The sequence below is a fragment of the Rhea pennata genome, chromosome Z (assembly GCF_028389875.1).
Source record: "Rhea pennata isolate bPtePen1 chromosome Z, bPtePen1.pri, whole genome shotgun sequence".
Classification (NCBI taxonomy): Eukaryota; Metazoa; Chordata; class Aves; order Rheiformes; family Rheidae; genus Rhea; species Rhea pennata.
The window spans coordinates 39,799,934-40,088,291 of record NC_084702.1 but is presented as its reverse complement, the minus strand read 5'-3'; positions in this window follow the sequence as shown (position 1 = coordinate 40,088,291).

The window sequence follows — 288,358 nt, the reverse complement described above, 5'->3', positions numbered from 1 at the left end:
ATTAATCTTTCAAGGACCTTTGGCAGGCCACACATCAGGTACCATCTAAAAACACAAAAACAGACTCAGCTAGTATAGCAGGCATATAGAGGCAGTGCGGGGTGTATCTGGCCTGCAGGCTGCCAGGAAAAGGTTTCATCAGTGTGCAGAAACCAACATTATCCCAGACCAGTTACTCAACCACTCAGATAACCCTAGCAAGCTCTCCTCTATGCTTCTCGTTGGACTCGGACATCTTCAGACGGCAGTGGAAGACCGCTCCTGCTTTTGCTAACTTCTCTCTGCAATTACCCACGCTCTGTTATCTCCAGGTGAGTTTGCTGACTTGGAACTACTCTAGAGCAAAACCAAATTCTCCTAAATAACACCTACGAATCCACTTGCTTAAAAAAGTAGGTTGAGCTGAAGAGGTAGCTTCATTTAGCTTCTGTCTGCATTTTTAAAGCACTAATTCTATATTAACCTATTTTTACACAACTTGGGAACTCCTTAGTTCATGCATCTTTTACAACATTCATGTATTTCTGTCCATGTAAGCAGACTTTGGGAAGCTCAAAGGATTGTGTCTTAGCAGAAGGCAGCAGTTGTATCTGGTGCAGATCCTTCTGGTTTCCATCTGTCCACCAGAGCCACAATTTACCGACCCCTGACACACAGTTTATAAGCTGGCTCAAGTTTGCTGCAAGGATGGTTAGACTGCGATAAATACAACAACGTTTTTATACAGTGGCTGTCTACTAATAAACTGGCATGTAAATAAACAAAAAAGCAGTGAGGATTTGGGAGAACATTTTTGTCTCCTAAGCGTCCCATAGTAAAGTACGTGGGAAGACTGTTGTAGCTCTGTTTGCTATTACCGGTGACAATGCAGAGCGTCAAGGTTTTAGCCTTCTCAGGCGCCCTGGACAAGCATGCGTGATAGCAACATCTGTAGCACACTGTATGAGCTCTGCCGTGAAAGCAGTAACAAACAGGCCACTTTGATATTTCTTCCCTGAAGTCTGCTAAAGGGGTTCTAAATTGATTTAAGAGTGATTTAGTTAAACCAGATTAAAGTCTACACACTGCTAAAATCTAATCAACTAGCATGCCTTCCAGGAGTTTTCCTTTATGAACAGGACTATGCTTTAGAGCCGACTTTTTCCAAAAGATTGATTTTGCTTCATTTTTTCCTCATCAGTTTCCTGCAACCTGGATTCAAATGAAGGCATGAGCAAACCGTTCAAACCTGTGGCTGTTTCACTGTTCTCCACAGATCAGGTATCTCTGTATCTTCTCTCTGTTCACTGCATGGATGTGTGAATATTCGTTACAGATTGACTGGCGCCATCCTAGGAAACTTTTATTTAGTTTGATTGGGTGAATAGAAAGGCAGTAAAGTTTGCTGACAACCCTGAGTTACCAGGGATAGTAATGACAAGGGCTACCCATCATTACTAGAAGAGCTTTATGAGACTTTGCACATTAAAACGGCAGATGAAATTTAATGAGATAAATGTAAACAGATGCACACAGGATCTTGCCTCTCTCCCCTTTTCCCCATGAGCTCATGTATAAAATCATGGTCTGGGAGCTCACTGTAATGAGTCAGGAATGAGATCCTGAGGTTATAAAAGACAGTTTCGTGACAATTGCAGCTTAGTGGTCAAAAGCCCACTGATGCTGGGAATTATCAGGAAAGGGGTAAGAGACAACACAGAGAGTAGGATTTTACCACTGTATAAATCCATGGTGAGTCCTACAGTCTTTCTATCACAAAAAGGTTGCAGTAGATTTAGAAAATGGCCAGAGAAGGGTAAAAGGATGATCAGAGGAGGTGGGTCTTACACACGTCACATGTAATTACTCAGTGGAAACTATACCATAGGATTCTGCGAAACCCAACATTTCTCACAGAGTCAGAGGGAAACTGAACCAGCTCACAAGAAGATAAATACCTGAAGCCTTCCAACTATGCAGAAATCACCTTTGACTCGGGAATCTCCTGCACTGCAAACTGTGGGAAGCTAGAGGGAATTTAGGGGAAATATAATTATGTCCTTGCTTCGCTCTTAAAATGTTTCCTGAGGAAATCACTTTTGACCATTCTCAGAAAAAAGATATTAGGCCAAAAGTTCCAAAATTCTTACAGTTTGTATGATATAAAATGTACTAATAACCCCAATAAAGCCCCTGTGAAGTCTTGTAAAATCAGTAGAAAGGCTTTGGCTCCTACATCCCGTGTTGTGACAAAATCCTGAGAATATACAAGAGCACAAATACAGACTGAAATTCAACTGGTCATAAGCACCACTAGTAACGTCTGAGGTTTTTAGGCAGAAATTTCTCTGAGTGTCAAAAGTTGTTTGAATATTGTAACTTTAGTTTGGAGCTGCAGATCTTCAGTGGAATCTAAATGTTTATCTTTGAAACTATTAAGTCATCCCATGAGATCTAGTTGACGTGAATTGGTAAAATGCTTGTTCTAAGTGGGAAAAGAAAGTGCAAACTGAAGAGAGAATAACCATGTCGAAAGGAATAGTTTCTCTTTTTTTCTTTTAACCAAGTAGCTTAAGTTAAAATTAACTTAAGGTTGTGTTAATGTCATTGTCTCATAGCTGCACTTGCAGGGAGCTTTGCTTTTTTGCCAATCTGTTGCCAAGTGATACTTGACGTATGCCTGGCCAGGAAGTATTAACAAATAAAGCTCCAGTGGTTGCCTGTCCCTTTTTTTCTTTTTTTTTTAACCATGTATTCATGGAAAGTTATTTTTAATCTACTGATAATTATTTATGTAGCTTCTATTTTACTCTGTATATAAGTTTAGTTCCAAGGCTGCAAAATTTATAATAGTGAGATCTTGAAAATAATAAACTGTTTGCAGAAAACCAAGGAGACAATTTCAATAATTCTCTGTTAGTGCTGAACACTTTTCTGCTCCATCCTGATTTTTTTTAAAAAGGCAAAGACTCTTTTCCTGTGTGTTTCCCCTCTGACATGTACCTTTTCCTCTTCCTTCTGTGAACAGCGGCCCACGGATAGCTCACCATTTTGAAAAAACAAGAGCTACAACATCACCAGGGCACTGAAGATTACTTTGTCCTAGTGTTCCCTGCAGGTTTGAGTATGCATATAAAATGAGAATATGATATGTTTATATTAGATTTACATTTTCTTACTTTTAAAAGATCAAACATCTGGAAACACATCAAACATTTGGAAAAATCAGTGATTCAGCCATAGTTCATTCCAATTTGCAGATCCAGTTATTTGTGTCAAGAGGAAACCACGAATTATACCTCGTAAATAGCTTTGAAATCGAAGCTCAAACTCAGGTGGAACTGTGGCATGCAAGTGTAAAGCTGAGATGCGAAAATGCCCTCTTTCAGTAGCTGCTTAGGCCTGGGGGCTTCCTGCTTTGCTCTCAGTGCCCCTAGTGTGTCCAGGACTCTGCTCTGGAGATCCCAGTGTGGCTCTTGGTGCAGCTCAGCTCCTAGGTTCTGCCTAACGTGATGCACAACTCAATGCAGTTGCCATCCTCCAAATAAACGTAAGTGCTTACAAGCAGGATCCAATACTCATCCAAACACTGCTGTGGTCAATTCTTTCCTATCAGGAGAAAACAGAGCAGCCACTGCCCATTAGATAACTACCTTGGGCCAAAGCAGAAAGCCACCTTGTGGGAAACTTTGGGTCAGTCCTCTTCTCAGCCTGTCAAAGTCTGCATGTCATTTCCCATTTTTTTGATCCAAAGCAAGTGGGAAAGATGCTGACCCTCCTCCAGCCTTTCATGTAATCCTACCAGCAACTTCAGAGGGCTGTGCCTGGGAAAAGCACGGCGTTCCTTTTTCTGCACAGCACCACATTTTCTCTCCGATCCCTGCAAATAGCTGCAGGAAGCAGCACTGGGAAGAAACTGTGGCACGGTGATGAGAAAGCCTCAGTATTATTATAAGAGGTAGAAGAGCCTTAGTATTATTTTAAAGGGTAGAAAACGAGGACTCACAGGGAGTGAGTCCTTTGAGTTCCTTTACCTTGCTTCTCAATAAAACAAAATTTTACTTTCATCCACTCACCGGAGATGGCCTATGAGCCAGGCAAGCAGAGGTGCCCGCTGGCAGCCCTGGGTCAGACACTTATGTCCAGGGTGGGGTGTAGTTTCAGCACATCTTGGCTTCCTAGTGGCTTCCTAAATTCATGAGGTGTTTCGATTGTCCTCCTGGGGTGACTCTGTCTCCCTAGGCTGTACATATGGCACCAAAGCACCTCATTCCAAAATCTGGATCCCGCTCTAGAGGGCCTGAAAGTTTCACACTTATGTCATTTAATAGATCTAGTTGTACACGGCCTATTTTGGCAGTGCAACGTTCTGCATAAATTCCTGCTTCCTGAAAACTCTCGAACAAAATGCAGTCATGCAGTAAAACTTTTGAAGGCTACAAGTTATTCGTATCTACGGAGTTGGCTCTCCTTATGCTACGAGGAACTGAGCTCAATCAGTATACATAGACGTAAAACCAGTAGAATTGGGAATAAAATAAGGTTAATACATACCTGTGCATACCTACAGATATATTAGGCCTAACACATCTCTAAAGACTCAGACACATGGCTGAGCTGCTGTGCCTACTCCACGCTGCTGACTTGAGATAGGTGATCAGATACGTTTTCATTTAAAAGGTGAGGTAAAATGCGTTCTTTCTACGGAAAGTTTAAGCTCTCTGCTGTTGCATTCTACTTCGTGTTTGAGACAAAGTATGAGTTTGTCTGTGGTTCGTTTTCCTAACACGAATTATACAGGGTGAGTCTGTAGGGTGCTGGGGCCTCACTCCCACTGGGTGCTGGGCTCACTTTGCTGAAACCTCAGGGGTCCCTTCTCTTCTGTAGTGCTTAGATAGTGCAAGAACAACGTCCAGTATAGCCATCACCTAAACTTCCTTCTCACCAACTCTTGTTACAGGGCAAGTATGGAGGAATATTCTAAGTGGGAAGAGGTAACTGGAAGGGATGCTAGAGAGTCATCATCACTTGCTGAGTACTTACAGCATGGGAGGATCCTAAGTATTTTTGACTTGAGGTAGGTGTCATGGCTATAGGCTGGAGCAAATGCCAGCCTACCTGTCTGGTGCTAGGCCGAGATTCAGAGGATAAATCCAGTTAATAAATGCATTGCCTTTGATACTCCCGAAGTAAGCTGAAATTAGAGAAGCCCCAAACTCTGCAGATATGCCACTGTAATTATTAGTTTATTCTCAATTGCAGAGATATGATGAGTATCACTGTAACAAGTAAAGCCCAGTAATTTATTGACACCCTTCGCAATATTTGTTACTTTTATTAAAAAAAGAGGCCTAAAGTGGGACTGCCTGCTCTATACTGGTGTAACAATGGACAGTCTACCTCTCTCCGGAAAATCTCCATGCAGTTAATGCAACCCATGGACCTTGCAGCTACAAGATCAGAATGAAGCACTTGTGCAGCCACTGCCTGAGAAGCAGTCTGCCATGGTGTGTTGTGACACCGCCATGGCTTACTTTAGCAGTTTCTTTCAAGTAATTTGTGTTTTTTCTGGGAATGCTCAATACATGGGATGGGTATGGGAGAATTAGGAGGCATTTTGTGATGATGAAATCTAATGACAAAACTAAACCAGCACTTAGGTTTTCACGAAAAATCAACACTAAAAGGTCAGCAAGTCTTTGGCAGAAGAGTGCTATTGCTTATTAAGCTAATTGCGTTGGGCCAGATTCTAACACTTCAGTTATGCTAAATGATACTTTACTGTATAAGATGGTTGATATAGTTGATTTTGACTACGTATAGAGAAGATACGATCAGGTGACAATCTGTCCTTTAATGCTTCTCAATAGTATGTATATACACAACAGAGGTTAAAGGTAACACACTATAAACCAATCCAGGCATTAACTAAGTCTGGTTTATCTGCAAAAAAAATGAATTGAATTTTTCTCTGCTAACGCCAGAAGGAGCAACCTGTGAGTCAACCCTGGGCCCAGAGTGGATGTTGCTTAATTCCATCCAGCTATGCACAAGCTGGAGCTCTGGTCTTTCTGGCCTATTTAGACACCCTGGGCAAAGGCTCTGCCAACCCCACGAGCCTTCGTATGAAACATGCTGGAGGCTGTCAGGGGTAACTATGTGTGTGTAGACTGAGCTTAACGGCCATTTGTCCTGTGAGGGTGGCTGTCATTCTGCACTCGGTACTGACAACCCAAGCTCTGCAGCAACCATGTCTGGACTGATGTTCAGATCTCACTTTTTCCTCAGAGGACGAAAAGAGGGTGCCTGACTCATTTCACCAGTTCATTTCACATAGCAGATGAGGTATGGCTACTGACAGTGCTTCTAAATAATGTAAAAAGAAATGGTCTGCAATCTATTACCCATTCCGAAAGCCATATTTTCCCTCCATCATAAAGAATTTCCTCACATTTTGGGCATATATGCAGCATATAATAGATATTTCATCTTAGAGTTTCATTTAGTCCATCAAATACATCTGCAAGTCTAGTGTTTTTGTTCCCCTGTAATACAGTGAATACATTACAGATGAATCCCAAGTTTCAAATCAAGCTCCTGCAAGGACTCCAGCAAAACTTGTTTGCTGACTATCATGTTACTGTCTTACTTTCCACCTTCCTAATGTCACCTAATTGTCATCAATTGCTAAATGAACGCATAATGTAGAAAGCTTAGCAATTCAACAAGACCCTTGGTGCAGATTCCTTTCTGCTCTTCAATTTCTGGTTTTTTATACATCATTCCTTGCTTGAACAGAAAGCTTTAATCTTTCTCATCCAAGGCTCTTGTGACACTTTATACTTTGCATGTTCCCCCCCCCCCCCCCCATTTTTCCTGTATGCAATTTGGGTGAAATACCTTTCTCACTGCTGAATGCCACACACTCGAGAACTGTGAGGAATTAAAATGTGTGTTCTGTCACAATTTTATTAACAATGAGAGTGCTGTATTATTTCAAGCCTGGCTTCCATGTAATATTTGCACTGACTTAATTGTATTTAGTGGTGATCTGCTTACATACTGCCTTACAGATAGCATTATAGCAATGTATAAAGGTACTTTATATTGGCATAACTTATTTCTAGTCTCTCACAAGACTAAGTTCCACGGTTTTACATGCTTTTCTATCAGTCTAACTGCATCTATCCTTGAGGGCAGTGTTGCACTTTAATGGTATGGTTAAACACTACAACTTTTGTGCGTTGTCAGACTCTCAGGGCTCAGACTGACGCTAAAGTTACTGCTGCTGAACAAGTTACTGCACATCAGCAGAGCCACAGCAACTGATCGTATATGGGCTCTCAGTCTGCCCCAAAGGGCAGGTAAAATGGAAATGCACACAACTGTCTTGCTGAGTCTATTTTCCTCTTGGTTAAGCTATGCTAAAACTATGCTTAACTTGCACACGAACAAGAAACTAATCAGCCAGACTGCATCTAAAGTACAAACCCAACCACTCTGAAAAAAGCTGAAGGGGTCGGAGGTTTCACGGGATGGAGCTACTCCATTAAAAAAGAGATACTAGAGGAAAAAGTTAAAGTAGAAGTTGTCTTGTTGTCAGAGTTAACTGACCTTTCTCTCCTGACTGTAACCAGCTTTATCTTCCAGGTCTGGGATACACCGCCGTTGCAGCACGAGGATGCTACAACTCTAACCTGCACCTCTGGCAAGGGCGCGGACCAGCTCGCGGGGATCTCGCGGAGCTTCGGCTCACACGGGTGGACAGCCACACGAGCCCCAAATGGCTGCCCAACTACGCAAGTCATCACGGCAATTTTAAAATCAATTCAACCGCCGACAAAGAGCCAAAGCCATTCCCTCGGGATTCGTGCGACACGCTCAGGCTGCTCACTCTGAGTTAAGACTCTGACAGCAGCACTCTGCACGCGTGAAGCATCCAGGCAGCAGCAGGCAATAAAGCGGAGCGGTACGACAGTCTACCTTGCGGATCACGGATACGTGCACACCATCAGTCTGCGATGACAGCTTTGGCCAAAGTCCGCCTGTGTTTTCACGGCGACACATCAGACAGGCAGGCTGAGGCTACAGCCCAGCCTGGCCCACTGACGGCATGGCACGAGGGACGACCAACTTGGATTCGATACGCTGCATCAAGGGCCCCTGTGCGGTGGCTCGATGCCACAGGCAGGAAAAGCAAGAAGGAAGTGAAGCGCTAGTTCTCTCTAAAACTTACGAGTGGTCCTAAAGGTCAGTGATTTGGAGAAGGAACACCCTGTGCTGGCAGCAGCCTGCCTTTAGAGGGGTATCAGTCCAGGTCTTCTGCCACAGAATCCAAATACCCCTTAAGCTGGCCCCAGCGCTATGTTAGCCTTTCTTAGACCGAACAAGAAATCCACAAAATTACTGCTTTCACCCCATCTCCCTCTGCTTCACATTTGACTTTCCGCTTAAAGCCTGCTCAAGCCCTTGCTGTTCAGCCCGTGATCAGCTTTAAGGAAATAGTGCAGATTCTTACTACCACTTGCAGTTTTCCAGAAGCCAAAACAGTAGGCTGCAGGGTTTTTTATCTACTCACCAGGCCTGTCCTACATATTCTAGGAGGATCTTTTAAATCAGGTGCTTTAAAAGCTGCTGACAGTCTCAAACTGATACGAAGTAAAAGGCAATGGCACATCTTTAACGTACTGTGCTCCCTGCTACTGTGTATTCTCAGCATTCAGAGCAGAAATTTCTAGCTCGATTTTTCAATCAGATGAGCCTATTCTAAAAGAGCTTTAATTTTTCTTCTGTGTTCTTTTTCATATTTATACATTCAGACATTCTCAGGTACTAAAGCTTTATAATACATATTCATATGACGACTCCAAACACTATGATGGCTTGTTTAGAATTTGAAAAAAGCAATTTTGAAACTGAATGATCGGTATTATTCAGAAAATGATTTGAAGATGCTATTTGAGGCTGGCGCAGCATAGCTGTTATCCTGGCAGAGAGCTAAGTCTGCTTAATAGCAACAGGTAGTACTTCTAAATTTTCTTAAGCACCAAGGAACAGTTTCTTGCAATGTAAGTGAGCTGGAGTAAAGGCAGTAGAGTAAGCACGGTAGGATTAAAAAGTGATAGAGGCATCTGTTGACTACGCGTACAGGTCTGCGAAGTTGGAATCAACCATCAGAAGCATTTCAGGACTATCAGGCCTGTATTCCGCGATGCAGAACAAAGTGCCGGATGAAGTTAGGCCCTTCTGCGAACCACGTGAAATATCTTGGCAATTAATTTGTGTCAGCATCAATGTGAAAGCTGAAACGCATCAGTACCAAACGAGTAGAAGACTCCATAGGTTGCATGAGATTAAAATCTGATCATTCGCCTGTGAGCCTCAAGGAGTTCAGGCAGGACTGTCACGGACGTGGGAATAGGAATGAATTAATATTCCAAATTACACAGGAGCATGTGGGGATTATTTTACAATAAAAATAATTTCAATCTATTAAAAAATTATAGGCATGAGAAACATTTCAGGCTAACGATGATCATTATTGGGAAAAAAAAGGTAGCTGTTGATTTAGAGTGAAATCATTTATGTACAGTGTATATTTACTCAGTCTTAATCAACACCACAGTAATCTAAATAGTGATTAAATATTACGGTGAAAGCTTAAGGTCACGCAAAGGCTCTGCTACAGTCTTCTTCAAGACCTCAGGGGACGCGCAGGGCGCGTGACGGCAGACGAGGTCTGGCGCCTCGCGTCGGCATTGCCCCCCGGGGGCTGCCGCCGCCGAGCGGCGCGGCAGGCGCCCGCGGCGTCGCTCCTCCGGCGGCGGCGCCCGCCGCAGCGCCGCGTGGCAGCGCCGCATTAAGGTGCTACCCCCCGCCCCGGGCCCAGCCCCGACGCCCCTCGCCTCCGGGGGCGCGCGAGGAGCTGGGGCTCCGCAGGAGGAGAGCCGGGCGCTGCCCGCAAAGGGCGAAGCCCGAATTTCCGCCACCCGAAAGGCAGGCGAAGCCTTCCCTGGCCACGCGGGTCTCTCGGCGGTAATAGAAAGCACAAGCCTGAGGGTGGGAGCAGGAGGAAAACATCCCCCTGTGGGATTACACAGGGTAAAAATAAGGGCTTGAATGTGAAACCAGGGCTCCTTTTGCCTCTAGCCCTACCTCCCACGGAGAAACGGGTAGAGCGCACTGAGCAGAGCGAGCGTATCAGCTATTGCCACCAGAGAGCTGCCAGATGTCTGCTCTGCAACGGGAAAACAAGGGAAAAAAAACAACCCGGCGACACGGGGGTGGTGGAATTTGATAGTTAGTATCAGAACCCAAGGAAAATTAGCTAATGTGTGTGTCGGAACAAGAAATCCTCCGTTCGCTGCAATTACTCAAAAGCTTGGCTTGCCATCGAGAACGCATTTTAGAGCCGGGCATAATTAAACGGGGAGCAGGAGCCAAAAGGGAAATTGCAAACCCCTGTAGAGGAGAGTTAAGAGACCAAAATCATCTCTCATTTACATATTTTGCCATCATTTCAGCAAGTTTAGCCAAATTACATCAGGCCAAATTGATGCTGATGTTAAACAGCAGTAACTCTACCGGCTCTAAAAGTTACTCCACAGTAGTGCTGTAAAACCGAGACCAGAACTTGGCCCGGTGTTTGCAAAGCGTGTTGGTCACGTGGGACGTTCCCGGGCATCACAGAACTGGCATTTGCTGAAAAGCTGGCGATGGAGCTACCTGCAGGGGAGCTCTCGCTGCCGAGAGAAACTCTTTGTGGAATAAGCAACGGTTTAACTTGACCCCTATTTCCCCCCCTGCCTGGTGGCCATCCTAGCAGCCCCGGGAGTAAAAAGCGACGATACTTCAGATCTGCGTTGTGCTGATGTTTAATTTGCTCTCAGCAGCCCTGAAGCTGGCACAGGTTGTGCCCAGAGAGGTTGTGGAGTCTCCTTCTCTGGAGATCTTCAAGGCCCGCCTGGATGCAGCCCTGTCTAACATGCTCTAGGTGACCCTGCTGAGCGGGGAGGTTGGACTAGATGATCTCCAGAGGTCCCTTCCAACCTGACTGATTCTGTGATTCTGTAATTGCAGGTTTCGAGGGACTCCGGCCCCGGCTGTGTTTTTATATTGATACCCTGCAAGGTTTGCAGTGTCATATAAATCTGATACTAAAGCTAGCTGGCAAGTCGTCACTTTACCAGCGCTTACCCCTGAGATTTGGAGATTTCTCTGAAACTCTCATAAATTGCCACAAACTCCTGCGAGCTGAAAGCCTTGCATTTCACATGGCTCTATTTAGAAGTCACACTAAAGGACCAATTGCAGTGTCGCTACAAAGAACAGTGGTCTTTATATTCTTGGGCTGAAAAGTTTAAGAGAAACAAAAAACTTAGCCAGGTTCTTCGCAATACAAAAGACTCGGCTTTCACCCACTGATAGTTATAGCAGCTGAGAGTTAAAAGCAGAGTTCACTACAGGCATATTTTCATTGCTGTTTTCAGTGGAAGGATTTGATTTCTTTCTGGCTTAGCAGCTTTTCATTTGTTTATAGAAGCAGGAAGGGAAGTAACTTTCTAAATATTATAAATGGTTAACTCATTGCACAATGTGTATTTTCCAGGCCCCCTGCCTGCTGCTGGATACTGCAGAGACATTAGAAATGACAGAGTTGTCTCTTCTTCCATAAACAAAGTGATTTAGTAAAAGTAAGTTAGAAAAGGCCCATTTTGTGAGAATCCTGGAAGAAGAGGGGAAGGGACTGACAAGTGCTCTCACCAAGGACTGAGCACAAGCAGAAAGAATAAGATGCATTTTATGTCACACAGTGGAAGCTCTCCAGTCCCACACAGTATTTATTGTTTGTGCTTCTATTGGTTAAATGGACTGCTAATTTTTCCTTCTTCTGGTCTCTATCTACTGGATTGTTATTTTTCTTCAGCTGCAGCTTCAGAGCATGTGGTGATTAAATATTCCCTAAGGATTTGTTTTTGCAAAGCCAGGCAGTCTGTGTAGTCTTTCTTTATAGATTCAACATATTTTGGCTATGGCTGGGCTAATGTGAGGTTTGCTTTCCTATTATTGTTATGTACATTAAAGAACATATATGTGATCTCTGGGCTGGGGAATTAATAGGTGAACTATTTCAGTGATGGTATTTTAATCAAATCTGTTGAGCCCCTGGGCTTAACTCTATAGCATTTAATCTGCAGTCGTGAGACCATCAGCTATATCAAAGGAGTTACAATAGGGGAAACCTGGGAAAAAAAGAGACTGGAATGTGGTCTGCATGTGGCACAACCAAGATCCACTTATGGAAAGCCTCCTTCCTGACACACAAACAGCATCAACAGGCCTTTACCAGTTCAGTCACAGGCAGAGGGGACAGGGACCATGCTAGGTACTTGGAAGGTCCCAAAATTATCCCTCCAGTGCATGCTGCTACAGCTAGTTACAAATAAATTTGGAGAGCAGGAGGGCAAAGGCAAAAAAGAGAAATACAAGTGAAGCCCCATCTGTGCTGTCATTCAGAAAAGTAATTTATAGGTGTGTAGTGTGCACAACTGCCTAGTATTTGCTGCGTACCAGGGGACCCATCTACTTGCTTTGTCTCGACGGGCTGCTGCCCAGCTGGGCAGCCGTCCTCCTTCCCTAATGTTTCTCTTTGTGCTCGATCACAAATTTCACCTGCCGCTGGTTAGGACAGGAAGCTCTGGGAAGCAGATCTCTGCATCCTTCTCCCTCATTAATACACCCACCTATTTAGAAGGCCAAAGGGCTCCAGCATCATTCAGATAATTACAAAAAGCTTCTCCAACATTCAGTTGTAATATGATGTGCAAACAATCATATGAAATGATACTATTTCATTTTAAAGTGTAAAACTTCTCATGTAATAACCTAGGATGAAACAGAATCAACTGTAGGTTAATAACCTAAATCTGCATTAACCACAGCATTTTTCATGCTTCCTTTGACCTATGCTTGTAATATGCAATGTTATTCAGGAAACATGTCTGAGTAGAGAATGAAATCCCCCTATAACTTTCTATATCATCCTTCCTTCTATACTGTCCCTCATTCCTTTTTCTATACCATCCCTCTGTCTCAGAAAGGTTGCGCACATCCACTTCTTACTAGCAGATTTTTCACAGAAGCTAGAACTGAGATCTATAACACCACTTTTTATTCAGAGTAAGTGGTAACAACATGACAAAGATGCATTGTGCAGGATCAGACCTTTATAGACGTCAACTGCTGTCTTTCGAAGGACCTGTTCCCAGCTCGATTTACAAAAGTTTAGGTAACTGAAAGAAACTAAACTCCTTGGCTTTGTTTTAAACTAATCGGTAGGTACTCCCTCATCTTCAAGCTTATTTATGTGTTGAGCTTGCTACAAGTCCCATCTAGGCTTCACGGCTGGGCTTCTTCCCTGCAGCAGCACAGGCAGAGGTTTCAGGGATGGGAACAACATGCACTAAGAGCTTGAACCTAGTAGATTTTAAGCACTACTAGAGCCCAGAAAAGCCGGTCTCCTTCGCCGGCTGAGTGCACAAAACGACGTGCTGCCTGGGCGTTTCTACCTGCTGGATTTCCACCCACGCAGAGCCGGCAACAAGCAGCGTTGACCACAGGCAAAGGGCGATGAGGCAGACACAAGCCCGAGGCGCAGAGCAGTGCAGGCAGGCGCCTTGGTGCTGCCCGAGGCCGGCGCGGCTGCCCAGGGGAGCGTGGCTGGGTAGGATGGGCTGGGACAGACACAGTGGCCTGGGTACAACGGTTTGGCAGTGAGGGACTGGGGCATACCTGCCTCGAGAGGAGATGTCCTCCCATCCTCACATCTTATAATCGCTGCCCCAGCACCGTGGGAGGAGGTGACGGACCTGATGCCGATGTTCTGGCATCTCAGCGCTATAGGCTTGGGGAGGGGGCATGGCCGGTGTTTGGCCAAGTTTGCGTGGAACGATGACCCCTCAGAGCTGGCACAATGGAGTCACTTTCAAATGTGATGTGAAACTGTGATCACATCATCTGTTTGTGGTAATTAAAAATCTCTTGACACTTTTATAAGATACTGATGGAATTGCTGTGAATTTTTTACTGAATCAGGCTCAGGGGCAACATTCAGCAGTCTGAGGAAGGTCTGATCTAAACCTTATTGACTCCAGTGGTTTCTGGATCAGGCTAAAAAAACTCTTCCAGCCTCTGCAAGCAAGAAGCGAAAAACCATATTGCATTAATTTTCCACAAACTGTTCAACATGGAATTGGTCTACAGTAGTAGGACAGAAGTTCTTCCTTCTATGGAGAAAGCTGCAAGACCACCAATGAGCTGGACCACCATCAAGAAACCCAGCGCAGCCATGTTGACCACAGTGCTGCCGCTGCCCTAGGCAAACAAGCACATCCATGTTTCCAGCCAGCCAACCTTCTCCCACAGACCTCTACACTGCGCTGGCGATTCTAAGAATCAGCATCTCACATCCACAGCTCCCATACGAGGAGGAAGAGTCACAGCTCAGTTTACATCTGTGAGTGACATCACTACAAATACCTCCAAACACTCCCAGGAGAGCAAAGAACAAACTAGAGATCAAGTATTTCTAACAGAAGAAAGCAACAAAAATGTTTGCTTTGCTATCTAAAAAGAAAACAACAAACCCCCACATCCTTTGCAATACTGAGTACAGCACAAAGAAATAACACCAAGAGGCTGAACAAACCTGATCTGCTTTGCTTTTCATCCTTAAAGCTCTAAAGCATCAGGGAGCAACTGCAAAGTTGTTGATAGGCTACGTTCCCAGTAATTTGCACAGGGTTGTGGAAGATGATTCAAGTTTTTACTGCACGAGGATCTGGTCTGTGAGCTGTTAATAGTACCAAGGTGGACCAGGCTCTGTCACTGTCATAAAAAGGCACAAGCCTGAAGATCCTGAAAATGAAGCCACCTATGATCCAAGGTCTCCGAGTGGAGGCTGCACGCAGCTGCAGTGGTGTGACTGGGATGCTGACTGGGTTCACTGGTCTTTAATTTGGTTGCGGAACTGGGATTCAAGCAGACATGAAAGGTCATGAGAAAAAAAAATACAATGAACAGCTGCCTGCATGTTTTATTAGTCTGGCTTCCTAAGGAAATAAGACTAGTGTAGCAGTACTGCTTGCACATTTGTTTTTCTGTCCTGCCCTCTAATAACTTTTGATACTGCTGGCTTATTTTAACTAAATTCAACTGAAAGGTACGAGGCTCAAATATATTGTGTTGCGACAGGTTTCCTGAAAATTGGCAGCTAGACAGGGAAGCGAGAGCTGAATTAGAAGACCCAACGAAGGGAAGGTTTCAGCACAAATTAAACAATTACCTGCTCTATGTTGCCTGCCAACTGGCCAGCTGACATGGCCAAGCAGCTTCAAGCCCATCAGGGAATGATGGATCAGGCGTCTTTTCCCTTGGTGTTAAAGGCAAATGAGAAAGGAAGTAAGAAGTAGGTGCACGGTGCCCAAGGGGAGGTGTGGAAGAAACAGAAAATATTATGGAGGGAACGAGGCAGGGGATATACGGAGGAGGAGGGTTGTGCTGGCTAACGGGGCTCCTGGATGCCATAGGGGGAGCTGAGGTTATGGGAGCGAGAGAAGGCCGTAGCGGAAGGACAAGGAGTTATTGCAGGACAGACAAGTACGAACACAGTCTGCCTGAAATCAGGCTTAATTACTGCTGCCGCTCATAGGATGGCTTGTGTACGCTAAGCTTGCCAGGAATACATGATTAGCCCAGGTTCGGAAGTGATGAGCACCCTTAGCTCCCATGGGTTTCAGCTGGAGTTGTGGGCGCTCAGCACCTCAAGCTCTCCGGGCCCATCTATATAATTTCAGTTAAACAGATTCACAGCAGCTATACCTGACTGCCCGCCAGCAAGAGAATTATTAGATCGTTACAATTTCTTATATCCATCAGAGTAAAAGCAGATCTGAAAAGGCTATTAATTTACATAGGCTAGTAGAAAAAGAAAAAGAAATATAGCACATAAGCTGTCGTCCTGATTATCAGAGGGCCACAGACCACGTCGCTCTGCTAGATACTCATTTTTACTTCCTTAATTGCTTTAAAAACATACATAGTTCAAATCAATTAAAAATAAACATATTGGTAAAATCAATAGTAACTCAGCCACAAGAAGATTTAGCAGCCATAACTGAGTTGAAAAGCATTACAGGATCATAAGGGCTGATTCACACCTAACTCAAGTTTTATGTTGGTGTAACTTAGTGACTGAAGCATAAACTAAAGCAATCAAAAGGTAAATAAAGCCAGCAGCATAAAAAAGCCTAGCAACAGACCTGCAGAACGGATTTCATCCTGCGTTATCGCCAAGGTCCATTATCCCTTAAGCTAGCTGATCAGGTCTTCACGTCAAGGCTTCCATATTTAATTATTTTGCAACTTCTCTTGGAGACATTCAATCCCATGACTAACTTTATAGTTCTGAAATGAAGACATCCTGAAGAGAAATCGCCCAGGGCTTGGAGATCCTTGTTAAAATTTTGCCATCAAATGAAGAGTGAACTTTTCCTGGGGTATTTCCCTCTCTCTAACAGAGTTTGTCTCCCTGTGGTCACAACGAAATGATACTTGCCAGAAAAGACTTAACCTAGGGGCTTTAAAAAAGCATGTATAGTGAGGTTCTTGCTAATGGAAAGGTCTGACTTTCACCAAATGTCACATGTGTTACCACCTACTTCACAGGTAAAGTACCTCTGTCTTGTTTAGATGATTTGCACTCAAACCTGCCTTTAGCTCACAGGTTGAATGCTGGGCAGTACAGTTTAGTAGATCTTAAGGAACACTATTTCAGTGTTTTCAGAAACTCCTGTTAGGGCTAGCTTTTTCAAAGGGCTTTCAGGGATGAAAAACTGAGTTAGGAACAGCTCTCTGCCCACCTCTTTCTCTAATTATTTTACTAGTCCCTGCAATTAAACAAGTGAAGAACATTTCTTCTGATTTACTCAGATTTAAATTGCAGGTGCAAGTTCCTCCCATCGTTGAATTTTGGAAACAAACTAGGGCCGAAATCAGATCTGCCCATCTTGCTCGATGCATTCATATTGCTCTCACATGCAAGAAGCCTCTGCCTTCAGAAATGTCACTGATTTGACAAGCTGTGCTGTCTGTTTTATGGTTGAGAGAAAGCATTTTTGCTTCCAGTGAGTAAGCTTCCCAGTGATACAGCTCAATACATAGGATTTGTAGCCAGCTAAGTGCGGAAATGCATGGGAGCTTTTGTCAAAATATTCAACACACATCACTGTTTTGAAGTTCCTCCTACTGAGAGTTGTTCCCAAGGCATGTATGCTACCAGATACCAAATACAGAACTGTAATTTACACTGAAGATGAGTCTGCAGGCAACATAAGCATGCACTATTTTGTCATCATTTCAGGCAGCTGAACTGAAATGCACTGCGCCATGTTTTTCATCAGAGTGCCAGTCTGAAAGCTTTTTACTATATAAACTTTAACGTACTCAAGCAACAGCAGTGATGCTAGATTCTTCTTTGCTGCTTCTCATGAGTCTTAAAGAGGTTGAGAAGATTAAGTGTCTGGGAATTTAGGAAGGGAAATAAATATTGATACACACATTTTACAGATGAGTAGATACTGAAAAATGGAAGGACTTTCCCAAGAGTGGTTGAGTGACAAATACAAGAAGAGAACCACTGACTCAGCCTACGCTCTTCCGTGAAGTACAGTGGTGTGCAGCCTCCACTAAAGAAAAGAGAAAGAAAAGGCCAAAAACATGCAGCTGACTAAAGCTGCATTAACATAATTTTCAGTCTGACTAATACCCTGGCAGAGCACCTTCCGACCTGCACCCCTATCAACTTGCCTGGTCCCTGAGGAGGACTGCTGTCTCCCTTGTCCAAGATGCCCACCATTTCATGGCAGGGACGCCCCACATCAACTCCGTAGTGCAGAGAAGTGATTGTAGGTACCCTGAAGCGCTGCTCTTCTCAGGCCTAGAAGTTAGAAGCTAGAGCCAGGATAAGAGCTAGAACTAAGATATCTGCGAGCATCTGCTTAATTATGAGCTTAGCGCTTCTGTGGGAAGACTGCCACGGAGATAGGCACGGAGCGACTTGCTGCGCTGCACACTGCCCACCAGCTGCAAGTGTGACCTGCAGCACACTCCTCTCAGCGCTTTGAGGAAGATGCAAATACAAGCTGACTTGGTCTGTGCAACTCTGAAAAGTGAATTGAAACATACGGGCCAGATTCTCAGCTGGCAACAGAGTTACTCTGATTTACACCAGCCAAAGAGTTGGTCCTGAAGGCATACACGTGTGCACACACAGACTCAGCATGCGAATGTGCACACACATATAACTACCAGAAAGTTTCTAATTGCATCTGTAATTCCAAATGACTAATTTTACACTCAGATGTGCAATTTGAAAATCTTGCTGTTGCTGGTTAGTTATCCAAGTCACCCACTCAGGGAAAAGCAACAATATCATGTAATTTATCTAACTAAATGACACATCTTGGTTTCTGAATATTTGCAGTGAACTATTGCTGAATGGGCTGCAGATTAAAAAATGATTCATGGAACAGATCAGCGAATATTTTTGCCTACTTTTGAGAACATAACTCTTTGTAGATAACACCTGAACAGAAAAGAAGCAATATTATTTGAATAACTTATACATTTGTAATTATTCATCCTTCTTCTACCGTATACACGCTTGTGGAAAATTTCAAAAGCCTCCTCTGTGACTTGTATTAAGGAATACATTTTCGAAATTATTTTAAGCTCCCTAAGAGTCTGCAGGTAAGGGGCCTCCTATTTTCAGAAACATCTAGACACCTACTTTCCACACAAGTTGGAGGCTTACGGGTGTTTGAAGATGCCACATGATTTTTATACGCCGTCTTTATGCCGAAGGGGTCAGGCAGTGAATAATTACTGCGGTGCTTGAGCTATCTTAGCTGCTCTCGCAGCCACTGTTAAGTAGTAGCAGATTGAGTTGGTTTAGGCTAGAAGGGAAGAGCTAGGAGCACACATGCAGGCAATTTATAACGCTGGTACGTCTTGACTTGTTTATTTAGAGTAACCTGTTTGGGTTTCTGAGCTCACGTTCTCCTTCTTACAACAACGACTTAGGCACCTCTGAAAACTTTACCTCATGGCCAGGATTTTCAAAGCAGCTTGACGTTCACAGATGTTTTTCTCATCATGTTAAATACTGAGCTCTTTTGAAAACGCGGCCACAGACATCACACAGAAGCAGTGTTAAACACTGAATGCTTTTGAAAAATTCAGCCTTCATTTAGATGTCTAGAATGAGAACTTTTCGGAAACTGCCGGCCTAACTGGAAAAGCTGAGGTCCTGCAAAGGTAATGCCACAATTCTCTGAAAATCTGCCTCCCTACCATTACGTAGCTTTGATATTACAGAGCGCGTTTCAAAATTAGGAGAGACATCACAATAATTGCGCTTCTGGTTAAGAAATAAGTAAGCGTTGCAGCGTCACGAGGTCACTCTGTTCAGGAGACGCTGACTGTACGTGCACGGCTGTGCCAGCCTACAGGCGATGGATGCTGGCCTCTCTGCTTTCTTATTTAGCTGTTTGCATTGCTGAACAGAGGAGCATCTTCTGCTTAATCTGAAGGCCTGTTGTTGTTGAGTTACTCCTAAATAGTTTTTACGTGGATCTCAGTAGGATGACTCACAGGGTAAGAAAGCTCCTCCCAGCTATAGCAGCAGAATACAGTGGAAGAAGCGTACCTAGGGGGATTACATGGCTAATTGTGGCTTGTATCAGATATAATACCACCTTCTGCAAAGTACAGATTGCATGGTATTTACATAGAATTAGACTAATCCCAAGCAAATTGACAATTACTTTCATAGGACTTGCAGATACGACAGCTCCCGCCTAATTAAAGAGTGGGGGCATCTGTGTACCGCACTATGCTGCTGTATCACATTTCCACTGAAGTTCAATGATACGCTGTTGGATTTGTTTTCCACTCAACTTTCTTTCCCTTTCTGAGCCTTTCGGGAAACCTTTACAGAACATTTTTACTATCAGTTGATTTCCAGCACATGGGGGGAGTGTAGAAGAAGGGCTCAGACGTGTGATGGGGGAGATTCCCATGCACATGCATACACTCCAACCTGACTGTCCAGCTAGTTCAAAACCAAGCAAAATATTTTTCTTAGAAATTCATCTCCTAGTTCTATGGTTGCAAATCCACATATGGCTCTTACTGTAAAAATGGAAACTCTGAAAACAGGCCTAGAAAGTAAAGAGAGGAAGAAAGACAGAAGGAAAGAAAGGTTGTATCTAAGTCAGGATTTAAACAGCTGATGGCTGCTAGGTGGACTCTAAGCAGTGGGTTGTTTTTTTTTTTAACCTCTCTGGACTCTTATTAGATGTTGAGTGTTTCAGACACCATAAAGTGAATGGTCAATAGATTTCTGCCTTGAAAAAGCGCAGCACAAAATATAGGGGAAAAAGTCTTTCTCCAAGGCACTAATGTTCTTAAACACAACATTTTCACCCCTCTCTGTGCCTCCCTGACTGAGAAAGCTGTGGCTGTGTGCTGCAGGCGGAGAGAGCGAATTTCCACCCCGTTCCCGGGGGCTCGCAGGAGGGCTTTGCCTCTGCCCGCAGCTTGCGCCGCGCCGCGGCGGGGCCTTCAGCCTCGACCAAGCGGGGCCGGCAGCAAGCGGCGCTGCTCGCGCTGCGGGAGTAGGTCTCGCTTGCCGAGAGGGCCGGCTCCGCCGGAGGCTGCCGAGGGACACGGCCGACTGCAGGGTCACTCGCTGAGCGGAGACACGCACGGCGCTCGCGCAATAAAATAAACAAGTGTCTATAAAACGTATTATCCGATACGGCGCCGTAAGCCAGAGCGTTGCGTACTCTGATTTGCTAGAGCATGCCGACGACTGAGGGTGCGTTACTTCATACCCACCTAAAGTTCGTGAGGTGCTGTACCGCAGCGCTACGTGAAGGAAACTGGGCAGGAAAAGGTATGTCCTAGGCTGGCTCGGTGTTCAAAAGCCTGTTGCTCGATTTCGGAACAACATCCCCATCCTTCCATGACCTTACATGCCTTGCAACATAATTCAGCAGTCTTCAATTATTTTATTTCTAACTGAAATAAATACAATTCATATTGATATACTATAAAACAAGAGATAGCCGGAACAACGCAGAATTGCTGAGCTTAAGAATAGCAGCTTGGGAACAATCAAACTGGCCCTCCCGCACAGAGCAGAATATGTGGCATTTGCTAGGGAACGTGTGATGCAAACCCCTGAAACCACTAGATGTCTTTCTAGTAAGTACCATGGGTTTTGATTCAACACAAAAATTAACAGAAAAAATTTTTACATTGTCATACATATGTCCTGCTAACATGATCCCCCAAATACTTCCAAAATCCAATACTACAGTTTCAGGATGAAATATTAAAGGGAGAGAGAAGTACAGAGATATATACATAGGAAACACTTCTTTCATCTAAGATCTGACCTTAGGCCTTTTTAAAATGCAAACATGTAAAGGGCATATTGTCTCACGTGTGCCTGCTGCGACTTCCAGTGAGACATATCATGGACCTCAAGCTATGTTAAAACTCCCCCGAACCCAAATAAGAGCAGTATTCCCAGCAAGCACCAGCTAAGTTGTACAGCACAGCTCCCTCTCGACAGCAGCTGTCTTTTTGGTAAGTGCTTGTGCAGAGGACAGCACGTAATCTCTGACTAGACCCTCAGGTTCAACAATTTGCCAAACAACATCAATAATAGTCATAAACGCTTTCCAAGCTAAAGGAGACGGAGAAGTGAAGGCTCTTTGGCTGCTGAAAACCAGTAGACCCGTTACAGTTTAATGAAGGGAGAGGTAATAAAAAATATGTTGTGAGAGCTGGAAGTGGACAGAAGGTTTTAAAAAGTGGGGTGGTTTTTTGTTTGTTTTTCTTTTCTCACAAAATGAGGAAGGGCTATTTTACATAGGATCTAAAATCAGCAAAGATACAGCAAAAAACATGGGTAAGTAAAAAACATGAGTGCCGGTTTGCTAGCTTGAAACCCTGCTAGCAGAGGCTCTGGTATCAGAGCTAGGGCAGAAGAAATAGGGGAAAAGAAAGCAAAAAGATTTTTAGTAGATAAGGTTTAATACTTAAGGTAAAATATTAAAATCTTAGTATCTTGCCTCAACTTCTAAGTCTGTGAAATGGAGATAATAAGACTTGCTCCTTCCTCACAGGCAGTACTTTTAAAGTGCTTTCAGGATGAAAAAGTGATGATATTATATAAGTGCTGAGGGTTATTATTATTAGAGTTTTATTAGGTATTATTACCTATTTTTTTAAAGCCAGTCTTTCCACGAGCTGTAGCTCTCACAAGCCTGAAATATCTACATTAATAAAGCAAACTTAATGGAATCAGCTTGAATGAACAGTAGTTAAAGATGCAAAATTCTACCTACATTAAAATCTTTTGTTCTAAAATTAAAACTCTCCTGCAAGCATAAAGTTTCAGACACATTTCTTATTGAAAGAGATGGTTGCAAATGCAAGTGCTCTTGTCTTCACACGCTGAAGTTTGTTTCTCACCCGAGCCATGGTGTAACTGAAACACTGCAGCTCACTGAAAGGAGTTATCCAACTGTACAGCTGTGGTGTGCAGAAGCTGCACCGAACGCCGAGAAGGTCGGCTTGTCATGTGCTGTCCCCATGGCCTGAATGTCATAACCACCACCTTTGGCACCTTCTTGACACCTGCACGTTTTTCATTCCTAAAACAGCTCTCATGCAAAATAACCTGACAAGGACCGCTGGAGCAAGCGGTATCAATAGCTCAGGTGGAAACACCATTTCCCCCTACTCCCCCTCTCCATCTCCCTAACTTTTGCCACTGTTTTTTTTATAATCCTATGACACCTTGCACAGAGATGTGAAACTGCTGTAAAAGCTCTCACGTTTGTGAATAAAACCTTACCAGATACAGTAATTAATTAGATGAGAAAAGCTGCAAAATTGTGTGCTTTTCTGGAGATCGGGCCTCATGGTTTTGTGTTGTTTTCTGTTTTTCTTCCATAGAAAAGGAAAGAAAAACAGGATTGCATTTAATTATCCTGTGATCCCAGGTGGCCTATACTCCTCCATGCCTGTTAGCCACTGAATGCTATCAGAGCTGCTTAGCTGAAAGCTGCCTTTTGCATCTTGATGGGCACTGCAAATCCTCCTGCAGAGTTGTCTTTCACGTCAAGACAATATCAAGCACGGTGAAACATCACCATATGTCCTTCCCTCCATGTCTCCCTTTGCTTTACAGCTTGTACTCCCTTACTCTGCCACACATGCAGTTTGCTTCCTTAGTGATCTGTGTGTGTGTGTGTGTGTGCAGGCGCACACGGGTGTGTGTTTGTGCTCCCAGCGTCATTTAGGGATGGGAAGCGGGGGAAGCATACTGCCTTCGTTCAAGATCCGCCTTTTTAGCTAAAAAGAGTAGCCACATCTGCCACTTTGTCCACAGAGTGCTTGCTGTAATTGCCAATTCCAGTTCTAATTTATTAATATTTAGATCCTTAGATAGAGAAATCCTGCTTTCAGAGTAGATCGCTATTTCTCACCTTTTTCCCTGCTGGTTAGCAAGTGTCAGAGACATCTTGTTTCTTGACAACAAGAATTATTATTGTGCTGCAGAGCCTAATTCCTTGGGGAGAGGAAGTTCCTAAAATCACTAAGGAAAAAGGTGAAGGGAAACAATCTTGGATCATTTTAGAATCCTATCCTTATTAAACTGATCTAATATTGGACCATGAAAATCCTCTACAAACTCTAATTTAGTGTTAGTTCTGGAATTACAAAGATTAGAAAGAGGAGAAAAAAAATCCCACTTGGGAGCTGTTCCTGCTTCTACTGGAATCACACTGAATTTTTCATTTCTGTCCATTTGATTGAAAATTTAAATCATCTTGCATTTCATGATATTGGTCGCCTCATAAGATACAGAATTTGACAGTTTATGGCCACAATCCATGCTGTCTTTAAAGGAAAGGTAGTAAAAATGAAATTAAGGCAAACAGATAACTGCCAAAATCCTATGATGGTGCATCTTGTAATTATCACATCTGCTGCAAAGCATCTGAAAAATGGCTTTGGAAGCCTGCCATGCTGCAAACAACTTACACAATGAAGGGGAGCAGGACAGTAAAGGACAATTGGTAATGAGATTTTTAAATGGGCATTTAACCTTGTAGCAGTAGCTCTTACCCATTCCATCTATTGTTGCGGTCCCTGTTAGATTTCTCTCTAAAAAATTATTCCCTCCTCGCTTCATGATGCCATCTGATGTCATGTTTAGGAAACGTGGCATGGTAACAAATTCATTAGTGACAAAGAGAACGGAGGAAGGGGGTGAAAACTAAAGAGGAAATTAATTCTTGAGGTTCCTGCCTTGGAAAAGCATCAACTATTATTGATGACAGGCTTTGTCTGGTCATTCATCTCATCTTTTTCCTAAGGGTTATAAACTCATCTGCAGGGTTTCTCAGCATTAGGCACTGACTGTGCCTCTGGGAACAACTATCTTTGTGTTTTTCCATGAAGTTTAGAGTCTGAGTTGCTGCTAGTAGGACTGTTTCATGAGTTAGGAACCTGCAAAACAATTTTATGCTGGAAAGCATACTAGAATCACTAGCTGGAAAGAGTTGGATGAGAACTTGAAGGAAATTTGTGATCTGAGCCCTTGATGCTCAGATTAATTATCTGTGGACAAGTGTGTACATTTGCACATAATTGCATGCTCAAAGTATCACTGCAAAGCATCTTTGTCCACAAATGACTCACCAGTTATTTGCCTCATGCTTACAAGTGTTTTCAAAGGAAAAAAATTGATAAGATACCAAAAATAATAATTAATTCCCGTCATGCCCCCCACAAAAAAAGATTTGTTTGCAGTAAATCCTTCTACAAAAGCAGCTTTATTTTGTCTAATTTCAGCACCTCCCTTCTGGCACCCTTACTGCATCAGGAAGTAAAGTGCTCCTTGTTTTTGAGGAAGAATAGAAAGATTAAGGACATGTAGGGGGCTGCTAGGGAAGGAAGTCAAAGAAAGCAGAAGCAGAAGCTCTATCAAAGCTCACTAGCAATATCCCCAACATCTCTCATTATGAAATCTTGTTTTCAGTCACTCCCATGCTCAGATATGTTGTACTCATTTTCAGTGGGCAGAGTTGAGAATATTCTTCTAATAACCCAGGAAAACTTGAAGCCTGATGGGATATAAGGCATTTTCCGAGGTAGAGGAGAAACCGACTGTGCTTTTTCCCTTTCCTGAGCCTAATGATAGGTTATGAAGCACCCTTTTCTTCTCTTTTACTGCCCATACTTTGAAGGAGAGGAGTTAACCTCACTGCTTCCCCAAAGCAAGAGCATCGGTATCATCACCCTCAGAAGATGCAGAGTCTGAGCACAGGAAGGCACAGCCTGGTAATATTGACTAAGGCACTTAAGCCCCACAAAGAAGTAGTACATATAATAACCTCCTATTACTAATTTCCCCACTCGTTATCCTTGAGACCTCCTTGCTCACGGGGCTGATTCTGCAGCTCTCTGGATTTGTCTTTGCAGATCCCATTCTGAGATGCCCACCTCTCTCTAGGTGTTAGTCAGGGGACCTAGCTATCTAGCCCAGTGTCTGGCACGCCAGACACAAAAAACTTTGAGGTCACAACAAAAAAAATTGATTCTGTTTAGATCTAGCTTGAAGTTTTGATGAGCATCTCAGAAAAGCCCACGACTCTGACCAGAGCACGGTTTTTGCATTGCAAGCATCTGATACGGCCTGGAACCAGATGCAGAATGGAGAGAGGAGAGTATGGGATAGCTGCTCATCAACTGAGTACTAACCTACTCATCAGTGAGATAGGAACCAAGTGGAAAAGCACTATGAGATCATGTAATTCACAAATTTATCATACTGACCACATGGGAGAGAGATGGACAGTCTTACTGCTCGTATTTCTGAAACTTTGAATTCTTGCCTTTCCAGAAATGAGTTCTGCCTTAATTTTGGTATGCTTTTGTATAAACAGAGGTTGTATAGATGTCCACCTCCTGCCTTGGAAATGTAATGGGAAAAAAAGTCGTATTCAGTGAAATAGAGAAGACTAAATCCCAGTGTACCATATGGGCTTGGTTTCTCCATGTGCTTCCCCATACCAGCCAGCCCCAAATTGTCACTGAAGGAACGGCTCCTACCGTTCCCTATGGACGAAGACTGCAGCTGTAACAGGTTTGTACAAACTCATGAAAACACGGGCTCTTTTCTTCAGAAACCTCTGTAAGGTCCTGTTATATTCCTGACCCAAATCTTTTAATAAACATTTATACTGTAAACTTCATCTAAGGCATCTGAAGCTATTACTATTTCATATGTTGCTTCAATAACCTGCAGTCAGTCTGTAGCAGATTTCTGGGAAGGAGATTTGGAAAACAACCTACTTCTGTGTTGCGTCGGTCTCTTTCTATTAATATCTTGGCCCATTTTGGCAGTATTTCTAAATACGAATAAAATATTAATCTGCAGATTAAATACTAAGACCTACTTTGGACTCCGCTGTGCTACAATACATCAGGGAGGTTGAAGAATTGCTTGGTATCTATACCATGTAATTTAGATCAGAATCTGTCCAGGTCTGATATTCTTCTATTGGAACTGAAGCTACTGTATTTTCTGTGACAGGATAACAATGATGTTCATGATAAGCTGTCATACACAATTTCTAAGACAGATTTTTGCAGCCTTTGCTCTTCTCCCAAATGAAATAAGAATAAAGATCAGACTGTGCTTCTCTTGCAAAGTAAGCATCTGAGGAGCGGATGCTGCTCAGCATGAACAACAGGATCAGAAGTCAGTCCAAAAACAAGGCTGAATAAAAGGGCCCAGGGACCTCCAGAGTCAAGGTTGCTACTTTTGTCTTGGCCGTCTTGCAGAGGTGCGGTGGAAGGACCTCTGTTCTTGCCCACGTTTTGTAACCATATGCTACACTACCAGGGCTGTGATGGTGCGAGTGCAGAAGAGCCATTGCTATGAATTAATTGGTCATGCACAGAACTAAAGTACAGAAAACAGAACTTTAGCAGTTTTCCTTCATTCAGTTACTAATTTAATTATAGGTAGAGCACAAATGTGACAATGTACGGAGCACATCTCAGTGCAAGAGGAAAAATAAGTGTACTATCAAATTTGCTGCACCTGTTAAGCTCTTGGGTCAAGGGCTGTCTTTATATTTCATACATACGCAGCATTTAGTACTAAAGAGCTTCAGTCACCGGCTGAGGCCTCCAGGCACAAGAGCAACACAGATAATGGTAACTGCTGAAGCAGTGTAAGAGTTAATTCCTAGCTCCAATTACTGGGGCCAAAGTTGCAAAGTAAAATCAGGAAGTTCCATAGCTTGTTGGTGCAGGGGGATTATTTTCTGCTGTAATTGTTGTGGTAATCTTTATTTTTCCTGCTCCTTCAGCTTTTTATGGGAAATCCTAAGAGCCAATTCTTTGAAGCTAGAGACTTGGCAGACAGACAGGAGAAAACGTTGCCCCATTCCCATCCAAGTGGTTTCTCAGGAAACAGCCATGGGAGTCCTTTGTGCTCAAGAAATGACTGAACCTACTACGTTAAATCAGAGAGTAAAAATCCTGCAATGAAACAAAGACGACTCTCTTGTCATTCGACTGCTGGAAACACTGAGCACCTGTGTGCTAATGGCCATGAATTTAGGCTGCTTGACTAAAGAGGAGAGGTGAAAACATGGCCAGCTCATTGGTGAGATACGAGAACCATCCTCCTGTCTACCCCTGTGTCAGGCAGATGCCTTTTCTGAATTCTGAGGGGAAGCCCTAGGAGATTTTGGGGAACTACTCGCTCTTCTCCTTTTTTCTGCCAGAGAGGTTTGCTGTAATCACACAGTGACATATAACTGCTCTGAGGAAAGCTGGCAATGGAACAGCACCGAAAATGTGCTTGAATTTATTTGCTGATAGGAGTGCTCAGGTTTCCAAAACTCAGTTCCTGCTCTAACATTAATTACTAAAGTGTTCCCTTTAATGGACCCAATAAATAATGCCACACAGATGAGAAGTAAAACTGATGCTTTGTTTGGGTTTCGAAAACAATCATCATCGTCACCATCATCACAAAAAACAGTCAAAAATAGTCAGGTGAACCAAAAAAAAAAAAAAAAAAAGAATCAAATGAAATAATAATAATAAAAAACTTCCTAAAACAAAGGAGCAAGAATGAAGCTGACAATTTTTGCAGAGCTAATTTTTACATTACAATCACCTGTTCACTACAGCTGGTCCCTCTTGCCTATCTAGAATGCAAACCACAGATGCAGGCACCTAAGTGCCTAAGTATTTTTGAAAATGGGATAATTTGCCATGCAAGTGTCAGTAAAAAAAATGGCACCTAGGATTGCCTCTGTGACCCAGCTGGGTACTTTGCAACCTGTCCTAGCTGTCCCCCGAGCAGTTTGGTTCCCCTAGTCCCTATCGTGCCCCTGCCATTCCCAGCAAAGCCTTCCTCCTGCCAACTGAGCTGTGCTGGGGATGGAGCTAGCAGCCAGAATTGTGGCTGTATTCACCTCATTTCCGATCCCTACCTAATTTCTTATGTCCTACTGCCTCAGTATTTCTGAAGTGCTACAGCGAGCCACCAGGAGCAGGAATGCTGAGTAAAGACAACTTACTCTGGGCTTATATCTCCAAACATGCGCTGGCCCTCTGTGTCCTGGCCTGTCCTGTACTGGTAGCCTCAGTGGCGGTGTCAATTCGGACCACTTTGTGATAACCAAGCATTGGCCATTTCATAACCTGGACAAAAATGAGTCTGCTGAGCTCCGTGCAATAGGCTAAGGACAAATGATGGCCTGTGCTCACTGCGCCTATGGGATGATCTCCCCTACTTCTGGACTTGATTAGCCTAACTATGCTCATGTTGTGTTCCCTAATTTGATCTAAACTTTATTAACAAGATAAAGATCGGATGCACTCCTCGGGAATTCGTGGGGGCAGGATGTCTTCAGGAACCCAGAGAAAGAACACAACAAAGGAAATTGTAACCCCCTGTCCATTTTTTCCGCCATAAAGCCATTGTATTTTAATGAATTGAAATTTTCAGAATAGCTGAATTACTTTCCTACCCAGGGGAAGGAAAGAAATCTAAACCTTATTGTCCAGCTAGCAGAGAGAGTTTTTGCTCGCATTTTTTCATTAAGTCAAATAAATGTGCATCTGTATGTGTATCTGTGTTTTCTGTGGACACTCGCACAATTTCACAATCCTATTCTAAAGGCATTCTAAGTCAGCATCCAAACTGAAACACTGCCCCAGCATTTGAACTTGTGGCCTCCTCCTAGGGGAAAACCTGGTGTTAAATATCCTTTCTCTGCCCTAAAAGAAGGTATGAGTCTTGCCAAGTGAAAAAACTGAATGACTGATCTCCAGTTCCTTAGACCTATCACCAAATCAAATCAATCACTTACAGATACACAAATATGCTTGTGAAATTGTACTCGCACAGTTTCAGAAGATTTTATATGCCATTAAGAGAATGCAGAAGTTTTATCTTAAAGAATAATTTGTGTATATTTATTGCAGCATCTGTCCAACTTTATATATAAAAAAAGGCCTTAAGGAAAAAAGCTGACATTTATTTGCAGACAGAAATACTGCCCATTATCCTGTAGCACATTTTCCTCATCTAAGACTAACCTTTTAGCATCAGTTACGGAAACCCTGATCATCACGGATATTTAAGGGATGACTTCTACTGAAATGCTGTTGGAGATCTGAGCTCAAGTTTATTTTTCTTTCACCTAGAAAAAAACGCATGTTGTCCACTGGCATGCCATTGCTTAAGTATTCATTATCAGTCTAAATCTTCCTTCTCAGAGCTTTTACTAAGTCCCTTTGGACATGTGACGGCTGAGCAGAGGAACCACTGGCCTACCTACAAAACCTTCTGCATTTTTAGCACCTGCCAATCTCAGCATAGAAGCAAAAGTCCCAAGCTGTTTTCTCACTCCCGTGGAGCGTCCTCCCAAAACAGACGTGAATTCATTTGGCTTGAGATCCTGAGAAGACTCGCCAAGCAGTCAATTTACGTAGCCAGCTCTGGCAGCCATTCACCATGACTGAAGTCACGCCACAGAGAGGGGGCACAAAACACGGGGAACACGGGAACGTGGTTTTGGGAATGAATACTCTGGAGAGTATCTGGAGATACCGAGAACAGAGAGCCCCCAAATTCGGGCTGCTCCGATTGCCGCACACCCTTCCTGCAGAAACAAGGCCTCCTTGCGAGGTCCTCAGGCACCCACCTAGGGAAGGGAGCCCCCAAGCGACTTTTCCCTTTGGGGATCTCCGATTTTTTCACACATTTGCGTCCCCGCAAACTCTGCCAGCTGCCTGGGGAGCTGAGTCATGCCGCCGAGGTCTCGTCACCCAGGCGCTGGCCCGCCGCGCTCCCCATCCGCCTCGGCCATGCTGGCGCCCAACACCTAGGGAGCGTGGTGGTGGCTGAGGTGGCCCTCATGGCCACCTGCGCGGCTCTTCACCGATCAGTGCAGTCAACCGAGGCAGCACAAACATCGTGACCAAACCTTATGCTTTCACTACTCAACACTGTGTCATGTAGCCCCAGAAAATGTAAATAAAAGGGAGAGAGTGTGAGAGAAAGGAAATAAATCATCCCATGTTATAATCCCTTCTATTTTAAGAAAAATAATGCCTTTCCCACTCCCTGCAATAGAATTGGTCTGGTCCAAATCTTTTTAAGAATCAGAATAAATTTGTTGTGATGAATTTCCTTCATCTCAGCAAAGCAGGGATATTTCCTTGCTCAGTTTTATTTATATAATGTCTTCTCTAAATTTATATCAAGAAATGCACTTCGCACATATGCCAGGCACCCAGACATGCATCAAGTTCTCACGCTTTTCAAGATACACATTTTGATATAAAAATTGATTACATAGTAGGATAAGGCTGCAATGTGAAATTACTTAAGCCTGCAGATCCCCATTTTGAGATCCATTCATTAAAAAAAAAAAAAAAAAAAAAAGACTTACTTCATACAATAACTCTTTTCCTGAAAAAGTCCCCCTAACAACGCCCCTTAGTGCAGGGTTGCTTTTTAGTGGTTGAATAGCTTCTTATTAAAGCAAAATATTCATTAATATAAGGCAGCAAACAACAGATTATCTGCAAGTACGAATACTCAAAAGGGGATGGGGGGAAAGGCTTGAAAAATGACCCAACTCCTTATCCGAGCCCGGTATGTGTGTGGTCTGTCTCTGCTCCCTTCTCCTCCTCCTGTTGGTAAGAGGCTCTGAGAACGCTTTTAGTGATAAACATCCGCATAAACCAGTGTGTCATCATCATGCATAGGCTCCAATTCCTCTCCCATATTGCTGCACTGTGTGCCCCGTATGGCAATTTCATTTTGTCATTCTGTACTGTATCTAATACATAATCCCTTTCTGTGGAAGCTTATCAGCCCGTGCAGGCTGATTCAAGAAGCCTTTTGGCAAGTTTTGGTCCTCTGCTAGCTCTGAGGATACAGCGACACTGCACAAAGCATTTTTCTGGATATTTTCTGACCAACCACAGCTAATTAACTACAAGCTTGGAAAGCATTAAAGTAATGAAATGGCTAATCGAGATGAAATTTCAGAAAAACTCTTGTTTGTAATAACCATCACTGCCACATTTCCAGCAATGATTTGTTCTGTGCTTGGTATTTTTGTATTTATTATTTCAATCGATTTCTATTTATTTTAGGATATCCTAAACAGAGGAGCTTTTTGCTTGGATTTTTTTTCACCAGCCACGTCCACTCCCAGCTATGTCCCCGGTTATACGTCAGAAGTCACCAGTGGACATTCCACAGGTAGTACGCTCAACTCACTCTCATGAAAGTGTAAACATCAGCTGCCTCGGTACATTAACTAAGCCGAGCACAAACTCCAAAGCCAAAAGCTTAGTTAACGAACGTCAGCTACATTCAATATATGCGAATATTGGAAAAGCACTTACACACATCACAGACTGTCAAAACAGTGGCACAACAACCCCTGGAATCCAGATACATAGTCCTTTTCATTAGCCAGAGCCCTGTTGCTAATAGGTACTATCCCCTCAATTTACACCTTCAGGAAAAGACTCCTTTCAAAGCATTAACCAGTGTCAAATGAATATCTTTTCCTTCTCGCTTTTTATGTAATTATCTCAGGCAGCGTTTTCTGCAGGCTTTCAGATTGCCAGGTCCAGCAGCGACGGGAGCTGGAAAGTCTTCACTTTTCTGACTTTGCTCTGATGCCTCCCTCTGCCAGCCTTTGAATAAAAGAAAACCTGGAAGGTGTCCTTACAGAGAATTGATCGACCAGAGCTATAGCCAGTGGCAGCAGGCGGACGGTGCTGGGGAGGATGGGGGGGACAGGGCCAGCACAATAAAAAGGCTGCAATAAAAAGTGAATAACGAGGAAACCCTTCGGAGCCTCATAGTATTTGGAGCAGAAAAGGTACGCGAAACACTCGACCGCATAGTGCCTGGAGAAAGAATAACCCCACCAGGGTCATCTACTGTGACCATTTAGTGTCTCTCCCAACTGAAAAACTGTGCTCTTTGTGAGAAAATATTAAAAAAGCAGTTGTGTTCCTGTAGAAGTTTACACGGTGGGTAAGCGGCTTGGAACCGTCCTCGTAAACACTTCTCTTCCTCTCACCTTCCTTTAGCTTTGACATACAAACAGGGTTTGCAATGGATTAGCAAACAGTGCATCTTGCTAGCATATCTCAGGGATGATAAATTAGACATTTAAGAGTTTACAGTTATCACTGAACAGGGAACTGATTTGTAAGACTGATTTGGGGGTTGTAGGTTTTTGTTCCATAAAAGAAGCTTGGTCCATGGGCTCAGTGTACAGCTGCCTCATGCTCTAGCAAACTAATGAATTTCCTGTTAAAACAAGACAAAATCTAATGAGGGAATTACCTATGCATTCAAAAAAGTCTATACCAGCTAATGGATTAATCACAGGCCTTGCACTTAGGAATTCCTCTGTTCTAAGCCTGCCACTGATTTCACAGACAATCCACAAAAGACCGTATTTTTTAAAAACAGAGGTTCACTGGTCTGCATATTTTCAAAACCAGCCTGTGCAGCTCTTGATTTGGGGAAACTAGATATACACTGAAGTTGATGATAATTATGGGTTCTCAACAGCTTTGATGATTAAGCTATTTGCTTATGTACCATAAATCTGATTACAGAAGTCTAAATATAGGCCTTCAGGTCCAGAAACTCTGGACTTAGTTTTCCTTTAAAGGGTCGTTTTGGAGGGGGGGGAGGAAAAAAAGGAAAACCAAAATGTAAAAGAAATAAGGAAGAAAATGAAAGATGAATTGGAAATAAACCTATCACTAACATCGCAAAGAATAATAGCTTTCCAGCAGGAAGTGGAATAAGAACCATAGATCACAGGTAAACACACCCTATACATGAGGATTCATCCGGTAATTATAATACATATAATTGAAAGAATCATAATGCCAACCCAGTTCTTAATTCCCCAGCACAGCAGGGCAGAGGCAGACACATGATGTCTTCTAGACATCTCCAAGTCCTGATCATGGCTCTGCATGTTTGCATGTGTAATTACTGAATTTGCATTCACATATTACCATTTACATATGTAATAACATGCAAATCCGTGGTTAATACCTGCAACCATGGTTCAGGGGGGTTCTTGATCGTGTAGTTCCTAGTGTGAAAATGTAATGGTGATAAATATACAGAGTTCAAATATTTGGGGAATTTTGGCCTTTGAAGTCTCTCTCTAAGCACAGTAAGGATAAAGTATGATTGCACAGGAGCTGAAGGGAATTGTGAACCCCCCACAGTAACCTCCATCAAATCAACGGGTTCATTTCAGAAACCATATTCACCTTAAGAGGGCATCTGGTACTGTTCTGTCCTACACTGTAAATGAATTACATAGAAGGTGTTGCAAAGACGTCCTGTTCCCTATAAGCGTGTTGTGACTGATGGTGATGTACCTTTCCATCTCTGTGATCTGCTGCATGGGAAACTGGGTGCCCACACTAAGCTCCTGTCTGCTCGCTTCTCATGGCTGCTCAGGTACCGAAGAACAAGGCTATCGCTCTTTTTAAATGCACTGGTGACAGCACCATGATCTTCGCCAATGTCCCTTCTTTTGATGAAGGCAATTTCTAACGTCTGCATGTGGCAGAGATGTGATGACAGTGCAGGCAGGGAGCGCTTGGTTCCCTGGCATTTTGCACTGTACAGGTTTGGAGGGCCACGTCCGAGCTGATGCTCAGTGCTGGTGCTGCACCAAGGGTGTCTGCAGCTTTCCTCTGCACACAGGATCATGTCTCTGCTGCCTAATGCACAGTACAGAATATAAACCCTCTCTATTTTATTCTCTCTCCCATACCACAATATGTGCTTAATACATTAAATAAGAACAAATACTCAGCCATCAGAAGAGTGCAGATAGTGCTACATGGGTTAGGACTGACAGATTAATGGTTTTACATGTCAGCGTAACTGCCTGACTAAATAATTCAATAGAAACTGATATATTTTTATCACTGAGTTTTCAAAGTTGATTTGTGGAGAGTTTCCTTAGTAAGTCCATAATCAGCTCCATCAAATTATTTCTTCTATGAGAATCTGAACTTTTTGACATGGGTGAAACTCACCTACTTCTCACTTTTTTGAGAAACCATATTGCTCTGGTGAGCTCCAAGAGATTAGCAAACTGGTCACCGAGCAAATGCCATGTAACCTCACGTGATGCCTACAGAAAATCAGAGTTGTAGTCCTCAACGAGCCCATATCCTATGACAAGTTTGCTCCTTTGGCCAGCTAGGTAGACGGGAGGTTTAAAAGAGACTATAAAATAATTAAAAAGGCAACAGTGGTTGTTAGGCAACTGCACTACAAAAGTGGTGGTAGATTAATGGTCCAAATTTTTCCAGGCTCTGTGGGAGCCAGTACACGCTACGTGCTCTCTCCTCTCTCCCTGTCGGACTGAGGTCAATATTGTCGCAGTGAGACACAAGCTGTGGGTGACTTGGGCAGAATCAACAGAAAAAGAATAATAGGGGTAAGTAACAATAAAACATCACTGTCAGTTAGCACAGTTTGCCTAGAAGCGTAGTGGAGTCAAGAGCGGACGCCTTAGCTCAGAAAGGAGCTCTGGAGTTGATGGAAATGGATGCTGTAGAAGAGTCTGTGTCACAGAAAGGCAATGCTGCAGGCGAGGTCAGACCAGGTAATCATTTTGTTTAAGTGCACCTTAGATTGGAGTGATCTCTCAATTTCAGCTGAATTTATTAGGGACATTTGAAATGAAACTGGAACTTACTTAAAGAGAAGTGAGACTAGTCCCCTTCTCAGTAGCACATGTGTTTCCCAGGGGAAAATCCCACATCCAGAAGTATGCTCTGCTATTCCCAAAATCTCTTTGCAAAAACATTCCTCTCCTCTTTGCTCCTAAAATATAACTGAGAAGGTGGAAATAGGCAGAAACAGCTGCAAGAGCCAGTCCCCTGAGCTAAAGATGCTAGGTAATACCTACCCTGCCCTCTTCCCTCTGTGTCCAACTTTGCTCTCGGGGTCCTGAGGATCAGCGCCAGTGTTTTCATTAGCAGGACACTGGTCCTTCTATCCTCTTCTCAGATTTACAAGCTGAAGCCATTACAGAGAAAGCGCGTGGATGCTGGCGTTTTTGGACTAACCCTGGCACATATTTTGCATAAAAACTGATTTGTATTTTGCTAATTAATTCATCAGTGGTAAATGTGCTTTAATGACAAATTTTTTTGGATGAGGTTCAGTGTCTCATTAGCCTTAATCATATTAACCTAATACAGTTATTTATATCAGGCAGAACAAAGTGCAACACTTCACCACAGGATGTTCTTCTTTAAAGAAGATACTAGTGTGGGAATAAAGAGAACCTGTATTACTTCTTGCTAGTTGAGCAGCACGAAATGATAATATCAGATTAAGGGGAAATCATCACCCCTGTTCCTTAGGGATTTCCATTAAAAAATTCAGCATGGCGGTGAAGTGGTTTCTCCTCACAATTTTTTTCAGTTAGATAACATGAACATTACATATTTATCTTAAAAATAAATTTGCACAAGTTTTTACACAAGGTTGAAGATACCAAGTAGAAAAAATATCTCATAATGTTTAGTTTGTTTGGGTTTGCATCAGGTGATTTCCCAGGTGGCTTAGTGATATTATGATTTTGCTTTCCCAGATACTGAAAGAAGCCTGGGGTGGGGATAAAAGGAATAAGAGGAAGCTCATTATAGATTAAAAGAAAAAAAAAAAAAAAAAAAAAAAAAAAAAAGCTGATGGGAGAGACACCCAAGAGTAAATCAGGCCAAAGATTAAGTTTAGTCAAGGACTGTCTCTCATTAGCAATGGATTCGTTGCCATCCTCTGGCTCAAGCATGTGACATGTATGCACAATCTGCAATTTGTTCAGAAGCCTTTCTCAAGAACGGTTTGTTCAGAAGTCAAACAAGGCCTACTTAATTGTGAAGTTTAACCTTAAATATCAAAGCTAGGGTACAATTAAGCACTTTAATTAGGACTGCTCTTTGGAAGTAAAAGAAAGCTTCAGATAGCCAAGCTTGCAGCAGTTCAGCACTGGCACAGTGTCCTAGGTGCAGTGCTGCTTGCCACCGAACCTCCTTTGCAAACCTTTCAATCTAGAAAATCCCAAAAGATCTGTAGCACAAGTGTCTTTCTGATGACCACCACAGCATCTCATTTTGTTGGATGCTGTGACTGCTGAACACTTAAACCAGCAAGTTCCCGTGTGGTTACTCCGCTCTCAAGGACACTTGCAGCTCCGCGGCTTGGCAAGCTCAAGTGTGAGCTGTCCTCCTGGCCTGTTTTCCTTTAGCAACTGCCATTACACCAAACCTCGAGTGTGTATATACATGTATGATTCACTGGTAACAAGAACAAAGCATTCATATTGGGAAATTCAGTTATAGACTCAAATCCATGTTTAATCTTCTAAATAAACACCTTACGCATGGCAAGAAAAATACAAATCAATAAGCTTAGCACTGCAGCCACCGTTATAATGCAATATATTGTAGCATGGGTGCCTGGCTTTAAACACTTGGGACAGGTCTTTTAAAACCAACAAGTCTTTAACTTGAATAAGAATTTGGCATTCACATTCTTCCTGTAGCTTTGAAAGCCGCATCACTGAGTTCATTAGCCCTGGCATAATAGTTATGAGACATTCAGGTATCCAGAAGATAGACACTATTTAAAAGTTCTGAAGTGCTAAAAATTAATTAATCAATCAGGAATAACACAGATGAACTGAAAATAACCTTCATGTGGTGCAGTCTTCCTGATTACTCTTTCTTCTTTTTTACACATGTATAATTTTTTCATTTTCCCAGCAGGAAAATAACATGTCTCTAAAGCAATCCACTCTCTCAACCAAAATTTATACTATTCTACCGAGGGTTTCAGAAGAATGAAAGAGACGATGAAAGAGACTGATTTTTCATATGGAATACTGAGGTTTGTAGTAGTTTGACTCTGCATTACAGAAAGTGTTTAATATAGTTTCGAATATGTTGCATGACATTTTATGAAAGTTTTCCCCATTAAAATTTCAGCAATGCCTAATGCTTCACTAGTCCCCTTTTTAATACGTTACTAGTGTTCTGAGTTTCATTTTAGCAGGTCAGGAGACAGAGGGGTAAGTAACAAGGTAGAACCGACACAAGCCTTCAGGCAAGATGATTAAAAAACAGAGCAAAATAATGGGCTGGTAAAACTGCATTCGACACTGACACAACAGGTCTGTTCTTCAACCCACCACAATTGTCAGAGGTCTAATTATCATCAGAGCCTCTGCTCTTTAGCTAGCTCCTGAAACAGATTTGCAGGGAGAATGTTTCTGAGTCTTGAATAAGAGAAGATTTTGAATAAGTTAGCTCATCACTGACTCCTAAAGTGATTTTCCACTCATCTTGTCCAGGGCTACACTCATTCTCATGATGAAATGTCATGGGAACAAAGTCACAGCCTACTGTGCTGGTTGCTAAACTAAAATGATGAGAGACAAATTAAGAAGGTAAGCTTGAGATTGCTGCCTCCTGCTGCTTTTTTTCTTGACCTCCATAGTCTCCCCTTGCTCCGAAAGGCATTGGCACTCTGGTCCTACTGCCCATATTCTGCAATGTTTTTCATGTTTGGAAAGCAAGGACCGAAGCTGGCGTGAAAGGGAGTGAACCTGACCGCCATTTGTTGGGAAGGAGCTGCCCACCCCCATGAACATGACGTTTGTATGGCCTAGGACTGCAGCTCGGTGCACTCAGCACTGGATGGGAGCCAATCAAATGCTCAGGGAATCAAGTGGATGGTGTCCGCAGAGCCACAGCTTGCCACCCCTTCCCCATCCCCATCCCGCAGGAACCCTTATGTATTCCCCCCACCGCTGCCCCCAGGGAGGCCTGGGGGATATGCTAGCTGCAGCACAGTCTCGGGCAGAGCACTACCTGCCACGGCTCTCTGCAGCGGGCGCCCAGCACGCCCCACGCTCGCGGGGACGGGCAGCCCTCTCCTCTGCGAGCGGAGGTACTCACTGTCTCAGGTAGCGCGCTGGGCTGATCGTCACTTTGCAGGGTAGCCGCCTTCAGCCAGTGACCTTTTACACTCGGCTCTTCGTTCTCCCGAGTGCAAGAATCGGGTGTCTTTCTTGTGTTTGTTGTGCAAGAATTTGAAGTGAAACAAATGTACTGTTGGCTTGCACTGAGACTTTTAGAAAAACAGCGGGAGGCTGAGACACAATGGGAAGCAGCAGCTAAACGGCTGCCTCCGGAGCCCGGCTCCTCTGCGACAGCAACAGAGCAATGGCTGCTCGAGCGCTCAAAAGGGAGAGCTAGTTAGAAGCAGATACAGATATTCCACAGAAAGGTCTCTACACAGTGCTAATGTTTATCTGACTAAAGTTTTTCCTCGCCTATTATTGTCGTTGCTCTTGGTCACAAGGCAAGGGAGACGCAGCTACTGCATTTCATGTTACAGAGTTTCTTGAAATTCTGGCTTGTGGGAGAGCACAGCGAGGAAGAAACACGGCTGTTCAGACACAGGCATTCAAGCATGATTTGCCTTTAAATCTTTTTTTCATGAAGCTTTCTGTGCCATGCCGTGTTATGAATGTGGTTTTCATCAGCAGACTGCTGGTAGAGGGCAATGTAATGAGACTCGACCCCGAAAGGGCGGCGGAGCTGATGCTGCCTGGTGAGTGCCAACCCACTTGGCGAGCTCCAGCACATCAAAGCTAAAAGACAGGCAGCAGTAACAAGCCCCACCAGGGATGACCTGAGCCTACTTCATGATATCCACCCTCTGAGCCTAGATTTTAGTGGACAGTTGTCAACTAGGTGATAACAACGTTTCTACAAAACCACCTGCTCTTCCTCTCCGCCACTGCTAAGCTGCACAGGTTGGTGCAAGAGATGGCTTTTATGCAGCCTCCCATGCACTGCTCCTCCAGATCAACTTTCACAAAATACTTTGTGATCCAGCCCTGCCTGGGTAGCCCTGAGCACCTCGGCCCAGCCAGGGCAGCAGGGACGTCCCCACACCAGCAGTGCCAGCTTTGAGCAGCCTAGGAGGACTAGGAGTCCTCAAAGTGGGCACTGTTGTCCACAGGTGGCTTTAATGAGCCTTTGGTGGTGACAGCAGTGCAAAGCAGCATTAGCCAAGCAGAGAATTTATCCATCCTTAGTGCTTTGGATTTAGTTTCTTTTTAATTTCGCAAACATCCCACTACTATGATTCTAATCTGCCCATTGCATCAGGACATCATCCCATCTTTCACAAATGCAGGAGGCCCAGGAGGGCTCTGCTAAGGAGCCCAGGGCCATTTCTCCCCTTTCACCCCACTCCTTTTAAGAGGAAAGCCAAACCCATGCCCCTCTCACCCAAGAAACCTCAGCAACTGAAAATCTTTAAAGACCACAGAGCAATTTCCCAGTATCCACTATATACAGAAACTGTGGTAGACAAAGCTCCATGGTTAAAATATCCAGACGGACTGTGAAGCAAGATCTCTATCGCTTCTGACAGAAGAAACCCGAAGACCTCCCGCTGGCTCGCTAGCAGAGGCGCTGGGTGCTGGGAGGCACCCTCGTGCAGAGCCTGTCCTCCTGCTACCTAGCTCCGACCTGCAACCTCTGTAAATCATTGCCACCGGTCTCACCGGGGCCAGGGGCTGAGCGAGATTCGCAACTCAATTAAACATTTATGTACATAATTAGACCATCCACAGCTATGTGAGGTAGGCTGAAAGTGTAATTAGAGATAGCTCTTCACACTTTAAGGCACCTTGAGGCGGGCTCCCAGCCTCGAGCCACCTGACGGTGCGTGTTCGCGGGGGCGAGCAGGTGGGACGGGCGAGGGCTGAAGCCCGTGTGAAGACAAGGCTCCGTGACAGCACGGCTCTTTCACCGGGGCGACCTCAGCTCAGGTCTCCTGACGCGTTTCACCAGCCCGGACGCTGCCTCCAAGCTACGCGGGAGAAGCAACGAGTCTTTCAGAGAGACCGTCCGCGCTAGGCCAGGTTCGGATCTTGGTCCTGCTGCCGTAAACCGAAGCAACTAACGCGCAGAACTACCCAGCTGCGGAGCCACGCGGCCGAGCACCGATTCTGGCTAAGACGCCGCAGTTCTCGGCGGCGTGGAGACGCCGCGGCGTGGGGACGCGCGGGGACCCTGCCGCCGCTGCCAGCAAAACCCTTTCTCTCCAGAGCCCGCTCCTTTGCCGACCTAATGGGCACATTCAGGCTGCATGATAAAGAGTGTTTTTCCATGGGAAAAGGGCATTCAGTTTGTGAACTTAGAGGGGATTGTTTGCTACATTTACTGTGGAGGTGAACAGTTCACTGGCGCTTTCATGCTCACCCAAATTCACCCACACGGTATTACACGGATTACTAACAGCGATTCTCATTTTTTTAATTCTGCATGCACAACCGGGGCGTTAGGCGTTCTGCTATAAATCCGGGACTGAGCGGAGAGGCGACATTTTTTAAATTCATGGTGGGAAAGGTCAGAAAAAGTGGAGCATTTTTCACAGACAGGATTCAAACCGACTGTAAAACAGAAAAGAAATAAAACCATTTCCTTTTTTTTTTTCTCCTCCTCCCCATCTCTCGGTGCTAAACCCAAGGAAATGCTGAGTCTTACTCATTTTTTTACGGCCTTGCGGTTCAAGAAACAGAACCCCATTCGACTCTCAAACACAGGGAAAAAAAATTCTAAACTCATCACTGTTCTTTCCCCTCGTTTTTTTGCGGCTTGGGTGCGCTGTCAGCTTTGTGCCCCTAATTTTCCGCACTTTATCATAGAAGATAAATGCCCAGATTTCTGCAGAAAGCAAACACGGCTTTCGGTCGCACCTGGGTAAAGCCAGTTGCAACTCCGGGGAGGTGAAGCGCGTGACTTGAGCTTTTCACTGCCGCCGCAAGCGGCACCGGGACGTGAGCCGGGCGGACCCACGCGATCGAGAGGCGATTTAACCAGGAGAGGCTTTGCCGCCCCCTTCGCTTCGCTTCCCTGCCCGCGCGCTCATGGGTGCGAAAGCCCCGACGGGAGGAGCGGGCACCGCGCGACGGCAGGCGAGGAGACCCTCCGCAGAGGCTCCTCCGGGCCGGGCCGCCGAATCTCTGTGTGTGGCACCTGTTAGTCACGCACCGCGGGGCCATCCATCATCCCTTGTAGCAGCGCCGCGTTTCCATAGCGCACCGCGGCGCAGGCAGGGCAGAAATTGCTCTCCAACTACGAGACGGTGAATGAGAAAGCCCCGTCCCTGCTTCTGCTGTCAGACCACCGTCCGGGATGCTGTACATCAGCTGCAGAGGGGGAAGGGGCCGTGCTCCACTTCCCCGGCAGCTGCCAAAGCTTAGGCCGCAACACAAGCTCGCAAGCATTTCTCTTTGCCTTACACCTTGTAAGAGCCAGGAAAAACACCATTTCGGAGCAGACGGACGTTTAAAGAGGAACGCGGAGACATCACCATGCGGCGCGAGGCGGGACTGTGGTCAAACGAAGGTGTCTATCCATTCTGCGAGCCGGCGACCCGATCGCAGAACGAATAGACGGTCGTTTCAGATGCCGAACTGCAGCAGCAAAACGGCTTTGCTAACACTGGGAGGGGCTGTTCCAGCATGCGGTACCGAAGCAAAAAGAGGATATCAAACACAAGGAAATAGATAACGGAAGAAACACACCCAGTTCCCTGTGGCTTGGAGAGCTTTTGCTTCACATCACAACAATCCTGAGGAAATTTGAGAGTGACACAGCATCTGGTTTTCTGAGGTCTTTCAGCTGGAGGAGGGAGTACAGAAAACTTCTAAGAGATCTCTACCATGCTCACCTACAGTGCCAACCTGAACAACCCCCAAATTTTGTCCTCTCCGCTGAACCAGCCCTTCTTTCTTCCACCTTACATCCAGCTTCACTGGCCTCTGCAGCTTACCCTGTCATGCTGTTTGAACACTTATACCTGATCTTAATGGATCATGGGTACAGCTTCTGGGATGAGGACAGACTCATCGTGCTGCAGTGTCACCTCCAAAATGGGACACCACTTAATATTTCCCCTTCATGACCTGGCAAAAAGCCAAAAAGCCAATGACTTCTTGCTCTGTTTCCTGTGGCTAGGTAGTCATGGTTTTAATGTTACTAGATACCTCGCTGAAATACACTGATTACTCTATTCAAAAATAAAGCCATCCTTTAGTAGCCACGCATTACTGCCAGGCATCTTCTGAGACTCATGAGAGAACTGCACTATAAAGTTAGGTGCTGATTTAAGACCTTCATATGGTTGCACATCCTGGAGAAAGAGAAAGAAGCACAATGGGGACCAGTGTCATTATTTCGAGGAGAAGGGTAATCAGTCCTACTGAAGAGTTCAAGATAAAGCCTCTGTACTTTGAGGCACTATCTTCTTGTTATCTGTTTTCCATTCATTCTCATGACATCTTTGTTAGGTAGCAGTGCATTGCTAATATGGGAAATAAAAAGAGACTTATCAGGGAAGTACTGTATTCCCATTTACCAATGTGAATAGAAGCACAGAGCAATTTATGAAGCTAAACAGTTATATACTCTTCTATGGTCTTTTCTTTTGACCTGAAACGATGGTCAGAAATCCTACAGGTCTGTGGCAGACATTATTGAGAAGGAATATCTAACTTCAAAGTGGTCTTTCTACTTCTAGCTCTTAGCTAGCACATATCACGTGAGCAAATGCAAACCCATTTGAAGGAGACCCTATTTGAAGCAGACTATATTTGTGTTACTGGGAAAGTTAACTGCAGTAAAATCCCTGATTTTCTAACAGATAGTCAAGTAAACAAAATGACTAAAAAGAAATGGCTTGCAGAAGTGATCTTGCTACTGCTAACTAGTAATTGCTAATTGAAGTGTAGCAGTTCTATTAATAGCACACATAACAAAGGATAGCAAAAAGTAATGAAATGCAAAAAGCTCTTACAGAAAAATTAAATGTTATGATCTTCTAAGCTATTTATTCTGTGACTGCTAAACAGTATGATGTCAAGCCTTCGAAGTATGAAAGGAAACGTGCAGCAGGAGCTAAAATGCTATAAATAGCCACTCCGTGTGATTCGGATAGGAACTATGAAGTTTTAACCAAAATCCTGAGAAAAGCTACTCAGATTTGCAATTATTTTTGCATGTTCAAAGCACTGCTAGGGGGCTTCAACTGTGCGATACCACAAAGGCAAGGAGCCACATGATGCAACTCACACAGTTTTCGACATGTTAATGTTTGTGTCTGCTCATTTTGTTTTTTCTTCTTTATCTTCTCTGAGACATATAAACAGGCTACACCTAGAGTGCATTATTAGAAGGCTTGTGTGTCTTTTTGATTTAGCTGGGGACTCTAGTGGCATGATGAAACCATACCAGCTTTGTTCTTGTGGCTTATATTGTCACTAATATCCCTTGATCAAAATCCAACCTTGTATTATCCTGTTGGGTATGGTTTATTTGAGGAAGCCAAGAACGAAATGACTGCATTTCCCTTCTTGTGAAGCCACTTGAACACTGTGGACTCAAAAGCCTGACTTATGCATTAAGGAGGAATGGCTGCTCTCACACATCGAGTTCTTGGTTTTTACTTTTATGCTGCATACAGACTTGGGGGTCAAGTTAGTGACCAAGACAATGAATTGGCTTAAATTATAGGAAAAATTTTTTATAAAATCAAAGTGAAAAAAATACTCGCAGAAGCTAAAAAGCTTTCAGCCTGCAACTTTTTCTCTCAGTAGAGCTTAGTATTATGATTAATGACACACTCATCCGTGTACTAGGCACTTTGCAGCACAATGAAGACACGCTCTTTCTCCCAAGGGACTGCAATCCAAAATCCACAAAATAGCAGTTAATGTGAGCGTAGGGAATCTCGCTGAGGGCAGAGGTCAAGCATTTAGGCTGAAGTTGCGGAATTGGGACCATTCTGAACCAGATTAGAGGCAACAGACGCTAAAACACAAGACCAAAAATCCCTTCCTCTTCCCCCATCTCCTCTATATATACAAAACATGAAAAAGCTAAGGGGCTGAGGAACATCAGTAAAAACAAAACTGAGATTACACGGTCACTAAAGAGAGGCTGGCATCACGGAGCAAAAATTAACGTTGGTAAAACGGCGCCTTTATAAGCATCATGGCAAACAAGCAGTGATTTGCATTTGAATGAGGAAAAAGTAACAGGGAGAGAATATCTAGTCAAATTGATAGGTAACATTTGTATATTTGTATTGAAGACCATTGTTAGAGTGCATGAATGAAGAATCACAACCCACTTACCAGGGTTTTTTTTTAAAGCAATTATCCTTTAAAATTGTCAAGACATTTAACAGGATATTCACACTAGGAAAACATTGGCCTAGTGAAAATGATCTGCATTTCCTATGTACGTGTTTACCAGGAGCACAAGGGACATCTTTTGCTTTATAGTGTCTTTCCAATAATGAAATTAATGCCTAATTGCATATGATTGATTTGATTCTCCCAGGTTACACAAGGCACTAAGGACAGGCATGGCAGGCTGATCTCTATCAGTCTCCTCTGTGACTCTGGAGTACTCCCATAATGATGCACGGACAGCCAGCTGTAGCTCAGTTACAGTTCAATTAGACGTCACCATTAATCTAAACTTGGAAAACAGGTTATCAGCTGTAGCAATTTTAAATGGAGAGATTTAATAAAATACTTTAATTATATTGTGTTCTGTTATATAAACTAATTAGGAAGCACACACAGATACACACACATAGACAGCATAGGAAATAAAAGAGAATCCACAGTACGTCATTCATGCGTATGAACATACTGGGTATCTGCCCTCCAGTTTAACAGTGTATTTCACTATTCTCAGTAAAAGTCACTTACTTTCCTTTCTTCTCGTGGCTCTCAAACCTGCTCTCTCTGTGACACGGGCAGTCCTATACTCCTTTTGCCTCAGCCACACTTGGTCGCCAATGCTATTTCTCAGGCCTGAGTGAAGCAACATGCTCGCACTCTTTGAGGCTACTGTGATTCTCACCCCGGAAAGAACAGAAATCTGGTACGATAGCATCACCTATACTTCTGACGAGATGTGCTCTCTTGGGAATGGGGGGGGTCTTCTCGCCTTTGCATTGCTCTGTGCAGTCCTAGTTTCCATTCACATCAGTCATCTAGAGCTCATTTCACTGGTGCTGCTGATGAGCAGAGACTGGAGAAAATGCTGTACCCCCCTGGGGTTTGACAGAGTTTACCTAAAAGGGCCAGGATCCAGTAGGGCACAAAGCATGGGAGGTGCAAATGTTGTTCAGCCATACTGGTACCTTACAGCTGAAAATAAATTGAAAAGTCCCTGTGTCAGGAGCTGATGTAACTAAGTATAGGATTAAGGAACTCACTGCATGCCTGCAGTGTGTGTGTGTACACACACATATATATGTAGATGTATATACACATCCTGCAGTGGTAATGTTACAAAATATTCTCAAAACAGTGAAAAAACATTTCAAGTCCCACACCCCATTACTGTCACCTCTGACACACATTTACTATTAAACTCAATAAAGAGGCGAGCGAGTGAATTTTCCTGCCCTATGTCATACAGCAGGTCATATTATGTGACCTAAAGGTTTCATTTGGTCTTAAAATCTATTAGTTGACCTAAATGGGATTAGGGTGATTTACATCATCTAAGGATCTGGCCCTCTGTCTTTGTTAGAGCTAAGTAAATAACTTGCCACAAGGTAATTTATTAATTTCATTTCCATCTTCCCCTCCCCTCACATTTGTGAAAGTTAAAAGGCAGCTTGCTACTTGTGGTGATTTATTCCTTACTCAAAGATGCTCGGTCTGTGAATAGCTCCGGGGCTGTCCTCGACACGCTGGCTGCCTGGTAAGCATTTGCCAGGCAGAACCAGACCTGAGCAGCCGGCCGTTTAAATCATGTGGCGAGCTGTAAGTTATAAGCCTTTGGCAGATGACACTTCATGCATGTTCAGCAGAGCTGGGTCATGGCCGGAGAGCCCGTTTTCGGAGGAGTTCCCTGTGCTGCACATGCCACAGCTGACGGCTGCAGCGCAAAGCAGCTGAATTTTCTGCACCCTTCTGGCTCTGGGAGCCACAGGGGCGGTGAGGACCAAGCTCCAGAACACAAGTGTCTCCAGCGCTCTCCTTGCTGGCCCCAGGGCACACAGAGCTCAAGTGGCCAAGGGGCAATGCCACAGCAGCTGGCAGGAGGCTGGAGCGTCCCAAAGCAGGAGGGGAGCATCCCCATGAAAATGGGGAGCCAGACATGGGGGTCTGGGAGGTGGCGAAGCGCTGCAATTGGAGACCATCCCATGCTGAGCAGGGGATTTTGGGCCAAGTTGAGATAAAGAGACGGAGCTGGAAGGAGGGAGAGAAACGATGGGGCTGAGCGAAAGGAGGGCAGAGCCGAGGAGCAGCTGGCCGGGAGCCGGGGACCTGGGAGGCAGACAGGCAGCGGCCTGGGGTGGGAGGCAGGCTCAAATTAATCTGTTCCTAAAGCAAGTGAGATTATATTAATGCAAACTTGTTACATTATATCAAAGAAAGAATGGGGTATGTGACGTTAAACAGACTTGGTACACAGCTTTAGGAAAGCTGATTTGCCCTTGTCCCTGATGCAGAACGAACAGAAACTAAAGAGAAAGCATGAACATGGGGGCAAAAGGGAGAAAATAGTTTGCTAGATTCGTACGCACTTTGCACAGCTGTGAATGACCGTGTGAAGCACATAACAGTGAGGAACTGACTCAGGAAGGCCACCAGATTAGAAAAACGTGCTATATCCCATCCAAATAAACTATGTCAATGTGTTTTTCCTCGCTAGTGTCAGTAAAAAAGGTGTTTGTTCTTAATCTATTTTCTGCCAGAGCCTTTTCTTCTTCTGGTTTCTTGCCTTGACTTCAGCTCGGCATTTGGATCCTGCCTGCTCTTTCAGCTGGGAGTCTGCAGAAACCTTGCTGAAAGAGGCTGGCTCGCTTCCTACGCGCTCGTGCACACACCCTTGGAGAGGGCCCCGCACACCCGCTCCGGAGCACAATACTCTTACGCACAGGATGCTCTGCGCCGCGAGGGCAGGTCACAGCCCTGCGCTTGGCACCGTCACCTTCAGGGGACGTTTAAGGAATAGGTTAGCTGCTATCGGTCAAAGTCAAGTATCCTGGAAAAGGAAACGATAGTCCTTAGTTCTGCATCAGGAAGGAATCTCCCATCCTGAGGAAGAAAGATTAGCTTAGCTGTGTGTGCAATTGCTCAGGAATAACTTCCCAAATTGCAGTGTATGAAAAGTTCCCAATTTAGTGCATTATGAGAGTAAGGGGATGGGCTGCATGCAGATTAAAGCTCACATTCATTATTGTTATTAGTAGTCTAATTTTAGAAAAAAAAGCTATTTTACATGAACCAGAAGTGTAGCAATGTTAAAATATATTAAGCAGAAATTTGAATAATAAAGGGCATATCTGCCTGCATCTCTTAGAAATAATAATACTCTGTAACGGCAATACGTGATTAAATTCTGTGTTGACAGAGCTGGCTACTGAGTATATTTTCTTAGTATCTTCATTGGACACACACATATACAGCGACAAACTCCATACACCTGACCATATTTCACAAGAAAATTTGATGATACTTTCATGCTCGCAGTAATGAGTGAGCCAAGTAGGTAAGAATCAGGAACCCAGCTACCGGGACTATGAGAAAACTTAACAAACTGGAAAATCTTGGGAAAACTGAGCTGGAAGTATTTTAAAAACAAGAAAGTAGAAGCAGTGGGTAATATGGAAGGAAGTTCAATGCATAAAGAAAGTCCTCCTCACCAAAAATAGGAATATTGCACAGTGAAGAAGGGCACAATAGTTCTTTGTACTTTACTCCAGAAATATATTGTGCCTTATCTTTGTAAAAACAATGATTCGGCTGTGCTTCGCCACTGCCAAATCTCTCTTCATTCAAAGATGATCATTTATCTAGGCTAACTAGAAATGAACTGACTTAAGAAAAACTAAAGGCATAAACCCTACCCCATGTACAACCAATGCAGCAGGACCTCCACTGACCAACGCTCCCTTCCCTTAAGGGCGGACCCTGTCGGGCGAGCGAGGAGGAGGAAGCAGTCATGCTTACGTGGGCAGCATCTGCAGGCAAAGGGCCAGGGGCATTTCCTTGTTAGTCCTTTTTTTTTTTTTCCCTCCCCTTTATTTTCCTTCTTTCTTAGGTCCCATTAAAGCAAGAAGCAACACAGATGGATTTACAGCCCTGCCTGCAGCGTGCGCTTTCTGAAGCACCAGCATCCTTATCTCAAGGGTAAGATTGGCAGCCTCTTGGCGTTACCCTTCAGGGGAACGGGCCCTGGCCACCGAAACCGCCTGCCTGGCAGCCTGCTCTGCTCCCGGTGTGATCCTCACACTGCAAAGGCTCAGCATAGCCTACCTTGGGTTTCAGTCCCTCGGCTGTAAAGCATGAGCAATAACCATAATGTGTGCTTCTTCCCACACTTTCCCTGCACTGCTTATTTAGGTAGTAATCTCTGCCAAGCAGGCTCTTGTACATATTTTTAGAAAACCCAGCACAAAGCCTGATCTTGGCCAAGGCTATCTTAACATAAACAAAAACATGAGATTTGTAAAGATGTTCCCTGAGGTCTATTCAGATAAACAGCACGAAAGCAACCCCCCAAAGGTATTCAAGGTCAGGAAAATTCTCTCTTTCTGCTGGATAAATGACCTCCTTGCAATATGAGTTCAAAATCTTTCATATAGTCTTTCTTTCATTATAGAAATTGTCTCTTCTTTCTGCCTAATTAGGGAATGTTAACTCAACCACTTTAAGATGGAAGGTATATACCTAATGCTTGTAACAGCGCCAATGGCTATTAGGGTTGGCTGATTAAAGAAGCCATAGTTCTCAATGATAAATGGCTTGAAGTCTGAGATAAGGCAAAGGCACTTCCAAAGAAATCTTTCATGTCATGGAAGGGGAAGCAAATTTGAGTGTAGACATTAAGGATTGTTATTGGATGCTCTTTATAACCAATGGTACAGGAAGTTCATTAGTTGTTTTTCATCTGCCCTCAGAAAGCTACATCGGCTGGATCTGATAAGAAATAGATGCATGGGGGTTTGGCTCAAAATATTAAAACAAAACAGAGAAAGGAAGTATAATTACTGCTGACGTCACGGTGTGCTACCTGCAATGACTGTGTGAACACGAGAAGAGAAACGAATGCAGCTGCCAAACACCGCACACATATTTCACGGAAAGCCATCGAAAATGTGCTTTTTGTTACATTACCTTTAGAAAGGTAATATATTTTGCAGGAAAAAAAAAAAACCAGAAATTGGATTTAAGCTAGCCTGTAATCTCAGAGAGAAAGAAGGGACATTATAAGGAGGCAACGATGATACCGCAAGTTATAAGAAAGAAAAAAAGCAGTTCCTACCACAAAAAGTAAAAATTCTGACTCTGTGCCAGACTGGATCAGAAATTCTTCAGAGCGATGGATGAGGAGGGGTAAAAAAAGCTTAGCGAGGAGACTATTTCTCCTTACAATTTCATGCATCAATCATTTTCTCAAAATAAACGGTAGGAAACAGAGTCTTTTCTGTGAATAACTACATAGGGAGTTAGCTTGATTCTCTTCTACCATGCACCATGCATTGTCATTTATACCTGCATAAAATGTGTCCAAGTCTGTGTATGATATAAAAAACGCAAAATCTCTGCTTATGTTAACAGAAGCATTTTGTACATGCTTTCAACAAATGTAAGGCAAGAGCTAATTAGCATCTTGCCAGGAAAACTTCACTTTCAGTAGCCAAACGTCACGCAAACATGCCTAATTTCACTGAAATGACAACTGCATTAATTTACACTGTGACCATCTCTGTAGCTAAAATCTTTTTGTTGTAAATGAAAACAGCTAAGCATGCAGTCTGCTACTGATACAGGCCTATCTATCTAAACTGGGCTGATGTTTACCGCAGTTTCTTCACATCCTCTCTAACCAATCGTCTTTTATCATCTTTGGTGTCGCTGAGGCTGGAGCTTAGCTGGCATTTTCATGGGGGGAGGGGGGGAGCTGTGAGCTGTGCACATCTGAAGCATCTCCTTCAAGTAGCTTATCGGACCTTGGGTCACAAGCCATGGTCAAGATGTTCACTGGTAAAAATGGGACATCTTCTGAAGACTTTCAGTCTTTTTTTCCCTGGGAGGTCGCCTAGAGAAATCCAGCTACAATGTGTCCTAAACAAATGAAAGCCAAGCCTTTTCTGCAAAATTCAACTGATTTGTGAATACGTCAGTGAATTTTTAATGTCATTAAAGATTTCAGATGAGAGAAGTCATTCAATAAATCAGGATAACAAAGTGATTCAAATGGGAACATTTTGGCTCAGAAATGTTTTTGCTTTTGATGAGATTAGAAGGCTTAAATTTTTGTCTTTCACTTTGCTATCGTATTTTATTCACCAAAAACAAAATGCATTCCGTTTGGATGATGTCTAAACTGTAATATTTAAAAACAGCACGACACTTCTCTGTCAGAACTCCTATAATAAAATATATTATCTGTCTCCTTCAGCAGCGCACAGAAGCCAGCATAAAGCCACTGCAAGAATTAATTTTCTAGGCTGGTTGGCATTTCTGAGCTGACTGCGTCTTTGAGAAAATGATCCCCTTCTCTAGCAGCCTAACACCCACCACCAGGTAGACCAGGCATGCTCCAGTAAGATATATTGCTCTGCCAATCCTACCCTTTCTGTGACAACTAGAAAAAAAACAAAGCAATAGCGAGCAGCCGAACATCATCAAACTCTACGAAAACTCATCTACACGTCTGTGGTTTGCTTCTGCTTCCACTGAGGGATGTTCTGCATGTTCAGCCTGGTACCATATGATTAGTGGTGGCCACGTGGTCTACCAGGTAGATCAAAATGTTCCCTTGAGCAGAGAGCATAAATAATAAAAACCCCTCTGTCCCGAGTTCTACTTAATCCTCAGGCAAGCCTTACATAGGACATAGGTGGCACGTGGACCTTGTGAGCAGCGACAGATCACGTATCTAAAGCAGCACGCAAAGGGCAAGAGCCTGCTGTGTCACAATCTCCATGGCTGCTTTTTTAGAGGTTGTTTTATACCCTGCCAGCCTCACCAAGGAAACCCAGCCGCTATCACCACGCTGCCTGCTTGCTTGCCGGGCACCCGCCAGCTCCCCAGTAGCAACTCTGAACCCCTCAGCTAATTTCTTTCAAGCTATCAAACGGGAATTTCAGACATACCAGTCACCACAAGTTTCGAGATGATCAGGGACTAGATTTTGTCAGCTTGTGCTAACTCGCTTGCTTGCTTCTCTCTCTGTCTCGCTCACTTTCTCGCACTTGCAATTAGTAAAACAGCCAGTCAACATGTTTAATAGGACAAGTCAGCAGACGCAGATACCTGTAAATTGAGTGTCAGCCTTCCTGTTGATTTGGTAAGCAAACAGGCAGGAGAATCCTAGCTGAGGGTGATGTGATTTAAATCAGGAAAGGTCACAGCAGGACCACTCAGCAGCAAAAAGCAGCAGTCCAGAAAGAACAAGCCAAGACTGAACGGGGAAATATCCTCATTAAACTACTGCATCTCCTACAGGAGTTGCCCGCACTGCAATATGTATTCAGACAACAGGTTGCTGTTATTGTGCAGGGATTTGGGGCACTCCTACAGACCTGCCTGAATAACAGCAGCGATCCGTGACAGCCGAGAGCCTTACGGCACCGGCCTCGGCATGGATCCTGCTTCCTGCCCCGAGCATGCCGGCATACCAGCTGCCCCCGGGGCCGTCTGGGGCAAGGACTGCCAGCACCGGGGTGCTGCCAGCCAGCATCCCCCCATGGGTAATAACAAGGGGGCAATAAGAAGCCGAGGATGAAAGACACAGCAACGGTGTCATCATCAGCAAATGGTTGAAGGGTACGGTAGCGACGATGCAGGTTTTGCTCTGCTTCTTAACAACGAAGAACAGTGGATTCCCCATCGTGCTTCAGTATGATTTTTCACTCCTCACAGTCCTTTGTCAGTAGATCCCTCCTTTTTTCCTATTTCCTCTGTCCTCAGCAAGGATTTGTTCTGATTTTTAGGGAAGAAGCAGGAAGGCTCTAGGCTGAGCCTCTTGCTGCTGCTTGGAGTTGACCACAGGGGTATCCTCTTCCTGCCCACAAATCGAACACCATCGACATAAAGCTCCAAAACAAAAGTAGAGCTATGCTAAGCTAAATGCAAAACGCAGAAAAAAATATCTACAATCAACCTGTATTTTTGTAACAAAGTTAACCAAACCTTTTCTTACCAGCCATATCAAAAAAGACACTGCATCTGGCTGTTTCAGCCAAATGTTCCTCGGAGCACCGAGAAACTCACATCGATGCCAAATACCGACCTTGTGTAAACCCTACAGTAGCAGACACATTGAGTAATTCTCCTTGTAGCTTAATTAAAAATGTTAAAAGTGTTTATACATATCGTGTACCCCCAAACACTAGAATTACTTCCTCTTTTCTTTTCTTCTACACATTTACCATGCTCTGTACCTCGGCATCTCAGTTCCTCGCAAATCTGAAGAGTTCTGTTACGCAGAATTTTTCAGCAGATAATGGTTTTGGTATTTCATTTCACTCATGACTGCACTGCAGGCACAAGCATATAGGACCTTACAACCCCCCCTCCACCCCCTTTTCCCTTGGAGGAGTTAAAGGTTGGCTCCTTGCACAAAAAGTGAGGGACTGCTTGCACCACACGCGCCGGCATCCCCTCCAGACACGTACTTCTTGTATTGCATGGGAACTCGATAAGGAGTAGGATGGACAGGCTACAACGAGACGAAGAAACCCAGCCCAGGAGAACAGGAAGGCTCCAGCCCGTTTCAGAGAGAGCTGGAAATTCTGCTTCTACGGTACTCAGTCGCTCTAAAAATATCCTCCCGCTCTCCGGCTGGCCCGCGGCAGTATGGCGAGGCTGCGGGACGCTCCCGCCGCCCAACCCGCCCCCTCCCCGGGGGCCAGAAGGGCAGAAGCGCAACGGAGAGCAGAGTCGCGCCGCCTGCCCGGCGCGGCCGGGTCGCGCGGCTCCTGCCCGGGCCGCCGGCACTGCGGTCGGAAAAGGCGCTGCGGGGAGGCGCGCGGCCGACGGAGCGGAGGCCCTCGGGCGCCTAGGAGCGGCGCCGCCGGCTCCCGAGTAAGAGGTGAGATTTAGGGCTGGTACCCAGGGGCGCTAGACGGAGGCAAATCCCTCCACTGCACAAGATGCTGCGTCACCTGCCGAACTACGGTAATCGGTTTCGGGTTTCCCACTGCTTTACTTCATTTCAGCGCTCTGCGCTAAGAACGCAGTATTACACGGCTTTTAGCAATCGGTTACGCGCACTGCTGCCAGCCCGCTGTCGCGCTGCGTCGTACCCCTCGGTTACAACGTGCACCCTGCCCAAGATGGATTTGCGATCCCGTTTCAGAGATTCACAGAGCGCTGATCGCGCTGCTGAATCCTGTCCTGCAAAAGTATGGAGGGCTTAAAACTGCCACTGCCAGCTCTTGCTTATGCTGCTAAAAATCTGTTTTACCCTGCATGACCAACCATTTAAAAAGGCATGGTCATTTCCGAGCCTCCGCGTAACTGTGCTTTACATACCACCAGTTTGAATATGTTTTGCTGGCAACAAAATGAGTTATGATTATTTATATGCCAACATCCATTTGTTTTCATTTAGAAATGAAAATTATTCAGCTAACCATTATTCAGATAACCAATAGTGAGAGCAAGGAAATTTCCACCCCAATAGTTAGTGTTTCTACCTGAGAAGAAGAAATACAAGCAATTTGGACAATGCATGATGTGTCCACTGAAGTAATGTCCCTGTTCCAGGCTTTCAATGAGGATTTGCAATTAAATAACTTCACAGGAAGGTATTAGAGGGAAAAAAAAAAAAAAAAAAAAAAAAAAAAAAAGAAAAAAGCTAATGCAGTGGCACATTCATTTACTTTGGAAATGCCCACAATAGTCACTCAGAAAATAATGGCTTCATCCTGGAAGGTACTGAGACCCCTGTTACTATGAGAAAAGGACCTGAAAAAGACCTTTCCAGACTGAAATAAGAGTCCTGTGGCTACCTAATGACTATCATTCCCCTCCCTTACCAAAGGCCAGGGTGGGCTGCTTGCCATCTCAGAAGCTGCCCACCCTGGCAGCTGCAGCTTGCTAAGCCTCCGAATCAGAACTGCCACACATTATTTAGGAAGGCAAAATTCATTTTTTTTTTAAATCTATTTATGCAGTTAAAACATTTGTTCCCTGAGTGTGTTCCAAAGGACAATTTACTTCTATGCAGACAGCTAGTACAGGCCTCACAGGCAATACTGAAGGGCATCATTTGAACTTAAATTGTGTCAGGAGATGGAATTTCATTCAATCTTGCTGTCTTCCTGAGCAAGGCTGCAGGGTTGATCATGGCCAGCCTTCTAATGTACCTATCTACAACCAACGAAAGCTACGAAAGACTATTATTTAGAAGAAGAAAAATATGACTCCATTTGCTTTCTGGAAATTTGGAATTTCTTGATCAGCATATCAATGAAAGAACCTGTTAGTCAAATACTTTTTAAAAATAAATTATTTTTGCAAGACTTTTCTTATTAAGGTAATAATTTCCTTAGAAAAATGCAAATAATAATAATAAAAAAATAAGTTCATTAAACATCTGAAAAATATGCATCTAAAATTACCTTCCTTCTAATTCTGTTTGCATATGTCATTAAGAACAGCAAAGGCCAGGTACCGACAGGCGACTCATCAGTAATGAAATATGATCAAAACCAAGATTTATTACAAATGTTGCAAAAACGTGAGGCAGTCATCTTTCGCATGTGCAAATTAAAGTCTGCCATTCTGTTCAGCTGACAGGATTGTACCACATAGCAGAAAGGCAGAGCGGCAGCACTCCGCACAGTACCTACCATTGCTCTTTCTTATCCTCATTATAACATGGCCTGAGGCCTGGAGCAAAACTTTTTTTTTGTTTGTTTGTTTTTTCTTTTTCCCCCAGACTGTAATGAGCTTGGTAGATTTGTACTGTAACAAAAGTGCTCAAAATTGATTTGCCTGCTACTGTTACAAAAGTTTCAGATCAAAGAATTCAGCATCCACCAAAATGGGGTTAAAATGTCTATTCAAAATGGGACTGGGTAAGAAATACAGCCCCCATCAGGCACATTGATCCCATCATGTTTTTTGTGGCTAACTGTAAATCATTCACAAACTACCAGATGGTGCTGGATGAATTTGAGAAGCATTATTTTGAGGAATATTCTGAGTTCTGATTGAATTTCAACCTCATTCCACAGTGTTTCTACATTGCTCCTTCTATCACAGTCATGGGCACCCTCCCATGCTAATTTGTAAAATGAATTTTACTGAATACCATCTAATCTTATTGCCATAGTTACAACTAAGAAATTGAAGATTGCTACACTGAGCTGAAAATAGCTGACTTGATTCAAGGAAGGGGGCTAATTCTTATGCAAATCTTTGTACTCAAATACAATCTCTTCTTCCAAGAACAATGAGAAGTTTGATCTCGGCAAGCAGGGCCTTCTACTGCCTTTTCATTCTAGCAACACTCTGCAAAAAAGGCTGAATGAAACGCAAAAAAATCATGGGAGAAGCGCAGCCCTGGAGTCTAATGTTCAGCATCCGTGTTAGTTTTTGATAGGGGAAAGGAGTTAAAGTAGCAGAAGTGCTCATCTTGTTAAGGCCCTCGGCTGTTATGCGCTGTGCTCCTGCTGCTGTGGGCCCAGCAAGCTTCCCCCTGCCCTGCCCCGCCGCCCTGAGCCTCTCCGCACAACCCTGCAAACCACCAGCAGCGGGGAGCTGGCTGGAACCAGGAACGCCAGCAATTCAGCTGCAGCTCATTTTTATACCACTGCTTGATGTTTATGGATTGCACAGGTTTTTATGTTATGGAAAGAGGATGCAGAAGTTGTATCGCATGTTACTCCAATGATTCCTGATTTGTGCAGTTGAAAATCCAAGAGAGATATGGCTAAAATGCCATGGGGCTCAATGGGGACTGCGTGTGGGGACTCTTGGCGCTGATCAGAGGGTACAGGAGGAAAAATCCTTTTCCTGCGCACAAGGGAGGTGTCCCTGGATGCCTGTGTGACAACACTGACGATCCTTTCCCTTCTCTATCTGAACACTGCGCAGTAGCTTACTGGGCAGAAGTATTTCCTGACCCCACTACAGACCTCTCCCCCAACTCTTGAAGATGTGGCCAATGTAGTCCTCCCCCTTCCCCATCTCTTATGCAAGTAAAAGCAAACATACGATGGGGGAGGAATAAATAATGAAAGGAAAACAGAGGAAAAGAGGGAGGAGAGCTTAACGGAAAGGAAGTTTCAGAAAGGAAAACAATATCTTAGAAAAGAGAGAGGAAGTAGAAGAACTAGTAAAGAGATTTTAAAGCAGGTATAAAAAAACAAATAACAAACAGTTGAGGGGATCCAGAGTTCTCAGGCAAAAAGGGAGAAAGCAAAAAAATAGAGTCAAAGTAAAAAAGCAGATGGAAGAAAGAAAATAGACTTAATATTGTCCCTACTGAGTTAGACTTTGAAATCTATTAGCATTTTCCTACATGAGATATTGTGCATATTTTCTAGCTGAAAGAAATCTCATTCTGTTAGATGGAATAATGTGAAATCTTAATAGAGTGTTACAAGAGTAATGCTTTAACAAATAACAAAGTCCTAATGTCACACTGCTTTACTAATGAAGAGGCAGGATAGGAGATTACAGGCTTGGTTCTGTAGACAAAGAGAGTTGAGGAATACAGACCTTCCTAGAGGGCATCACCTCACAAAACCAAGCCCCATGTGTTAAAATTACCTTGGTCTTCTGCAGTACTGGCTGCCCTTTCCACCCCCCTTTTATTCTATTCTTTCTATTTTTGGTGAGGCCACTACCATGGCCTCACCATGCCTCACAAATATAGCAGCTGAAAAAGAAGAAACATTTACGTTGTGACCGTGATGCCATCTGAAATAGCAGGGTCTGCACAGTTTAAATCTTAACTTAAATCAGATCTTTGAACATGAAAAGTCAAAACTGGAGCAGTTTTCCATGCAGAAAAGTCTGAGAAACCTCTTGCTACCATCTCCTGCAATGTGAACCATCAGACCACCTCCAGGCCTGAGACTACGAACAGTAACCGCGATTGCAAAGAAGCAACGTTTGGAGGTGGTTGCTCCACACACATTCCCAGTGCATAAGGACAGTCTATAACCAAATGTTGACCTCGTGAATCCAGATCTAAGTTAAGCCATTCCTATGAGGGTGATTTCAAGTACTTTTTGTTAGGAAGCTTTTGCTCACAGCAAGAATCATCAAAGCGTCACGAGCGAACAGGGAGAGCAAATCCCTCCTCAAGAACTTTTTTTGGAGCTTAAGCTGGTGTAACTCCTACTTCAGCTGCTTGCTAGCTGGCACTCTCCCAACCAGTGCGGGGACTACCTGCCCCTCGCCAGGGCAAGCCTTTCCCCAGGCACGCAGCTCAGCAGCACCTTGGGGCACCTTGTTCCTAGCTGGCCTCTCTCCTGCTCCCAAAGCAACGGGGAAAGAGGGAGAGAGGTGCAGGGCAGAGGTGCCCGCTCTGCAGAACCTCAGCGCCTCTCCCAGAGCTCTCCGCGATCCACGGTGACTTCCCGAGGCCGACGCCAGCTCCGGCTGCTCCCCTTTCGCTCAGCAGCCGCAAGACTTCGGCAAAAGGATGGATTTTACCCAGGGGACGGTAGCGGAGACCACTAAATAAAAAAAGATGCTGGAAAATTTGTGGCGTTTGATGTATGCGTTGGAAATTGACTCAGGCCACTTTAATTTAATGAGAAATTAGCTAAAAGCTCGAGTTCATGGATATTTACATTAACTGAAGCTAAACCAAACTATAACATCACAGTGAAAATATTTCTGGAGAAAGACATTAGCTGTACTTCTTTAGATGTTTTACCAACCAAAACAAAAGCTACAAAAACAATATTTTGACAGTTATCCTAAGATTTATCAAGTTATACAGACCAACTGACTAGCACAGTATAAATTGTAGAAAACTATAGCAGTCAGAAACAGAGAGAGAGAGGAAGTTTTGACAATGCTGGGGGTCTGCAGAGGCCACAGTTTAAGCCGTTTTGTAACCAGTTTTTAATAACATGCTATATTAATGGTTTCCATCACATTGTAAGTGTTCCAACTGGCATTAAAACATGTGCACTGGAGAAAGAGAGAAGAGGCACTCTATTCATATATAGGGCAGGATGTAAACATTTCTTCTAGTATTATATTCCGTATCATGCCGTTGAAATTAAGATCCTCCTCTCTCTGCTGTTCTTTGATGAAAAAAATAAAAAGCTGAGAAGAATCTCAATTTTAATAGATTTGTTCTCTAGATGTTGACTGCTTGTAATTTAAAGGCAGTATCTTGCAACTGCATCTTGTATTTTGGCAATATTTTAATCCTGTTAGTATCTACTCATTTGCTTAACCTCTTACAGCCATCAGCCTCTTATGGAAGTACTCACATACTTGAAAGACGAGCCTCAGGCTGTAGTTCTACTCATAAATAGAGTATTTATGGGGAAGCTGTCTCATTCAAGTGACTTGTTTACCAAGCTACCTGTGGGTAGACTGTCATTTGGAGATGACTTTTGCATTTGGTATTTCCTGAAAACATTGGGGCATTATTCTAAACCGGGTGGAGTCAAACAGTCTTATTGAAGTTCATCAGACTCCTAGCATCTTCAAGAGAGATAATATGGTTTTGATGTGTAGTCATCAGGTCTGAGAGTTGTTGTTTCCTGCATAGTACCGCCCAGGAAATGATGATGACCCCATCAGGAATTTAGAAACTAGATGGCTGGTTTCATAGCCAAGATGCCATGCTTGAAGCCATGGAGAAGCAACATCCCAGCTTAGGCTGGTAGGGCCTCTGGAAGTCAAGCCTGCTGCCCAAAGCATGGCCAGCGTCCTACTTACATTAGGCTGCTCAGGGCTTCAGCTGTTCCCATGAGATGTTTGGAAACTCCTGTTAATTGTAGGGTCTAGATATCCTAATAAAGACTTCACTCAAGTGTGTGTTTGACTGAAACTTCTTTTGAATGCTGTATTATAGAACTCAAGTCTTGTCTGCTTTATAATGTTCCCCCGGTTGCGTTCACTTAAAGGAAAATCTGGTTCAGTGACTTTTAGTCTTTGTGGCTTCCCATGTAAAACAGTTGAATATTTTTGATTAGGCAACATTTAATGCAAGTGGAAGCCCTTGGTAGCCTATAAGGAAGGGCTGATTTGCAGGCTTCTACGTATTTTCAATAGAGACACTCAAGACCCTTTGGAATTCTGCATGGATGTATTTCTGTGTAGCAATTTTAAGCTTGCTGACAATAAAAATGGTTAAACAGCACAGCGTGCAAAAAGTAAAAGGCAACATTCTGCATAAATGCAATTTTTATCAGTGAGTTTTACTGAGTTAGCTGAGATCAATTTGTGACATAAAGTGAACAAACTATTTCAGTAATACTATTTGTCCTCTGTCCAGTTTATGCTGAGATTTCATCTTTATTATTACTTGAGCTGAACGTGAATATGCATGTAAATGCATATGACCATGAGAAGAACCCTCAGGATGCTAATAATTCTGCCATGTCACAGAACTTTTTTTGTTTTCAGCAGAACTGGACAAGAAGTTCTGAATTCAGTTCAAGCAGCGGCTAATTTGCAGTGGTGCTACCTTGGCTGTTATGCTGGCAACAGAACTATCATTTTCTGGAAATAGATTTTGCATCCGGGCACTCTTACTCAGTTTGGGGAACCTGACATTCAGGTACTAACAATAGTGTTTTATTTTGCTTTTTATAAAATCTTCAAGTGTCAACTTGTTTTCAGCTAAAACATTGTCACGGGTTCTATGTATGTCAAAGATATTTTCTCTCACTTAACAAACCCAGGAGCTCCTTGGTGAAGGTTTCAATTTTGAAATTGCTATCTGTGTGTCTTCCTTGCAGTCCTAAATTGTGGTTATTAAATGAGGAGAAAATATCAGAGGTCAGCTGTTTGGCAAAGATGTGGTTAATTTTCAGGACGACATGCAGTCAAGGAAAAAAAGAGAGAACACTAATAAGAAATACAACAACAGACCAGCCCTCTGCCTCTAGAAACGTTCAGAAAAATGTAAGCAAAGGCTTTTGGGAGATGATAGGGGTCCATAAATACACAGTGCTGCTAGGGTTTCCCTAAAAAATGCAGGAGCTCCTACAGCAATACAGAAAAGCAGGAGAAACACAAGATTCAGCAGACCTTTTGTACAATTATGGGAGACCTCACTGAGGGACACTTGCTTCTACTTGGTAAATCTCTTTGGAGTAATCACAGACAGTCATAGGTCCACCAACTACATCCTGAAAACACTTCAGATGCTTTGAGAGGTTTTTGCAACCAATCCTTGCTTTCTCAAGATTTCTTTCACAGATTGTTTTTTTGAGGGAAAAAAAAAAAAAAAAAAAAAAAAGAAAAAGTGCTTCTAGCCTGAAAGAACTGCATGTGGAAGGTTCCTCTGTTTAATGACAAATCTTTTCAAGAAGGCAGAGCCAAGGGAAGCCTCAGACACAGAATTTTCTAAAGAAATACTCTAAATGGCTTTCAGCTGATTTTCATATTTTTGTTCATATTGCTATTTTGTTGTGCTGTCACAACTTGAACTGATATTTAATGCTGACTCCTTTAAAGGCGAACCAAATAGAACTTCCCCAGTATTTTTCTCTTATTGTGAGCGATATGCCTACATATCTATTTTAAAGATTCTGCTTCTATGTCTATTCAACAATCATTTCATTAAACCTGTTTGAGTATCTCCAAACAATAAATGCTAAAGAACCTTGAACAAGGTTGCTGCAGTTTGTGCGTACCATCAGTATGCACATTTGTTGACAAGTCATTGTTAATGTAAGCTTTGTCAAACACATTCTGCATCATCCATTATATTTGGGCCATGTCAAGTGCACCACAGAAGATACTAACAGTATAGCACTGTAAACAACATCACTAAGTGCTTTCAGGCCTCTGTGATACACTAATTAACAATTTTGCAAAAAGATGAACAGCTTTGTTGGGGACTAAACCAAATGCTTATTGATATCCAAGGAAAAATTGCTATTGACTAGACTTTTAATAAATGCTAATAGAAAGTGTTAAGTCTGTTGGAGCTTGCTTTGCTCTCCTTATATGACCAAAATGAGATTCTATTTGCCAGCAGTATAAATCTGGGCTTACGCGGAAAGCTAGGCACAGGCAGCCTGAGCACTGCTATGCTGCCACACGTTTAGGGACGTCAATAGATGAACGTAGTGCTGCCAGAAACATACATCTGCCCAAACTGAGAAAGCATGTAAAAATGAAGATACACCCACATCAGTGAAATGTTGATGAGCAGGAGTCAACCTGTGTTGAAATAGTGTTTCGCAGGGCAATGGCAAGTGTGACATATCTTTATGAAGCTGCTTATATTTTGCAATACCACATTCCTGCTCCACTGTTGTATTACCTAACTCCCTGTAAACATGTGTTTACTGCTGTCAGCCCACAGTGAAAGAGAAAGGTTGCCCAATGCACGCAACACTTTTTTATCCTATTAGTCCTGCCACAGAGCTGCACCCAGACCAAGGCAAATCAAAGACGCAGAGCCTGAGCGTTTGAAGGGCGCCTGGTGAACTTGGGCGAGAGCAGGTGCTGGTCACGGCGCCGTGGCAGACGCATCAGAAACCTTTTGTTTGTGCAATTAACTCAACGTCTCCCTGTAGCATGAAATACGGGCGGTTTTTCAGGATTTGCTACTGCTCTGCTTTGAAGAGAGGCTGAATTATTGCGGCTGCGGTCGCTCTCTTCAAAGCCACTACAGATTTTGAAAGGAAAATTATCTTTGTTCCTCGAGATTTTAGTCAATCTCTATTAGCAGAGATCAAGGGGCAGTTTATTCTGCAGAAGCCTAAAACCTTCCCTGGAGCATCTAATGCTGACCGCCACCGACAGGAGACGTAGTCTGTGTCGCATGGACTGCAGGGCTGATTCAATGGGATAAATTTTGTCCTCCTGTGTATTTGGGAAAATAGACCTATGGGGCAAAAGAAGATACTTTTATGTCTGCAAGGGAGCTAAATGAGTATTGCCAAGAAAAGGATTCTTGAAATATCCCTTTGCATTTTTAACAGGATTTGACTTGGCTGTATTTATCTTTTTGTGTATCTTAAGCACATACCAAAGAAAGGTCACGAAAAATCTAAGGTAAATGAGCTTTTTGTACACATTCACTGAAGAAAAAAAAAATCATCACCTTTGGCTGTTTGTGGATGAAAAATCTGATGCGGGGAGACCAGCCTCAGAGCTCCGGTTTCAAATGCTGAATTACAATGAAGTGCCTGAATTTTGACCTACAGGATAAATAAGAGCACTGCAATTTATTTGCGCCCAATTAAAATGGCTTGTGATCAGCAACACTTGTCATAAACAACAGCACTAAGTTCCTTCGATTCCTTGACTGTGTAGGCACTATTTAGTTAATCCTAACTCAGATATGCTGAAGTTAGATGCTGTGTTTTAATCTATGTGTACACTGGATATGGAGAATAAAAGCAGACTTTGTGTACAAGATTCTTAAATTAATTTCTAGGGAAGGAATAAAGAGGCAGAGAATGTGTTCAGTCAGGTAAATATTGAAATCATATAGATTTGCTGAGGCAATTAAACTGATAAATACTGCCATTTACTGACAGTAAAGACACCTTTTCAACAATTCTACTAGGTGTAGAAGAGCTTTTGGCTTGAAAACACACATTCCAGCTGGCTGTATTATTAAAGAAAGACTAAAGTCTGCGGTTTTCATATATGCATTCCTTGCACCAGAGAAAAGCAATGGTCTCAAGAGTGATCTGTTCCAGCAGTCTACTGGGAGTGATGTAGAAAGACAAGGCGCTAAACTCGGAGCTGCTGGACATGCAGAATGAATAGCCTTAGCCTGCTGGCGGCCGTACGCAGATTTTGAGCAATGTAAGAGCAAGTAATGCAGCTGGAGGACCGCACTGCTCACAAGCAATGAGGTCACTAACAGGCTGCGCTGTGCAGGAAGCCAAGTTCTCCTACAGAAGAAGCAGTGTTGTTACAATGACCAGCTGTTGTTTCCCTGATGACTCAATGCTAGGGCTAAAGAAATAAAAGAAGTTAGGTCCCACTGCTGTCGTGGCAGGTAGGTCACCCAAAGAAAAAAAAAAAAACCCAAACATTTTGCTAACAACCTAGGAAATACTTCTCTGATCAGTGCAGGTGCAAGCAGTCTACTGATGGGATCACCAAGAGGCTTCTGGAAAGAGTCTGAGGGACAGGATGAAAAAATACGTTTTTCTCTACTCCTATATAGTTTTGGGTTTTTATCATGTTAAGCTTCATATCAAGTGTTTTTCAGAAATCCTCTTCACTGATCCAGATGCTAGCAGGTATTTTATCCCTCTTAGACATTGCAACACCTTTGTAGGATAGAGAATGGGAAATCCACCCCTTGCCATTTCTCTAGCATGGGTATTTTGTTCTGTATTTCTTAATTCCTCTCTTTTTCACTGTGCTTTTTACAATACAGAATTCAGTGCTCCATGATGTAAAGAATGATTCCTTTGTCTTCCTCCCCCCCCCCTCTGTTTTGTTCTTGGGCAGAACAGCTCAAATGTGCTTTTATATTTTGGCGAGCTCATGGGTTTGACGCCTTAAATAAGGGGAAAAGAAGGAATGTGCTGATGAACTTGATTACACTGAAAAGCGGAGAGACAATTTAATTTAAAGGTTCCATCATTACAGATTCATTGGAAATACTGCTGATCATAATGAATTTGTTTAGTATTCATAGGGCGCTACATACATTTTCATAGATTATACTCTTGTGAGATACAGCCTCACTTAACCATTGGCTATTCCTAGTGAGCGAGTGAGAGTAAACAGTTTTATCAAATGGCAAACTCCATCTATTGCCAAATGTTCAGGGTGCAATTGCTATGCTTGGCTAGCCAGATATTTAGCTTCTCTCTGCTACAGAAGTGACTGACCTCCTGCATAAACATGTGTAATTAACATCAGGATTACAGCTAACCACGAGGCTTGTGCACGCCACTTCTATCCTTTTTCCCTCAGTTTTTTCCTCAGGCATTTCGGCCCCATTAAAAATTATGAGGTAACCTTGCACAAATACTAGAACTGCTGCTCAGAGGGTCTCTGTAAGGATCATTAAGATACACATTTACTAAGGTGCTGTCTCTCTTGTTTCTTCTCAATGGTACCAGAAATCTGAAGTACATTGCTGCCTGACTGCAAAAGACGCCTTGAAAAGGTTATGCACCAGTATCTTATAGAATGTCATCTTTGGGTAATTCTAACTCCTTCTGCTTTAGATCACCTGATTTTTCTGTTTTTTCCTTCAAAAGTATATGTTCACAGGTGGCACATATACTAAGATTTAGCAGTAGAAGCACATTCTTCTGGGAGTCAAATGTCACAGTATTTTTCTCCCTTGAAGTGTTTTTCCTTATCTAAAAGATGTAAGCTTCCACAAATTCTCCAAGACCATTCCAGTGAGAAATAGAGGTACAGAAGAAAACTAATAGCAGAGAATGAAGAGTGTAATCATAAATGGCCTGCTGCTTAGAGGCTAGTTTTCTCAGTCCTGAGTCTGAGGAATATTTACTCTTAAGAGCAACCCACTACTTCTTGCAGTATACTCCCATGTAAAAGCAGCAAAACTTGATATATAATTTCAAGACTTAATTCTCTAAGTGTTATCATTAAAACCAGTATTAAAAAAATTCCTTCCCCTGATGGGATTTAAGTCCTATTTTTGAACTACAATAGCAACAAAGCTGCATATCAAGAAAGTACCCATTTATATACACACTTAAAATACACAAAATATCTATGCTTTTCTATCCTCTGCATCTGAATACTGTGCAGAAGAGTTGAGAAAGCAAGAATTACTGCTAACTGTCCTAGTACTGCCAGCAACAATACTACTATACCAAAACGTAAGTCGAGATAAGAGCAGCTATCATTTTTTCAGCTCCAAGTAGTGGCACTGCCACAGCCAGCCTGCCCGAAACATTGCTGCAAAATATTGACAGGATAAATGGGTTCTGAATGAGTGAGGGGAGAAGACTTGGGCAGACGAAATCCATCTCATAGCAAAGGACTGTGAAAATTGCCCACTTGCCCAAAGCATCTCCAGTGGAGCTGTTGCAGTGACATGGGCTGTTAGGGTCACCGAAACCATGCTTTCCTATTGTATTGGGCCTATCCACACTGGCCTAATTTCTTTATGGCATACATAAATAAGAAAGCACGAGCACTCTTTCTGAGCTGTTCCTGCTACATTGCAAAGCATGGCATCTACCATGGGTTTGTTCTGGTTCCCAAGGTCTGCCTCTGAGTCTCTTCTCCCCTTTTCTACGTACCATTGCCCAGAGTACTATCATACACACCCAAAATTTTCCTTAAGCTTGCTCAGTCAAAAAATCAGCAAATGTGGATGACTTAGGACAGATGTTCTCCTAGAACAGCTGGAACAAAACTACATAGCAATAACAGCAACATATCACCCTTCCTTTCGTTTGCAGGGAATTACAGTTTGTTCCTCATTGGCCCTCACTTTGCAAAACGTGGACTGTTCAGCTCCTCAGGGGTTGCTGCTCTAGATGATCCTGCTGTGGAAGCCAAATACACCAGCTAAACACATGGGCATACCATGCAACGGTTGCTTGAGCTAAGTAGTCACCAGCCTCACTGAACTTCGTATCTAATCATGTCTAATCATGGTTATACCTGATCTAAGTTAAACCGGGAGCTTTATGAACAGTGTTAGGCAAGACCACACTTGAGGGACTATCTGGTACATTACTGGCAAGACAGCATGGCTGTGTTATTCAAAACAGCATTGCTGTGACCATCCACAGCACCTTCAATTTTTACCACATAGATTATGTTTAGTAAGTAAAATTTCTTTTATGACTAGGAAGAAAGATAACTGCATATCAACAGATAACATACTATTTAAAAGCCAGGCTTCACTCGCTGTTTTTGAATGTTAAGATTGCTCACGGCATTTTTTTTATTATTATAAGTTCTCCTTGAACCACTGGGTGACTTCAATTCTCTGTGCCACAAAACCAGCATCGAGAGACCGGACCAGATGAGGTTAGGTAACACAGATTCCCAGCCACACACGCCGAAGATGCACACACAAATGGGATGTGGCTAAAGGACAAGAGTCTGAAGCAGACTCGTGTGTGTGTCAACACACAGCTGGTCAAGAGCATAACTCCTTTTAGCTTCATGCAAAAACTGAGGAGAGTGAAATAGCACACATCCACACAGTAAAATAAAAACCTCTCCAGTGACACTAGTCTCGGAGGAAAAAATGTGTTGGTCTCACAGAACTCGCATAAACAAGAAGCCAGGATACACATGGATGGCAGAGCCTTTTCTATGCCCTAAGCAGTGTCTGAGATCCCAAGGATAATTCATATTCAGCTGTGAACTTTAACACCAAACTCTTAAATATTACTCTTTTGACGGTTCTGCACAGACCCATCACTCTCATAACCCAAAGTCATTTTATTAGTACCATCTTTCTGCATATATTTATGGATTAAATATTGAAGCACATAGATCATGTTCAGATCAGTTTTTCTGATGAAATGAAATAGTAGATTAACTTCAGTTTTTATTACATTTTGTTTATGTGTACAGTTAGGAAGTAAGGACTCAGCATTTACAGATCACTTTCAATTAACTTCTCTTCATAATTTTCTGTATAGTTCTTTTACTGAATAATACTTCTATTTCACAATGGCTGCAAGTAAAGTCAGTACAGCATAGCGCAAAAAAATGGCCCTACAGTACTGAAGCATTGTATGTACAACAGCTCTCTGCTGGAAGACTTTTCAAAGGAGTCAAACAATAAATACATTAGGACTTCAAAATGGGGCATCAGGGGCCAAACCTTGAACCCACTGAAATCAACAGCTGACATGCTGAATAGTGCTAGTATTTGGCCCATTAAACTATTCAAATATCTTTGGTTCAAGCAAAAGAACAGACTATTATTGCAAATCTAACCTTCATTAAATTTTCTGTGCACTTAGATCTTTATATGAATTGGGGAATAGGTTTTGTTTGAACTGAATAATACTTGTATTTGGTTTTTAGAATGATTTTTAATGTAGTATTCTCTCCAGATTTCTATTATACTCAAGGAACATAAGTGCAGCTAGTGAACTCCCATATACATAAACTCCCTTAGAGACCAGATAGCCAAGTGGATAACAGCACTGCTTCTTGCTTGAAAGGTTGCAGGTTCAACCTGACTCAGTTCTGTTTTAATTAAACTTTCTATTTGCTTCTGTACAAGCTAGTATATATAAATCTCAGCCATCATTAAAAAAAAAAGAAAAAAAGTCCATTTCTTTGTGCATAACATAGAACATAAAAAGATCAGGAACAATTAGCACAGACACATCTTTATCATAGTGCAAAACTACACCACCGTTTAACAAAAACTGGGCAACTGATTCCTAAAACATATATTCATTGGAAAAGAGGAGGATCATCACAGGCTTTGGCTTTCTATTTAAAGCATATATAGACCAGGCATGCTGAAAGCAGCCTGACGTGCAAAGAAACAGTGAATTCACATCTATTGGCAGAGCCCTGTGATATTAAAGATTTGAATTGCTGAAAGCATCCTCACCACTAGGCAATGCCATTGGCAGCTTCAAGTGCACGACATCTTTGAAAGTAGCTTCCAATGACTCGAGTTACAGGATTTTGGAAAAATGACTACATTTGGTCAGAGCTGGATACCTGAAGCCCTATACATCTTACTGTCCTCAGGAAAGAGCTAGGTCTGTGGTGGATGGTAGCAGCCAACAGCCCTATTTGGTCTCATGGTCAATTTGTTCCAGCATGGCAAGCGTTATCCATTAGGAAGAGACCTTTGGATGTACACAGCTTCTGTGCAGCATATCAAGAATACCTCAAATTCAGACTAACTTTTCGAGCAGTTTCCTTGCTCTTACCTGAAGGAATGGTATACAGGACAAAAAGTAGTGCAGCTTAACATATTTCCTATCTCTGTGCTATTTACGGAGTATGACTGGATGGGGAAGTGATTACTTGAGGAAGAAAACAAAAGCTATTGGCTTTCACAGATTCATTTCTATGGGGCAAGAGAATAGATTTAATTTTACAAAGAAAGCTATAGAGAAAGAAATTTCCTTGCAGAACAAAATGCTCTGTATCAACAAAGACCAGAAATTACAAGGCGCACACATTTCCTTACAGAGTATTCTTCAATGGACAGATGTTTTCTGCGGCCTGAGACGCATTCTCAGTGGAGAAAATAGCCTGTCAAAAATGATGAAGACGCAATGCATTTGCTACTGCACAGGAAAGTCATGTGTCTCTGCACAGGGCAGAGGTTATGCAAATGACTATTACCCACTTTGTTGAGAGAGTCAGAACTGATACAGCATATAATTAACCTAAGCTAATATTTAGCCATAATCTGCCTAGTATACCTACCACTTGCCTAATTAAAAGAAAACAATATGACTCAGAACTTATTACGTGCAAAAAAGATTTAAATGATCAATCAATTTTGTCATCTAACAAGCTCAATTTAAAAGGTGGCCAGTTAAATGGCAAAACTAAATATGCAAAGTTAAAAACAAGAAACTTAAGCCAAAGATTTATCTAAAGCCCATAGAACTCAACTGCTGGTTTATTTCCAACTTGTAGTAGAGCAGGGCTCAGCTTTCATGACCCATTCCCCATAATACTGAAGGGCAAAGCCATCTTGTTTGCTTTTAGTAGAATTTTACAGGACTCAAACATAATTAAACTGATACCTGTCAGTGTGTTGGATTATGATCACTTCTATTGCAAGCTATATGCTATGTGAGCCCATCTGGTTTTAAATTACCTGATCGCCTTTTAATATTTTTAAGTAGTGGTCTTTCAAAATACAACTGGTTTAAGATACAGTCACATCTTACAGTTTATATTTACCTTATCAGCTTAATATAATATCTTGTTTTAATGATGTATACATCTTACAGTTATGGGAAAGATTTTATTATATGCTTTGTGGCAGTTCCTCTTCCACGCATTGTAAAATCAGGTCCACTAGCTAAAATATTGTAACAGCTACATATTTTTGTCATACCTTACATGGGATTAGTCAAGTTCTTGTTTCTTTCTGTATTGCTACCCCAATGAAAATGTTCAGAGGGAAGCTTATATTTGTTTTTCTTGATTTTGCTGGCTAAGTCATTCATTAGGTTATGAGGCATTATACTAGTATGGAACAATCTGAACTCATCATTCGTAGTGCAGAGCCACATGCACTGAAATAGGTTGCAGCAAAGTATAACTACACATTGTGAAGATCTGTCCTCTATGTTTCACGGAGAGTTATAATCATTTAAATAAACTTCTATACCTATCCTAGTAATTCACTAATTTTAGAACAGCAGTTTTAAACTAGAATAGCCCAAGACCTCAGCTGCTTTGGAGAACTACTGCTGGCACCCCCAGACTGGCTGCGCCCCGGGCAGTGGCGAAGACAGGGGTCTTTCAAGGAGCAACAGCTCCTACCCCAGCTGCTGAATTCTGCACTGATTTGTTTCTGATATGGCCCTCTTCATGTATTGCCTTTCGAGAAGACCTTGATGCTGTTTCTCAATAGGACGTGGGGTACTCAACAATTTCCCAAGTCAGACCCTCAATTTCAAAACGTGCCTAACACATGTGTCGGTGCAACCCTCACTTGCTGAAAGAGATACCAGCCAGTCCTGCAGACACTTCAGAGTGGTCTATTTGTCCAGGCTTTAATGACAACAGTAAGCTCAAAGACTTCAGGTTAGGCTAAGTCATCGTACAAACCATGGGAATAAAATCTGCTCACACTGGCCCTTGCCCTTCAGAACAGTTTAGGTTTTAATGCTACAAAAAGCAAGGGACTTTGAAGGGACGATTTTTTTCCTTATGTGTGGGCTCCCACGTTAATCCGAAACATATGCAGTAGTATACTTGTAGTGGTTTTGGCTTCAGATCACTGGACCAAAAGCCAAGGATTTACTGTTTGTTTCTTTGTTTAAAAGAAAATCTCCTACAACCACAGATAGCCATGGTGGACAGTGAGTATGTGCGATGTGTGGGAGGATAGGAAGAATAAACAAGGCTGAAAGTTATCTGACAGGAAATATCAGCATTTACATTTACTTATTGACAGTTCTTATTGAAGCACCCAGCAAACCTAACTTTGAACACATTCATCTAAAATACCAGCTTCCAGATTAAGGCTCCCCTTCCCCTGAATGTTAAATAATATGCAGTTATTTATGAGGTGCTCACGTACGTGTGTTTAAGGAAACAACCCCAAGATTAAAAAGATGTGCCTGATGGTCAGGTCTGACACTCGACGCAGGTTACCCAGGACGCCCAACTCGTGAAACGCGTGCCGCCTGTGAGGCTGCGGTGGCTGCGGCCCGGCTGGGCGCAGGGAAGCCGGGCAGCACCCACAGCCCCGGCGACCCTGGTCCAGGGCCGTTTCTGTGGCACATCCTTTCGGAGACCTGGCAGGAGCTGGGCACTCACAGGGCCAGCTGGCGGGCAGACCTTGCTGGCGTGGTTTGGGTCCAGATGCATCTTTGGAGTTTAAGATGAAATTACCTCTTCTTTTGTGCTTCAAGACCAAACGTTTGCGAGTAGCAGGAAGCACTAAAGCAATTTCCACCTCCCTCAGAAATCTTTGCTCTCCTTTAACTTAATCAGCTATGGTGGCCGACACATTTTCACGTAAAATGGTCTGAAGTCACTTTGGAGAATATCCCTTCAGTCCCATAATGGATCTTGGGCTGGAAACAAGAAAGTTTCACAGTCAAGGAGAGTCGGCGCTCGGCTGCTTCCCCTGACTCAGACGCCAGTGCTCAGGAGACCAACGATGTGCCCTACGCGAGTGCGCTCCTGGATTATTGTGTTCATTTCCTGAATGGAAGGGAAATTTAAACCACATTCGGCTTACAAGCACAAAACTGCTGGTACATCTGGAAACACAAACGAAGACCGCCTCAAAGAGCTCCAAGAAAGTGCAAAGGAAATGAACTTTATCCTATGATGATCAGAAAGGATATCGCAGGACATACTGAAGAATTAATGAAACACACTTCAAGAACAAGGCTGCGTGACAGCAGGCTGGTTATAACCAGGTTTGCTCAGTAAAATATTAAAGGCCATTTCTCCTTACCCATCTATTTTGACTTACTGCAGAGCACTTTAGGAAGGGGAAGAGACTAATAGGTACTGAAGAGGCTGTGACTGCAGAGTTCAATAGAGGCTAATAGCACAAAAATACTGCAAAGAAAAATTGGTCAGAAAGTGTAAATCAAACAGGGTTGCACTGGGAACAGGCATTTCAGTAAAGCTGACGTGTTTCAAGTAGCATTTCATACATCAGCATTTGTTTCAGAGCTACAGCAGCTTTTAAAATATCAAAATGGCATATCGCACCATTTTATTTTTTACTTTGAAAGGGCTTTCAGTAATGTTAAAATATTACAAAATTTATTTTGAGAATTGGAATGAGACTGCTGGGTTTTAGCAGAACAGTTTTCCCTCCCTAAAGAACCTCAGGGACCATTGTTGAATGCTGGCTTTTTTCTTCTTGTTAAGAATTAAAAAAAAAAAAAAAAGAAAAGAAAAAAAACGCTAGGTGGAAACCCATTTTCTAACAAGCTCTTCTCATGTGATTTCTAAGCAATTAGCAATTAAATGCTGCCTTATTTTTACTGTGTCCAGACTGTGCCCTGCTACTCATCAACCACCTAGATAAACACAAGGCCCAGAGAAAATCCCCCGAGCAGCAGCAAGGCTCAGTCACGTTCCTCCGGGTCTTAGGCGACCTTGAAGCAAGGTTGAGTCATCAAAACACTCAACTAGCAGCGCTTGAACAGACGCCGAGGACTATGTGCCAGTCTCCGGCCGCCTTTGAGAAGGGACAGCTTCACGGCTGCTGGGAAGATGAAGGCAGGACCTGGCGTGGTCCTTCCCGGGGTTTGCCTGAGACGCCGTCGGTGATTACCAGCCCTGCCAGGAGGGGTGCGTGCTGCCTGCGAAGGCTGGACGCTAGAAAAATTAACATTGGGCTTGCCTGAATAACTTGTCACAAAGCTGTCGTTATTGTGAATATTAATTGTTTCTCCTTAGCCCCAAATTAGAACAATCAATACAGGAGGTCGAAACAGACTGATGATAAATCAAAGCCTTAAGCACTGTGAAATCTTCTGGAAACATACAATAGTTTTTTTAAAAAAAGTAATAAAAATCATACAGCACTGTACCTGTGGGTTTCGCTTTCATAGCTCAGTTACAAGAATATCTTTATGATAATCTTTGGAACACACACTGAGTTAAGCCTGGGAAAGATATGGGTGCCTACACACAGGATTATGATACACTTTTTTTTTTTTTTTTTTTTAAGTACTTTCTATGCAACTTTGTTGACAGATATATAGGTGGAAGAGTATTCAGTAGCATGAACTCAGTGTGATGGCATTGCTCACAAAAGGACACTGTGAAAGAGCTGTGAAAGCAATTCCAAATTACTTAATGCCATTATATGCCATCACACTTCAGTTATTTTGAATATAGTTTTTTAGTAAATATAGGAGATTTTAGTCCTTCTCTGGTAATTCAGCAGTAGGACAGAACTGCAGGAGAGAGGAAAAAAAGATAGTTCTAAAAATAATCTCAAATAAAAAAGCTACCAATAAGTGATATAGCTTAAAATCAACTATTTTATGCTTGACCTGATCTAGAAAGTAATCTTCCTAAACCTGGAGCCTCAGCTCCCCAATGGAATAATTAAATAGATGTTTCTAGCTAGAAAGTTTTACATTATATCACAACAGTTTAACATTTCGCTATGCCTAGGATCAATTCTGACTGTTCCTAATTTGGCTTGAAGGAGGAGGAAACTGTTCAGAGTTCCTTATTTTTTTATTTTTTTCAGCACAAGGAGAAGTGTTTGAAGCCACCCAGGAGGTGCAGCCTGTTAGGGGGAGTCTCACTATCAGCAGAAGGAGCAAGCGAGGAGGAAAACAGCGTGAAGGAGAGGGAGCTCCTCGGAGATTTGCCTTTTCCTTCTCCAACCCCCTCAGCGTTGCCAACACCAACTATAGGCTATTATTTCTCTCTTATTATTCCTCCTCCACTACTCCCACATTTGCCGTCCCCACAACTAGCCAGCACCTTGTACCCCAAGTGCTGCCCACAAGGACCATGCCTTGGCTGCCTTGCTAAGCGCCCACCAAGGGCCACCTTCCTGAGGCCACCACCTCAGGAAGGAGTCATTTGCTTTTAAGTGCAGCCTTCCACAAGCCACTTAGGAGCCCAATGGACAAACAGAGGCCCGGGTCCGGGACATACTTTTTAAGATCTTTGAGAAGCCTGTTGATAAGGGCTTTGAAAGAAATCTCACTGCAATCAATCAAACAGCCCCATTCCCTGTGTTCCCTGTATTTTGGGGTTGCATCCTTTGGAAGAAGCCTTTTTGCAGAGGCAGAAATGAGTATTGCTTATTTAATTATTTATTTATTTTTGAGGGGCAGTGGTGGGGAATGGAACACAAAACTTGCAACTTTAGAAGAATTATGGTAAAATGGCTTTGACTGACCTGGCTGTGAAAATACACAATAAAACCAGATGTAGCCCAAGCTGGCTTGTAATCAGCTTTGCTGACAGTAAGCATGATCTTCATTTGAAAAGGTACAAAAAGCCACAAACGGAGTCCCTAATCCTCAGCTGCATTGCAGCAGTTCCACACTGACAGATCAGCACGTGGGAACCACGCGTGCCCTCCTTGAGAACCCCATCTGCAAACTCAGGTCCTCTGGTGATGCTGGCCTGACGTAGCACCACATAGAATGGCTTTTCTCCACCTTCTGGGAAAGCTGTGGAAAAGCCAGCTCAGGATTACCCCGGGGCCTGCAGAGGCCTCTGGACACTGATGTGGAGAGAAGCAGCTGCGTACCTTCCCCACACTGCTCAGGATGTGATGCGACCAACGGACGGGGAGTGCAGGCTGGACCCAGCCCAGAATCAATTCCACCACGTAAATGATTTTTCTGTTCAGTACATGGCGTTTGCAATCATTCAGTGCTATCAAGTCAGCAGCGCAGGAATACAAACACCTGGCTGTGTCCCAGCAGTATGTGAGAGTTACCTCGGAAAACCCAGCAGTAATGAAAATATTCTGTATCTTCTGTGACCCAGCAAAGGGAGAACAGCCAGAGCAAGCACTCACTTCAGCCCCAGGTATCTACATGAGGTACCAGCTGAGTCAGGTTACCACGGACTTTCCTCACATCTTTAACAGCCTTAAGAACTGATTTCTTTCATGAAATCTTCCAGGAGCCGTATTATATGCTAGCTCCTGCTCTGCTACCTCCCTGCTTTTCCCTGAAAGGTCGTTCCTGTACGTTGTGAATTCAGTGGGTGACGCCATGCTGATTTGTGCACTGGCCGTAGCACTAAGTGCCCTGTCCTTAACAAACACTTTGGGACGCATCAGTAATGTGCCGTTTAGTAAGCTCAAGCTTCTGACACATTGTAAGTTTGGAGCTATATATCAGAGACCTCCAACAAATGGTACAGCAAAAGAAACAGTGCGGAAAAAGAAAGAAGAGTTTATAATGCCTGAAGGCTTTCACGAGTTTCATGCAATGCTTTTGTAAAAGTTTTTCACTCTAAGAAACAAACAGCAAGAAAACATGGCATCACGCATCTTCCATTAATCAATACACAGAGGCCATTATAAGAAAAAGCTGCACAAAAGGAGGGATATTTTCTAGAGTCATGCTAAGTCGCTGACAAAGCAGCTTGGGCTCTAAAGGCTGGATGGAGCTCGGTCTACGCAAACGTTCAAGGCAATGGGAACCCACTGGCATGTCCCAACACAGGACTGAGCCACGCGGCACAGTGTTAAACCGAGTACGAAGGTTTCGACAAAGACATCGCATCCTGGCTCCCTGCGGCAAACGTCACAGGATCTCCAGCGTCTGGAGACATTTGCCACCAGAGTTGCTAAAAGCTTCTGGTTAGTATTTTGCAATTAGTATTTGCAAGTTTTGAAATAGACTGCTCAGCAGAGCTGAAATTTATTAACTTTGAAAACTTAGCCATCTGGAGCATTAGAGGCTTAATTACAGCGAAAAGAGTCATGAATGAACAATGTGAAACAGTTTCTCTTTTCCATTGCAGGATTCAGATTATGTTTGAGCCTTGTTATTCCTTGATAAAAAAAAAAAAAAAAAAAAGAAAAAGAAATAGGCAAGCAGTCATGTTGCGCTATTCCTGCAGCTTTGTTTTTTTTTCTTTTCACAAAGTAAAAAACCAGAAAATCAAAATCTAAAACCTTCAAACCTTCCCCCCCAATAAAATCCTAACTAAGCAGAGAGAAAAGTTCAGTTTCTCTTTATAAAGCACTAAGTACAAAAAAGAATCATGACATATAGATGAGTTTGGAACAAAAATAGTCCAAGACAGATGTTTTGTTTCTCAGTTTGTTAATGCATTTAATGTCATTTTTCCCCATCGAGCTGTAAATTACTTGCCTTTTTGTGCTTTCACTCATTCTAACCATTTCTGATCCAAGGGCAAAACCCAACTTGAAACAATGTGGATCTGATGAGTTTACTCAGCTTGAAACAAGGGAGCCCTTGTCCCACGCGCTCTCGGCAGCTTAGAGCACAGCGCTCCATCCCTCCTTCGCCACGAGGCCTTCAGTCAACATTGCCCGAGCTTGTGACAACCGAACCAACAGTTCAGCCCGGGGCGCTCAAACACGCGGTCCGGGATAGAGGGTGCATTGAGGTGCGTGAACCCTGCCGCCCGCTGCAGTCGGCTCCTGCCGCGTGAAGGTACAAGGTAATTCTCTAAGCTGCTGCTCCAACCGAGCATTTTGCCCAGCTGCTCTGCTGCCGTTGGGCTAATGAAAGGGAAGTTCAAATGCTACTCAACCTAGCGTGAGCTTTGCTGTGTTTTTGAAAAGCCAGGATCGCTCGACATCTTCACAGATCTCTCCCTTCTCCTAAACACTAGCTAGGCATCACAGGGCAGATCTTGGGCCAGCAGCTCTTCCCTGTGCTTATTCATGCCAACAAGGCACCAATGCTGCCTAACAGGTCCGTCCTGACGAGATGGGCATGCTTGAAAGTCTCCTAACAGACCCAGAGGGAAGGGGTGGGGATGCTGTCACCAGCTTTTCTGCGGCATGGATGGTTTCTACCCGGTAGCGGAGAGGACTGTCAAAGGACAAGCCAGCTCTGCTACTGGGAAGGCCCCACCTGGAGGAAAGCTTCCACATAGGTTATCAGCAATATCATTTGGGTGGTTACCTTCAGAGAAACAATAGTTTTCAGAGTGCCAAAAGTGCAAGCTTCAGAGACCAGATGGTCTGCTAGTAAGCAGCATTACACAGGAAGAAAACAAAACAAAAAAAAAACAAAACAAAAAAAAAAAAAAAAAAAAAGAGAGAGAGAGAGAAAAGAAAAGAACCCCAACATTCTACAGATTTTAGCCACCAACAGGTTGACAAGAGTATGGGGAGAAAGCTGACTGCTCAGCATCTCAGGGGAAACTGAGGCAAGGGCAAAACCAATAGAAGACGTTTCAGTGCACACAGCTAATCAGAGAACCAAATTCCCTGCTGCTTCTGCTCAGACTTCAAGTGCCTGGTATCCTCTTAGGTAAATAAATTCCTTGGAGATCTCTGCTTCCTCCCTTCCCGGTAATAGGTTCTGACTGGTTTTGAAATCTGTATAATGTGACATGTATTATGTAGTACTCTTCAACAGCTCAACTTTAACATCACTCTAGTGGAGTGGTTGAAAATCACTGATTTTTGATAATAACAAAAAATAGTTCTGCTGTATTTGCACATGGCACAAACAGAGGAAAGGTATGTATTTTTCATATTGCAATCAGCCTAAATGTTCAGAAACAAACTGTGTGCTAACTGCTTTGGGTAGGTTAGTGCAAAATTTAATTTGCACTCACTCATCTGATTCAAGGGGAGTGCAAAATATACTTGTCACACCAATTTCACATTTTACAGTAATTCACTCAGCATGACTTCCTGGAGTTGAACCAAATGGCTGAGAACTGCTAGTATTCTGGACTCCTACCACAGCATACAGTAACAAAAAAACTCCCTGGAAACACAGGAAAGAAATAAAACAGAAAATAAACCCTACACTGAATAGAAGACAAAAGTTTCTTAACTCTTTGCTAGCCTTTCTCTAACAGAGCCCCAAAACAAAGCGAACCTGAGGGATGGCGAGTGTTATGGCAAAAACATCTGGCAGATAAAATACTTGAGCAACCAGATATCCTGCAATGATTTGATTTTTGTCATGGTTTGTCCTGGGCTGCTGTGAGAGATACAGAGTAAACTGTCTGACTGCGACACAAACCAGCTTCCCAAGCCCTTACTCCCTCTTTGGTCTGGTCTGGTCTGGTCTGTTCTTCCATTTGCTAAAGCTGCATTTGACTCTAATGACGTATCATTTTAATCAGTGTAAACGAGGCAACCAAAACCGCAAATTACTGCTTAGACACCTCTCACGCAGCAAAGCACACAGGCACATGCTAGTCTTTAAGCACGTGAATCATTCCAGTAAATGAGGCAATGCTGAAACTGACTGCTTAAAGTCAAGCTCATGCTTTTGTACCTAGATGGACCAAGATGCTACCTGTCTATTTGTCCTCTCTTGCTCTCTCTCACGTTAGGCTTCTACTTAAGCATGGGCACTTTTTGCACGTAGTGAAGCATGCAGCTTTGTGCCCCATGTTGCTGCATTGCAATAAGTGACAGCACCTTAGCTCTTCATTTTATGGAAGTAAGTTTCGGTCTTTTCATACGATATCATTAGATTCTGCAGGAGATGACAAAAGAAGGCAAAAAAAAAAATCCCTTTACAATGCTTGTGAGTCTTTCTCTGGCTTCTGAGGCTGGCAATCAACGGCTGCTATGCTTTTCTTCAACATGTGTCATTTTGCTGGACAGTGCCCAAGTGAGAGTGGAAATAGCAGTAACAGCAGTTGAGGTTTGTCTGCAATAGGATTACCAGATTTCCTATGACAGCTTTCGGAGACTGATTACTCTGTTGTGCTCCAGAGGAAGAGATCTGAGACCTGCTCAAGAGAGGGAGGTCTTCTTCAACAGGATCCTGAGATTTTTCTTGTGTTGCACAAGCTGCTGCCTTTGCGTTCCCACCTGCTCTGCCCTCATGTGCCTCCTTATCGTTATTCTGGCACAGACAAGCAAACTGCTTCATCTTCTGGATCGTCATGCCAAGTCACTCCACCCTCCCTCCCACCAGGCTGTGGCCACACACTTACAGTTTCCTGCTTGCAACAACTAGAAAATCATCTCCATTCTTTTTTTTTCTGCTTCCTATCTCCTTAGTTCATGAATTTCAGTGGAGTTTTCCACATGCGGAAATATCCTTTCCTTTTCTGTGGTTAAGAGCACACAGAGGAAGAGTACAACTGAGCAAAACTAACACGATATTAAAAAAAAAAAAAAAAAAGAAAGACAAGCCATGAAGATGCTTTGAGGAGAGAAAGAAAGCATAATACCCTTGAACCCCCTTCTACTCGCTCCCAACTCACGCCGACCGGGCGAGGGGCAGCACCCGCTGCGGCTACCCCCTTTTGCACGCGTGGCCGTCTGGGCCGGCAGGCAGCTGCCGCACACGGCAGCGTTTTTTCCCACCTTTCTCCCCAGACTAGCAGCCAGTATTAGGGTCACAATTCTTTATTTAGCTACCAAATGTACAAGTCCTGTTTCTTCAGAGGAAATGTACATACTCCCCTTCCCTGAACTTTTCCAAAGTCATTTGACCTCTTTGGGCTTATTTGGGGCCTTGCACCCTCCTTCCTGATTCAAAAATCACAGACCCTGCTATCTCAGTATCAGCAATGACGTTTTAGATATAAACATAATTTAACCCTTTGACATCTGGAAGAAAAAAGGTGCATGCAATATGCTAATGTGAAGAAAATGAGCGATGCGCAAGTCATGGAAATGAACTTGGACTCAACTAACACCTTTTCCAGGGTAAATTTATTTAATGGCCAACTTCATTTTGGCACTTTAAATCTAAAACTGAATGTTGGAAGGAGGAGGAGGTCACAGGCACTTTAATCTCCTAGCAACACCAATCAGTACAAAATAATGATACAAATTTTGATAAAGGAGAAGAGAAGAACTGAGCCCAGTATTGTATTTAGGTCTTTGGCTTGCTATTGCACATCCTCACTCCACTTATTGCAGCCATTTATTCAGATTTCTTTTTAAGTTACTACTGTTGCAAACAGTCTCTAGATGATTGCCTCAAGAGGTTAGTCAATTATTTATGATGGTGATGCAGAAAAGCAATACATTCTGGGAAAGACATACCATTAATTAATGTGTCTTCTTGCTTATCACTACCTTTTTCACATTTTAATCCCATTGTCAAGGATGTTCTAATTCATTAATAACTTGGGCAAGTGAGTTTTGCCACACTCCAAAACACAACACTTGTCTGGAATAGAAATAAAAATGACTTCAATGTTATCTCTGCTTGAGTAAGAAACCTCACTTTAATGTGATGGCACATACCTTTACAGTCTTTCTGCCATTTATTCGGGAGTTTATCTGGAAACACAGCAGTCAGCCAGACTTTATTAGTCGTTTTCTGCCATTGCATAGGCTGGTAAAACAAGTCTAGGATAAGTTTGCTGCCTCTCTGTTAACTTATTTTCTGCTGTAGAGAATTGCATTATTGATGTTGCTCCCTCTCCCTAAGTCACAAATCACTTATTTCATTCAGATCTGCAAACGGATTGCTCAGACTAATCAGTCCCAAACCACCAATTCAATCAGTGATGCTGGGATAAACTCACTGCCCTCGCATGCTGAGCCGAACAATTTGCCAGCTTGCATTTGATAGATAGTTCTTTAAAATGTTTATAAAGTTGAAAATGTAACATTTCCATTTCCTATTTTATTAACCAACACAGTATCAAATGATCCTTCCACCTCCTTAATTCGCTGAGTTCAGCGAGGGCACCCTAGGACAACACCTGGACTCAGATGGACAGTGTCTTCTTTATACTCAACCAATGCCAAACAGTAGCCTCAAGTCAAATAAAATAGTAGCCAAGACGTTATCATAAATAGGCACGGGATTTTTTTTTATTTTCTAGCATTTTCCTGAGCTTCTCCTTGTCCCTGAACACTAAAGTTGATCTAAATGGCTGCATCTGTGCTGCAGGGCAGGGCAGGGGCCCTACTCACATTCTCTGTGTCCCAACCATTGGCCATGGAGAAGGAGGGCTATGCTGCTCCCTCCCTTCCCGGGCAACTGCGTTTCCCCCCAAAAGGGGTTTCACCCAGCATGGAGCTAGGACAGCTTAATTCTGGTCAGACAGCATTCCTACAGCATTCGGAAGGGTTGGAAAAGGCGTCCTTTGAAGTCACGCACAATCACAGAGCTTCCATGCAAGCCTTTTGCAAAGGAACAGATTCCCTGTTCCTTTGGTTCTGATGAATATTTTGACCTCTAGGGCAGTAATCCAGAGGAAACTCGTAAAAGAAATTCTTGTCCATTTTCTCTCAACTATGTTTTCATCTTCTGTATGGAAATCAGTATTTCTAAAAGTAGGTTCCAAATAGATACAAACATTTTCATTACAGGCAAGACAACAAATCCATAATAAGCCTAATTTAAGTGACAGCAGGAGAGTGCCAATGAAAGAGCCCACGTCAAAAAACCATCCAGCACTAAATGAGAGGTGACGACTTTCATTAATGAACACCCTAAATTTATCCAGGAGATATTATTACAAGCTCTGAACTCTTTCACGAAGCACTCCTGATGTCTCAAGGCCTAGGCATAATATCTGATGACCACTGGCATACAAAGATGCAACAGTATTAATGATGCATTTAGGAGCAAGAATATTGCCAAGTCAATTTTAAGGCATTAATAGTAAACTGCACTGATTTTTATGTATTCATTAGGATCTACTATGTTAGAAATGTGTGAAAAGGCCATGACTCAGTCCAAGGAACCTTATCTAATTCTGTACATAATATAAAGGAAAAGGAACTAGAAGTATGAACAATACATGCTTTTATAAATGAAGAAACCCAATCTAGTTTTATGCATTTTCCAAATGGAGTAAATGAATTCATTTCCATTTGGGAACAATTGACTGCAAAACATTATTGAAAAAAATGCAGCTGGTTTTGACTTCTCTATGCAGCAAAAAGAACTTGAAACCATAAAACTTACTTTAAAATGTTTCAAAAATAGGCCAGACTGATTGAAATTCAATCCATGAAAGAATATTTCATCCATGTATTGAAACCCTGGGGTCTATTGTCTCCTCAGTGTATATTTGTGAAGCTCTAATCAGCATTAGTTGGACATAAATGATGAAACATATGTCCTCTCCTGCTTATGTCTTAATGACAATGAAACTTGCTAAAATGTACAGAGCTGAGTTGATTTCCAAGTCTGAGATCAGAGACGATTTTTTTCTCCTGGGTATATTGGCCAAGATCTGTTTTGTTTTATTTTTTCCATTTCTCTTAAGTATGTCAGATTGTCCCACACAATCAATTTCCCACATATAGAAGGCAATGTAGGCACTCTTGCACTTTACTCCTTCCTGTTCTTCTTCTTCTTTTTTTTTTTTTTTTTTTTTTTTAACCTCAAGTGAGAGTTGTAGGTGTGTTTCAAAGGGATAGTATTAAAGCACACCTTGAAAGGACAAGTCTGAGCCTCAGGAAAACATCAGTGGTTACAGCCCTTGAAATTCAGAAAGCTGAAATGCTTGTAGCATCATGACAGGATGGAGTAAACGGCAGTATTTTTAGCATGAACCTTGAAAAAAGAATCGCACTATCTCCTAAAACCACCTCTTTTCTTTCAGTGAAAAAAAACCCACCTCTCCTTTCCAGGGGAAAATGGTACATTAACATCTCCTTCTGCATGGGAATTATTGTAGTTTGGAATACGACAGGACAATCATCGGGGAGAACAGACAATGAAAAGCTAATGTGAACGCTCCTCTGGCAGATGATGACTGAGAAATTGTAGTTTAATATAAGTTTAGTAACGGCTCCCTGAGTACAAAACACAGCCTGCTCCTCCGCCCCATACCACTGCCATCTCCCAGTACCACGCTATTTGCACTACATATGAAGCACACCTGGCTCTTTTAGCATCATCAAATGTATTTTTGGAATATTTCACTTCTTTTTAACACTTCTATTTTATCACTTGTTCTGTCTAAAATTTGCAGCATGACGTTTATACTGGAGCTTTAATTAGCTCCATTTTATTTTTGGTACTTATTAAATTAATCCTTTTACTCATCACAGTACTATGGGGCTACTGTGGCTTCTCCCCAGCATGTGATAAAATATGCATCACTAGAGGATGTAAATTACATTTTCCACCTACCCTAACAAAATTGTGGCTTGACTTTTCCTGTTGTTGATGCTCAGAAAGGCAGCTCTATGGACCTCTGCCTCTGTCAGGAGTAAGGACTGCCTCAGCTTACTGCTGTTCAAAAGCTACTTGTTTCAAGTTACACGTAGACAGGCAATTTAAATGTGCTTCCATTTATAAACCATTACTGACAGCTAAGGATGAATCTTATAAGCAGGGAGGGCTATCTTTCTTCTTCTTTAGTCTTTGGACATAATCTTTTCCTTTTTTTTTTCCTTTCTTTTCTTTTTCCTCCTGATGAAACACAAAGTTGATCCCATCTGTCCCAAATATTGAGTATCTTGCAAGTTCACGGTCCATTTACAGTGGTCATATTTACACACATATTCTGTCTAGATACGTCCACCAAAAGACAAAGACAAATATTTGAAATTTCTCAGTGAGATCAGTATTTATGTACTGTTTTCCACTCACTGTTAAACATCAGGGCAGGCACCTTCCATGACAGCAGGCTTTGCAGTCCCACTTGGGAAAGCTCAGCTGTGATCTGGGCTTGGCCCCCGCTATCCTGGAGCTAGCAAGAAGCCAGAGCTTCCTGAGAGCTGAAGCAATACTTTCTTGCTGACTACAGTACGGTTTTAACAGGATAGAAGGACAACAGCTCTGCCTTTACACAGCCTTTGACAATACACTCCCGCATAGTCTTCCCCCTTGTAAGATCTTATCTTCTTCAGTTCACAGGCTGGACTGCGATCACTGAATTGGCAGTTAGTTTCTAATCGGGCTTTTTATTATGTGCTAGTCAATCCTTGTGCTCAGTGCAGAATCATTGTTTTCCTCATAGGTTTTTCTATAATTCTCCTTACTGCATTATCCAAGAGCTTTGTAAGCACTAACTGTATCCTTATAATCTCCATCAGATGGAGCGTTGTTATTTTTCTCATCTAACAGATAGAGGGAGATAGGTCATGGTGAAATCAAAGTGATCAGAAGGGTACATTAATTGTAGGTGTCCATTTTAAACGAGGGAGGAGCTGACTGTCTCAAAAGGATCAGCTTTGCTAGAGCATGTTACAAGGTACACAACACAAATCCCATTGATTTTCCTAGCAGCTGAGAGTGCTTTACATTTATTCGGCTGCTGGTGGCATAAATATCTGGCAGTACGGATCACCTCTACAGGGTCTCCCTTACTTGATTGCAGGTGGTTACTAGGACTTTTGTGGCAGACTTTCTCTAGCGAATCTGCCCAGGAGAAGGTGCCATTTCACGAATTTAGCCATTTCATGGGACATGTCGATTATCCAGTTCTTGCCCTCCCTTTATCCCTCCCCCTCACTGGAACAGCACGGCCACTAGAGGATAAATGAGGAGTCTGTCCCTGCTGACCATATTCCCTTAGAAAAGGTTAATGGAAATTTTGGTGTAGAAAGTCTATATTTGTAGAAAACATCTCTAATCTATAACCACAGAAATAAGCAAAAAGCAGCAGCAAAATTCAGCCATGCAAAGCTATTACTACTATTCAGTACTACAGGGATATATGTGAATAAAAAGGCACCCAATTCCAGAAAATTTTCTTGGATTTTCTTGTCTCCTATAAGGTAAATTCATTTAAGCCTCTATTTGAAATTTACTCCCTCTCCAATGTAACAGATATTCTTATATTGTCTCTATATAGACAACGGGTTCTTTATGCTAATACAGTCCTTGGTGGAGTGTCAAACTTGCATGAGGGGGAAAAAAACATTTAGATCCTTTTCTTAGTGCTTCCCATGTTGACACCCTACACAGTCAATTCACCGAGTCAACTGCTCAACAGCAAAATAAGCATCACATGCAGAAAATGTTATTAGCGCCTGCATTTGCTAAGTGGTGCTGTCTACCTTCTTTGCAATGAGACAGGAGTTATGTTTAAATTATCAAATACTCAAACGCTGTACTCAGAGCACAGGAAAAAAAAAAAAAAAAAAAAAAAAAAAAAAACACAAACTCCCCAAAGCACCCAAAAACCTGCATGGCGCCTCTACAATGCTGAGGTAGACATAAAAAAAACCAGTACTGACATCTTAAGGTTACACATTGGATTAACATTTGAATTTGCTTTTACCCATAGTGGTATTTGTTTTGTGGCTACTGCAATACATGAAATCATTGCAAGGCAGTCCCAAGAAGTTCTCACGATGAATTGCAAAAGATGAATGGAAAATCTGAGAAAGATAGACACTAAAACCTAACAACCAGCTCTCAGAAAGACAAAAATATTTGCATAGATTTGCGGCTCTAAAAAGAGTCTGAGGAACCTGAATTTGCATAATCTAAATGATGAGAAAAGTCAAGGAAACTAAAGAGTGTTTAGACATGTTGGTGCCAGAGCTCGCTCTTAACTTGCACAAATCACTCTGAGAAGAAATCCCATGTGCCCTAATCCTGGAGCCAGAAAAAGCACTAAGATAGATTTCCCAGCAGAAAGGGACAAAAGGCTGTAGTCTACTGGGAAACAAGCAACAACCACCAAAAGGACTTGGGAGGTCTGTGTAATAGTATCTACTAGAGTCACTGGACACTGACCCATATCATGGAATGGAAATACAAACTTTGGTAGCCCTGACCCTTATCACATGTTTAGGGATCAAGAGGCAAAGACCAGTCTCATACAGGCACTTCTCTCTTACCCTTTCTACAGCCGAAACGCCCAGGAGCTGCTGAATCCTCATGCTGGTCGCACAGCCGGGACAGAGAGATGGAGCTGCACCTCTGCCAGAAGCAGGAAGGCAGACAAGTACTGCGACCATGGCAGTGGCGGGCTTAGGCACCCGCACGCTCCGCCGGTGCCTCTCTGTCCATCGCCTGCTGCTGCATACTAAAAACCGACCTCCTGTTTCCCTGGTATCGCTCTGAAAATGATACCTCTAAGGAGGGAGGCTCTCTTGAAGCAGAAGTAGGAAATGTTTTATATCTTGTAGACATTTCCTCCCCATTACTTAATACTCTTTTTAATTTCAAGAGTTATGTAGATTGAAATAAGAAAGAAAGAAAGCACTTGGTAAAGACTATTGGAGGCTTAAATATCCAGAGTCCTGGGGCTTCTGGTCCTTTTCTGTTCCCTTTAAATAATTTAATACTTTTACAATTCGAATATATGAAAGCATATGTTCTTACAAGTCAGCTCTTTTGTGAAGCATATGAATGCCTATACCACCTTAAAAATAAACAGTTTGTGTTTTTCAAGGTCTACTCTGTGTTGAAACATATAAACAGACAGTATAATTCAGCAAACAACATGCTGAGTTTGCTTTTAAGATTTAGACCTTACCCAAGGAATGCTGATACTATCTTTAAAGAGAATCTGAATTTCTGTCACTGTTTCCTGCGTGGGGTCGTAGTCCATGATGTGAAGTATATATTGAGGCTCTTTGCCAATGCTAGCAAAGCCAATGGAAGGACTCTCTCCGAGTTCAGTCTGCTGAATCAGGGCCCTAATACAAGTCTGCTGCTCACCTGGAGATTTGCAGTTCTTGCATCACTTACTAAGCAATAAAATGAGAGGACTTCATGCTTGCAACAAATAATAAATAATAAGTAATAATAATACTGAACCTCCAAGTGATCTATGAAGAGAGCAATTTAGGGAGATGACAGCCCAGCAGCTACCTTTCTGAGGTCCATATCACCTCTCTTCCTGGAGCTTATTCCCACTCTTGCCTCCTGTGACCCATGTGCCCATTTTCATTACTCTCTGCAAAGCCTACATTTCCCCTTTAATGCTTTCTATTGCTGTGCTGTCTGAAAACTTGCTTATTCCCTGCTCAGCGATGAGATCCTGGAAGAAGCCAGAGAGAAGTCTCCACGCCCCGGGCATTCCCTCTCTGTTTTAATACACTCAAGGATTACACCTTACGTGAAAGTAGCAGGTCATAATCTATATTAATTGATGGCACTGTGTTTCCAAGGAAATGTCCTCACTGTGAGGAAAGAAATGAAAGGAACCCGTGTGGCAAACAGAAGCTGTTATCCCCTCTTCTGCAATTAAGCTTATCTGGATTATAGGATTTCTGTCCTGTACACGTGGGGAAAGCTTCCTTTAAAAGGTCTCGTATGGAAAAACCCTTTCCGATCAGGTAAAACTGGCTTATTGGAAAAATCTCTTTCCCACTGGTGAGAGTTTACCACAATACCAAAGCAATCTGTACCACGCACAGCAGGTTTGCAAGCTGGGAGATGCGCCTGTTGACGCATCTTTGCATCTTTGCCCAAAGGAACATTAAGAGCTGGTTGCTCTTCTAGAGAGAAGACAAGAGGTATTTCTTTGCAAGCAGAACCTACTGATTACCCAAAGTCAATCTGCAGTCTGTCATGGGAGTGAACTTTTTATTAATAATCTGTTGAAGGGCCTGATCAGTATAAAAATAATGGTTATACTTCACTGACAGCTTCACTTCTGCCGCAGAGGGGAACTATTAAAGCAGATTGAGAGTTTTATTAATTTTTTCAGCAGAAAATTAGTCTTTTTTTGAACACGTCTGGGCAGCGAATATTCAATACAAGTGCCAATTTCCAAAAATGTGCAAACAAGTACTTTTAAATCCAGTTTGTAATGAGGAAAAAGTAATTTATTACTTATTAATAAGATAAAGTTCTTATTATTAGTTTCTAAATCTGCCTTTCTCATGTAGGAAACTATATGATGATGGGGTATACCATGTCTCAAAAATAGTTTCCAACCCTCAATACTTCAAGAAAAAAAGATTAAAGAGACATCATCTTAAAAGGATAAAATGTTACAAGGTGATAGCACCCACTCGTTTTAAAGCACAGAGCAAAATCAGGCTGTAACTAAATTATTTTAATTTACGTTAAAGGCAGTGTGCCTTGTTTACCTTACGCTTCCAAAATCTATTAAGAGGCCTGTGTTTTATTAACACGCCATTTATTCTGTGCAAGCCAAGGCCACAGATACATACAATTTGTAGACATAATAAATAATTTGTACTTCTGTGGTACCTTCAAACAGAGCATTCCCGAGTCCTTTACAAGCAGCTCACACCTGTATTTCACAGCGCCGCTGGGCACAAGCACGTGTCCTCCTCTGACAGGTGGGGGAACAAAAGGAGTTGGACAAAACATGGGACCTTCTCCACCTGCGCCCTTCGTGTGGGCTCCCCGGGCAGCTACAGCCCCTGCCTAAGGCAGCCTCAGCCCTCGGGGTCCGCGGGAACACCAGGAACAGGGCGGCCTTCATGGACAACCCTGTCCGGGGCTTTAGTGCTCCGTTGAGCTCTCTTGACCAAGTGATAAACTCGAGACCCCTATTGGGTGTGGACCAACTGTACTGGTACATGCCCAGAACGCAGTGTTTATAGTGACCATTACTAAGTAATGAGATAAATGTTGTATTTAGCAAGTGTCACCAGGTGACTATAACGATGTGGCTCAATCAAGATACACAGCAGAAGCTAAAATTTTGGCTCTCAGTTCAAAGAATGTTGCAGAATAGCGCACGTGGTTCAGAGAGCAATCATATAAATTACATTAAAGTACATCTGAACACTAAGGAGCTTCAAATTTACTCTTAGGGGACAGAACCTTTGGAGAAATTATTTACTTTGCAAATACGGTTCATTTACAGTGTCAGACAAGGTGACTCTTTAGCACCATGGCAAACTCGCACTAGAAATTCCAGTGCAATCACAGCAGCTCATTAAACATGAAAAACAACCTTCGCGCACAGGCATGTTTTGGGGTTGCCAGCAGTAGCAAAAGAAACATTACAGCATCCGAGGGGCTCAGCGAGCAGCCCTGGGGTGCAGGGATGCAAAATGGCAAGGAGGGTCAGAGAGGGGCTCGAGAGCGGCTGCTGAGGAAAGTCCTGACGCTGGTAAAGACAGCGAGGCGCAGGCGATGGAAACGAGCCAGAGAGAACTACAGCCTGCCTTGAGAGAACGTGGTTTTGTTTTGCTGGCTTTATGGTGGCGTTGACTGCAGGGGAACTACTCCATGCTATTGATGCTTAGTTAAGAGAAGTGAAATATAATATCTACCCCACAGACCTTACAAAATCCATAAAGTAATATAGAATAAATTAAGGCCTCGGAGTGGCTTCATTTCACAGTACTTAAAGTCGATCTCTTCTCCGTTTCAGACATTTAAAAAGTAACGTTAAAGTCACATTAATGACAGAATGGCCTACCAGGAATAAGCTATGTCCTTCGCTATTAGTTTCAACAGAAATATTCCAATATTTCTAATATTCTAACATTTCTTATCTGCCCTTTTCCCAAAGATTCACTGGTCCTCTAGAGCAATCTTTTCCCCACAGGAACCAAAAATCAAATCAAAGCTTTAAGGAACACTGCCCAGAGTGCCACAATGAATTAGGACAGAACATCATTTTTCCCATAAATAGAAAAGTTGGATTCTTGCAGTAGTATATACAGGCTGCATCAGGAAGTTAATATTCAGAGCCTGTCTGAGCCTGCAAAACATGTCCATCCTCCTCCACAAAAATGTAACCTATTCTTGTCCACAAAGCAAAGATCCAGCCTACAGATTTCAAGAAGTAACTGAAAAAATTACTTGGTTAACTGCAAACGTAACCAGTTCCTGGCTAAGGAGCTCATGCGCATTCATTTGTACATAGATGTGTACAAGTCAATTATTGGCCTATTCCCCCACTCTCCACACAACTGTAAGAAAAATCCAACAAGAGAAATATAGCCTACCTTGCACTGGTTTGCATTTCCAAGGCCTATTTTGACTGGGCAGTCAGCCAGAACTAACTTCTCTTTCAAGAAAAGTGGAGATCCTCTCCCGTGCTTCCGGAACGCCATCAGGCAAAGGAAACCAGAGGGAATACTCTGCTGCCCGACTGTCCAAGCGCTCCAGAGAAAGTCTACCACCACTAAAGGATATCCATTATTATTCAGCCTTTGTGCTCTCTACAGAAAGTACCAGATAAGAACAATTTCCTGATAAACAAAGCGAAGTTATAGCTCAATATAATGACTGTTTACATCTGTAATTGTAGATGTTTACTTGCACAAGAGATTCCTGGTTAGTGGTTTTGTAACATGTTTCTAGTCATGCTACATCATACAACACCCCCCCTCCCCAATTCTTGGGAGCAGTATTTATGTCTGACTCTTTCATGTTGCTTCTAATTCTGCTTTTGAGTAGGATATTCAGATGTTGTAATTGTCTATACTCAATACATTGACCTCCATCTTTGGCACAGCCAAGAAAATCATTCTTGAAAAGTATGTTATTTAGCTGAGTATTTATTTAGCTGTATATTTACTTATCAGTTTCTAAACTTATTTCATAAGCTGAAAGGACTGGTTTTGATAAAAACACGTTGGATTTAGAAACAGGGGACCAGAAGCACCTCGTCTATTTTTTTAAAGCAGTAAAATGATGTCCTAGAAACCTTTGTCTGGTTTACCTTTCATACTGCTTCTTCTCCCACCGTTGCATTTTATTACTTAAAATTCCCTGTGCGTGTTAAACTTCTGATACCTTCTATAATAAACATGCTCAATATCTCTTTATCTTATGAGAGCAAACTTTCTTGTTTACCGAAAACAATAAAGAATCTATTAGAGTTCACCAGGCCACAAAATTTAAAAAACTTGAAAATGGTCATTGTGGAGTTTATGGTTAGCAAAGAAATACCGAGGAGAAAAGGATTAGGGTTTTTAAACAGTAAATCCCCAAAATAATTTCCTACTTTAAAGAGCTGCCTGGGATCTTTATTAGCAAGCAGTATTGTTCTATATAGTCAAATCTACTTAGCACAAGCGTTCTTACCCTCTTTGTATCCTCTGAACAACAAAAGAAATCAAGAGTTTTTTTTTTTTTTTTTTATCTTTAAGCAACCATATGGCAATGTTTGTAACGTGAAGCGTTCAAGCCGAGAAAGCGAGAGCGCGCAGCTTGGGAGGAAACACGGGACAGCTCAGAGAGCTGCTGCTTCTAGTGTGAGTGGGGATAACCCCGTACGCTCAGAGGTCGGCTCCATCGCGCTGAAGTAAACAGAAGTTGTATGTGAAGACCAAGGTGCCAGGATCCAGCCCGTACTCTTGATGCAAAAGTATTGTACACGCACACACACATTTTAAGAGGTTCTTTCCTGATGTTAATGGCAGATCCCACCAAATGCATTCCTGATGATGGTAACATTGGTATGCATGTGCTGTGTGCATGAACACTATCTAGCCAAAAAAACGTTGCAGTAAAATGATGAACGGATACGGTACGAACTTGCACAATTTCCTCGAGTAATCAGAGCGAGTATCTTTATATTCACAGGTGATGGTTCTGATTCTCAATTTGCTTCCCAGCCACCCAAGACATCCAGTGAAATGTGCTGAAAGACTCCGTATATTTTCTAATTAAAAACCCCATTAGATCATTACCATCTATTTTCATTAAAATTTGAAATTAATCTCGCAGCAAACTGCCTAGGGACACTGAGTGAGCCACTGGCTGCTCGCTTTTACCACTCAGCCAGCGTACTGCACGAGACGGAGTATTTCCGAGAACGAGCTCAGCGCTGGCCGTCTCCGCTGGCCTCGCGGGAGCTCGCAGAGCTGCTCCGGAGCCGCTCAGCACCTCGCAGGACGCTGCTGTGCAGCCTCAGCCGCGATCTGCATCTGCCTGCGTGCAACGACGTTGCCCGCTCTACTTCCCATCCAAAGCACGCAGTAACTTTGCGCCTGCGGAACGAATTTCCACCTGTAACTGCGAACGCGAGCACGCACTATGGCAGAACTTGGGTTTGGATTTAAACATGAACAAACGGCAGCTACGCCATGCCGCTGTCTCACGGCAGCGTTCACTTTGTGCTCACCTTTTCCATGCTGAAAAGCAAGAGGGACGAGAGGAACATGCAGTTTGTGCCCCAGCAGTTTCACAGAGTTACCCAAGCGCAGCATCAAATTAAAGCCCGGGGCTAGGAGTGCTGCGGAGCTACCTCCGGGACTTCGTAGGGATCCCCCTTTCGTTTAAACCAGCCCCCTCTCGCTGGCCTAGAGCGGAAAACAATTTCTGGCACTCGCAATAACATTTCTGAAGAGCCTGTTTCTGGGGTGGTATCAAATCTCCCCGATTTAAACGCCTCGAGAGCCGCACAGGCACGAGGCGGGGACACGGTGCGGACCTCGCCTCAGCTCTGCAGCGAGCTCACCGTTTCGGACACAGTCAGGTTTCGTGGTCACCTCCAGCCTTCACGGGCTACGACGCACACACTGATCGGGCCGCTACGTAGTCAAGATTTTAGAGAACAAAGTTAAAACCATTTGACGCGAGCGCTTGCGAAACGGTCCTGCCTGCTGCTTTGGGTCGACACGGGGAGTTTCGTCCCATAGAAATAGATTTCCCAGTCATGCATCGACTTTGTTAGAGTCTTAGGAGAAGGAAAAAAAAAAAAAAAGGAGAAGCAGAGGAGAAACATTTGCTAAAATATTTGGAGTACATCCCCCGATCAGATGGCAACAGCTGCTTGCAATCAAAATACATCTCTCTCTACTGGGTATTCACGTTGCAAATACATAAATGGATTCTGCTTATAAAAAAGGAGACAATTTCTTCTGAAAATAGTAGCCACAGAAAAACTGATCCCTTCGACTGTGCTATGAGTAACACAGGAATAGCCCCTGTTCCCATTTGTATCAGAAATGGTAGGTTTGCTTCTCCCAGGACCATGAAATCAGCACTGGTATTAGAGGGCCCACTTGAGGCTGAAGGCACAAAGAAGCTTTGTTCTTCCTCACTGGCTCCTGCATTTCCCAGCTCTCCTCCTGTTCCTTGGCAGAGGATACCCTGGGATTAACCATGGCACAGTCCATGTAACTCCCTTATCTGTGGCTGACAGTTAACACGTAAAAGCAAATGCTGCTGTTGCAAAAAATTCTCATCTTGGATAGGACTCAAAGGCTGTGGCTCTTTCTTGCTTTTCCCACATGCAACTCCAAGCTTGAAGAAATTATTCAACTTCCCCTCCAGCCACAAACGAAAAATGAAGGAATCACGTGTGGAAGGTACCATTTACATGTGGCTCCTGGGGAAATCACTTCCCTGTGCACATAAAGGCCAGGTGTTTAAAGGAGCACTTATTCGTATCACGCAGTCAGGGGAACTTTTAGGGTCAGCAAGTGAGCAACAAACGTATTATAAAGGCATCACAATCTCTGGGTTATAGCCAGCTTCATCACGATGAAAATCCTTCTCTGGCCAACTAAAGCATTGGAGATGAGTCCTAGAAAAAGGTCTATCACAGCAGCAGTCAACAGCAAGGCAAGAAAGAGGCAATAAATACAGATTAAAGAAGACACAGGCGCATGCATATTGTCTTCAAGAAGTGGAATCTGTTGTAGAAATGTTCATATAATTAACACAATCAAGCACAGAACTTGAGCTATTGTGGTGTTTGTAACATCGCAAAAATCTGTTCTACTTATAAATAGAATTATTATACTGTGTTTCTGTCTTACAAAGATATACCAACCATAAAAAAATTGGCACATTATGTAGGAACACTTCTGAGGCTGCTGCTAGAGAAAACCAGACTAACATATTTGCCAAGATGCATGAGAGAAAAGCAAATGAGCAAAGTGAAATGGCAAAATTTTATGTTTGCACAGAGTATGCATAAGTACCTGTGATCATTTGCTTAAATGCTGAAGAAAATCAGAATACCTTTAACAACTTGAGAAATGTCTTGAGTCAAATAAGCTCTTGGGGAAGAAAGGCTAATTTTCAAGTGTGTTTAACCTATTCATCAACATTAAGCCTCAAGAATGAGTGAACCCAACCAAGTAGAAAGGAAAAAGAAACACATATCATTGTTATTATTTCAATTTCCAGGTCCAAGGGAGAAATACAACATGTTACCTTTGATGTTTTGAAACTGAAAATTGCTACAGCCACACAGCATGTACTTTGCAGCTCCACCGCATCAATTCAAAATGGTCCAGGACAGCAGCTTTCTTGAACAAAGCCTAATGTTCATCCCACTTCAGTATTTTTACTTTTGCCTTTGCTGATAACTGGGGATAAACTAATATATGGCAAGGCATCAATCCTCTGTTTGCTGGTAGAGTGAGGATCCCCTTTTCTCTGCAATGAAACTCATTATTAGGCCTTGCACCTTATCCTGACACAGCACCCCAAAAGCCCATCCAGACTGGAGTTCCACTGGAGCTTCCAGTTGAGGAAAACTGAGCGCTATTAAATTACACTTACCACAGCACTGATCCAAAGAGTTCAGTATGCAATAGTAACTTGAATGAACTGGCCTAGAAGTTTTACATTTGCAAGAGGAGAACGTGAGCCTGCCATTCCTAGTTTTATGTGCCTTACTGTTTTCTGGACATTGCTCCAGGATTTCTAGACACCCAGCAATCCTTTTAGAAGTAAATAACAAAATATAACTTCTTTACCTTTTGAAAAGTGATGATGTGCATTTTACTGAAAAGAAACACAAAATTCCTACTGGTAAAAATTGCTACTTCCATCACAATCATACACCAAGGCTTCTCTAAAGACAAACAGCTACCAAACGTTAGATTAGGTAGATTAAGTCCACGTCGCATGTACATCAAAGAACTATCCAGCTAAACATACAGATATATTGCACATAGAAAAACCTTAGGATTCATCACTTTTTAAATTTCAGTTTCAGGAATATAGAACAAAGCACCAAGCCTATGCCTGGAAGATAGAAGTGTGTCCTATCAATCCTGCAGCAAAGATGGATTTACAATCTCCAGAGCAAATTACAATCCACTTTTCTTTTCAACAAGACAGATACTGATTAGAATTTGTGGCTTTAAGAAGGAAGTGAGTAAAAATAAGATAGAAAGCAGTGCCTCAGGGAAGAAGAAAGAGCCCAGGGAAGAGGAAAAGGAAAGGTCTGTTAAATGCAAACCTCTTGATAAGGTTTCTTTGTACTCTTGGGCTTCTTTCTCTACAAAGATAGCAAGCATCTTCTGGGAACTAGGACTACCTCTTTATTGGATGGATGGAGAATGCATGTAATAGGCAGGGCTGCAGTGCCCAATGAAGTACGAAGGTGCTGAAATGAAGAGGAAGAGCAGCTGTAATAATTGTTTTATTACCTAGCCTACTATCTACATCTTTTCAGAAGACTATCCAAATGAAAGTTTAGTCTAGAAAGACTAAGACAGTGTTCTTTTTAGTGTTAAATCAGGGCACACATTTCACCACCAATATAGCTGGTCTTTTAGGTCTCCCCAGAAGATAAGGCTTCCTATTTCCTCTCAAACAATCCTGCTGATGGATATTGTTTTAATACCCTTAATTTGGCAGGCGAGGACTAGTTTGTTGAGCTTGGAAGGCCTGATGACTTTTTTATGGTGGCTGTGACATCGCATTTGTTTGACTACTGCACTGAATATACAGTAAGAAAGATGCCAAAAGGCAGATTGACAAAAGAACTGACCTGAAAAGAAAAATCAAAAAGGGCTGTTTGTGTTGGTATTCTTTACTGATTGAGCAGTTTGAAGGACTCCATTACAACCACAGGTATGAAATGTGAAGGACTCTCTAAGAACCGCAGGCATGAAAGCTATCCAGCTTGTTACAAACATGCACAAAAGGTTTAAGGTATGCTGAGTGTCTCTGCTCCTCTCTACAAGGTCTTTAAAAAACTGTAGCTTGAAAAGCTTTTTTAATGCAGCTATTTATAAAGCATTTTCAGAGAATGTTTTTTAAACAAGTTGGTTCTCTGACAATATTTTATGCTTTTACAAGGTGAAATTCATACCTTCCTGGGCACTTTTTCAAGTTATTTAAATTTTCAGAGAACTTCTTTACTTCCTACTTCCTGTACTGCTGCAAGATAGAATTTGTGAGAATAACATGTACGTTGGGAAATATTTACAAAATTATGTAAAAAAGAGAATTTTTGGCCAGACAAATCAGTGAAAATCGAATCGGTAACATATGTCAGTTCACACACATAACCCTTTTTTGTTCTCAGTGGAGGATCTATCAATTTACTTCTCAAAGCAGTTTCATGCAAGTTTTCCCAATACTGTGTTTAAACTTCCAAACACACTCACTTGCACATTATTTCAGAACAGCAGTATTTTCTTCTCCAGTTTGATTTTGCTTTCACAGTAGCCTATTCCCCTTTCAAATTTAAATGCACTTTAGACACTCTGCATCTGAAAATTAAAATCTCATGGCCTTCAGTGGATCTCTGTCTCTCCTAAACACAAAGACCCAAAAGTTACTTCTCATAACAATTGCCTAAAAGCATTCACTGGCAAGGCAGCAGGTCCTAATAACAGATGTGGCAACAGCTGGAGAAATCTTTTTTCATATTTGAAATTGATGTTCAAGTCTATGTTCAGCCAAATTCATCTCAGGCATTGCAAACATGTAAATTCCCAGTGATGTCTTTGACTGTGCACTGAAGAAATATTTTTGTTTCTCTAATGGTCTTTGTTGGCTGTCAGTCTAGCACAAAACGCACAACCCTAAGAACTTAAAATGAAGGCAGTAGATTATTTACTCACTGTCTTTATTTAAGGGTCAGATCCTTGCAGTAAATTAGCTACCTGAGCTTTCCTCTAGTAGAAATGGAAATCTATGCCATTTCAACGGCTTTGTGTCATTCTCAGGAAGACGGAGAGCGCAGGAATGCGGACAGAGCTCTGAAGCTCCAAGTAGCTGCCCCAGCTGCTCACTGGGAGGCTGGGAACTAGACGATATCCCAGAACTTCTCTGAAACAACCTAGAGTTTTCTCAAGAATGAAACACCTCTAGGATCTGCAGCAGAGGGTGAGAGGTCCAGCAGCTGGACCTGAGGCAGTAGTAATTTTTTATTTCTCCTGTTTTTCCTCATTTGCTTCTTGCAAACCCACAGTGTCTAGCCTTTTAATGACAGCTCAAACGGACTAAAAATACTCAAAGAATCCTCACTTCAGACAGTAGAAAAACTTACATCTAGCTGGGATCTCCATTTCAGTTGATGTCATCCCAGTTCTTTCTTTCAGCTATGCTCTTAAAGTTTTGGTTACCTTTAGTGGGTGAAATTCAGCTTTCAGCTTCTTGCATATACTACCAATCAGCCTGAAGACTGCAAGGATCTACATGTTCTGAGTAGCACAAGGAGGGCAATGAAACAGGTTGCAGTACTGTGATATTCAGTGTCTAAAGCAGGGCACAGGCTGAAAATGAGAACCTCCTTTAGCCAGATAACTACAGAAAGCCAGAGTTTCTGGTAGCTCAAAGCTTAACCACAGCTTAGAGTCTATCTAGAAGCAATTCATACCATTTCCACCTGCCACTCTCCTTATTTTACCTGCCCTCCAGGGAATCAGGTACCTGGCATCAATTAGATGAGCCCATATTCTGAAAGGCTCTCCCAACAACTATTAAACACAAATGTGAGATTGCAGGTAGCAGCTGCAGATGTGCTGGCTGAGGATAACATGAGTTTAACTCTTTGTTCTCCATTTACCAAGCTGGACAAACCCACCCCTTTATGAGGTTAATGCAAGTATTAGACTTCACCCACATGTGCATACAATGTAAGTAAATGGGTGATTTGCTTCCTGATGTGTAACAAGACATTTTGCCCAGAAGTGTTGAGAGTGCTTCTTGCACTTTCTTTTATAACACGTTTTGACATCCAAGAGAGGAAAGAGACAGCAACAAGCCAAAGTTAAAGAATAGTCCTGCTTGAGTCAATGGGGATTCAAAGGCGGCAAGAATTTCTCTTTGTGCATACATGAGCTTAGAGTTGGGATGAGCCCATGCAGAATAATTAAGCGAAACTCACGACTTTCAAGATTAATCAGTTACTTTTGTTTTTTACTTGCTCCGAGTCTTGGAGCCATTTGGCACATACTAAAGCAGTGCGCAAGGTGACCCAGCATCTAGAGGACAGCTTTCCATTTTGCTTTTGAATATTTTTTGTATTTTCATAATGAATGTAAAGCAGATAAATTTTTGAGGTATTTACTTTTTGTTTCCCCCTCCTCTACTCCTCTCCCCCAAGGATGCTCAAGAATGATTCACCAGACTTTAAATAAGCCATCCAAACTTCAAGGAAACCTTAGGTTAGTTTCTAGGAAGCTTGCACTCATTTCTGTCCATGGTACGAATAGAGCTAAATAATTTTTACAACTTTGACTCCACACTGGGCACAACACAGACATTCAGGCTAATTTCTGGATAACTGGTTTGAACTTTTGTAAATGTTGGTCCTTCAACACTCTTATGAGGCATACAGAAATTCTTCTGGATTTTTACGTGACAAGTGAGGAAACAGGCATATGCATGCTCATTTACAGATCACAGGGAGATGTGAGGTCCCTGTCACAAAAACAAGAGCTCCAAGTTAAGTTTAACATTTTCACTATTTGATCACGCTTCATTTCTTTTAACCTCTTCTCTGAGATCAATTGTCTAAATCAAGCAAAGTTCACACAAGTGACTTCAGACACTTTATAAGATTTGTATTTCTGCAAACAAAGATTGCTTTCAGGAGTAAGAATGACCTCCTACATATCCCACTGTTCTCTCAAATATAATAGAAAGTGTCCTTTGATCAACTTGTACAGAACCTAAATTGGGAACCAAATGAAAAGGGCTAGTACAATAGGACTACTGGCACTAATGTATTTGAAAAGATAGATCATATAAGTAGACCGGGTTGTGAAAACTGTAAGACCCATTGTGTGACATGCTACAGTAGTGAATGGGCAGGAGTAGTCATCAGTACACTCGATGGGATGTTGCGCTGCTGAGATTCATTATCACATTTCCCAATAACCAGACTTCTTCATCAGGTTCATGTTTTCAACGCTACAAAGAAAAATTAGGGGCAAAATCTGTATCTTGGGAAGAGGAGGATAAAAACAAACAAACAAACAACCCCCCCCCCAACCCTACTAGCAGAAACACATAAGGTGTCATAGACAAAAGAGCTCAAGTGACCCTGCATGTGAAGTTCAATGGGAACTCCACTTAAACTCATTTCTTAGCTAGCAATAAGTACCTGCATTGAGTTCCTGAGTAATAAAACTGCAAAACAACTTACTACATTTCAGAAAAATACTTCAACAAGCAATAGGCTACATAAATTCTCCACGCAAAGCAATGCTAACTCTTTGTGGAGCTGTTACTATAATCATTTAAGATATATGAACTGCTATGAGCAAAAGTAAATCAAAGAATCACCAGACGTGCCTGTGCTATGATCCTAACCACTTATAGGCATGCTGCAGGCAAAACTCGTACACATGCAAGGCGCAAATATCCCGATTTTTGTCTCGCTACTGGGATTTTGCTGGCTTCTCCGGAGGTATTGCTAGCTGCAGGGAGAAAAAGCCCCCATCCTGGGTAGCCTGCTCGGCAAACACATGGAGACGCTCCAAGGAAAAAGGACGAGCCGCCGGCCGGTTAGCGTTGGCATCGCCTGACACGGAGGCTGCTCGGAAGCCAGCGTGAATTAGGAAAGCGTAACGGCCATCCTAATTCAGGACGTTAGCGATCGGCCTCGTTGGGCCCATCCAGCACGCACGATCGCCAGGAACAGCTTTTCTTCGGACGTGGCTCAGGATGCAGGAGGCGGAAGCTGCTATTTTGGTGACTTAGGGCTCCCTGGTGACCGCCCTGTACGCGGATAACGCTTCTCCTGGCCCGCTGTACTGCTTTGGGAGACAGGGCTATGCAAAGCATTGGCGGTTCAAACAAGAACCGAGACCAAACTGTTCTACCAAATTCTTTTTTGGAGGGGGCATAAATTCCTCTGGAAAGCCAATTCTCACTATTGATAACATTAAGGCAGAGATTCTCCAAAAAGATTGCGGAGCAGTGCTGTGCCCAGAACTTGCTGAGATCTAGGGGGTTACATTCTTCCAGCTCTTTCTCATTTTAATGAAATCCAGCAGTTTTTTAAAATAAGTATAAATAAAAAAAAGAAGTCATTTCTTTCTTAAAAACAGCTCTAAAAAATGTTTAGCTGTTTCCAAACAGAAGGTCTGGTCTATGTGGTCATGTGGGAGAGGAGAAGTATTGGCAAGACAATCTGCATTAAAAGATGCTCTATATTTTGAAAGAGTCTGAAAACTCCAGATATAAACACTACAGGACCGCATTTCATAAAACAGGATTGCTTTGAGAAGCAACAGCTATAAAGCCAGCCATGTGTTACAGGCTTTTTAACAACTCCTCATATTTAAGGTGGGCATAGGAACCTTTAAGGAATTTGAATGAAGAAGCACAAGCTGCAGGAGAAAAGTGCTTGAAAGAAACTGCATGAAGTCCACGTATACACAGCTAGAATACAGGTGTAGCCCCTCCCAGGTGCAGCTAATAAAGAAATGGTTTAATTTTACAAGTATTAAACCCCTTTATCTTGTCATCTAAAGCAAAGCAGTTGAAACAGTAGGTATACTATTATAGAATTTAAAGCATAATATATTTCTATAGCATGCACCACATATTAAAGGTTAATATTCCCTGGCACCAGCCCTCTGGTTGAGGTTCTCTCGACCTCCTCTGATCTCCAGAGCTGCTTCCTGACAATGTTTAAATCAGAGCCCATCCAGCTGCAGGACTGTAGACAGCTTGGGGATTCCACCTGGCAAAATAGGGGTAGGTGCTGAGCATCGTGGGGCTATCGAGGTGAAAAACCACCAGAGAGAGAAATGGAGGATGGGAGCAGGAGGAGGAGGGATGAACGGGGATAGACATGTGCAAAGGCAAGGAGCTGATGAAGCAATGAAACCGTCACCTTTTAAAAATAAAAGCAGCATGACTCAATCCTCTTGTTTGTTCACTGCTTTTATTTTTTTGCTACTGTTTTCCCTTGCTGTATGTTCACACACACATGTTTGCACAGAGTATTTAATTCCATTCATGCAGGTAAGCTGACTAGACTCCTCATGGTCTTTTCTGAAGCCCTCCTGAGCTCAGGGGTAGCACCTCCTCTCCACGTGACCAGCAGAAAGATCCATTCCTAGCAAAATACAATCACTTAATAATTTGATTATCTTCCTCTAAAACATTAAAGAAGTCCTAAGGAATGTGACCTTCACTCTAACACTGAAAAAAAGTTTCAACCAGAGACCTATCAAGATGAAAGCTATCATGTGGCACCGATCATCCTGCCTTGACCCACTCTCAGCTGACAGAGTTCGTTGATTCTTCCTTAGCTGTTAGCATCGCCACGGACCTGCCCTTGCTAAGCTGTCTGGGGCAAAATAACAGGCAGGAAGGAAGGAAAGGCCACTGCAGCCGTGCTGCCCTTCCACCGAGGCTGGGCTGGGACACCTTGCCCACGCTCTACCGGGCCCGCAGTCCCGGTGCTGCTGGGACTCCCGCGTTATTGCCATCAGCAAACATTGACGGGACACAGCGCTTCAACAAGGCTGCACAGGGATGGATACGAGGGAATGAGAAATCCCAACGTAAACTGAACCTGCCATTGGAAACTACCAGCTGCTCCCTGAACCTCTAAGGCTTCATTCCTGCCTCTAAGATAGAAGAGAAGCAACAAATTGATGATAACAGGAGTTAATGTGCAGGCCAAGTTACAGATATAGTTGCTTTGCATGTTGTTCGACATCTTTACTCTTTGCTATTTTTTTAATTACAGCCTTAATTACAGATGAACAGTATAAAGTGAAAATAAACTCACTTTTTTTTTTAACTTGTCTATTTACATACATTTACATTCCCAATAGTTATCAAGTGGCAGATGATAATTCTAATTACCCCTTCAATGTACCATGCTTGTCACATCATGGTTAATTTTTTGGATGATTCTGACCTTTTAATCAATGGATCAAGAAAATAAGATGATCCTGGGTACTTGTGCATCATCTCAGTAACTGCTATGAAGTAGTTTAGGTGATTGCAAGGGTAATTAGGAATACAGTGACAATAACTGCAGAACTTGTGAAAAAAAATTATAGGTCAGTACTGTTTGTGTCATGCCATTTCTGCAGTGATTAAAGAAATTACTGTTAATTACCAGGTTATTACCATACTTAACTCTGATAATTCTAGGCTATCCAAACAACACAGAAAAACACAAATCACATTATTTTGTTGCTCCAGCAAGGTGGCAGTACTGTTCCTGTATCGTTAGTTCTAGGAATGCTGTATTTTTGTTAATGAAGTGAATTTACTACCTTATAGCTTGTACACAGAGCTTAAATATTTACTTTGAGATATTAACCGTTCCCTTTCAGGATGATTTATGGGCATATGAATATTGTCTTTTGAAAACATTACTTCTAGTTGTGGCACAGTTACTCTTCTTCATCAACAATTGGCCAAAATGGGAGGTGGCGCAAGGCAGAAAGAAGCTTTAATAACTACAAAACCTTCCAGCTCAAAGACTCTAGGCAGAAAAATCTCATTTAGACTTCAGTTGAGAGGAAAACATAAAAACTGTGACTCTGGGGGAATACTGGGAAATAGACCAAATTTAATTCATTTTCATTATGACTAATTCAGAAAAACATCTCTCTTCTGGAAAGAATTTAAGCACGTGCCCTTTTGACTTCAATGGGAGTTGAGGGAGCCTTACAAGACTGAGCTCGCAAATTTGCATCTCCAGGGTGCACTTGAATATTTTGAATGTATATACATATATTTCTTCTCTAAAAAACCCTTGTAGAGATGGCTTTTAAAATCCTGATTTGAATCCAAAATCATAGTTGGATCCTTCTTTGTGTTTATGTATGTAATGGCTTCCCACTGGTTTTTGAACTACATTAGAAAAAAATTGCAAAAATAATTTCTTTTAAAAAAGAAATGTATTTCTTCTACGTAAAATCTATATGATGATTCTAAAACCTACGAAAATGAAACCATGCTTGCTGAATTCTACAGTTGTTATAGAATCATGGAACATTTCCCTGGAAAAATAACTGGTTTTATCCTGCCAAACGTCCGTGGAATTTTCCTAGAATAAATATGAACAAGATGTGACCCTCAGCATTTTTTTGTTAAAATCAGTAACAAATGCCCTTTGTGTTTCACAGTGCCATACCAGGCACTTCAGCAATTGTCTTCCACACTTTGTTACCTTTCCTAAATTCTGACTTGGGCACATGTTCTAACCAGCAGTTTTCCTTACTTTTGGTGGCTTTTATCACCAAAAGTTACTGAACATCTGACCTCCTTCTTCTCAGCTAAATATTCCTATTATTCCAGTCCAAATAATATAGCAGGAAGGATTTTAATCTGTGTTGTTCTCCTCCTGCTGCTCTTTCTGCATATACAAGCTGAACAATTGCTGAAAGCAAGGATAGCAAGGAGTAGACATGAGGTCACTGGAAGGAAATGTGGCTTTGCGGAGCTGAATGACACAAAATTCAGAGATGTATCTGACTTCCAGTCAGCCTGATGCACTCTGTTCTTCACCATATATATGCTATTATAATAATATGCCATTCCTCTTACGTATGTAAGAAACTGAGCCAGAAATATTTTTCACAGTGATTTATATGGGGAAAAAAAGACTGGCAAAATCAGAATCAGTCTGGATCCTACATCACATCTCTTGCAGTTCTCTCTTTTGGCCAGTTCAAGTCAAAGTTGTTTCTCCATTCACTGCAACTTGTGTCCTAATAGATCCAGCTGCCTCAGACGTCCAAAGCCCTACAATGTTCTTCAGAAAACTGTCAGTAGATTGTAAAGGAAGCAACAGCACTGAGATTATTTTTACAGGATATAATAAAAAGGAAAATAAAACTTAGAAGTTTGTGTAAAAATTAAGCTTCAAGTATTGAAAAAGCCCTCTTGCTTTCTCAGTAGTCCCTTTCTATTACTGCTGATCAAAATTTTGTTCTACAGGACAGTTTTCCACTACAAACCTCAAAGTGAGATAAAGCTGAATTATGAATTCCTTTTTTCCTATATTCTACCTTAAATCTATATTCATCCTCTCTTCTGCATTGCTGATGCCAGGAAGAGATGGCCAATGTGCCGATGCCATCATTAGAATCGTATGACCCTTTGACGGGTGCAATTCTGGTCCCTAAAACAAATTCAGCGCCTGAAGTTGCGATGCCACAGAAGAACTGAGTTCTCCCTCCCTCCCCATTTAGCATCATGAGCTATAAAGTTTGAAATTTTTCCTGCATTCCATATTAGAAAGTATTAAATAAAAAGCCAGATTTAGCGTTTGAAAAATATCATTAAAATGTATTAGCTTGCAAAACATTTAAAAAAATCTAGAAAAATAATTGATCCCTTAGAAATTATGTGTATGTGTGAGGGAATAGCAGAAAAAATAAAAGCTAGCTAACATGCAGTGGAAATTTATCCAGTCAAAAGTTTCATTTTTATGGACTAGATTTTTGTACTCTTCTTGCATTTTATCTGAGGACTGTATCAGAGATCTGAGTTATCTCCCCTGGGCAAAATCTTTCCTTTTCTAGTGCTTTTTAAATAGATGTTTAAAATTCTTTGTTATTGTTTGAAAAGAGTGATAGCTAACAAGCAGAGTGTCCTTGCTTATATTCCCCCTCTCAGTTAATACCACTGCACATTAACATACATTGCACTAAAACAAATGATTCTCACTTTTACCAGACACTTGCTGAAGAGGTGCTGGTGCATGTGCCAGAAAGCAATCAACTCATAATCAGGCTAAAAACACCCATAAAGAGCTTTGACATGCAGTATATGGAAAGCACCATAAAACTACCAGCCAGGATAATACACTTTCCAGTCAAATTCATAAATGAATAAATCAGTCCAATGCCCCTTAAACACACGACCTTACTGTCACTGCTGCTCCAGTGCGCCTAGCACGTATGCTGTAGTGCAAAGCTGTGACACCTCCACTTCGGGAACAGAATCATGAATTGACTTACACGAGTTGGAAGATTGTTTCTTCAAGTGTCAGTGCTCCAGTAAACTATGTAGTTACTATTTTTCCATCATTTAGGTGATAGTATAAATAAGCTGGCAGTTTAAATGAATGAAACCAGCATTTAGTTACAAGTTTAAGTTCCATTTTAGTTGGTTTTTAAAGATGGCACCTTTTGATTTATAGAAACTAATCCTAAAATCAAAGACACGAGCAAACTCATTGCAAAATTTCAAAAGGGCTGGAAGACATTTATAGCCTTCATCCAGAGAAGATTTACATATGTATTTGATTTTAGAGTCTCAGCGCAGTAATAGACTACTTGCACATGTAAACCTTGAGGATACTTTGTATAAACATTTCTAATTTAAATTTTAGTGTAGAATACCCACAGTGCTGTGGATAGACAGGGAAGCAGTATAATTAAGTACTATCAGGTTTATAGAAGGTTTTGGATAAAAGCCAGATTCTGTAAAGTCACCTACAAACACTCCTCATCTCCAGCGTGATCAGGAGTGAATGCTACCATTGATGGAAAAAATAGGACGTAGCCCCGTTTCTCTTGAACCCAGTGATCCCTGGGGGCCTGACCCCGGCAGCTTGTGCTAATTATTCTACTACTCACCTAACCAGCACAAGCCGTTCTATCCAAATTACTGAGCCGACTTGCACGAGGAAGAAAAGCCTAGCCCGTTTTTCCCTACGGCTCTATTGCCAAGTGACTGAAACTATTAAAAATATAAAATTTGAAAATCTGGTTAAGAAAACAAAATGGTTTTATATTTCCTTTCCTGGAAAGGTCTAGAAAAATAGAGCCAGTGTTTTATGATTCCATTATCTGGCTAACAGTCCATTTTATTGCCCAGCAAACGGCCAGAATTTACCTTTCCATACATCCGCAGGTTCTTTTTCACAACTTATGCCTGATTTATAATCATTCCCATGTGCTTCAATGAAATTAGATTATTTTTCTAGCTTTAATCAATTTTCAAAACTCTGCAGTCATGTATAAACAGTTCTGCACTTCCACGGGGTTTGGTTTTGTTTTGCTGGAGAAGGCAGAGTTGGAGATTAATAGCTGTCAATGAACGTGTATAATTACACCTCTCCTTCTCACTGAAATGGCTGCAGAGCTGGCATGGGATATTTTGAAAAGTGCACCTTTTGTTTAAATAGCAGAAGTTTATCTAGGCACAGGAGTCTGTGGGTTTTGCCAGAGGCAATGGGGCCGCTCCTGACGGGCATTGCTCATTCGGAACGGAACAAGCTTGGGGAACTATTTGCATGAGAAAGGCCTGCTCCTTACATGCGGAAGGGCTGTAGAAAGAAATCTGCATAGACTCAGCTCCTGACATGCCTCACATGTTGATTAAGGCTTTTCACAAGCAGAGAACTTGGTTGCAGCCTTCCACTAATACATGAGATGTAATTAGTTGCCCTGTAGTTCTAAAAGCAATGCACTGGGAGAAAAGAGAAGACGTTTACTTTGCTTTTAGCAGGATAAATGCATTAGGACTATGTAAAAAACAGTCCATGAACTCTAATTCTAATTAGAGAGAGAAGCCTCCAGGAAAGGGCCTGTACAAAGAAGGTGCACAACCATCACCTGGAGAGCCAGCGCCATGCCCGGAGCGGCCCCAGAGCGGCACAGCCTTGCCGCAGTCATGGTGTGCGAGTGGCAGACACTGAGCACTGGGTACACCAGTACAGCAGGACGCGTTGTCCTTTCACCGTGACCTGGCTAGAAGATGGTATGAGCAGTGTGAAGGGAAAGCAAGGTCTTCAGTGATCACGCTACCAGAGAATCAATGCTCGGGCCAGGAGAAGAGGCTCCTGCGAACGCCAGCGTAGGCAGGGTGGCCTAAGAGGCACGGGTGAAACTGGAGCAGGGCTGGCGGGAGGCGAACTGGAGCTAGCAGACAGCTGCCATTTCAACAGATGGTTTGACTCCGTCTGCCTGAATCACCTCCAATACAACTATGAAAAAGGACACTCTTGGCAGACTCCTGTAACTGAGACTGGTCCCTCAGGACTCCTCAGTCATGCCACAAGCCCTGCAGCAGTGCAGAAGGGGAGGCTGCAAAAGTGGTTGGTAGTCATCCTCGCTCACCTTCCCTCCTCCCAGGTGACAAGCTGTGCGTGGTGTGGGCAAAAGCTCCAGCCTGGTGCTACACCCTCCCGAGCAAGCACCCGGGAAAAAAAACACACACGTTGCAGTCTGGGGGAAAACGTTAAACAAATTTATCTTAAGGCTAGAAAATACAGCTGAACAGTTTCGTCGTATTGGTTCATCCTAATGAGAAATGGGAGCACTAAGTATTCAAGAATGTGCTTAGGGAATAGGAAACTGAATAATTAAAATTATATCCTAAAATTCTCCTGCCTGGAGAAGTCTGGTGAAAAGAGGGACTCTGACGTGCAAGCACTCTGCTACCACCAAGCCAGTGCCTTGGGCAGATGGGTCAGAGCAGCAGTATTTAAAGAGCCCATGCACAACTCACTAGTTCATATACAGCTAAGTCAGCTGTACGCACAGGTGTGTGGCAGCCTTTTCAATCAGAGTAATTTAAAACTGATGAAAACGCCAATCACAACACACTCTACACAGGCACATTGAAGTTTCAGTGGCTCATTACTCAATGACGTCAAAACTAGCATCTATTGGAACAATCATAGGCATTTCTTGTAAACAAAGGATAATTTCTGACCTTCCACCTAAAGCTGAGAACGACTCTGAACAACTGATTGGAAGCGTGACCTTTATCTACTGTACTTGCTATGAGCAGAAATAAATAGGCTATGGGATAACAGAATTCAAGACCACTAGCTTTTAAAGTAAGGCTATTAGGTTTTATTGGCCTGATTCGTGTTTGAGCTCTTCTTGTCAGCAAATGTTAAAAAGGGGAGTCAGGACTTAAGTTCAGGTGAAATGCTGCAAACTGCAAAATCTCATAGCAGCTTAACAGAAAAATTATCATATGTTCAAATACCTCCCTACGTGTTGAGCTCTACTGTACCTACCATAAAAAAGTAGTGACAGACCGGAGAGCCTTGAGGAAGGATGAGAAAATGAATCAAGTGGTCAGGAGGAAGAAAGGAAGGAATTAACAGAGCCGTGAGCATAAAATAATGAGGTGATGATTAATGACAGTGGAAGCCAGACAGCAAGATATACACACTTGCTCCGCAGAGCTTTATTTTTCTCCACAATGGGAGCGAGGTCATATAAAATCTTCAGGGGCAGTGGGGCTACACCTGTAGCAGTGCTGCTTGGGTTCATGCCAACAGGCCTTTGCTAACTCACATGCCTGCGATGCTACTGTGCAACACATTTCCAATTAAGAGTTACCACCGCATGAAAAGCAGGAGGGTACAATGGTGCAAGCCACCATCACGGACAGCAGCAACCTCGCTGCCTTTGCATCACTGGTTATTGCCTCCATGCCACTGTCTCCTCTGGGTGGCACAAATACATTTGTGTGGCCAGGTGGCAAACCAGGCCTCAGGATGAACTCAGGCCACAGAGGGATGCCAGCAGAATAACAGGATTCATGCCCTGCTATCATCATCATCCTCATGCCCTTTTCCAAACCCTCATGGTTTTCCTAAGAGCTGCTGTACCTGGGCTTAACACACCTGGCATCAAACTACACTTGGGTTTGACCCCTGTGTAGGATGAAAAGCAAGCAAGCACAAATCTGACAAAAGGACAAAGCGGTGACAACGCAACAGCTCCTGGATCTGACACAGTAAGAATGGGAAACTACACTAGCTTTATTCCAACACCAAAATTAAGCAAAGAAAACCATACAGGAAATGAAAATGAGCAGAAAGTTTGTGGTCCTATAAAAACACACAAAGGTACACCAAGATAGGAAACGCCAGGGTTTTGCAAAGAACATTCAGGGAACAGTTTTGAGCCAAAGACGACACTGCGATTCGGCAATCTACATTCTGCTCAATTAGAGTCTGAAATCTGCTTTCACTGAAGCAGGAACACGAGCAGCCCGTCCTTGACCTGTGCACTCCACCTGGTTGTGGCTGCCCAAATGTACACACTGATTTGGACTGAACAAAATTTAAGGGGAATGATCTCTAGGAAATACTTGGACGTTCTCCACTGGGAAAACAGCATTGTGAAGACGCTTCATAAGCTGGAATATTTGCATTCCAAGCAAAAGCCAAGCTCGCCGTTGGAAACCTTCCAGTTGAATAAGGGTGCTGCGAGTGCCAGTGGCTCACAGAACCCTCTACATCACTTGTGCTTATTACCTGCCATATATGAAAAGACAAGGAGAGAAAAGGGCTGATAATGCTCTTACTTGAACATCGGTGTGCTACCCCACAATGCAGGCAGTGGGGCAAGCAAGAGGGAATCATGACACTGCATTCAAGACAAGTAAAGCCAGAATTTTCCTCTAAGATCCTATATCCTTCTCAGTGTATGAAAATATTAATCAGACTGGTATATAACGTCTTTGAAACAAAGCATTGAGTAGGTGTGCTTCAGTGAGCGATGAGAACGAACCATGATACTCTGGCACAAGCTGTGCAATTATTCATACCTTTAAAACATGCAGCACCTGTAGCCAAGTGAACAAATTCAACATCAAGGATCTGATTCTGATCTGCTGCTCACACACCCTAAGTCTTTCCACTGACATTAATGGAGTTGCTTTACAAGGGAAGAATTTGGTCACAGGTACTCATAAGCTAATTGTTTTGTTTTTAAATTACAGAGTTGCAATTAACTTTTTTGAGCAACTCTCTCCAAGATTTCTATTTTTTCCTCCTTATTTGACAAGCTAAGGAACAGCTGCACGTGTCCCTGAAAAGTGAGATGCTGACAAATTGCTTCTTTCTTTTTTTAAATTGTTATGATCACTGCTGACTGTCAGGAGACATTTAGTCAAATACAAATATGGTGGCACTGACATCTTAGCAGATACATCATATCTTTACTTTAAAGCAAGATACGGTCTACACAAACACATATAGAAACACATTGCTTAAGTAAAGCCACATATATGTTGCGATTGTAGTTGCCCTCGGTCTTGAAACTATCCTTCCGAGTGAATACAAATTTCTATGGCAATCTGAAGCTGCCTGTGCTTTTAGTACCATACCATGCCACGCAAGGAGGGTAATGAACAAGGGATTACAGTAAAACTAATAGCAAACTAATATTTTTGTCAGACACTGGAGTTTTGACTGAGCCTCCCGGCATTTCCTATGGAGATTTAATTTTGACATTCCAATGACAAGGATTTTTTTTAAAAAATGTGCTCTACAGTTAAGTAAAGCTCACATGAACATCTGTTCACTACTATAAAAGTTTATAGTGACCTATGAATTTGAAATTTAAATCAGGTAACATGTCAGGTTATAACTTTTAGATTAAAAAGAAACAGCTCGGCATTGTAAATGAACCAACATTTGCAGAACGGTTGGAGCATAACTACCTTTTTTCTACCTTAAAACAAAAAGCATATGGGATTGATGTTAGCCAATGCCATTTTCTTAGGGTACAGTTATATACATCTGTTATCGCAATAAAGAAAACAATCCTTTAGCAAGATGCATCTGCTGGCAGAAAACTTTCCAAAATTAGTATTAACATAAACCTGCTCTTTTACTAATACTCATTCTTTCTATTCCAAATGTCCCTCTCATATAGTTCAGTTACCTCCTGCTATTTTGCTCCATTCTACTGCTTATGGCTTCTCTGAGAGCCATACGGAATGAAATCCTGTTTGCTCGCACAACCAGCCCCATCTGTCTTGCAATACAGACTTAGGCTATGTCTTCACTGTCAAAAAAGCTATCTTCTTTTTTTTTCCTGACAAGATAACTGCTTGCATTAGCAGTCTGTCAAATCCTAATAGAAAGGAAATTCTATAGTTTTGACCATGCAGCAGTTAGGTGAGGTTAGGCTATGATGTTAGCCTCACCTAGTTACACAGCAGTAAAAATAAATAAATAAATAATAAAAAAATTATTCATGCCTTGTCTCTGTTATAATCTTAGAGACAGCTAATATACACTAAATATACACTAGTTATTTTGCTGTAAGATAACTGCCTGCTTTTGGAAGAAAATGGAAAAATAAAATGGTAAAAGCATTATTTTTTTAATATCGTTGCAAATGCATTAATCTTCATATCTGCCAAGACCTAAGCCTCAAGAAATTGAAAGTGCCTTCCAGCTTCTGCTTCTGACCGTGTATTTCAACCGCGTTCTGAGTCATATTGTCACAGGGACCCCGGCCTGCACCATTTCTTCTCCCTCCTCTCCCCACAAGCAGGAGGAAGGAAGCCCAGGTCTATGCAGGGATGCAGCAAAGAGCACAAGGTGGGGCACGCCATGGGCTATATCATGGCACGGTCTAGAGGTATCACCAGCTACTCGGTGCTTCTTTAGAGTGTGCATTACTTGCAATTAAAAAAAAAAGGATGATAACAGGTGATAAAATCGTTTATATCCAGAGAAAGAATCACAAGACATTTTATGTTTTTATATGCGTATTTTTTCTATGACCCTTATTCAGGTTTTTTGTCGTGCAGTCTCAAGGAGTTGAGCAATAAAAGGATTATCTGTCAGATGAAACTTAGCGTAGCATCTTCTCCTAGTTTTATTACCTTGCAGACATGTATGCGAAAATGTCTGTAATGATTTCACATGGACTGCTGACTGAATCTTAGGAATAATTATCAAAACTAGACAGCATGAAGATGATACCACATAATCCAGATAATTACTCTTTTGCAATTTACTACACACATTAGTCCTAAAAATTTTCTTTCTGCAACTCACCTATTTCTTCAGCTCAAGCTAAGCCCCATTCAGCTAGTAATGTTTTCAGAAAACAAAATTTTCATCTTTAAATGAATTGCAGTTAAGTTATAATTTATATGGAGAACCAACTAGACTGCAGACAAAAATTATTCTGAAAGCAGTTCATTGGATGTGTTTAACTGACATTTTTCAGCTGACTCTTCAACCTATCCAAACTCCCACATATCTGCCCAAAGTATTTTTACTATATCAGAAAAATCTAGATGCAAATTCTACCTGACTTTCGTCCTTTGACAATACATGATAAAATAGAAAACTCCTGGTTACGCTCTGAGCAAGATCCTCTTCCCAAGCCCCATGCTCTCCAGAATGTCACTCCCACTCAAAATTAAGCAAATTCATCCCTGCTCCTTGCTCTCTGCTTCTCAAGTGTACTTTGCCCAATAACTCAAATATCCAACTTCATTTTCAGAGTCTTTCCGTCCCTTTGTCAGTCTTTGCTTTCTGCCTATCTTTTAGTTTCCACACTTTCTCAAAACTACTTACGTTCATGTGCTCCAAGCAGAAGCACAAAACCCGCAGATGTCATCTGCTTTCAAACTTCACGAAAGCAGAGCAGGGTTCAGACAAGCAACAGCAGTTTGTTGCTCAGTCTTAATACCCTGGCATAGAAACCTGATGAAGGGCGCCGAAAACAGGAGGTTCACTGCCTTCACAGACGGAGGCAAAGAAACGCTCTTCAATACCCGTACATCATGAATGCTCTCGGAGAATGCAGGATAAAGAGTAACAGGACTAACAGGGAAAGAGGAATCTTTCGTAAAATTTGCCAGCTATCTGCTTGAAATGGTTAGTAATATTGATGGAGGATAAGAGCACTGCCTATGTGTTTATGTTTTTCTTTATGGTACTGGAATTGATCATTCCGGCTTAGCCCAGCACACTGCTTGTTAACATGACCCAGAGTTACCAGCACGGTTGGAATAGTACAAAAGTACTTGCCAAGATAAACCGTACCGTGAAGGCACGGATTTGGCGCAGTTGCAAACTGCGAGCGAACCCCAGACCTGGATGGCACGGTCGCACTGACACGCGCTCCACAAAGCTCGCGGCTCACGCGCATCAACTGCCACGTTCGGCAGAGGGAGGAAACGAGAACAAAGTACCTTCGAGTCTGGCGCTGCCGAAAAAGGTATACTTGAATAACAAGACAGTCTATGAAAAACGGATGCCAGTCACAGGAGCTAACAACTGCTCTCATTTTGTTGTTGTTGTTGTTTTTTAAAAATCACTCAAAGAAAAAAAAAAAAGAAGAAAAAACCCGTATAACAGGAGGACGTCTGTAAAGCCAGAGGAACAGGCAGTGTCAAGGCTCTATTTGGAGTCAAGAAAGCATAAAAATACACAAATTCATCAGTAGGGTCCAAACAGGGTAACCTGATAGGCACACAAGTGTTGGGGAAAAGGTTTGACCAGGGCTGTAATATCCATGTATTGCATGTTATTCTTTATGATGATAAGCTGCTTAGGTAGGCTATATGGCTGTAAAGACTTTAACTCCCTCTTTTTTGCATACGCAGGGCATTTGCTTTATAAAATGCACACTTGCAGAACAGGTTTTTACTCTATCCAGGCTCTCTCATTACCACTCTGCAAGGATATTGTAGTTTTTGACTGAAGTCACCTTTCAAGAACGAGATTTTAACAATGTGAGAAACAGTCCCCAGTATCTGTTTTCTTAATGCTCATTCTGCTAACTGGAAATTCCCACCCTCTGAGAAAAGATCAAATAAATATTTTTGTACATAAGACTGTAGCATGCTCCAATCCAGTCCAGCTCCCTGTAAATCACAAAACTGTACACAGGACTCCTGAGCAATTTTTTTCCATTTTCTAATTGTCATACCACATATCATGCCACAAGAACTATGCACGTTTCCCTGACTACATATTTCTCACAGCTATGTAACTTGCAGAAAATGAGAGTGAACATTAAGATGGTATAGTAATTGATACTGCATTTTGATAATGCAATTATTTGACCTAATAGCTGGGAATGACTAAAAGGGCTCAAGAAAATGTGGACTGGCATTTTCAGATACAGGAATTATACAATCTTACGGTATTTACCTTAGACTTAAGATCCTTCCAGTTCCTTTTTAGAAAGAAAAAAATGTTGTATCACTTGCAATTGAAAAAAAGAAGGGAAGGACGGAAAAGAGAGAGGCTGATGTATAAAGGCTGGCAAGATCTAATACATAATTACCACAGTGGAACTTTCAAGTTCTACTTGATCATCTAATCTTGTTTGAAGATTTATTTATTTGACCTTGCTTAGTCTCCACATTAATTCTGTTTATGTTTACTTCTAGCATTAACAGCCTAATCCTCCATTTACACCTGCCTGCTGCACTGAAAGATATTAAATTGTACCTGGACAGGATACTGGAATAAGAACTTCCTACTATGCAAGATCTCAACAACAGAAAAACGTTAAGACTCTTTTCCTTAGGACAGTGCTGAAGCCTAGCAAAAAATAACTGCAATACAGAGGCAAGACAACTGATTGAAAATTTAGCTCTATTTTCTTACTGTAATTATAATGCAAATAGAGAAGCTTCATCTAGAGGGAATGGACATACAAAATAAAGTTCAGTGACAACAGGCCATGCAGGCATGCGACAAAATCCTGAAAGAAAGTGTGCACAACTATTTTTGATTACATGAGATGCTTCCTAGCTCAACACACAAGTGTTATTTATATACTTGTAAATCTTTTCTAGAAATGGTAGTATTTTTGGATGCCTTCCAGAAATAGTAGACTAGTCTAATAATAAAAGGAGCAGCCAACAAAGTATTCAGTACATCACCAGGTTTTCATTAGAGATAAATCAAGCATCCCATCATCATTCTCTAATTTCCTTTTAGAAGTAAATAGTCCTGTGATTCTGATAACTCTATTTTTAGAGATCATCAGTGATCCTGTACCTGCTTGCAAACACACACATGGTCATTTACCCTATGTATTCTATGCATATATATGGATTTGTCACAATGATTTTTTTCAATGCATCAAACTATGGTTGCATAATTTACTCTAAATTATGAGTGCATAATTTACTCTAAATGTTACGCCAGATCCCCAAACTTGATGGACTTTAAGAACTCATAACAGTGAAATATAAACTATGGAAAATACACTCACAGCCTTAGAGCCAAAGCAGTGACAAAATGCCTTCAAAGAAAATTGTATTTGAATGAATGAGTATTTGTGCATCTGACAGTTGAGGCAACAGACATACAAATGGCTTACTTATTCCCACGAAGAGGAAACGTCCCTCCCTAGCACACTTCATGCAACTTCAGCCTGATTACAGGAAACACAAAGCTTCCAGTCAACTTCTGTTCTCAGCGTTTTTCCACGAAAAAAAAAAAAAAAAAATCAAGCGTTGCTAAACTGTGCCATTCTATAATCTGGGCATTCCTATCACTACACATGCGTCAGAGGCATCGTGTGTTTAAACCAGCGCAACTCCTAACGGAGCAATTCAGTTGCCTTACACAAGTTTCCAGCATCATTTTAAAATCACTAGTATATGCTTTCTGGACTTGTGCTCCAGAGAAACGGGAGTCCTGTGCCACACTATCCCACTGGAGGTACCTTGGATATCTAAAGTGCATCTAAATTGGCACTAAATACCTATGCTTTGTTTAAGCACTTGAATTACTTTGTAAGTAACTGGAAAATAGAATGTTTCCAAAGAGCTTTTTCCCTTCTGAAATGCAGTGCCCCTGGCAAAGAAAAAAGTCAACTTCATTCCCTTTATAACTTCATCCAATTCTCCCTTGTATTGTAAAAACCTCGTAAATGGAAAAACAAGCTAAACCAGAGAGGAAGTTATTGCTATGACAAAATAAAATTACAAACCCATACACAAATGCAGTGCAAGGAAAGGCAATGTTAGTGTTCTAAGTGCTCTTACTGAGGTTTTAGTCAAGCTCTACAGAAAACCTGTAGAGTTACTGTATGACAATCATACTGAATTAAGCAAATTGAATTCAGGAAGTATCTTGCAATAAAATACATGACTGAAGTTCAGCTGCATTTTCCTGCATGGTTGAAAAGGAAGAAAAAAAAAACAAAGAAAAAACAGAAAAACCCACCCATCCAAACAAGTGCTAGGTACTTTCACGAAAGCACGCAGAAAAAAACAGCAGATTGTACAAACTTCAGAGATGCCACCTCTAGACGCTTATTTGGAGTACGAAGAAAATCTGGACCCCCATCTTTCATGGCAATACTGAGGGGTGAAACGGCCACCTCACTTTTAGCAGCAGCAGCAAGCTCCTAGCTGGGAGTTTTCCCTCTGGCGAGGGGGGCAGCCGCTGGAGGCGGCAGGGCACAGGCACGGCCGCTCCAGCTTGCGTAGCCCCGAGAGCATTCGGCAGCTTTTCAGCTCTCTGGAGTATGCCCATCGCCACTTATTGACAAGGGTAAGAAGCTGAGAAAAAGAGAAACACGTTCATTAGTACAAATTGAGGCAGACGGTGCTATCTCTGCCTGTAAGTGCACTAGTTGAGCCACTGCTTGGTGGTTGGAGGAAGAAGAGACCCGGGTTTCAGTCTCAAGAACGCTTCGTATAAAATATATAAACATCCAGTCACATCATAAAGGTGTAGATTTCAGTACATGTATTTTCAATGTAATTTTCAGTAAAATAAGAAAAATAACAATGCTTAAAAAAGTAGAGAAGCTACATACATTAACCATTTTAAGGGACAAACCCTTTTAGGATACTACCTAAAAGCTACTAGTACAGACTTTCAGCAGAAGCCTGGGTCTGTAACACAAAGTCTGTAGACAACAAATGGCGTGACTAAAGACAGTCAGACAAGAAGGTTAAAACGGATACCACATCCTTCACAAAATAAGTTCAGCACATGGGAAATGTTCTACCCCGATCCTATTGAAGAGTCAAGCAAAACAATACCATGGGATTGGATATGCTAACTGGAATACAAAGGGCAGGGGGGAAATAACATAAAAAATAAATTTATGAGAAGCAGTAAAAGAAACAAAAGTGATTTTTTGTAAAACAAAGGTACTTAGGCTGTAAGTACACACCAGTAAAAAAAAAAGAACAAAAAAATTTTCAAAGGGGAATTTTGAACAAAGCAATGTGTTGTCTATTCCCATACCGAAGGCTGAACTATCAAAATAGTATTAGTAGTTATCACTGAAGATGTGATTAAAGCACCTGCTCAAAATTAAGGAACTGGACACAGGCATTTCAGGATCATTTCTACCTGAAAATAAACCCCAAAATCTCTATATAGACAATTTAATAGAAAACTGCTAAAGCAGCTAAAAATGCTGACACGTGTAACAGTGTTTGAGATGAGCACTGACCTGTATCAGTTTAAGTCAGGACTGCAGTGTCATGTCATCTTGGCTCCTCCACTAGCCCCCTTAGAGCCAATCTCTGTCTTCCCAAGTTCCAACAGCAGAAGGTTAAAATTTGTATAAGCGGAGTACTGTTACTCTTACATTATGTGGGAAAGTCCTGATTTCAGTGGGTTCAAAATTTTACATGGAGCTTTGGCAAGGAAACAACGCTAATCACATAGGAAGAGAGGAGACCTCACAGGCGCTTACCATCTAAATGATACGAGACAGACAAAGGCAGGCAGAGCAGCAGGATAGCGAGTTTTCAGGGAACCACAGATGACTGGCACAGATAACTGTTAGCAAGCACTGGGCAGGCAGTACATCAAAGGATGGTTTTGCAGAGGACAATTAAGAAAACTGTCACGGGATAATAGCACAAAAGGTGCTTGTTTGGAAACTTAACTATCAGCTGATGGTGCAAGTATGAAAAGGAAAGACTGAGATAAGCAGTGATTTGCCTTGAAAAGATTTGAATCTGAAGACAAACTTCTTGTGTTAGACGGAGAGGAAGAGAGAAAATAACGGAAAGGTAAACATCCCCTGGAGCTGCTTTCAGGATGGGCATTTGAGGGTAAAGACTACATTTGTCAAGAGTAATGGAAAGGAAGTTGAAATAATTGATCCAGGGCTGAAAAGACCCCAGGATGTTCACATTCACGTATACCATGGAAGCGAGGATTTAGCAATATTTCTAAACAGGAAATAATTCTTTGGGATAAAGTGCCTGAGGGCTAAATTGCAGCTATAAACACCGCAAAAGAACAACTAGCCGATGGGAATCAATGTGACATCTGTGGACAACACTGAGCTGGGGCTGAGCGCAAGTCACTAGTATGGAAACATCAGAGTGACTCCTTGAGGTCTGGGTCTAGAGGAAGACAGGCAGGCTGAGAACAGAGAAAGAGGACAGATAATGCAGAGATAGCAGCTGAATTTGTGGATCAGGTAAGACGAGGAGAGAGAAGTAAAAGGGGCAACGGCAGACTTTTGTGGAAGGCGAGGAAGGTAATGATGAAGACCAGTAAGAGACTCACTGAGTTCATGTTATGGCAGCACATGAACAAGGAGAGGACAGAACGGGGGAAGCAGAAGGCTCCAAAAAGCAATGCAGAGGTGACACGTAGGCAGATACTTGGCACATCAATGAAGAAAAAAAGGCTGGCTCTGAGATTTATGTTGAGCAAAGCAGTGAAAGAGAGTCCCCAGTAGATAAGGGTAAAGGAAGAGCCACAGTCAGTAGGAGTTTTGAGACAAAAGAGAGAAGGGAAAATAAAAAAAAAAAGGCCTAAGATTTCAGTTTTGGAAGACGGAACATCTGTAGTTCGTTTTATACTGTGAGCTGAAGGAAGAGAGCAAGACATTAATGGGGAGACCAAGGGAGAGCAAGGAGGCACAGCAAAAGCCTAGGAGATAAAGGACAATGGAGCCAGCAGGGAAGATAGTTGGATGCTGCAAGAGGTGGCTTGGTTCACAGGGGTGGGAACTGATTAAATTAGGGAAACAAGAATTGTTTAGCAGGAAAGTGTTAAAAATAGGAGCACTATAAGGGCCTAAATGTTGTCCAAACTCACTTAGTATGCAAAAATCAAGAGGCACAAGGGAATTCTGGAGACCTGAAGTTGGAGCTGCCTGCTCCACTGATATTACTGCAAACTGCTCTTCCATCACATTATGTGATAACCGTGAACTAACAACCTTGCCCTCATGTGCAAGAGCCAGGCCAGCAGCACTGTTTTTGTGATCCACACAAATGATGATCCCTTAAAGCATCTTTGCATTTTGCATTAGTTACTGCATCACCATAAGCACTTGTGTCACTAGGTTGTCACTGTAAGTGTATGGTGAAGTTTTGGCACCAGCTGTTTTTCCAGTTTTAATAGATACGGATCTGGGAGGTCTTCCAGTAAGATGCATACAGACGATTTAATGGCTGCTGAAGAATGGGGTGCTAAACTCATTCAAAAATGTGATGTAGTCCTAAAATACTTGGATGAGTATGAAAAGACCAGTTAAAGGAATCCAACTGCTTTTTCAGAAAACTGATGAGTATTATTGTTAGATTTGCAAAAATGTAAGCAACCCATTCGTGTCTTCCCTCCATGAGGCTTTACCAAAAGCTAAAAAGGGTACAAGCCAGACTGCTGAGAGCGGCACTTCCAGCTATGTGTACTGACATCTTGATACCCAGGAACAATCGAGTGAGATCATGCAGAGCGAAGACTGGCAAGAGCGCACGAGGCATCACTGTCCTGCTGCATATCGCGGTTCTACAGCTTTGGTAAAGTTTAAATACAGAGGTCAGGCCAAATTGGAGCACTCTGCAATATTCCATATTTCTTTTTCCTTTGGTGTGGGTGGGTGGGGGGGAGGGGGGAGGAAAAGGGGAAAAGGACACTGTATGCAATGTCACACAACAAAAAAATGCATTTTGACACTACCAGAAGTACGAATTGGAGAGGGAAAGGTTAAAAGTTAGAGAACTCAGCAGATATTTTGGTGCTGCAAGTTGACTTCGATAAAAGCAAACAGTTTCCAATTCAATTCAAACAGACATTTTTGACATTTAAATGAAATTTCCGAAGCATGTACTGTGGTTAAACAAGGAGTGTGGCTTGCTTCCAGATACATATGGTAATTGTGAGGAAGCAGTTTTATTGATGACAATCAAAGCTGGCAAGAGAATTTTAGGCCCAGGGAACACTAGAAGAAGCCAGGGCCCTTTGCATAATCTATGTCATCTTCCTTCTTCAGCCAATACCCTCTCCTTTTCCTTGCTTTACATCCCCGTCCTTCTGTACCACTCCCTGGCTTTTCTCAATGCTCCTCTCTTTGATTGCCTTCTTTTGTCCTCCCCCTTCCCACATCGTTCTTTCCATCATCTTCCACCCTAATCTCCATCATCCTTGAAATACAGACTTGAAAAATATTGCCATGAGAAGCTTGCAAAGATCATCCAAACCCTGTTGTGATCTCCGTGTTTGATGGAGTTATGAACACGTTTTAACAACTACAATTTTTGACAGCTGTCAAAAAGAGGGCATCGATTGTTACTTACACCTGCAGAATTTAGTCTGTTTTCAAGCACTCACTGTTCACGAATCACATGTGACAAATGATTAATGACTGCTGTTGTCATAAGAATACATCAAGCTTTTACCAATGTTATAAGTATGCCTCTAAACGCAGCATAATCAACCAGAAGTCCTGCAACATGCTTCCTCTCTTCCTTTCTATGATGGCTATCAGCAGAACTGCATGTTACACACAAAAGTAAAGTTCACTGTGTGCTCCTATTGAGTGGAAGTTCATTTAAAAAAGAAAGAAAAGAAAATGGACACTGTCTTGGTATGTTCTAACTGTTGCTAGGAGTAGTGTGCAATCCAAGCAGGAGAAAGACAGGACAAAGAGATGAGCCTTTGATCCTGCTCTCCAGGAGTCAAGCCTGGCTCAGGCAGCGCTCCAGCTGCAGCAAAAAACCACAGTCAAGGGCTCACACAGCCAACTGCATCTTGTCCTGGCTAATTCCACCCCCAAGCTGAAAGCCAAATCCTCCTTCAGAAGGGAAGAGAGAGGCATTAGTAGAAAGAGCTGGAGACATGTCGATCAGCATCTTGAATTGAAGTCCAAACTAATTTTGCAGCAGCTAGAGACTTCGGCACGAGAGAAAAAAAAGATTCTCTTTGGCCTGCCCTGCCTTTGAAATCTTTAAAGTTTCTAGGAAACTCTACAGCAGTTGTAGATGGAGAGATTTGTACCAGTCCGCTCTGGAAGTGACCAAATCACAGGACTCTCTGCTTAGATTTGGAGGAAAGAATCAAGTGCTGGAATTATCTGAAGATGCAAAAAGGCAGACAAGCACAGTACAAAACAAATCCCATCAAACTGAGAATAGCAGGAGCCAGAAGACATCCAGAACGCTTTGGGACTGCTCTCCTACTTCAGAGAGATTAAAAAGCCCCAAATCCTCAGCCAAAAAGCAAGCCAGTATCCATGTAATCTCACCCACTTGTGGGCCAGCATCACCTCATTCAATTTTAGACTGAGCACAAGGCAGACAGTCAGAGCCCTCCAGCTCTTACACAGAGAAATGAGCAGCAAGTGTTTTGACCTTGCTCAAAGATCAAAATGCAATACAGGAAGTAACTGGGAACATAGTCTTGCCGAAGTCTGGCGTTTTCTGGATATTTTATAACTCATGAACTGCTGAATTCTCTTTCTGGAAGTGCTGAATGAATCAAACTTGACTTTTGATAAAGGGTTAAGTTCAATGAACCACTTCAACGAAACAGAAGGCATTTTAACTAAGAGAAGGCATTATAAACAATAACAGGTAGAAACAGACTCCATTATGTCAGTGATTTTAAGGAATTGTGTGGGAGACTGAAGCTGACACCGGAGAGACCATTTAGGGAAAATACTTAGCCACTGTAATGGATATTTTGAATAAAACGTCCTAAGGAGACATACACCACTTATTCTAAGGAGGACCTTATGCTTCTCTTGTTTTCATTCTGACTGAACTGTGACATCTTGGCACTCTTTAAATTCTTTCCCCCCCCCCACAAAATCAGAAAGTGATACCATATTGATGCTGTAGAATATCTACATAGCTTCTGATGCAAATCCATTCTCCAGCCTCTGTATTTCAAAATTAAAAATATTCTTTTGATTAGAATCAGAATTTTGAGACTCCAGCTCTCAATCTGTGATTTTATCCATATTCAGCAGCTCTCTCTAGAACGTGATGTTCAGATAGTCATCTGCATTCATGACTGAGATTAGAAAATAGTTTCAAAATATCATTTTCTTCATCACATTTAATCCACAGATGACTATAATTTCTAGGTGGGCTGTCAAGGTGCAACTGCCATTTACAGAAAGTAAGATTATTAACCCATGATCATCCACATAATAATAGAGTACAGATCATAACATATGAATGTGTTACAGCTGCACCAGCTAAAATAAGATTTTTGAGTTTGTCCATCATCATCATTAATTTCATACAGTGCTATCTGAGCATGTCCTGTCTCTCTGCGTAAAAACATAGCTGTACCTTTCATGATCATCAAGGCTTTGGAAAAAACAAAAATGCCAGTATATTCCACTAATATACACAGAGAAAACAGGACCATTATTACTGAGTTGTCAGTTTAAAAGTATATGGATTTCCTTAAATAAAAACCACAGACAATGTATTGTATTGACACAGCTCTGTCTCTATGGATGACAGACAACATGGAGAAACCACCTAAACATTGAGTGAGGCAGGCCTACATTTAGAGTCTGAACATCCATACTGTGATTTTAGGGGAAAATAAAAATGAAGTCTATTAGTATGTGAGCATTTAAAAATGAAAACTATTCAAAGCCAAGATAAAAAAGCGTGAGTTATATTAACCTGTGGATTATCATCTGTGGAATAAGTAAATTCCTGTGTGTGGGTGCACGCATGTGTGCGCATGTGCATGAATGTATATTTCCTCAGTGGAAGTCCCAACTACTTATCGCTTGAGAAATCATAACTTATCAAAGCCTTCTGGGTAGGAATTGTAATGTGCTATTTTAACTAGCTGAAGAAAAGGAAATATATTTGCTTCCTACTTCTTCATAATGCTTACCTAGCAACGCCCCAGCCTGACAAAGAGCTGCTTGCTCCCTCTGTCATCCACTTTGGTCCCTAGAGAGTATAAAAACCAAAAGCAAGCAGTGTCCAGTTAGCCAGCAACTCTCTTCACACAAAATCATCCTGATGTATAAAATGTTGACGAGCTCTTCAATCACGTAACATCTCCCTACAGCTGCAGAAGGTCACGACTTCCATCTTCCTTAAATTCATACATCCTGCACCCTGTGCGCAACCAAACACGGCACATCATTCCTGCCCAGGATGCTTCACGCAGCCTACAGTCATCCTATTTTTGTTTGACTTTCCTTTTTTTATTAAGGGTTGATTGGTTCTAACCAATCAATTCTGCACTTACTTTTTTTTTCTAATTCAATCAATGGCTAGCAAATAATGTATGTCTGTATTCAAATCTGAGAGGGACGACAGGATTAGAGTCCACACAACGCATTTGAGTATAACTGAACTGAAAAAGAAAGCAAGATATTATCTTTTATTAAAAAAGATTGATAATCTTTTTATTTATCTAAAAGATAATATTGGAAAAATATACAGGCGACAGTTCTTTTTTCAGTTCTCTATATTTCTGATGAATTGTTTCAATGTGTGTAACAAAAGCCATTATCTTCTCATACACATCTTTTATAATTTCTATTTTTAGACTGTCACAGCTAAAACAGTACCGCCATGAAAACAAGAAAGTTCTTCCCATATAAAAAAAGATTACATTCACAACTATGTATATGCACACACACACACATATGCACACATGTATATACATAACTTCTGCCCCCTGTAGCTAAGCTGCTTTTCTAGACTGCTAGATTCAGGATGTAATTACTGCATTAAATCATGGGCCCTAATAAAATTGATAATTGGATTGCTAAGATTCAATATTAGCCCAGATCCTTTTACTTCTTGTTTATCTGAATTGTGTTTCACTCCCTACCTATTTATCTTGGTGAACAGAGTATATTAAAAAACCTTGAAGCAATATATTTTAGACTTCCTGGTACCAAATGAGGGGTCTAAGGCAGACCCAACCTGTACCCCCATCTAATGATGGTCTACAAAATCACTCTCCTGTGACAGCATCCTCATTTGCACTATTTTTGGTGCCCAGGGGAGACAATTTCTCATGATAGGTGACATGCACTGCATACTTTTAGAGGGCCTCACATAATATCTCAATTAAACAGGCTTCTGGCTGTTTCGTGAACCAAGCATATACTCCTAGCACCAAGTGTTCATTTGGCAATAGGTGGAGATGCCATCATGGGTGACACACCCACACTGGCCCTTTTGCAGAAATAGCTTTTGAGAGACGTCCTCAAATGATCTGGACTAAAAGGCAACTTGCCCTCTGCAGCCAGGTGTAATTTTTGTCATGACTCTCTGCAGGGTTCTTGCAGGCCAGAGTATTGGTTGTGACCATCATGCCCACAGAGGTTGGAGCTTTCAAACAAAGAGGAAGGTAATTAGTGTAAGAGCTATACAATTTATATGCCAAAACATTAGCTGCTATTGCTAGATGTTCTCTTTTGCTCCTATGAGACTTCTCCTGTTTTTCCATGCTTGCTTTGTTTGATTGGCCTCTTTAGAGTTATGTTACCTCAACATGCTGGTTAACTTGCAAAAGCCTAGGTGTGGGGCATGGCACAGGCTGGAGAGGGGACAACATATTTACAGAAAAAATTAAAATGTAATTCACCCTACTTCTATAGCCACCTTTCCCAATATATGTATTTTCAGACAATGAACAAGAGGGACAGCAGATGTGTAAGATGGAATAACTGAGAGGAGGGTCATCACTTGAAATGAGATACAATTGAGAATTAAATAGCCTACCATTCAATCCAAATATGCTACCACAAACAAACTTCAAGCAACAAGAGCATAGAAATTCCTCTACACATTTTACTTTCATACAATATTAAAAGAAAATACTGTTTTCCATTTGGATTAGGGAAGTCACTTGGCTCTGTTACATAGGTACAGATATCTATCTTGTCAATGACAAAAAAAAAAAAAAAATCTGTATTTCTCCGTGAGCTTTTCTTGAGGTCAGCAAGGTAACAAGCATATTCCAGTTCTGGTGTGCAGAACCTATCAAACTAGACTGACTTCTGTTGCCGCCAGATTCATGAAACACAAGGACTGATGCGCATGAAAACATTTGTCCTCACATGGTCTTCTCCATAAACATCAACTTACTAACTTTCTGAGAAGTCCTGTGGAAAAAGGTGACTGTTATTATGTTTACATCTCTGCAGCTAGGAGAGTTCAATGTCAAAACTTTGTACTTCTCTGGTGCAATATGTGGTAACATGTATAGCACAGTTAAGAACAGAAAGCAATTTCAAAAAATATGAGGCCAAGCAAATTAAACATTTTCAGAAAAGAATTCACAGAGCTCAAATTATTGCCAAGATTACACCACCGGAACACCATTTTCAGAGAGCACTTCTAAGACACAAAAATAGCACAAAAAAAGTACATAAGGGCTATATATTAAAGCAACAAAACCAGACGAGCAAGAAAGTCCTTCAGCCTATCCACAGATGTTTTGCAACTAAAACGTGGCAATTTAGGACCACACAAACAAATACTAGAGAGATGTTCAAATGAGAGAACTGAATGTAGAAAAAAATTAAATACCTCTAACCTGTAAAATAGTGCTTTATTCAACACTTTTGTGGTAAGAAAATATCCTCTTTGCACTGTAAAGTATTCCTAATCCAGCACGGTACTACTACCACTTTTTATAGGAAACATGTAAGTGGATTGGGAGTCTTTCAACTGCCAGCGAAAAAATCTATGCTTGCTCTCATTTTCTTGTACACAAAATAATGATCTCACTTATTCTACTGGGGTTCTATGTACATCAGGTAAAATATCATCCTTTCTTTCTTTGGTGATCATGCTAAAAATTCAAGAGAAGTGATAAAGTTCTTCTATTCTCCTCCTCTTGCTTTAGAAAAACACACTAAGTAGGAGTGGTGCTGCTCTGCATTTTGCGAAACAGCCCTCTCCTTTCCTCCCGATGGAGAGATTCAAACCTGTCACATCTCTAGCTGTTATACAAAACTGTCTCCTTTTCTTTAATCTGAAAGCTTGCAAGTAGCTTATCCATAACTTCTATTATTTCTCAAAAAGGTACCTTTCCATTATACTAGAAAAGAAAACCAACTGAAAGGTTAAGACAGAATTTGATCTGAGTGGTTACTTGCAGCCCATATGAAAAAGCAAAGCATTAAACTCTTCAGTATAACTTATATTTGCAATACAAGATACCTCTTTTTCAGTTAGTGACTCATTTCCTAGCCAATTGTCATGTCCTTCCAATTGTTTTAATTTGGAAATATTTAGCAAATTTTTGAGAAAATAACTTCTCATCACGCTCTATTTCTGAACACAAGTCAGTCATGTGCTACTCTTTCTTCTTCTAAACTTTATACATTATAAAAGGAGGATATCATTTGTACTATGAATTTGGATGTACTAGTCACTAATTAACACTAAGGTAGACACAAAAGCTGGAAAATCCTGAACATTTCTCAGATATCTGATTGTCAGCAGAGCACTCACAAATAATGAATTAAATAATACCACAGAACACAACAAATCACACTTTTTCCACATCAAGCAAATCATGTATTTTGCTGCTTGAACAGCTCTAGTAAAACGTTTGTTGTTACTCCTAAAACAGATATTTAGTTAGCATTTGGGATTATCATTAAATCTCTGTTTATTTCAGCTGGATCCAAACCAAAACCACAGATTGGAACATTTTTAAAATTGGAAAAGTTTAGATTGAAAGCATGGTCTGGCTGTGGATTTTTGCTCCTTAGGACTATTTCAACGGCTTACAGAATCGCTGGTTAATAATATGACAAACAAAATACAGGCCACTATTGTCTTTTCAAGCTAGCCTCCTGTTTCCATTGGGTTGAATTTCAGACAGATGGCAGAGGCAACTGGGAAGCTCGCCAGCGAGTACCCTGCAGCTACATTTCCAATAGCTTATGGTCATTTCAGCAGAAAAGGGTGCATTAGAGCTATGCTGTGATGGTTAGCTGACAGCCACAGGTTTAAGGAAAAAAAAGAAAAAGAAATCTCAGAGAGCATTGTGCTCTGCAAACTACTCGCCAAACTGGTGGGGATGGCAGGTCTCTCCCTCCTGTTCCCTTTTGTCTAAAAGGAATATTTCACAGTCCACTATTTTTTTCAAATCATGTACTGCTCTCCTGTTAAGAAAGAGACATTGCTGGCCGTGCTATCAGTGGACTTCGAGCATTGCAAGTCAGAACAGTCTTTGTAGTTTTGAGAAGTTCCGGTTTCACATCAAAGGCCCAGTTTGGTTGCTCACATTTTGTTCCTCCTATTCAGGGGAGTGCTATTCGATTCCCAGGGTAATCTCATTGAACTGTTTGGAAGTGAGGAAATTGCTCTTTTTGAGCACAGGAAACAGAACTTGTCCCTTAGATGAATCTATGAAGTTGGTGTTCACAGAGCTTTTTGGAAAAAAAATGTATATTAGGAAAGACTATGTAACAAAAAAGAAAAAAAAAAGAAAGTAAAAACTACTCTCCCCAATCTCAGAAGTGGCAGAATAAAATCACACCTGCAATACCTAATAACATGCCTTACCTAACAGACTGTGGATCATTTATTCATGAAGAAATCCATGCAGATACTTGCATAAACAGCACAAACTAAACATAAAGGCATTTATTAACTCCACAATTCAGACAGAATTTCTGAGAGTTGATGTAAGGTAAAATGAAGAAATACAGTATAAACGATACACGAAAACAGCAAGAATGAAAGCGTGGGGAGACAGAAAAGCCTATTAAAGAGCTTCAACAAGATTTACGTCTTTGGGAATGGAAAGTAAAAGCAAAAACATAAGCGCAAGCAGCTGGTAGATAGTAGAAGACAGTTAGTATTCACTTTCTCAATAGATTAATCCAGATTTGAGCTTAGAGAAGTTCAACAGAGTAGCCCAGAAACCAGGCTGTCACTCACTATGGAGGCCAAAGGAGAAAGAAGTTGCAAACTGCCCTCCATCCAAAAGTCTAACAAGCGCGTTTCTTAAAAAGGAGTCCTACACTTATCTCCATAGCAGGCTGGAAGGAAGGGGAAGAGGGCTGTTCAGAGTAACATCGAACTTTGTAGTCATTAACAACCTCAAGGCTAAAAAGACAAAGAGTGACTCTTAAAATAAAAGATTGAGATCCAAGAAGCTTCCATAAGAACAGATAAATGTATTCTTAAATAAAAAAAATGAACAAGCAATATTTAAAAATCTCAAAAAGCCTTTCCACTAGAAAGAACTCTGGAAGGTAAAATAATCAAAAGATACTAATTTCCCTTTCATACACGTGGTTTCTTTTCAAATGTACACGTTAAAAGGTAAAAATAAATGAATATACCAACAGCACAACAATGAGAGAATTCTGCCCCTCCAAAACTGCCTTAAACTCAAATCATAACACTGTTTCACCAAGGTCACCACCAACCTCTTGTCTGAGCTTCCTAATGCACATTTCAGGTCCGCAGTGACCTTGTCTTGTTTCCCTTAGATTGACTTGGACGCAGGAGGTTTTGATTTCATTAGCTGTTCTTTCTCAAAGGACATTTAGTAAACACACCAACCAGGGAAATTACTACATTATGTGCAGCACTGAATTGGTTCCCTTTTTGGGAGGAACACAGATGATATTACTAAGGCTTGTGTTTGTGTGTTTTTTCTTAAGGCAATGACTTTATCCTGGAGTGCTGAATTTATCACTGCAAGACAGTGCAGAGGGGAAGTTCATGCAAAGTTGCAAGAAATTCAACAGGAAAAAAGTATTTTGTTTTCTTCTCTCTCACACACATATGGAGAGTATATAAAGAAAACAGAACAAAAAAGGAGGAGCCACCTTGAAAATAATCATCTCAGGGAAATAACTCCCTTAGCCTGACCCCAAGTTTCTTCTCCCCAGGAAAGATGATATCAAAATTTCTTTTCTTTTGCTAGTGAGGATGCTCACATTTCTTCCTAAGCCTATACAGCAAATATTCCATCACTTTCTTTCAGTCTGCTTCGTGAATAGTTTAGTGTGAAAGCAGCATCATTTCATTAGATGAAAGAAAAGTAATAGTTTTATCATTTTACACAACATCATATTTTCATGATAAACTAGGGAAAAAAATAACTAGAGCTTTGGTGCAGGAATTACTTTTTCAGGATGGATTAAAAGCCAATAGCTTATAAAAAGAGAGCAAGAAGAACACTGAAAACAGGTTATTTTGATCTTGATTTCTTTTCCAGAAGCCTTTTTCAAGTGAAAGTTTCCACTCTGATACTGATTTTCAATAGCGTCTGCATTTAAACAGCAGACACCACAGACACCGTGTAACTAATGTATATTTCTAATAGTAATGGATCTAATTCCCACTATGTGGAGATAATTTTGCAATTTCTCCACTACACATAACTCTTCCACAGCTATTAATGAACAAGGAACATCTGTTCCCAGCTATAAATCCGTCATGTCACCAGCAAACTCTAACAAGATGACATTACTAGCATGGGACTCCAAAAGCCGCAGTTTCACAGATAAAAACAGTATGTCCAACAGAACAGCTGCCAGGTTACCTCTAGTTGACTTAAAATAGGACAGTGGGACAAAGCATCCTTACCTTTCCCATTTGCCTATATTCTTATACACCTAAATGTTTCAAGATACACACTCTTATGTGGAAAACTTCATCTTCAGACATCTGAGAGTACTATAAAAAGGTGAACTTGCGCCTTTCTTAAGGGGCTGTACTTGATCAATAGCTACTCCAGTACTCTAATGCTAAGTTTAATGCTATGTTGCTCTAATTTCTTGGTCTAACATGGGCAACATTAGATTCTGCATTCTGCTTGAATGGGTAGGGGATTAAGTTTTTCTTTTTAGTTTGTCCCCTGGATGACTGTTAATATAATCTATCCATAAATTCTGAAGATAGCATGAAAATGCACTCCAAAACCTTTATTTTATTTCAAAAATTAAATATAACAGAATTAAAAAACCAAAATAGATATTCACATAGGCAGTTCATTATATTTCCTCAACAAAAAGAGAGCTAAGGGAAATTTCTGTCTGGTGGGAGGAACAAAACAGATACTGTAATTCAAAGTCTTATTGCCTGAATTATCTCTTTGTGTCACATCACATATTACATCTGAATCATTTTTAATACTGATAATATATGTACAAATCTTAATTACTAATTAGCTCAGGGAACACAGCAGAAGAACAGTTCTGCCTGCCTCACCTGCTTCATGTGTAACTTTAAAGTGGGTTATGTTTAGTGCTATATTTAGATTGGTATTATTATGGGGATAGGACAACTCTGTAATCAGCTTAATTGGTAGCAAAGAAGATTGAAGCGAGATGCTAGAGAAAGCTTTCCAATTGTAAGGATAATTAATGCTAGAAAAGACTGCCTATGGTGGCTGCGTAAAAACCCACGTCTGAGATTGTCAAAACCAGATTAGGCAAGAACCTGCTTACATATATCTAATCATACCCCAGAGCACAGAGGCATGCTATATGACCTCCTGAAGTTGCCCTTGCTCCCCTAGTCTTACATTTCAGTTTTAGCATCACGGAAAGCCAAGCAATGTCCATAGGCCAATAAAGGGATGTTGCTGACAATACCTTCCACACGCTTGTCTTCCCAAGGAGCTATGTTTTTGCATAGCAGGGAACAAACAAAAACTGTTCTCCATTGCGCCCCAGTTTGCAGAAACTGCAACTGAAATGCAGGAAACCTACATGTGTCTCGCCCTACTGAAAAGGGTTTATCTCACTAATTTCAAAAATGGTGTTAGTACATAATTGCTAAATTTCCAAAAGATTGCACAAACATGTTCTAGTGTCTCTACTCTGGGTACATCTGTGTCATGTTTTAAGTTACAGTTATTTTCAGCTGTGGCAATTAGATCTATGGCTGGTTGACTACTTCTGAAGATGTTTCTGATGTTAGCAGTCCTAGAAGCCTGCACTACTGAAATGGGCTGTCTCTGGAATCTATTTATCCTTGAAACATTATTCACAGAAAATGTATTCTCAACTGTGTTCCATATGCAAAAATAAGGAACTAGACAGTGATAGAATGAGCGCTCATACGCAGTCATTAGCCTTACTTTCCGCATTGCAAAGTGCTATAATGGCAATTCTTTTAAACTCTCAAAACCACTGCATTTTGATGCTTAGTACACCATACAACAGGATGATGAAGGTTATTTTATCATCCCATCTCCTCTTTCTTGATGCAGTGCATTTGCACAGGATTACCATCTATTCAGAACAAGAGACGCTGCAGCATTTAAAAGTCCCAGAGAAAAAGCAACAGGGCAAGAACTTAGCTGGTGAAGTCAAGACACCTCAGGCCTATCGGAGCTCATACATGTGCAAAGATGCAATGAATTGAACCATCTGTTCAACACTGGTAAAGTAGCTGCAACATGTCCCTGTCATGAGGTTCACCATGCATGTGAATCACACATGCCTGCATTTCTAACCACAGCAGAACGACAGATAAAGCACATACTCCTGCAACATGGAGAGCACAGGGGTGCCTGCCCATTCATGGCTCAATGCATCTTGTACATAATTAAATATTTAATAAATAAAAACTCTGTAGTTCTCTAACACTTTTTTCCTTCCTTCATGTTCAGAGGTCCTGAGAAGCTGCATCCACAAAAGGGTTATGTCCTACAGTGCAGGAGCATTTAGCTTTCAGAAGTTTTGTGCTAACAGCAGAAACAGATGCTGGGCATTTAGATGCCTACAGTTCCATTACAAAGCACAAGCAGTGTTATAAAGCCACAAGGAGATCTTGCCTCAAAGCCAGCGAATGGAGCAGAGAGCTCTTTGAGACAGCTACCAGGAATTGCCACCAGGAAGACTGGTTCTTAAATATTGCTTCTCTGTGGAGTTAGGGCCTTCCTCTGAAAGACAAGGAGAGAGTTCCCTCCTCTCATGAGGCACAGCTCCACAGCTTTTTTAGAACTCATTTTCTTTTCTTTCAAAAAAACAAGAGGCAATTCTCAGAAGTAGCCAGAGGAGGGTAAAGAAGCCTCTCTGATCCTTTCCCTGCAGCCAGTCTTTCTGATGGCCTCCCCTATCCTTCCTGCACAGGCTCTGCTCACTAGTAAGAGCATTTAGTCAGAAGATCCAAGTCCTATTATCTTCTCTACTTGAACGGTTTCAAAATCTTCTCCCAGATGTGTCATAGCCAGAGTGCACTATCAGGCTCTGCTCTCAGTGGAGTTAATAAACATTAATCTGCCTGTGACTATGATGTTACAGTGCTGGGACTGTCACTGGTAAGAGACTGGGTCCCAGTCTCCACTGCAGTGAGGTTTCCAACAGCTACCTAATACACATTTCAATCCCTGCACATCCCCCCTGCCCCCAACTTCTTGCTGACAAGGTCACATGGGAGAGGAACACTGTTCAGTGCTGGATCAGCTGCACCATGTCATGCGATGAGACAACTGCAGGGAAGGCTCCAGCCCTCGGCAGCCTGTCACTGCGAGGTTTTGTTGGGCGCCAATTTACATCACGAGCACAGATCAATTGGACATGGACAGAGCTTCAAGATAATAGCCAGCAATTCATCATGTATTCCCTTCTTACTTTAAAGGACTGGCATAGCACACGCAATACTTACAGTAAAGTAGGTCACAGCCAGACAATTTGGCATATGGTATGATCAATGTTAGCACAGTTCTTGTAACCACCAAGTGCTCCAATCTCGTGACCACCGAACGCGCCAAAACGGTAAGTGCTTAATTCTGCGGAAAGGGAGATATTAGTGTCCCCTCATTTAATCAGTCATTGATTTCTTCATCAGATGTCTCTGCCAGTGTTTCCAGCTTTATTTTATTTTTGCAGTTTTTGCTTCCCCAAACAGAGCTGATTTTTTGGTAATGCAAGACCTACAGTTTGGCAGGGCATGAAGCACAGGCCCCTGCACCTGCTTAAACAAGGATTTGTGCACTGGAAAAATAACGTCCACGTCTCTGCGCCTGGGTCACTGACTGGCATCAGGAACAAAAGTGCTTCTGTTCTCTATGCTAAGTGTAGCGAAATTTGTACTGCAATATGTTCCTAATTTGATATATACACTGAAGGTATAACACGCAGCACAGACGTTTCCTGTGGTTGGTCATAATAGAAAACCTTTCAAGTTCTCTCTTGCTCCTTTTTAAGTTACAGGTCTGACCAAGACCAACACTTACCAGACCTTTAAAATTATTTAGATGCATTCTTTGGAATTAATCCTGCTTTTAGCAATTATGGCAAATATTTTTAAGATTCTTTCCAGAATTAAGATAAAAATCAGAGCTAGAGGAAGGACAGGTATTACCAGTGAACTGTGCCAAAACTACACCTCTAAGTTTCCCCTTGTCCTTTACACTTACCTCAGAATTACAAATTTTGGTTCAAGATGCTTTCTCTCTTCCTAATACATGCACCTCCTAAGACAGTTCTGCATATCCATATCCATAACTCCACGAGGCACCTTAAAACAACCTCCGAGATAAGCACAGCCAATTCCTCTCATAGACAAGTCACATAATGTGTCAGAAAAAGATGGAAAGAATTGCTAGATTCTCTTCTGAAGAGGCAAGATGCATGAATTTGGGAATAGAAAGAACACAGAATTTCAGCACTCAGCTTACTGGATCAATCTTAAAAGTACCAGATGAGGGGAAGCTTAGCTCATAAGCCACAGAAAAGATGGGCAGCATGTCCCTGCTTTCAGCAGGATGAAGAGAACAGTAACCCAACTCATCTTTATCCTCTATTCCCAAGTTTGAAGTTCGAAGAGAGAGGTCTACTGCCATGATAATCCGTCCATATTTACTAGGACGGCCAAGTTAGTTGGAGTGTCTCCGAGAATAATTCAAACAAAGAAAAAAGTCAGTGAAGAATAAAAAACCATGGTCAAGACAGATGGACAAATGTAGGAGGAGAAGTTAACAAAATCAGAATGGCTAGCTTGCCTAATGATAACCTAGAGAGAAAGTGATACTCATGTACAAATATCTGAAGAGTACTACATTCAGAGAGTAACAGATTTGGGGGACGAGAGGAAATAAATAGAATTTGTCAGATAAATACAAAGAACATTTTTGGGCAGGATATTTATTTTTTTTCACTAAAGCTTAGAGTCATTTCATGTGGTTTTGTTAGCATCATGCACAGATTTAATGGAGGACACTTAAGGTGGCTGTAAATCTCTGCAGTGAAGCAGCTGCAGCTTTCCTGATGTGAAAGAGCCCTGTGGCTCATGGCATAGGCAGACTGAAGCTGTGGAATAAATCAACTGTGTTTGGGGGGGAAAAGCAGAGAGACTGACATCATGGGCTCTGCAATACAACCCCCCAATGAAGCTGGTCTTTACCAGAGCTGTGTGAACATTCAATCATCCTGTTTGATCCCAGCTGCACAACCAACAATTGAAAATATGTTTTGGGTTAAACTGAGAGCTCCATTTTGTTCCCAAGCTTTCCTTTTTTAAGCCTTTATTTCAATTTTACTTGAAACAGATGAACAGAGAAAGGAAGCTTTGTTTTTCAACTGAGATGACACCATTTTGTTTTGAGAAGGCTGAAATCAAGCATGGAGGGTTTAAGACTTCCCTTCCCTTGCTGACACAATTTGATAAACCTGACCTGAGCCTGTTCAATATCTCCATGAACTTGAATCTGCATTTTTCAGTGACCATGGCTTCAGCTGAAAAATAGTGGGTGCCTATAAACAGAAAAAGCAGTTTTTGACTCATTGTAGAAGATGCTTTGTCTCACTGACATCTTATACCAAGCTTCCTTCCTCTTTAGGAGTACCTGGCAGTTACCTGCCTGCTCTGGCATGGCAGACCTTACTCCTTCGCTGTGATTTGGACTTGCGGTCCTATGAAGTCCACAGGCTTTTTATACTTGCTCCTTCCTTTATCAAAGGGAGATACCAAGAGCGATGGTGACAGTTTCACCACAAGGCAAAGCAAGCTGGAGAAAACGCTCTTACGTACTGAGAGAACAATCCCACTCTGGCAAAATGGAAGAAAGGGAATGACCGCATGGGTCTTTTCTAGCTCTAATCTCTGTTGCTTGCTTCCTTTCTGAAGATAAAAGTAGCTTGTGCTGGAAGTACCTAAGTATCTAGCAACACAGAGACTGCTGCTCTGTAAAAAGTAGCACTTACTCAAACGCAGCATAGAGGTAGTCTGTTCAGTTCGCCTAGTAAAAGCAGTTCAGATGGTGGTATCATTCCAAATGCACGAGAAAAGGTCAAAAGTACATCAAATTGCACATAAAAAATAAAATCTATTCTCACATCAACTTCAAGTCATTTCTAAACACATCAGATCACTTAATCAGGATTTTCCCCAGCTTTATACATTAGAATAGCATCAATCTCCTACAATACCAAAACAGTTTACATCTTAAGGTTTTCTTTCTCAGTGTGCAGTGAAGGGTTTTTGAAATACCGTTAAGCTGAAAGAGAAGTACTGCAAGGATTATAGTGACTTTAATTAATAGCGCTGATAATCACCCACCTTTAAAGAACAATTATAAAAGCACCAATCTATGCACTGCACGCATCTCATTAATAGCAACAAGGAACTGACTTACACACAACAAGTGCAAGCATATGCAATAACTGAAAAGCAGAGAACAAGCTTGTCGATGACTGAACCAGATAAACTCAGATCAACGAGTACTAAAAAAAAAAATCAGTGTAATTTATCAAGAAGTTGATCAAGTCAGACATACCATATGTGCAACACCGTAGCTTTTTGGTGATACATACTTCACAGGCAGAAGCAGAATTAAGATTTGCCTACAGAACTGATATTACTGTTCCCTTGATGATACGTTAAGAACTAACCTTAGAACACTGAAATTGCTAACTACAGGACTGATTCTGTAATCACAGACTTACAAACTGAGTTGCTATTAGCTAAGTGATCTCATATGCAATAGTCAAAAAGAGGATGGCTACAATTACTTTTTCAGCAGACTTCAAAATGTTAGAAACATTAAAGCATGAAGTAGTAAAAAGCTAGAATAAATGGATCAACTCTCTTCTCCGTTACTCTTAATCGCTTTCAGATTCTCCACCATTTCTATTGTCTGCATTTAACAATGTTACGACGGTTAACTTGGGGTGGAGAATCAGACTATTGGAAAGTGGGAATAAAAATAAAAACCACATGGCAACACAACCTACAATGAGACATGTTTGAAAAGACCCTGCATCTTCCTTCCCCTGCAATACTTTGTACCCTGTAAAAAACAAAACTTAAGTTTGGCATCATCTGGAACAAGACTCCAATCACAGATGTGTTCCTTGCCTGCATACACCACAGTAGTGGCAATTAGTAGTAGTAGGAGGAGAGATAGTTGATGAAAACTTGGTGTTAATTAAAGAATTCTCAGAGGAACATGTCCCAAAGCCAAAGAAACATTAGGCCAAATCTGCGGTTGTAGGAACTCGACATAGATCTATTGAAGTCAGAAGCATTACACTAATTTATACCAGTTGAATGTGCCTTACAAATATTACGAAAATATCACTAACAACAATAAAAACACCGAGTCCAAAATAAGCTTAGACTTAGATGCACGAGTGTAAATTTCAAATGTGGAAAGATAAAGAAATGAGCCCTAGAGAAAAAGTCTGCAGCAAGCTGTGTTGGTGTTAAAGAATGAAAGGAATGAAGCAGGAATCACAGATGCGCATCTCGGCACCAAGCAAACCCAGATCAAAATCAGCACCAGTAGGATGGAGTTTTTTTCTTTAGATCGTTGCTCCAACAGCAACACAATATCTTTATTTCTATAGGAAAAGTGCCAATGAAGCAGAAGGGAGAGAAGGTAGGTGGGAACTGCCACACATAGAAGAATATCTGCTCAACAAAGTCATATGCCCAAAAAAGGCAAACAAACAAACAAAAAAAAACTCAAAGAAAATCATCCTGGCATGTTTATCTGAGAAAGATTAATCTGTTACTAGGTGAGCTAAGAGGGCAAAGGGTGAAAAATCAGATTAGAAGTGCGTGAGGAGCAAACATACAATTTTATATCCAGCCTAACAAATTTCAGTTTTCCATCAAAGATGGGTCAAAGTCTGCAAAATCCATCCATGTGACACTATTGCATCACTTTGTACAAATGTAAATGCAGCATCAGCCCCTATCACAGCTCTGAAGACTCCCAGGGTTTCTTCCTTCTTGGAAATCAGGACATCACTCAGCTATTCATGTGAGTTTGGCAGTAAAAGGTAGTGAAACCCTGGAGATTTAATATATTTCAGGTATATGGACAAAATTTTGGACTGCACCCTTCATGAAATTCAGCAGTCAAATGACTGAAGTGACATTTTTCTATACATAGAGTCTATGGATGTAGGGAACAGGTGAGTAACATGAAAAAACAGCTGTATGTGTGCCAGCAGCTCTTTCTCTTTGCATAAGAATGCATCATGGAGAAACCAGAGATGGAGGCTACACAAGAGCCCAAGAAGCCAGGTCTAGCCCAGCATTCAGAGAAACGTGAGGCCACATCAAGTCACTTGTCCAAGCTTCATCTCTCAGTTTAGCCCAACTGGAACTGCTTGTTACTCCCATGCATTTCCCCACAGCGGTGGTGTTCTGTTTAAATATTAGTTTCTGAGTCTGGCTGAATACTAATTTCAGGGCCTGCCTTTCCTTCACTTAATCAAAATATGCTGTGAAAAAAAGACATATTAAACATTTATTAAGTGTGTGTGCGTGTGTGTGTGTGTGTGCGCGCGTGTGTATTTAAAGCAAATCCCTGATGAACTTTGCAGAGATTTTTAACTATTGCTCAAAGTTGGGGAAATGGATTGCCACCCAGACTGCAGGTAATCTTGTTGGATAATTTCTAAGTTCACTGAAAAAAATTACAGGCTGGGTATCAAGAAACTAATGAAGCCTGAACGATAGCTAGCTACTTAATGTAGAAAAATAATTTTTCTATAAGTTTTAGACTAGATTTTAGGTTACAGCTGAATTTGGTTGGCTCCATTTGAGGGGAGTAAAAAGGCAGGAAGTTATTTTTCCTCCTTCTTGAGTCCTTACCTGTTTGGCTAACCCCAGAGGAACACACAAGACACTCAAGTCTTGGTGACCAGCTTAAAACAGAGCAGACTGCTAGAAGTGCCATTCCAGATCGATCTGAAAGCAGGGCAGTTCTCACAGTTTTAAAATGGAGAAAGAAAATAATAAATAAATAAATAAAAGCAGGACTCTACAACAACTAAGCGACTGACTACGTGGAGAAGAGGCTACGGGGGTTGTTGCAGCAATGATATTGAATTCACAGAGAAACCCATTTGCTGCTGTGATAAACTTGCTAACTGCGTTATACCAGTAGGCAGCCTTCTGGGAAAGCTGCTTCTTTTCTGGCTACAGATTTGTTTTGTTTTGTGTTTTTGTTGTCGTTGTTGTTGTTAAGGAGAAAACAAAAAGATTTGGGACATATCTTATCACTTACAGTCACTCCCACCAACTAGAATATTTTTGTTCAAATGAGACAAGCTATGCCTTATTAAAACTGAGAGACTTGCTCCTGTGTTGCCAGTTTTGAAGAACGTAATTTTCTAAATAAAACATTCATCTCAAAATATCCAAAAAATTACATGTACCTCCATTGCTCTAGTAAATACCTGAAAAATGGTTTGTCTCTTCTGAAGCTTCACACAATTGTACAGCAAGCAAAATTCATTATAAAAAATTAGAGGCATGCTAAGTTCATCTCTATTTCATAATTAATATTAATGTTGTGGAAAAAAAAAAGATTTTTAAATCAACTTATCAAAAAAGCTCCTGTCGTTCTACTGGAAACATGGCATTTCATTTGGTCTTAGGCATGTGACTGAGTTATGCCTATCTCATCAGCTGAGCTGTCAGTATTTGTCTTTACACATCTTCTTAGCCTTTCTCAGCTGCAATGAAATGCAACTTAGCTTAAATCTTTTCCACTGAAATTTAACTGAGACTATTCTGCCTCCCAATTACATTAAGAGCGAGTATACAATCCCAGTCAATCAGCTAATAGGCAATGACCTGATTGCCTTACAATATTTTGATTATATTACCACCATCCTTAACTCAATCTTTCTGTTTTACCTTTCACATTATATGTAGACAACTTTTGAAACAAAATGGGAATTCTGAAAAGAATTAAATATTACATTTTGAAACCAGGTTTCAAAAGCTATTTCAAAGGCTATTTATTTTTCTTTTAATGATTTAAACAAGTTTGACTTTTTTTTTTAAAAAAAAATCTGCCACATAGGAGACCAGAGGTCCATGGTTTCTAGTCACTCTCATGTCCATCCCACAAGCATAGGCACTCTGATCAGTACTTTAAGAAAACTTCAGTCTCATTCTCTTTTCTCCCCTTCTGCACAATTTGGGAATTTTTATGTATTCAGACTCTTCATTCATTTCTCGTGTGTCTTCTAATCCTTTAAACAACAACTGTGATGGCTCCTGGCAACTTGTAGATCCTCATATCATTTGAGTCTGAGGAAGACCATGCCTCCCCTCAACTCCACCATCGTTTCTTTCCAGCAGATGCATCTAATGATACATCTTAAATTTATGCCTGGCTTCCTCAGGGCAATCTACTAAGATGGCCTCAGACCCCTCTGTTATTTCAAATACAGCAAAACATGAACAAAATATGACCTCTGACTTGTCAGGCTGACAGGTTTGTTCACCAGTTTCTCTTTACAGCTCTGTGAAAACACGTAACACATCTCTGAAGAACCACCTGCCTGATTTCCTTCCCACGTTTCCTAAAACACTGTTGCCTCCTCACGTCTTCCATGGAGGACAAACTGATTTCTAACAAAGCTCATGAAACATTTTTAAATTACTAGTCTTTAGAAAGATACAAGACTGTATATACCTCCTCAATTTTTTAAATGCTTTTAGTATCTAAATAAAATGGCATTGGTAGTTGTAGCACTTGGCAAGGGATGGCTCCTCCCTGCAGTTATTTATACTGGTCTTCCCTCTCTCCAGAGTTACGTGCTAGGTTTGCCTACATTCGCATTAGTTAGCCTCCAAGCCAATTAAAAATCTCTAGTCAGTGTTCAGTTCTCCGTTCCACCATTGCGTCACAACTATTCTACTCATATTCTTTAAAAGGCAACATTAATTCCCTTTCACTGTTTATCAAATACTCTTTACTAATTACTCCTTTTAACTTTTAAAATCATGCCATGCTCTGCTGATCAAAATGCTGCTGCTGCTGCTGCCAATTTCAAAATTTCTTTTTTTGGTCATCTCTGGTCTTCTTTTGAACTTGATTACGTTCAGTTTTGCCTTTGCAGCCACAGAAGATTCCAGCTAGTGATCTTATTGTTGCCGATTTCACTTCAAGCCTCATTACAAACTACAAGTATTTTCTCAAGGTATTCAAAGACCATTTTTATTACTATTAAACTATATTTGCCATGAGCGTACCCAGAAGCCAATCAGATTTCACATAATTTATGCCTGGCACAGCATTAAACAAACAAGAGCTTCACATATACATCATCTCTTGTAGCTATATGAACTGGAACACAAGCCTTTTGTCTTTCTATTAATTATACTCATACATAAATCACTTTATATAATAAAGCTTGGCATATGCACGCTTGTTTCATATATCTAAACATGCACTAGTTTCATGATATATCTGCATTTCATTATTAAAACTATGCATTCTGTGTAATACAAATAGAATTTCCATATGGTATCTGTAATTTCTCACCCCAAACTATTTGGCTAACTCCATCTTAAACATCTCAGCTGACACAGTGTGCTTCTTCACCAAAATAGCTAGAAATTCAGAGCAGCTGGCTAGTTTGCAGAGAAAAACACTAAGTGCTGAGTTTCTGTATAAAATGCTGCCTTGGAAACACGTAAGAGATGAAGTTTTAATCCTGTGGCTAAAACACAGCTACAGTGGGTGTCAGTGCTAATCTCAGTCTCAAATCTGCAAACAGTTTTACAGAAACTTTTTTGAACACGTACCATTTTTCCAGGCACATTCAGAAAGGTATTAAGTATGCTACGATTTTTTTCAAATCTTGCAGAAAAAATTAGGAGGCTCCATGAAGAAAAGTTATATCCCTTCCATAGAAGGACTCTAGAAAGGGCAAAACATTCAAGAAGGGCTTGTGCCCTTCGATATTTAGAGTCTTCTTGCTAGTTCACCATATGATGAAATACCTAAGCCAGACCTTTGCTCCTCTGTCAGCCAGAAAAACCACGAAGGCTAGAAAGCCAGTTTAGCTATAAACAGCAAAGAGTGTGCCCATGGACAGAGCTGAGAAAAGCCATGAACGCTAATGCCCTCTCCGATTCCCAGCTACTGGAATAGTCCTTGTACTGCTCTCAACAGCGGATGAACTGGCCCACAGCAGGATCTGGAGGCTTGGAAAATGATAAATATGTTCTTGAATCACTTTAACCTCGTAGAACTTACTGTTTTGCAGCAGCAAAGCGTTTGCAATTCCTCTTACAGACTAAATTTAGTTGGGATACAAATTCACCATTGCTATTCATTTGTCTCAACTGTAGCTACTTGGTAGGTAAAAAAACCACTGAAAATAATCTCTGCTGATCCTTGATGCTAATCAGAATTTCACACGGTTCCTGCAGAAGTGTTAAGAGGCTTCACAGAGCGACCTTCCTGCCTGGATACTTGATGAAATTCTCCCCACGAGAAACAGCCATTCCCATGCCAAAATCTGAGAACAGCCCTACACTTTGAGGGTGCTGACATCCAGAAAGTACTGTTTGGTTGTGTTATTTTAAAGGAATAAGTACAGGCTGGCCTGCCTATGAAAAAAGCACAGCCACAATTGACAATGCAGATTTACAGACTTTTAAAGCGGTCTGGAAATTGCTAATAAATTCCAGTGGAGCCAATAAGGAGAGATTTATTCTTCATACAATTAGAGAAGTCAATGAGATAGTATCAAAGTCTCAAAGCTAGCAATAACTCTAAATAGCTTGGACACCTAAAATGTTTACATGGAAAAACATACTTTTTCACCTTATCAGGACTATGCACGCATGCTTATGTGGTGCAGGTCCCGGATTAACTGGAAATACACCACTTCCTAATGCCCCAAGGCAGTATGCAGGAACTACAATGGATAAGTTTAAAATTCATGTATTCCATATATCAATATTAAATATTCATATTTTAATACCTTACAGTGTCTTAGCAAGTTTCTGTCCCATTGTATCAGTGTAGCACTATGCCAATGTGAGACAGAACTTGCCGTCAATACTTTCATTATACTGCTGCACTAGACAGATACAGTAGTAAGCTGCTTATACAGTATGGAGTCATATCAAGCTAATATTTTGATAGTAAGCTAGTCAAGCATTATGCAAATTTAATTCACTGTGTTTAAAAAAAATGGCAACACATTAAACGGTTTGCTTGAAAAGAACCACCCACTATACTAATGTTAGCATACGAGGTTGCTCCTCAAAAAGGATGCTGGAAGAAGTCTGGAGGAGGTGTGGCTTTATTATTTTGAAATGGGAGACAGGTTTTCCCCCCTCCTCCCCCACTATAACTTCCACTGTTGGAAACTGCCATCGCCTGGAGAATGCACACTAGCGATACTTTTCTTTTGGGCAAAATGCTTTAGGACGCCCAGCCTATTCCTGTTACACTTCCTCACATCCCAGGAACATCTGCCAGTTCTGAACAACAGACAGGCTCTGCTAGGTACATCTAGGCTAGGGTAAATACCTCTGCAATTCAGTCAGTGAAGAGTCTCTTACCATATCATAACTTGTTTTCTGCCAAGACGTCATTTAATATCAATGTGATGATTTTGGACACAGTGCCAGGTCATATCTGCAATCGTGTCACTGTATTCTGTATTGGTGGAATTAAGTCTAGTGAGTAATAAATACGGCTCACAAAACTGCTGTAATACTTTATGAAAATATGCACATACAAGAAGCTACTTAATATAAACATATGGGAGCTACTTAAGCAACTAAAGATGTTCTTTTCTTTCCTGCTACACCAGGAACCTTCATACTGCACTCCCCTTAACAACTTAGAGTGCAGACATTTAGGCTTCTTCAAAAATACTTTTCTTCCTTCTCCCCACCTTTAAGGTACTTGACACATAGCAAGGAGCACTGAGCTTTACCCAATCAACTCTATTAATGCCGTATGCGTAAAACTTGAGTATAAATAGATAAAACGACTCCTACACGCTTCCCACACAGATTCCATCGCAACAGTCCCACAGCAGACAAGCTTTTTCTGTAGCTGCGGAGGAAGTAGAAGTACACGCTTCAAAGGAAATAGAGCCAGAAAACACCCAGTTGGTCACTCTAGATTTTACAAGATGATGCCACCAGCAGTTCCCAGCAGTCTTATCTTTTCCTTTAGTATTTCTAGTTCCTCAGCCTCATCTGTCAGCCTTTTTTCTTGCTCTGTTACGTTGCTAGAATACTTGGAGTTCAAACTTCTCCTCAAATCCTAAGCTATTCCTCACTTTTCCTTCTTTCGGGCCCAGGAAATTTTCTTTTTTTATTTGTACTGTTACTTTGAAGACATTTTATAAGCTTCCATCATATACCCTCTGGGTTTTCTCTTTTCTTGGTTATAAAATTTTATTTTCTCTCATCTGATGACGTTCTTTAAGCCCTGTAAAAATCTTTGATGTCCTCCTTTATATTTTTCACATGGTGAAGGTTTTTGCCTAGTGTCTTTAGTGGGAAGTGTCCCAAAAAAGAAAAAGAAAGAAAAAAAAGTATAGGTACTAACTATGCATCCCTACTACAACAGTACAGGGAGCTGTGCAAAACATTCTTCTCCAAAGAATCTGTCTATTCTTAAAATTGTTTGTTGATACTCATATACTGAGAGCTATATGTTTTAAAAAAAAATCCTACCAGAGAAGCAATTTTCATTAGTTATATTAGCTGTTCTTATATTTACTTATATCTTTTGCTCTTAGAGCTTATTCTGCTCAGCAAACCAATTTAAAGTATATTAGCAAAGGGCTTTTTTCGGATAGTACGTATGTTCACACATTGATTTCTGTGTGACTTGGGGACTGTACTTTTTCATAGCCACACCATTAAAACATCAGACCTTTAAAATTATAGGACAAACTTTGGCTGAGCTTACACTAATATCCTCTTGCAGTTTTTAAGCACCTGATGCTAGAGATACCACCTTTTACATTAACCTTAAACTGGAGCGTTTCAGTGAACGCCGGCCTCCTTTTACCACTCTTTCTGTTTCAGATGCCTTCCTCACACACTTCCACCTCCATCCTCATTTGGTGCTTGCCCTGACATTACTTCAGGCACCTGTGTGAAACTTTTCAGATTTTTAGCTACAAAAGGCAGACAAAAGCAACACAACGAAAGCCTGTAGGTTTGTAACAGCATGTACCAGAAAGGAAGGGTGGGTGAACATTTTCCCTTCATGCCTTGAAACAACACAAGAACTTTTCAAAGTAACTTGGCGTCTGTCCCAAAAGGGAGTTCATCAGTTTCCTTCCAGTGTCTTTGGTTATAATTTCCCTAAACTGAACAGCAACAGTACAGCTTCCAGCAGAATTCGGCCCCTTGACAGCTGATACTGAGGTGTCCCGTTATCATAGTGGAGTTTCACTGTCTTCTACTGTTTCATGGGCTGAGCTTGCTGAGTGAAACCACACTTACGACAGCAGACACTATCTTTCATCATGCTATTATTATGAAAGTGCTGTTACTGTAAACTGTTTCCTCATTTTTATTAATAGAAAATCTTATTAATACTTCTGAGAATAGGACTGGCCTTTCTTCTGCGTAAGTCTATTAATAATATACTTTGAATTAACATCTCCATTCCATAATAACTATATACACACATAGAACTGGTATCAGAAGCCTCAAAAGTCTAGCCCTCTTTTATCCTCCCTCATAGACCTTATTACAGTGCCCAATTTACTGATTGGCGCATGAGGTTTTGAGTTATTTCCTTTTTCTCACAGCAAAACACATCTTTTTAGGTATGAGCTCTCCTGCTGCCCAGCACCTGAGGTCAGAGCACAGCCCTGAACGGGTAACCAGATACTGCCAGACAAGCCAACGCAGCCCCAGGCTCACAGCTTCAGGATGCGGAAAGCAAATTTATTCCCACTGGTTTTGTCCCGAGCCCCCTGTGAGTGCCTTCTAATGACAGCTTGGCAGTCTCGGTAGTATGTTTAAATTGCTAAAAACAGGCTAAGTCTGTCTAAACAGACCCTATTCACCAGCTCTCGTCAAAGCAATTCTGCTTTTCCTACATGACGCTCCAACAGACCATGGAAACCTGCTACACAGACTATTTATTTTAGTCTACAGCTAGGTCCTCAAGCTATGATCAAGCCTATCCAAGCAGTGGTCACATTAAATACTGTTTCACTGTCTCGCACAGAAACAGGGCCTCTCTTTCAGGGGGAATTTGTGAGCTGTGTCAGCAAATGCAGCTCCGTAAGAAGCCAACTAACCAGCTATAAAACCCTCTGGGCCACATCTCCCAGCCCAGCTGAGGAGCTCTGAGGTACCGGAGCAGAGATGGCAGATGAAAGCCCTCTGTGTTCAGACGAACCCTGCTCAAACCCCAGTGCGAGGCACAGCATCCTTGAGGAGCTGTTGCTCAAAGCAGCGTAAAACAGAGGTAGATGCAGTTACTTACTTTATTCCATCTGCTTAGTGAAGCAAAGTAAGCAGGCGCTGAAGGAAGCAAAAATTGAGCCTATCCACAGAGGCAAAACACAAGCAGCCAAAGGAACAGAAGTTGCAGATAAAGCACAACTGCTTTGGTGCCGATCGGCAGAGTCTGGTGCAACTCGTCGGGGACCGGCGTCCCAGCCGCGGCGCACGCTGCCGCACGCTCTGTACGGCGGGCAGCGTGTCAACTGCTGCCCAGGCGGTGGGTTCAGGAGCCTGAGCTATGCCCGCTGGTGCCTCCTGGGCTACACGCGAGTGATGCGTGGTGCGGGTCAGTATTTGCCAAGGGAGGGCTATACGAAATATTTCTCTCATCTGACACCATTTTCTTGCAAACAGCTTTTCTGTACAGCATTAGGAGTTAAGAGATCCTTTGAAACCAACAGAATTAAATATATCAAACAGCAAAGCACACTTCCTCCCCTTTGAACGGCAGAAAGCTCAGTACACATATCAACATGGACTTCATAAGCTGCTATGGGCTTTACATTACAGTACTGAAATTAGAGGGAGTTTTGCCTGTATTCCTTTGTGGATGGGTGCTAAATTCAATTGCTCAGCACCAGTATCCTGATGCTGTTGCAGAGGCTGCATTCAGACCTCTCTGTGCGGCTGGTGGACGAGACCCAAGGCTAGGAGACCTGCATTGCTCTGGAGCAGCAGGAGGCCAGATGGGATAGTTTAGGGCTTCTCAAATGACTCTAGATGCCTGCGTTCAGGCAACTGAATCCCATCCTAGAGGATCACATGTGAATACTTTGTCAAATAAGCATATAGGTAATTATCACATTAAGGACAAAACCAAAACCTTGTACATCAGTTTGTTGTTCCTTTCCTTAAAAGGACACGCAGATGTATATCTGTGTACATATATATACACGCATACAAACCATATGTATTTACATATGGTTTAAGTTTCTGAAAATGACTGCAGAACATCCTGCAGAATGGCTTTAGTGGACATTGATTCTAACCATTCGCCAAGACACATTATTTGTGGGAGGGGAAAAAAAAAAAGGGGAGGGGATTTGCCAAAAGACAGACCTCCAAACCTGAATAGAAAAGCTGGAAAAGGCTTCATTCATTCTCTGTTACTGGATTCTACACGGAAGAAGCAAGGAGAGTGCCAGAAGCCTGAGCAAAATCAGAAGGAAGGACAGAAGTAATCCTCTAAAAAAGCTGAAAGTCTGCACGTAAAGCATAGCTAGAAGGCAAACAGCAGTGACATAACCAGATAGTGTATTAGAATATTTATTTTATACTGTATGCATTTTCTGTTACTACTGCATGATTAACAAAGAAAAATGGAGGCGCTTGCATTGTTTCAATTATTTCAGGTAATTTTTGTAACAACAGAGATCTTTAAAATAAGTTGAGTCAGCTGACCTACTACACAGAGACCATTTGTGGCTCTATAATGGGACATCATAATGGATACTGGTAGCTGCAAGTATTTAGGCAAGTCTCTTATGCCCAAATATAGAAGGCATAACTGAATATTTCGTACACAGATAACCTTCGGCTCTGAGAAAAATCCTTCTCAGTTTCGGATGGGACTGTATTCACCATTTTTTTTCTGTATTCTCCCCCCCCACCCCCCCCCCCCCAAAAAAAAAAGCTATAGTGCCAGATTGCTATTGCTATCCCAATGGTGTAACCTTGCTATCTGATGTGTGGAATGCCCCATCACCTCCACAGACCACTGAAACAGGGAAGGATAATTAGAAGTAATACAAAGCAAAACATTATTCATGGAGAAAAGCTTAGGTTTCAGTGAACTGGCTTTATACTTCAAGCCCTCAGCACAAAAGCACAAAGAAGTCCCATTGATTTCAGTTGAAATTCTGCATTCATATACATTGAAAAACTGATTGCAGCAGTTATTTTGGCAATATTGTGTCTCCAAGCAATCTAGGCAATTCTCAGAAACAGCTAACCCCAAAGATTTAAACTCTTCTTGGACCACTTTGTCCCAATGAATTTGTATACCTAATCTGAAGGCTAAGCTGATGGCATTAAATTTCTATCATAGTTCACTAACATCAATTTTTCTTTTTCATCTAAACGACTGATAACACAGAGTATACTTTTTTCTTTGGCATATTTTAACTTCAGGAAAGATTTCTACATTGTTCGGATACACAGTTAGGTACGTGCACACATTTAAATGGAATAATATGTGGCCACGTATTGTCCAAATACGTTAAATAGTATTCTTTCCTTAAACTGAAGGAAACAAAAAGGCCTTCACTTTTATGCTCTATCATCTGAACCGCATAGAATATGTATAGAACTGTTACAGTAAGCATGCTTTAAAAAAGCCAAAATACAGATGCACCGAATACCATTATCATTTTGAAAATGATGCTCTGATACTTTGTGATAAGACAGAAACATATAGAATCAAAATACTAAAAATATAAAAGTCACTTCTGAAAAAAAATGAAGAAAAGGCACAAAACCAGTCTTTTATGTAGATAAACTTTGTTTCACTCAGTAGATCAGGTGTATTGTGCTTTGAAATGGCTGACTCACGTACAATTTGATGATGCTTTAGGCAATATAGCTGGTTCACAGGCGATTCTCTACAAAGAAATTATTTTGAGTAGTTCCAGTATTTTGTCCTAAGCGTACTTTTGCTCTAAGCAAGATTTTATAGCATAACTAAAGGTGTTTAGAGGTTACTTCAGCACATGCCAGAGCACCTGAAACTTTGGATTGCATGTTTTAAATTAACATTCTGCAACTACGACAGAAATGACAAAGCAGTCTGTTTGCTCCTGTGTTCACTTAGAGCTCCATCTGACCACAAAACACGAGCACGCACGCCTCACTAAAGTCAGTCTGAAGCCTCAATGGTTGTTACTGACCTAATTACTCTAGAAAAGCGGAAAAGGTACGTGTGTTTTGCCAGATGGTGGCCAAAATGCAATGGCCACCTTGCAAACCATGCACTCAGGCGATAAGGAGCCTTCACCAATAATTTGGTGAATTAATGCTGTTACCAGCTTGTCTCAGTTTGGTGCTGCCGTTGCCACCTTGCTTCACGTGCACTGGATATAGCAGAGCACGGCAGCACTTTTGGCAAGAGTAAGAACACAAGATTGTGCCCCGCTAGAAGCCGCTGTCTCCCAGCTGGTGCCTTCACCAACATTACTTGTCTCCTTTGCAACTGGAACTGCAATACGCAAGTGGCTGCCCTACCCTGAGTTTCTAAACTTAATCTCTTATATAAAGAGAGCCTAAGAGTAGCATGGGAGAAGCCAAACGTGTTGACATTTTCCAAAGCCTGAAAGAGGCAGAACTTCTGCCAAAGACCACCAATACTTAAAAAACAGATGAAAAGCAAGAGAACCGAGTACATAAGTAAGGTGGCAAGAATAAAAATACCAATAAAGCAGCAAGCTATTAATTCTGACCAGGAATTGCTAAAGTATATTAAGGAATTAGACATCCACTACCACTAAAAACAGGGGCAAGTCTGGTGCCTAACTTTTACCAACAAATCTGATTTGCTTTGTTTTTAGTTTAGACTGCTATATCTTTCAATTTGCTACTACATCTACTAGCGTATAGAAGTATAATGATTGAAATGATTCCCGGTTATTTGTCAGGAAATTTGAATGAAAACTGCTCGTCTTGATCTGCTAATCTCCCAAGGGTACAAAGTCCACAAAAGTCACTGCAAGAAGTTTTCAGTTTGGTAAGAATCAGATTTAACTAAAACGCAGCTCCAAAATAGGAGAGCATGACCAAAATTTTGGTGGATCACATCCAGCAAGAAGGCTATCATCACAAAAAAGAAATGAAGAAGATACTACGAGAACAGAGTAAATTATAGTTTTCCGCTTCACTGAGAAGTCAGGTTCTATTATAATGATTAAAAAAATGCCAATCTCTTTAGAAAGCAAAATCGCATTTGGGGGGCACAGGTTCAAACACTATTTCCTTTGATTTGAAACTTAAAACATTTCTCTTTAGCGAAATCAATAAAAGGCATTCATTGGGTGTCCAAAGTTGCTTCTTTGAGTAACATTCAAAGTTTTAATTGAAAAAGCCATGCAGTTAAAAGAAATCAAAATTAAAAAAAGACTTAAATTTTTTAAACTCCTTGTGAAAACAAAACATTTCAGTTTGTCAAATTTTTTGAATGCAGTTTGCATAAAAGAAACAATTTTGTTTGTTACACAACATCAGGAAATATTTCACAAATTGCTTTGTGCCATCATATATTATTTGAGCGTAACCAGTACTTTACACAATGCTATCACACAAATATTCTCAGTGTCCTGCAAAATTCCTCACCAAATGGGCCAAATCTTGAAGTCTTCCCTTACTTTTCATCTTCTCAGTTGTTCCCTAAATTACAAGCAGCTGCCCAGGACTTGAACAGAATAAGAGAAAGGGCCTCATGGATCACTAGGAAGTGATCATAGCAGAAGCAGGCCACCCAAACTCTTTGTAACTCTTTTTTTTTTAAAAAAAAAAAAAAAAAAAAAAAAAAAGGAAACATAACATTTCATGTTGCCGTAACGCTTTCTCACCTTAATTCCAGCTCAAATTTTAATTAAATGCACCAGGTAGGTTTGCCCAAGTTGTCACAGCTGCAATGATGTCTTTCATCAGTCCATAAGACAAATCAGTACTAGCTTGCTGTAGTATCTGGGGAAACAGAATATTTAGATAGAAGTTGGGTCACAGTTTGACTAAACCAAAAGTGATCATATTCCAGTTACAAGCATACATTATTGCATGGGTAAGCATTAAGTTTAAATCACATTCTTCCTCTGGTTATTGCTGGTTACACTAATACATCCACATGAAAGGTTATTATTCTCTCACAGAAAAAAACACTGCCAGGAAATTATGTAAGATTAATATTAAATTTCGTACATTATAAAGAGCATTCGATCAACCCCCACACAGGTTTACACTTGGATAAGTAATTGGAATACTGAGTTCACTTCTGCTGAACAAAATTAATTAACATGTTCTTTCTTCTCAGTGTTTTAGATCTAATGTGCATATTAAAATATTAATAAAGGATGAAATTCTTTTCTACTAGTGACTTTTCAAAACCCTTATTAGCCTGGAAAGAATGTAAATTAAATGCAAATGTAGACTTATACCACAGAAACGGAGCTTCCTTTATGGAAGGCTGCAAGGCCCTTCTTCTATTCTCTTTCTTGCAAATGCAGTAGACTACTTTTATGTTTTGCTCTGCTTTTATGCATCCTTTTCCTGATATTTTACAGCATACTGCCCAGGAAGGACCTTGGGATCCTACAAAACACCATAAACTTGCTCTTGAGCCAGAGGAGGCTCCTTCCAGCAGTTCCCCTGCTGCAGAACCGAATCACATCAGACCAGAGCTGACACCGACCATGTGTCAGTTCAGGGCTGCTTGAGGTCGTTTGGATCCATCAACGCGCCAGCGCAAACGGTTTTCTCGCAGCTTGCTCTCGCAGTATGGTACGTGCTCTGTCCTTGTTTGCAGCCCTGCAGCCGACTCGGCTCCTCTCGGCTACGCTGCAGCCGTGCTGCGCGGCCGCGCTGTGCGCTGGAACTCGCACCGACGGGGAAGCCACGGGGGCTGACTACCCTCATTACCCAAGTCGCACGGTTTCTAAAGTCAGAAGCAAGAGACTGGGCCACAGAAAATCCCTAGGAGGTATCAAACACGTTCCCTGCGCTTAAACAGTAGCCCATGGACCGATTGGACCTGATTTTCATGTTGTTTAAAACTCTGAGGAGACTTCAGTTATCAGATTAAGAGAATGAAGCTGAGAAATTGATTTGATCTTCAAGATACTGAAGAGAGAGGGTTCCTCTAGCAACCACCCTCTAAAGTCCCCATCCACCAGCAAGCCATCCTAGGTTCGAGCTCCCCAAGATTGCTAGTTACGTTGGGACAGACAGGTCTCAAAGCAGCAAAGTACAGGCAGCTCTCTAGGACAGACGGACGCCAGCTACCTAGTGAAGCGGAATTCAAGTCATCAAACCCTTCTTGGAGGACCCTCAACAACTGGCTGGCCAACCAGCTCCCTCAAATAAATCTAAATAAGTCTCGGCAGCCAAAGCCCCTTTCAGCTCCCGCCTTCCCCTCGACCATCCCCAGCAGACAACTAGGGAGCTGCCCGGCAGCATTTCATGGTTACCCACCCTCAGAGGGTGCCACAGAGACCCCCTGTTCGCAAAAGCAGCATGACGGTGCCAGCCAAAGGAAGAGCACAGCACCACCTGGCAAAAAAAAAAAAAAAAAAAAAAAAAAATTGCTCTGTGCAATTTCTGCAACTCAACTGCTAAAACTAAATTGCTTTTTTCAGTGCTCACTGGAAGCAGGACCAACTTTCTGCTTCTGTTGCAGCTTTAATTTCTCCCTCCCATAATTAGCCATTTTAGTTCTTCCTGTAAATTCAGCTTCCATTGTGAGCTAATATCAACTAGATATTTTACAGTTTACAGAGCCAAATGGATTTGATTCCATTCCTAACAGATGGAAATACAAATCCGAAGAGAATAAAAGCCGTTTCCAAACCAATTTTTCTTCCCCCTACCGCATCCATATATAATATATGATCCATCTGGTGTAGCAAGTTTAGACAAGCTTGGATTTTAAGGTATTAAAACAAACATTTTTGTTATAAATTGAATTTGGCAATACTTGACTCTATTGGTGCAGTGGTGCAAACTGACTAAATTTCACCTCTGGATTTTGAATGAATTAAGGGACTTTTAGGAATTTATCTTGAATGATGTAATTATATTCAGAGTAACACGTCCTCTCTCTTCCCTTGGAAAAACTACAGCCACAGTTTCCCCATCACATTTAATTCAGTCTTCAATTTTTCCTCATTTTGGCTAACCAGAAAATGTCTGCCATTCAAAAATACCACCTACTATAAACGGAGCATACATTTAATTTCTCATTTTGCATTACAGATGTGCAGTATACAGTGATATACCAGTAAGGCATTACACCATAAACTTGAAACAGATGAAATATTTACTGCTTTCCTTAAAATTGTACGTTTGCTCTCAAAAGCAATTTAAGTTGGGGTTTGTCTAATTGCAGATCTAATCTATCTGCAGTTTTCAGAACCGAGGGGGTTTCAGGTTACATGGGGATTTGACTGCACTACATGAAACCCATTGTAGGTTCAGAATAACACACCCTATGCACCTATTATCTTTTCAGAGACCCATTCATTAATATCAAAATAGAAATGAAGGCTTTTGTATGAAATTGGGCAAGGACTGCCATTAAACCTGTACCACAGTACCCCTTCACTTAGCCCCTTTCTCCAGTTTACAAAGCCAAACAATTTGTTTGGTTTGTGTGTCCATTCTCCTAGATGCTGCACAAGATATTCAGTTTTTAAGAATCTCCAAAACATTTCTGCATCTAAATGATAAACCAATGATGATTCCACACTTTTAGGCTTACACGCAAGCACCTCTCGGAAACCGTGAGAGAGACATCGCTCATCACTTTATGATGACCAGTACTTTTCTCTGTCACTCCAGTGCTAAAATGGGAGAAAAGCTGGCCTTACTTCAGCATCATGTTTAGCTTCTGACTCAGTTCACAAAATCATCACAGATGACATAATGGTACTCTAGGTAGTCTTAAACGTTTTCTCGGCCTTCCTGAACGTTGAGGAATTCAGAGACAAGCGTTAGAAAATCAGTACTAGAACTACTAGAGTAGCGATATGCAGAGCCACTACACTATTTTACTACACTTATTTTAACTAATTAGGTACAATCTTGGATACGTTAAGCATCATTAAATATGAATCCTCTGGTCTGATCAACTAACACCTATAAGTCATGTTAATGCTAGTTCATGAATCCTGATGAGTGTTTATGAATTAGTTTTGGGCATACCTAGCAATGCTACGTGATCAGCTCACAAGTCCCTTAAGCAAAGCAAGACCAAGTGCTAACATTTCTTGTTTTCTCCTTCTTGGTAGCTTATACTCATAAAGATTAAGTTGTATAAAATTTTTGCAGGATTATTGCTTCATAATATTTAAAGCCATCCTATGTTTCATTTAAGTGTTTTGTAAAGCATTCATTTTCTTTAAAACTTCTTGCAGCCAAGTAATTCAAAAACCCTAAACTACTACTTAAAAAGAAATCACACTACCAGTCCTTCCGTTCATAAGGAAAGAAAGTTCATTCAGTCTTCATTCATATGAAGACTGCCCTTTCATTCAGTATCTGGAAAGATAACAGATTCTGAAAATATATTATTGAAAGTCCATTATTCAAGAAATATATTAACATAAAATGCTATATTTGCAAGTTCAAAAAAATAAATATATTAATATTTTTAAATAAAGGGCATTTAACCAGCATGATATAAAGTATTATGGAATGCTTGTCAAAGTCCACAAGAAATGAAGTAACTACTCATATTTTGGTTCATTATATTTATAGGCATGGAAATGTTGCACTAGAATAATTTCCAAATGACCTTCACAGAAAAAATGAGATTCAATGGCATCTAATTTTGTTGGCTTAAAAATCAGAGAACCAAGTGGTAGGTAATTTATAAGAACATTTGAAAATTTGAAGAAAGATCAGGTGCTCAAAATTCAGCCTACATAAGAATAGGTAACATTGGTTCACTGGAGTAATAGTAGTTGTAAGACTTAATTTGGAGAGGACTTGAACTGAGGGTCACAGGATAACATTTTTATTACTATTATCACTACTACTAATACAGTGAATATTCTGGGTCAGTTAAGAAAATTATCCTAGATTTGCTTACAGGCAATCAGAGCGCCTTTTTACTGATTTTAACAGGCTTTGGGATCAAAATGAGTTTTAAAATGAGGAAAACATACTTGAGTACACGGTAATAAGTGACTGCATTTGGCCTGTCAACACTACATATCCCACATCTGCTTTTTCTCACAGCATCAGCACAGGTCCAGGAGACTCCGGTGCATGCAGTCATTATATCCAATACCTCCCTCTCCCAACAGTTCCCAGGTTACCAGGGAATACGTTAGAAATGTTTAAAATCACTGTTATCTTAAATTGCGGCAGAGTCGTATGGTTACTGTGCTGTCTTGCAGAAGTCTGCTAAGTCCTGGGACAGCCTTAAGTCTTCTGGATAGACAGAAACAAATATTGGTCTCTGGACTGGGTAATGACCTCACCTTCCCAACGGCTCCATTTCGCTTGCTAACTCTTAAGGGAAAGTCACGCATCCTGCCTTTTAGTCTGGAGGACACAGCACCACAACATCAATCATGAAAAAGTTGGTCCTGGAAGGAATACAGCTGACTACTACTTAATTGTTCAGGGCTTTGTAAGACCTGTAGCAGTTTAATGATTTATAGATTTCAAGTGAGAATGTTCTTGGTGGCCCCTAAATTTGAATGTAATGGATAACTGCATCTAAAAGTATGATATATAATACTGTCATGATGTTATGGACAAGCTCCAGCCCTATACATATAAACAGAAGGCACCCTAGAAGTACAGACAAGACAGACGCTCTCTCTCCCTCTCTCTCTTTTGAGAAAGGGCAGCCAAAAGTAGATGATGAAAGGAATTACCACCATTAAAATAAATTGATCTCTTCTTAAGGCTGAGAAGCATTTCAGGACAACACAGCAAAGGCAAACACACAGCATCTTGGACGAACAGGAGAAAACTAACAGAGCATACAACAGCAATGGAAGGGAGCGACTGCAAAGGCAACACGAGTGAACAAGCAGCAGTATTGAACACCTTTTAATAATTCATGCTTGCTAAATGAATGCATTTGTTTGTTTTGTAAATGTTGCCGGTCTGTATTTACACTTCTTTTCAATTGTAATAATTTCACTAGCAGTTCTGCCTCACTTAAAACAAATTATAAAATTGAACAAGAATTACCAGCTGTTTGGATAGGAGGAACTTGTTAAGACTTTGGAACCTGGGTTCAGCAGAGTCCACGTTTCATACAAGGCACAAGCAAAGCTAACAACCTGATAAATCTCAAGCACTAGAATGACAAGCAACTTAGCTAGCAAAAAGGTCAAAACTGTATCTTGCATTTGGGATGGTTAAGTTTCACTTTAAAAAAGAGGAAAAAAGAAAAAGCAGCCTTCTGTGCAGATGCTGATCCATGTCCTCTCACTCTTCTGCCACAGCCACTGGGCTGTCTTTGCTGCCTCCCTGTGATCTCCTGTGCAGATGGCACAGCTTCAGCAGAATTTATTGGACTAAAAACTAACTTTCCATGTATTCAGCTGAGTGAATTGTCAGTGTGAGGATGAATCCTGAGGAACCAGCTCCATTTTAACCATCTCCACTTTAAGTGACAGGTGCATTTCTCTGTAGCAGCATAAAGCTGAGGATTCCTCCACAGACCTGATCACACAGCAGTAGGACACCTCAATAAAATGCACGAGTGATCAGCATGTTGGATTACTTCTATCAAACCTCCAGCTAACACGTATGGCATATACTGTAAGGGTGTCTCCTCTAGAGCATGGCAGCAGGTCTTCATGTGAAATTTTGTCATTGTTTGCTGAAGTAGGGACGCCAGCCACACTCAGAAGAGATGCCATTTCTCATGCTCCAGGGCCTCACAGATCTCACACAGATGTCAGAGATGGGCTATATGTGCAACAGCCCTGAAGCTTTAGAAACTAGGAACAAACACATACCTTCCCACCAACTATGTGCACAGCAAGTAGTGGCAACTCACTGGCAGGGACCGCAGTTTTCAATCCAGATAGGCCAGGAGAGAGCTCTCCCACTTGGCAGATACTGGCAAATCAGTTGGGGCACATTAGTCTGCATGAAGGTGCAACTGAACGTGTGAGTGCCTTCTGACTCCTCCACCCCATGGAGGATGAGATGCTAGGATATGGCCACAAGCTGTACAGTGAGCTCCTTATGAAGAAAGTTCATGGGCTGCCTGGGCCACTTCAAACAGAGAAGGAAGTACCTCAAACTTCTCCAAATTAAAAGGGCCACCCTGGCTTGGATAAAGATCACTCTGGCCAACTGGGTGGGACTGGTAAAAGGCATCACACTAAGCATATGGCTAGAAGCACATTGAGAATGTCTCATCTTAAAACACTGCTCTTCACAGCAGTAGTCTAGAGGCTGTTGATACGTATACTGGCAACACTCTGCAGCAAATGAGAAACTGCATGCTTTGCATGTGCTGCAGAAGGACCCACAGAGCGTAGAAAGAGGGAGTGGTGATACTACCAGCTCCAAGGAAACGTTTACTTGCAAATTCAAGACATGCCAGGCCAGGCTTCTCTGCAGCGCAGCTATTCCGGTTTGCTTACGAAGGTCCGACTGCTGCGAAGGCAAGGCGCTGCCACATACTCTCCATACTGCTCTTGCTAGCACATGAGGCAGCACAGGGCGTGTGTTGGGGTGTTGGGGGGGGGGGGGGGAATCATGGCCTTTGGCTTGAAATGCACTGCCAGAGGTGTTCCAGAGCAGCAAGTGAGAGCCCTCTAGCAAATGACCCAAATCAGCCGAGCTCACTTACAGCTGCCTCTGCCAGGGCTGCTAACAGTACTAACAACCACTAGGTCCTGCCACAGAGAGCTGCCTAGTTCATCAGTGCCTAATCGAGTCCTCTCTCCAAGTCTTTACAGAAGTGCTCTGAGGAATTTGCTCAGTATCAGGCCTTTCCTCTGCCTCCCTCTTGCTGAAAGATAGACACAGCAGACAAGGAGATCCCCCAGGTACTCCTCCGCTGCCACAAAACCTGGGGAATTTGAAATCTTTCTTTCACCTTAGAAATGCCTCACTGGTACTGCAGAACAGAGCGAGTGGTGCTCATTAACTCTTTGAGGGCCACACTGCTGCACAGCATGAAGTCACTTTGCACAAACTCTGATAGGTAGGAAGTAACTTAACCAGCCAGCTGCACCTTAGAGTTTCATAGCAAGCAAGTCTTCAGCAACTTTTCCCACACACAAACAGGTACCAGAAGCAGCTTTACTATTTTATTAGCCAATTTTAGGCACTGCATTAGTGAGCGGCCAGTCTGAAGAGAAGCGTTATGGAAGCCAGTATACAGCGGGTTACAGTTAGCAGCACAGGCTAAAATTTACATTCCTATAAATTACATAGCCCTCAGTGTATTATATAGAATATCAGTCTAATTTAAAGCAAATTGAGTGTTCTTGGCTAGAAAAGGAAAAGCACATGGGGAAGATAATACTCAGTTTGAGGGTAGGAGACCACGTGGAGCTTTAATGATGCGTGCACAGCTTCCAGCCTTCTAATACCTGCACCTACTCTGTTCTGAGGCTTTTTTTTCCTTCAGTTGTAACAAGAGAAAGGTGCATGTGTAGAGATGATATTTCTACATTGTACAGCAGCATTAAGGATCCATGCTCTTAACAGACGTGGAGACAGGAAAGCTAAATGGGATCACCACGACCATCCTTGCTGGCCTCCTCTGCTATAACAGGCAAGTTTTCCTTGAACAAGACAACACTTTTCAGGGGTGCAGATAATCTCCATTTCTATTTTCTGCTGATAGAAAATTCAGCACTGCTATAAGAAAGCTCCATTTAGAGTTGCTATTGAGATGCTCCCTTGCTTTCGCTTCCAGACAGTGAGTGTTATTGCCTCCTTGTCTGCTTCATTAAAAAGCCTCAGCTCACAACTCCATGTCCCACAGATACTTGACTCTGAACAAGCCATTTCCTTAACTACCAGTTTGAGCTCCAACAGTCTTCCATTACAACATATACCATCCAGTCCTTTAATCATTTTCCTCTCTCAGAACCCACATACATTTCCCTCCCTCCATCTCTCCTGAATGGGGAAATCAAGGAATTCTCTGTTACTCTAGAAATATATGGTTTATATAGAAAGATATAGCAAAGCCAGCACTGAAATTATGTGCCTTGTATTCAAAATTGCACTGTCTGAGCATTCTGAAATTGTGCCAGCCCTCTGTGCCACCCATTAGGAGCGCAAGATTTATCTACCACAGTCCCAAGTTTTTCCAGGATGCCAAAACAGAAGCCTTTATCTCGATCTGCAGACTTTCCGCTTAGGTGACCTTACACTTGCTCACATGGAAGCAAATGGCCTACGCTGAATTTAAAACTGACAGTCCGGCTCATTCCACACAAGTTACTCCTTACCTGTAACAATCCCCCCTACCCCTTTGCTTCTGGAAACTGGATCAATGATAATATTTTCTTTTATACTGTTAGTGAAAAACTAGGCTAATGTAAGGTCAGGATCAAAAACTTATTTACACAAAACGTAAGTATATTCTAAGAGACTGCAGCCTTTAACCGACTAAATACAACCTAACAGAAGTGTCTAGTTTGTTTGAAAGGCACAGTTTCCATAGTCCTTGTTCACTGGAATTAATTATGTATGTAATTCTTTATTAATTGAATCCCATCTCAGCCATTCCATTATTTGGCTAGGATCAATGTCACACTGCCAGACCAGTAATTACCCAGGTCATCCCATTTACCTTTAAAGTTATTGATATATTAGCTTTCTTCCAGTCCTTTGGAACCTCCAGTTTCCTCAAAGACTTTTTAAAATTAACATTCCAGAGAGATACTTGAAAAGATCTTTTTAAAATTCTAGGACACAAATTAAGGATGTATTATTTAACACTTTAGCAATTGGTTTTTAATGTCTTCCTCAATCAGCTTAAAATGGTAAATAATTCCTTATTCTACAATGGGAATATATCACCTAGATCTTCCCCAAACTATTTATTGAACATGGCTTCAGTGTAAAAATAGACAAAAAGGTAATGAGCAGCCCTGGGCTAGGATAAGAGGAATAACAGTCTAGCTCCTCTTTCTAACAGCTCTGCCAAAGTAGACATGCTGTGAAAGCAAGTGCTATATATTTTTTCATATGTGCATGCACACACAGGCATGAAAGAGTAGGAGAAAAAAACAACAACAGGTTACCTTTAACTGCAGAAGCCAGCTACTGAGACATGCAGAAAGTGACCACCATATTAACAAAGAAACACAGTGGAAAAAATTTATTCGAGTGCTGACAGTTTTTAAAACAGTTTGGCATATCCCTACTACATTCAAGAAGTGTACGTGCATTCTACAGAATATAATTTATAATAAAACATTTTCCTAAGTTCCATCACAACTGAGGTTACCAGTCTTAACCTTGATACTCAGCCCTTGCATTCCCCCAAAGTTACAAGCAACCAGGAAGAACATAATCATTCTTTTAGAATAATTGATGCACTGCTGTAGGGAATTTGTTTTTGTCATTTGAGGTTATATGAAAATAGCTGTGACCTGTTATGGCATTCAGCTAAACTTAAGCTAGAGAGAATAATGAATACTTGGAGGCATTTACTACTTAGTCGAAATAGTTCTGTGTAAAAATATGAGTTAGCAGTGTGTAAGGTAGACAATATAAACCTAGTTCCAAATGTTACTGGACCATTTTTCAGTTCTTTCTCAGTTTGAGGAAAACAAATTACTTCATCTAGAAGGGATTCTTTATCACAGAATCAATTTCTAGCATTGTCATTATAGTGTAAAAATATATGGAATATATTAATCTTTTTGTCTGGATCCATAGCTCATAAATCATTCCCCAAGGTAATTACTCACTACCTGGAAAGTTCCAACTCCACAGCTGTGCCCGTCTGGCCAGAACAGGCCATCGCTGACTCACTAAAGTGTCTGTCACAGCATGAGATGACTCCGGGTCCAGCGCTGAAGGAGTTTGTCATGTAGCTTCTTGGGAAGGAATCAAGAATTAAAATGAAAATATAATGGAAGACTGAGATGAAGACATTCTATTCCCAAGATAGAAATATGCTTTAGACATTGTGAACTGCCTGCCCCTCTTGTCCCTTCTGTTTCTGGGTTGTTAAGAGTCTCAGTGAACACATAGCATGGAAAAGAAACTGGGTATCCCTAGAAGCTGAAAATGTCTCTAGTGCTTAAAGAGGAAAGTATTACTTAGGTAAATATAAATCCTAGTAAGATACATGCATTACTTGATACTAACCAGAGTCAGAATTAAATTCACATATATTAACTGGGAAACCTATATTAATACTTACATTGATGTTCTTTCTTAAAGAGAATGCAAAGAAAAGCTTAACCAGAGAAAAAGTGTATGGAAAGACTGTATGACATCTGTAGATTTCACTGGGAATTTAAGAAAGGGAATAAGGAATGTTGTATACCTCATGTGAGTTCATATCTGTCTATCTCAAAGTATTTTGTACTGCAATGTCTAGTCTCTAAATCCAACTGTCCAAGGAGAGCTTCCATTAAAATTACAGAAGACAATTTCCTATAGCAACAGGCTTCAATAGTTAATGAATGCAGGGTCTGATACAGCTAGGTTTTGTGATGGATTCTGTGCAATTAGCTACGGATGGGACCAGGGACCCAGTAAATCTTGAGCTTTTAAATGAATTAAAAAAAACCATCTGGAAAATGCATGTTCGACCTGCTACACTGCTGTGTTGACCCTCTGGGTTCAAGTCCTCTTCCAAAAGTTGTCCACTCTTTGTGCAATGGGAATATCACCCTCCTGCCTCTCTAAGAAGTTGAGACAAAACTCACTCACGCTTTGGATAAGATGGAATAGCACTGTGACACGAAAACATGGTTTTCAGCAGCAGTTTCAAAAAATTTTGGCCCAGGGTGTGGATGAGGACATACTGTATTTTAAACGAGACTTTTCCTTGGACATTGCAAGCGTTACCAAGTCAGTCAAGGGCATAACATCCAAAAGAACTGTGGAATAATTCCATCAATTCAATGGAAAAGATAAGTTTTCTTAAGCCTAGGAGTCAATGCAAATGTTAATAAAACACAGATAACACAAATACGAAACATTGAAAGGAATAGACAAATACAAATACCACTTTTCTTGTTTTACTTTCTATGCAGCTTCTTCAAAAGCCTGTTTTGAAAATCCAAAGGCAAAAAAAGTTGAAAGCCTCAGAATAGCCTAAAATTTAGGAAAGAGAATTTTAGAAAAGAGGGAGGTCTAACATCAGCGTATCTGCTACTTTCCCTATCACCACCACCCTTAAGAATAAAGGGACACAGGCTGCACACACAGAAAGAAATGGCTGCACTCCAAGTACATTTTCTGCCAGTAGATACAGCTGAAAGCATTCAAAATTAAGTAAAATATTTAGTTAATGCTTGGATCACCTGACAAGGTGCCTTACGTATCTTACTATTCTGTTCAGTGTTAACTGCAGAATGAATTAGGACACAATTCTTTAGTCCTTACTCACATGGAAAGTATGACTGTTTGTATCATTTAGTACGTCAGAGCAACAGGACAGCATGTAACTTTGGAACCACTGAATATAAGTAAAGATTGCAAAATTAGGCCTTGAGTGATTCATGCCTAAATTCATTTTAGCTTGATTAGTCTTTGCATATATTACATAAACATTCTTAAACAAATAATAGGTTGTTTAAATCAAGTACTTGGAAAATGCATCATAAAATGGTTTTCAACTGAGAAAACTTCTCTAGTTAAGTCTATCCGTCTCACCAGATTTTAGCCTAGCTGCTTTGAATGCATTTTCTTCTTCTTAAGCAGCTTTAGAGCTTCAAAGTAGTACAGTATGGGTACTTCACACTGCTTCAGTCTGGCTAGACTATATTTTTCATGATATATCACAGTGAGTTTATCCACAGAGAAATACTCCCAGCTAAAGCACATTTTCCTTGGCAGTTGAGAAGTCCAATTTTTGAAGTATGAGACAGCTGTGTTACTTTCCCTGTAAGCCACAATACTGGCTAAGGTAGATGCGGAATAACTTTGAGTCCATTTAAAATGAAAAATTTCTTCATTTCTGAATCAACCTTTCCTGGAAATCTTTATTCTCTGGAAAATTTTGAAGCTTAGGTTTCCTTTGAGAAAGAAAACATATCAAAACATCAGATGTCACACTAAGCTAAAAATCTCATTTTTCAGCCCTATCAGATATATCATTGCCTTAAGATCAAGTGAAAAAACACTGTTTGCTGCATTTGATCACTGAGAAGCCCTCCTTAGAGAAAACTGCCATAGCTCTAATTTCCCCACTATGCATCACAGAGCATGTGAAACTGCTTTTGTTCCCTCTGTAAGGGTGCTGGAATCCAGTTTTAATTGAGGTATTCATCTGAAGCAGTAATTACTGCCCCTTTTGAAAACAATTATTTATCTCCCCAGTTTCAAATATTACCTTCCTTTTCTACTGTAACTAGGCAATTCTATCAGAATGGCTAAAAGAAGTTAGGCAAAAAAAAAAAAAGTTGTCGACCAAAACGGGAAACATTCATACCAACTGGTGTAAGTACTGAGACTTCCAACAGGTACTTCCAACAGGTCCAAAAGTTGGAACGGTGAAAAGTTAAACTAAACAGTGTCACTACTCAAGGAGTTTGTGCCATTTATAATAAGCCTCGGCCTGCTGTGACATTCTACGCGGAGAATGGGGATGACTGTATTTCAGACCTTAAAAAACGACGGGAGGACTGTGCTCTCACCCTATTCAATACTAGCAAACCAACTCTTGCCTCTAAGAGGTAGAGCTTCAGCTGTCTCTGATATTACAGCAGTTCATTGAGGAGCAATGCCTTCAGAAGTTCCTTATTTGTGAGAACAGCTTCTCATTAGGGGCTCCTGCCAGCACCATCTGGCCCAAAGTTAAAGCACAAAGAATACTCACAGAATGAGTACATTTTAAATGAAAATACAATTGTTATCAGTTAAGTCTGGTTGTAACTGGGACACACAATAAGACTTGCAATAATATTGGAGGAGTGGGGGGAAGGGCTGGCTGGGCAAAAAGGGCAAATACGAGTTCACACTCTCATAAGGATCTTTATTTTAGGGATAGAAAACTTGACAGACAAGCTGTTAAAATCTGTAAGTTGTTTTTCTATTATTTGTGGAGCTTCATGCATTTTGCCTGTTTTCTTTCTTCAAAGACAGAGTTCATCTATTTCACAGTCCAAAAGATCTAGATCATATGAAACAGCTGCTCCTAGAAATGTGCTATTTAAAAGAAATGAATTTGCTGCTTTTAGAATTGTAGAGGGTGTGTTAAAGTACAAGAAGAACAGGCATTTCCATTGTTTTTCTCCATAATGATCTACTAAATCGGAGAACATTCCAAGGTACATCAAAACAAGCGGCAAGTGTTATTTAGTGTCTACACACTTAAACCCATCTCTCTTGCACACATACATACACACAGTGTACATACATACATAACTACCCACACTGAGTGAGACCAAAGGTTAACCTTGCCCAACGCCTTCTCTCAGAGGACAGTAAATACAACAGATGCTCTGAGTACATCTTCACATCTAGCAACTACGACCCAGAAAATTCTAAGCCACAATCCCTGTTCTGACTAGTCCTTAACAGATTTTTCTTAATTTGTTCGGCTCCTTTTGGAGGCCACGTAAAGCTTGAGCATATGTAACACCCTGTGGAGATGTGTGAAGTAGCATCTTCTATTTTTCTGAATTTATTTTTCTTCGTGCTGCCTGGCCCTTGCGTTGGAAAAAACAAGGAACAATCATTCCTTATTCCTCTTCTCATTCTACTTATAATTTTACAGACTTCTATTTTACATCCCTTCACTCACCTCTTTCCCAGACTGAAAAGTCCTAGTCAGTTATTTCTTCACACAGATGTTACTCTTTAACTTCAATCATCCCTGATGCCCTTCTCTGCACTCTTCTCAATTCTTGCTCCCACATCTCCAGAAGAGTATAATAGATTCAGAAAAAGCATTCAAAGTGCAGCGGAATGATAAATTTATGCAGTGGTGTAATAATGCTTTCTCTTCTCTGTTCCTTTCTGGGTAATACCCAGCATTCAACTTGCTTTTTCCTCTGCTACTGATGTGGTGCTTCTGTAGAACTACTTTATAACCACAACATCCCTGTTCAGTGGGTACTATTTGACTTGCTACACAAAATACAAGAGAATCCTTGCTTACTACATACAAAATGATGCATCAGAGACAAATTAGGAGCCATGCTGGCTTATGTGTAGGCCAGCCTAGTCTGAGGAAAGGTTTGCAAACATCAGCAAACCTTTAAGCCAACCTGGTATGAAGCTTCCTATTTATTAAAAATCCTCAGGTCGAATGCTAAGGTCTTGTTCGGCCACAGGAAGTTTGTATAGCTCTTGGAAATACCCTAGGGGAGTCTGCCAGTACCACAATTGAAAGGACGACATCAAGAAGAGTTTGGGATCCCCCCTCTGCTCCTAGCGGCTGCATTTTACAATTACAATTTGGAAAGTCACAGGTACATTTTTGAGAATTTTCAGCTTGAAGAATTTCTAATAAGGATAACTTGTGAGATCTGGTGCTGAAACCTTGTTTGAGTGTTAAAATCTCTAGAGTTTCTGTACACCTGGATCTTGAGCCTTCAGCTTTGCTGATCCCTACTGGGGGGGAAAAAAATCTTTTGAAATAATGAAATAATAAATGCAAGTAAAAGAAAGCCACACAATGTTCACCTCATCTTTTAGAAAGAAGTGAGAGAATATTTTTTAGCCAGTTTGTCCAAATGCTGGAAAACTCAAGGAGAATTCAAAGGCTTACTATGAGAGGAAGCAACAGATGACAATTAAAAAAAAAGTTTCTCACAGAATTAAAGATGAAACCTCAAAGGTAGTTTGCATGAGAAAAGGTTTCACGATTGCCTTTTCATATTATTAGGCAGACTGGATCAAAACAGTTTTGGCACAGCACTGGTTTGTTTTCACTCATCCTGCCGGGAGGAGCTGCTGCTTCTGCTCTGCCCGGGCTGCCCATACACTGGAAGGTATTCCAGCCTCTCAAGGAAGGACAGCTAGGTGGACACGTACTCTCGAAAAAATTCTTACTGTGCATCTCTATGCGTTTTGGCCTCTTAAAGAGCTTGACAAATCCTCTTCTGCTGCCATTTTATTTACATCTACTATATTAATCTAAAAGTAAGGAAGTCTGTGGTCATTTGGTTGTTTGTGATGAAGCCAGAGCCCTAGAGCATGAAGCACTAAATAATTCACAGTTGCAACACCTATAGAGAACGAAGTCTAAAGTTTAGGTGACCTATGTCAATAGCAAAACTTTCATTCATCCTTGTCCAAGATTGCTACTCACATTAAACAAATATTTGCAAGACCTTAATTTTTCAAGTCAAAGCCTGCTATTGCTGCTTCCAGCAATAGCACAGCCCTCTGGCAATTTCAAAAGGCTTAAGTAGCTCTAGTCTCTGTTCAGGCTCTTACAGTTTTCAGAGTATTATATGAAATTGCAATTCTGCAATGTGTATATAAAAAAGACAATTTTGTGTTTAGAGATATAAGCAATCTCTCCCTGGCTTTGCTTTTACGTATTATTACAGTGGTCAAATCCCTTCATGGTTCTGTATGTTCATCACGAACTTGTTCAGCCAGGGATACGCTAGTAGTCTTTAGACTAAAGGCACAAATTAAATAGCATTAGGTGTTGCAGTCACAACATTAGATTAAGAAAAACTGAGGCAACCAAATCTCATCTCTTGCAGCCGTGCAGTATGAAGAAACAGTTCAAATACACCTTATCCCTAAAGCTTTAGTTCTCAGACACTTAAAATACTGGAAAGAAAAAAAATAAACGGAACTATCTATTTCAGATGAAGAATGTGCTTACTTGCAATCCCAGCTTAGGTTTCCCCATACTGCCCCACACATCCAGCAGCTGTACTGGTCAGCCTGGAGTTGGCAGCTGTTACAAGCCTCAGCAGCATAACACGCAGTCTTACATAACCCAAGGGGCTGATCCAAACACTGATGCCAATCACTCTAACCAAAAAAAATTTTTTTAATAGCTTTTCTATAGGTGCAATTTTGAGACACACACTTAGAAACGAAGGGCAGTTTAGCTGCTGTATCATGATGGATGGAACAATCCTGATGCCATGACAGCATCTCCTCTTGAACATATGTCCTACTGAAGATGGCACAGCAAAGGCCAAAATGAATCAGTGCCAGATAAGGTGCTAACAGGGAATTTCTAGAAAATTTTTATTATTAAAGAATATTTTCAGTCCGGTTTAAGGTTTTGTTCCTGTGCCTTGTGGATTTACATGTATTTTAAATGTCCCAGTAATCAGTTACTTGCCAAAATACTAACCTTGCTGTAATATCCAAGTTCATGTAGCAGAGATCAGGAAATCACCAGGGCAGATGTTTCTTAGAGAGAGGAAAAAAAATGCTCTGATACAAGTAACTTACAGATTAAGTAAAATAGAAGTAACGTATGAACACAGGATAGATGAGAAAGCACAAAGAAACAAGCACACACACACACACAAAAACAAAAATCTGGTCAGCCTGATTATCCCCTGTTCCATCAAACTAGAAGAATTTTAATTCAATTAAAATTCTTCTAACTCATCTAAAATGGTAACTCTCAAATCTTTGATGTTAGCCCTGATTTGAGTCAGGAGCTGGACACAGTGACCTCTAGCTCTCCCTTCTAACCTAAGTTTTTCCTATAATTTTAAGATTTGGCTTCCTTCAATGGAAAATTACCATGGAGATTCTTATTCTATGTCGCACTTTCTATAGTAATTCGGACATTATCCATTAGAAACACTTAATTTGTTCCAACTTTCTGCTAAATTCTTTTCTCCACATCTCCAGAAATCACTGTGGTTCCTCACAGCAACCAGGTCTACCCCTCCACTGCGTTAGCCTCTTAAGAATAGATGTTGTCTTCAGTACAGGACCTCAGGCTTGTTCACCAAAGCAGCTACATGCTAAACACACCAGCTGGGCAGCAGTCAGCTAGGAAGTACCTTAGGATCCCACCAGTTGCCTGCCAGGACTGCTGACCACAGATCACAGGGCTCCAAATTACTAGCATTCTTGGCATTTTTGGTTCCAACAAAAAAAGAAGAAAAAATGAAGCTTACTTCTACTTTGAAAAAGTTCCATAGTGTTTCAGTGTCTTAGCCAAACCCAAGTATTTCATATAGGACAATCTAGCACAAATTGTATCCACCTGGGCTGCCCTATGTGAGCTGCTGCGCAGGCTGATGTAGAGCTGGGGCTCCCTGAAAGGAGCTTATTTCCCATGCAGCACTACATTTCCATTTCTTGATGGGTATTAGACACCAAAAAATCCACATGGGGGTAAAAATCATCTAGTGAGAGGCACAAATTCTTTAGCATCAAATGGGACCGAATACCTGGAAGTTTTTGTGTCTACTGGCTTCATGATGTCTTGCTCCACTGTGAATGCTCTGATATTTGAAATGAAACTTGACATGAGTTATCTTTGCAATCCCTACCCCAATATCAGTTGACAGAAACAGATGAACAGGTATATAGATTAAATTATGTTAAGATAATGTAACTTATATATCTGTAGTTATTACAGATGTGAATAAATAGAGTTCTGGGCTACTAGAGAAAATTCACATAAGCCATGTTGGATGCAAAGGCAGTCTTCTGTTTAAAAACTCTGAAGTCTCCAACATTTTGTTAACTTTATAAGGTTCTTGAAATTACCAGAGAGCATAAATGCTTAACCACATATAATAGAAGTCAAATTTCCCTGTCTCCTTTAGATAAGGCTTAAGCCACAGTTGGTTTTGCCCAGTATGTTGAACCTTAGCCAGAGCAGTATTTTAATGACAAAAGCACACTTTAGAGTCAGGGGTCTGCTGATCTCATGAAAGCGATATATAGCCCAGACAGTTCATTTGATAAAAAACACCCACACTTAATGGCTCAACAATACACATATGATAGTGACAGAATGATAGTATAGAAATCATCAACTAGAGTATACTGGCTATTTCTGTATTTAAAAGTGATCAGGAGTTATTTTATCATCGTGTATCTCACACACAAAAATACCAGATTTGTAAGGTTAAATTTTATAGACATGTCCAGACCGAGAAAGCGATACCCCAATCAATACTTAGCTGTCAAATCTTTGCCTGAATCTTAAGCCATTTTTTTTCTTTTTTCTTTAATTGTTTAGTTAGGTTTAATGTGATATTAGTTTTCATTTTGATTTGCATCTATGCTTTTACTGACACTATCTGACCATTCAACACACTAAAATGACAGGTTTTCACCATGATATGACCAATCCAAACAGAAGCTAGAGGACTGGCTTTAAATATAATAAGGATTAAAACAAATAAAATACCCTTTTCAAAAGAGTTTAGGTAAAAGAGCAGATTTTTTCCCCCCATTAATTTCAGTTTTCTCAGAAAGGTTTTCAATCCATTAATTAATAAGAAGTAACTGACAGAAGGAACTCAACTAAACCTATTTAATCCAATTCAAACTGAACACCTATTCACCTCAGGGAGCTTTTGCCAGCTGAGCAAGTTTTTGATTAACTAGAGAGCACAATACAGTACAAATACTCAGCAGATACCTTCATATTTATTTACTAAAATTTCATTATACCAGGCATCTCTACCACAGAATACACGAGCTTAGTATACACCTCTTCCATTACTCTTGTACAAGAAGAATCTCTCAACCAATCAAATAATAATAATACAGAATCTTATAACAGTAAAAATAACTGAACAAAGGACAGTTAAGAACAGAGTCAACAAAAGCTTTTTCTCTTGCCCTTTCATGTGATTACTGGAAGTTAAATCATGAGAGATAAATCCCTTAATAGATTATTTTTGCTCCACACAAAGTGAAAAACTTAGTACTTATGCCAGCATTATTTGGCAAGGCAAATTTACTATGTGTTGTTATCAATAGCATTCACACTGTGGTACAGTTCAGGAGACTCATCACCGACCAATGTCCTCTTGTGCATATATACATACATCAAGTAAAATAGGTTCTTATTATATGAAATTTAAGTCCTAGCCAGAATAGAGCTAAATGATTATTTTGTAACCTCTTGACCGATGAGAAATTTGGTCTGTATAGGCAAAAAAACAAAAATAAAAAACGCTATGCCATTCACTTCATTCAATTTATACCCTCAAATACCAATAGTTTTTTTTTTTTTTTTTTTTTTTTTCCCTACAGTATCAACAGGGTGGACTGGCATTTTCCCAACACGGGAAGAAATGCTTTTCTTCTGCATAGAGAAACAAACTAAAAAACAGCCTTTCTCAAACACAGAGGAAGCAGAACGCAGTGACTCTCTAACATGTTGTTTGCAGTCATACTAACGGCATAGCAATATATTTTCCTGCAGCTTTCCATTCTGCTTGAGCGGGAAATAGCAGGAGTCCCCAAGCCGCAGCTCACTCCACCAGCAATGCCGTTAATGGCTGTTACCATATTTCTGCATGCCTATTTGGTGAATGAACTGGCGGTCTCCGCGCTGCTCAGCATACGCTCGCGTGCCACGATGCTGCCTGTAACGTTACTTCGAAATAGCATCGACTTTCTGTTTCAAATTACCACGCAATGTGTCAGCTCACTGCGGTGGTATAGTCCATCGCATCTTAACCCAGTAAGTTCTATCTAATATTTTCACTTAACCACATCACGTAGTTGATAACAGGGCATTCAGGTCTACGGGCAGTGGAGAAGGAAAAGTGCATCGTCACTGACTTTTTAGAAGAACCTGGGCATAGAAGACATCTCTTTGGAAACATCTGTTTCCGCGTTAATCAGTTACACCCCAAAGACAGTTATATTACTAAAGTAGACATTAAACCCACATACTACATGAGCCTTAGGAAAAGAACAAATTACGTTTCAGCCTTGTTTAGAGAAAACTATAGATTATACTAAATCTTTGCAGCACTTTTAGCCTGAAAGTGTCTATTTCAGAAGACTCAGATACTACAAGATCAAAGCAAGGACTGGAGAGAGAGAGGAGCTGCACAGCCGACACGAGGGGAAAAGACGTGCTCTCGGCACAAGCGCCAAGAAGGGACAGGAGCAAGAGGCAAAGCAGGACACTGCAGCCACCAGCAGGACATCCACCCTGTGGCTGGGAGTTACTGAAGAGCGAGAAGGGGGTGAGTGTGTGTATGGGGTGGGGTGGAAATCAACCTAGGAAAGAGGAGAAAACAGTTTAGTGTTCAGTGCAGAAGTATTTAGCACCTTGTCTCCTTGTAAGTCGCTGATCAGCCAGCTGAGCGAAAAAGTGCCCCCAGCTCAGCAAAGGGAAAGAGATAACTGGCATATAGACATAGGGGGGAAAATGAGAAAATTTTGCCACTAGAACCAAGAGAGTTAGGCAAGAAAAGCCTTATATTCCCTATTCAAGGCAAAGCTGCAGAAGTCAGATTCAGGAGGAAGAGTAATCAGAGACCAAATATCAGAAAGAGGCAGTGGAGAAGACGGTATGAAAGAGCAGAGTGACATTTTAGATGTGAAAGGAAAAAGAGGATTTTGGGGAACAAAGAACTTGGCTTGAGAAACAACTGAACGAACAAAGAGAAACATCAGGTGCGTACGACAAGTAAAATACGTACAGTAGAAAGACCGAAAAAAGACAGAGATGGGCAGACACCTTGAGTGAGCAGAAAGGTAATAGGGAGTTATTTTTGTATTTTGCTATTTATTGAAAAAATGTTTCTAATGAAGTATTTGTTTGAATTTTTAGGTTTTGGTCAAATCATAGCATAGAGGAATGGAAAAGACACCTCCTGCTTCTTCCTTCTCCCATCAATGGACACACTATTGCTCTGATGTTTTCCAAAACTACAAGTTATTTCTTACTAGAAATACTGCACTTTCTAGCTGCATCTGAAAGAGCTGCTACTTAGTGAAATCACTAATACTGGTAAATGTTTTGCAGAAGCAGATATTAAGAGCAACCAAGGCTGCCTAGGGCTCAAAACAGCACTCAGTCCAGAACTGCAACATGTAAAATGAGTATCAATAGCCACATTTACTTTCTGTAGTCTAGGCTTTCAGGTGGGTGTGTAGAAGAATAAATGAACTCCTCTATTTCCACAAATTAGGCTCCTATCTATGATGTTATCATAATACGTCCAAAAGATTGGTTTGCTCCCAGCAGTCAGACACAGGGCTTAAGTTATCTGAATAATAGAATTAAGCAAGTTTAAAATTTATGCATTGCTATCTTAAGTTATATGAAATTTGATGGGAAAGAGGCTTGGTTTTGATTTGAAACCAAATTTGCTGATTAAACTACAGATACTCAGGCTAGGTTCCCAAAATACATCTGAAAGAGACATTTTTAAAATTACATTTTAGCAGGAAGATTGTACAGAAGTAGATTAGTGCTTGACATCTTGAATTTAGACAGATTATGTCTTTCATAGAATGAAGGAAAAAAAAAAATTAACCAGCCCCACCAAGACTACAAAAACTGGAACTGTTTGATTAAAGAGCGTATACGCATTTGTGCACATACATGTGCACATGTTGGAAAAATAGTTTCTATATGGTTTCTTCACCATAAATGCTGCTTCATATCTGACTCAATTTCATGAGACTTAGAAAATCTAACCTTTTATTAATCACAATGTAATGGAACACATTCATCTAATTGCTACAACTCTCAGCTGCATAACATTTGAGTCAGTAAATGAAGTAATAAGCTGCATGCAGAGGAGAAAGGTCAGCAAAGCTGCACTGTATTTCATTTATTAGAAATTACAAATCAGAAATCAAAGAAAAAATAATAAAATTTATGTGAAAAAATAGCTTAGTCTTTCAAGGGAGTGTAATACTTGCACTCAGAAATTTTTCCTCTCTTGAGTTTTTGTGTGAATACTGCTTCCTACTTTCATCTTAATCCATCACACCACAGCAGAGTCAAAACAAACCCCCCCCCAAAAAAAAAGCCAGAAAAAGAAAAACACATTCATCACACATCTTTCTTTAAAGGCACAAACGAGGCAAACGACTTGGAGTAAAACATTGCAAATAAAAGCTTCCCTTCAGAAAGCTTTTCAGACATTACCTATGAAGTATAGAAGAAAAAAAATATGAGTAGTATAACAGTTGCTCCTCAGTGTACTTTGAAACTCTACTAGGTATTTAAGATGTATTCTTATAGTAGTAAAGTGCTCATTATAAAAAAAAAAAAAACTGAGCACTAAATACACTTCTACTGTTTTAAATGATTAAATAGACTTTGCAGTTCAATACCTATTAGGGCTTTAATTTTCACACCTTTGCATTAAAAAAAAAAAAAGAGAGAGAGAACTTGCAGGCAAAAGTATAACAACTTCTTTATTTGCCACAAGTACATGCCTGGATGTTGAAAATAGTTAGACATAATTCCACAGTTCAGCGTGTGTGTTAATAAACCAGAGTTGTTAAATAACTCCGCCTGTTGCAACAGAGGCCACCTTGATCTGTTTTTCTTGATTGTTAGTCATTTTTCAAGTGGATTCTGGCCATTTTACTGAGAACAAAAACATCTCATCTAATCCACAGTAACCTGACTGGATGTTAGAGAAGTGCATTTCTGTAAACAAAAGTAAATTGCTTGAAAATAAGTACAGATAACAGAGCAAACTCTCATTTATTTTCACTCATAAATATATACCTGCTTATATTAGGAAGGCATCCTTCAGTGATGACTTTTCTGGCTTACTCATTTACTCTTTCAGGAATGCTTTGTTTTCAGGGCAGCAGAAATAGGGGAGAAATGAATACACAATAAAAATGAGGTATCTACTATTCCAGCCCTGCAAATTCTTGATCCTTCTGCTACTGCTCTGTTGCATGATAATTTTGTCATAGTATTGCTTGCTGTTTCGGGTTGCAGCTAGATGGACTTCCACCACCAGGAGAAGTTGAGAAATAATAATTTAAGGAAAGGAGGCAAGTGGAGGGCAAACTGGCTTTTAAAGCACCTCCATGCTTCCAAGGAGCAGGGGGTCTTGGGCAGAACTACATTAAAGAAGCTCTGCCTGGGGCCTGGGTTATTCTGAAGTGGCCCCATTTCTGTCAGCCTGAATCTGAAAAAAAGATATGGTGAGAGCTACCCTATACTCCACCTGCTGAAAACTAAGCTTCAACTGTTGGAAAGTGTGGAGTAAAAGCTAGAGAGAGCCTTTCACATTTTCAGAATTCCCCCCTTCAAGCCCTCTGTTTTCAGGGGCCAGATCCACCTCCTAACTAGCAAGTACCGTTGCAGAAAGACCGAAACATTTGCTGAAGTCCTTCCTATAGCTTCCGTATTTCCAGTGCAGTGGGTATTGGGCAAAAGTCCTATCAAAATCATTACTTTTAAAATATGGAAATAGGCATAATAAGAACAAGATCTGATGTTCCTATTAAGTAACAGCTTGAGTGTGTCTGTGGAACACTGGCCTTTTAAAACACAGAATTCATCTGTATTTTTCAACATTTTGTTGGTCTCTTCAATGAATAGTAGAAAAATTAAGGTTTTTTTTTTTTTGTTTTGTTTTTTTTTTTTTTTGGTCAGAACTAAATTACAATAACATAAGAGAAAATGATTTGTTTAAAAAAAATGTGAAAAGGAAATGGAAAAGGAAACCAAAATAATTCAATTATGCAGTCCTAGATTCTCTGGATATTCTCTTGTAAGATCAATGAGAGACATATGGAACTGTACGCTCTGCAGAGAATTGCATTTTATGAATTTACAAATTGCAGGGGGGACATTTTCTCTTCCATAGGCACTGACAAAAAGCAGAGCTATACAATAATCAAAAATAGGGAAGAGTCGCATGGTCTCCTGCCCGCTGATTTTTTAAGCGTTGCAGTGCTGTATGTGCCTAGGCTGACTTGTGATTTGCATCGCTTTTCTGCTCATTCCACAAGGAGATACTGTATCATTCAGTCCAATAAATCAGTGAAGAAAAATACAGTTAGGAGCTGGTCTGAGTTATGGTCTCATTTAATTAAATGAGATTTTGGAGAGCACGATTGCTTTAGGTCTGAAACCAAACAACATCTTAGTAAAAATTAAAAACAGAGGAATGAACGCTGGTAATTGCTGATTAAATTTTCAGACCCCAGTGACAATAACAAGTTTAAACTGATTGCTCGATACGTTTAAAATAGATGACGCCGAACGCATAGCAAAACCACACTGCCACAGCTTATAACTAGACCTTACTGAATGGGGAAGCACCTCCGTACTTTGCTACCTCCGGAGAGCTTAAGGGAATTCAGTGAGGCTGACTGGGACGGATCAGATTAGTGGCGCTTGCCACCGAGCAACCTCGTCCTGAGCTGCGCCGACCCCCAGCTCGGTTCAGCACTTACAGGTGGCCTGAACTAACTAAACTCTCTCTCGATATATATGCACATTCGGGCTTTCAGCCGTGTTTCTGCAAAGGCCCTCTGCCTCCTTATTTATGGTTCAGAAAGACGGTGCGCAACACGCTGGCCAGGGCGCAAGCCTCACGTCTCCTCACCTTCTGTCCATTTTTCCCCGGGAATTTCCATTTCCGCGTGGCAAGGGCCAGCGGCTCAGCCCCGGGAAGCAAACAAACCAAAACTCCCAAACAGACTTTAACACTTTAACATAAGGGATATGAGAGGGAAGGGTTCAACTACAAGGGCTTGTCAGAGGATATGAAAGGAGAGGAGGAGGAAAGAAGGGGATGGAAAATAACAGGCCACGCTTCAAAAAAAAGCGGCTTTAGTGGCAAAGCCCACTGGCTTAAAAAAATCTCACTTCTTATCTTCAGAGAGCTTTTCAAAATGCCAAAGGAACCTACAGACATGAGTTTAACTGCTTTTCTGAAAGACTTTAGCTGCAGGTGCTGTAAGGTATTCTGAAGGAGTCATTTAAGCTGGGAAGAGAGGACAGGGAGCAGAGAAATAATACAGAAGGGAAAGGGGGGGAAAAAAAAGAAGAAAATTCGTGCTATTGCACGAAAGGCAAAAGTTAGACTGCTCACCTTCACTCTGACTTTTCAGAATATTAGCAACGTTAATCAAACACAGGGGGTTTCTTACGCCTATGAGGCGACACGGTTTAACTCGTCTTTGCCAGAAAACGCCCCGTGCAAGGGGCTGCTGAACAGACGGGCAGAGCCGCGCGGGGAAGCGGCACCACCCGTGCCGCAGCTGCTCCGGGCCCGCGGCGCTCGCCCCACGGCGCTCGCCGCTTGGCGTCGCAAGGCGGAGGCGCAGCATTTCACGCTGACGGGTTAAACACGGCATCGCTTGGAAGGTAGTCTGGCCTGCAGAGCGGAGCGGGTGAGAACAAAATCACGGGTCACCAGCAAATGCCTGAACGTGCCAGGAATTGCCTTGAACCTGTGGTGCACACGGAGACTTCTGAGCATTTACTTCAGAGCAGAGCCCCTGGCAGCTGAGCAACGTGAGTGCAGAAGCAGAACAACATAAGTATTGCTCTCTCTCGCTCTCTTTTTTAATATCATTTCTTCTTTTAGCAAGTGATGATTAACAAACATCATGGAATAAAGGTAGAGGATCTATTGAACAGAAAAAACCTCCAACCTTTTGCAAAGAGTATACGAGGTTTTAAGTGTTTTTTTTTTTTTTTTTTTTTTTTTTTTTTTTACTTTCCTCTAATAGGTGAGAAGATATGAAGACTGGACTATTGACCCCAGCTTTTCTCAGCTGACATCAACTGAATATTTAGCCTATTTAACGCTTGCAAATAACACTTTGGCTATCAGTACCTGAAAAGCAGACCTCTGTGGAAATCCGGTCAAACTTTTATATTTAACATTTAAACGATCATTAACATTATTTTGTTATGATTAAAACATTGCTGTTTTGAACATTAAAAATGAATCCCTCTCTTCAGTAGTAAGAATTCAGATTTCAGAGTTGCGTAAATTGTACGCTTTATTTAATTCTGCTCCAGAAAACAGATTAGGAGCTTTTTTTAGGTCTTCCATGTAATTTCTTTTTATCCCCTTTTCTAAATATCCCAGAGCTAAACTTTATCACAAAATTGCACTGTGCATCTAAATCCTGCACAATTCAATTATTTCCTCGTAATTTTAGAATTCTACAACAGCACCTCCTCTTCCTCTTCCATATTCACCCAGTCCCAACTATCCTCAAAAGACTAGATATTTTACTGCAAGTCCCAGAGATAATATAAGAATTGAGACTCTCAGCACTCATGAAGAGGAAATGAAAAGAAAAAAGCCCCAAAGCGAACAAACTACCCCTTTTATAGCTCTTTTGATGCCTTCAACATTAAATCAAAATAACTATAAAAATAACTATTATCTAAGCCTCCTTGTCTTGAAGCTAAGATCAGGACCTACAATTGACTTAGAGCCTAGCATACAGCCATTCTTCTTTAAAGCGCTGGCAATAACGCATGATACATATTTTTGTTTCTCCCCTGCAGTTCAAACCATTATCACATCCTGAGTCTGCTCCCTTCTCTGATGGGTAAAATATCCATCCCTCAGTCACTCTTTTCACCTAATTCATCTTCCGTTTCTCCTTGCCAAGATGCGTGCACTTCCTTCTTCCCATCTTGGGATGATGGGCAAGCCTCAGTTCTTTTAACTCTTCCTCTAAAAGAGAGGCCTGCATCAGAATTCTCAAATCTGAATCTCTCCCCAAATCCTAGGGAATTCTGGACATAAGCCTTAATTTTGGGGCATACATTCTCTCCTCTATTTTCTTTACAGGGCAATATTTTTCAGAGTCACAGAATAGCTGGGGTTGGCAGGTACCTCCGGAGATCACCTAGTCCAACAACCACCTGCTCAAGCAGGGGTGACTAGAGCAGGTTGCCCTGGACTGTATCCTGAAAAGTCAGGTTTTTAGTATCTCCAAGGATGGAGACTCCACCACCTCTCTGGGCAGCCTGTGTTAGTGTTCGAGCACTCTCGTAGTAAAGTGTTTTTTTTTTTTTTTTTTTTAAAACATTCAGTTATATTATGTTCAATTTTTGGTCAGTATGTCTCTTAAGAGCAAAAGGAAGTGTCTCCCCACTCTGCTCCCTTAGACCCTTAAGTACAAAGCTCAGTCTAGTGGTGCTTCTTATCTTTATAGATGAGAAGATGTGGTCCAGAAGCAGAAAAAGTTCAGGGATATTCAAGGTTCTTTACTCGTTAGATCATAAAAAGCCTCAGAATAAAAGGAAGAAAAGAAAAGGAAGAAAAGCAAACAAACTCACATTACTCTTTGCTAGCACACTGAGGGATGGTGCACTGCAAATGGCAGCAGGGTGCTTGCCATCAGCCACCGCATTTTAAGGCGAACAAGACCCGGGAACGACTCGGAGGGGGACGCACAGTAATCCATGCATTCTCTTTGCCTTTCAAATCAGAGGAAAATTGTACACCTTTAAAAAGCTGTTTACTTTGCTGGAATGGTTTACTGGAGCACTACCACCAGTCGCCTTTAGGAAGGACGTTATATTATTTATTCTTATTATTACTCGGTTTGTTAAAACACTCTACGCTCGGGACCCACTTGGGATTTGTTGACTAAGAGGTGAGATCTGAATTAGAGAACATGACAGAGCAATGCTTCCTGCCTGCTTAACAGGCGGGAGAGGGCTTCCTCTCTTCTTTCCTTGTTTGTGGGTGATATTTCTTCACAGAATGAGGGGAAAAAGAGTATCAAGGAAAGCTAATTATACTTTTAGAAATTTCTCATCTACAATTCAAATCAGGATTTCCCTGGGAGGGATTCAGATTTTACATATCGCATGTGCTTACCTTCATCGTGCCAAATGGCTGCAGAAGCTGAGGTGTTTTCCATATCAATGGTATTTCATACATGAAGTTCAAAACCACCCATGCATTTATGCTAAAATGAATTATCCAATTTAAACATGCAAAAATCAGGCAGGTTTACAAATGAGACTCCATTTTGAATTTCTCTCTCCTTGTCTCTATTTCAAAAGGGAAAGGCAAGCTTACAAAACAGTCAGGGATGACAAACTTTCATGTAAAGGATCTCAGCACCATCAGGGAAACGACATGACTTTAAAACCTGGTTTGTTGATGCAACAGACAGTAACATCTCTAGTCTTCCCTGGCTCCAAATAGTCTCTTAGATGTTCTTTTCTTCAGCAGCTGAAAAGATGACCTGAGAGCAACTGCTTCTGCTTACTGGGTTAATCTTTTAGGAAACACTGATTGGAGGCAAGTAACCAGGCATGCAAAGAGGGCAGGAAAACAGCCAGCCAACCTGCTCCAGAACAAGGGGACACCTTGTTCCACAAGGAACTTGCCATGCAATCTTCATTTTGCCAGTAACACCATTCATAAAGGAATAATTTCCTCAGCAGAAAGAAGTGTAGTAGAAACTACTGGTTTCTAAGGCTTTCTTCCACTTAGGATAAGCATTTCATTTATATACTCATGTAAGATGCAAAACAAAAATAACTGCAGAAAATAAAAAAGATCTCATCTGAACACCGTCTCTCCCAGAACCCAGAAGCGTTGGCGCATACAATGCGACAGTCTTCCCTTTCATGCTATGCTTCAGTCTGTATTTTGCTGAAGTACTTTCCCCTAAGTTAACAGGGGAAAGAAACAGTGTTACTCTCCAGTATGGACAATTAAAAATTGATGCTTGATTTTCTGGTGATGAACCCAGATGTCAAAGTAAAGGGCACATTATAAATGATTCATTAAATGTGTAAATAACAAGCAATATGCAAAATGTCATTGCTAGACAGAGACATTGATATCTGAATGAAAATAAGCAGAGCTTGAAGATAAGAACTTAAAATGAGAACGTTCTCCAGGAATCAAACCCTATTCACACTCTTGTGCCACTTCCAGCCTATCAGAAGAATTAAGGTACCTCCACATCAGTGTTTTATTTTGCATCAGGAGAGGGCAATATATGAATCACCCCAATTACAACACTTGGGTTCCAGTCACAGAGTGGTCTCAAAAAAGAATATATGAATTGTATTCTTTTTGGATGATTTAAACCTAAACTCCAGCCACTGTGCAGACCATGGAGCCAGACAAGCTGGCCTGAAGTCTCTCTCTCCAAAAGCAGAAAATGGGATGTTGGGTCCTCTACCTAACCCATGCCTGTTGTTACTTTTGTTGTCTACTAATACAGACACTGCTTGGTTCAACTGAAAAGTCAAATGTATGATAGTAAACAGAGCTTGTAGGTCTTGGGAAAACTTTATAAGTTTGTGCTCTTTGTATGCTCTGTCACTGTCTTTTGCTTTCAGGAAGCTGATGGCGTAGCCAAAGTGGATTTATGACCTTGAAACGATGGCTCAAACAATCCCTAAGCACGACTTCTGAGCAGAAATACAAGAATCAGACAGGCTCTAATGCATTTTTGAAAACAAAGCAAGAAGTCATCTAAGAAAAGCCCTTCAATACAAGTTTTTGTTTATCCTGTAATCCTCATCATACATGCTGGAACTATTGAATTGCCTCTGCTTTTTACCATAGACAGGAGAAGAAATGACTACAGACTGCCACAGAAGCCTGTAAAGATTCTGTGCTTTACTGCAAAGAGCTGTGAAAAGAGCCCCATGCCCTGAGTTACAGCCCTGGGCTCTCCTCCCTCACTACCCAGGCTATCTCCAATGTAGTTTGCATTGGTCAGACCTTGGACTGCCTGCCAAAAGGGCTCTAGGACAACATATCAATAAATCCTTTCTGTTTTCAGTTACAAAATTATCTGTATTCTTGTCAAGGACATTTAGGGAGTTTTCAAACAAGCCAGATTTTGAGAAGCCTTCCTGCGATACAACGTTTCCTGCCAGGGAAAACAGGAGTTCTAGTTAATAGCACGATTCCCTCTAAACGCTGAACACCTTTAACTCATGAGGCTTCCCAAGAGCAGCTGAGGACATTTAACATCTTTGGAAGACCAAATTCAGATGACACCCTATTTTGTCTTCTTCTCTGCTTGGTATCAAAAATAAAGATTTAAGCTTGACATATGACAAGGAATGCAGAACACCTAATCGTCTGGACACATCCATGCTGCTCAGGCACTTGAAGTCTCTACTTGCAGTTCAGCTGAGAGATTTTTACAACACACTCAAAAACATTCTGCTAAAAGTGTTCTTCAGTGGAAAGCGAATACTTCCAAAACAATTCTTTTCTGTGGGAAGCCTGACATTTAAAGTAGTAATATTAAAGACAAAATATCAAAAAAAGCTCATAGTTTGGTTTTCTGATACTTTTGAGGAAAAGTTTCATAGGAACCATTTTTTTTTGATCAATTGTATTAGGAATAGTCTTTTTCTTTTTTCCTCCACACAATTGATTTTTAAAGTAGATATCTAGGAAGGATTTTATATCTATTATCAAACATGGATATAGCCATTTGACTGAATTTCCCACCCATAACGTGTACCTGAGCTCTGCCATTAAGAGTCCAGAACCTGGCCTAACCATTACTTAATTAAATGTTATGTCACCAAACAAATCTCATTTAAAATGATACCATCTTCCCCATGTTTTAATTCAGCTCAGCAGCTCTGAATACAAGTTTCCTCTATCTCTGTAAGAGATAAGCTGAAGCTATCTGCTGCTGCCCTTGTTTAATGTTGTGACTTCAAAGGGCATAGAAATAGCATCCACAAGCTGCTAGGAACCCCCCCCCAAAAGCATATTCATGGCCTTCGATTCATATCTCTGTCTCCACTTAAGAAGTTACACCACCAATCTCTCTAATTTACGGTGAACTAGTACAACATAGTTTGTGTGCCATTGACTCACCACAGAAGATGCAGGCTAGTTATTTGTATAGCACACATTGGATCATGCAAAGCCTCAGATGCCACAGCACGCCTTCTCAAATAGCTTCATGCTTCCCAGCGCCACCCAGTCTCTACTCATTCCCCCCCTCCCAAAACAGGCTGCAATCTTCAAAGGTAACCACAACTTCCTGGCATTCAACAAGCTTTCAAATAAGTATTACTGTTATAAATGTTATAAATTGTGTGTGCATGCCCTTATGTCCTGACCAGCTTTCAAAAGGGTGACAATTATGTTCGTATCTGAGGTTAAATACGAGGAGGCACATTTCCTATTCCATATGGGATGCCATGATGCATGCATTTGGAAGGAGAACACAGAGATGCATCTGGCTGCAACTACAGATACCCAGAGAGCCTGACTGCAAATCTATAGCTCTGTAATTCCCTGTTAAAGTACTTTATTAGAAAGAAACAGGAAGCAATATTAAGAAAAAAAAAAGAAAAAAAAACCCCATACCCAGACTTGACTTTCAAGTTCAGTCAGATTCACATCATTTGCTGTTTAAACACATGTAACTCCCCACCTGAAATGACCACCGGCAATCCTTTCTTGAAAAAGCGCTCTTGCACATCAGATAGCAAAACCTGGCACGGTCTGGCGTCTAACTTTGCTATGAACTACGCTATCTTCTTTATCAGAAAGAAGCAAGAGCAGATAACCACATTTTTGATACAACGTGCAAATACGATTAAGCAACTAGAAGGCTGTCTGTTCACTACATATCACACAACAAACACCCCTTGAGAGCAAGGCAGCCGTTTTTAGCGGTATTAGCTCAGATTCAGTGCTGAAGCGTGGTGTTTTCATCTTCCCCATAGGATTAAAAGTGAAGTGGCACTTTTTCTCCCCTGCTAGCAGTGAATAATCAAGTTGATTATGGTCAACATTGTTATGCTAATTTAGCCACGTGGAAAAAAAAAAAGAAAATCAAAGCAGCTTTTCAAGTTTCACAGCCTTCTGCTAAGATACATATAACATATTAAAAAGCAAGGAAGGTTGGAAGCCCATCTCTTTACTAATGTGATTGTATTTAACTGGCACTGCTCTCAGCAGTAATTGAGATGGTGTCAAAATATGGGGTTGCCTTGAATTCCAAGCACACATAATATGAATGATGTCAAATAAACTCACTGCAATTTAGGTTCAGTTTCTTTTCAAAGCATAACTGTACATGCCAGTGTTTCCTTCAGATAGAAGAGAAATATGAGGGGAAAGGGCTTTCTAAATTGTATACTTTAACAAATGAGTAGGAGCACATTTATCCTCTTTCCTTTTCATGTCATGAGTAGTTATAGCAAAAATAATGGCCACAGTAGTTCATATATTAAAATGCAAGAAATATTAAAGACATCTAAACCAACCTTGAAGTGGCTTGTTGAAATTACATGTTTTAGGTAATTACCATTGGAAAATAGTGCTTAAATTGTAGAGTGAAATTAAAAACACCTTACACCACTGGTGACTCCTCTGATAAATCAATGTCAGGCTTGACATAATAGCAAGTTACACTGAAGGCAGCAGAAAGCCCCAGATCCTGTGAGACTACTCAGACTATAGTTTGAAAGCAGAAAAGACACATCTCTGGTTCCTAACAGTGTTATGTAAATACAAGAGAAACATACAGCATCCAGGGTGATATCATGGAGTATAGGAAGAAAGGGTGATCACAACATTAAATTAAATCATGGCAAGTATGATAAACAAGCTGCTGAAACCCATAAAAAATCCTTATTACACTACATAAAACAGATGCTATGGATACTTCTAAAAAGCAGTAAGATGATCTGAAGAGAACGGCACAAGGAAAAAAAATATATTGTGGTAAGTATTTTGGCCTTTGTGAGATGATTACAATTATTATTTTGCTGGTGAGTTATTCTATAATAATAGCTTTATGTTCATGGTATCTGCTAACTGCAAATCTGACCATAGTCCACACATGCTGCTGTGTTTTTGAAAATGATTTACTTTATACTACAGTCATGAAATTCTATTGCATAAAATCACCACATCTCTTGATAGGTCAGTAATAAGAGATCTTAAAGTTCAAATTTCACTAAGTAGTTCTTTAAGTGATCCTGCAATACTTCAGTAAGAGATAAAAATTCTTACATTCTTAAATTCAAGTACTGGATGTCCTAAACTCAGGAGCAGTCATAATCCATTTTCTTTTCTTAAATTGTTAGTTATATAATTACATATATAATTACATAAATACATAACAAAACTACTCAGAAGATCTAATTCTTTAGTATCAGCAAGATTTTATTGAATATGCTCTAATACCCTTCACTGCTCGTAATATAAGTAGTAATACAAAATAGTCGCCTGTCTATCACTACAATCTAGGACATTTTCAAACTAGCAGCATTACTTTAACACAGCCAGAACACCATGCCTATTACAACATGGGCTACAGAACCAAGAGATCCATAGGTGACCCCTTCTTCCCCAGAGAAAATAATTTTTTCTTCAAGCTATTCAAATGTTTTACTGAAATTATTGGTTTATAACATGGAATTAAAAAAAGACTACATGCCTTCAGAACTTTTATGAAAAACGAATGCTATTACATTGAGGACAGCGTACCATTCACTCCTGTGCTTTTAGTAGTGACCATCATGAGAATACACCGTTAACAAAGCTACTGTAAAGTACATTCAAGGAACCTGAACATGGAGAGCAGCTTGTCAAAAAGAGCCCATGAAATAACATGTCAGGTCAGTACACGTTTTCCTGTACGCCAGCACTGCAGAATAAAACCACCACATTCCTCAGTTGATCCTGCATTCAGTTATTACAGATGGTTTCTATCAGATAATTCAAAGTCTGCATATTACCCGTGAAATTGCTACTTGGAATATTTGCATATCATGTTATTCTAATTACATGATAGTATCCATTTAATTAACTAGGACTCTGTTAATTATCACTTTCACAAATCAACAAAACATGTCAAAATTGATTTTGGTGACTAAAAACTCTAACGTCCATGGAAGTCATCTAGTATCTTTGGAGTATTTTCATGAGTCTTTGAAGCAGTTCTCAGCAAGAGTATTTAATCATATAATTTAGCTTGCCAAATGTTCCCATTAGTGACATTCATGTGCTTGAAAGTCCTTTAGAAAAAAAATGTACAAGTTGCAAAAACACAGAAAAAGTCACTGTAGAGCTTAAAAATAATTACAAACTGAAGAAAATATTCTTATGATTATTATTCAGGTATCTTTAGTAGAAAGAGAAAGCTCTACATTTCAAATTCCTCATTTTCCTTAATTCACCATACAATAATTTCAATAGGAAACATATTTGACAGCAGTGATCATGTGGAAACGTCCATTAGTGGAAGTGAGCTTCCAGTTCACTGCTGGATGAATTACTACAGCTACCAAAAAACATTTTCAAAAGTAAGATGAATTACACCACAAGTTTTATATTTCAAAGCTCTGAGAGTTTGTTAGAAAAGTTAGTGGAACAGGTTACAGTCCCTGTGCATATCTACTTGAGAGGTGAACCCAGCAGACCACAAAATTGCATCAACTCCAGAAAGACAGGACATGAACCTACCCATTTCTGTGGCATTGCTTTATCAGCTAAGTCTAAATGCTGCTCTGCCCTGTATACTGGCTTCTGTTGACCTATTCCTTAGCTGTGGAAGTCTCTCCATGCATAGGAAGAAACAGCGAGCTGCATAGCACGGGTGCCCAAGTGACTAAACAGACACCGATTTGTAGTGCCAAGCACTATGCCATGCCAGGTCCTTTTTGAATCTGGTCACCCAAAAAGCACAAAGGGATGATCTACCTTAAGATTTCTGGTGGTACATGGATATTTCTACTACATTAATAAGGATTTTCTGATAATTTGCAGAGCAAATATTTACCCCTCATGTAACCCTCCCAGAAGATTTGATTCTTATGACACAAGAGGTCGGACAAGACAGAAAAATTGGACCATCAGTTCCATGGCTATCAACCATCCCTTTCTAGTGATCACAAATCACTGCTAGACCAATGTCTAAGCACATACTCAGGTACCCACTTCATTAAAACCACTACAGAGTCCCCACAGCTAATTATAGTATGGAACCTAGTAGAACAACATTTCTCTTCAGAAACTCTGGGAACAGGTTTGTTCCAAAAACCTCCAAAAAATTATAATTTCACAATACTATAAACCAGTAAAAAATGAATGATTTCAAGCTCCTTTGATTCTTGCCAATTTTTCTGTCCATTGCCCCTCTTTCATTACTAAATACATTGGCTGTGAGCCAAATAACACAGATGTCAAACACACATGATCACCTTTAGGTTTTGTGAATTGTTATATATCTGTGTCTGATAGTGATTAAAGTCTGGTATTTGAAAAGCTCAGGCCTTAGAAAAGCAAGGATTTTGTCCAGAATCTACACTCAGCTATATATTTCACAGACAGCTTCATAAAGGCCCAAAACTGATTGATTCCCCACCTTCTAATCCATCCCCACTTCATACTTGTTGTGCTGCACAGTCTACTATTTTTAATTAAAAAACAAAGAAATAAATTTAAAAAAAGAAAAAATAAAAATCAAGCCTACACACTTCAAGAGTCAAAAATATCATGTCCTGACACAGCTTATTCTGCATCTTCATGGTCAGTTGAAGTGCCCTGCGTTCCACGTATTCTGTATTTTAAAGCCTATGATCTCCCTTTGGCTGTAAGACACTCATCTCTATTTTAAAGATACTGCATGTACCCTAGAAGCACTGTCAGGGGCATCACTTCCCAAAGTGACACAGATTTTGAACACAATCATAATTGGGTCATTCTAACTATGACTAAAAAGGTACAAGACAATGGAGACCAAAAAAGAACCTCATGCCAAAAACCAGCTAGCTGCCTCGTGCTTTTTATTTTTTAATTCAGTAGTTACGATGAATTTTGATACACAGGGAGGAAAAAGGCAACTACAGAAACGTTAAAGAAATTTGTCTTAGAGTATTCATTTCGCCTGTGGCTCCTACTGTGTATTAAGCTTTCCTCCTGGGTGGTACTTCGTTGTACTGGATATTGATTCTGACTTTGTAAGATAATTTGATATTGTGTTTTGGATTGGATTACATGGTAAAATAGAGAGCTTAATGGTATAATGCCACTTAATCCATAAAAGGAATAGGCCAAGCCCAAACAGTACTACAGTCATTTTAGATATCAGAAGCAAGGATCCCCTCAAAGCACTAGAGCAGCACTAACAAGGCACACAACACAAATGTCGAAGTTCACATATACACACAGGAATTGAGTCCCGAACTACACTAATATCTCATTCCAAATGCAGATGGATTTATTAGATAATAGGATATTAGATGAGAATAAGTAGAGCTATAGTGGATGTGAAGGGGGAAGGATAAAAATCAATCACCCCAAACTGTACCCACTTGATTGCAAATATTCTAAAAGCAAAGTAACACATTGCATCACTTGCTCCCCCCCAAAAAAAAGAAAAAAGAAAAAAAAAAAAAAAAGAAAAAAGTGCATACTAAATCACAGTATTTCTCATTTGCAGCTTGGCAACATCTTACTAATTTTCATGCTGCCGTACTCATCAACACATCTATTTGTGCCCAAGGGGAATCTCTCTCACTGCAAGCCCGGGAAAGGGAATTGTAAACTTTTTGCCTTTGACTACCTGTGTATCCTTTGTTCCCTCCATCTCCCTGAGGCAGGCATCATATTCTCATCGTCTGAAGCACCTACTCAGATACAGTTAATACAGCCACATCTAATTACTGTCACCCAAGCTTTCCTCTGGATACCTCCGGAGGATGAAAACCCAAGAACAGCCCCATCACCCACCGAGTAAGGGACAGCTCTATGCAGATACTACAAAAATAGCACTGCTAGGTCAGGACTGCAAAGAATCATTACCATTAATTCTGTTAACCAAAACCTCGTCTCTCTCCAAAGGCTCTCCAAAGGGATACCACTCAAGCAATCTCGCATTGTGGTCTACAGTTCAATTAGACTAAATATGCATCAAAATGGTAAAAGCTATGCTTCTTCCTCTCCAGAGACAGTCTGCTTCAATTTATTCGGGAATCCAGAGCTAAATTGTCACCACTTCACGCACAAGGGTCTGGGAAAACATCAGGAGTCATTTTTCCCTGAGGTTACAGAGAACTTAGAGCCTTCATATATAAAGAAAGTGGGAGTATGCAGTGCTGTGCCCACTGGGATAGCATATCTCCCATTTAACACAATTTTTCTCAAGCCCAGTTAAGTAACCAGCTGCCCAGTGTATTGGCATAAAAATATCATTTAATATTCAGCCACAGGACATTTCACCGATGCTCCTCATGTTGACTTCACATTGTTTTCTGAAACATACTTACATTACAAGACTTGCAATAATATTGTTTCAAATTGAATAATAATCCACTGCCACCAAGATTATTTTAAAATAAAGGAGAATGTCCACCAGTTGGTTCACATAAAATCTCATTAGTCTCTTCTGACTGTTTTGACATGTCTTGGAAGAGAACTGTTCATTACCATGCAAATGGAGATAACCTCTATTTCTAGGCTAATTGTCATATAGCAGTTTGCATTTCAAATACATTTGGCAATTTTCAAGTCAAGCCAATCTTCCAAGCCTAAATTATAGGGGAACTAACACAGGACTTTAAATTGTAAACTGCTTGAAATATTGACTATGAAATGCTTCTGTCCCTTCTGTAATACCAGAGAGAGAAGGTATTCATACATTCTATATAGTACCACAGAAGGGGATAAAATTAGAGGTCTCTGCCACCATGAATATTTTAGCTGGGAGGCCAAATTCTGGTTGTTTCATGTTGAATACCACACACAATGATATTGATGAGACTTCAAGTAGATAATACAATGTGAATAAAAGGTGTCATGTTCCAGCAAAATCAGAATGCAACCAAAAAAAGAAAAAAAGACAAGCATACTGAGTATGAGAGAATTAAAATTATAGTAATATATCATATATCAGGGAAAAGTTATGAGTAATGTTTAAGTTTTTTTTATTATTATTTAAATGAGCTCCAGAAAGATGCAGAAAATTTACACAGGTAATATTAGAGCCTATGGAAAGTTTGCAGTCAAACTTCTGTTCTGACCACAATTCTCAATGTTGGAAGCTAAGCAATAAGAGAATTCCTTCCCTTGCTGGAGAAGGCACAGGAATGCCATTAACTGATGCAAAAGGTAAATTTCTTACTCAAGTTTTCCTGCTAGAGATACATAAAAAGCTGCCACCTTCATAGGAAATATCTCTGGAGACTCTGAAAAACGTCACCCTTTGAGCCTGAAAGCATGACCAACTCAGATAGCCATTGCGCTCTTCTTCCAGAGACCATTGCGTTTGCGGTCCAAGTGGCCAAGGCAGGAAGCAGCGCTGGCCACCAGGGGCAAGAAAAGCACTTTAAACTACTGCAGCAGGATCTGCAAGGGGAGACTGACACAACCTTTGCTTTTGAATATAGCTGTATTTCGAATTCTGCTATGCTGGGCAAGCAATATATGCTCTTAGGCTGTCTGCTCTTCAAGCTGGGAGACTAAATCTAAGCACTTTGACCACTCAATAGTTTGTGAAAAATGAATGCAAAGCAAACAAGCATTTGCAGAAGAAGGGGAAAAAAAATAACACCCCTGATACTATTGGCTCTGAAGCAACTTTAAGATATTATTCGCCCTCACAAAAGGTCACCAAAAGAAACAATAACAGCAGCTCAGAAGGAGCTTTGAGGATTATGATACTGAGGAACACTCTTGACTTATACGGGATATATACGGGACTTATACGAGATGCGGGATTCCTCTGTTTCATTACAAAAAATAATTTATGAATAGGTAAAGCAACAGCACTAAGAACGTAACAACCCAGCTAGGCGGACTGACCTTCCCTGAAGCTTGACAGATTTGTTCAAGTGTCTTATTAGGAAAGCAACTTCTTTGTCTGATATGTAAATACACACACACATATATATCTATACACACACACTTTAGCTAAACACAACTATACTGCACACAACCCTCTCTTATCCATGATGCATAATACCCTATCCTGTGAGATTTCAAGGCTAGAATGCTGCATTAATAACACACCATATGGTGTTGTGTTTTCCTTGGGATGGTATATATGTTGTTCTTTTTGAATTGTTGAGGTTTGTGAAAGCTCAAAATATGTATTTGTTTTTGCATTCTAACCCCTGCCTGTCTTCTGTCTGTAGAAAAACATGATACCTATGGTGGTGTTTTCCCCAGTACCAGCTAGATCTCTTGTAAAGAATTGGTTCATTTTTGACCAAAAAAAAAAAATGCTAAGTATTCACACACACACATCCCCAGAGAGAGCAAGAAGAATGACGTGCTATTGCAGCTTATTGTGATGTTCTACAGCTATTCCCAAGAAGCTTGGAGTTTAAATTTTAAAGCTAGATTCTACTGTCTATTTGTTTAAAGAAACTAAAATACTCAATTCTTCAGAGTCTAATTCCAAAATCACTTTCAGTGCAACTTTTCTACACAAAAGCATAGGTATTTTTCCTCCCTTACAGCGCTTTTGCTTTTAGAATCAATACTTACTTATTTTGCACAATATTAAAAATTCTCCGAGGTCATCATACAAGCAATAGCACTTGTGTATATGATATCTTAGAACTGATTAATGTTTTTTTCTGAATACTCAGCAACAGTACCATTTCCCTGACCTCTTCCTCATTCTGGAAGAAAGAATAAAAACAACATTTTGTCTGTGGTCATGTAAATCACGTATTATAATAAAGAAAATATGATTATATACCAATTGCCCTCTTCTGGATGGCATCACGACTATGCCACCACGTGGTACAAGAACTCAGGGGTTATAAAACAGACAACCTTTCTACAGAAAGATTGTCGGTTGTCCTTTCCATCCCATCTAGAAAAATCATTTTCCACGTCCTTTGATCTATATTGATCTGTATTTCTATAGATCTACAATAGATCTATATCGATCTATATGATCTATTATAAAACAACAATAATAATAAAAGTCAATCCTTCAAACAGCATGATGCCAAGTACAAAAAGGTGGTGTTCAGCAGTAACTGAAAGTAAGTGGTAACTTGAACCACGTAAGAGAAATCACAGTCTCATAACAATGCCTGTGGAACATAAGGAATGAGTCAGAAATACAGTATACGACCATTGGCTTATTGAGTAACCTTATTTACGTGTAATAAGAATTTGAAACAGGGGAAGAACAAGAAGTGCTTTTACCAATAGGAAGAAAAGCAAAAGCGATAACTCAAGTAAATCAGAGCCCCAGCTATACTCTACTAGAATAGAAAAATCCCAATTACACTCAAAAAAAACAAACCTAAGAAAACAGGAAGGCTTATAAATCATGGGAAAAGTCTAAAGATTGTCAGCGGGACTTGCCTCTATTCTCACCAGCCTGGCAAAGAGCCTCATAATGTCCACACTATTTAAAGCTCGCATTTCTCTCAGATTCAGTGCCATGAAAGGTATAAAAAGCAAAAGGTATTTACAACAGTTTTTTCTAAAGAAAAGAGAATCAAATAAACACTCCCAATACACAAAAGTAAATAAACTAATTAAAACATAAACAAAGCACCCAAATTTCTCCTGTTTGACCTACTTCCATGCAACTTAAGGATCAGAAGGAATATTTGGGCAATTGGCTGGTTCCCAGGAGGGAAGCAGGTAAATAAATGAAGGTAGAAATGGCAGGGAACGGATGAACACGTAGGTCAACACGGGGGTGCCATAAAGCTGTGAACCACACTGTGCCTGCAGCATTCAAAGGATGATCAAAAGCAAAGGATAGGAAGATGGAGAGCACGTAGGATGGGCAGCTGCCGAGGAGGGATTCGTATTTCTGAGACTACTGTGGCACAGCTAGGATGGCACATGCATATCACTCTTCTGGGGGGTTTTCTCCTTTGCTTTTTAAACAATCCTCACATCCACTAAGCATTAAAGCCTACAGGAAAGAACATGCTATAGAAAAGCTACTCATGTGATCTCTAGAAAGATAATTCTGTTTCAGTTAAAACATTTTCTTTAACTTTCTATTCTTTCATTTCCCCTCCCTTTAAAAAAAAAAAACAAACAAACAAAAAAAAAACCAAACAACAACAACAACAAAAAAACTTCAGGAAAAGGAAGGTAGCATTTCAATTTCATACCAGACTGTTGGAATTGTTCTTTACTGCCCAACTTACTGCTAGAGTTATGTACCACTTCCCCCCCACCATGCTTCATCCTATTATGTTACTTTTACAATGAGCCCACTGGTGCGTAAAGCCATTCGGGGCCTCTCTAAGGGTGGTCTTCAGGCACAAGCTACTGTACCAGTAAAAATCAAATTGTCCCCTGCGTAACAAGTTCGCAATGCCTGAACACACCAAAACAGAACTATTATAACACTTTAATGTGCAAGAGGGATCCTATAAAATTTTGTGATAGCATGGCACATTTGTTAGTTAATTAATTTCAGATATAACAAAGTAAGAGAGAACAAGGAAAAAAAATCAGGAAACTATTTTGAGCACATGTTATAGCGCCTCTGTTGAAATACTGTAGGAAAGCTAGAAAATAGCAGAAGACTTGTTTTTGAAAGGAGGTATGTAGCAGGATCTTTTTTGTCCTGCCACTGCTAAAAGGTATTACTAATAGAAAATTAATCTTGAGAATAAATACGACATCCAAATCTGGAAACAATAAAAATTAAACAGTCAAAATTGTGGTTTGAATGAAAAACTGAGCTTAGCCATGCTCAGATGCTTTACAATACTGATTCTGAGAAGTTTTAGGTATGCAGGAAAATAACAATCGAAACCCAACGTATATTTAAGGTCTTATCCCAGATTGTGGTCAGGATCTTAATCTGCTGCAAACTTCTACAATTAGTTCGTCCAGAATGTCACAGTGCCAAGTCACTGTTTATTCTGTAAACCAGGTCATTTTTTTTGCCCAAAGGCTTCAGGATTCAGTTTCAGGATAAATCCAATTAAAGATATGAGTAAACAGTACAAATCGTGAAAAATAAATTGTCATACACCAGAATTGCTTTATCTTTCTCTATTTAAGGCTTTGAGTGGTCTCTTAGCTATGCCAACTCAGTTCTTACCCTGCTTACGGACCTTGTTACTGAGCACTGGTAAGATATATGTGAAATGTCACTACTATTGGATAGAGAAAAGAGGAAATTGCAAGCGTATTAAATTTAAAATGTTTAACAACCATAGATTTATTATTTCTAGGTTTTTAATAGATAGATATTAACTATAACCCACAAAACTCACTGACATAAAAATTAAATTAAGAGCTTAGAAAAATAATAATAGTAGAAAGGAATAATAAAACCTTTGTAAGGATGATGGCATCTCAAGGCAAATGCGTGAGCTTCTATAAAAAGCCTGCACTGTTATGCTTCAATAGAATGGCTGTTGGATTGTCTCTGGCTTAGTTCTAAGAATATCTGCTTTCTGTTACAAACCTCTCTTCTAGGAATTTCTTCTGTGGATTTAGGTCAGTCATGGGCATCAGCTGCTGTTTTAGGCCCCTAAATCCAGTATTCAGGCAACAAGGAGGAATACAATCCTTCCCACATAAATTTAGCTCTCAGAAGTTGCCCTGTTACATGTGCAACTTCCTTTTACTGACAATGGAGGGAGACGGACGTTCCAGGGTAGGTGTCTAACGCTGGTGATCCTCAGAGCGGGCATCCCTCTTATTCATGAAGCCCTACATGGTATGGTCTTAGATCCTGCTCAATTCGCACTTAACACTGCTTAAACCAACACCTGGGAAATCTCTTGGGTCAGGCTCATTCAAGCCCATCTGGAACAGGAATGAGAAACTGAGCCGTGCAGATCCAAGACAACATGCTAAGTACCGAGATGTTCTCCAGCAAGGCTACCCTAGGCTCTTTGGCTGGGGCTCTTCCACTTTGTAGCAACAAAAAAACAGGGTGGGCAGCTGGATGGAAAAGCATGTACAAGATGGGCATGACTTTTTCAGTGAAAACCACTGGAGAGTAGATCCATGTTCAAGTCTATCCTCTGCTTGAGGGGAGAGGCCTGAATCAAAGTCTAATGCCCTTTTGGAGGAGCACCATAACCTTTGATTATATAACACTATAAATTGGACCCATTCGTATAACTGGCCAAAAAGAAAAAAAACCTTCTACTCTTTTTTTTTTTTCCCTGAACGTACTCACTTTCTTACCTTTTCAAAATCTCAGCTTTCATTTCTAAATGGTGGTTCTAAGCCTCAGTCAAAAAGAAAACTGAAATATCACTAACAGTCCCATCATGCTTATCCGAGTATACAGGCAGCTTAAACAAGCAATCTAGGCAAGGTGAACTGTCTAGCTATTTCCTGATGATTCTGCAGACACCTATTCTACATATGGTGATGCTGCAGTGTATAGAGTGCATACAGCTATATATATGCTGTATGTCAAAGTATACACCAACACAAGGCATGTGTCTCTGTTAGCCACCACCATGCTTCAGGACGGTGCAACCTGACAGGCAGGCAAGCGACAGACCCCTTTCGGCAAGGCCTTTGGAGGCACCGTGCTCATCCTAAAGCAACGGCCACAGGACATCCTATGAGCCCGGGCTCTACACCATCCTGTGAGTACCGGGATGGTCCACCGACCCGTGGACCACACCAGCATGGCAATTCCTATGAAGGAAATGCATTTCCCTTGGGCTCAGTATTATGTTCTCTGCATCATCACGACACGTGCATACACACAGCAGTCAGCCTGCTAGCCTTCTAAATGACCATTTGGCTAATCTAGTTGTTTAACACTATTACAACAAGCCCATAAAACAAGTTCACCGTTCCTAATAAAATGCAGACCATAGACATTCTGTTTACTAACATTTTTAGAGAACAATGCCCAAGCATTACGCTGATTATATCACATTAGTGATAAGAAATAATTATAGTGCAAGTAGTTATGTGGGAAGGACAGTCTGTCCTTCAGCTTTTTACTTGCTTTGTTTGCCACATGTCTCAGTGTAGCACAAATAACTTATTTTGTGTTTCATTTAAGATGCTGAATGTCTTGGAACAAATCTCCATGTTGTCTCCTGGCAGAGAGCTTCACAGAAATCCTCTTTGTGGCAAGACTCCAGCCAGAAAGGACTCCCAGACATCGTACTCCTGCACCGGAGCAGAACTCTGCTGGCACATGAAACACTTCTTCCTCCGTGCATTTCTGCATTTGTTCTTGGAGGGCAGCCAGAATAGACTTAGCTTACACCGTTGTAAACTAGCAATCACTGGGAAGAGATTAAAAAAAAACTCCAGGGAAGCAGCGGGGAGCATTGAGCGTAGCCATACTGTGGCATCGGTGCTGCTACGCGGCTACTGTGGGTGAGCTCAGAACAGCAAATACATTGCCTTTTCTAGCAGCCCGTTTGCTTGCTCGCCTGCGCTCCTCACCAGCTCCGAGCACCACCCTTGCCCTCTGAGCGAATGTCCTTCAGGACACCTGGTCACAGTGCAACTCCTCCTCACTAGCCTCTTCCAGGCACCTGGGAAAGAATCTCATCTTTAAATTTACCATTTTGCTCAGCCTAAGCAAAACGCCCCTTTAACAACCACACACCTTCCTACGCCTGGGAAAAATGTAACAGTGGCTCCTACCAGCTGCTTTGGAAATGGAGATGACCCCAAAGTACTTCCTTCGATGGCACATTTACCCCAGTATCCACACGTTCAGCCTCGCTGCTGAAAAATGGCATTCAGCAAACGCCTTGAACACACATGTCTGGTTTTCACTTTGAGCTTACAGAACACAAAGTCAATGCCTGTCATTTCACCAAAATAATCCACCATGTATGAAAAGGCTTGACTGCAGCTAGTAATGTCACATTGTATAGCAAGATGAGCATTGTAACTTTCCAAGAATTATGAGCTTAAATCATTTCTCATGGAAGGATTTCTTTCTCAGCGACTAATTGACTATGCTCTGTTTCAATTTGATATTTTATTGTTAGGACCTTAAGTTATTTTCCACACGCAGCTCATTGAGATGTCACTTTTTCCAAACAGTCAGCATTTTTTCTACCAAGAACCATTTGACCAGTCTGAAACAGCGCACACAAAATTAAAGTTGTGATAGCATGCATCTTTCTGTGCTTTCTTCTCAGTCCCATACAATCAATCTGGGGCACACAGCATTTCATACAAGTCAGCTCTGGTCGTGGAAGTGATCAAGGGCAGATCTCCAGTTCCAAATTTCCTAAAATTCACAAAGCTACAATTTGAATCCACACATCTGATCCTAACCCTTTTCTTCTGTGACACAGATAATTCCTAACAGAGATTTTAATTTTTTTCCTCAGTGGCATCTTCTTTATTCTCGAGATCACTGATCAGTTCAGAGAGACTAAAATGGCAGAAGTCCCAAAAAAGGATTACGTTTACATTGCTGTGTGCATTGCTGCTTGGGATGTTAACTTACCCTAGTGTTTTCCATGTTTCAACAATGTTCAATATGACCCTAATTTACTTGTCAGTTTTGGCACTGATTCAACAATATATCTACATTACAAACAGTATCTGTAAGTCTGAGTTTGTCACATGTGATCTACATGGACAAAGAGGGAACAAATGCATCAGCAGTGACACATTCAACTTAAGAGATGCATTGCAGCTAATAAAAATAGTTGTACGTTTTTATAAGCATCTCTAAAACCAATCATTTCCAGCACTGAAATACAGGGTGGGATTCACCTCTACTAACTTTAGATATGTGTTCCCCCCCCCCCCACACACTAGTAGTTTAGATATGACAGATACCTACTTCCAGGCTAATAATCTAGACACCATTTACAGTCAATGGAGAAAAACCGGTACTTCCAGAGTACATTTATCTCATCTTAAAGAAGATGTCCAAAACAGGCAAGATGAATTATACTTTAAAAAGGCCTCTCTCTCAGTCTTTGGTGTCAAAGATATCTAGACAACTAGTTCAAACATAGACATCTAAAGGTTAGGGAGATGTTCCCATCCGTAGAGACTCTCAAAATATTTTTAAAACCTTATTTTTATGCCTTTCTAGCTAACATGAAACTATTATTTATTTTATATTGGAAGGACAAACTTCTTAGCAACATAAGTAAATAAAATAAAATTCTTTTCTTTGTGGCTTAAAATGCTGAAGCCACAGATTGTAACAGCAAGCTGCAAGTGAGAAAGGAGGATATCCACTCTACCAAAAATTACTGTTGCGACATCCAGTAGTACCTCTAACTTAGAGGGGAAAGCTTTTAGGTAAAAGGCAGAGCTGACATTATCACAGAAATGGTATTACAATCCAGAATTTGTCTTTTAACAGGCAAACTGGAAAATTCACATAGAAATAAGTCTCTACACAAACATCTAATCTCCCTTCCTACCTCACAGAAGCACTAAAGACAAAATAGGCAGCTTCTGAGCTTTGCTCCCAAATTAGAATTAAAATAAGTAGTTGCGTCTATGATAACTTTTTCTGGTATTAGCTTCAAATACTAACTTCCTGCCATTGTCCAGCACATGAAGGTTACTGACTACATATCTGATTTGATTTCAGAGAAAATATTTACGAACTGCAAAACATGAAATACATCATTCTTTTCTTTTGGTTAGCTAGTGGGTTGTGCTTGATGGCTCCCCTACCAACGTGGTTCAACAACATCTCACTAACTTTGCAAGCTGGAAGAGAATGTTGCTATCTTCAGAAGAGTTGCCAAAAAATGCTGGTTTGATTTGATAAATATTGTAGGAATATAACCCAAAGGAATTCAACTAAAGGAAAATACTTGATGCTATTTCATTTCTCATCCATGCCAGTGCTTTGATACAACTAGGCCCATTAGCAATAAAAGCCCTAGTGGTGTTGCTACTGATAACATTTTTACATGTAGGCCTTATTATGGCTTATTCTAGTCTTAGTTCACGTAAATAAAAGTTGTGCATCAAAATCACTTTGTATGGTGGTCTTTTACTTCTGCTAGCTTTGAGTCTGTAACCCTTAAAGAATTCAAGGAACATATGCAGGTGCACCTTTATCAGCAGTTATTAATACCAGGATAGAGGATGTCAGTAAGAATCATGACCATCACCTGCGCGTTTTCTTGTTGCTGCCACAGATGGCAAAGTAACCTCCCCATCCAGCCTTTTTTTTTGTTTTGTTTTTTTTTTTAAAAAAGGTGTAATCAGTACCTGAAAAGATGGGTTAATAAATTCCATAGTCTAAACAATGTAACTCACTGAAATTGTTTTTGCAGCTGAAAAGAGTGCTCACCAGCAAGGTACAAAACACAGCATGCTACTATATATGAAATATATATGTATATGGAATAAGGGTTGAATTAGAAATAACAGGGTTTATTCAGCTTGTTTAGTTCTGTCATCAGTGCAAACAAACACCACCTCCCCCAGCCCATAACTCTCTAAATGTGGGTTAAAAATAACTATATGACACATTAAGTTTGACTCGTATGATGAGCAGATGAGCCTCTTGCAGACTCTCCTTTTCCCTTTTCTGTGAAATTCTTTATGACAAATGCAAGCTGCTCAATATATAGCAACCATAGGATCAATTATAGCATATTTAAAGGACCAATTAAATAGACTGCAGATGAGTGGAAACATGCATAGCTATTGACCAAAGGGGTCGGGAAGCACAGGATAAGTTAATAATAGCACACAATGTATTGATACAGTCAGACCAGAATGGAAAAAAGCCCACAACAAAAAAACAGAACAAGTCAACCCCTTCCCAAACCCTTCCACCCATCCCAAACAGAAGCTAGGGAATAACTATTTTACCAGTCCCGATCTCTGGAATATTAGGAGAATACAGGATACTACATACATGCAGTTGTGTGCATCCAGATACAAGTAGAGCACTAAAATCTCATCCTCCACAGGCTGGGAGCTTATAAAAGCCTGGTCATCAGTGGCAGAGCTAACTGCAGGTCCCTGCTCTACGGGGCACTGAATCAAGAGACAGCTTTCATCAGCAGAGAGTCACAGGAGTAGATTTCAGGGCTACCGTTAGACTATTTCATACACAGTTAACTGACTAACCTTTCAAACATTGCTGTAGGACAAGAGCTAGCAATACCGCGGACATTATCTTGAAATTGCAAATTGCCGCTACTAGAAAGGAAATGCCCAGTCATTTCAATTCATTACCTCCCCAGTAATAATAAAGCATTTATACCTTAGGTGATCTTCACCAGTGACAGACTTCTCAGGTCAGCCCCAACAGTTTACTTGTTGTAAGACCTGTGGTTTCTTGTCACAGCCATCACTTCTAGAAGCACCAGCTGAACTCAACTTATTTATTAGTTTGGTTAGTCACCTGGAGCTCATTTCTCGTTTAAGGGCACCATGTGGCTCCCATTGATATCAATAACCACATTGCCATTCACTGTATAAGGCATCTAGCTTCACAGTCCTGTGAGGGAGCTGGGTACTAACTTCATCGTTCACCGGTCAACAACTTGTAAGAGTCCAGAAGAAATTCCATTTACTGATAATATTTCAAATGGCAAATAGTTGGAGGCTTCCCTTTCAAAAAAGAAAAAGAAAAGTTAATTACTTCAAAGCCACTCTTAACAATATTCACCTGCAGATTTCTTTCAGAGAATCCATTCTCTGTTGAAATATGATCTCTCTTCACAAATATTTAAAGAGCAGGATATTTGATGTTTTAGAATCCCCCTGTGCTGCTGCTTCTTCAGTTCTTTATGTATGGGGCATGACAGGAAAGAGGAGGATTATTTATGTTCTGTGAGGAAATATTAAATAAGAATCAGACCCCTTCTTGACTCCTGCAGACTTTCCCAACATCTTCCACAAGTGCTCATTGAGTATTTGGCTCTAGTCATGTTAACAACCATTATAATGGATTAGGCGCATCTGTCCTAAAACAAAGCAAACCACATGAACTCAAACAGATGATTTTTCAAGACTACAGAGCATTTAGTTGAAGCAGAAAGTACATCTTCAGTGTGGAAGACATCTAGAAAAACTGAGTACAAGAACAAATAGGTAGCTTTCTTAGAGTAAGACAATGGAACAAAATAATTTTTTTATCGTACAATAAAATGTAGAGGACTTCTGTATGCCTGCTGGCCCTATTATTATGCCTATTCAGACATTTAAATTACTCTTGACCACTTAAGTATTTGTATCAGTAACATTGCTTTCTCAAGTCAAGTACAGAATATGGATGATCAATAATATTGATGTGGCTTGCAAACCTTTGGAAAGCTTCAAAGATGTGCTGACACATCACGATTATCATTGCCTCTTGAAGTCTTACTTCTGACACTATGCACTTCCACATCTGTGCTAAAATATTACAGAAAGTATAGGTGAATCTCTGTGGCACTGGTGCAAAACCACAGAGAGGTAGAAAATGTGCCTTTCCCCACCCGTGCCTTGACAAATGTTTTTATTATTATAAAAAATTATTCTAGAATGAAATTCTAAGATGCATTACACAACATTTCCTGCAATATAATATTTCTTGCAATAGCCTTCAATCAGGTAGATCAGTAGCACATACGATATACCACTAAGCACTGACGCAGAAGTAAGAACGACTCTCATGAAGAAAGGATTTCTAATCACAAAGAAAGTGTGGACATGTCCACTGCATACACACACACAAGTACCAAGCATATACAAAAGCTTTAAAATGTCCTAGCTGAGATGCTCTGAAAATCCTATGCTTTTAGAAATGTTATTGAAATACCCATGAATATAAGAAGTTGGATGACATAAAAGGGCAATCAACAGATGTAATATTTTGTTTGAGGTGCACCAATCTTAATGTACAACTTATTCCAAGATCAGAACTGAGAGACTGTTGTAAAGAGGATAAATCAGTGGTTCTACAGACATAAAAATTTGACATCCTTCATTACAGAGATATTATAAATACAAGTCCACGCCTTCCGCATCTTTTATGTAATCTGGTTACTGAAAATAACAATAGGAAATGACATACAATACTTTTCAGTGTCATGGAAATATGTATCGACTCTTATGGTTCTCTTTGGAGGGAAAGAACTCTACACAGCTTTTACCCAAGGGCATTCACCATCCTCTTTTACACAGCGCCAATTATTCTGGTCGGATACACTTCTCATCACTCAATTTGCTGTTGTGTTTGAAGCGCCTGCTTCTTGTATTGTTTGCAGTACAAGTATGCGTACCAGTGCCCTCTGGATTTGTTGGATTCTTCTGAATATGGCAAAATATCTCTGTTACCCACTTTGTGCTAGAAAAGGGAACACAGGTACGCTGTATAAAAACATTACACAAGCCTTTTCCAGGCTTCCAACATATAGAACTTGGTTGCATTTCCTGTACAGTCCATACCTACTGATTTGCTCCCTCCAGTTGGTTCTTCCTCTGCTCCTGCGCAGCCCTCTAAAGCAGTCTCCTCTCTACATGCACAGTAGGTTTCCTTAAGAAGCTTTTCCCCTCCTTGGTTGGTGAATAGCCCCTTGCCAGAGATTTGTGTTCATGAGCATATGAAAAATGTTATTTCGGTCATTTTGTTATTTCAGTCATTTTATTAGTTATGTATGAAACCAACTGGGAATCGTACATCTGATAAAAAGGAATATTCAATATTTCATCTCATGGTCTCCAGTAATTACGGATGGCTTTTGTCCTTCATCACACAAGATAAGACATTATACATATGACTGCCTTTGCTGTGAGAAGAAAAGCACCATTCCTTTCACTGCATGTAACGTTCTGCATGTCAAGAGTGCATTTAGCAGGCTTCTCACGAGACTGACCAAGTTCAGATTTGGCTTTTAACCTAAGAAGTATATTAAAAATGCTTAATGAGAGAATACACCTTTTAAAATTCTGCAGTAACTCCAAGCTTTTGGTAGTGAAAAATTAGTTTTGACAATATTAAAAGAATTTGAAAATTTGAAATAAGTTAGCTGTTTGGAATAGCCATAAAAAGGGAAAACTCTTCTTTTTCTTTTTTTTTTTTAATAAGGTGTCATATTCATTTCAAAATTATTTTTTCTAGTTTAAAAAAGAAAAAATACATATTTTTTTAAAATAGTTAACAGCACACTCATATGTTGAAAAAATTCCTAAAACATTTAAATCAGATGAACTGCTGAAATTTTTGAAAATGTTCATTTGCTGCCTCACCCAAAATTATATTTTATTATCTGTTTTTAAAAACACCAAAGTAACAAAGAAGTCTAACTCTTTCCATAGCTTCTAAAACCAGTCTGTGGCCAGATTTTGCCTTCCTAATCCAGGAAAAAAAGTAACCTCCAGCAGCGCTAGAAAGCTGTTCCTATTTCTTCCAGGATTTGTCTCTAAATTCGCTGCCAAAATGAAGAGATGATATGATGTAGTTGGCATCTCATTCCTTTGTTTCAGGGCCTGTTTCTGCCCTATATGAATATTCTTTCTTTCCTGGTCTGTATTAGAAAAGAGCTTTATTAGAAAAGAGATCTTTTGAACGTTTTGTTCAGTTATTTACGTCTAGTCTTTAGAGGAGAAGAATACGGAATGCTGATCCTTCTCCAGCTTCTTGCCATCATTCTATCAAAGGACCCTATAACGTTATTACCACGTTGGAGAAACCAATATAAAGAAAAAAAGAAGGCAAAAAAATAAAAAAAAAGAAAAAGAAGAAAGCATTTCTGCTACAAGACTCAAAAAGCTGTACTCAGTTAAATCTTCCCGCTATTATTGAGCCATCTGTAGCATAGCTAGTTTTTCAGATGTTAATACACTTATTTGTGAACATGTTAAATAAAAAATAAAAAAACCCCAAAAATTCAGCACAGATTCTGACCGGTTCTGTTCTCTGAAAAACAGTTGTTTCAAGTACTCAGTGGCTTTGCTTCTTAAAGAGAAGTCTCATCTAAAGTCTCACCTAGCACCTGGAGAAATATAGTCTTTCATGATGAAAGTGATGGAAATGTAAAGTCATCTTTTTGCAGTTTTCACTTTTTTACTTGCAGATGAGTACTATAGTACTATCTCTTATAACACAAACACCTCTTCATTCACCAGACTATCTTCACTCTAGTGAAGGAAATAACACACTACTAAACAACCATACTAGGAAGGCGGGGGGAATCCTCTTATACTTCAGAGAAGGTTTCAATTACAGTTCTCTTAAAGCTCATCATTGAGCTGATTACTCTTACTATTCGGTGTATCATTAGTTTATTATCACTGATTTTGTGTGAACTGTATACAAGAAAGCAATTGTAACATAATTAAAAGTCACATTTCTATTCATTCATCCAACTTCCCTTTGTTTGTAGATCTAGACACAAAAAAAATTCAGAAATTCCTCCTCCATCCTCAAAGTAAGAATCCTTTCTGCTTTATCCAAACCACCGAGCTGCAACTGCAAGGTCTGCCTTCCACCCCAAGCGACACTGCCACACACATTTGTTGTCAAGTGGAGAATTGAAAATGGAAAAGCTAACACTCACTATTGCTATGTCAATATTGATTGTGAAAATAAAACACCTTGACGACTCTATTGTGAGCGAGTAGAAAAAAAATAAAAAAAAAGGTCCCTTATCATGTAACCTGACAATTAGTCAGCTAGACATACACTTAAAGCACGTGTTCTTTACACTAAAACATCACCTTTCTTCTCTTCTGTTTAGTGTCCTTTAATACAGATAGGTCTCCTGCTGTTACATCCCAAGCACAGTGCAATTTGTCTCTTTTGAGGAAAACACTCGGCACCGTTTTGGATTCTAACACCTGAATGTCGTACATCTATTCAGCTTGTCCTTGTTGTGAACTCATTTGTTTGGCTTGAGGTTTGGTCTGTTTCCAGTATCAGAAACATACTGAGTTTCTGAATCATGTTTTATTTGTTGACTGTTGATTGTTTCAGCTGTCATTTGTCTCCATTTGCCTTCGGGGACTATACAGTGAAATCTTTCTGGATCTTGAAGGTGACGTAGGAGGGGTAAGAAAAACTTGGCTAATTGGCCTATTTTTCCACTTTCATGATAAATAAATAGCATTTAAAAGCTTATTAAAGACACTGAACATGGAAAATTCTGCCCAGTTTTCTAAAGCAAAAAGAACAGACGTTATACAGCTTTTGTAACACTTGGCAAAAGTGAAATAATGGCTTTATAAAGAAACTAAAGAACAAAAAAAAATTCAGAGAAGCATTTGCTTTTTAATCAGATTTTAAAAGCCATTTTTGGCATGTAAAATTCCCACTTCTGATGGCAGCCTATGAGAACTAGAGTTCGGGATCCCACATTCTGTCTCTCACATCAGGTAAGAAATAACACAGCTACAGGCTGCCCAGACATCTTTCTGCTGACCTGCAATGAATTTGACCTGGCTTTCCTGATACTATAGACAAAGTTCTCAAAGAAAACACACTTTCTAAAATGTGACGGACAAAATAAGCTCTTTTTGAACCCCAACGTAAATTTTAAGAAACTACTTTAAACAGGAGGCCTCAGACTAAACTCTAGATTCAAATATGCCTGCATTTGAAAGATCTGAAATGTTACTATTTGGCTCTCTGTCCTAGTTAACTTGAAATAATGGACTGATCTTGATGGATTCAGGCCACGAATCAAAGTGTCATACATGGGAAGCCTGAGAAGCGCCTTGCTAAACATATATCTGGCCACTGATTAATGGAGTTTGGCTCTAGCACTCTTTCATGAGACTTAAGAGATAAGATAACAGGAGACTTCAGAAGACACTTAAACAATTTTATACCACCTCCTCTAAGCTATGTGGAATTTCTTTTTATTCTCTTGCTTCTAGCTAATCTGCCAAACAGTCCAAATTGTACTTAACAATTACCTCGCATTCAGTAAGAATGGAGAAGGTAGTTTGCTCCAGTAACCTTTTCTCTTTAATCTGACCTGCAAAAGCAGCTGCTTTTGGGGGAAGGTGAACAGCTTGCTGAACTGTGCAACTTCTGTAGCGCCTATATACCCAAATCAAAGACAATAGAAAAGGGAGCAGGAATTTGGTTAACATGAAATCTCTGTCTTTGATAGTGTCTCCAGAGCCAAACTGCTCTAAGATCTGCTTCCAGGCCATAACTTTTAGTATCAACTGCCCCAGCTGGAGCCCACATAGAAAGAAGGAGCCCCTCAGGGGTGTTTATACAGGCAGAGCTTTACTCCTTGCCTATTTAACAGCTTGATAGTTAACGAGTACTGAAAATTGCAGACAAATTTTCAGCAGTTTTAGTTGCTACAAAGTACAGAATATGTGATTTTTTGCTAATTTTCCTTCCACTAGAGCAGTGAACCTTTATAGGGTCCTTCCTACCCGCAGTTCCCTCCCTCCCTTGTTTTTTTTTTCTTTTTTCTTTTTCAAAGAAAAGGAAAAGTTGTGGCTGACTGTGCATTTGAATAAACACATATTGAGATTCAAATAAGCACTCCCGGAGGGTGACCCTCGAGAATGTTCTTGCAAGTACATGGCAGTACCTGCTTTACTGCATATAGCAAGCAGTGCTTGTATCTGGAGCTCTACACTGTCAAAAATTAATGGAAAAATCACATACTGCACATTTACATAGTTATTTCAATAGCTTTATTATTTGGCAACCAAATGCCAAACACCCAAGGCATTTGCACTCCTCAAGGATAAAGTCCTTGGCAAGTGTAAAGACTTACAAATGAGTTGAGCTGAAATTACTGTCTATGTTTCAGAGGTTTCTTAACATGTGATAAGGTTTCCTTCAAGCTTAGATAACTTAGTAATATGCTAATGATATATTGCCAAATTGCAGAATAATAGTCATGAGAAATGTCATTAAAAACATGTCTTTCAAAAAAGTTTTCAGGTTCTAAGCACTTCAGAGAAGTTCTTCCCTCATTTTAAGGTATCATGTAATACCTAAAGAAACTTCAGTTATTTCTGCCTTATTAAGATTCTAACACGGTTGCTCATTAGGTGGAGATATAAAACAGAAGTATATTTTATACACAATGCAGAATTTCTGTTCCTTCTAGGAACAGAAAAAGTCCCTAGAAACCAAAGAGAATACCAGTAGCTTAGGCTAACTGCATCCATTCTAGCAATCCTCTGCTTATTCATTCATTCACCAATTCATTCATTCATTACTGCTATACCAATAGGAGAACTTATTCACATGATACAACTGCAACACTGACAGATCAACTAGGAATGATTTTATGTCTTGGGGAGACGAATACCTATGAACAAGTGACGCAGTGCAAATAAGATGACAAATTCCAAGCAAATAAGTTACTTCAGAAAATTCAAAAGACCAATCATTTTGATTATTTTTTAATAGCAATGTGAAGTTCTGCATTTATCGCCTGATGGGACTCCTGAAATGCATTGTGTGTCTTCAAAAGCAGTCTAGGCTTCTGAATAGGACGCTATAAACCTGATTTCAACAGATTGAAAACAAGATGTGACAAGCAGTTTGACACCGGCCCTCTACTAATTTCCGCTGTTTGTAAAGAAGCACATCTGAATGGAAATAGCTCAGCAGAATGGGTCAGTATGGTTGAGGCCATGTCAGTCCACACATAAAAACCTCAGTGCAGGGGAAAATAAGCAGCCATTGATTTCTAGTGAAAGCGCCCAGAGTCTGGGGAAAGCAGCCAAAACGAGGCACCAGCTGCTCTCTGCTGGAAATCTTTTGTGGAAGAGTGAGAGAAGGGAGAGAAAGCTGGTGGGTCTGAAAGGGGAAACAAGACAGAAATCAGGAGAGAAGAGGTGCTGCTGACTGCCTCCGCAATGCTTCATTCCCCACACACAGCATTCTCTGAAAATGAAGGAGGAGGGAAAAAACACCCCAAAACTTCTTTACATTTATGCAATGTATTGGGAATGGTTCCAGTGGGAATTTCTCATGCTCTTTCACATTCCCTGAATTCAGCTGTATGGCTTTGATGCCTTTTTTTTTTTTTTTTTTTAATACTGCTCTGATTAAGTATATGCTTTAAAAATGGAACAAATACGCAGTGTGATTGCAGCTCATTTACATAATTGCATTATGGCAACAATTTTAAGAAGATAATAAGTGAAGGATATATGGTTTTAAGGTTTATGCCTATAAGACGAAAATCTTCCCTAACTTCTTCTTAAGCACCTTCCATAATGATTTAATGCTACAAACTCTTTAGCAATGAGTAATAACTCTCTTGTTTCTGTCCCAGACAGTGCAGGCAGCACATCCTGCAAAGGAATACCATATTCATGACACGGTATCAAGTCAGCATATATCAGGCAGCTTCAGATGGCCTCCCAAGTCTGAAATGGTTCCTATTCTTAATTACCTTACTAGACTGGCATACACAAGAGCTCAATAAAAACAGTTCTAGGCCAACATTCTGACTTAACATCGGGTCCAAAACCCTAACCTAGCAAAACTGGGCAAGTCTTATTGAAAAAGAAGGTCTTTTGAGGAAAGGCAATTACTTCAGAAGAGCTATTGGCAGAGCTGGCCAAAGCTCAGCCAAACAGCAAACAGTTTTTGAAGTCTGTATGGTATTTTTCTTTAAATAAGAAACTTCACATGCCTGTAGTTGTAAGTAGCAGCAGAGGCATCCCATCAGTGCTGATGAGATGAAAAATGTGACAACTTCTCAGTTATGGAAAGCCCCGGTGACAGTTACGGATGCTTTTTTTGCCACCTTAGCTTTCATAACTGTGCTTTACCAACAGCAGAAGCTAGGAGAGAGTCAGCATTAAACCGCTGGTCATATCTTGTTCTCATTCTGTTGAAATTAGCTTTAAAGTGCCCTACTACTACGAAGCTTAGGCTGCTTTCAAAGGTATGCACACACATAATTCACGTTATTACGTTATACCTCAAAGTAACAAACTTCTGTACTGCTCATCTAACTGTGCTTCCCGTGGGGGAACAAGGTAAGCAGGTTCTGTCTTATCAAATCTGTAATTTCAAGTATAATTCAGTTTTCCTATGAGCATCTTTAAATCTTGGCAAATAAAGTTTGCTTTATTACTCTTTCTGGAATCAGAAGTGCTTCCCCAAAAGCCCCTTCCTCTTTGAAATGGGGGGAGCCAATTTCCTATGGTCTTACTACTCCTCAATAGCCCTGATTCCAGGATTCACTTCTCAAACATTTAATCTAACAAAATGCAGCTTCAAAACTTGTCAAAAACCTGCCAAGCTACCAAAACAAATTTGATGTGCTCTTCCATTTTACTGAAAAGTAGATAAAAAGTACTTCACATCAGTAACAAAACACTTTGAACACAAGTATAAGACCACTTGTGATTTGTGTTGCTACCTGTACCTCCATACTGTAACATCCTTACCCGTTCCTTGTTTTTGTATCTCATCCTTTCCACCCTTCACAGAAACCCCGTCATCTGCATTCTCTCATTCCTTTACTTTAACAGAACGATACTACAGAGAAGGAAACACCACATGGGAATGCAGGGATGATATGCAGAAAAGACCTGCAGTTATTTACTGTAAGCTGGGCTGCCGCAATAGGAGCTATGTGTGCATGTGTTTGCGATTATACAGCTGGGACCCAATTTGATTTGATTCCTGTCACCCTAGTATCCTTGGCCCTGGTCTTCACAGCTAGGTTACAAACCTTCTAAAGCTCGCATATTTGCAAAGAGCTGCCAGCGACTGTCACTGTTGTGGGACCGGAGCCCTTGGAAAACTAAACCTCCTAGAAGCCAAAGTAATGTAATGGTCCTGAACAGTATCAAACCACCTTCCAACAACAAAGCACTGACAGAAAGCCAGGACTGCATACTCCCTTCATTCTCATTCATGCTTCATGAGCCTGGACCATTCTAGCAGAAAGTTATAAAAGCCAGCGTGAAGATGATGTTTGAAAGAATCCCCAGGCGCGCATATCTGCGAGAAAGTACATTCTTTCACAGTGCATTGTTGGCTGCATCGTTGTTGAGTTTTGAGTATACAGGCATAAAATAAAGCCAAGTAAATCGGAGCAGAAGAAAAAAGCCAGAATATGAAAGCAAGGTGTTCTGGGAGCAGTGTGTGTGCTTACTGGTAGTACTGTGCTAAACAGATCAACATAACAGCATATTGCTTTAATTGAAAAAAATGGGACAGTCCCTCTTGCATCCTGTTCAGACAGCCTGGGATGTCTTTGTGTTATAGCACATCTGAATACAACCACTTATAAAATTCATTAAAATCATCCAGAATCCCTACTGCATTGTTATGCAGATTTATTGGGAGATGGCATTAGGTAAGTCTGCTGTTGTTCAGCAATTATCATCCACTTTATAAATTTTCCTTATTTCAAAACCTTGGAGCACAATTTATAATATGCCCTAGTAGTGCCCTGCATATAATCCATCACATTGCTTTCTTCAATTCCAGCAAGCCCACATTTTATCTATATTATTTCCCCAATACGTTTTTCTTTTTTTAATCAAGTGACTGGTTTAATATGGCACCACTAAACCTCTAGCACATTTTCGCAGCGTACATCACACCTAACCACGTATAGGATATCCAGCTAACTACAACGGTTTGCATCCTCAGCTTGTATAAACAGTCAAGGCAATGCAATACAGCCACTACAGTTTACACTTAATAAAAACAGGGCCCTGTAGCAATATGATTTGTTATTATATATTAAAAAGCATAATTTGATTGGACTAGGGCAAATTAAGGTCACCTTTCAATGTAAGGCTTCCCATAGCAGACTGGGGAAGTGCGCATGTGTGTGTATAAATAGATAAATATTTATATAGTGAGAAATAGATATTTAGAGGGAAATAGAAATAGTGATAAGTCATGATGCAGATTGTTTTTGAAAGGATGAAGTTAGATTCTGTAATGCCTCTTAAGAAGGCTACAGTGCAGAGGTCTATATCTCTGTCATTAAAACGTTTATCATTTTTCCAAATTGCGTTTCTAAAAATAAAATATCTAATGCAGTTTAATTGGCCTTCTCTTACTTTGAGATCTTCTCCTATAGAGAATTCCTAAAGGCATAGTCAAGGACCATAAAGATTAGGTCAGAATAGTTACAAGCAGATCATTTTTATCTAATAGGAAACTTAACTGGAAATCTCCACATGAAGGTTAGAAAAGTATTGCTTTTTCAAAGAAACAGAATTGAAAGTTGAAAATACAGCAATGTAGAAAAATTCTACATCATGCTCCATAGTCATTAACTAGTGCAGAAAAACATTTAATATTTCAAATATTACTTCTGACTTCCTTGATAAATTCAGTAGAAGGAATCATCATAAATTGCAGCCAGCAGATGAACGGAAAGACTAGAATTTGGGTGAGGGCTATTTCACTGGCTGAGAGCCTTACCAATAATCTTGGCGTCAGCTTCAGACTGCTGAGTGACACAGTCCCTTTGCTTCTCTCAAACACATCTGGCATGCAGTGATTTGATGAGAATCAAAGACTGCAGAGGTCTGCAGGGCCCACTGTGCCACAGCTACCAACACTGAACTCTGTACGTCTGCTGCTGCAAGATAAAGTTTGTTTTGAAAGAAAACAAACTTTAACTTTTCTTCTTCTTTTTTTTTCCCTTCTTCTTCGGAGCTGAGAGCAGCTCTTGAAAGGCAAAATTACACCATGTAATTATCTTGGCCTCAATCCTAAAAGTCTCTGTGCTGCATCAGGAGTATATTACGTGGTCCAACTCAACCAAGAGCAGTCACTACAGTTATATTTCTGTGCTGTCTCCCCACGAAGTGCAGTGCAAAAAGGCTTTAGCCAAAAGACAGAGGAATAAAGGTAGATTTTACTGTTCAGATTTGAGAGTGCCACATGATCTTGTATTTTCAAGTATACTTAGGCTGTGTTAGTTTCAAGTGGTTTCCTAGAGTTTATTTCTGGGCATCTGTGAAGCCCCGAATCCCTCGTGTTATATACCCACCACTTACATCCCAGCTCTTCACCATACTCGGATTTCTATGAGGACAGCGCACAAGCAGTATGTGAACCTACACAAAGGGTACACTTTCCTGATGAAACAGGTCCAACCCTTCACTACTCATGCAATAATACACAGAGACTGACAGGATAACCTCTTTCTATGGCCAATCACAAGGTCAATAAACACAGTGTCCACATAGTCCATCAACATCTGTCAATGAATCTTGGGCTGCTGGTGAGCCCTATTCGTTACCCTTTAGAAACAGACTACATTTTAGGCTGTACAAAACATGTGTTTGAAAAACCAGCCTCCTGTACTTCTTTTTGCTAGCAACTCAATCATTATCCAGCACCTCTTTCACGAGCAGTGGCTTGAGCACCTCTGCAAATGAGCCCAGGCACCATTTCTTACACTTTTCAGGTAGACACTCAACCCTACCCCTCTTATGCAGACAGAAGAGCAGCTGACACCAAAATTAGGGTGCAACTTGCACGCTGAAGTACCTTTCTAATGCAATGAAAATGCTTGAGTTGTGGGCATTTTCTTAAATAGTGACTGATGAGAACTCCAAGTCAACATTTGCAGCTATCATGAGCCTATCTTGCATGAAAGGATTAAGTAATAGGCATTTCATAAAAAGGTGAAGACTTTTCCTTTTCTTAAAAAAAAAAAAAAGTTTTGGGGGGTGTGGTATAGGCCGTTCATAGATGCCTAATAAAGAATTCTGAGCAAAGTGTTTTCCACAAAATGCAACATTTCAGGAAGAATATTATTCTCACAACAGTTACGTCTCCCTAGATCACCTCTAGCAGAAAACTCTTAAGGCACTAGGCTACATTTCTGCACTCCCTGGTTTGGTGGAACTCATGGAGATAAATGACAGAGATCCCAATATTTTCCTAATTCTTTTTACAAAGCAATTGGCATGATAAATGGTCAAGGACACAGCAGAACAGTTAAGACAAATCCCCCTCTATGCACAATAGATGGGCTTTCACTACTTTTTGCCATCAGTACAATTTCCCATCTCTGGTTCTGCCTAAGGATTTGTTCATGCACCTCATCATCCTCCCCTCCACCATCCAGCCCTTTTTTGTGATCCTCACTTTTCCATCCTGCTCCTCATCTGCAGCCTCTCAGTCAGTCAGTATTATTTTTCTCCCTTTGTCATGTTTATTACTCACATTAATTCCCCTCTCCAATTCTTTCTTACTCTCCAAAGTCACATTTTTCAGGATCAAATGCTGCCCTCCAGCAGTCCAAATGAGATTGAAATCACTCTTTGCACCTTTCAGGAAAAAAGTAAGAAATTTACAGATTTTACACTTTTTTTTTTTAATTGGATACTGTATTTTGAATGGTCAAGAAAAGACTGGCAATTCAATTTAGACACTGCATACGGTCTTCATACATTTTCCCTTAACTGTGTTCAGAACAAGTGTTTCTCATCCACTGAGTCACAGGACAATTGCAAAAAGATGCTAAGGATATATGCATCTTTGCTGAACTGAACACTACTGGAACTGAATGCGAGACAACAAGGCCACCAGAGTGGGTAGAAATACATGGAGTCACAGGCACCAGGGGAGACAGAAAGGAAGGATCTGAATCAAGTGATAAACCAAACTTTACCAATTATCTCAAATGTAGTCTGATACAAAATGACTGTAAAATACTGCTTAGAGGTCTTCTAAACAAGTTTTTTTTATAGATACTGCATTTATCACATTCCAGGATGTAGCAGAATGTCAATTACTATCATAAATGTGTTTGTAAACTGCCACGCAAGACTATAAAAGAGCATTCATCAGCGGTACTCTGCACAAGCCCTTGGAGCGCACTATTTTGAGCGATGCTTCTGTTACATTATGGAGGAGCGCTAACTGAGCATGACAAAATTACACGGGAAACCTAACGCTGTTACTTGTATCCCATCCAAGCCCAACGTTGCAAGAGAAGCTACCAGGAGAAAAATTTCCCTTTCATATACCACACGTACTAGTGTCGCACTCCTAAACACAAACACTATATTACTGTTCAGATCTCTGCTCTTTTGTTTTTAACTGGAGATAAAAATGTAGCCCTTGAGCCAATTCATCCTTATTCAGACAAGGCTAGTTTTGCCCAAATAAGGAATGGGATCAGGCCCTCTTTGAATTAGAAATCAAGATCAAACAGACTTGAGAAAGCACAGAGAAAGTGTATGTTCCTTACAGGTATTCTGCTATGACTAAACATTTTGTAAGTATATGTTGATAGCTGTCTGGAAGCCTCCGAGACTCGTAGCCAGAGGTTCCACTCTACTAAAGCCATTAAGCCCTTTATTTATATATATTTTTATATACATGTATGTATGTACATATAAAAACACCACACTCTTTTCTCCTCAGAGTAATAAATAATTTTGCATTTGCTCACCCACAACTTTCAAGGACGCCAACACTGCAACACCTTTTGTCCAACAAAAGTCATTTTGTCCAACGCTTCAAACTGACCGTTTACAGACTTTGTGCTGCATGATCAAAACCTCACCCGAGCTCCACATCTATTTTTCAGCAGGAACGAGACCATGCTGGACAATAGCTAATATCCAGCCAACCTGGACCTGGAAACCTCCCACTGTCCAGCTTTGAGCTGCTCATTTTGGGACCTCTCTCCTTTCATTTGGGGTTCCCCAGCCTGCAGCAAGCCTGCCAGAAGGCCTTCTGCCCACTTATGGCACATGCTGAAAGAACTGTTAGTCTTGTTTTGTTGCTTTTCTTTTTTTTTAATGAATGTTGTACAAATGGAAGCCTACAGATTATAATGTATTAACTCAAGAGACTTCAGCAGAGTTGCTGTATGTATGTTGTGCGGTACTGCTATTTCACGAGGGTGGGAGGCACTACCGCCGCTTGGCCGTTAAACAGGGTGTTCCTGGTGGCCAGACCACTGGCCCCAGAATTCATTGATTCATCTCTGCTTTTGAGAACTGAAAGATTACATCGTGTTCAACAAGGTGCTGGCAGTTACATTTTTTCCCCTTTTTAACACAAGGCCTTATCCTTTTTGGAGATTCTCCTCCTCCTCCTCCTCTCTCTAGATGCAGAGATTCCCAGATTATTATTCACTCAATCTAGTGCCCTGCTGTATAAAACCACTCTTAAATTCTTCAGCGTAATTAAATTAATACACAGACAAGGATGACCTCCTCCATGGCACTTTCCCTTTTTATCATATCTCCAATAACGATTGCCTAATTTTCTTTTCTCTGCAATTAACCTGCTGGATCTGCATGTCTGTGGTGAGGGAGCGTAAGACTTCAGGAGATGTCCCGACTGACAGACCCCAGCTGCTGCACACAGGGGTGCTGTGTACTTCCACTGATGAACCACATCCTCTTTGTGTTTTCTCTATGGTATTACCCCTATTCCTAAGCTTTCTAAACTTGTTATGATGATTCAGAACCTCCAAATTCTCAGCCAAAATAAGCTTGGGATCAGTTGAAACCCATCAGATCTCATTGCAACTGTATGCTTCAGCTTAAATATTCTTTTTCTTTGTGTGTCTCTCTGATTACAATATGCTTATTGGACACACCTGTGCCATGGGACCCAGACATACGTTCCGTCTATCAGCTCCGCGTGCAAGTCCCAGGCACATCCTAATTTCCAACACACACACTGTGTTTTCCGTCTCTCCTTTCTTTCTACCTGTTGATTTCCATGCAAGCTGGAGAGGGAGTTGTAGCAAGCTCTAGACAAGTCCTTGAACTGGGTGGCTGAGCAGAGCCTGGACTTCAGGGTGGGCCCATGACACTGGCATAAAGTTATTCATTCGATCCCTGTTCTACTCGTTTAAAACGTGCTATATTTCTCCTGTTCATTCATCTAATAGATCTCTGCTGCACACATACCAGATTGAATTCACCTTTCTTCCTTATGAATTTTGCAAAGTGTGTTATATATAGGGTCTAAAATAGCCTTGTACAGTGCTTCTAGTGTCGGTATCATCTGGATTAGCAATATCATCACTATTTTTTAAATATGCACCATGCTAGTGGTGCATATTCATGACCTGAATTCAGCATTCATTCACGGTTTTGGCTGATGACAAAATGTTTCCCTTCATAACACATGTAAATTTGGTTTATTCTGTTTCAAAAAATGAGAGGGACTAAAAGGATTCTTATTTTGAGAAAAAGAGCTGTATGCTCTTTTTTCCTGCCAGGTCACAGAGTGAGTGTGCTGGATTTAACAAGGCTTTGAACAGTAGTAGAAAATTATTGCACATGGCAAGCAAGCCACTGAAATATTAATATAACCACTTGAACTCTATTTCTGCTGAAAGTTCAAAGAGAAAGAATAAAAAATCTCACCAAAACATACAAACTAACTTCAATAAAGAGTCTGCTAATAATATCAATGAAAAAGATCATAAAAATTTGAAAGAAAAATGAGAGCTAAAAAGGTCATTAGCTTTACCTGGAAAAGTCCTATCTTGTTCAACTTCAAAACACATTATTAATTGTCTGAATGCTGATATAAGAAACAGAGAAGAAACAGAGATTTACTCCCTAAACACAACTTCACAGTGAAAAGTTGTATTATTGTCTTCGAATTGGGGTATCTGGGCACGTGCTTCAGTACCATTGCACAGATCCAGGGTATTTCTGTGACTTGATTCACCTTCAGTTTGGAGGACAGGTACCAAATTAACCCACAAAGCACTTCAGACTCTGCGCTAGGTGTTTACAGCTTATTTAAGATGGCTAGAAAGACATCCCTCTTAAGGTAAAAAAACAAATACTTTTCCTCGTATTTCCTGCCTGTCTACTCAGAAAGGGGAAACACAGATTGAAAAAGCAATATTTCCAGCACCTTCTACACAAAGAAAACCCCATACAGCTCTCTGTAGTCAGGTATCTTTCCCATATTTCTCACCATAAAGCATACATTCCATTCACCACTATTCATTCAGGAAAAAACTTTAAAAACTGATTTTTTTGAAATGCCTTAGAAAGTAAGTACTTTGCTGGCCATCACTTGTAATTTTTTGCACATGCTCTAAATGCAGTCAAAACATCTGTAATTTAAAGCTGAATAGCTTGAGTTCTCAAAGTATTTTACATATATAACCTTGAGACAAAAAGCATGAAATACAATAATTCAACAACTTAAATAGCCAACCAATTTTTCTGCTAGAAGAAATAGAAATCTAGTCATGATAAAAGGGACATTTTGAAAGCCAAGCTGTAACTGGCTTCCAGCGTTGGGCATAATAGCAAGAAAATCAGCATAACAGTGGGAAAAAAACAAGAGAGATTTCACTGACCCACCCACTTACATCATTCTGTACAGCTTAAACGTAAAGATGTTATATATTTTAAATATACAAAATATCCACAGACTCTTCCAGCTTTATTATCTCTCTAGCATTATTTGTTAAGTAAAAAAAAAAGAAAAAAAAGAAAGAAAAAGAGAAAAAAACAGAGGAAAGTAAAGAATTGTACAGTTCTGCTTCTCTGCTTCTTAGACATGCTGCTGTACTACTTCTTGCCATTTGCCTTAGGTTATGTGCAGTATTGTCTTAACTGTGATGCAGAGGGAGGTATACATGCTGCCCTTGAAGTGAGTCTGAGATACTGGTTTATTGATTGATTTCTAAAATGCACTTATCTAACAAATTCTGATTGCATGTTTAGAGATTAAAATATAAATAGACACTTGCGATCACACTCATCCCAGCATCACTTTGGCAATTTTACAAGTTAGTAGATGAATCTTGATCTATGTACTGAAGGTCAACAAATTCAAGTTCTAATGATGGATGGGACTGTGCAAGTTAAACAGCTGTAGACTCTCTTGAAATACTACTTACTTAGTATTTACTTGCACTGTGGTTACTTAGTTTACAATGTATAGGGTTTCCCAAAAGGATTCACTGTGGTTTTGAGCTAATAGGGTGTAGTTGGGTGTAAAAGGTAAAATATTATGTATGGGTCAGTTGCTCCCGCAGAAGCATGCAGGACCACACTAGGTATCTTATGCCTGGGTCAGACACATGAAAGCAGGCAAGGGAGTCCAGGACTCACAGCGGGACAGTGTCCCTAGAAGATACTGCACGATGTACTAGGGCCATGAGCAGGGGTGGAGACACCAAGCCAGGAGAAGCTGGATATAATTGACTACAGCTGAACTATTAAAAAAAAAAAAAAAAAAAAAGAGGAAAAAAAAAAAAAAAAAAAAAAGCCCTTCAACACCTTCCAGGCCTTTCTTCAGCATGGAACATTAACATTTAGAGTCCTATGTTTAATAGGAAAACTTATCTCAGCTCATACAAACTCGACAACTGATGCAAATCAGAAGTAAGGGCAACAGGCCAGGCTTAATGCATTCTCCATCTGGTTCAGTTGAATCTGGCCACTGCTTTGTAGACACTATGTAAGATTCAGTGCTCTTAAACATTTGTGATTTTGAAAACAGCTGGATGAGTTAAGATTTGAGAGTAGTCTTTACCTTGAGCTCCATTTGTTTTCATTAGTCCGTATTAGATCCTCTGCTGCAGATTTACAGATTCTGACAGCTTCCCTCCCATAGTGTGATAAATGAGCCCCATAGCTTATAACTTAGCTGTTGAGCCCAGATGGCAGAATATCCACCCCAAAGAAAAGACACGGAATCAGCAGGTCACGGAAAATAGAGGGTGTGGAATAGACAGAGTCAAGGCACCACTAAAGCGCTCCCCACTTGCCTCAGAGGCTGACGCTGCCCTTCGATGGTGGAGGGTGCCTGCTCACGCTGCCTGCAGGACAGAGCCCCATAGGAATGTCCCCCTCCGCGTTTCCTGTAGTTCCAGGAGTTCCACAGTGCATCCTGATGACAACACTAGGCACATATAATGAATTCATATCACTATTATTTTAGGAGATAATTAGGAACCTGTGCTTACTTACAAACTAGACACATAAAGTGGACTCATCACAAACTTTACCACAGTGTTAGAAAGAGGAAAACATCACAGATTGGCACAGAAAATTTTGTATATAAGCAGGACAGTACTGACTTCCATGGGATTAATAATTCATATATTTTATCTCATTCAGGGCATTTCAGAAAGTCCATTATACCTATATTTTCCGTACACTCAGTAAATTTTGTAGCTCTTAAAACCCATGAAATGAAAAATAGTCTTGAAAAGCCATAACACTATCAATACATTAATATTTATGTAGCCCTTTTCATGACAAACATTCCAAAGTGCTCTCCAGTAAAAGAAAATGAAATAAAGCCTGAACAGAATGCAGATGACTGCAAGGCAAAAGGTCACTTAAAAAGAAAAATCAAATGAATCTGTTTGGCAGAGGCACTGACCAAGTTCACCCAGTTAACATGTGGAAATCCTGTGCTCTGCTCTAAAGCTCTCTCTAGCTAGCCAAGTTTTAAGAATAATCCGTCAAAAATCAGAAAACAGTCTTAACAACTGAGGTGGACAAGTTGAGTCTGTTTCAATTCAGTCAGATAAATAGGTGCTGTGCCAAAGTATAAGGAGCACTTCTTTCCCCCGGCCATTTACATAACCCAATTAATATGGCTTTGCAACACTATATGCAAGTAAAGGTAAATAAGCTGAAAAAAATGCAGTCTTTACAACTTTTTAAAAATTTATATTAGAGTACAAATTTCTTCACACATCCCAGCAGTAAATCATTGGTATAAATTATGCTAATTCCTTATCATAAGGCAGTCATTCATGAGTGAAAAATAAATGTAGAGGACAACTACTCCTTAATGCATACATACTGGCTCTCTAATAATACGTTGTCTTTAGCCAATTCCATAATGTTTTTTTTTAAAGGATTCTGTTTCACTCAAAACTGTCTTTCAAATTTGATGAGTTTCTTCACTGTCTGATAAAGCTTATGATTAAAGAGAAGAAACAAACTTGTGCCTACTGGGGACCATTAGTGATCACAGGAAAAATGAGCAAGTTTCATTAAGTGAGATTGGAAAATTGAGCCCATTTTCCTAATTTGGCAGTATTGCATGGCAGAGGGGCAGACTGCAATGCTGAATGCTCTCATCACATTAAAAAGTCTCCAGATTGGAATCTGTAGCTATCGGGGGATTGTGGGTGGCTTGTCTCTTTTAAAAGTTAGTCATACCAAAGATCATTAATCAAAGTAATGCATCCATGCAACGATTAGGTGTGTTACTGGAGGCCAAACAAAGCTCCGATTTCTAACAGAATTAATATTGTGGCAAGAAAGAGAAAATCAAGTGAGAGTTTATGGCTTTGTATGTTTATTGTTTTAGAAAAGAAGTTATCTTTTGTATTCAGTTAATGACAGGCATTTTGTTTTCTGCTTTTAACTAGAAAAATGAACATTCCATTTTTTATAAGTATCTGTTCTTCATATTCAACTCTCTTACTAATATTATGCCATTTTGTTTGAGCAGTTAGTAGATTTATTCAGTAGCTTCACAAAATCTCACTGAAATTCACAGGGGAACAGGCTCTATTCATTTTAATTGAGAATATTTTAACGATTCTTTAGCTACACATGAGCTCACACATGAGCTTTCAAGTTTGCATGCTGCGTCAATATTGACTACGTAGTCATCATAAGACAGTCAGAACTAAAACCAAATATAATCTCATTTGAACTACAGGCTCATCTTTCACAGCTGTAGCCTTCCTTCTCCTGTACCAGCTACCTCCTTCCATCCTGTAGAATTTGTTAAAGGAGCCTGAAGATACCCATAATACACAGGTAACCCTTAAAGCATTTTAGAAATACCTTGATTTTGGTTAAAGTATAATAAAGGGATTGATAACTATTTTGACTCAGTGTTATCAGGGCAATTATTTTCATAAATCAGGTACACTGAAGATGCAGAAACCAAAGGACTATTTGGTATACTATGCTTTTAATACAGATTCTATCAAGACTATAGATTATACTCTGACGTATGTTGTTCACTGAAGTAACCCTCCAAGAGCTGAAGGAATTCAAGGGATCAAATGCTTTGGTTAACCAAGGTGACTCAGAAAAGAAAGAGAGAGAGACAGAAGCTGCTTCTTTTCGTAAACATACAGAGTCATTTGTTTTAGAGGTCAGTAATTAACATAAATTATCCATATACATGCAATACAAAAAGTAGGTAATATCTTGTACTTAAATATTAAGCTCTAGGTCTACTTTGGGTTCAGAAGTTCCATTCAAAGAGCTTTTTATTCACGCCCTGTTTAGGAAAGACTGTGAAGGTGAGGAGTAAACAAAAACAGAAGTAGTAATGTTAAACAGCATAGCATGTCAGATCTAGAGCCAGGCAAACAGTAGATGTGCCATACAACTGTGCAACAGCAAATATATAGGGGAGCAGGTCCCCTCCATAACAGAGTTTTTAAGAGCAAGGGGACAGCATGAAGAAGAATGAGGAAACTACATCCACCTAGCACTTTCTACAGATCTGTATCACTATTTAACATCCATGTCTGTTAACTTAACAATATAATAATATGGCTAGCCCTAATGCAAAATCTGATATTCTACAGTTAGGAGGCTGTATGAAAATTGCATGCACGGAAATTAAAAGAGAGGCAAAATAAAAATCAAACTCAATTGATATTCACAAGAAGTTTACCAAACTTCAGAATCCTCAAGTCTTGCTTACATACTCATTGAATTTACACATGTGAAAACAGCTGAAGCTTTAGAAAAGTTTAACTTGAGGAGTGCCAATTTTAGAAGTGCCTCAGTTATTTAAAGATAGTATATTGAAGATTCTTCAGAGCCACATCCAATAATGGAGAAAGGCACATGCAGTTTCTGGCCCCCAGAGTGGACTGAGACAGTGAGGCGGCTTGTATCTAAGGCCCCCTAACATCCACTGAATGAAGCAGGCACCTCAGGCTGGTTGCCCTAGATGCTGAGTGTGAAAACACCTCAACTTAGCTAACACAAAAAACTGAAGATAAAGATGTGCCTGTGCCTGTAATCCCACCCTTTTCCAGACTTCAGGTACCTGCCAAAAGGTTGCAAGGAACACCTCCATCTGTTCAAGATCCAGAACTTCCATGTTTCTCTTAAACATGGGAAATTTATTTCTTTTTAATAATGACTCCTAGAGAAAGAGATGTGGTGTTCATTTTTTTATGTAGTAACCTACGGCCTACAACTTTTATCCAGGCAGTTGGTTTAATCTGAACTTGATGGTTCACATCAACATCCTTTTGAAAAAAATCCTTACCCAACACTTCTAGGCTGGGCTGGGAAAAGGGTAGAGAAAGTCTCCTCCTGTCTTCTGTGAGTTATGTAGAAAGGAGTGTAAAGTTCATGCAGTCAGAAAGAAACCACAAAAATAAATGGCTGTGTAACCCGAGGTTACGGCATTCTCTGGAAAAAAAAGGAGTATTACCTACTAATGTCTGCTCCTCAGGTGGTTTGAGAACTTTTTTACTCAGTGATTGTGTACTGTAAAATGAAAAAGTAGTCCTAGAGCAGGAACTGCAATATGATGAAAATTTTACTTTGCTGAAACTAGAACTACAATATATGGGTATTTATTTACCTTCTGTTTCTTATTGCACTCAAATAGCATTTCTATGCTGTGATGGGATTCCTAGAAGTGCTATTCCAGAAGACCAAAAGCAATATTAGAGAGTTTGAAAAGATCCACTTAGCACTTGATTTATTGCAAAATCCATATTCTAAACTTGAATCCATAGAGTAAATGAGATGCGAATTCAGAGGATGGGGTGTTCCCACTTGGAAAACACCAGCACATATTGCTCAGTGAGCATTTCTCAAGGGTAACTGAGCCCCTCTGCTGTGCTATTTTTCTGCTGGTATAATGACTGTCAATTATTCTTGGCTATGTATGTTATTCTATATTTCAAGAGCATAATGCTATATTTGAAGAGCAGGCTCAGACATATCCTCAAAGCCAGACTGGGTTACCTGCCGCACTTCTTACATGCAGTCACATTTTCAAGCTGTGCGATCATTTTGGAAGTGCACCAGTTACGGTTAGCAGAATCAAGTTAAGATTGTTCACTTTGCCGTGAGGAATTCATTCAGATATATTCAAAATGTACACAGGTATTTAAAATGATGTGTGAATAAAAGAAGGGACAATTCATCCCTATTAATCCTCAAGATACCAAGGCTGAGCTATCTGACAGCTAAGAATTGTAGAATTCTCACCAAAGTTTTGCCACCTTTGCTCTAGGAGTAAATTCATCCAGGAGGGAACTGAAAGGCTCCAAATATGACTCTGCAGAAATTAATGAAAACAAAGCATGATAGTATTTCTGTAGCTAAATGATGCTTCTGGGAAATGTTGAAAAAAATCTGCCTAACTTATCAAGAAATAAACTGAGAAGCTCCCTCCATCTTTGGAAATACCTGCATAGTTTTACAGCATCATCTGGAATTTATCTTTTATTCATTAAAATTCTGAGTGTAATGTGAACATGAACAACTTTTAATATTCTATATATCAGCTCCATGTGGGAAATAAAAAAGAAAAAGAGATGCAACTTGTATAATGCACATAAAAATACTCAGGATATCCACTCAGTGTTCCAAGTGGAAGGGCATGAATTGCAGAATTATTATTAGAAGTTTGCCTGGAGACACTCAGCAGAGGTGTGACTGAGAAAAACAGTATTTTTCAGTAAAATAATGTAAGCTTTAGGATCTGGAGACTCCCTGGTTACTAATTAGAAACTTATGCTTTAATGCTCCCTCCACCAGCATTAGACCGTACTCCATGAGATAGCGACCTACTTAATTTGGCTCCTAGCATCAAGCTTGAGCACACTTACAAGCATCAGATGATGATCTTAATGCCTCAGATTTTTCCTATCAGAACTGTTCACGTTTGATTTCACATCTGTCTCACACATTCCTCACCCCAAATCAGAATGCGTAAGTAAAGGACGTCTTCTATTGCAGCAGTTTGGATGGCTGAATGGTAGAGGAAACAACCTGGCATAAAAGATCCATGTTAGCAGAGTCACACGGACAGATTTTCATGAGGTCAGACTAGCTGATCTAACCATCTCCTTGAGCTTTCAGCTCTTTGAAACAGACATTAACTCCTTAATGTTTAAAGTACGAGTTTCTTTTTTTTAAATTTCTAAGGTTTCTAAGCTTGTGTCTCCCTGCTCTGAAGTCAATTTCCAAACTCCATTACATTCAGTGGATGCTGGATTGGGACCTTAAAATTTAATTTTAATGGTTAAACCAGCCGCTTTTAAGTGAACACTTACTTCCTTATCTGCTGAAAATTCTAATGCCTCTCCGTAAAGGAACAGAAATGTGCTCCTTTTATGATTAGGCAGATTCATAAAGATCCTTATGAAAGCAGGATTTTTTTTTAATGGGAAAGCAGAATATCTTATGCAGTGAAGTTCACTCAGCAATGTATATATTTTAGATATAGCCATTTAAACTCATTTTCAGACTAAACATTTTGTGCTGCCCTCCAGCTAACTGCTCTAGAGATGAAAGGCACCATTATAAGCTAGTCCCCTTTGCCTTTGAAGGTACAAGTCTTCCTCCCTCCCCACTCATCAATTTAAACCAAAATAAAGAAAAAAAAAAAAAAAAACCCCGTAGGACTATGCAAATAGTGTATCTTTTTTTCAATGTGGTGCATGCATTACACTAGGTTCCCTAAAAATTTTTCTTTTCAAAACAAGACACACTTCTTGTACATAGGTTGCTGTTGTGAAATGACTTGAGTCCAAAGCTCCAGAGAAACCTTTTTCAAAAGTCCTTGAAAAAGCCTTTATAACATCCCTTGACTACTGATCTACATCTTTCTACTGTCTTAAGTTTAATACGTATTAGCAGAACATGAAAGAGATTTTTGAAACTGCAGGTGCAAAATGTTTGGCATAACCTTGAGTTTTATTGCACAAGACTCCTCATTCTGGGGCAAAACATGTTTTCATGTATAAGTGATCCCAAAGCCCCTCTTTCTCCCTTGCTGTCCTTTCCTCCTAGCCTTTAATCATAAAAAATGCAGGGGGAAAAAAAGCCTTCAGAACTCCCTGTGGCAGAATAAACTAGAGCTGAACCTTCGTGTGATTATTCCAGAGTGAGTCATTTAAGCATGGGACTGCTTCATAAACTATAGGGACTTCATTTGCATGTGAATATTGATTCCCTTCACACAAATGGTTCATCCTTTTATGTTGTTTTTGCATGAATTCGCCCTCTAGAGAATTGATTTTTTTTCATACTTCAATCGGGTGTTTCTGCTGCCCCAGTCAAAAACACTTCTCTTAGCTGAATCAAATGGAGCAATGAGAATGTGCAGCTTTCCCCCCTCTTCTCCCTCTCTCAAGCATAAGCAATCCACATTTCCTCCCAAGGAAAGAGTGAACATTTGACCTTTCTTTTAAATCATCAGATAAGCAAAAGTGGGTGTGGATGTAGGAAGGAGGGGGGTGCAAATATCCATCAAACAATTTAAGTTACCAAAAATAGTTAAGTGGAGTGTTTCCTAAGTAAATCAGACCTCAAAGTACTCCTTGATCGTAAAACCAAGGGTTATATTTAGGTTCTCATAATTCATCCTAAGACCATGCTCACCAGCTGCAGAGAAAACTTAAACTGTATGAGTTTGACCCCATAGCCTTTACTTACATGAGGAAGTGTCCTGCAGAAGTCAGTGGAAGTATCCACAAGAGATGGAGTTAGTCGCAGGCTATAGGATTTTGGCAGTGGATCCTATGTGCGCAAGAGGGCTGCACGCGTGGCAGAGCAGGCTCGAGTCCTGAAGAGCGAGGGAGAGAGCCGGCAGTGTTAGCGTTTGCTCAGGCGATCCCATCAGCGGACAGCATTTGCCCCTTTTTTCCCTCATCTTCCAAAAACTGGCATTACAGTATTCCATGAACTACAGGCAGATCATCACAGAAATGTTGTGCTTTCACATAACTCTGCTACTGCAATGATACAAGTTTCTTTGTTTAATATGATAGCACAATATAAAAATGCCTTATTCTTTCCGTCATATACTTCTTTTACTGCAGTGATATTGTCTGTGCTAGATTATAGTGGTATGGGATGCTGCAATGACACAATAAAAAGGGCCATCATATTACCATGTCTTAGTCATATACTAAAAAGAAATAGGAATAGTTCAGTTGGTTACCAAACAGTTCTTGCAACAAAGGATGCTGCACTTCGTAACTGAGCCTTATCAACTGGCCTATATGTAGGAAGCAGTGAAAAATAATAAGCTCTATCCTAAGTTATTCATTTATTCTTAATTGCTTATCTACATATTTTTCATAAAACCCAAAGTTCACAATGTTTAGAGTAATGTAGTAACGTTGTTACCAATGTCTATTAAATAAATACGAACAGCCTGGAAAAAAAACTTATTCTCAGCTTTGAAACTAGCTGATAGTGAATAATCACTTGGCATAGTAACAAACCCTCTCAGATTCAGATTTCTAGAGGAAAATATAACTACTATGTGTTTTTTCCCTTATGGAAAGTTCTCAGACTGTGCAGCCGGTTCATAGTGTGTTTCTTTTGGAGACCAGACAAGGAACTGTAGAACAACAGTAAAAAAAAATATGATGAAGAAAAACTATTAATAGTTATCAGTCTGCAGGAAGAGATGTTTGTTTTTATCAGCTTCTCCTTATCTGACCTTTCACAAGCAACTAACAACCTGTGTTTAATCTACTGTTTTGTTTAAAAAGGGTTTGTTATGCATAAGTGAAAACTAGGGAAAAATATCTTGTTCTCTGTGTGTGGGTCATAATTAAACTGCCAATAAATCCAACCTTACGATAAGGATATAACAAACTATCTCCACTTCTCTATTCATTGGATTGCTTTCTAGAAGAAGAGATTACATACCTCTTGGTTCCAGCTTATATGGACATTTCTCTTGATTGGAAGATACTGTTAAATGCTATATGTTTGCTCTTCACTAACACGCGGAACATGTATGCGCTTGAGTGGATATGTGCAGGCAGCAAGTTCAGTTCAAGCAGCAACGCTGCCTGAATAAATGCAAACACAGTGATGTCTGCAATGGCTATATTCAGCAGTCCCTTTTTACCTGTCAAAGCTGATGTAATCAGTGCATTCTTTTTTTGGCAGATCTAATGTTTACCGTATCATAGATTGACATTTACCTGACAACTTCTGGATCTCTTCCAAATGTCTTTCTTTATTTTCTGCTGACATTTCAACTATTGATTTGAAATTCTAGCACAATATTAAATGACTAATTGCCTCAAAACTTCCAGTAAACCTCAAGCTTCACAGAAAAGTATCGCCTCCCTTCATTTTAAGAATTGTTTTTAAAACAATTTATTGATGGCTTTCCTAATTAAGCAGGCAGAAATGGAGCCTCATAAAAACCTGTTTCTCTATTGCAGTGATTTTCTAGTGCCAATCTTTCACTAAAACAAAGAAAGAAAAAGGGATAAACTACTATATTGTCCAAATTATCTGGAATTTTAATTGTGCTTCTGAGTGCCTGGGGATTCAGAAATTTTCAACTCAGTCCTCCAGAGACTGTCCCACTGCTTTCACAGCTTGAAAACCTGCCATCTTGAGTAATGCATAAATTGCATCAAACAAGCATTTCTCCATTTCAATAAAGGCTACTTTGGGGTCTATAAAGTTTGGGTTATTATGGACATGATTAAGGTTTGGGAGAAGGAATTCCTACTCATTTACAGGATATAACTGGAATCTGGAAGAGATTTTGTCTGAACACTGTGCAATTAGGGGGGAGAACAAGTAAGTCCTTTTTATTCCCAAGGCGTTCATTCATTGTGGATAATAGTAAGGGTCATCCAAGCAGATCTTAAAGTTAGCACTTTTGATGACTTGTGATTTCTGGGATTTTAAATGTCCACGTCACAAACGCTTAGCTGAGATGAGCTACCAGAGTAGCTAGGTGGAACTCCGATATGACAGAAAATGATTTATTTTTCTACATTACTCAGTGTGCTTTGGTGCACATCTGGAAGGATGGAGGAGGAAACGGTAAAAGGGTGGACAACAACAAGGCAGGTATCAGGTAGAGGGAGACAGTTTCAGGAAAAAGAGCCAGGGCTTCCGCCATGAGGCATCAGGGAAATCTTGGAGTTTTCAGAGTTTTGCTCTAAGCTTGGGTGCCACAAGGTTTCTTAGTAGCACTGTATTTGTGGGAGGAACAAAGGAATTTTCATCTTAAATCAGATGAATGGTCCAACCAGTCTTGTACTACTGGTTGTTGTCAGAAGCAGATTGAATGTCTCCCTTCCATAGGGGCTACTGCTTACCCAGCCACTAGTGCAGGCATCCCCCACCATTCACACAGGTCAAAGAAATCCAGTTATTGCTGTCCTAGCTCATTAATCATCTGCTCTCCATTAGCTGATTTGCTTCGTATTGCATCTCTGGTTGACCGCGCATAGAGCAGAAGAAGGGGGGAAAAAGAGGAGGCAAGAAGCACGTGTTTCGTCTAGGCTAAAGAGCACCTGCCATGCCAGTGGCATTCAAGTGGTGAAGGTGGACAGACCCCCTGCTCACCAACCCCATTTTACCTTGGCATGTGGGTGAGTGGCCTTTAGTTCGCGTTCCCTCAGTGAGCCTTCTGCAAACATGAACCTCGGTGATAAACCAGCATGATCACCAATAACTCTGTGAAGATTCCTGCCCGACTGTTGAGGTCCCACACCCCATTCTGGGCCAAAGTATTTGTATGTGAATCTTTTTCTTTCTTTCCCTTTCAGAAGCATCAGAATGTGGATTTCAAAGTGTATTCCAAGGGTTAGCAGAGCTGCTACTGGAGATAACAGCCCCCTTCCTAAAAGCATTATATTAACTCTCCAGGTAATATGACTGCAATTTTCTTCCATTTTTAATAGTTTTATCACACCACAAGACGCTTCTTTCTCCTTTGCTATCACTTTCTTTCCCTTGGCCAGTTCAGGACTTGAAGTTTTAAGTCTTCATTTCTGCTGTTTATGATTTTAATGTTATCTGGAAATGGAGGCTTTTTTTCAAAGCCTGCATTCTGGCAGAGGATCCAGGCAACTGACATGTTGACAATAAATGCAGCATGTGATTGCAAACGGGAAAAAATCATATTAATTCCCTTCCATATTGGCATTCGGGAACTGCTCTACCTACATTTAGTGTAGAGAATGACATTTACCTAAATTTAATACTCTATCTCCTTTCTTCTAAGTGCACTGCAGCTAGGGTTGCCCAAAGAGAGAAGAACAAGTAATTGAGCAAAATGCATATAGACACATATATTCATGTTTTAATTGAACCTAAAAACAGAACCTGCTTTGCAGCTCATTTTCTGATTGCTTTCACATCAGCGTATAAAGCCTAAATTTGTGCTGCATCTGTCCTGATTCTTCAAAAATAACCATCTACACATACCACTACTTTTAACCCACTTTTGTGTAAAATGTTATAGTGTGTGCTCTCCGCTTTGATGTCTGCTCTCTGACACTTCAAAACGTCTATTTATTCAAGCTTCTGTTTTCATCAGGACCAGAGCCCAGGGCAGATACACTCTAGCAGCAACCTGGCACTGTCCCATTCTGTATTCTTCAAGAATGCAAGAGAGCATTTAAAAAAGAGTGAGACATGACATGATAAAGACGAGGAATTTGGATGCCATATGTCTTACAGCGGTCAGGCACAACAGGATGCTTGGAGAGAAAGTCATGCTGCTGTGCCTCAGTTCTGCAGGACATAGGTAAGGTTTCACCCTTATCTATAAATTACCTGCTGTTTATTCTTCTGTGTCACTGCTTTGCTGTTCATTAGTGCAGCTTCTCAACAGAATATTGACAGTGCTTTGGAATCAATCTCCACAATATTTTCAATGCAAGGGCAAACATTTAACTTAGGAAGACAGAAGAGAACTAATACCGGCTTGGAATACAGTCTGAATGAGAATAATTATTTTATTACAAACTGTAACACGCCAGCCAGAAAACAAATGCTCAGTGTAGAAATGACACGTCAAGAGCATGATTTGCACCAATACCCCTGCTAAAGACCCCTGTCAGTGATCAGTCACTGAAGAATGGATGCATTTACTCATTGAGAACTGCTAACATTTATTTTATCACTGCTATTAGGAAGGAGGAGTTAGAAAGAAAAGACTTATGCTGGATTTCAATTGGTATGATCAATTTTATGACTTTCTTCAACAATGACTGACATACGTTGTTTCAGAAGATGGGAATACCCCTTCTTTTATCATCATGTGTATTGATCTAACAGTGCTTCAAGAATGGTCACTAGGAGAAATCCTCTTATGCCATATTAAAATTTTGCATGACATTCTGTAATCCTTATTATTAGTTTTATTATATGTGATACAAATTTTAAATCCTTTCTATCTACTTGCCCTCATGGCCTTCTGATTTGGTGACTTTAATTGCTTAAACATACGTAGACATTTCCTTGCAATGAACATAAATGAGAAGAATAGAATTATTAGGCCAGAATACAGGTCCAACTAGTCCAGTATCCTGTCTGCATTGGTGGCATTTATTCCTCTTTGAGATATATTAATTTCGTCATATACTCTTTATTTTGGAATAGTACAGGCAAGAGAAATTGGTTAGTTTTTATCATTGTGGGTTTTTTTAGAGAAACAATGTTTGTAAAGCACATACAATCACTAAGTTTATAAGCTGATAAAGAACAGTGATCAAGAAAGATCTTTACTTTCATTTTGTAATTATAGGAGTTGAGAACAAATTTTTAAAAATAACTTAAAATATCTGTTGCAATTTTAAAATACAAAAAAGAGCAACATTTTTTTCCTTTGAATTCCATTCCTGTTTCTCAGAGCAGGAAAAGAAATAACCTGAAATACCAAATTTCAGTCCAGAGAAACATTTTTATAACTAACATGCAAAGCCTGAGAAAGAGATGTTTTGCAATGGAAATTCTGACACAGCCCTAAGTCCACTGAGTCACACAAAGAAATACTGTAATACATGTAGTCTCATAAAAACCAATAGTAGGGCCAAACCTGAACCGAAGGTAACCAGCAAGTGCCTCTGCTGTGACAAGACAGCGATACTATCTGCCTTGGGTCTGCTGGCAAAACCTGCTCTGAAGTTCGTAAACCCACCAAATCCAGCAGGAGGTCTGCTGCGTGCGGACTGCAGGCTGCCACCTGCAGGTGGCCTGTCCCCTGTGAGGAGACACTTCTTGTCCCAAAGCATCAAGGCGCTGACAGCAAACTTTTACAAGAACTGTTCACAGTACGCAAGAGCCCCTCAGCCAAAAACAGCTGCATGGTTAGCCTGGCACAGCACCTCTCAGTCTGGTCAGGAAAGCTTCCGTAGAGGTGTTGTCATATCAGTTTGGTCCTCCTTTTTTCTGGTACCCTGAAACCCCTCTATCCTTTATACCAAGTACATATGTCAGGATAATTGGAATTATTAGAAATAAACACTCCAAAGAAATTATTACAAATTGAAGAAAACACGAAATGTTAGTCCTAAAGAACTATAAAGGAGAAGTCAGCATGGTTTGTGAATACTTTCCTTCTATCTTTATAGTCATCCATATCATTAAGCTCTATAAAATTCCCAGAACAGAAATTTCATCCTAAAAGGCAAATATGTTTACAATTAGTGAAATATAAATTAAGAACTTCTCTCTAAAGTCATTACTATGATTCATTCTTTTAATCTGCTGGTGCAAATTGTGTTCAGAACCTTTGAATTTTTATTTAATTGAAAATTGAGAAAGACATTTATTATCTCTGTTTCTATCGTTTCATTTCAAAGTGTGATTTTGAGTTAGAGACCTCCATGTAGTACAGTGCAATGACTCTGAATGCCTCTGAATACGTTAATTCAGAGATTTCCCAGGTACAAATTTAGCACCTGACACTTCTCCCTAAGCTAAAAAAGATTTGAACATAACACTGTTCAATTTCTGTAGGCAATGCACAACTGTGTTCTCAGTAACGAACACATGCAAGGTCATTCAGCTGAGCTCTGTGTTCCTTAAGCTCTTTCAACTTTTGGCATGCTCTCCATCAAATCTCCTCTCAGGGAAGAATGAGTCCATAATAGATGCTGTATTCACCATTTCTAACCAAACATTGACTTAATGATCTATTCTAGGACTAATATGTTTAAATCTCCAGAAAATCTAACACAAGTTACATTGAATCCTGGAAAAGAGAACAAGGGATACACACTGTCAAAGTATTGTATAATTTTGGTACCATTTGCTTACTCATTGGGATCCGGCTCCAATAAAGAATATAGGTCCTTGCAAGTAAAATGTTGCAGTACCTCATTGCCTCGTTTGCGGATGTATTCCTGAATCTTGCGTTAGTGGTCAGGGCTTTCTGAGAAGCATCCTGGGCCCCTCAGGTGTTTCCAAAAGGGGATCCAAATGCCTGCATGCAAGAAAGTCATTTGGAAGCAAATGCTATGAGGAACACCACGACACTCCACCTCCCCCTGGAGCCAGTTCCTTTACCTAGGGCTTTAAGCAGACATCTTCTTTTTCAGAGAACTGTGAAAGAGTCACAGCATGCTCTTTAAAAAGCAGCAAGAACACACAGTGCCAGGCCTCTTTATTCAATTACACTTGTTGGTGGGAGATGATTTGTTTTAGTTTTCCACTTTCATATTAACAAGATTAGACCTAGAGCATGTTAGACAGGGTTGCATCCAGGTGGGCCTTGAAGATCTCCAGAGAAGGAGACTCCACAACCTCTGCGGGCAACCTGGTCCAGTGCTCTGTCACTCTCACAGTGAAGAAATTCTCCTTCACGTTCAGGCGGAACTTCCTGTGTTTCAATTTCTGCCCATTGCCTCTTGTCCTGTCACACAGGACAACTGAAAAGAGTTTGTCCCTGTCCCCTTGACACCCTCCCATCAGGTACTTGTACACACTGATAAGATCCCCCCGCAGTCTCCTCTTCCCCAGGCTAAACCAGCTCTTGCAGCCGTTCCTCATAGGGCAGGTGCTCCAGCCCTCTGACCATCTTTGTAGCCCTACGCTGGACTCTCCCCAGTAGCTCCATGTCTCTCTTGTCCTGGGGAGCCCAGAATTGGACACAGTACTCGAGATGAGGCCTCCCCAGGGTTGAGGAGAGGGGCAGGATCACCTCCCTCGACCTGCTGGCAACACTCTTCCTAATGCAGCCCAGGAGACCATTGGCCTTCTTGGCCACAAGGGCACATTGCTGGCTCATGGTCAACTTGTCATCCACCAACACTCCCAGGTCCTTCTCTGCAGAGCTGCTCTCCAGCAGAGCAGCCTCCAGCTTCTACTGGTGCCGAGGGTTAATTCTCCCTGGGTGCAGGACTCTGCACTTGCCCTTGTTGAACCTCTTGAGGTTCCTCTCCGTCCAACTCTCCAGCCTGTCCAGGTCTCTCCGAATGGCAACACAGCCCTCAGGTGTGTCAGCCACTCCTCCCAGCCTGGTAGCATCAGCAAACTGGCTGGGGAGGCACTCTGTCCCCTCATCCAGGTCGTTGATGAAGAAGTTGAACAGGATGGGACCCAGTACTGAGCTCTGGGGGACGCCACTAGCCACAGGCCTCCCACTGGACTCCCCGCCACTGATGACGACTCTCTGAGCTCTGCCTTTCAGCCAGTTCTCAATCCACCTCACTGTCCACTCGTCTAACCCACACTTCAAGAGCTTCTCTAGCAGGATGTTAGTATCCGAACTTTTCCTTTTAAGAAAAAAATTAAAATCATGCTGTATCTTATTAATTCACAGTTAGCCACAGTCAGCAAGAAAGAACACAATGCCTCCTTTTATACATATATGGTTACTGTGCTGTGTGGAGTATGTGCAGAGTGAAAATAATTACAAGCATGCCAGATTCCTCTTATGATGACATTTCCATGAATATGTCACATGGCTCTTAAGGTTGCTTTCAGACTCAAGCATGTGAAATTTGCATTCACTCCTATGCAATTTATATGCAAAGGTCTATCTACATAGTAGGTGATTTTCTAGTGTCAACAGTAATTTTTTTTTACTCAGAAAAGATGAGCTATGTTTTTAAATCCAGCCAAGTGCTGTCTCTGCTGAAAAGCAGAGAAGAAATCTCCATGGCAATTACAGTCCATCAGCTCTTGCAAGGACTTTAAATAATTAGTTCTGACAAGTTTCTGTTGGAGTTTATGTAAGACATATATAGTTTATATTGCTTGTTACACAAGATAAATTACTCTTTCTGTATAGCATTCTTAGGAGTCGCTGGCAAAGTACAGAACACACCATGCCTTCAGTGGGTCCTTCAGGAAATTAAAGTGGGCAGCATCCACCCATTTTCCTTGGTCACTGTCACCAGAATGTACTGCCATTTGATAGGAATGATCTTAGGTTGAGAACAAAATATTTTCCAGTGGATGTGAACCTAGACATCAATCGCACAGAATGGATCAACACAGCACTGGAAGACCTCCAGGATCAAAGCTGACAGTCTGAGTCATTTAAAAGGTTGAGCAGTTAAGAAACAGAAAGGTTCATTAAAATAGTTTGTTTACTTAAGTTTGACTTTTGGGACTGACTGAGGTATTTCAGGACTAAGAGCTACTCCTGCTTGGGCCTTGATCCCTGTTACATTTTCTATCTCAAAGACTAGTGAGTCATCAAAATCAGTATCTCACCCACCAGTGTCTCAGCCCTTCAAGGCTTGCATGGAAGAGCACACAACCTCCTTATTGTTTGCCTGCTCACTTGTCAGGATTAAACCCCTGCCAATATTTCATTTCAGAGGCTGGTTTCATTTCAGAGTGAAATCTGCCAGGGAAAAAGATTTCTTTGTCTGCAGTACAGAAAAAGCATGTTGGGAATGGAGCTCAGCTGTTTCCAGTGTTTGTGTGTACTAGGGCAAGAAGAGTTTGGGTGAGGGTTTCATGACGCTCTCTCTATACTTGAAAGCTTGCTAGGTTTAAAATTTTTTGTAAATATACTCTTTAGATGAGACTTTCAAGGGTTTTGAAGCTTCATTAATCACCCTCTGTAGATCAGCTCATACTCCTGGTAAAAACTTCTGTTAGTCAAATGGAAGTAAATTTTAGCCCTGGTTATGGTTCATTCGGATGTTAAATGGCACCATTAAATATCACAGATACAGTTTTTAAGCATGCAGTATTGTATTCATAATTCTCAAAGACTTAAAATGCAATGCTTCCTTCAAGTGCCTATCGACTGACAAGTAACTCAGCAAAGCTAACAAGTTCGAATTCTCTCATGATGTTGAATGAAGAAAACAATATAAAACAAAACATTGAGAACAAACACATATTCTGTGATCTACGTTTGATTGTGTATATCCACCCACTACTCAAGAGAAAAAGATAGGATTTATCCAGTTTTTGTGTGGTGAAAAGATTGACCAAAATCAGTGATACTGGGAACTGTCTGACAAGATATATGGCTGGTTTGGGGTAAGAGAAGACAACACTGGCCTGATTTCTCTGGAAAGGAACAAGTTGCAGTGCTGTTACAGTTAAACTTCACATATATATGAATATCTATATATATATCTATATGTACATATTTAGATAGCATGATTTGATCCTGTTATGGAAGAAGCAGCTTTCTTTTCTGCTTGTGTAACTAAGCAATAGCTAAGTTTTACTTTCATTTTTGTATGCCTAGTCATTGTTGACAATAACCAAAAAGTAGATGGAAGTCACATCATTCAGTCAGCTCTCACTGCAGGGTAGAAATGTTAGATTATACTTCAAAAACAATTAATACTTTATCAAATAATTTTTGTAATTCTTCATGTCTTTGTCAATGTGTTTTAATACAAATATATATGTGTTCTCATCAAAATCATGCTCAAATAAGTGGATATTGACTCCTTCAGAGAAAGACATTAAGATTTATTGACCTCAAAGGTAAATATTAGCCGGGGTCAAGCTAAGGCCAAGATTTCTCTTAGGGGACAATTAATCTTGATATCCAGTGAGACAAGAACTTAGTATTAATATATACATTCTAACAACCTGGTTCATTATGCACATTGAAAATCAATTATGAACTTCATCTCTTAATCAGCTATAACTGGAAACTTTTCTTGTGCAACACATTTTCCTTTAACAATGTAATTACAGAAAACTGACACACTAGGAAAAGAGATCTACTTACTAAGGGGTGAATAGTAGCCAGGTAGAATAAAATTCTTCCATACGTCAACAGGTTTTAGATTAGAATGTACTTCAGTAATGAAACTAGGCACATATAAATCATCTTGGAATGAAATGAATTACAAAAATGTCAGTATTTTCCTACAAAACTTCAGTTCAGTCATCTCTGAATTAGGAATTTTCTTCCCTCCTGTATCTTCTAATAGACTGCATTTTTACCATGAACTCTCCGGAGACTTTCATTTTAATTTAAAAAGATTACAATTATCAACTGGATTTAGAGATCAGAAGTACAAAAAAAAGTGTCCAAGAGTATCAATGTGAATTGAATGATTAAAGATCTTAAATTTGATAATATTTGCAACAGATACTGTATTTAATTTGGATTAATGATATAATGCTTTCCTTTTTGGTCAGTGGGAGTCTTAGGGTCATGCAGTCAATAGCTGAAGGACCGAGTCCTAAAACTTTTTGAGTTTTCAAACTTTTTGGCTCAAGTGAACAAATATTTTCCAAATACTTCTGAATTTAATATCTGACTAAAAATGTATGTATTCAAATTTTATGTTGTATTGATAACTTCTACAAAGTATGTTATTGTGTTGCTGTTATCTCATTAGAGAATTTATGTAAATAAACAACACATTGTAAATAACGAATATTAAATGTATTGCATATAACATTTGAAATTCACAGTTCTTGGGATGTTAATTACCTCAGTTACAGTTGCCTGATTTATATACAAATTCCATTTTCAATTGTACATTCATTTTAACACTAGCAACTTCAATGATCTGCAGACCAAAGTTATTTCACGAAGAAATTAATGAATAATTATGAATAATTAATATATTAGAGAATCTTGCAATCTGTTTCCAAACTATGAGCAAACAGCACAAAAGGCTGTATTCTTTGAAGGAAGCTGAGCAAATGAAAAGTAAATATAATGTGTTCTTCAGATTAGGAAAGCCTCTGAGATGAACTAGGATTTTAAGGATGTAGGATGTAATTTGATTTTGACATTACCATAGTCTGAAATCACGCAAAAATAACTAAGGGCTATATAAAATGCAAATATATGACATAAAAATAAAATATTAGGCATTTGAGGAAGATGGCAGTGAGTTTGACTTAGAATGATAGTTATCTTTCATAATGAAGGACAGTTTGGGCTTATGCTGACGGAATGCCATGGACTCATTGTCTCTTTGTCTAAAGCACTTGCACGATTTACCAAGAGATCTCTGTGCCGTGTTCCCTCCACCTCTTTTTTCTAGTATAAATAACAGCTTGGGATCATCAGAAGCAAGTGATATTTCTGATGAAGGATTTTGTGACAGGAATAAAATCATCACTCCAGACCTGAATGGAGCTGTGTATAATTTGACCAGTGATCAAAATCCAAAAATTACTTTTCATTGAAATTGTCAAATTATACTCTATTTGGAGTTGAAAAATAGTTCTAAATGCAATCCTTAGCTCATAGGAAAATAATTTCAAGTATGATCATCTAATCCATTTTTGTAGATAATCAGATATGTTGTTTGTAGTGAGTGAACAATTTTTTGTTCATAGATAATTCACCAGAACAGCTATGTCACCAGCTGAACGTATTAGCTGACAACGTTCCGTTATTACAGCATTATATGCAATACATTCAGTGCAGCAAATTCACTAGAAGTGGGCTGAAGAACAAAGAAATTATACGCTTCTGTTAATTCTATTAATTAGTTCATAGAGACTGAAAAGAAAAAAATATGCTTGCAAGATGTACCTATCAGATTTGCTAGATTTACAGTACACATGACAAAAAACTGTGCACAAAAAAATTGAATTATGTCAGTTCATCAGCACTAAATGTGTTTAAATATTTTTTCACATAATTCATTCAGATGTGTACCAGTTATTACTGAATTTGCTGTTACGAACATTTTTGAAAGTGTGAAGTGTTGCATAGTAACAATACTGGCCAAATGAATACCTCCATGGACAGAAGTTAGTGAGACTCACAGTGTGTTTGCATGCATCTGGCTTTCCTTAAATGCTCCAAAGATCACTGAAATAAAGGAAATCTCCTCCTTACTGGGCTTTAGATTCTAGGTTTAGAAGGTCTACCTCTGGATTAGAGCACGGAATCAAAGATATGGCAGTTCTTGCTGGAAAACCCCCAGAAACACTGATGAGTCAAAATTCATACCAGCCCACCACATTAGGCCTAGTTCATATGAAAGGCATAGCAGCATTATTCAACAACGTTCCCAAGATCTCTTACATCCTTCGTTTCTCTATGAACGCAATACTATAAGGACAGGATACTCTTTCAACTTATAAAGTTCATTGCAAAATTCAAATAATTTAGTATCACCTCAGTGTGCACAGTTACTGCTTTTGAAATGCATTGCTATTATTACTTTCTTCTTTAGTCTGCAGCACTCTGACATGAACTTTAGTGCAAATCTCTATTTTCAGTCTTTCCCTCTGTTTCCTCTTAATCTCACAGGTTCAAGTTTTTCCTTTCCAAAACCAAACTTGGACTTTCAGCCCTAACCATCAATACATTTTTTTTTGTTTCAACTGCAGTTTAAATTGCTGTCAAGTACTCTCTCTTCCCTTATTTTAAAGCCACCTTAAAATCATGCCAGTCTCTTTCCCCTCTTCACCTATTTCAGGGACACTGCAACAGTTCCTCTACTGACTTCTTTAATCACCTTTTCCACTGAAAAGCCAGGTCTCCCACTTCAGGTCCTTCTTCTAATCATACTAAAATAGTGGTGTATCTCCCTAGTATCTTTGTGGATGTCTAGCAATCACCTCGAATACATCACCCTTTCTGTTTCCACTGCACAGGTGAAAGGCCCTTTCCCAAAATTTGAGTAGCAGCCTCTTCTGTCCAAATCCCTCCTTTGGCTCTTTACTATGATAGATGCAAGAGTCTGGCAGGAAGCGAGAGGCTCGCTGAATCGTAGGGAAGCCTGGAGGTTGTCTAGTCCAGCCCCATACTCAAAGTTAGCTTTGAAGTTAGACCAGGCTGCTGAAGCGTTTAACCACTGGTGCAGGGAAGAAGTTTCCCCTTGTGCCCATTCAAAATCCCCCTTTTTCTATCACTGCTTTCTGTGAAGAGCCTGAGAAGAAACTGAATAGCAAATATTGGCCCATTTCTCCAGCATGTTGAGGTTTCTCTGAACGGCAGCCATGTGCCAAGACCATCTGCGTGCAGTTCAACATTTCTTTGTTTCTTTACATTGCTCTGTTAATAGAGAATTGATCTAATGATCCGGTATCATTAACACCTTTTTATGTTCTATGCTTGCATTTTTGCTTCTACTGTGACACCCTATTCCTTGGCTAAGACTTTTAGTTACTACAACACTTAAGCATTAAACAGTAAAAGCACTACTAAGAGAAAATTACTTGAGCATATGAAAAATAGCCTAAAGGCCTGTCAGAAATTGTTACCAGAAAGGGAGCATTTTTCTCCATGCATCTCTTTAATGCACCTATTCCTTTTCTGTGCATTAAATTGAGATGAATCAGAATTAGGTGAACTTTTCAGAGAAAAACGATCTTTCAAGCAAAATGTTAATTCAGAGACACTAAAAATTTTTATGACCATGTAACCTCTATTAAACTTGTTTGATTGTTAGAAAAATTCAAAGAATTCATGGAAATATTTTAAACTTCCTTCAATTTTACTTTTTATTACAAATATAAGTTTTAATGAATTGTGTATAATGGGCCAGAAGTGTCACTTAGATTTAAAATATTGTAAACTATTCAGTTTCCTTATGAAAAAGAAGAATCACTTCAACCTGAAAGTCTTTTTCTGCACCACCAACTTAGCAGAGCTATCTTGATGCAGTACAGTTTCCATCTTTTCCCCACCACCTTCAGTATTCATATTGTTACTTCAAATCCACAAAGGTCGCTGGTAAACTGAACTGAGGGGGCGAGGAGTTTGTAATAATAGTCCGTGCTAATGAACTGCAGATCCATTCAGCAAACTCTTAAATCAGTCAGTGCTTTTAGAGCAAGGAAAGCCTGTGGTACTGAATCTTTTAAAACTCTGCTTTGAAATGATCATTTTTGCTAGCAGAGCAAATACTGAAGTATTTATGGAAGCATCTGTGAGACATCAGTTTGCTGAACCGAAAAGGATAGATTCTATCTTCAAGGGTTCAAAAAAAGGGAAAATATAATGCGAATTTATGCATAGATTCCCTGGGTGTCAGAAATCAAAGGAATTGTTTCCTTATGCAGTGACAATTTGCCATGAGAAATTTCTCAAGCAAAAACAGAAAGCTGAAGGTAGATTCTGACATAACCAAAGTGAAAAACATGACTTGCACGTGAATTTATTTAACTCCTCCAAACAGAATATTTTTTGTTCTATCATCAGTAGAGAGCAACAACTGTTCTCTTGTCTATATGCTTTTGTTTTTTTAGTAACTACCGAACGGATTCAAGACCTCATGGCCTCAGATTATTCTTCAGTTTTATTTCACAGAGATAGGTAGTGACAATATACCCCTGCTATATTCTCCAGTAGATAGAAGATACTTATTTAATAATAGCTGATAGACCTTCAAGCTCTATAACCCTGCATTTTTGACAGCATTCAGAAGAAGATTCCTTCTCTCGTTGAATTTTTATATTCCTCCCATTCCCTGCTCTGTTTGAACCATTCTAAGCTTGTAAAGTACTAGAATCTGGTACTTTATAGAGAGTTCTTTCAATACTTCCAGTAAGGCAGCAACATTCACTTAATTTAAGTATACCTTCTTTAAAGATTTCAACCCTAAGTGATAGTTAATCATGACTACAGGATTTGCTACAGCTGATATTTCTTCTCCCTACCCTTGCCACACATAGCATTTACTGGGACCAGGATGTTTGGGCAAAAGTTTGAAGATAGGACTTTCTACATAGAAATAACCAGACTCATTACTCAGTGATTTTGAAAGCATAGAAAATAGTAGAAATCAAAAAAGGAACTGCATTCATACACCTCTATCACCTCATCTTCAACACTTTCTGGAATTTAAAAATCATATTCTGTCATCCAAAAAATAGGTGTGTTTATTTGTCCTGTAAGACTTATCTTCTCCTTCAGTGAGAAAGCATTAGCTTTCTAACTGCAGAGTTCTTAATATACAAAGCATATAAATCAATTAAAAGCCAGTGCCAAAAGCAGTAAGAAAAGGATAAATTTTACCGAAGGTTTCACAGGCAAGCTATGTTTTTTCGCTCCTATGATGTCACATTTCATTCTGGTGCTAACAGAACAAGTCTGGGAACAAACACATTTGCCAGGTAAGATATATACGGGCTCATTTTTTTGGTGGAAAGGCTCAAAACAGAAGATACGTATGGACTGCGTCATTGGAGCTAGCAGCATTTCAGCAGAGGTCTCGGAAGAGCGCTAGGCTAGTCAATGCAATCTTCTAACCGTCACCCCTAATTTTCTCTCCCAAAATAAGTGACCCAGTTCTCCTGCTGGTGTAATCTGTACCTTTTAAAACATAATACTTTACTTTTTTACCCGAATGCACTTGCCTCCTTGCTACCTGATGACTTCCTGTTATTTCCTCCCACTTTTTGCTGTCGTGCCTATTACTTGTTCCGTTCATCTACGCCGACTATTTGCGTAAGTGCAGCTGCTGCTGAGCAAACTTCAACATCACCACATAGAGGAAGGTAGAATTAATTGTTGCTAAAACATAATTAATCCCTGTTCACCATGATGAGACAAAAATATGCATAAGATGAGACTCATAAATGTGAGAAGAATTAGTGATATAATTCCTCCAGGATTGTACGAGGCTCATTATATACAAATAAGTGCATGATATACGGAGGAGCTCCACAACATTCAGCTGTAAAAGGAGTTGCTTCTTGTGAGGCTTTGTGCACGTTTCCAACATATACTAAACTGTATTAAGCAACAGCTGCCTAAAAGTATTAAGGAGGTAAGAGTTAAGAAGTCTTTGTGCAGTGCTGCTTTCCAAACATTAGAGATGTGATTTTATCTTTAATAGAGTGTTTTCTGTCAGAAAACACACAACTGAAAAAAACTCAGAAACCTTCTACTTTGCAGAAGTATAACAATATTGTCACCACTTAATCTGGGAAATAACTGAATGTTCTATTTAGACATTTTAATGTTGGTTATTATATCTAATTATATTTGAAATAAGGCTGGAATATTTTTTTTATGCACACTCTTTAAAAAACAAGATTTTTTTATAGCGACACAATTAAAAAAAAAAGCTGTTAATGTATGATGGAAAATTCCAAACAGATACAAGTTTTCCTTAATTATACAAGCTTTAGAAGAATGACATCATGGCTCAGTCTAGCCTCATGTAGGACAGATGCTCTGTTTTCAATACCCTAAACCAAATGATAACAACTTTTTAAAAGCAATATGCCTGTCCTCAGATTGAATGGAGTTAAATGTGGAAAGCAGGAGATACGGCTAGATGCTATGAGGTGTCTGGACCCGGGTCAAGGCACAGGACCTGGTTCCTGCCAACGTCAGAGCTCGGAGGAGCCCGGGGAAGGCGGCACTGCCTTTTGCAGACAACTCCCTCGAGACGATGGGGTGCCTTACTCTCGGCTCCAGGTCAGCTTTCCTGTATGCGGCTCGCAGTCTGCCCCCGCTCCTTCCCAGGCTGTCGGGCTCAAAGCATGCTGTCCGCCCGCTGCCACGTCTGCCGGCCAAGGGGCCAAGAGGCTATCTGGGAAAAGCAGCAGCTGAAATTCCCAGCACCTCGATGGCAAGAGCCACCAGCGCTGTCACGTGCTGACATGAACACCCAGCTATAGCCAAGGTTGGGAATGGGGCTGGAAAAAAACACACGGATAGGCCCATTACATTGGAAATGGGAGTTGGCAGTTAGTCTGACAGCACTTTCTAGATGCTGCTTTAAATCCATCCTGAAACCTATTAGTTTTGTGTTTAAAATTGTTAAACGAAAGCTGATGTCCCTGAGTTTCTTTCTGCTTCAACTTCCCAGTTACTGAGGACTGGGGGCATCCCATTGTAGGTCTATGGGATATAGATACAGGATACTGGACTGCTAGATTTAGCAGTCTCTGCAGCGAAGGGTTCAGCAAAGCTGCAGTGCTGCGCCTCGAGGGCCAGGGCTACCCCGGCTGCCGCCTCCTGCGGGACCGCTCCTGCTCCTTCCCAAGGATACCAAATCCATAGGGAAGAGCCGGAGAGACACCCCCGCATGCCCTGCTGCTCTGAGGCATCAGCTGCATGTTAGGACTACATGGAGGTAGGAGGGAGCAGGTCGCAGCCGGGGCCAGTTCCCCTGAGCGAGGTGGGCCTGTAGTTTGGGGCAGTAGTCCTGCAGCACACAGCCAGTAGGAAAAGCTTCTGGCTTTAAATCAGTTCTTTTGATCACAGATGTTCTTTTCTGTTCTTTGAGAGAGAAAAAAAAAAAAAAAACACACGATAGAAGTGCTATTCCTAAAAAATCCTAACCAACCTCCTGAAGGAAATACCTCATCCTAATAGCAGCAGACATAACAAACAGGCTCCATTATCTGGTAATGCCCTTCCTCGTCCAGTCACATTAGTCATCATCAGATGGTAAGTCAAGCAAGACCCCAAGGAAATAAATACAAGTTTTATCTCTTTCAAGCGCTCTTCCTATTTTAGTTGTTTCCTGCAAGTTTTACTATCTCAGCTTCTTCTTCTGTAAGACAAGGACGTAATAAGGATGACAAATCAGACTGCTCTGCGAAGGAGAAGCCCTCGGAAAGCCTTAGTCCAATTATCAACTAGGGAAAAGGTTGGAGAACTCATGAGGTGAGCTTGCCGTGCTTTCCCACTTCATTTTCTGAAGGGTGCTTGCTGCGGCAATCACAACAGAACTTTTTTGTTCAAGATCAGCATTCCCATAAAATTCAGTGTCATTTCTTACAATTATCAAGCTTGACCAAAAGGAAAACACAAACTGTGACTGTGCTCAGGTGCAAAAAAGGGTCAGTTTAATCCTTATATGACATTGTTCACTCTTCTCTACACATACCAGATACGCTGACTCATTAACCAGAATTTGGTGCAGCTGAGAGAGGCTGACAAGTGAGGAAATTATAACTGCCTCTGAATTTAATGGGTATTTGGCCCAACCAGTATAGACTTCAATAAAACAAAATAATAGGCATGCAGAGATCAGCTACTTACAGATATTAATATTACATTGATATTGAAGTGTCATTCTACAACAATGGTGCTTTAATATCACTGGATACCAATACAGGCTCTGTTTTGGCTCTCTCTACATTTGAATGCAGACTTACAGCTGCCATTCATCTGCACTGCCAGATGCAATCCCACACTCTTCTGCAAAACTGAGATATGCATCTGGTAGAGGGTGACTTTGGATGTGATTTCTCTTTGCAGAAGTTCACAACTCACCTACCCTGTGGAAAAGCCACACATGCCATGGCCACCACCATATATCTCAGATGTCCTTAGTGCCATTATACAGATAGTGTAAGGCAGACAAGGGCTTCCAAGAAGAGCAAAAGAAAAACCCATCAGTACAATCCATACACAGCTGAAATGCACAGGGATTGAACATTTCACATAATCTTTAGGGTCTCTAATTTCAGTTTGCCCTTCTCATTCTCTTATTTAAACTTTATCTCATCAATATTGCTAGTAAACGTTCATCTTTTTTTCTGATTGAGTTGGCGACAGCAATGTTTAAAGATTTTGTACTAATAAATATAGAAATCTTTGTTTAGTTTGTTAGTTAACTTCATTTCTAAAGTTTTCCCTTCTTAGTTTCAGATTCTATTGTAGTGCACACTTTTATTCAACTCAAAACACAGGGATGTCAACAGCAAAACGATGCACCTTGTTTGACTCGTGCTACTGTTACTTGACTGTGAAGCAGAATCAAACAAATGAATTATCCTAAAATATACAAACAGATCAAAATATCACATTGAAAAATCTGATATTTCTTCCTCTGGATAGGTGTAACTGGAAATAAGAATTTGAGAGAAGCTCACTTAGAAATCCTTCATCCAGTTGCATGTTCTTAACACCTAGTTGTAGATACCACATTGAAACAGGTGAGCTGAAATTCCATTCTAACAGCATCATCATACCTATTTAAGAAGGCAGTTATGCTATTACATATGCTGTCTATTGCAGGCTAAAATAAAGATTAAAAACATACTGGAATAGATTGTCTTTATAGATGATTGAAGAATCCAGTTATCTACAATAGGAATGCCACAGAATTTCTCACCTCTTCTTTTATAAAACTTAAGATAGTTGTTTCTTTATGGGCCTCCATCAGTAGCATATGATAGTTCAAACACCTTTTCAGAAGCAAACCATTCACTACAGTAATTCATTGGATTTTCTAGTGCTCTCCAACTTCTACTGTTTTGACACAAATGAAAGGAATAATAGCATCCAAATAAATCTCTGTGACATACAGACATTTAGAACATAATAATAGATGTCAAATCTATAGAGAAAGGCAGGTAATCAAAGTACAAGTACACTACATGACAATAAATTTTGTACTGCAATCTATTCAATTTTTAGTCATGAAGCTTAGATCAATTTCAATAGGTTGCCAATAAGATAAATGCCTTGTTAATTCAGCATTTTACTTACTAATAGTTACAGAATTCAAAAACATGTCACTTCAATACATGGTAGATTTATATGCAATATCCAAAGAACATGTTTTCTTTATATACGCATAATCATATTGACGGATATACCTGACTCTTACTAGTAGGATTTATCCAACTTTCCATTTAGGTTACTTTGCTTACTCTTTTTTCCCATTGCCTGTAGTGGTAATATTTAGGCAATTTTTCCTGAGTCCACAATTAACTATTTCAGAAATAAATATTTTAATTATAGAGATACTTGTATCTCAAGATGAATTTCACAGGGCAAAGTTGCATCCTTCAGCTTCTGTCTCTCTCTCATTCCACTGGTTGTCTTCATTTCAAACTTTCTAAAACTTCTATCAAAACCTCATTTTTTGATCAGCAGAATTTCTACTGAAGAGTTGGGAAAACATTTCAGATAATTCTAGTTTCTAGGTATTAACATGCAGGTTCTATCCTGTTAGCAAGTGGTCTACATGCTCCACGCTAAGCTGAACACCTCCAAAAGTGCATAGCTTGAGTATGATGAACAATAAGTTCTTTTTCAATAAATATTTGTGCTACATATTGGGATTTTAAATACTGAATAGTATACTTGGAAATTTCTTTGTTTAACTGTCCAAATCTTCATATCTTTCTGTGCAAGAGATGAGTATTAGTCTTCTAGACCATAAATTGAACAGTATCTAGTTTAAGGATGGATGCAATGTATTCGCTATAAATCTTAAGTTTTTCTTTTTTTTTCCAGTTCTTATTCATTTATATTCCTCTACCCTCTTCTCATTTGCAAGCCCTTGTTAGCTTTCTCTTCCTTTCTTTCCTTTTTAAAAAGAACCTGTTAAACCTTTCCTAGCAGGGCCTCTCTCACACTTTGTAAAGCACCGTGGTTTAAAATTGAGGCAAGAGAAAAAACTAATTTTGCCAGGCTCACGCTGAATCTGAGTCTCCTTCACACAGCAAAGAAACACGTTGTTTACAAGCTGCAGGTGAATGCCACATGAGCAGGTGAAAATGGGAATTTGAGGGGTGTGATGGAGGTTTTTATCTATAATGCATTCATCCCACAGAGCCCTTGTACAACAGCTCTAACTAGCCCTTGTAGTATTAGAAAATCGCTAATAGTTTTCTAAATGAAGAGAATGAAAAGAAACAGATGGTGGGAAGAGGGCAGTTACAGTCTAGCACATCTCAAGTCTTAATATGTTCTGAAAAATGTATTTTTGCTCATGTTTCTTCATCTTCCTTTCTTCATAAGCAAGGGAGCTCATTTTTGACAGCAATAGTGTGCTACTGATAGCATCAATATGAGCTCCTTCCAGTGCCTGCACTAGGCATCGGGCAAAAAGCAGTTGTTGAGAGTATTGTTGGGAACATTCTCTATTTCCATGTATTATTCAGAGCATTACCATTCCACCCAGAAATAGCTGTTTAAGTACCTCATTTAGGGCACTAAGAGAATTTGGCTAATGTCAGTCTTGCAAGACAAAATAACCCATGATTTTCTGTAATATAATGACTAAGACAATATTACAGCCTATAGTATAAGAAAATTAAGAATTTTCAGTATTGTATCATCACCACAGAAGAAACTGTAATTGGACCTATCATTTTTTTTCTAAAAATTGCACTGAAATCTACAGAAAAATTTGATATTGGGCTTATCTGTCACATTTTTCAAAAAAACTCCAACCCTTATACTGAACACTGAAGTACAATTACGTTATTGCATTACTTAAGAAAAAGTAGATAATTTAGAATTTTTTTAGGCTTTAAAGAAGAGAAAATGAAAGAGAACCTCAAGAGAAGCCAAAGGTTCGAAATATAAAGTTAGAAATGAAGAATATGTAAGCTGAACAGGGAACAGATGTCTACAGATATTTGAAAAGGTACAAAAACATGAACAAAGGTGAAATATCACCCCAGATGATAGAAAGACATTCTCCGAGCATGATAGAATAAAAAAAGATTAAATAAAACATTATATAAGAAAAAGAAAAATCACAGAGCTAGATTTTCGAAGCTATTAAAGCATTCCTGGTCTGTTATACCTGAATTAGGAGCTACCTAGACACCATAAACTATCTTTTTGAGTTCAGCCTCTTTGCTACTATCAACTGCTTTATACACAAGAGGAAATCAAAACATCTAATATCATGCATTAATCCATTACTCCATGAAAATAAAAACATGCTCAATATTCACATGCTGAGGAACAAAGATAGATAACTTAAGACTATAGTATGTCAGATCAGCTTCCATCGAATGCACAAAAATCTTTCATGCCATGCTTCAGGTGATATATCTACAGGAAGCATCTATATTCTTGAATACCATAATCCTTAAAAGCCTAAATGCCATAGCAAGGTTATGTCTTTTTTTTTCCCCAGACTATATCTATGATTTTTTTTTCTCATTGTACTTAATAGCAATGATACTATTAGTCATAGTAATTGTGATTTTCTGTAGACATTGGTAGTTTGAAGGTAGTTGAATTTTTATATGCAATCAAAATACACAAAAGTCCCATTAGATTTATCTACAAAACTGTCACTGTCTTGTTTAAATTTAATACTTTATGGTCAAATTATATACTGCACAATAGATACTCAAAAAGCGATCATTAATTTTTCATTCCTTTTTCTTACGCCTACCAGTTATTTACTGTTAGGTCTTTTACGTCACATATCTTATTGGCTACCATTGTGTAGAAAATACTGGTGCAAATGCTATTAATACTTTATTTTTGTAAGGCATATATATCTCCAACCAGAGTATTACAATCATCTTTACTGTCACAGGTATAGGTATCTTGAAATGCAGCGTAAACGACCATCAGCGCTACTGAATCTGCGCGTTACACTGTTTCTGGCGGCCAGCGGTCAAGGTGTGCTTTGAAGTCCAGCTCCTGAAGGAGTACGTCCTTACTGTGGCACAGACACACACCAAGGACATGTACAGTCCTGATTTTTTCCCCTCATTTACAGCCATTAATTCAAAGCAAGCCTGTTCAAGCCAGTGCAGCAGCCCTCCTGCGGCTCCAGTGCGAAAGAGGAGAAACAGGACAGACTGACAACCCTTCCCCTCCTCTCCCGGTGCCGAGGGCCACATTTTCAGAAAGGCTCTGGCTGTGCAGTTACACTCGGGGATGGAAAAGGGGACACAACTAGATGCAGCAAACCTACGTTAGGAGGTGCCGAGAACAACTGCAGGCCGGTGGCCACTTTCTGCTGCAGCCCTCTGCTTCCCAAGAGAAAGTGAGGGGAGGAGAGATGCAGAGACACCAGGAGTCATTGTCACTATGAAAGTGGATCAAGGTGAGGGACAAATCACCAGGCTCACTCTCACATTCCAAAAAAAGCCAGAAATTGCTACAGAAGGCAAGAAAGATCTTCCCGCGGGTTTACAGGCTGGGAAGAGGGGAATTCTGGGCAATACACGCTGCGGAGAGTGGCATCTCTGACAACAATGAAAAAAAGTAGGAAAAAGTTGAATAATATCTATTCTTTATCTCATATAGCAGATTTGGCTTTTAGAGATAGCAGAACAACCTGCAGACATTTTAGGGAAATTTGTTTCCAGTAAGATAAGGAGAAAATAAAATTAAGATAATGTTTGATTTAAAGATCAGATCTTACATCGCCAACAAAGCTATCTGGAATCAGGTATCATGCCAAACTACTGGTTTGCATTTAGAGTGCCTGTAGTCAGACGAGACAGTATCTGATAAAATGGGATGCAACCCAAATATATCATTATTCTCTTTTAAAAGCTAAGCTAGCAGAGTTCCAAGACAGACATTAAAGGAAAAAAGTATATAGAATTGTTTTTAAGTTATCTCTGGACTAACAGATGTTGATTTGCAATTTTCTGTACTTGTTTAGGACTTTCAGGATGTCTTGTCACAAGGGGACGGTTTTTCCATTAACCGGTGCTACCAAAACCTAATTAACCACGGGCTGTCTCACCTTGAAATATCAATGGAGACCTTTCCCAATTCAGAAAGATCAGACACACCTATCATTATGGCACTTTGGTTTAGTTTTCCTGCAGTGTCTGTCTCTCCAGGAGAGAAGGAATACAAACAAAATGATGGGTATTTTATCTAAAAAAGTTTATGGTTTCTTTCTCTGTTAGAATTCTTGTGTTCAGTGGTTGTCTGGCTGATCTCCTTATATTTCTTAACTTGATTACAGGTAAGTGACAGCTCCTTTAATGGACTAAGGACTTGAAACTGTAACAGAACCAGTTTATTTTTTCCTCCCTTCAGACCTAAAACTGTGCTCAGTGCCCTAACTCCTACGCTATAGTCACGTTCTTCTCTCTGGCAGAAGGAATATTTAAGTAGTCCATGCAAAGTAGAGCAACTTCAGCAAGAACACCTCAAAGAGTTTAAACTCAGCATACAGCATAGCTTGCGCTCAAGACTTCTACTTCAGGAATAGACTCAAAGTCTCTTTGGCAGCAGAGTGCATTAGACCTGGCTTTTCCATCACCTGGAAACTGATCTTACCCTGAGGTCTGGAGAAAAGGGGTCACATGAACTCCCTGATTTCACACAAATCTCAGCGAAAGCCAGAGGTTTGTGGCTCTATATGCAAATATAGAAGACCATGACTGAAGCCAAGATACCTTGCAATTAATCTTGTATTTTCCCTATAAAACTCTCTCCCAGACAGCATCATTTTAGAGGTAAGAAAAGTTATAGGAATATACAATAAGAGGGAAACACTAGTAATAAAAACACAAGAGAAAAGACTGAAAACAGGAGGGAAGAAAGAATTCAGAAAACAATTAGGGAAGAAACAATTAGGAAAAAAACACCACAGTGCAGGAAAGGAGTAAGACATATCCTAAAGGACGTATTTGCAAGGAGGATTAAAATATTGAGCAACTGGAAGCAATAATTAAAGCTGTTTATTCGTATGCTTTCCTGTAGATCAGTTACTTTTGTCAAACTCAAACTTTTAAGTATCCATAAAGTAAAATATGCACATCTGCTTAAACATACAGAATATTCATCCTTAGGAGCGTCACACTGTTTTATATTAGTTGACATATCATTTGATTCTTAGCAAGCCTGAAGTTACTGTGCCACTCATCCGTCCATTGCTCAGTAACTTTGAACCTCACATGTAACAGAAATTCATCACCCATAGAAAGATGTCATAAGGTGTCAAGCCACAGATTTGTCTTTCTTATCCTTTTGCTGCAAATGAGATTCTACTGTCAAGATGATAGAAAGTTCGAGGTGGAGGCGTCTAGCAAAATGTCAGAACCTCACCCACAGCGAGTTAGAACTGGCATTCACATCTGAATCGGGCACCGGCAAAGGTAAGGCGTCTTGAGATGAAACTAAACACCAACTTTTCAAACATACTTGATCATCTGCAGGACTTACATAAATGGCAGCAGGTTGATTTGTTACATCTGTTGACATACAGTCCAGCAATAAAATTGAAAGAACATTTCTGGTATACTCTTCCATGAAAGTGTTTCACATATAGACAGTAAAATAAAGGCAGCAGTTATGTTCTCAGAAAGCCTCAGCTCCAATTCTGTTTGGAGATACAGCTAAAAGAAAGTGGATGTTTACTCATACTTCTCTTCAATCTAGAAAATAAGCAGAAAACATGAGGCCAGACAATTCCAGAAGTATAAATGCTAGCTGCTCATGAACTAAAGAGTGGGAAAAATAAAGAAGTCAAACTGCGGGAGATGGAGAGGAGGAGGAGCAGGAGGCGGTTCTCAAAGACAGTAAGTTCTGAAAGATGCATCAAAAACAAAGGGATCCCTGCCCAGTGTAAACATTATTGCTTTGATGCAAAAACAAGCGTAGGAGGGGAGTTATATGTATAGATTTAGAAAGCTTCTGAGGAATGAAGAAACAGACAGAAAAAGAATGAAAAAGTGAAACAGAGGTCAAATGCTTTTTTTGTTACTGTTGTTCAAGCAAATTGTGGTTCCTGAGCTTGTGATGAAGATTGGCTTAGCCACGTAAGGTTTGCAGCTTTCGAAGGCAATTTTCCACTAAAAATATAGCAATACAGAAGGAACATCAGAGTAACTTACTTCCAAAAAGTCTCTCGCAAAACATAGTGGAAAAAACTGTTTTTAAGTTGTGGGTGCCTTGCCTCCTCTTACATTAAAAAACCCCCACAAACAAAAAAGACCTCATAGCAGCATGCTTATTGTGCGAGTCCACAGCAGCACAGTCCTGGTAAGGTTGAAGGGCAGAGTTCCACAAAAATACTCATCTTGCTAAGTAGCAAAATTGCGTCCCAAATTTCAAACTTAGAGTCACTGACATGCTGCTTAGCATCAGGGATGAAGAAACTAACTACCATTTAGTTATTAGGAAAAGGTAACATGCTGCACTAGCCTTACATCTCTATGAGCATTATAGATCATATTTATGAAGACAATAGAAAGTTCTAAACAGTTACTCCAGTACAGAGTGGTCCATCTCAGACACTCAATATGAAAACTATTACTTCAATGGGTAAGAACTATGATAAATTAAGAGATTAGAGCATATGTAACATTGAAATAAACAATGGGTAATGCAAGGTCATCTCTATCATTTGGATTTATTTGTCAGTAACCGCACTAATTATCTTTATAAAAAATGCACAGTCAGAGCTATTTCATAAAGCATTTCGGACTGAGACTACTAACCTATCGTTTGTGTCACAGATTTTTCATAGAATGTATAGTAATAGTGAAGCCTGAATTAAGAGAAAAGAAAAACTTCAAATTCTGCCACTTGATCATTTCTGACAATGCCGTCTGTTGATTCATTATAGCCGGTGATTCAGTTTGGCTTCGTGATTAGCCCTCCTAACTTCTCAGCATGTTAATGCCAGTCACTTTACTTCTAGAAAATAATGGCAACCTGTTAGTTAGCATGTCTTATTTCTTCATTTTTCACACACTAAGTAGTTATTTGTCTTTTCCAAATGTTCACAGGTGATGAAACTATGGCATCATATTCCAAATTTAGTGTTAGCGTATCCAGTGCCCCTAAAGAATTTGGCCTGATATATTACCGACTCAGGCTATATCCCAATGGGAATAATGCTTGGCTTTTTTACTAAAAGGAACAGATGCTTTCCTAGAGTTGGGTAATGATGCCTACTTATTTAAATGATGGCCATATTAAAAATCTCAATAACAGTCATTTTACTTCAGTATTGAACTACAGGAAAGATGGTAGAGAAGCCTTGTATAATATATGACTGGTTTCCTCTAAGTTCACAGTTGTTAGGTCATCTCAGAGAGGGTTGTCTTTCACCTTGAAATCTGACAAATTAATCAAACAGCTTCCTTTTAACATAGAGATTCCTTGTCAGTAGTACAGATATAAATGATTTGGGTATGTGATAGAGAGAGATGCACTGTATACTATTCTCCTGAAGGACAAGTTACCTTTTATTATGTGCCTTTTAACTTGTCAATTCCTGGCAGTTAAGAAGTTGTGTCAGCTAAGAAATTCCACATCATTAGTGTTAACGCATACAAAGAATGGCTAATTTCCTTTGAGCTTTTTGTTTTTATCTTCCATAATCTTTGGGAAAATTGTCCAGCTTTCTAGATGAAAGGTTTCCCTTGCCTTTGGGCTTCCTGTGGCTCAGTCACTTAACTTCCTCTGCTCTTCATCCCTAAGAAACCTTCTCTGCTTTCACAAGCTCACTTACTCATCCTCTCTTGTTTAGTAACTTTATATTACTAACCTAGGATTTCTTTAATTTTACTGTTACTCCTAATCCCTTTACACCACATAAATTTGCAATTCAGAGAACCTCTTCCACCGCGCATTCATCTTCGGGGATTTCCCTGAAACCCTGATGTGAGAAGACAGCTGGCCCAGGACTTCATATACAATCTGTGGAAGGAGCCAAGCTCTTGTAGAGCATAATTCCGAACACTGAAGATCTTAACTGGCTCATGATGGTGTCCTCCTGCTCCGCTCCCCCCAGGGAAGGGGGGCTACAGAAGGCTCCCAACTCAAGGTTATATTTACCCAGCTTAATATTGGCTGGCTTGCATGGGTTTTTGTTTTAGCTGTGATAAAGATATATTCTCTCCAGAGTATTTAACCTGAATTTCATAGAGTTTCCCTCCACTTACACCTACAGCCTTTTTGCTCTACAAACAATGTCGATTTTCTTGATTTCTGCCTCTGCTTATCTTCATCCTGTTTTTTATGCATAAAAATAACATTCCATTATTGGAGTGCCAGACCTTCTTCCCTTCTCAATGAAGATCACAATTTCTAAAACCTACCGAAACTAAATCATGCCAAGAAAGAATATAAAAGAATGAGATTAGAAATAGACAAATTCTAAATCAACTCACCTTCCTCTGGGTCTTCTTTCTTAGAGTCAGATTAATGAAAACCCTTGTCAACACACAAAAGAGGCATCCCCAGGTAGGCATACTCAAATCTATTTATATACAGCTTATGTCGATTTAGCTTACAGCTGTTTCTCATTGAGATAGCTAAACTAACATGAAGCAGACTGATTTGAGGATTCCTATTGTTTAAACTAAAACTAAAATGAAATTAGTAATCCAGCACAAGTCTTGTATGCTAAACAGAAATTAACTGGGAGGGGGGCTTTCTCTGTTAAGCCCTGTGACAGACTTCGTAAGGAATAATCAAGAAATGTATGAAAACCTACAGCCATACACAGCTGTATCAAGTTGCATTAGCTAGAAAATTTCTCTATGCTGCATTCCGTGCTTAGAATCTGTTCTATTTATTGTAAAGGCTATTATAGGCTGTGCACAATTTTAATTCTATATTTTTAGGGATTGTAGTATGATGCAATTATCAGTATTAATAACAATATTGCCTTGAACTTTTAACCAAACTAGGGACAAGAGATCACCTCAAAAGAAAATCATCATCAGTAACTAAAATATAGCACAGCACTGTGAGCAAAGAGGGTTGTGACCTAGTCCCTGGGAAATATGAGAATGCATTTCCTGCCATTTCTAAGTAATAAAAACTAAAAGGAAAAAAGTAAATATTTCAGTGTCACCCTATTTTTGGATCTTCCAGTATATAGCACAGAAAGCTAGCAACACCAGTGTGCTTCTCCTTTTTGATTTATAGCAATATTAGAAGCTATTCCCAACACTTTGAGAGAAGGGAGAGGGAACTACTCCCAAGCATGGTAAGACTGTGAAAAGAATAATACTTTGAAACTGCGTAGCAGTCAGTTTCTATATTCCTCCTGCCAGGAGATGAGAGAACTTCTCTTGCACGTCGTTCAGAGGCGGCAAGGGTGCGAAAACAAGAGTTCTTTGCAGTAGCTAATTGCAAAATCATTTGAATGGTTGCTCCTCTCCTTTATTCCTTGCAGACCGTGCTGCTCTTCCTTTGGGTCTGGATTCGGCATGCTTTGTCTGCTTTCCAAGCAGTTCTTACACAGAAGAGCTCTCAGCGCTATCCTAGCATAGGTCAGCTCGTATTTCACCAACTGTGCTATGGCACTGCAAAACCCTACATGTACTCCCTGAAAATAGGAATAGCCTATACTCGCCATTTGGCTAGATGCTTGCAGTTGAGTGAAAATTATCACTAAAAAGGAAGGCTTCTTTCTGTATTCTAAGAGCAGCTTATTCAAAAAACATACAAGCCTCTGAATACACCTATCATTTCCTTTTCTTTACGGTTTACATCACTGACCAGAAACTACCGAAAAAAGACCCCCAGACTAGAGCAGACTGCACATCTCCCACAGGCAGCCCCTATTAACTATGTCACATCAGTATTAGCTTTCCTATGTTTTTCTGAAAATGATAAATGAGTTTGTGTATGCATGTCAGGTGGTGTGGAAAGGAAGTATTGTTAATCTAAAAAAATGAAGCCTGATTTAATTTTCCTTCTTCTGGTGGAAGACATAAATCCCCCCACCAAGCCATCATGATAGAGTAGGCCAGCTCCCAGGGCTGGAGATAAAATGTCCCCACTCAAGCAGCCAGCCCAGGGTTTTTACATTTTACCTGAGCCAAGCCCTCTTCAGTCAGGAATTAAATCAGACAAAATTCTTCAGCTGGGAACTACTGCCTATTAAACAAAGAAATGTGTGTCCAGCTAATTAAAAAAAATTACTGGATCGAATTTGGTGGAGGGGGGCCAGCAAGAGACAGTAACAGCAAAAAAACACATTTAACCCTAACTGAATACAGTCCATCCCACTGGGGATAAGGCAAGCGGGGGTGGGGGGAGTGGGGGGGGGGGGAAGGTGGTCGCAGTTGCATTCAAGGTCAGAAGCTGTTATCAGCAGTGGTGTGCTGATCTGCATGTCTCAGACAGACCCACCTAAGCACCTGAGGCAAAGCAGCTTGTGCAAGGGTTTCTGTGGCTGGCACAATGAGAGCTTGTGTTCATTACCAAACGGGGAGAAGATGCCCTGGTTTTGGACTAGCACAAGGAACAATAGCCTTGAAGAGAGAATACAGCAGCTTTGCTGCCAAAGACTATAGATACTCCAGGTTAATAAGTAGGAGAAATATAATCTCTAAGGGAAGGTTTAAACCGTGAAATAGTTATTTGTGCCTTGCCAATGAGAGTTTAAGGGACAAAATAAAGTACTGTACCTGATGCCACTCAGATCTACAAAAGCAACCTCTGTCATTGGTGCTTAATGCAAAAGCTACTGCAAGTTTCCTTTTACAAGAAGACGCAGTAGGATAGGTTGGAGAGCTCAACACAAATATTTTATATTCATGATCACAAGAGAGATTCTGCATGTGGCTTTTCAGATGAAAGCCTGCACAAAATATTTCTGAGGACTTACTCTGTAAGAAAACAATCTCTTCTAGCTTTGTCTTGGTGAGGTCTTACATGACATATTAAAGTAATACTTCAAACAGTCTGCTGACCTAGGATATCACTTTTCCTTTTAGAAATTTCTGAAATTAAATCAAACAATTAAAAAAAAATCCTACTGGCTTTAACAAGACAGTCCTCTTACGGTGCTATAGCAATACTGAAGGAGAGTTGCCAGCTCTGAGTATGGATGTCTTCATCCTACCTGACATGGGGATGAGGTCTCTACGTGCCACATTTCTTCCCTCCCTTCCCCTGCCCAACAGAAGGAGATCTTGGTGCATGAGCAAGAAATGGCCAGAAGCTCTGACAAGCTTCTGTAAAGATAATCAAGAGAGAGGATTGCAAGGGCTACTGAAAGAACACATCTGTTCACCATTTAGGGCTCACCACCCTTGCCAACCTGCACTGGTAGGCTAAAGGGGCCAGTTCAAGAAAGACTCATCTTTTCCTCTCAGCTGAGAGGACTCAGAACATCCAGAACTTGGACAACTGCAAGATGTGGGTATGCTTTCCTTTCCTGGGCCTCTTTTCAGCCTGGAAGACTGCAGCATCAAAGCCATCCCGAACAGTAAGTGCTTCTTCTGTGGAATGGGGGAATATGCGTTTAGAGAGAAGTCACAGAATTTTGGTTTTAGTCTTCATTCTCTTTGTCCACAGCACAAGGCTTCAATGCAATGCGCTGTATGTCATCATCCTTTCACATTTCTTGTAGAGACTGACAAAGCAATTAGATGGGCCTGCCTGGTTGGGATGATAACATGATAGCAAAAGAAGTACCAGGAAAAAAGCTGGAAAATTAATTCCATGGCTTTTGCATACTAACAGCCTTTGCAGGTGCTCTTGAATTTGATTTAAACTCAGAATGATCGCCCATGGGGGGCTGGGTAAAACATCAGCAAACATTAGTACTGACTCCACAAAGCGGTCATATTGAGATCTTGGTTATTTATTATCATCTTAAACAATCCTCCTTTTATTTTGTCACTGGCAGGCTGTTTGATAAAGTTCAGCTTTATTTCTTATGCTCCCTTGAATGTGACTTTTCCTATTGTATATTATTATTGTGCACTTGGGTGACTGAAATGAGATCCTACATGTATATGTGTAAGCAGATGCAAATACAGTTCCGTAACTTATTCCAGAATCCAGGTAGGATGTGTCAAAAGTGTCAGTTGTATAGTACTCTGCACACATTCAACTACCACCACCACGAGCAGCGCTTGTAGATAATTTGCACAGCAATCAACATCTGAAGCCTTGCCAAAACCCCAGTAGTTTTTATGAGCATAACATTGCCAGACACTGCTTGTCCCCTCAAGGTCATGATACCTACAAAAATTACTTTCTCACAGAGCAGCTAGATAACCTTGACCAAGTGAGGAGTGCAGGTGACCAAAATAAGGGGCCAGGGGAACAAATACCGATAAACAAACTCAGTGTGCTCCCATTTGTCAGTCAGATGGGAAGTAGATGCTTCCAATAATCTATAATAATCACATCGTAATGAGGAGTCTGTGGGCTCAGAATAGATGTGGCATTTTTTCTGAACAGATAAACATATAACTAATAGAACATGATTAGTTTTATGAATAAAGATCCCAGATTTCCTGTAACCAAAAGTAATTTCTAAAGAAACAATTCTTGTTGGAGACTTGCCATCTTTAATTTTGAAATGAGATTCTGATCTTCATTGGGGGATTCTGGTTTTGCCAGAGAGCTGCTTTCTCAACTAGACTTGAAATATTTTTTGTTATTTTGTTACTCAGGAGCAAGGTATCTTACTATAACAAATTATTGGTACGAACTAAGTGTCTTTGCAGAAGAAGAGATAACTGTAGTGAAGTTTTTTCCTCTTTTCTTGTGTTGAGAAATTATATTCCTAATACCAGCAAACCTGAGAGCGCAGTAATGTGTATACCATCCACTGGCTTTTGAGAAGGTACAGCATGATCTGGGACATTTTAGAAGAACAAAACTACTCAACTGTAGCCAAAAAAAAAAAAAAAAAAACTTTTATTCACAAATACATAAATATTATCCTCCTGATTATGCATTCTGAATAGATTTATGAGATTCTTTGTTAGCATAGCTTTGTTTTGATTTTGTGTTCAGCAGCTCCATATCCCTTCAAATTATACTGTGGCATGCAATAGGATTTACCACTCATCTGGCAGTTTCAGCAGGAAGTAATTAAGCTCCTGGATTCTGTTGTTGTGAATTCTACATATTAATTCAGTGTGAAAACAGAATTTGGTCTTACCCATTAATGAAGATTTTCCTGAATGATTCCAGTTGCTGTTGAAATAAAAATCTTTAAATCTTAATGCTAAATAATGTCTTTCCACTCTTTCTATAGGTCATTCAATGTCAGTATTCACCCACCTCTGGAAAATGTTTCACTATTCTAAACTATACTGGCAATAATTATATGCATCCATCTTGGTATCACAAATATATTGTTTGGATAGTCAGGAAATTGGGAGTTTCCCCCCCCCTTTTGGATGAAGCACATTTAGCTTTTAATTGCATTAACACAAAGTCTAAAATCCTTCAGTTTGCTGATCTATTCTGAAATGCTTTAACATGAAAGCCTGATGTACTGTACCATGAGGCTGGCTCTCTTTTCAAAATTCAGGACCAGTGAGACTAAAAGTGTTATTTCATATTGATAGGCAATTTCTGAAAGGATGGCATAGCAGCTTCAATTGGGAATCCTGTAAAGGCAGCAGTTAGCGTATGTGGAACCACAGGCACTCACACTGTGTTTAGAGAACATTAATGCTGTTCACATATTGGCATTAGTCCTAAATGATTCCTGACACAGAGGGGAAAAATATTGATTTTTTCCTGTATTTTTTTTCAGATTAAAAAAACCTTGATTAATGATCTTAAGTACAATAAATGATTCTTATTGTGAAGAATTTTTTTAAAAATACAGGCCCTAAAGTGAATCGTGTTATAGAAATATTTTATGGTGACATATGGTGGCCAAAAGCCAATTTTCTAAGGTCAAACTTCTGATCCACTAGGCTACATGACCTGTTAAGCAGTTTCTGCATATTTTCCTCTAGGTGTGCTTTTGTGTGCTTTCTAATCAAGACAAAGTCAAAAGGGTTCCTCAGCGCACTGGGTTGTAACGTGCAAAAAGTTAAGACTTCCTAAGAAAGAACAGATTTTCTAGAAAGAATCAAAAATTGTCATCTATCAGTCAAACTCAGCCACTGGGCTGGCATCCATTCTTTTGCCGTGGTTAGTGGAACCTAGTTAACTGTAGTTATTTAGCCTCTCATTTCCCCCTGGCCTCCATTTGTCCTGTCCCTAGGCCAACAGCATTTTGGTGTTCAGTCTCAGAATCACGTGGAAGATGTAGTATAACACATTAATCGACTTTTTCTTTCTTGGTAAAAGGATAAACAGCTTATTAGAAAAGACAGGATGCTTACCAGACTTCTGAGGCTCACCCAGGGAGGTCCAGAGCCCAGGAACAGGACAATCCACAGGGTAAACACAGGTAGAGTCTCTGGACTCTCATGCCTTCTTCCAGTACCCACAAGTCTCCTCTGATGGGGGCTGGAGGAAAAAAAAAAAAAAAGACACAGAGGAGGGAATGAGGGGATGGGAAGCAACAGAGATGGGCAAATCAAAGGCAACAAGGATTTTGGGAGGACACATGCACAAGTTTACTTCTGTTGGAACTAAAACCACAAAATATTTTTTAAAGAGAATTTTTTTTTACATGGCTTGTAATTAACTCATTACTTCAGGACAGCCTCATGGATAAGAGTTTAGCAGGAGTGAAAAATACTAGTCATATCCCTGAAAATGCTTACCCCTGATTAACACAGATATTAAAAAAAAAAAAAAAATACTGTGGTACTTTAATACAAATAATAATACAGAATAAAGGTTGAAGGCATGAGCTCACCACAAAGCGATGTGGGCTAGGAAGAAAGTGCCCCTTTGGGCAGGTAGAATTTTGAAATCTTGACTCACGAAAGACTTGTGTGCACTCTTTGAAGCATCTGGTACAGGCTCAGACAGAGAGCGCTGAACTAGATGCTCCGCTGGCCTGTGTTATGTTAACACCTGCTTTTACAGCTTCCAAGTGGAAACAAACTGCTTTTGTGCTTTCTCTGATGCTTTAAGAGCCTTTATAACACAGCCAACATGGCGACATTTTAGCTGTGCTTTGGTTCTGAACCTCCTGACATATAATAATTAGAAATGTTGAAGTGCAATAAACCCCAGTCAGTAGCTAAATTGTGAAACAGAGCCCACATGGCACATGATATTTGTTGCCTAAGTTTTTACATTTGCTCATATAGTTCTAATGTCATGATATATTTTCTTATAGGTGGGAACAGGCTTTTTTTTTTTTGAAGTGTCCATAACATGCTTCTGCAATTGTCCTTTGGTTGGTAGTTTTTCTTTCTTTTTCTTTTTTTTTTGTTCGTTTCACTTCTCGTGTCAAGATCTCTGCTGCTATTTCACAGCAGGCTTTTGTTTGCCAAAGCCATGGAAAATCTCGCTATATTTTGAAAGTAAATTTATGTGTAATGGTACTAATATTAATATAAAATGTATTTTCGTGTTAATGCTAATGTAATTAACATTAATGCAAGTTTAATATGAAATACGTTGTTAATTTTTTACTTGATGATTGCTAAAGCAACTAACCTCTTATATCAGCTATTCAAATTGCCTCATTAAAGAATCACTCCGAGTTTAATAGAATAATTCAGGACAGGAAGCAAAAGCTTCTCATTCAATCCATTTGCAGATGACATTGTGACAGGCAGAAATAAATAAGCAAAACAAGCAACTTTTTGCTCATACAAAAATGGTCCTTCAGCAGGAGCTGTTCTTAGATTCAAAGCAAATTGAAACATCAGCATCCATATTATATTTCTAATATCCTTTCAGAATCCTACCCAATATGACCTGCATTAATATTCCTTTAAAACTTCACATCCCCAAAATTCTTTCCTTGTTTCTTTACCCCTTCCTGCTACTGTCCAATTTCTTACTATTTTTCCTCCGTGTTTGTCAGTCCCCCTCGTATTTGTCTGTTTTTGCTTTTTATTTCTCTTCTGTGGAGGGCACAAAACCCTCAGACCCAAACCTGGTTGTAAACTTGCTGATCTAAACTAAACTGATCTCCTTTTCTAATTTGTACAAGGCTTTGCGTATCCTACATGATGCAGGTGCTGCAGACTGTATTTCTATCCAGCTGTACATCTCTGCCCTTCTCCCCAGTAATATCTTTATTCCTACTTACAGGCTCTTCAACCAGTTTTCAACATGACATGTTTCCTTTCTTTTTCCTTTCTTTTTCCTTTCTTTTTAAACTGAGTCTATGAAGCAAAGATTCATTTTATCAAAAGTTTCTCAATTCTACATCTATGCTGTGGCCTTCTCTTTTGCCTAAGTGGTAATTCAATCAGACAATCCTGTTTTTATAGAACTTACTCCTTATAAGTAGTTATTTGGTTGCAAAATATGCCAATTAGTTTTTTTTTCTAATATTGGTTTTATTACTTTACTAAGTGGAATAATTAATTTGCTAATTATATACTAAGCTACACACACACACACAGATTATTTAAACTGAGCTTTAGTCTACAAACTAAGTTATCACCCACTCTTATAGTTAGCCTGATTAACAGCTTTGCTTCAGGAAACGTACATGTGTATTTTCTATGCATATATTTCAAGTCTGCTCATACAAAGCAGTAAGCAGTAGCACAGAGTGAAAAGTCTTGTCTGTAAAGTTTAAACAATGTCAATATTGAATCATGCAGCAACCCTTTGACATCTTTGAGTAAACCAGATTCTCTCGAAGGACGAGAGGGTAGATCAAAGCGTAAGTGTGAGCCTAAATCTCTCCCCTTTGGTGCCAATTTCACACAGGCAGGACCATTACACATAGCTGCAAGGAGGGAAAAAATACGAGATATAGTAGAATAGAAGCAATACATTTCAATCTAATCTCTTTTCTCTCTTACACCATTTATCCTGCCCTATCTTTCAGTACTATTTAAAATGTAATGTTTTAATATTCTTCGGTTCTACCATTTTACATTTGCTTTGAAGCAAGACAAACTTTTAACTAAAGTGCCGAGATGCTTGATTTGAAGTGACTTGGAGCAGTAGATATTAATGATGTGTAAGGAAACTAGAGCCAGAATGACTTTAAATTTTTATTTTATCATTTGAGATCTATTTCCTATTGTAGATGGGGTTTTTTTTGCCCCACAGAGCTCTCAGTGCCTGTTGCAAAACTCTTGCTCTGTACTTTTGAAAGAACGCTTTCTTTGACCTTTTCCGCAGAAATATTTTCCTATAAGAGTATTAAACTTTAGTAGATAAATGTGCCCTTTGAAGAGTATACTGGTGGCCATAAATATAATCTATTTTAACTATAAGTTGTGGTGTATGGAAAGGCAATAATCTCAAAGGCTAACTTTAGTCCAGCCCACTACATCAAATAAAGGTTCTTACTCTGAACTGTCCCCTAAAGAGCATTCCTTTTCCTACTAAGTAAAAAAAAAAAAAAAAAAAAAAAAAAAAAAGGCACTTATGCAGACTAACCTTACAACTTTTTTTTTCCCTGGTGAATTCTCCTCCTCCTGCTTTAGAAAGCAGTTAGCTTTCTAAAGAGAAACTGGAAGTCCTGTTTATACTCCTGCCTTATCATATCTAGTGGTTTTCTCCATGAAGTTCAACTCTGAGTTGTGTCTTGGCCTCTGGTAAGCATTGAGAGTCCCCAGTCCTGGATGCATTTCATGATTACAAGAGCTATTTACTAGGCTTGCAGCTAGGCTAAGTGGCCACAAGGTTTAGCTGTGTGAGCTGGGAGTAGCAAAGGGTTTAGATAAGTTTCTGTCAATTATTTGCACCGAGAGGAATTTAGACATGTGCTTTGTCACAAGTCTGTCTTTCTTTTCTCAAAGCAGATGATCAACTTGAACACGTCTATGCCCAGGAAATCCTCACCTAGGAAGATGTATCGAGTTTATGCTCAAGTTTGGCACGTCATGTTTGAAGTATACTATTAACTCCAACTACTCTTTTGAAACGTAAGAAATCAAAAGCACCCACTTCCCACCCTCACTACCACTGTCCATCCTTTGTTAGCTTTGGCCACAAAAAACTGCGCCAGTAAATGTACTATGGGGACAAGAAACCTCTGGAAAGTTACTAGTGATGGACAAGCCTGAAACATTTCTTTCAGTCTCTGTATGGTTGTATGTTCTGACTGAGTCCTCATTTCAGAAAACGTCTCCAGGCCTTCCTCCTTCTACCTAGTCTTTTACTTCTTTCATTTGCTAGTCTTATTTCTTTCATTTGATATACTCTTTTTGTTTCTAGGAAAGAAGAGAAGCCTGTTTCAGAATTGTACTGTTATACATGCAAGCACATTTCACCTTCCTTCTGTCTGCTTCCTTGTTTTCTTCCCATTACCGCATCCATTCATACCTCCCTTCTCATTGCTTTCCCTCCCTCAACCATTGGTGGCTTTCGTACTTCTCCACTCTAACATATTTGCCTTTTTTTAGTCTGAGTATGCTCAGTAAGAGAAAAGACAGAGAAAGGTGGCATCAGCAGCTCAAGTATTTTCCAAGCAGTTACGTGGCAGTTAGCTCCCCAGGGCAGCAAGGTGCTCTGGTAAGAGGCAAGGAATCAAAGCATAATGCACCGACTTGTGACCACGCGACTACACAGCACCTCTGCCAGTACCAAAGGGCTAATACCAAGCTACTGGGAGACTTTCTGGCCCTGTGAGCTACTGTTTCCATGCTCTATGCCATGACGTGGATTTAGATCCAAGGTAGTCAGGAGTCCTCTTCTGTGTCATGCACTGAAGCTGTATGCAAAAGCTAATTTTCCCCTCTTTCTGTTGACTTGACCTCACCCCCCCCCCCCACTAACAGTTAATTGTAACAACAAAAAAATAAGGCAGACTTTAAAGCATAACCATTTAGTGCTAAACCATGGCATGCGCTGCAGGTATGTAGTTATCAAGTGGAGAAATTACATTATTCAACATTTTTAAAGCCCTTAAAATATTCTACCAATGCTAACTAATTACCGTTGGAATTTCTTCAGAGGAAACCACCCGATTTTTCTTAGCTTGCCAGATCCAAAGCTCCCGGAACTCAGTAGAAAAACTAACAGACTTCAACAGAACCTAGGACTGACAGCATTAGAGAAAATACGCAAGGAGTTATCTTATTAGGCTGACTTTTAAGATGTGATTCATTCTATGTTCCACTGTGTTTCCACCCCATCATGTTTGCTTTCTGTAAATAAAGCAACGAGCTTGCTGGAAATCTTCAGCTAGAACAGTCAGTTTTAAGCAAATATTGCATAATACTCTTGGGAAATTTATTTTCAATTATTGTTTCTAAGTATTCACAGCAGAAAAATGGGAAGAAATCCTGGCTGAGGTTTATACCAACACTTCCATAGCCTTTAACAAGGCTGCAGTTTCACCCCAGCTTGTATTTGAGGTTTCTCAAGCAGAAGTCACACATGCACACTACGCGGCCTGAAAAAACACCTTGAACAATTGTATTTTTCTCTTGGATCAGCTGCAGTGTCTGCACTCCTCCTAAGAGGCAGCCAAGAGACTTTAAGGTATCTGACAACCTTACACACGATACAGATTCCATGATGAAGTTGAGTATTAAACCATACAAAAAAAATAAGCACAGTGACACTACAGTGGGAACAAGACTGCAGTTCAGGAGCAACACCGCCAAGAGATACGAATCCCTGGCCTAGTCAGGCTGATTTAGACAGATAATAAAATACAGCAGTAGTAGCCTAGACACATCAAGACTAAGCAACATACAGGTTTATATTTCAGAACAAGAATGTTTGAGTTGAAACAAAAATCTGACTAGCTCTGCCCTTTGTGTCTAGGGTTGAATTTCAGCTTAAAACCAGGGAAAGAGACATTTGGTTTGGATCAGGGACTTGAATCTGGCTGTCTAAGTTTTCAGGTAAGTTCTCTATTGCTGTACATGCTGGTATCTTTGGAATTTCTCTTTCACACTTCTCCTCTGAATATCTCATTGGACTAGAAACACCAATCTTTCCAAAAAACAGAATTCTTGTTTTCCTGCCAACCTTTACTGAGGAGATTCAAGGGTTCTCGCCTTCCAGCCCGGATCGTAGCATTTGAAAGAACACAGTTCAGCATGTTTAAGATATGAGTCAGCTCCTTGATCTCTTAAAATGAGAAAACTGACAAAAGTCTTTGGTGAAATACAATTTAGAGTTCCCCAGACGAACAAAGATCCCAGTCAGTGGGCTGCAACATATAAGCACCTTCACTTTTCCATGCCCACTTGAGAATCCAAACTCCTGAGCCCCTCTACCTGCCAAAATGTAATGGCATTTTGAAGTATTTTCAAAACAATGAACAAGCACTGATCTTTATGACAAGGAACTGGCAGACAACTGCCAGCTGTAATGTGCATGTCTTCTACATAATAGTCACAGATGACTTATGGTGTATTCCAGGGTTTTCTTGCTAAAACGCGGCTGCTAACTACTACTTTGGCAGTTTAATTTGCTTGTATGATTTACAGAATGTTTCCTTGCAAACCTGTTGTGTTGAAGCACTTCTGAGTCTTTTTCTTGATACTTTACAAATCCAAACATGCCCCAGCAGCCTTTTGAGTAATTAGAAGGCACTCTGAATCCTGAGGTTATTATTGAAAAGATCAGTTATGTTCATAAAGAATACTGACTTGTGCACCAAAATCTTTCTACTGAAATACAATCAAGGTATTTGAATTTGTCAAAAGCTTGTTTGAAGAAACTATTAAAAATGGATTTGGAAGACTTAGAAAGGAGCTTGGTAAAAATGCAGTATTAAAACTTAATACTATATATGTCTTTTTTCTTTTTATGAGATTTAGCTTATGTGAAAGGCCTTCAGTGTTGTGCATACATTAAAAGAAAGACCTAAGAGCCCTTTTCAGCTGCTTTCAGATACCACTCTACTTCAAGAATCACGGCAATAAAGAGACAGGATTCTTTACCTTGGCCTTCCATATGAACTTGAAAAAAAATAAAATAAAGGCAGGAGAGAGTTTTTTTGTGTTAAAAGTAAAGTGGAAGTAGCCACATCTAATACAAGTTAGAACTGACTTTTCAGAAGTATATTCTGGACACATCTAAATAGACTTAGAATAATCATGTGGCTATAAATCTTATTAGCAGTCTTCCCTATCGCTTCTTCCACTTCTCAGTTCTAGTGGGATCAGAAGTACAACAGGAGGGAAACCTTTAGATCCATCTGCCCTTCAGGCCTGAATGAAACCAGGAATGTAAAGCAGCAAATAAAGCAAAGAGAAAAAAAGTCCACCTCAAACTCTCTAAGGCTGGTTCAACTTTGGACTAATTCCATCACACTCCTTGGCTAGTCCTCAAAAATTAATTGCTCTAATCCTGTCTCTTCCTCCATAATTTGAATGCTGCATTTAAACCTTTCAGTGAAAGATATCCTCCTGTTACTTTCTATCAGGAGGACAGTTTTTTGCAGTGTAAAAGATCTTATTCTACTTCCTACAATTTCACCTTTTTGTAAGCATTATTTTTATGTTGTTAGCTGGTTTGATAAATCTGTCAAGTAGTTCACCTTCGGTCCTGTTCATCCTCTCTTGCCATTTCCTTCATGAATTCAGTCACGGTAACCCTTGCTGTGTAAAGAGGTTCTATTTTCATCACTCCATTTTCCTTAGTTTCTACCTCTTTGGAAGAATATGCTAGGCATGTATCCAAAATAGTGAATTAGAGCAGCAAAGGGCCCTTAATGGCAGGCTTGACCAGGAGCTAGGGGACTGATGAGCTAGAGGGACAAAGTTCAAGGAAGTCAATTGGACTGGAAATCATGGGGGAAAATACTGCTGAGGAATAGAAGCTCAGGGGGAAGAGGGAAAGAGAGGGAAATCAGACATCAGCTGTAGTCATCCTTCAAAGTCTTCCTTTTTTCTGCCATGGTCCCCCTGCAACCAGAAGCTGTAACCTGCACTTTAACCCCCCTCCTTTCCCAAGGGTCTGGCTGTCTGTGTTCAAGCTTCACAGCCCAGCAGCATAACTTGGCTCAGGCTGCTGAGGAAATCGCTAAGTTGTGAGAAAGCTGTGAGCAAGTCTGTAGAACAGAGCCATGCAAGAGAAGAAAAAAAATTACAGGGGTAGGATCATTGAGAAAGGGATCATTAGTAGCTCAGAGGTTCAAGAAGAAACTAAAAAAATTGAAGTGTATGAAATCCTAAAGGGGAAAAGCTGGGAGCTGGCTGGTTTGGTGGGAGAGCTGTGCTAAGGCTCTGCTCTGGAGAGAGTCTGCCTGCCCAGCAGACCCACGGGCCGTGTGCCCGGCGTGCTGGCTGTACACACGCTTACCCTCCTAGCTATCTTTTGTACGTTAGCTAAAATTGCTTTCTACTTTAAGCTGTCTACGTCCTGCTAGCAGAGTCCTTGCGCACTGCTAACACTGCCCACACAAATTGCCCAGAGCGGGATGGTGATGAGGTTGCCGAAGCAAAGTTACCATACATGCAAAAGGAAGCCACGCTCCCAGATTAAACCCAACGCAGCAGCGAGACCAGAGAGGTTGCTGCTTCCTCTTGTGATTGAATTTGACAATACACAAATAATAGTGCACACGAGGGGGAAGGACGATGGGCAGCACACGCAAGGGGAAGTGTAAAGACCTGGCTGTTATACCTATTCCTCATGTCTGAGTGAGCAGGGTAAGAAACACGTCCAGAGCAGGGAAAGAAGAGAAGTAGACATCATGTATAAAGACCTCTGGGAGAAAGGCAAGGGACAGCCTGCCCACAGTGCCATCCCAAGTAACAGCCATTTGGCACAGGAATGGAGGAGGGACTAAAGGAGCAGCTAAAGAATACGTAAACTTTATTTTTAAGAATGAAAATCATGCATCTATCACCTTGAAGGAACTATAAAACAAATTTAGTAATACCACATTTCCCCCAAAGCAGCTACTCTATTTTTCAGTATGAACATAACGGGACTAGAAGGAGATCTTCCAAAGGCCCTCTCTTTCAAGCTATTTCCTCTGAGAGCTATGTATAGGGTAACTTTACAGGAAGGAAACCAAAATATAAGTCATATCAAATAAGGTTTTTTTTCCTTCTTCTCAGAAGCATTATATTAGATTTTAGCATGCCCTAATTTGATTGATTCTTATTCATTGCTCAATCCCCTATAGCATGTGTGACAAGCAAAACACTGGAAGCTGCAGCTTTCTAAAAAGTGATTTAGCAGCAAAGGACAACCCACTGAGACATAAGGGCCAAGGCCTCTATTTGGTATGGCTTCAAAGGTCATTTGTACATTTTACATTGAGCTAGATTTCTCCTAGATGCTACTGTGACAGAAATTTTGCATAAAAATCATTTCAAGGAAGACTTGGTGGAAAAAATAAATCTTCTGCAGAGATGAAGAGTAGAACAGGGAATATTCAAGCTTTCAGTCTCAGATTGTGTATTTTCTGAGGAGTGTAACAGAGAGATGGGACAAAAAATGGACTAATATCACAAGTTACCTGGTGTTTCTAGCAGCAAAAAGGGCCAAGTTCAGTTACTAAAGACTCAAAAAATGCTGACTTAAGCCCACTCCCAGGAAAAGCAGAAAAGTAAACTGCCTGGCTTCTCTTGAGAAGCAAAATCTACATCCATACAAATAATTTAAAGGTTTAAGATGAAGGGAGCTTTATGGCAGGATAGGGAACAGAATAAACTTGGGAAAGCTGGCAATCCTTGAATGAACAATATTACAAAAGGTTTCGTAACAAATATACTATGGTTTCTTGCCAATCGTTCCCTCCTCAAAGACTCAAGTGACTAACGAGGCAGTACATTTTGGGATTAATTGCCTCCCACCTCTGTCTTTTTGCTGCAGTGCACTCCATTTGCTAAGTGCCGCCATTTGAGCCCCAGATCAGTGCTGCTCTGTCTTTTCGCCATCTGAGACACGCTGCCCATGCCACTGCCCTGGGGCAGAGGTGTCAAGCAGGTAGCCCCGGGTTGATCTTGCTGACTCCCTGAGCTGCCCCTGTCCATGTTAGCCTATATCTCACTGGAGAAGTTGAGCTATCTCACTGTGGGTCTGGTTCTCAAGAGAGGACCCAGTGCATTAAAGCTCTCCCCAGAAAGTAGGAGCTCTCCTGAGTAGGTGCTCTCTAATTTGCTTTTCTTCTTTCAAACTTCATCCAGGCAGAATTTCTCAACTGCACCATGTATCCTTCATCACTACCACCTTTTGCTAATATTTCTTGTTGCCCTGCTACTGATAGGCCTTTCATTACCCCTGATATTAAGGAAAATGCCTCTAGCTGTTGCAGGGCTTAAACTTAAATGGGCAACCATTTCAGCTTGTGTGGATCAGATGTCAGCAGTGAATTCCTTCCCTTCTGGACTCCAAGACTCATACACATGTACCCCTTTCTCCAACAAGTTCCAATAGCAAACCTGTTCTCAAAGGCTTTCAAAAACAGTTCCAGGGTTTACAGAGTTTTGAGATTTTCAGAACCATAAATTCAAAAAACTACATTATGCTGGTAACAGGAATTTTGACTTTGGTCATGCTAGATGTTTTATACCTTTAGGCTGTTAATGTAAGTGTCATTTCATATTTTCATTATGTAAGAAATAACTGTGGTTTGGAATATTTTAAATCAAATCTACTGCCTGCAGTATCTTTAATACCAGCAAGAAAAAGCAAACACCACTTAGGCAGCACATACAATGTAAAGGAAGAAAGCCCAGTATCTGGTGAGCCATTGATAGTTTGCAATACATCCCAAGTAACCTGACTGAATAGAATTTTATTTAAATATCAGAGCATGTTCCTAAGAGTTCCCATTGCAAAAATATATAAGAGATTTTAAGACCTTGATTCCAGCAAACATACCTATTCTGAACTGTGCATGTGCAGCCACTTCTTTTGGCTTTAATGTACAATCCATATCAGTAAAGTGAGCCATAAAAAAATAAATGTTTGCTGTGTGATTGCTGCCTAAATTTCTATGACAGACTGAAAGCTAATAAAAAGCCAGTGCAACCACTGTAGGTTTGCCCAACCTATCTGGAAAGCAGCAAGAACAGCTGTTTAAGGACAAGTGTTTGGGGAGACAGGGAGTCAGAAAAAACAAAACTAGAGTTCCATATGCATTTTATATATTGTGCCTGATGATATATGACAACAGAATTTCTGTTGATACCAGGTACTATATTATGTGATACCAGGTACTATAAAACTTTCTTAATGAGTAAAATGTTTTGTGAAAAGGCCCAGCAACATCATGCTGATTTATTTCTTCATTTGCATTGACTGTATAGTCAACTCTGAGGACACAAACAAAACAGTCACCTGAAGATTAATAAACAGCAACTGAGCTCAACGCAAACTGACAAACAAAACACAGTATATCACTTTTAAAAATATGTAGGCAAAGAGAAGATATATTATCCTATTAAGAATCTATGCTATTTCCTATTAGGAATATATGCCATTTTAGTTTACATTAAATCTAAACTGCTGTAACTCATTCCAGATAACATCAAGATGAAGATTTAAAAACAACCTATGAGACAATCTAGCTAGGCTTATAAACACAAAGGTGTCTTTGTGGGACTTGCCATGATTTTAAGGTAGGCTTGGTCCTCTACCAAATCCAGTCCCAATATCTCTAGAGATATTCCACAAATCCTATTAATTTTAGCAAAAAGGGGGTCTGCGTAATACTGAAGGGGTATCATTCCTTCTATAATGGTGAAAGGGAGTTATAACATAAGACCTCTATTTGGAACAGCAGGCACTTTTGATGGTTTGAATTGTAAGGCCTCCAATAATCTGGAAGGGCCAGTTTCCATTTCCAGTCCTACAAAATACTACCTCTAGTCTTCCTTATTTTAAAAAACAATGCTTTTTAGAAATCTATAGTTTTAGAGCATTAGTATGAGATTTTTATAAAGAGGCCTAATTTTCAGAAAATATGTAGTTAGTTTCTTCTGAAATTACATAATTTCATAGTGGGTTAACATGAAGTAGAGCCCCTCCCTTTTAAAAAAAAAACGCTATTTTCTGAAAAAAGTTCTGCATTCAGTTTGTTCATATATGCTCTAATTTATGCCAAACTGCCCCAACTTCCTTTTTTTTTTAAAAAAAAACATTTCACATATATTAAAAATCAGCTCACATAATTTGCAATGATTAACATTAAATACAGGTGAAAAAGCATGCCTGTCTCAATAGTCATGGGTATTCTAATGCTTCTTAATATGTGCAATAACAGGCTAATACAATAGCAGCCTCTTTTATTGATAAAAACATTGGCAATATCTTGAAAAGAAAGCCTGACTGACACTTCTAAGTAGTACTCTGCACTTTCGCAACTAGGATCTGATCATTTGAAATAAAAATGAACACTGACTTTCTCCCTACTTTGGTTCAAAAAAGGAAAATATAAAAATCAAAAAAAAAAAAAAAAAAAAAAGACAAGACAATAAAGTTAAATAACTAATGAATGAGTAGAAACCTTATTGTTAAATTATTATTCAATGCTGTCACCTAACCTTGCTGTATTATCTCCTGGTCTGCAATTTTACTTCAGAAGGTACTAAAGAGTGCAAGAATTTGCCCACTATTGTCTGGGGTACCTTGAAATGGTACTGTACAAATATTTGGTATTGTATTCTCACCTGGAGCCAAGCTCTGTTTACAATAAAGGAATATAAAAGTCTGGAGCTAGAGCCAGCTCCTAAATGCTTGCAATAAATCAGATCCAGTTGAACACCATCAGTCTTTTTCTCCTGAACTTGTGGCTACAAGACTGTATTCATCTTAGCCTTACGTATGGCTATAGCAAAAGTCTCCTGTCCTTGTTACATTCTTTGTCTAGAGCTGGGCACCGGCTTGTCACCTTCTACCTGTCCCAAGCACCTGTGGGGAATCAGAGTTTTCTGCACCCATTTCCAACAGATTTGCATGCACATGGTTTGGAAGGGATTGCAGTGAAGCCTAGAAATCCATTTCTAGGCTTCTACTCATTATGGAATGAGTTTTCAGTTTCAAAAGTGTTGCCAAGTTGGTGAAGCATCTCTTCACTATCACATAAGACTTGTTATTTTTTTAAAAAAAGCTTCTTCCAGAATTTCTTTATAACAGTATGTGAATGTGGGATGAGGCATATGCTTTTCTTGTTTCCTGAGAGAGATGGGGCCCAAACTGTAACACTGACTCAATATTAACTGTTCAACGCACATCACAGAAGAATTTTGCTAATACTACATTTTATTACAAGCATTTCCCTATGGTATTTGCAGAGAAGGAAGAAAGTCACTTATTTTATCAGAGGAAGACAAGAAATGATGTCATAAGCCTCCTCCATAGGGATTCCTGGTATTGAACATTTCCAAGGGACATCCAGCATGGGTTGAACTCTCTGACCCTCTTTAGAGCATCTCAGAGGGTAAGTGCCAAACAAAATGGGATTTCTGACTTGGAGGGTGTGGTGGAGACTGGTTCATCTAAAATATAAGCATTAGTTGTAAGAGATCCTGAGAGATGCATTTTTCAATTTTAATGTATCAGAATGGAGGAAAAAAAAAGGCAAAAAACAATACTAACATAAGAGCTTGCAAGCTTGCAAAGATTCCCCGGGGCCAAACTCCATGCAAATTCAGGTGTTTCACAGTTCACTTTGCTGCTTCAAGCTGCTGCGGTTAACAAGATTTACGCTTCTGAGTGGAGCCAAATTACAATTCTGTACATTTCCATAAACGCTGCTCAACATAGTATCACCCAGATTTGCTGATAGTTCATAAAGAAGTCAATAAGTATCTGTTATTTATTGAAATGTGAACTAGACAAACATTTGTGAGCATGGAAAGACTAGCAAGGCCTTTTTTTCCTGTTAAAAGACATTGGTCTCTTGCAGGGAACACTTCAAGGAGTTTCATTCAAGTAATTGATCTATTTCTATATTTATACACCTAATCAGGGCACATCTGCTTTGCAGCTAAATCAGTGTTCAATAAGAGAGTCATAGAATCAAAATTATTAACTTATTACATTGATTTCTTTTGTTCTGCATGTTACTCAGGTCACAGAAATTAATTAAATATTTTCCTTCTTTTCATGCCTTTCACCATTTTAGCTATGAGGATTCAGTACTTCCAGAGGTTGTTTCTCTGAATGTTTTCCTCACTAAGCCTAGTATCTGTCACCTGGTATATGTACAGAAAAGTCTGTTGCAGCTGTTTGCAGAACAAGCTGTTGAAAGAACCTGTTTACTGGAACACACCTTTCTCTCACTAAATATATAGCTTTCTAAGGTATTCAGGTCTTGCAGAGCCAGTTATATTAGATTTTTCAAAAGATATTTCTGAGAAGAAAGTTATTAAAAAAATAGAGAAACTGTATCATCTAAAGCCTGCTGTCAATTACACTGACAAACTCAAGGCTAACATTGGGGTTAATTGGAGGGCTCCATTCAGATGGGGCCCAACAAGGCCAACAGCAGAAATGATGCACATGCTGCTGGAGTAATTTGTCTCCTGTTAACCTTCATGACCCACCTCTGGGTGTACCATCACAGCCTCCCTAACATCAGGCCAGAGGGAAACATCACATAAACCCCAAATCCCTTCAAAACCAAGTAGGGAGCTGCCCCCAGGTACATTTGTCTGCCCTCAAAATAGGCTAGTGCATGAAGTCTCCACCTGGGCAACCCTGGATCCTCTCAGGCTTTGGGACCCTCACAGACTTGCAAAAGTAAGAACAGCATATATATATAAAGACTATGTTACTATTTTCTAAAAAGCATACTGCAGATAAAGAACCTACATCAAATGCAATCAAATCATTACTGCAGAGTATATCCCTCTGTGATGATGTAGTGCAAAGAACACAAACTTTTGCTTGGACATGCTTTAAGGCAGCTAGAAATACACAGGAGTACAGGTCACAGCACAGCAACACACCTGAAGCGAAGAACTGTACTTCACCATGAAAGCTTCAGCCTTAGTAATGAAAAACCACCTACCCTAACAAGCAGGAGATGACCTTGCACTGACATCCTGGACTCAAGCATCTCTGAACAGCACCCTGCTACTCAGTCCATGCACACAGAGGCAGGGGATAGAGAAAAAAGCCCCTAACCCAGGGCTCTGCTTATGTTCACAAGCAGTTAATGAGTTGGAGGATCACACCTGAGAGTATTGCCAAGATACCCAACTGAACCGTCATGGATTAGTTAATTGCTGTCTTCCCCCAATTAATTGGTGCCTCTCCTCCCCCCCTAGAAAGTTGTCTTTGGACTCAGCTGGATGTGACTGGGAAAGATTTGCTCCACCAGGAGCCCTTAGGGAGGCGATTTGGGTAGAGACTGAGCCAGCATTATTGGAGTGTTTGAAGGAGCCCTCAGGCAATTCACTTGGCCTTTTTTGCTGCCAGCACCTGGCAGAAGGTTGCACAAGGATGAACAAACTTTCCATAATGAAATCCAAATGGTGACGTTATTTTCATGTTTCTCAGCTAAAATCTTGCATTAATAATGGCACTTAGCTTAAAGTGGAAGGGAAATTTGAATAAAAATGAGTCAGCCATATCTGAGTTCTCAGTTCAGAAAACAGATTTGTACTTATAGCTAAAAAATGACTGAAGTTGGGAATTTCATGCTCAATCAGTTTTATAATCTCCAGTAAAGGAAGATGAAAAGTGCTTGTTTGAAGATCAGTTTCATACATTAAAAAAAAATGCAAAAGTTTCCAATGTTTTTTTGAAGTATTTCATGACTCACTTAAGCAGCAGTACTACAGAATTATATTAGAAGTGGACAGACCATTTTGACTAATTTTTTTCAGAACACAGTGACATCACATAATGCCAAAATGTTTATTTGCAAAACCTAACAGTTCTTGTGAAAGCTTTAATCAGATTGTTTGAGAGATTCTCCTTGGCCAAAGGGAGTGGATGCAATGGAAAAAACACCAAACAGGCAAACCTGATCTCTTCCTAAAAATATTGAATAATGGATGCTTTGACATTTCATAGATTCATATAAACATTGCTTGGACCTCTGGAGGTCACCTCTTGCTGAGGCAGGGTGGTAGCCAAAACCACATCAGATCAGCTGTGGCTTTGTCTCGTTTAGCTTTGAAAGCCTCCAGGGATGGTGAGTCTGCACTCACTCTGAGTAACCTGTGCCAGTGATGCACTATTTTCCTGGTTAGGAAGCTTTTCCTAATGCCCATTCTGAATACTCCGAAGTAAGACATGTGGGCATTGCTCCTTGTTTAACCACCTACCACCACTGAAAAGAGTTTGACTCAATTGTCTTTGCAGCTTCCTTTGAGTAGCTGCAGGGTGCCACAGACTGCTGTCACCCTTAACTTCCTGTTTGCCAAATTAAACAAGCCCAGCTCCTTCAACCCCTTCTCCTAAATCATGTGCCCTGGATACCACCTCAATCTGGTAGCTCCCAGCCTTCTTGCCATGAAGGCTCCTTCTGCTTGAGCTGGTGGAAATAGGACCTGGAGGCATCTGCTGTTTTGGACAGAAAGACAGTTACCAGGAAACAACAGGCCACGGAAGAGGAAGTGCACCTGCTGAGGAGGAAGGGTGTGAAAATTCCCCAAGAACTGAAACGCTTTAGGGGCTGTAAGTTGCCTTGAATCTGCGAGGACTGATAAACCTGGGCACCAAGAGCCAGGTGAACCTATCCAAAGTCACTGGCATGTGCATCAGCAGGGGATGTGCGACTCACGCCACAGCCAGAGCAAGGCTGTGCTGCCTGCAGACAGTGACTGCAGGGTTATAGATGCACCAGGGAGATGAAGGACTCCCAGAGCGACTTTCCGAACACACCCTCAGAAGTCAGGATGACCCTCAGCTTCTGAATATACAGCCAGGGTTGGCCTCCCCAGGTGCTCCAACTGGGTAACTGTGAGCGAATGTGTGAATCAACCATGAGGGAACAACCGAATGTGGTGTGTGAAGAGTTATCTGCTACTAACGATGAACAAAAGCTGTTCTCAGAAATACTGGTTGTGATCTGTGCCTCCCTCCTACTTGATCCCCTATTATGGAAAAGGGATTTTACAACTCTTCTCTGTTTTCCCAACAGCCTTCTTAAACTGGGGCCAAAGCTGGACACAGTATTCCAGATGCAGCTCCACGTGTCTCTTCCACAAAACTGAATTGCCATTGTCTTCCAGTTGTGACTCCCTTTCTTAGACTACTGCGGTTAAGAACGCTTCCTTAGTTTGCATCAGCGACACTGACATTGAATTAAAAACTTTCCTGCTGTTATTTAAAATCTCTGTAGAGTACTCTGTAGAGTATGACCAGAATACTGTGTGAAAACGTTCTCACTTGGAGAAAAGCAAAGAGAAACTGAAAACAAAAACAGTTGCCAGTAATGTTGCTCAGGTACTTGCCATGAGCCCTTCAGCGGGCTTGAGAGCCCAAAGCGTATTCTGACTTTCCTATATGTGAGGCTTGGGGTTTTTTAAGAGATTTTTTTTAGAGATTACTTTTTCTCCCTTACTCATGGCTGTCAGGGAGGAGTGGCTGCAAAAGTCCCTTCCTCTGGTACTAAGAATATGGGGAGTGGATCTAGTGAGGGATGCAGGAATGTGTCAGTTAGGAGTAAAATTAAATTCTAGGTCTTAACCTGTTTGCTGGTGGCATCAGGATGGGATGCAGCAACGCGAATGGCAGTGCTGAAAGCGATCCAGATTATATCCTGCACCAGGTAGCGCTAGACTTTGGTCTCTGTGCTACTGCCTGTCTTGTCCTTGCTGTAAAATCTCCCCTGAATACGCCGAGCCTAAAGCTAAATTATTATATTCTTTAGCTAGTCATTTCATCAGCCTCTCTCTTTTTCCTCTTTTTCTTTTCTTTTCTTTTCTTTTCTTTTTTTTTTTTTTTTTTTCCTTTTCCATCTCTAGCAAAGCACGGAGGTTTGGAGGGGAATGGACATTATGCTATCTGATTCAAATTTGAAGAGTCATTTCAGCCACTGAGGAAGAGAAAGAAAGTTTAAGTCAAAAAAAGATTTTTTTCCTCTAGTTCATTCTTTTCCTCTGACAATTAAAAAGGAAAAGACTTGTGGAAACTTTAGACAAGATTTTAAAATGGCCTTCTGCAAAAGTACAATAAAACCTGTATGAGAATCTTACTCTAATTGGCAGTCTGCTGTCTTAAGCTCCCCCAAAGCATGCCTGACAGCTCTGCCTCTCCTAATAGGAATCTGTGCTGGTTTCAAACTTCTTTCTTCCCAGGCTCTTGAATGGCTGCTGACGTTTTCCCTGCATACAATCTGGAGCCTAATGTCTTTGTGCAGTTAATATGCACTCCTTGCTGCAGAAAAACTCTAAGAAGTATCAATAAAAGTTGGGTTTGGATTTTTTTTTTCCCCGAGTAACAGTTTTTGAATTTGCTGTTCCCAGCTTTATGAAGATACATTTGACAAGTTTCCATAGGAGGAGGAGACTTTATCAGAGGAAGTCATCGCTCTCTTAAAAGGCTGAGAGAGTTGTTTGCAGTAGACAGTGGGTGAAGGAAGGGAGTAGTACTTCCTGCTTTAGCAGGGGAAGATAAAAATATATGTAGATTTTCTTTCAAGCAGTTCTGTTTTAGTTATCAGAAATGCTGACTGGCTTTGGCTACCTCATCCTCCACTTCTATATACTCAGGAATATTGATAGCACATGTACCCTGTATATCACTCACAATAAATAATGCAGCACTCTACATTTTCTCTGCACCACACAAGACCTTTTCATTGAAACCTCGTGTGCCTGATTTGCACAGCTGTTGCAATCTCTCTTTATTATATCTCCGTGGCTTTACTCTGGGAAAGCAGGGCAGGATGGCTTTGGTTGGAGCGAATGGCCATGCTATGCTGTTAAGGCTTTTCTCACTTCTCTCATTTTACCCCCTCTCATGCTTTTCTCTCTTGGCATGCATGTAGGCTTGTACGCAGGCCTGCAAACAGAGCTATGGCAGCCGTGTTGATGAATGCTAACTAGGCAAAATCTGGTGCAGCTCCAAGTAATCATTTTGCAAGTAATTTGTTTGGAAACTGAATACCCAGCCTGCAGTTTTCATGCATCCACCAATGGCATAGCTTTCTGCACTAATTTAACATGCCTTCCAGTAAGCATGTTATATCATTATCATCCCTTTCTCGCAATTCTGATTTCCTTGCAATTTAGAGGTCTACAAGATTAGTGAATTTTACCTAAAAGCAGCCTCTAGCATAATTCCTTCCAGCAGGTTTCAGAAAGCTTCTAGCTCAAGAAGATAGGAGGTGAACTCATGCAACAGTTTCTTAGGTGGAGGAGGTAGCCCACTTAAGAAGTCTTAAGGCCCTCTTAGAAAGGTCTTGCTAACTATTTTGAAGGAGTTTTCTTTTGCTCCTATTAATTAAACGGTGCTGTGTCCCTCTCATTTCTCTGCTACAGAAAAAAAAAATTATATATACAGAAATTTTGTATCTAGGTGGCTGCGGCAATTAGCTGGCTGCCAGGAGGCAGAGCCAGACTCCCTGCTCCTGATGGGTAAAGCCTTTTGGGAGCCAAGGATTGGAGGAAAGGCTGTGCAGCCCACTCTGCTAAGTCAGTGAGATGAGACGGATCACCACGTTCCTGCAATCAAACAATGTAGCTTAAGCTGCTGGTTAACTAGGACAGATACGACCACGGAAGGTAGCTCTCCTACTAGCAGACCCTCCTCGTGGGCTGCATCCTTTTTCAAACACAACAGCTGGCAGGCATCCTCCTCAGGAGACCAACACAATAGATCGAGCCCTACACTTGATCTACCTTAGATGTGCCCCTCAGCAAACAAGTCTCTTAGCTGCCAGTGAAAATAGGTGAGCCCCAAAACAGAAGCCTAATTTTCAGAGCAGAAGCCTAAATTATATGGTATGAATTGCTGTTTCCAGGAAGCCACCCTCACTGTCTAATAGATAGCCTACTAATTTAAGTGCATAAATTGTGTCCTTGCCTCTAAAATCCAGTCAGTGACAGGTGTCCCTGACTTCATGGACTACAACCCCTGACAAATCACTCCTCGTTTGAGGACAAAGCCAATGCAGCACAGGAAGACAGTAATTTCTATTAATTGTTTCTTTGTAATAGATCATTAGGTCAAGGGATGCATGGTTCCTCTGAATATTGCAGCTGTCACTCACTTTTATGAGCATTACAATATCTGTCCCTGTCTTACACATGGGCATTAATGACCCTTGCAGTTATTCTTAAAAGCTTATGTTCGTGGACTGTTTCCAGAGTTAAAACAAGGTATTAAACTGGGTTGCTTAGGTACCACAATGTCTGTTTATGTGATTTTAATTAACCATTCACATTAGCCTAAATATTTATTAGTTTTCTAATAAATATTTATTATTAATTTATTCTTATTTATTTATAAGAATGCAACTATTAAACATATCCACACCAATGTCTGGATATAGAGATAATATGAATAGATTAAAATGTTTTCCAGAACATTTATTTTAGAATTAGAAGGTTAAAGTCTAGTTTCTGTATCGATGTAGTTTCTCTATATGCTTAAACTGGCATATTCATCAATACTCTGCAGCTGCCACTACATTAGTAGAAGTTCCTGTATTGCACTTAGTTTAGCTCCAAGCTACTTGACAGATGCTATGTTTCTTTTAAATGTTTGTCCTATAAAAAAATCCTCCTCCTTCACCACAATGTTTCAAACACAAGCATCATGTTTTGTTTGAGATTATCCATCAAATGATGAAACAGGGTTCAGCAGAGGTCTTTACCAATTCTTCCATGCAGAGGGCTGAGGAAATGCAAGTAAGAATAAGAAAAGAGGACATGTATTGCTTCCTTCTTTTGGGTCATTAGAACACAAACACAAAACACAAACATGTGTTAGTCTTCCTTGTGTAACTGATATTGGGTATTATCTGCTTCCCTGTTTTCGGTTGCCAGCAAAGTTAGCGTGAAGTAAACCTAGCTTCTCGCATCCGGTGTTTTTTCCCTAAGCCTGGAACTATAACTGTAGGAAGCAATATAAGAAAAGCAAATAAATATGTACGTATTTGCTATATCATGCAGTGGGACTGGGCTTTACTTCATTTATATTACAGATGCATCATATTAAAATACCTTTTATGTTTATAGATGCTACAGATCAGTTACATTATCCTACCATTCCTATGCTGTACTCAGCATTTCATAGGGTTCCAGTAACCCAGGAGATGCAAACCCGTGATGCTGCGCTCCAGCCCCAGACCAGATGTGCTGCCCAGGCTCATGGGCCACAGAGCTGGGTAAACTCCTCTCAGCTCATTTCCATTTAGTTTTCTCCAAACGACTATGCAATGCAAATTTCCTAGACAACACAGAATCTTACTAAAACCAAAATACAAAAGCAGAGAAAAGATAGAGACTGATGAATTACAAATGAAAGTGAATTAAATATGTTTGATTTGATTCCTAATTTAAACATAAGTTTCTTAAGAGTTCCTTCCTAAGCACACAAAGTAAAATACTAAGAACAGTACGTATTTCCTTTCCAGGGACTAAACATGATTGCCCCTCTTTCTATCCATCCATCATTCCAGCCCCCAATCTTAGCTCACGGGCTTATCAAGCACTTCTTTCCTCTAGTGCCTCTCCTCTCCCTCACCGCAGAAGGCCCAGCTATTCTTACTCTGCCTGTTATCTTTCCCAATGTCTCTGCTTTCAAGAGGTAATTACTATATTTGAGGATCTCTGCCATTGCCACAAAATCAGTTAACAGGAAGACCTGAACGTCTTAGCAAAGCAAGGTGGGATAAAGAAAAAAGCCAGAGAAAACACAATCTTTCCTTTAGAGACATGAGAAAATATTGATAGTGATAGTGATGAATGTTTACCATACTGAAAGTCATCCGCGGAGCAAGACCTCAGCTAATACCCAAAATCTTCCGTTTCCCCCCAGCCCTCTATTCTCTGGGGTATTTTATTCCTTCAGCACACACACAACATCCCAGGCACCTCTAGTGTTACCTCTCTTTTCTCTATAGTGAACAGCTTATATAACCTCAGGCCTCCTCTCTTCTTGAGAGCCTTTTCATACTTGTGTATCTTAGAAAAGTTGCCTTAGGAAAGTTCTCTTAGGCTTAAAAAAGATTATCTGATATTTTACTGACAAAAAATATCTTTCTTCCTCTCAGTCAAAGATGCTGAAAACAAACTAAAACCTGCAAGAAGAAGAACAGATGGTTGATTGTTAAAAAAAGACTGTCAGCTATCTTTCGAAGAGCAGGGGGCATATGATAAAGTCAGAATAGCCAAAATAATCAAACTGTGGCCTTGCGAAAGAAATTCAAAAATATACGCATACAAACCTCTCAGCAGCAAACTGCATAAAAGATTTTCTTGTTGCATAAATCCAAGAAGGAGAGGGAAAACATTCTGGGGCCACAATACAGGGTGAAAGGGACTAAAATGTGGGACAAACATGACATGGGTCTTTTGCTTCAATTTTCAGTAAGGAGGATGATGCTAAACTGCTAGAGGAGTTATATTTAGAAATTGAAATTGCTGTGTCTATATAAAAGAGAGCCAGCATACACAGACTGACATGGTAGATAAAGTCCAGAGTATATAATGGCCTGATATAAAATACTAGGTCCAGTGCAAAGATTTTATAATTAATCTTACAACTTGAAGGTGATACTATCTGATTACAAAACAGCAGACGTACCCATACCAAAGAAAGATATTCAGCACAAACAGTCTAGTCTGTGCAACATCAACCTTCTGAACAAATTTTGAGGGGAAAAAAGGCACAAGCATAATGAAATACAAGTTGAGTTACATAGGTTGGCAAAAATCATATTGAAAGGGTTACCAAAGGTGGTTGTAGTCATGCTAAACACCTCCTTCAATAACATACTTCTATTTTTTGAATAAGAGGTGAGTGACAGAGCTCATCCCATCTGATTTCAATAAATATCATGCAATGGTATCTCATAGGAAATAATTAAGTTAAACTGATGGAAATGGTCATGCTATGGGAATCACTGGGAGAGAAGACAAAAGAGAAATGATAACAGACTGTCTTAATAGGGCTAGATGGAAGCAACTGGTGGAGTTCTTCAGAGATTGTGACTGATCTCATGCATTGTGGACCCAGAACTAGGAATGTAATAACTAAATTTATTGATGGTACAAATTTGAGAAGCATCAGCAATGCACAAAAGAATCAGCATATTATACAGGAAGAACTGAATGACCTAACAAACAGCAGCAACAAACAGGATGAAATTTAATAGTAAAGTACCATCTCATGCACTTAAAGAAACCAACAAGAATTGCTACTATAAACAGGAGACTCATCAATTGGAAGTGACAGAGGAAAAGAAAAATCTAGTGTTTTAATCAATCACAGCATGACTATGAGCCTCAAATGTGCCGTGGTCATGAAAAAAGCAAATGTATCAGGTGAGATATTCCCACTAAAGACAGGGAACCTATAAATACTGCGGCATAAAGCACTAGCAAGAGCTCATCAGGAATGCTGTACACACTTTGGTCACCCACATGCAGGAAAGATGAATTCAAGCTAGAGAAAGTGCCAAGTAGTGCTACTAAAACGATCAGGGGACAGATGAGCCTATCTTACATGAGGAGAATAAAGGAACTTGGCTTGGTTATCCTAGCAACATGAAGGAAGAAAAGGGGATATAATTGCCCCCACTAAAAGATACTGGAGAAGAGAAGAGCTATTTAAACTGAAGGGTAGCGCTGGCACAGGAACAAATGAGTATAAGCACTCATGAATAAATATGGGCTGAAATTAGATGAAGGTTTGTGTGAGAGCAGTGAGGTTCTGTGGCAGCCACTGGATGGAATTAGAGGAGCAAAATCTAATTAGGTTTAAAATGGAGCTTCACAAATTTCTGAATGAGATTATGTGGCGTATTTTCTGGTAGTACAAAGAGACAAGACTCAGAACATCCCTTCCATTTCTGTCTTTTCTTGCTATTTTAGACAATAAGCACATATGGCTGTTCTTATAGGGCTCTTTTATGCGTGATAGGGCTGGGCAATAGATCTTTCAGTAGTCACGGACGCACACAAACAGGTTATGGGGTGGACTAATACAGACTGCCTGTGCAATCCTTCCCATCGTCAATGCTATATTTTTTCAAAGTCTCAGTCACATGTGAAAGATTTCATCGTATTTCTTGAGAAACTATTTCAAGGTCCAGTTGACCTTCCTTTTCAGTAGCAGTTACTGATTGCAAGTTCATCTTTTCCTAAGATCAATTTGCAGTCATTTCTATCTTTTTTGAATTTCAAAACATTGTTGAGCTGTTTCTCAACATTTAATCAGTATTTAGTCATTTACATTTTCCTCATAACTTATCTTGCCATCAATCATTTATACAGCTCCTACTAAAGTTTTTATAATTCTGTTGTCAAAGAAATCAATGATATTCTGGCTAATAGCACTCCGAGGGTAGAAGAATATATCTGTCTAACATTTCACTCTGAAAACTTTATTATAGTGTTTTTTTCCCAGTGTAATTCTGACACTTTTGCTTTCTCTGGCTAAAATGCAAACCCTGGTGAAGTCCAAGAGACCAAAACCTGCCCCTTTAATTAGTGTTTTACTCTACAATACCTGTTTGAATTCACTGATGGAGCTCCTGAGATAATATTGCCAGCATGTATTCCTGAAATTGCTGCCTCTGACCTTGAAGCACCTCCTCCCCTCAGAAACAGCACTGGAATGCTTCAGAAAACAGCTTCAGCTCATCATGCTTTTCTGGAGAAAAAAAGAAGAGAGTCTTCTGTCTGCTCATTCTTATTTAATTATGTATTTAAAAAAAATATATGTGAACATTGCTAAATTATGAACATAGCAATAAAAGCACTAGAGTAGGGAAAGAGAGATGAAGCAATTCGTTATTCCTCTCCACTGGCCTTGCAGAGGCCAGGGCTGAGCTCCCTTCACATGTTCAGGGATGGAGGCAGAGATGGCAGGGATGTCCGGGCACCCTCACAAGGCAGGGTCTCTGTGCACATGATCTGTTCTTCCCTGCACATAAGTTTAGGTGCTTAGGGAGGTGCAGTGGATATTACTGAAAAAGCATATTGGGACACCTCTCTGCATTATCTTCTAAGTCTTAAAAAGTCCAATACCCCCAGGCTCTGCTCTTACCTCCCTCTTCTTAGAACAGTTCAGAAAAGCTACAAATAATGAATCTCACAACGAACAGTAGTTAAGAAAACTAGGTAAGTTTTGCTTTACACTAAAAAAAAAAGATGTGCTACAATATCTGTATTTGCTACCCAAGCAATTGTGCAAATGATGCAGACCTCTCTCTCTTTTAATTGCTCTTTCTAGAGCCTAAGTATATAATTACTGCAAGGAGATGCATAGAAGACCCATTTTCCGCAAAAAAAATGTTGTACTTGAAGCAACAATAGTTGGAACAACCATGATTGTGGGACATCAAGGAACAATATTTCCACCTCATCTTTTTGCCCCGAAAAACAGGAGCATTAACACTGCTGAAAAACCCGTTACCATATCTTTCAGTTAATTGAGGGAGAATGAGGGAGAGAAAGGATTTTTTATAACTGAGAAACATTTTACATTTTTTTGATGATTGGACTGCAAAGCATTAAACCCTAATGTTTTTGATTATATTACCAATGAAAAGAGATTTTGCTATCCTTGTTAACAGTGATTAATACCAAACTTATCCCATATTTTTATTCAGACATATGTGACTACTCATGGACTGAAAAACTTCATTGCATGAGGAAAGCTAGTGGAATCTGGATCTAATCTTCCAAGGTGTAAAATATAGAGGAAGTGCAGAAGTATGTTTGTTGTTTCCTTCTACAAATTACAAAGGCTGAGATTTGTCCCCTCTTTGAGGGCTTAAGAGTGCCTAGACCTTCTGCTAAACATGTTGTTGCTTTTCTGCTTATTGATAGCATAATGCAAGAGGTGTCTCTGATGACCAGTGAGTCTTTATGTTTTATATAGTAAGCACATAAATCCGGCTGCATGGTTTATTAGTCTGAAAAACAATAGATGAGCAATGAATCAAGTTAGACATGTGACCTAACTGTTTCAAAGGGACTATGTTAGGCATAGAGCTCCAGTTAATGGAATATCTTCAGACACGCTGTCCTTATAGCAATCCATCTTTATTGTTCTGATGAAGACATAAACAATAATGATGGATTTATGGATTTACAGATCAGGAAACAATAGGCTATTGGTTTTTGCTGTGCTCTACAAACAAGCCAGCTATGGTATTTAAGTGGCAGTTGCTTTACTCAGATTTGTGTTGACTTCTTGGACGATACCAATATTAAAAACTTTAGGTAAGCAATAGCTGATATACACTCAGCAAAAGACAGTGGTCAGGTCTGCAGTAGATTGATAGCATCTCCAAGTTAGGCTATCCGCTCCCGAGGCCAAGTATTCTTTTAAGGAGGTTTATTGCTTAATTAGCTGCCTATCCACATAATTAAATCACCTTCTAATTACTCATTAAGAAAAATTAAGGACCAATTCTTAATATTAAGACATGTGGCTGAATGAGTCATACAGCTAATATAAGAACAATAGGCATGATACAGAAAATATACCAGTGGATAAAAATAACTACGGCTACAATAAGATTTATACAATATTAGATGCTTGATAGACACCTCTGCTACAGCATTAGTAGACAGATGGTCTCTGGGAATTGTCCTTAGTCACCCATTAGCTTTCTTAACTAGAACAAAAAGAAAAGCTCTTCATTATCACATCCTTCGGTGAGACAGAATTATCATTCCGCCTTTGGAACCTTTTAACCACATAACTACTTAAATCACCCTACTGATATCAAGTTAGTTTCTTCCAAGCAAACATTGTGGAACATCCGAAATAGCAATAAAAAGTAAATGGAGATCATAAAAGCACGGACTCAAGACTTGGTCTAAGAGAGTGGTGCAGCGCAGGCCATTTATATGCTCCAAAGATCATTGCCACTCACGGCAATTCCTTTCCTCTGACAGAAGTTGGCCTATGGCAACGCTGCACCTCTCCCCTGTTTATCAGAAAGAGCCAAGTTTTGCTATGAAATATTCATTTCTGGTAGATCTGGCTGCTCTATCCTGTCAAGTGGATGACTGTCAGCCTCGAAGGCAGCTGTACACGTAAATTAATCACTCTGTTTTTATCAACCCCAAATACATCTCTCCAGAGTAACTTCTTTTCTTTTTAAAGGGGAAAAAAATGTCTATCACTTTTCAGTCCACCTCACTAAATACAAGAGTGCAGCTGAACTGGCTGCAGGAGATTTGTGCTGGAGATATTTTTCCATCACATGATATCAGAAAGGTAAGAGAGAAAGGACTGAAAAGCTTAGCTTAAGGGGAGAAAGTAAAGTACTTGCATTTTTGTGGCTCCTCTTGTGATCCAGTGTTACAGCAGACCTTCTATTGAGTTAGATTGGCTGAGTTCTTGCTGATAATGTTCCATAATGCAAGCAAAGGTACTGGTACAAAACATTTTCTCCAAGAGCAAGTCCGAAAATTTCCCCATAAGAATCAACTTTAAAAAAAATCACATTGAGAAATAATGATTGCTACTGGGAAAACCAAACCAAACCAAACCAAACCAACTTTAAAAAGTGTTAAATTCTTCCCTATACAGCAATAATACCACAAAAGAAATACCTGTGCAAGTGAACATGCTCATGAATTTCCTTTCCAATGGAAACATCAAACCAAAAAAAAAAAGAGAGAGAGAGAGAGAAAAGAAAGAAAAACACCCAACTCCTCTTGCTGGTGTTACACTGCTAGAAACACGGAGCAGTGTGAGTTCTGACTGAAATGTGACCTGTGTAATTGGCATTGGGAAGCTGTGGCTGGGCTGCCTGGGTATATGTAAAAATCACACTGCTTTCTGTCAACCCCAGGCAGAAGCACCTGGACTCGACAGCTAAGGTCTTTGCATCCTTCAGTCCCAGCAGCAGCCTCTGGTCAGTGTGGTTTAAGGCCACAGAGTGACACTTCCCAGGCAGTTTTCCTGCCAGAACCTTCAAGGAAGCAGTTTCTATAACTTCTCATCCAAAAATTCAGTAGAGAGCAGGGTTACAGGCAGGTCTCCCTTGAGAGGCGAATAATTTTTTAATATGAAAAAGGCCATGGCTGGAAAGGAATAGAAATGGTGTTGTTATGTACCAACCTTCAACATAGAGCATGAAGAGCCATTTGCTTCCAACTTTTTTTTGCCAATGGACCCCTAAAAATTTGCACACCCTCCTGACATTTTTCAGACAAGTATAACATATAGGTGCTTTTTTCCCCCTTTCTTTTTTCACTTGTCTCAAATGAACACGAAAATTGTCCTTCAGTTTTCATATAGCCTTAGAAGTTGCCATCAGTGCCAACAGAATCGCTAGTCGCATGTTGAAATTCACTGATTTAGACATAATCAGTGCTAGAATTCACCTCATGTTCACTCTTTTCCCTCTGTGACAATGAGGAATGAGTCTATGACTCAGCCTTCCTGAGTCCTATTTCTGCAGATATAAAAATATAATTCCATTAAGATTTAAAGGTAAAAAGGTATATTAGTTTTAAAGATACAAAGATAAAGGTTTGAAGACAAAAAACAAAGGGAGAAAGAGAGATCAAACTGTTCCTGGAGCAGCAGGGAAGCTTGCTGAGGAAAATGTTCAGTAGCGGTTGTCAAGTGACATTTGCTCTTTGGATTTTGTCATTTTATGTTTTCTTTTGGTACGACGAGGTAAGCAGGCACCATCCTCCTCACAAAGCTGTAACATGGCAATTTTGCTACATGGAAGCAGGAGTTCTTTTTTCATCAGAAAGAAAACTAGGTAATTTGCAGAAGAGTGACTTGCGCGAAAGTTGTGCATTTGCACCTGTATTTCATAGAGAGCATGAGATTTAACATGTGTTTTTTGCTGCCTCTGAACTTTGGACTTCTTCTCTTAGGATGTCCATGCACAGCTTGGTCTCATGGTGGTGCTGGAGGGTATTCATGAGGCAGTTTCCTTTGTATTTCCACTGAGCTACCTCAATTATTTTATCTTTATCTATTGGATTTGAAATCACCATGTCAAGTATTGATTTCTAGCATCACAGCCTGGGTGATAGCTTTAACCATTCAATCATCCTTAATAGCTAATTCTACACCTTTCTCTGCTGTCTCTCTGTTGCTGACTGCAGTATAAAGCACCATAAAATTGTTGGCACTACTCTGCGCATTTACACAGCAGTACTAAAGTAATGCGAATTCCCAAATGTAGATTGCCATAATGAATCAAAAGCGGAAAATCTGGAAAAAGTAGGGGAGAAAATTACTTTTCAGACATCTCAGATCTAATCAAGAGGGCAAAATAGTTTCTAGCACCCCTTAAAGCATTCAGAGGTCAAAGTCTATGAAAGGGTAAGACAAACTGTTAAAATGCAGTTTGCATCCTAGTAACTGTATGTGTAACATCGATCACATTTGTTTCTATGTGTAAAAAGACTCACTGAGACTTACAGCAGCACTGTAATCTCCAGGAGTACGCTATCCTGTTCCAATATTTTCCAGCAAATATACCCAAGACTATACCCATAATCTAAAAGATGTTCATAACCATGTGGCAAGCCTGCAGTCTAGGGGCTGCGTGCGGAGCTGGGGCGCAGGCCCAGAGGAAGGGTTTGCCGGTGGGGAGGTACCTGGAAGAGGTGTCCTGGGGGTCCTAGCTGTTCGAACGTGCAGGCGCCTAAATGGGACATGCTGGGAGCATGGCTGCGCATGCATCATGTCTGTCCTTTATAGTCGAGAAAGAAACAGCCAGGTTGCAATGCTGTGCTACACCAGGCTTACAGAAAATACTGCACAGAACCAGCCACATGGCGCAGACGACTGTCACCTCTAGGTTAGTTTGTGCTTCAAAATGAAGTACTATGGCAGTTGCTCTTGTGCAGAAAAAGCGTATCCGTTTTCCTAAACAGACTTTGGTCTGGCTTCTTAAACCCTTTCATACCGCTGTTGCCTACTCACCTTCCCTCAAGAGCAGTAAGGGTGTATACTGTATTAATCCAAGCTTTAATATAAACTGTACTTTTCTTTTCACTCTTCTTACCAGATTTTCTAGTTTAACCTATGACATTAGATAGCTAAGAAAAAATATTTGAGATA